This window comes from Pogoniulus pusillus, chromosome 4 (assembly GCF_015220805.1).
Source record: "Pogoniulus pusillus isolate bPogPus1 chromosome 4, bPogPus1.pri, whole genome shotgun sequence".
Classification (NCBI taxonomy): Eukaryota; Metazoa; Chordata; class Aves; order Piciformes; family Lybiidae; genus Pogoniulus; species Pogoniulus pusillus.
This window is the reverse complement of record NC_087267.1, coordinates 3,817,640-4,022,851: the sequence shown is the minus strand read 5'-3', so window position 1 is coordinate 4,022,851 and position 205,212 is coordinate 3,817,640. Positions and strand designations below refer to the sequence as shown.

General features: G+C 42.2%; 6 protein-coding genes and 1 long non-coding RNA gene across 11 annotated transcripts; 3 read left to right on the top strand and 4 right to left on the bottom strand.

Annotated features, from left to right (window-relative positions):
• Positions 1-3,760: 3,760 nt before the first annotated feature.
• SLC13A1 (solute carrier family 13 member 1) lies at positions 3,761-56,776 on the bottom strand. The gene is made up of 16 exons (XM_064142007.1): positions 56,396-56,776; positions 27,703-27,836; positions 25,324-25,452; positions 23,933-24,069; positions 19,993-20,180; positions 19,367-19,424; positions 19,214-19,280; positions 18,530-18,690; positions 16,676-16,795; positions 15,292-15,390; positions 15,102-15,203; positions 8,407-8,510; positions 7,346-7,455; positions 6,162-6,323; positions 5,129-5,266; positions 3,761-5,024 (listed from the first exon to the last, which is right to left on the bottom strand). The coding sequence occupies exons 1-16, from the start codon at positions 56,562-56,564 to the stop codon at positions 4,881-4,883; spliced, it is 2,022 nt and encodes a 673-aa protein (XP_063998077.1). The 5' UTR covers positions 56,565-56,776; the 3' UTR covers positions 3,761-4,880.
• An 82-nt stretch (positions 56,777-56,858) lies between these two features.
• LOC135174652 (uncharacterized) lies at positions 56,859-66,528 on the top strand. The gene is made up of 3 exons (XR_010302046.1): positions 56,859-56,945; positions 58,159-58,477; positions 65,343-66,528. It is a non-coding gene; the product is annotated as an uncharacterized LOC135174652 (long non-coding RNA).
• Positions 57,214-110,982, bottom strand: ATP6AP1 (ATPase H+ transporting accessory protein 1). The gene is made up of 10 exons (XM_064142006.1): positions 110,769-110,982; positions 103,261-103,387; positions 103,089-103,157; positions 99,788-99,978; positions 98,297-98,340; positions 94,270-94,355; positions 70,167-70,408; positions 69,170-69,223; positions 63,719-63,956; positions 57,214-58,452 (listed from the first exon to the last, which is right to left on the bottom strand). The coding sequence occupies exons 1-10, from the start codon at positions 110,879-110,881 to the stop codon at positions 58,243-58,245; spliced, it is 1,374 nt and encodes a 457-aa protein (XP_063998076.1). The 5' UTR covers positions 110,882-110,982; the 3' UTR covers positions 57,214-58,242.
• Positions 110,983-115,769: 4,787 nt separating this feature from the next.
• Positions 115,770-142,308, bottom strand: IQUB (IQ motif and ubiquitin domain containing). 4 transcript variants are annotated; one of them, XM_064142002.1, is made up of 12 exons: positions 140,007-142,308; positions 138,754-138,932; positions 137,482-137,643; positions 137,201-137,376; positions 136,800-136,955; positions 134,650-134,860; positions 130,790-130,965; positions 128,317-128,487; positions 126,397-126,573; positions 124,365-124,613; positions 119,959-120,144; positions 115,770-117,134 (listed from the first exon to the last, which is right to left on the bottom strand). In XM_064142002.1, exons 2-12 carry the CDS (start codon positions 138,896-138,898, stop codon positions 116,958-116,960), a joined length of 1,986 nt encoding a protein of 661 aa, XP_063998072.1. In that variant the 5' UTR covers positions 138,899-138,932; positions 140,007-142,308; the 3' UTR covers positions 115,770-116,957. The 4 variants fall into 4 exon arrangements, with proteins under 4 accessions (XP_063998072.1, XP_063998073.1, XP_063998075.1 ...); XM_064142003.1 differs by lacking the exon at positions 140,007-142,308 and adding an exon at positions 139,362-139,469; XM_064142005.1 differs by lacking the exon at positions 124,365-124,613.
• A 984-nt stretch (positions 142,309-143,292) lies between these two features.
• Positions 143,293-146,746, bottom strand: NDUFA5 (NADH:ubiquinone oxidoreductase subunit A5). Its single transcript, XM_064142000.1, has 5 exons — positions 146,641-146,746; positions 146,070-146,114; positions 144,804-144,920; positions 144,061-144,126; positions 143,293-143,500 (listed from the first exon to the last, which is right to left on the bottom strand). Exons 1-5 carry the CDS (start codon positions 146,659-146,661, stop codon positions 143,399-143,401), a joined length of 351 nt encoding a protein of 116 aa, XP_063998070.1. The 5' UTR covers positions 146,662-146,746; the 3' UTR covers positions 143,293-143,398.
• A 9,987-nt stretch (positions 146,747-156,733) lies between these two features.
• On the top strand, positions 156,734-167,355 carry ASB15 (ankyrin repeat and SOCS box containing 15). Of its 2 annotated transcripts, none has more exons than XM_064142883.1 (9): positions 156,734-156,831; positions 158,856-158,920; positions 159,017-159,148; positions 159,924-160,082; positions 162,439-162,684; positions 163,556-163,727; positions 164,091-164,661; positions 165,480-165,633; positions 167,183-167,355. In XM_064142883.1, the coding sequence occupies exons 1-9, from the start codon at positions 156,734-156,736 to the stop codon at positions 167,353-167,355; spliced, it is 1,770 nt and encodes a 589-aa protein (XP_063998953.1). The 2 variants fall into 2 exon arrangements, with proteins under 2 accessions (XP_063998953.1, XP_063998952.1); XM_064142882.1 differs by having other exon boundaries at positions 156,734-156,846; positions 158,868-158,920.
• A 12,367-nt stretch (positions 167,356-179,722) lies between these two features.
• On the top strand, positions 179,723-186,142 carry LMOD2 (leiomodin 2). Its single transcript, XM_064142881.1, has 3 exons — positions 179,723-179,995; positions 184,451-185,779; positions 186,116-186,142. The coding sequence occupies exons 1-3, from the start codon at positions 179,723-179,725 to the stop codon at positions 186,140-186,142; spliced, it is 1,629 nt and encodes a 542-aa protein (XP_063998951.1).
• The last annotated feature ends 19,070 nt before the right edge of the window (positions 186,143-205,212 follow it).

Sequence of the window (205,212 nt, the reverse complement as noted above, 5' to 3'; positions counted from 1 at the left end):
TACACCCTTCCTGAGCTGCTGTGCTGCATTGTTCCTCAGCAAGCCCTTAGGCTACAGTGGTTGACTTTAAACAAGCAAGACTCTTGGAGTAAACACACAAAGGCATTTAATTTTAAATCATATAAGGAGATCTAAACCAAAAGATTTATATGACTGACTGACTGAAGCACCAGAACAGTCAAGAATCTTTTTTCCAGGGTGCATTCTTTTTGTGGTTTCTGATAATCTAAAAACACATCTTCCAATAGTAAGGTGAAAATCAATTAAATATAGCATGTCCACAGAAAAGGAGAACAAAGATCTGGCACATGTTCCCGAGTGAGCTACGTGACAAAGGCTCCATTTAATTCTGCAGGAATGGGACCACAAATAAATTATAAGTCATAAATATTATTTATATACCAGAACAGTAGAACAATTAGACTCCACTGAAACAAGGAATAAAAACCACAGCATTTTATATGAAAATTAAGCACAATGTAATTTATAAATAGTTAATATAGCCATCCTATATTAATCAACTCTTAAAATAGTCCCAGATATGTTTCCACCATTTGTCACAATACATTGGGCAAAGCAATTGATGTAATAGCAATACACGAGGAGCACATTTTCCGATGGCAGTTAATATGATGCTCTCTGCCTGCAGTCAAAGTCAGATCCATCTGTTGGGTACCCAGAGAGTAAACTGCTATGAAATGATCTTTTTTTCTGCATTTCAATACCCCCCGGGTGAGGAAATTCCAGCAATATTAACCTCCATGATGCAGGCTGTTCATTTTTACTTAATTCAAGAGAGATGTTGAGGTGCTGGAAGGTGACCAGAGAAGGGCAACAAAGTTGATGAGGGACCTGGAACATAAACCCTATGAGGAGAGGCTGAGGGAGCTGGGGGTGTGCAGCCTGGAGAAGAGGAGGCTCAGGGGGGACTTCATTGCTGTCTACAACCACCTGAAGGGACATTGGAGCCGGGTGGGGGGTGGCCTCTTCTCCCAGGCAACCAGCAATAGAACAAGGGGACACAGTCTCAAGTTGTGCTGGGGAAAGTACAGGCTGGATGTTAGGAGGAAGTTCTTCACAGAGAGAGTGATTTGCATTGGAATGGGCTGCCCAGAGAGGTGGTGGAGGCACCATCCCTTGAGGTGTTCAAGAAAAGCCTGGATGAGGCACTTAGTGCCATGGTCTAGTTGCCTGGCTAGGGCCGGGTGCTAGGTTGGACTGTCTGATCTTGGAGGTCTTTTCCAACCTGGTTGATTCTATGATTCTATGAAACGATTCTTAAAAGCTTCAAAAATATATTAACAACAAAACAAAAAATTCAGCTCAAAGACTATGTCTGACATGTTCCTTCAACTTCTAGAAAACAAGGAAAAGAAAAAAATCCTGGTGAAATTCTACATTCTCACTGCTGCCAACTTACTTGTTCATGACTGGTTTATATACAGAATACAACCTCCCAAAAACTTCCCATTTGATTGCTTCATTTTTTGTCACTGATTTTGGTACATTGTAACAGTTAAGATGTGGGTGTTATGTGGGTGACTGTTTATTTATAATTCTTCATTTCCATTTGATAACTTATGAATATGGCCCAACTGATGAACTCCCTTTACAAATCCCTCCCTTTTATCTTTGCATATTATTCGCTACACACACAGATTTTAGTGGAAATAGGTTTTAAAACGAAGGCTTAAACAATTTCACAGAGTCACAGAATCAGTCAGGGTTGGAAGGGACCACAAGGATCATCTAGTTTCAACCCCTCTGCCATGGGCAGGGACACCCTACCCTAGATCAGGTTGGCCCAAGCCTCATCCAGATTGGCCTTAAACACCTCCAGGGATGTTGAATCTCCTTTCTTGTTTAACAACATGTTTTATAGAATCATAGGATTGTTTCAAATCCAATCACCAGACTAGGAGCATTATGGCCATTGTACCATGTCCCAGTGCACCATATCTACATGTTTCTTGAACACCTCCAGGGACAGTGATTCCACCACCTCCCTGGATGAGCTATGTGTCTTGAAAAAACAGTTTAGAGAAATTCTGTTCAGTGTTATGCAGGGGTTCAGACACGGTGGGCCTTTTTTATCACGTTTTCTATTAACCTATGAGTATGCCAATAAGTAAAGCAAGAGAGCTGCTGGTAATTATCCAGCACAAAGAGAGCTTCATCTTACACTGAAAACTGTATCACCTATTGCAGTTGACAATTTCTAAAGTGTTCTTTTCAGTGGCTCAACAATTATTATTTTCTTCCATTAATATATGCAACTTGAAGAGAAAATACTAGTGTCAAAGCACAGTTTCATTCATGGACCTCTGTAGACCTCAGTGTTCTATTCAAAGCTAAACTTACATCAGCCAGTTCTGTACTGTGAACATTAACAAAGCTTAGGGACAGCTCATAAGTGGTTAATATATTTCCTCTGGCTGAACAACAGTTGCCACATGATTATAATACTATACTGGTGGTTCTTTGCAGATCAGAGCAGCAGAGACTGAAAATATTATGCTCATTTGGAGTGGTGAATGTAAGGCTGCAAAGAGAATTGGCTCCCTTGGTTATGCTTCATTAAAAAATAAAATCAATTTACACACAGAAAAAACTACCTCAAATAAAAGAAGACAAATTAGTTGGTTGCACTAAAATGAGCACAATTTCTTTAAAGACAAAACATTTCACTACAAGGACAGTAAGTGCTGAAGAACGTTACCAAGGGATGTTGTACAGTTTAAATCTTGGAGGTTTTCAAGATGTGACTAGACAAATCCCTGAGCAGCCTAGCCAGATTCAGTGCTAACCTAGCTTTGTGCAAGAGACTGGACAAGACAGACTTCCAAAATCCCTTCCCCTTATATTATTATACAATTCACTGTTTCCACTGCTTTTGAATTAACTGAAAAGCTGAGACCTTGGAACCTTAAAGAGCACTCTCCCAGCTGGTTCACATTTGTATGTCTGAAGGAGCATAAACCGTGTGCTCCTTGTTTCTGTGCTGCACATCCTTCTGGTAAAACAGTGATACAATGCAAGATTTATATCTTGGATTAGGTACTTGCATAAGCATTTTCCTCTAGCACTTGATGAATTAGAGGCTTCATTTAGCCAGGAGTTCCACATCTCTTCCAACCTGGTTGATTCTATGATTCTATGATCTATAATCATAATCATTATTGCAGGGAATCAGTGTATCAGATACTGATTGGCCCAGTCATGGGCATAGCCCTGTTTTGCCAAGCACTGTATAAAAATATACCCAAAAAAGGAAAAAGAAAAGGGAAGGCCATCTTACAGAGATAGCAGCTTCAGCAAGGCTGAAAAGTGGGGTGGCATGTACAGACAGCAATTGCACAAAAACACTGTCATGAAGAAAAAGTGCTTCCTTCAACACTAATTGAAGCTGAATCTGCAACTAGTAAAGGAAGCAAATTACGTGTACAACAATCCTATGCACTGTATTCTGGCATTAGAGAAGTTATGATAGACAGCTTTAAATATGCACTATCAAAAATAGATGTAAACCTTCTAACCAAAAAAGAAAAGCGCTATGTTGTTGTTGTTGGGACTGGGCTGGAACCAAACTATGGTCCGGCCCCTAACACTACTGGGCTGCAACCAAACTATAGTCTGGCCCCTGACACTACTGGGCTGGAACCAAACTATAGTCTGGCCCCTGACAAACTATAGTCCACCCCCCACAGTGTCTGGGGGACAGTGAAGCAGCTCCCTGTTTAAAAAGTTTGAGGACCCCTGATTTATTCCATCTGTAAAAAACAGATTAAGATTTACCATCATCATAGATGTGCCCCAACAAGGAATGACTTGATGCATATGTCACTCAGACTGTTAACTAAACACTCTTTACAACTTGTCATGGATCTTTCCAACAGGTAAAAAGAACAATAATGTAATCCTTACTGTTAAAAAAAAAATGTAACAACCAAATAAAACATACTCATTTGAAGATATCATCGAACTTGAACTTCCCTTCTGACTACATTGCACTGTTTTGTGTTTACAACAAAAATTCCACCTGTCCCATAGTGGTCAGACACCTCCTGGTGAAGATGCACTATAGTCTTGATTGATGGACTGAGTTTCACATGTTCATCGCTGTGTCTTATGCTTTCATTCATCAAGGGGACATATGTCTACTTTCAGCAAAGGTACGATGATAATTTAGTGTGTATTCACATAGATTAACTTGGACCAATATACATCTGTCCATAAAAGTACTAAACAACAACAACATGTTTCAGTGAGGTCCTGGAGGAGGTAGACTAAATATATGCTTAAGTATATATCCTCCTTCCAGATTACAAGGTGCTTAACAGATAAAGTGCTGCGTAAGTGATCATGTTGGTCTCCATTTTCTGTGCACGTTCGACAGGTCTGTAAACTGTATGTTCAAGTCAATCCCCTGCCTGATGTTTTGTTTGCCCTCAACACCATTTTAAATAGTGTTTGAACCTAGAAAACAGAAAACCAATATGTTCTCTGACAAATTCCTAATATTACCAAAGTAATTGGAAGAAAATGTATTCAAAATGATAAAAGTTTAACCTCTCTATGTTACTATCCTAAAATGGGGGCAAACTGCCAATGATAAGGTCTAGGCACATTTATTTTTTCCTTCCTAACATGAAGATGTAAAAATTCAGATTAGCTAATCCAGATTAGAAACTAACTTTATGATCTTATGTCCTGATTAGAATCTCAGGCTCTGGAACAGCAAAATATATCATTTTACAGTCATGTAGGTCCCTATCGTTGTGGCAAAGAAATACCCAAAGTGACTCACCATACCAGTGGAAAAGAAAATGAATAAAACCAATCCAAATCAATAGTCAGACTTTTTTGTTTTGCTTTGTTTTTTACAGCCCGGTGCTATTTGTAGAAGGAGTGTGTGGTGCCCAGCTTGGATAAGTATAGAGATCGAACATAGGCACTATCCACGTCATAATTGCAAGCATAACTACGGCAACTCCGATGATGTTAATGCCTAAGCCAGCTTTCACCTAAAGGAGAGGAAAAAGAAAGCAGAAACTCACATAAAGACACTGAAAAAAAGGGTTTTTTTAATGCTAAAAACCTCCTTTAGGGATCTTTGTTTTAAACTCACCATGTCCATAACAGTTAAGTGACCATATGAAAATACAATGGCATTGGCTGGGTTTGCTACGGGAAGCAGGAATGCAAAGGAAGTACATAAGGTAGCAGGTATCAAAATGAAAAGTGGATTCACATGAATGGCTTCAGCCTATTGTTAAATAGAAGACAGAGAACAGCTGTCAAGGGACACATTTGGCAAATGAAATACATAAACACAAACTTATTATACTTATAAGTGAACTGTGAACAAAATTGCTGGTTTAAAATAATGAAAAATAACCTTTTCTGATAACTCATTTCTAAGATTATAACTGGGAATGCCTCAGAGGAGAAAAAGTGATTCTAATACACAATAGCTGCTGAACTTTAAATTCACACCTGATGTTTTCTTATTGTAGTCAGTTAGAAGACCATAAAATGAGACTATTACAAAGAATGTGCATACTGCATAAGGGCTAAAAGAAAACAAAAAGGAAGATTTGTATATAATACACAGCAGAGATTCAAATAAGTGAAGACTAATATTTCTTCATGAGAGAGGGAGAGGGCATTAATATGTGCCTAGGCTGTCCAAGAGGAAAATCCACAGACCAGAAGAAGATTGGTAAGTTTTGAAGAAGAATAATTGGGTATTTTGATAAAGATAATGAAAACAAAAGACAAAATTGAGCTGAGAGAAGAAATGAGAATTGCATATAAACTACATCTATAAGACCTCTCTTTAGTGGCAGGTTGAAAGTTGCAGTATTAACCATATCACTGGAGATATCATCCTGAAGAAACACAAAGACATCTCCTCTTTTTAAGTGCTTCAGTTATTTGCAAATAGGAATAACAAAGTCAATTTTTTAGAGTTGAATTTTTACCTAATTTTCAGCATCTCTTGCAAGAAAGCCCCAAACCAACAAATCCAACGCACAACAGAGAACAACAAAAAAGATGCATGAAGTATTTTATGAAGACTTTTAAAAACAGCTTCTTTGAACAGCTGTGTTATTACATGGATGACAGAGTAGATTAAAAATAAGCTATGTTATACTCACCAAAGGAGATAGTATGGGCAAAAATATTGTAATGGTAGCTGGATTGCTGGCCACTTCTGTTACTGAAGTGACAATAAGGCACGAGATCAGGATAACCAGCCACAAAGGTAATGACCCTAGGGGGGTCAACTTGCTTGCTACCCATTCAGAAAGTTTGGAAACCTGCATAAGGAATATGACAACATAATTATGTTTTACAAATCACTGAAACGAAAATCTAATCAATTATGCAGAGTGGAAATTTAGTTATCTGCTAATTGTAAAGTATACCTCTAACAGAGAAAAATGGAAAGATTTTTCATGGTTTTTTTTTTTACATGTTTTAAGTACATTTTTCTCATTCATTGGTGTTTTATAGGAATCCATGCAAACTCTATTTCTTCTCCTTGTATTTTCACTTCTGAGACATTTACAGCAGTCATATTCAGGAAATTGTAATATGAATATACTGGGCTTTGTAACCAGAGTTTGGACCCAGACCTGCTTGATTTACTAGACTAGCTGGTGGGGATTTCACATGGGAGATAACTTAATGACATGAGACATTAACTCTAGAGCTTTTAAAACAGTGTGCCTGCACTACTCTTACCACTACCAGATTTAAATTAAGTAACAAACAGCAGTCATCATTGTGCGACATTTGAAGGCAAAACAAATTGTTTAGCCTGGATTGTTTAGCCTGGAGAAGAGGAGGCTCAGGGGTGAACTTATTGCTGCCTACAACTACCTGAGGGGTGGTTGTGGCCAGGACGAGATTGCTCTCTTCTCTCAGGTGGCCAGCATCAGAACAAGAGGACACAGCCTCAGGCTGCACCAGGGGAAATTTAGGCTTGAGGTGAGGAGAAAGTTCTTCCCTGAGAGAGTCATTGGACACTGGAATGGGCTGCCCATGGAGGTGGTGGAGTCGCCGTCCCTGGAGCTGTTCAAGGCAGGATTGGACGTGGCACTTGGTGCCATGGTCTAGCCTTGAGCTCAGTGGTAAAGGGTTGGACTTGATGATTTATGAGGTCTCTTCCAGCCTTGCTGATACTGTGATGCTGTGAAATGCCTGGTTTTGTAACTCTGTTTTCTGAATATCTTAAATGTAACTTTCTCAAATGAGAATAACTGAATTCACTGTGTGTCTGATTTGCTTCTGATAAGGGTCATGCTAATTGTTCAGTGTCTTCTTAAAACTGCATTACCTCACAGCCATCTGCCAGTGCAAACCCGCCACCAACAAGAATAGCTATTTCCCAGGGCATGCATGACTGAAATTCCTTCCAGGTAATCAGTGGAGTGTAACCAAAAACAGCTAGAGAAAAAAAAAAATTATAAACAACCAACCAACACCTCCCCCCACCCCCCAACAGAATAAAACAAGCAAGCAAACAAAAAACCAAACAGACCCAAACCACACACCCCCACCTCCCATTTGAAAACATATTGGGAAACATATTGAAATAATCTCTCTGAAGAAGTACTTGGGAAATACTCAAAGGTAAAAATGTCATCATCATAATATGCAGAAAATCTTCAACATGAACAGCCTACACTTCATGGGGCATATCTTTAGTTGATTTAAACTGTCACAGCCTCAAGACAGTACAACTGTAATGTTTTCCACTAGTGGAGCACTGATCCCCTCCATTTTCCACTATGTGGAGGATAGCTACATGACATCAGTGAGTTTAATTTACTTGAGCTGCACTATTCAGAGAGATTTCACTCTGTTTTGCTTAGACTCATTTATGTTCTGAGCTTGCATTCCGTGCAAACCTCCAGATCTCATTGATTTCTGCTGCAGAATTCAATGTGTAAAGAGGACAATCTGGAGGTATACTTTAATCAGGATAAATTCTATTTTGAAGGGAAAAAAATAAATGAGAGTGGACCATGAGCATTAAATGATCATTTACCATGCTGACTTTTACAGGGGACCTTAAATAAGCAGTAACTTTTTCACAAAACAAACTCTGCTTTGTGCCCTACAGTCTCATTCAAAGCCTGTTTCAGTCAATGGAAAAGTTGCTTGCATTGGAGGTGGTGGGCTGCAGTTAGCAGCACAGCACTAGCTCCTGCTGTTCCTATTGCTTAATTGTTGGCACTGACTTCCAGTCCAGAGGTGTTTTATATCCCATTAAGATATTATCTTATATTAAAACAGTAATATTGACATTTAACAATATTCCTCTAACAAGTGCAATAAGCCATATTTATGATAACACCTTAGATTTTTATTGTATCACATCAAAATATACTCAACTGGTTTCTCCATTTGAAGTCCTAGACAATGTTTTTGCTGGAATAATAAAGAACAAGAGGCCTATCACTAAGGCAGTTGTTGAATCTGTTGCATAGCCTTTATACCTAAAGAGAAGTTAACAAGAAAAAAACAAAACATAAATATATATAGTTAGGAGGGGTAGAGTAATGGCATGGCAGAAAGGAGCTGTTATGAACTGACCACGTTGAAAAATTCCCTACATGTGCACTACTTGGTGTAGCAGAAATAGGCAGAGTAGGGAATGAAGGAGTAGAGTTGAGCCAGTAAAGGCAGGGAGGTTGTGGAAAGGTATTTTAGCTTTTGTCTTTGTTCCTGACCATCCAACTCTATTTTTAATTGGCAATTAAATTAATTCTCCCCAAATCAAGTCTCTTTTATTGTGATGGTAACTGGTAGGAGATCTCCCCATTTTGTCACAGTATCACAGTATCACCAAGGTTGGAAGAGACCTCATAGACCATCAAGTCCAACCCTTTACCACAGAGCTCAAGGCTAGACCATGGCACCAAGTGCCACGTCCAATCCTGCCTTGAACAGCTCCAGGGACTTAGGAGCTTTTTGGCTTTAATTTCTCCTCTGTCCCATTGAGGGGGCATGGTGAAAGAGCTGTGGAGTGGGGATCTGTCCAAGGTCAGTTCACATCTACAGACATATTAGACACAAGCCTTCTAAAATCATAAATAAGTATCTTGGGTAACCATGTGCTATTTTATCACAGAGAAATAGCCTGAGAGAGAGGAACATTTGGGAATAGCTGATACTTAAACAACTAATCACAGTTCAATGAGAAATTTAATAATTTTAATACTCTGTAATAGATTCAGTCCAGCAGCCCTTAAGATACCTGTGCATAGCCACAAATGATGTTTCTGTTGCTAAGAGAAAGTAGCATAGATTTATTAGCTTCCTATGTGTGTCACCACTAGGGTCATTGACACAAGGGCCATGTTTAATTTGATAATTTCCATTGCCTGAGAAGTGCTTGCATTAGTGTTCCTCAAACTGATCCAACATTCTTCTAACTTATTCAGAGTAACCCCAAAATCAAGCCAAGTGCAAGACTGAGCTCTAAGGCCATTTTAATACATCCATCTAATTCTGTTACACACTGTAAGGTAGTGACATAGCCCAGTCTGTCTTATTTCATTCACTATGGCAAGTCAAATGAATACAAATCTTGCTGAAGGAAGTTAAAACGAATATTTTCTTAAGCTTCACTTTATTTGGTTTATTTTTCTATTTCCTTTAAGTTTTCCTGAGCCAATATACCAATATATTAGTCCTCTTGCCCTCATACCATATGCTTTTTTTGCACATACAGCTACAGTAGGTTCAAGCAGATCTTCCCAGCAGCTTAAGGCTTTGCCCTGAACCAGGACTTTTCATTGAAAGGGAAAAATCTCCCAGTTATGTGTCACAAGCGTATAATCTGTAGATATCTTTGCTTTAACAACAGTATTGGGTGAGATACCAACCCCCCTAATATGCACAGCACACTGACACCACAATCAGCATTCTTTTAGCTAACACTGGCACAAAATGAAGCTGCTGCAGAAGTGGAAGTGATTCTCAAATATATTCTCTCTTCTGCTTGCTATTGTCTGTTCAGATGCAGAATCTAAAGACCAGAAAATTTCTTTCTTGAGGATCTTAAGAGCTCCTATGAATTTTGGAGGAAGTTTTAGATACAGAAACAATTCATGCTGCTACTTTCTTCTAGGCAGCTGCCTCTACACAGAATGGTTGAGGTTGGAAGGAACCTCTGGAGGTCACCTGGTCCAACTCCTCCTGGTCAAGCAGAGTGACCTAGAGCCAGTTGCCCATTACCATGCCCAGATGGCTTTTGAATATCTCCAAGGTTGGAGATACGGCAATCTCTCTGAGCAACCTGTAGTAGAGCTCAGTGATCCTCAACACAGCCTTCTCTTCAGGCTAAAGGCCCCCAGCTCTCTCAGACACTGCTCACAGGAGAGATGCTCCAATTTCTTAATAATGTTTGAGGTTGGACTCTTTCCAGTGTAACCATGTCTTGTACAGGGGACCTCAGGACTGGATGTAACACTCCAGATGTGGCCTCATTAACTGAGGGGATGGACCACCCACTTCAGCCTCCTAACACAGCCCAGCATATAATTTGTGCAAGGGCACATTGCTGGTTTATGTTCAGCTTGGTATCCACCAGGATCTCTGGGTCTTTTTCCATTAAGCTGCATTCCAACTGGGTGGCTTGCAGGGTGTTCTGTTGCCTGGGGTTGTCTTACTGAACTAGGGAAGTATTCAAAATGTGAAACAACCATTCTCAGAGAACTGGAGGACACATACAACATCCTACTACTGTGATGATGCACATGGCACCATTCCAGACAGAAGCTTTTGAAGCATTAAAGTTTCAAATAAACTTTTTTTCAGAGTTCATTAATCCAAGCTGTAATAAAAGTGCATTTAGAACACCTACCTGCTTATAACACTTCAAATCTGATTGTCCTATAAGGCAGCAAAAAGTCTGTTGATTAGTGAGATCTCACAATGATTCCAAGTGAGATCATTGTAGAGAGCAAAGCTGTGGGCCAAAGTACATACTGGGCTTGTACTAGAAGTAAAGAAAGGAATAAAACATGCAGAAAAAAAAGAAAGAATGTAGTCAGGCAATAAACTGAGGAAGAATGAGGGAAGCATACCTTGCATACATCATCTGTAATCAGCTGCAACCACATGTTGAACTTTCTGTTTCTTATGAGGTTCATAAAGTTTGGGTCAAAGGCCAGTGTGAGACTCCTCTAATTGAAGCTAATACCCTACAGCCTGGAATCAGGCTAGGAAGGAAAGTGCCATAGCAGAAATGACGTGTGATCCTGTGCTGTCAACAGATGGGCAGGAAACAGGTGCTTTTACCCTGTGCTGCTCTCTGTATTATCATACAACATTTATTACAACACTCTACTGGCTGTCTCCAGAGGGAGATAACAAGGGCAGGACAGTAAATGATTCGGCTTTAATATATTTACAACATCTTCTAAGAAAAACTAGTTAGTAAAGGCATCTCGTAACACTGCTTAAAAATTAGCTCTATGCAATACTGATACAGCACAGATGTGGATTAAAAATTAGCAACATTTCAGAAAATAGCCCTTTAAAAAGTGGGGAGGTGTCATAATTAAATGCTGGGGGGAGGTGGGGGGTGGAAATCAGCGCTTGTATTTTAAAGGGGTATTCGGTAGTTTGTGAGGATGTGCTCAAGGGGCTGAAACATGGATTATGAGTGAGGCAAAATTGTTTCTTGAAACAGAACTTTGAGCATTCAATTTAGTTTGTCAAAACAAAGCTTACACTGTGATATAATTAAACTAGATATGTATATCCTTAAAGCACCTATGACAGAAAAGCAATAAAGACAAAACCAGATGGCTGGGAGCTATATCCAGATAGGAAAAAAAGGTGTGAGTTTGTTCTTGTTTAGTTTGGCAACAGAGATGATTATCCACCACGACAGATCATCAAGCAAAGTGGTAAATTCAAACTCGGAGGAACCTGTACTTTGCTGCTCTGAAATCAAGCCTGGCTGCTTTTTAGTAATTTCTGGTTTAATTAAATAAAACTATACCAGGCTTGACCTTGAGTACTGTGTCCAGTTCTGGCCCCCTCAATTCAAGAGAGATGTTGAGGTGCTGGAAGGTGACCAGAGAAGGGCAACAAAGCTGGTGAGGGGCCTGGAACACAAACCCTATGAGGAGAGACAGGGAGCTGGGGGTGTGCAGCCTGCAGAAGAGGAGGCTCAGGGGGGACCTCATTGCTGTTTACAACTACCTGTAGGGAGGTTGTAGCCAGGTGGGGTTGGTCTCTTCTCCCAGGCAACCAGCAATAGAACAAGGGGACACAGTCTCAAGTTGTGCCGGGGGAAGGACAGGCTGGATGTTAGGAGGAAGTTGTTGCCAGAGGGAGTGATTTGCATTGGAATGGGCTGCCCAGGGAGGTGGTGGAGGCACCGTCCCTGGAGGTGTTCAAGCAAAGCCTGGCTGAGGCACTTAATGCCATGGTCTGGTTGACTGGCTAGGGCTGGGTGCTAGGTTGGCCTGGATGATGTTTGAGGTCTCTTCCAACCTGGTTGATTCTATGATTCTATGGCATACAGAACAGGGTAGCTGTTCTGATCTTCAGCATTTTAGAGTAAATGAACTGATGGTCCTACCTGATTTAAGACCCTGCAAGTGGGGTGATTCTCATGTAAGAGGATCCACTTACTGGTCAAGAGGGTCTCATGGTTACTAATATCTCTGAACTGGAATAGGTTCCCTAGGGAGGTTGTGGAGTCACCATCCCTGTAGGTGTTCAAGATACACTCCAGGACATGATTTAATGGCCATAATCTTAGGTTGAGGTTAGAAGTCTCTTCCAACCAAAACTATTCCATGCTTCCATGACATTGTGGCCTTTCATAAGGACAAAGTTCATCTGTGCAGGTGACATAAGTTTCCTGACCCTGGCTTGAGAGTGTGGGCTAACATTCTGTGGAAAGTAAGTACTACCATACTTCTGATATTTCAGATTTCTAAGGATAGAAAATATTTCCTTATAATTGTTTCCTCTAACATAAATATAGGGAAGTTGTACAAACACCTATTGGTATACTTCAGTCCAAACACTGAATAGCTCTGTACATGGAGGCATTAGGGAACAAGTGTATCATAGAATCAACCAGGTTGGAAGAGACCTCCAAGATCATCCAGTCCAACCTAGCACCCAGCCCTAGCCAGTCAACCAGACCATGGCACTAAGTGAGATGTAAGCCATAGTTTGTGCACTGCTGGAAGCCTCCCAGAAGCCACCATAATGACAGCAATATAGCCATTTAAAGGACCACAGTACCTGGATTGTGACTTGTCTATTTGTTTCCTTCAAAGAATATTTCTTATTACTATACTCAACTCTGTATGCTGATTCCTTTCCCTACTCATTTATGTTGGCTGAGAAGTTTCCATTACTCAGAAAAATAAAAACTTAATTGCCTCAATTTATGCCTGTTAATGCAACCTTTTCGTAAATTAAAGCTATCTAGAAATTGGCAAGGTCTGAATAGTAAGAAATGCTTTCTTCCCCCTTTAGGGTTTTGTTAGGGATTGTCACAGGCTTTTCTTCTCTTCAGGGTACCAAATTATACCATGATTCAGTCTAATGTGACATGACACATACTTGCATGCCCTTCCAAGGAAAATATGAGAGGTCATCCACAAAGTGACTACTGTGTGCAGAACCTGTAACCACACTTGTTATGAGGGTGTTCTGCATTTTTGAGCCAGTGAACAAAATCCTCAAATAATGGTATCTAGACAATTTCAAATAGACAAATGTGGATCTCTGAACTGAAGTAATGAATTTGAGCTATAAATCCCATATTTGAAAGGTTGTTTACAATATCTGTTTTGCAGTATTGCATGTATCTCATTAAATGGTGTTCCAAGAGCACTGAATGCTAATATGAAGCAAAGCCAGCCTGATTGCTTAGCTGGCTGATTGCTTGATTAGGTCAACACTCCAAAACCCCTTCAAGAATATGGCATTTCATATAAGACATTGATCATCTCTGATCTTGTTATAAGGGAGAGAAAAAGGTGTTTTGCAATATTTTGTGTAATTAAAAAGAAAATGCTTATAAAGCTATCTTAGTATTTACTCTTTTTAATTATTTTACTCTTTTTACACAAAATCATTTTGCTTTGTACTCTAAATCTTAAAAAGGCAACAATTGTTCCTTGTAATATCCTCTAACAGACTTTGTGGTAGAGTGCTGGGTAGGGTGCTTGAATGTATGAACCATGGGAATATATTTAAGTAGAGAAGGCACAACAGATGAATGCTCAAATGTCATTTATGACAGGAAAACAGAATGGAAAATCACTATCCAAGTCCAGCACAGGCCTTTGACCCATCTAGTAATAAATGCTGAATCTAAAAGGACCTAAGTAGCACAAAGTCCCATTCCTGCAAATACTCCAGAGCAAAACCCAGACCTTTGTCATGGAGCATCAGAACTGAAGTTACAGCAGTGATATCAAGAGATCAGGAAATAGCACAGAATTGCATCTTCTTGCAAGAGTGACTGGTTTCTCAGGCAGACAAGTCTGAGTGATCCTAGGGAAGGAAATGTGCAAGCAAGCTGCAGCAGAAGGCAAATAATTCCTGAATTGTTCCTGGATTTTGGGTGGTTAGTGAAACTGTGACACTGGGAGAGTTATGCATAGAGAGTAATTTATATCATTAAGTAGAGCTGTTGAAGCAGAAGATGTTGGCCTGTATGCATGCAAGTGTTGCTAAAGGCAGTAAATAAAAGAATTCTGACCAAAGATTTGTTCTTGAGTTTGATGAGGAAGTAGGATATTGTAAGATCAATCATTATGCATTCTCCTCCACTGGGTGAAGTCTAACACCTAGGCACAATGCCTCTTGGCAGGCACTTTCTTTTATCCTGTAATGGGTTTAGGACATTTCAGATACTGAACATATGCATATGTGAAATTGTGGGTCCTTACCTATTCTATATAGGCTATAAAGGTTTTAAACAACTTTGATCTGGTCCATTATGATGTATTGATTTTATTTTTGTTTAAATTGAGATGAAAAGAAAGTATGTAAATAAGACACAGTGCAATTCTTATTGGTGCATCATAAAGTTTACTTACTTTGGGAAAAGTGAAGACCACCCTGGGATGAAGCCAGGCTCTCTGGTGAACCACAGCAGGGTCATTAAAACAAACAGGACAAATGTAACAATTTCCGGGTAGCTATAGGAGAAACAGATAGGTTATATATTTTGCTGCATTTGCACTTGGATTTGCTCACTCTTGTTTGCAGATTTACAGTCTGACATACCTTATTGGTCCAAGCTTCTTATACTCCTCCTGAATCACCTGTGCAGAAGCCTTTTCTCTAGCTGTTTTCTTCTTGCCACACTTGAACATGTTTTTAAAACTGGAAGATGGATCAGCAATATTGAATGATAAAGGGTATACAGAGAAGGCAGCCAGCATTTCTGGTTACAAATTATAGTTTAGAAAAGTAAAAATTTCACCTTGCAATTCAGTATCTTCCATTTCATTATCATGCACCAAACTGAGCATGCTTGAATTACCTGGCAATCCCAGTGGGGAACTTGTACAGGCAGCAACAAAATGTGTCCTGCTATTGACTAGCTTATTAGCCCAGTAAGGATGAAACTTTAATTATGGGAACTAATTAAAACAATCAAATACATAACCTAGCTATTTAATGAAAGTCACCAATGCCTTTGTTTTACTTTGGTTTGTAATGAAAAAGTTTCCATCGCATTAGTAGCCTGCATCCTGATCAGCAGACTATTTGCTATGAGCTAGGTTTTCATTCTTGAACAGGATGTTTACACAGTGATGAAAAGAACACTGTCAAAACAATCAAGACAAGTGAAACAAGAAATATTCACTTATAGAGTGGGCTGCCCAGGGAGGTGATGGAGGCACCGTTCCTGGAGGTGTTCAAGCAAAGCCTGGATGAGGCACTTAGTGCCATGGTCTGGTTGACTGGCTAGGGCTGGGTGCTAGGTTGGACTGGATGATCTTGGAGGTCTCTTCCAACCTGGTTGATTCTATGATTCTGTGATTCTAAGATTACCTACTTAAAAGTAAGCAATGTTATTCTTCACCTCTTGCACAGTAAGCAGCCACATAAGAGTGGAAGACAGTTGCCCCCACTGTTTTCCCTGCAGATATGAATGAATTACGAGGAGCAAGGCTTTGTATAAGGCCCAAACAAGGATTGTCCTCTCCAAAATATTTAAAGTACAAGGTCTGAGATAAAAAATAACCCCACCATGCCACCAGATGTAAATTTGGGGAAAGCTGAATATTTTTACTTCACATTTATAAATCCAACCACCCAGTTAACATCCTGGCTATAAATCTTCCAGTCTGAGACTCCAATGTATACAATCTCAGCATTCTCCTTTCTCACTCACATGCACTCTTTAAAGTTGATATACACTAAAAGAAAGATTATTATCACTTGAAACATGGACTTTTTGCATTGGGCTGAGCAGTCAAGGATCAGTGTTTTAGGAAATCCTTGTTCCACTTAGAGACTCAGCCATGCTAACAAATGATTCAAAATCACCACTGCTGCATTGTCCTCCTATTAAGCCTGTTAAACTTCGATGAAATATTTAATCCTGGTATAAAAGATCTCTTATCAACCTTTCTTTTTATTGACTACAACATTTACTTACTCAAATCCAAGGAAAAGCCACTGGAGCCAGACCCAGGAGAGCAGCAGGATAATAACTGTGATGGGGATGGATAGGACAAACCAGGATCCAAAATTGATGCACTGGCAGTCTGGATAACGTCTGCACAGAAGTAAAAGACTGTTCAGCTGAGCTTTGCAAAGGAATGAAGGCTTGTGAGAAGGGCCAGAAAACCTTGCTTCGAAAGATTGCTTCTGGCTGGCATCTGACTTCAGAATGAGCTGGCCTCTGGTGTCTTCTTCACTCACCCTCCCATCCTGTTCCTGATCATCATAACCAGTTGTGCCAATTATTCCACCACTGGATCAGCAACAGGTCTGGGGGTCTGACAGCAATCTAGGCATGTCCAGCCTGAGTTAGGTTAAGCATGGAAGGGCCACTGACAGCCTTGAGGACCATTAGAATTACACAGGAACAAAACCTGAAGAAAAGCGACTCTTCAAAAGAAGACTTTAGCAGGAGAAACACACAAATGAATGAACTCAAATGAATTTAGAAGACAAGAGTGATGATAACATTGAGATTTACATTCTTTAAGGTTCCATGAGGGATTAAAAACTGATTAAATCCAAAATTATTATTACTAATTTCCAGGGAAGGCAGGAATGTTCTTTTATTAGATGGATTTTCTCTGCAGTCACTTAATCTCTTCACGAAGGTCTTAATCTACTGTGTACAGATGTGGGACATTCACCCAGAGGTCTCCTTGTCATATACATTTAAGAAAAGAAGAAGACTTTGGTTTTCTGAAAGAGACAAATTTACTGTTGAACAAGATAGGTGCCAGACAGGCAAAAAGGCCAAGTATCTTATGTTCCAGTTTATTTTATGAACTGAGTTTCCCTTGACCTCCTCCATCTCTACTGAGAGATTTAATGCTAAAAATGAAATAAAGAACAGTAAACACTCTATGTTCTTAAAGATCTTTTCCAACCTAAATGATTCTGTGATTCTACAACACTAACTTATAATGCCATAGTCTGCCCTGTGCAGTTCTTCAGCCTCAGTAACAGACACTTACAATTTCCATACTGTTTCCATTGTTGCCATTCTCTTACTACAGGCTGATTTACAGTCTGCACTACTTCAGGTCTCTTTTGCAGCATTCTGAAGCAAAATTATGTGCATTCATGGAACATAAGTTGGAAAAAAAAATCTATCAGTAACTGAGCTTTCACCATTTTGTTGTGTGCAAGACAAAACAAATGGCAGAGAGTAATTAAAGAATTGTGCTTTCTCTTATTTTGTTTTAAAATTATAGTAGGAATGTTTCTGTCAATGAGTTGTGCCGGGGAAAGTATAGGCTGGATGTTAGGAGGAAGTTGTTGCCAGAGAGAGTGATTGGCATTGGAATGGGCTGCCCAGGGAGGTGGTGGAGGCACTGTCCCTAGAGGTGTTCAAGCAAAGCCTGGCTGAGGCACTTAGTGCCATGGTCTACTTGACTGGCTAGGGCTGGGTGCTAGGTTGGACTGGATGATCTTGGAGGTCTCTTCCAATCTGGTTGATTCTATGATTCTACTTTGCAGAAGGAGAACAAAGTCCATCAAGAAATATTGTTTTTTTCAAACACTTTGGAATGAAATCTTCCAGTTTTCCTTAAAAATCAATTCTATTTAGGAAAGAAAATTGATTTCAAAGAATATTTTAATAACCTCAAAATTGTATGTTCCATCTTATCTCTTTAACAAGACAATAAGAAAAATAGGTAATAGAATCAAGTAGTATCAAATGAAAGAGTAAAGTTTCTAATGCTTTTTAGAAGATCCATGCGAGAGCTAAGGGACAGTTAAAATTCTGGATTAAGAAGAATACAAATAATTGAATATAGCCTCTTACGTATTGAAGTGCTCCGTAAAAATCAGATTAGTTGATGTTCCTGTGATTGTGGTCAGCCCTCCAATGCTAGCAGAATAAGCAACACACAAGCACATCACTTTGAAGATCCCATTGTGTTTGTCCTCTCCGCTTTTTCTCCCTGTTTCAGCAGGTGGTAAGTTCTGCTCAGAAAGAATATACACCAGTTAATATATCAGAAGGGCTTCTAATATTCAGATAATGGCCCAGAAGAGCCAGAAAACTTGCTGGCAATATGGCTGTGGTTTGGTTTGTTGTTACAGTGGTACTAAAACTATTGATGCAAAGGAAGAGGAGGGAGTATCAGATCCTGAAGTACTTTTCCAGAGCTGACTCAGCCTTTATACAAGAACTTCCTTTACTGATATGTGTGCATATATATGTATACACGTACACCTATATACATGTACACACACACCTGATACATGAAGTTTGCACTCTGATGAGGTTGGTTTAACTTGCTAAAATACAGTGGGAGCACAAATCCACCAATGAAAAAGCTACATAAGCAAATTGTGTATATATATATATATATATATATATGTGTGTGTGTCTCTTATTCACATGAAACTTTATTGCCAGCTGTGCCACGTTAGATGTTCCATAGATTTAGGTCAAAATCAAATCACAGAAGGTAGCTTCAAAATAAACATGCACTATAAGTACCTGTTCCTTTTCTTTTTCATTTTCCTTTCCGATTGTGCACATAGTACTACTGACACCATTGTCATATCTGGAAAAACACAGAAGTATTTATTGTAATAAACAGATATTCTCTTTAGATGTATTCTTAGAACAGGTATAGTGGATGAGTGTTACCCATTAACTTGTTTTTCTTTCTCTTTCCAGTCGCTGTTTTCACTTTCTCCTATATTTTCTGTAAGACATTGATGAAAAGACAGATAAGCATTTAAGGGAGTAAAGCTGGAAAGGATCCATTGGTATGTCCCATTCCATGCAATCACTACATATTATCCCATGAATACATTTGCAGATGCCAGTCTGAAAAACAGCTGAATTATGCCCTACTTCTTCCCCCAGAGTCTGACTCTTCAAATGAGGAGAAATCTTTCTGATTTACAATCCAACTGTGTATGCAACCAGCTTAGGTTCATTTGTTCTCCCAGCATTACTGTAGAGCTTCAAGAGCTCTTTTCTGTTGGTAAGTTTTAACCCTAATGTATTTATAGCTTATAATCATATTACTTCTCAGACATTTTACTAGGCTGAACAAGCCAGCTTCTGGTCCTTTACTGTTATACACCTGCCCTATCTTGCACCTGCTGAGTAATCTTCTCGAACATGAAAAACCTCACACAGTAATCCAGGAGAAGTCTCTCAATTAAGCATATAAAGATGGTATTACTTCCCAAGTTGATCAGTTTTATGTGGTGCTTACTCCACTGCAGAGTCAGGGTGGGCAAGGCCAAGAACTGTGTGCCTACCGTCCAGTTCCAGTGCCGGGTTGATGGAGCCATTAGAGAAAGACATATCCATTGCATCAGCTTCTGCTTCAGCTTTGGTGATCTGCTGTGCTACAGCTTCTACAATTGGCATCACCATGGCAGCAGCAGAGGTGTTGCTGAGCCACATTGATAAGAAAGCACAGCTAACCATGAAACCCAGCGTAAGCCTGGAAGAGGAGAAAAGAGTCTGTGGCTGCTACAGCAACACCTCCTATCACTGCTTTAATATATATGGAAAACTTTCTCAACAGAAGGCTTGATTGAGGAAAACCATTTAAAGCTTGTAAGTGGCCTCTGAAGAAGTTTATGAATTAAAATTGCCTTGATCAAAAGCACTGAAATGATGATGGTTTAGATTTAAAGGTTCAACTATTTTACAGAGTGAAAGAGAAACAGTAATGTTTATTTACAGAATGATAAATGTATTTGAATAATCTTTGAAGACAGAGCACCACATGTGGCACAAGTTCAAATGAAAGGTAAAATGACTATGCTGCTGATACTGTTCATCTCATATTGTAACAGCTAGGTCAAACTCCTGGACTTCTCAGACTTTAAGTTCTCTAGATACCAGTCCAGGTAGTATGGGAAGAAATACTTACAATTCAGTAATTGAAAGTTAATTCTCAATCTTGGTTCTTGTAGAGATTATTTGTGCTTCAATAAACATCATATTTTGTATTAAATGAGCACATGATAGTCATTGCAATATCATGATGGTCTTGGCAGTTCTTCTGCTAAGTTTACTATGAACAAGAATTGCATCTGTGCAGTTCCTGATTACACTGATGTAATGCACTGAGTTGCATCAGGGACTGGAATCATTCTAGTTTTACATAGAAAAAAAATCCAAATATTCCATGTCATGTCTGGTGAGGTTAGACTGTAAACTTAGAATGCAAGCCACATTGCCATTTTTAATGCATCTCTTGGAGTTGCAAATGAACGTAGTACTCCTGATTTCCTGTCCTGAGGTGTTGGCAGCATCATTAAACACCTGCCATGCATCACCACAGTGAGAGAACAATTGTGAGTGGAAGGATTGTGTTCTTGCAGCATTTTCTGAGAAGCCATTTGTGCAATTTGTACCTAGCCCTGCTCAAAATCTTCCCAAAACCTGAAGGAATTTCTCAGTGCTAAGAAAACAAGATTTTATACCAAAATAATATAGCAATACTGTTCAAAATACTTCAAATAGCTTTTCATCTCAGCTAATAGCAATGACATTTCAAATCTGATTTTTTCTCAGCAGGGGCACCTTGTCTTTTTTTCAGTGCACTTTTAATTGCATAATGATGAAATGATCTGCAGACCTATGGCTTGTTTCCTTGGAGAAGAGATTGACCAGCCACCTCACTATAACCTCCTTTTAGCTTCCTTTTCTCCTGACTAACTAATCCCAGTTCCCTCAGCCCTTCCTCATAATACTTGCTCTTTAGACCCTTCACCAGCTTCATTGCTCATTTTTGGGATGCACTCGAGGACCACAATGTCTTTCTTGTAGTGAGAGGGCCTAAACTGAATGGAGTACTTGAAGTGCAGCCTTACCAGTGTGAAGTACAATAGGACAAGCACTTCCCTAGTCCTGCTGGCTATTTCTCATACAAGCCAGTTAGTCCAGAAGCATGCAGAATGCAAGACTCATGTTATTCTGCTTCCACTGCATCCTATGTGTTCTCTAATGCAGCATCTACCTACAATGCTATCTCTACCATGGATGAGGCTTCAAAATGAACAGTCTGGCTGGGAAGGTCTGCTATGCACAGAGAACAGCAGCATGCGTCACCTTACAGTGGACATGGGAAAGGAATAGCAGATACTGAGAGATGGAAGGATCCTCTCCTTCACAGACCATCTCATTGTAATCTTATCATCCTTTTGTCATGATCAGGAAACATAATAGAGATGAGATAATTGTGAGAGACACTGCTCCCTCAGATCAGTCTGTGGACTTGTTTTAGACACTCTCAGCAGCTGGCTGCAGGTTTCTGTGTCCACAGCCAAGTTTCCCACCACAACACAACACCCACTTATATTCTCCATTTCAAGATGATGAGGATTTAGGAGTGATAAAAAAAAAAATAAAGTGAAGTACTAAAGAAGAACTAAAGCAACGTAGCTAAAAATTATAGCTAAAGATAATGGGAGACAATTGAACAAGGGTGTTGTAGCCATGTGGGGGCTGGTCTTTTCTCTCAGGCAACCAGCAACAGAACATGGGGACACAGTCTCAAGTTGTGCCAGGGGAAGTACAGGCTGGATGTTAGGAGGAAGTTGTTGTCAGAGAGAGTGATTGGCATTGGAATGGGCTGCCCAGGGAAGTGGTGGAGTCACCATCCCTGGAGGTGTTGAAGCAAAGCCTGGATGAGGCACTTAGTGCCAGGGTCTAGTTGACTGGCTAGGGCTGGGGGATAGGTTGGACTGGATGATCGTGGAGGTCTCTTCCAACCTGGAAGATACCAGATATCAAAATATGCAGGGGACAAAGAACTCCCACAAGTAATATTTTAAATTATGACAGATAAATCACTGAGGAATGGAAATAACTCAACATTTCCATAAGGTGTTATTAGTTGTTACTCTAAGAGGCATCTCCATGAGAATCATATATTCTGGGAGGCCAGATTTGATGCAGATCTAACCTGCAGCCTTACTGGAATGCCGAAAGATGAATTTGTGGGCCTAAAGGTTTTCTGCAAGCTTGTAAAACAAGCAGAGTTTCACTTCATAAGATATATACTGAGTGAGTGGAGAGTGTGTGATCACCTCAATCAGCTATGGAAGTCCCTATTCCTTTCATATTTTCTTCATAAGTAGACCAAGAAAAATACATAGAATCATAGAATCAACCAGATTGGAAGAGACCTCCAAGATCATCCAGTCCAACCTAGCACCCAGCCCCAGCCAGTCAAGTAGACCATGGCACTAAGTGCCTCATCCAGGCTTTTCTTGAACACCTCTAGGGACAGTGCCTCCACCACCTCCCTGGGCAGCCCATTCCAATGCCAATCACTCTCTCTGGGAAGAACTTCCTCCTAACATCCAGCCTATACTTTCCCCTGGCACAACTTGAGACTGTCCCCCCTTGTTCTCTTGCTGGTTGCCTGAGAGAAGAGGCCAACCCCCACCTGGCTACAGCCTCCCTTCAGGAATTGTAGACAGCAACGACGTCCCCCCTGAGCCTCCTCTTCTCCAGGCTAAACAACCCCAACTCCCTCAACCTTTTCTCATAGGGTTTGTGTTCCAGGCCCCTCACCAGCTTTGTTGCCCTTCTCTGGACACCTTCCAGCACCTCAACATCTCTCTTGAATTGAGGAGCCCAGAGCTGGATACAGCACTCAAGGTGTGGCCTGACCAGTGCTGAGTACAGGGGAAGAATTACCTCCCTTGTCCTACTGGCCACACTGTTCCTGATCCAGGCCAGAATGCCATTGGCTCTCTTGGCCACCTGGGCACACTGCTGGCTCATCTTCAATAAATAAAGACATTGTGATTAATATGTTTTCTGTCACATCTTATGTTTTATGACTCATTTTTCCTCGCTGTGTATTTTAACTCCTCTTGTATTATTGGTAAGAGTCCAGAATTTTGAAACTGGCATCAAAATACAAATTAATAACAAGTATAGCTGAGATTTTAAGTTGTAGGCATTAGATATGTCATGTACTAACCAGCATTAGAGAAACACAACTCTTACTAATTCACAAATTCATAATATTTTTTTTTTTGTTCAGAAGCATCCCTCTTGTGAGCAGAATCACTGCAGGGAACTTTCGGTTAGGATTTCAGTGAAATAATGATGTATCACCTACGAATCAATCATATAATTTCAAGTATCTGCTTTAAGTAGAAAAGAGAGGCTGGATTACATAGCTTTCCACAGGCATTACTGTCCTTCAAGGCTTTGCTTAGCACATACCATGCAGGGTTGACACCCACCAGCATCACCATTCTTAAAGCCACTCTTTTGTGGAAATTCCATTTTTCTATTGATGTTGCCAAACAAATTACTCCAATCAGCAGCAGATGAAAGTCTTTGAAATAAGCAGATGCCACCTGAAATAAAAACAAAATGTGTTTGGCATTATCTTTTTTTTTTAAATTACAGAATTATGGAATGACTAATGCAAAGTAGACATCTGAGATCATCAAGTCCAGCCTGTGACCTAACAACACCACATCGACTAGACCATGTCACTAAGTGTCACATTCAATCTTTTCTTAAACACCTCCAAGGATGGTGATTCCACCACCTCCCTGGGCAGTCCATCCCAGGGTCTAATTATCCTTTCCATGAGGAAGTGCTTCCTAACATTCAACCTAAACCTTCCCTGGTGCAGCTTCAGGCCATGCCCTCTCACCTTTTGCAAGTTGCCTGGGAGAATTCAACCCCCACCTTAATACAACTTCCCTTCAAATAGTTGTAGAGTGTGGTAAGCTCCCCCTGAGTCTCCTTTTCTCCAGGCTGAACAACCCAAGCTCCCTCAGTCTCTCCTCATAGACTTTCCCTCCAGCCCCCTCACCAGTCTTGTCTCTCTCCTCTGGACCTGCTCCAGCACCTCAATATCTTTCTTTAAGTGAGTGGCCCAGAGCTGCACACGATGCTGGAGGTGAGACCTCATCAATGCTGAGTACAGGGGCAGAATTACATCCCTAAATTCCCAATTGAGGAAACAAATCCAGGTCTCACATGTGACAGGAGGCGATACTCACCACTATACAATAATGTATGCTGAATTAAACACAGAGAAGCATTCTTGGCTTAAATTTGAACTTCATTCAGTGAAATGATGCAAGACTAAGTGCATCAAAGTGCATAGTGTTACAACAAAATGAAAAATCCAGCTTATGATGTGACCCACCTAAGCTGATCAGTCACATCCCACATGCAAACTCACAATGAAATGCTGCTTTTGTTAATTTAGTCATCTATCTAACAGATAAAACAACTTTAACCATAGATTTAGGGTATGATCATCTGTGATGTCCTGTCTTTGAAATGAAGGTATGCACTCAGTACTTTGCACATGAGGTCTTAACATCTCACTTCTGCACTATTAAGGATATTTTGTACCTAAATGGCAGAGCTATCAAGTAAGCTAAGCACTGATACACAATCTAGAATAAACATATTAAAGAAATATGAACAAGTCCTGAGGGTAAAGCATGAAAGAAAATCTTGAGGCAGACCTACTGTGACTGGCACCCAGCAAATCCATAGATTACCCAGCAATGTTTCAATGTTATGTGGTTCTTTCTTTGGATATTTTATCATTCAAATCAATAATTGAGAGGACAAAAAGGAGTTACCTGCTTGGATGCCATTATACCAAACAATGGGAACATAAAGGCAGGGAGCAAAGCTGAAACAGCCAGTGGCAAAGCTTCTGTGAGCCAAAAGATGGCAACTACAAACAATGTGTATGCACATTCTGCTTCCTGGAATAAGAAAAACATTAACAAAAAATAAGTGGAGGAAAAAAAAAATCACAATTTTTCAAAGTCTGGCTATGTCAGCAGTGTAATTGTCCCACTGACAATAACTTCAAGGCAAGGATCCTGAATGCAGGGTACTTATTGTATGCTATTGATAACACTCCAAGATATGGAACAGTCTATAAAATAGATTTTTTTCCTAAGAGGTAATAAAATTACTTACATTCTACCAGATGAAAGGCAGAAAAGAAAGTCAGCTGTCTTTTCTTTCAAGCACAATCAATCATGTGGGTCATTCTAGATAACTTTCAGACCTCTCATTAACATAAAACACAACCTGCAGCTTCAATCAAAACTCTAAAACACCAGGAGTACTCACAGTCAGTAACAGGTCACATTTAGTGGTAATCATTGCAGTTTTGCCATTAGCATCAGTAAGGCAAGGATATCATCTAACATAAAAAACATTGTGCAAGACTGTCGAGAAACACAGCTGTTTTCAAGAGTTGTCATTTTAGTGAGTGTCTTTAAAGTCATGGGGAACAGGAGGGTTTTGTGGTTTGGTTTGGTTTGGTTTGTTTGTTTGTTTGTTTTTTCTAGAGAATTTACTTCAGTGTTGCCTGTCAAATACAGCCACAGCCACATGTAGTGAGATGAAGAGAGGTGGGTTTCTTTTAGAATTCCTTTCACAGTATCACAGTATCACCAAGGTTGGAAGAGACCTCACAGATCATCAAGTCCAACCCTTTACCACAGAGCTCAAGGCTAGACCATGGCACCAAGTGCCACGTCCAATCCTGCCTTGAACAGCTCCAGGGACGGCGACTCCACCACCTCCCCGGGCAGCCCATTCCAGTGTCCAATGACTCTCTCAGGGAAGAACTTTCTCCTCACCTCCAGCCTAAATTTCCCCTGGCACAGCCTGAGGCTGTGTCCTCTTGTTCTGGTGCTGGCCACCTGAGAGAAGAGAGCAACCTCCTCCTGGCCACAACCACCCTTCAGGTAGTTGTAGACAGCAATAAGGTCGCCCCTGAGCCTCCTCTTCTCCAGGCTAACCAATCCCAGCTCCCTCAGCCTCTCCTTGTAGGGCTGTGCTCGAGGTCTCTCACCAGCCTCATCGCCGTTCTCTGGACACACTCAAGCATTGTCCAGATCTCTTAATGTTGCTGTTTATGGCATGAAACTACTCAACAGCGTCAGAGATGATTTGTGTTGGGAAAGGAATAGCTTAATGAAACGGATCTGAGAACCTCTAACTGGAAAACAGCAATATCAAATCCAAGTCAGTCTGCAATTTCTAGGATGTATTTTCAGGGGAAGCTTACATTACACATGCAACAACTTGATTGTGTCGATTCATTTATCACCTAAGAAATGTTAATCTCACTTAAGTCCTATCACATAAAGAATTTATCAATAATTTCTTCTCAGAGAGGAAAATGAAATATTGAAACTGTTATGTGAGACAGTGTGAAGCACATTGCACTGTAACCACTACCTATCTGTGATGCAAGGATTTCTGAACTGTGCTTTCATGTATTGCTGCACATGACACTTACATTTCATCTATAGTAATACACCCCAAGAGAATTCCATTTCATTCTGCTGAGGTGTGAGCTGTACCAAATAGAATCACTAATAAAATTTTAAAACACCTGTTTCAAGAGGTTGGAGTTGTCACAAAAGCTATTGAATGCCAGAATAATTTTTTTTCCAGTAAAATAAGGTGTCCTCCCATAAACTTCTCAGCTCATTGATCCCAATCATTTGCTATCAGGCAACTCAATATATTAACAACATTCATCATCAGGTGAAAAGGTAAATGCAACTGTCTTTATAACAATTTGTCTCCACTGTCTATCAGAGAGAGTTGTTTAAAAGTGGACGAAATGGAATAGTAAGGATAGAATTTTCAAGGTAGTCTAGATGATGTTAAATGAGAAAAAAACCTGTCCTGAACAAGAAAACAAATATGTAATTCAGAACTTCAGCCAGTCAGCGCAGAATCTTTCTCTAAAACTGTTGTCTTCTGTACTTTTGTATGCAAATAGTCTGGTCTGACCCCCCCAAACAAACAAATTCAAACAAAATACACTACCAAACACAAATAAACCCAATCCACAGTGCAAAGATCATGGAGTTATTCAAGGTACCCAAAATTCTCTGTGATTCCATGATTCTGAAAAGATCTAAGAATCTCAGGGTTGACATGCAGGAAGAGAATAATTATATGTCTCAAAGCAGGTTACTTACTTTGGTTTTGATGATAAGTGGAAGTGGAAGCAAAAGCAGCGGGGTGAGAACAATGAGCAGGAACCTTCGGTAAATCAAGAAGTAGCTAAGAATTTTCATGGTTGATGGTTGGTAGATGAACTTTCCTGCAGAAACTGACAAAAAATAAAGTCTGTCTTTAAATAGTTGGCTCTGATTAATGTTTTTCCAAGCTATCACCTTTAGCCATTGCTAAAGCAGCTCGGTAAACCAAGTTAAAATTAACTCTTGGTCTTTATTGTTTTAGTGAGTTTATTAACAGTAGGTTGATAAGATAAGTGTTCATCATAAACCAAGGCCAGATGTCAGCCTCCTCACTACTTTCTCTCCCTGCCTTTCCTCATAACAAATTTATGGAATTAGAGCCAGGTTTTAGACAAATAGATAACAAAAAAATTTCAGGTGCTTTCTTTGTTGTTGGCTTCAGGAGAAAATGAAAACATCTAATATGCATTGAATATGTGAAAATATATGCAAGATAATTTTGCTGAACAGAATTAAAAATTCTTCTCCATCTAAGGAGATACTCAAAACTTGATAGGACAAGGTTCTGAGCAAACTGATATAGCTCTGCACTTTGCTCTGCTTTGAGCAAAAGGATGAACTAGATGACCTGCAGATGTCCCTTCCAGTCTTAGTATTTTTGTTGATTCTATCAGTCTAGAGTATGAAAGGGGGGGTGGGGTGTTATGTCTTGGCTGGCAGTGAGTGTATGAAGTCCATTTTCTCTTCTTACACAGAAACAAGATAAGGTATTCCATATCAAGCTTTGAGGAAAGCTTAGGGTGGGAGAGTTGTCGAGACAAAAGTGAAAATTAAATAAAACATTTTCCTGTTCTCAGTACAAGAAAACTTGGTAGACTTTGTAATGCCACAAAATAGCATCAAATAAATAAGAGGAAAATGCAGGGAAGAGACTTATACACTATCTGGGTGAAGATCACAAGGGGAAAGAACACTCTGCTTTATGTTCAGGGTCTTGCATGAGATGGAAGATTGGAAAAGAAGATAGATGAAAGAGCCTTTGAGCTAGTCAGAGCCATCCCAATACCAGCTAGAAAGTCAGATTTTTACTGTCCATATAACTTTGATTACAAGGATCTTGTCTGCCAGGGTACAGTCAAATCAAATTATTGGGTTGCCAGTGCTGCAGACAAACTTCTGGTTTCAGGAAGGCAGGAGTTTGGCTCTACTAGAAAAGCTGCATTTTGAATCTAACTACCAGGAAGGAATTGACTGAGAATGCAAAGGTGGGAAATAATTTGAGGATGAATGTAATAGCAATGAAACAGCAGTCTTTGCTCCTGCACAGAATGAACTGGGAGCTGACACTGAGATCTCCTGAGAAGATGATGCAAAAGATAAAGAAGTTCAAGTGAATTGGTAGCCTTTGAAAGGAACTGTTCTAAATACATAATGACAAACCAAGTTTAAAGAGTTCAGAGACAGTAAGCAGGGAGTAATGCACAGTGCTGTGATGTGTACATCTAGGGAGCTTCAAGCATCCAAAAATGTAAAATAGAAATGGTATGAGAGCTGAAAAAATTGACATATGCCTGAGGACTGCTATAAAGGAACAACAACAACAACAAAAATACACAGGTAGATAAATTCAGGAAGATTGCAATGTGAAATGTATTTCAGTTGCAGACTGCAAAAACATTTCTGATAAAATGTCACAGGTAAGAAGAGTAGAGAGATTTAGTAAACAAAAGGGAAGGCAAAATGCATACAGTCTTGGGGTGTTCAATGTTTTCTTTGCTTGAGTCTTCACAAAGGTGAATGGCAGTCAATTCTCTAATGAAATTGACTTTAACATGGAAAAGGGAATGAACTATGGGCAGAACAAGGAGACACAGTCTCAAGTTGTGCCAGCAGAAGTACAGGCTGGATGTTAGGAGGAAATTGTTGGCAGAGAGAGTGATTGGCATTGGAATGGGCTGCCCAGGGAGGTGGTGGAGGCACCATCCCTGGAGGTGTTCAAGCAAAGCCTGGATGAGGCACTTAGTGCCATGGTCTAGTTGACTGTGTAGGGCTGGGTGCTAGGTTGGACTGGATGATCTTGGAGGTCTCTTGCAACCTGGTTGATTCTATGCTAGTTCTATGCTATTTTTATGCATGGTGCTGTAGGAGTGCTGAATATTTAGGTTTAATATATGTATTCCAGTCAACATTTCAAAATGAAATTCACCCATGAATCACAGCTGAGAATTCATGCAGTAATCTGAGAACTTTTTCAGAATATATTTGAATCTGCTCCTATCCATAGCTAAAATAATCACCATAACCTCTTTTCACAATTTGCAGAGAGATGTAAGTGCTCTCACCCTGATTAACTGAGGCGCTTAGAACAGGTTGAGAAGAAATACAGGCTAAAGCTGACTGTTTCTCTTCACTGATATCAAAAAAGCCCTAAGCAAGTGGGTTGAATCTAGATGCCTAACTCAATTTTAGATGTCTGTGCTAGGACAGATGTGTTCTAATGCCTGCCTGTTAGGGAAAATTTTGAGAGGCTGTCTGCAGGAAAGAATGGTTGCAATAGACCTGGAGCACTGAGCACAGAAACAACTCTTTTTGCCCTGGGTCTTACAGTTTATGTTATCAGGATACCACATGTACTCATGAATAAACTAGACTGTACTAGTATGACATTGTTGTTGTTATTACTATTATTATTATTGAATAACTAGCATTTACTCCCTCCTCATCTCTGTATAACATGGAAAACATTTCAAATTTTATTAGTGTATTGCTCAACTATTGACTGAAATCAAAGTGTTTCTTTGCTACCAGAGAAAGTTGAAACATTTTTAGTATGAACACAACATTGATTGCTGCCTTTTGAATGGTGCCATTGAGAATAAATGTTTACTAAAGTGCAAAAATTAAATCCCAAGCACTGATTCCCCAAGATCTTGCATATGTAAGGCTTTTAACTAGATCAGGAAATTTTGTCTGACTGCTTCTCATTGTTATTGTTCATAATTTTTCCTTAACAGCTTTTTGGTCTGAAGTTTCTTGAAGAGAATGAAATTCTCCTTTTTCCTCTCTTTCTCCTTGTTACAGATGTGGAAGTAGAGAAACGAAAGTAGCCAGAACTACACTGGGGATCAGTGGTGGAATTGTATGTGTAGCCATAGGCGTCTCCTTTCAGAGTCAGTGTCTCCCATTGAATCATAGAATCATAGAATCAACCAGGTTGGAAGAGACCTCCAAGATCATCCAGTCCAACCTAGCACCCAGCCCTATCCAGTCAACCAGACCATGGCACTAAGTGCCTTATCCAGGTTTTTCTTGAAGACCTCCAGGGACAGTGCAGAGAAATGGTAAGATGGAAGTGCTGGGCCTTGATCAAGATTTGCTTCTCTAAAAACCACAAGGGAATCAAAACAACAGATGCTGAGAAAATGCAATACCATATCTAAGATTTAGCACTTAGTGGTGTCAGATGAAATTCCATCCTGAATTGCTTCCATTTCTAAGTACATATCCAAGATGATAGCAGAAAACTGGTCCAACAACTCCAAATGCTCTAAAAACTCTAGGAGTTAGTAGATCTTTATAGAAATGTAGTTTGATTCATTTTAAATTACTTTTTTTCCCCCATTTTTTCCATTGGACTTCTTATTAAACTGTCTCCTAAGGAACAGGCTCCTCTAAGTTAAACAGAATTCTATCAGGGAAAATGGGATTTTTATGGAAAAAGAATTAAGCTGGCATGCAGAATAATCAGAAAATAAGTACTTTCATGGGATTTTAATAGCATGAGATTGCAGACTCTGAACAATATGGGAGGTTTCTCACCACACTGAACGTGGAAGCTTCTGCAATAATTTGGATTCTTATGATCTTTGCCTGATTTGCTAAAGGGGAGTGGTTAAAAAAAAACCCAAACAAACTACATATTACTTCTTCTTTTTGATTTTCCTTGCAGTTCTTCTTCTAAACTACAGAACTGCTGGGAAAAGTGCTGTTTGGAAGAGATTACTGACAACTTTTTGAGAAGTAGTTCAGAGGAACCAAATGCAATCTATTTTCAGCATATGGAGAGAGAAGAAACACATTTCATACCTGCACTCAAGCTGTATTTCTGAATGGACAGAACCTGACCTATTGAATGCATTTCCAGATTTCTCACTGCACCAAAGCAAGTCAACTGGAGGAAAACAAAACCCAAATGGCTTGACATTGAGAATTTTAAAGGCTGAAAAGTTCACTGGTCGGTGTAAGGACATTATATAGTTTCTTTTATTTCTGAATAAAACTCCTCTGTGCCTGAGGGACATTAGTGCCATGATTTTTTCAAGATTACCTGTACTTACAGCATTTCCCCCAGAATCAGCTCAAGTGTTTTAGCAATTACTACATAATCTTCCATCTTTCTGAAGCAAAATCCTGTCTTCTAATGACACTAGATAGCGAAGAGCTCCTCTAATACACCCATTATTCATCCCAAGTATTCTGTTCCTGTGAATCTTCCCACCAGAACCACTGGCCAGTAACATAAAGTAGTGTTTCCAAGATGTAAACTACACATAAAATTCCTATATAAATGTGACACACAAATGAACAGCAGGATTTGAAAGCAATAAAAAGCCTGGATTCTGATCTCTTACACCTGAAGCACCCTGAAAGCTTGAAAAAAGACCAGTTACTTGAGACTAATTATACTATGTCTGTCTCTACATTACTCCATGTCCCCCAAAACCACTCCTTGATACACTTCTCATGATCTCTGAACTAGCTGTAAGCTAGTAAGAACTGGAGGCAATTTAGCTTCATCAATGCAATATTGTGCCTACAGTAAGTAAGTTTGGATAAGAGTGGTACCTGAATTGAGCATGGTATTAAGCAGGTGAGTTCAATTCCAAATACTGAAACCCACCCTGGAAACCTACCAGGGAAACCTGCCACTCAGCTTCCACATTTATTTGGTCAGGACCTTTCTGCTCAGATCAGTACTGCCCTTGATGAAGGAACTGCTGTGCTTCCACTTTATCTAGTGCTTTTTACCACTCTCATTCCAGAAGCTTCACTGACTATCACAGCCTTCTGTATGCGCTTGTACAATATGCTCCTTTTATGGATATCATTCTGTCTTTGGGCAACTGATTCCTGTGCTCCTAAATTCTGGCAAATTTTCCTTGCCAATTATCAGTACGTGATGAAAAACCCACGAAAGCCTTCAAACACTTTCCAACTTGCTGCATATCCTGCTCACTGACTGAACAGGCAATAACACAATTCTTTAAAAGATGCATCCTCCAGCATGCTGTTACACAACTCTAGCACAAAACCAGAACGCTGACCTTGAATTATGTACAAGCCAAACTCACCATTTAATGAATTTTTGCCTCCCAGAAATATGGCCACAAATAGGTGTTTATTCTCGTTGAATGATTGCCATGTAGCTGGTGGTGAGTGAATCCAAGCTTTAATTGATGGTGGATCCTCATGGACAAGTCTCCTTACCAGAAGAGTTGCTCCCAAAGCCTGGGAATGTTTGTGTGCCCACCTGAATGGGCTACAGACACAGATCTGTTTGCCATACACCATGGTCTACTGCCCTCTTGGAGTTTTTAACACAGATTGCTCGAACTTCTTTGCACAGGAATGCATGCACCCTCATAGAACAAGATGATAAAGACTGAGCTGGAGTAAATGTAGATTTGTAGGTCTTCTCATTTCACTAAATGCTAATAATATTCCTCAAAGTTACAAAATGCTACCTGGCAGTGGATTTCAAAGTGCAATTCTGAGAATAATACACAATTTTCAGCAAAATCGTCTGAGCTGCAATGAAGCAGATGCCACCAAACAAAACACCATGCCCTGTTTTTGATTGCTATCCTTTTGGAGAAGGATTTTTTTTCCTTTAAATTAGTTGCACCATATGATTTCCAGACCAGAGGTTTAAGTTTGGAAGACTACATGATCAAGGTCAAATTGGATGGGTATATCAACTGATCTAGTGAAAGAATTCACTGCCCACAGCAGGTGATATGGACTAGATGACCCTTAATAGTCCATCCCAACTCAAACCATACCATCACCCTTCAGTCTGGTGAAGTCCCCACTGACCAGAAAAGGGGTAACATAACTCCCATTTTCAAAAGGAGTAGGAAGGAGGAGCTGGGGAACTCCAGGCCAGTCAGTCTCACCTCTGTGCCAGGTAAGATCATGGAGAAGATCCTCCTGGAGACACTGCTGAGGCAGAAGAATAGTGACAATGTCCTGCACCACATCCTGGTCTCCAAGCTGGTGACACATGGGTTTGATGGGTGGACCACGAGATGGATAGAGAACTGGCTTGATGGCTGCACCCAAAGAGTGGCTGTCAATGGCTCCGTGTCCAAGTGGAGGCCGGTGACAAGCGGAGTCCCTCAGGGATCAGTCCTGGGACCAGTCTTGTTCAACATCTTTGTCAGTGCCATGGACAGAGGCACTGAGTGCAGCCTCAGCAAGTTTGCTGACGACACCAAGCTGTGTGGTGCAGCAGCCAGGCTGGAGGCAGGGATGCCATCCAGAGGGACCCGGACAGGCTGGAGAGGTGGGCACAAGCCAACCTCAGGAGGTTCAACAAGACCAAGTGCAAGGTCCTGCATCTGGTCAAGGCAATCCCAAGCACAGATCCAGGCTGGGCAGTGACTGGCTGGGGAGCAGCCCTGAAGAGAAGGACTTGGGGGTACTGGTGTATGAGAAACTCAACAAGAGCCAACAGTGTGTACTTGCAGCCCAGAAAGCCAAGCAGATCCTAGGCTGCATCAGGAGAAGTGTGGCCAGGAGGTCGAGGGAGGTGATTCTCCCCCTCTACTCTGCTCTGCTGAGACCCCACATGGAGTACTGCATCCAGTTCTGGAGCCCCCATTACAAGAAGGATGTGGAGCTGCTGGAGCGTGTCCAGAGAAAGGCCACAAGGATGCTCAGAGGGATGGAGCACCTCTCCTATGAGGACAAACTGAAAGAGTTGGGGCTATTTAGTCTGGAGAAGAGGAGACTCCAAAGTGACCTTTTTGTGGCCTTCCAGTATCTGGAATGGGTTGCCCAGGGAGGTGGTTGAGGCCCCATCCCTGGAGGTGTTTAAGGCCAGGCTGGATGAGGCTCTGGCCAGGCTGATCTAGGGTAGGGTGTCCCTGGGCATGGCAGGGGGGTTGGAACTAGATGTTCCTTGTGGTCCCTCCCAACCCTGACTGATTCTATGATTCTATGACCTTTTTGCAGAATGCAAAAGCAGCAGGAAAAAAATCTGCCTAGAATGGCACTATAAAATGGAGCTTTGTTTACATCTGCATGACAACAAAACCTGTTTTATACAATCCTTTATCAACTAAAATTTGAGTCAATCACACCATAATGATGTCTATTGATAAGCAACACGAGAAAGGAAAACATTTAAACAATTTCATCTGTTGTTTGCTATCTGAAGAGCTTTTGGGTTTTAATTATTTCGGGTGATGACAGCTAATTAGAAGTGGTATAATTGTACTTTTTGCAACTGATATTTTCTGTGTGTTGATGGCATTAGCATGCCATTAACCAGACTGACTTCTTGTCTAAGATGTTTGATTCATTGGTTATTGTTGAGGAAAGCTGTAAATCAGCTAAAACCATTAAATGTTTATTTTTATTCAGAATGGAGCTCAGCTTCTGCTTTCTTGGGTGGCACAGAGGATAACTGCATAGAAGAGTACTCCATTCTGGTGGAACGCAATATGTAATATAGTCTGTTAAAAGTACATAGGAAGTTTGAACCTATCAAAGTCACTACATGAAATATCTCAGTGGCATAATTATTCTACTCTGATAATTCCTAGCCTTAATCTCCCCCCTCCCCCCTCATTTTGTAGTTGTTAATAACTTTAACAGTTTGTTTCCTTTCAGCAAAATACATATCTATTTTCATTTTATTGATATTTAAGATCCCTTACATTTATTTAACATTCATCACATTTAACTTTTTCTTTTACCCTAGATGTCATTTTATTGATCATGTTTCTATTAGGATAGAATCATAGAATCAACCAGGTAGGAAGAGACCTCCAAGATCATCCAGTCCAACCTAGCACCCAGCCCTAGCCAATCAACTGGACCAAGGGTCCTCAAATTTTTTAGACATGGGCTGCTTCACTGTCCCTCAGACACTGTCGGGGGCCAGGCTATAGCTTGGTTCCAGCCCAGTAGTGTCGCGGGCCGGACTATAGCTTGGTTCCAGCCCAGTCCCGGGGGGTGCTTGTGTGCTCCTGCGCTCAGCGAGTGGATTGAGTGGCAGGAAGCAGCTGCTTGGTTTCCCCCCAACCCCTGGCGGGAGGGGGCCGAGTGGGGGGGGGGGGGTGTGTCTCTAAATACCGTCGGAGCAGACTGAGGAGCCTGGGAGGCTGTATCCAGCCCACAGGCTGTAGTTTGAGGACCCCAGAACTAGACCATGGCACTAAGTGCCTCAGCCAGGCTTTTCTTCAACACCTCCAGGGACAGTGACTCCACCACCTCCCTGGGCAGCCCATTCCAATGCCAATCACTCTCTCTGCCAACAACTTCCTCCTAACATCCAGCCTGTACTTCCCCCAGCACAACTTGAGACTGTGTCCCCTTGTTCTGTTGCTGGTTGCCTGGCAGAAGAGGCCACCCCCCACCTGGCTACAACCTCCCTTCAGGGAGTTGTAGACAGCAATGAGGTCAGCCCTGAGTCTCCTCTTCTCCGGACTAAACAACCCCAGCTCCCTGTCATGGAGGGTAGCAGAAGCCCCTAACAGATCACCCATGCTGTGCAAGTTTTAGTGCCTCACATTGAAGGCCAAACCATCGCAAAGAAACTAAAACAATCTTTCAGTCCCATGAGAAAGTCTCTCCCTAGTCGAGAGAAAAGGTAAACATTGGCCACTGTCGGCCTTGCTTCCCAGGCATGCTCTGCACCTGGTGTGGGCTGAGCTTGGGGTGGTCTTGGAAACTGTTTTGGTAAAAGTTCTCCAGTTGTATGGATTGCTGATAACTTTGTGCCAATCTGTAAGAACAACGTAAAATAGCCTGGGCTGGTGGGTTACAGCTCTTTGAGAACACTATAGAATGGTTGTGCCTGCCTGGGTCGGGAGCTGCTCGCTCTGCTCTCGGCTCTGTGCCTGCTCGCTGCCTGCCTCCTCCTGCCTCGGCCTGCCCCACGCAGGGGCCGCAGAGGCCTGAAGCCTGCCTAGGCCTGATCCTGACAAACAAAGGACACCGCCCAAAGCTTCAAACCTGGCTGAGCTGAGCTGTGGAACAGTGAGTGAGTCAAAGAAAAGACTCTTCTACCTAAAGACTGAGTAGCTTTAAAGACTCTAAAGAAATCACAGACTCTCTTTTATTTGCTATTTTCTGAAATGTTATTCTACAACCTCAGATCAAAAGAATTCAGGTGGGGAATTTAGCTCGGGAGGGGATCTCCGTGTCTGAGCAATAAATCACTTGAAATCCACACGTGAGCCTTCGCCTATTTTCCCCTAATCCCCCCAAACTGTCTTCCGTGACACTCCCTCAGCCTCTCCTCATAGGGTTTGTGTTCCAAAACATAGATGCAGTTCTGGAATGTTTGTACCTACATTTGCATTGTCTCACAGTATCACAGTATCACAGTATTATCAGGGTTGGAAGAGACCTCATAGATCATCAAGTCCAACCCTTTACCACAGAGCTCAAGGCCAGACCATGGCACCAAGTGCCACGTCCAATCCTGCCTTGATCAGCTCCAGGGACGGCGACTCCACCACCTCCCCAGGCAGCCCATTCCAGTGTCCAATGACTCTCTCAGGGAAGAACTTTCTCCTCACCTCCAGCCTAAATTTCCCCTGGCATAGCTTGAGGCTGTGTCCTCTTGTTCTGGTGCTGGCCACCTGAGAGAAGAGAGCAACCTCCTCCTGGCCACAACCACCCCTCAGGTAGTTGTAGACAGCAATAAGGTCACCCCTGAGCCTCCTCTTCCCCAGGCTAACCAATCCCAGCTCCCTCAGCCTCTCCTCGTAGGGCTGTGCTCAAGGCCTCTCCCCAGCCTCGTCACTCTTCTCTGGACACGCTCAAGCATCTCAGTGTCCTAAACTGTGGGGCCCAGAACTGAACACAGTACTCAAGGTGTGGTCTAAGCAGTGCAGAGTACAGGGGCAGAATGACCTCCCTGCTCCTGCTGGCCACACCATTCCTGATGCAAGTGTTTCTTGCAGGATAGAAGTGCAGCCTCACAAAAGGAGATCACACTTCTATCGATGCAATTCAATCAACAGTGAAGGAAGACTTGCTTCAACTAAAATACACATTACAAAGAAAACATATTTCAGTGATCAAAGACTAAAATTGAAATCACACTATGAATCTTCCCTTGAAGTAATACAGAAAAAATACAGAAGAGGAAGACATTAATCAATAACTGCTTAACAGTTAATATTTTGTTTTCAAAATTGATCTGTTTCAGGGCTTAGAGTTGCACCCAACCAGATTTTAAGGCTGTTCAGTTTGCCTCATTTGACTTTGAATCAGTAGTGAGCTCTAGTAGTCTGAAAGAGGTATGACTAGCACCTCTCCCCTTCTCCCTTGTTCTGAAATAATGACTTATTTCAGATTCAAAGCAAGCTGTAAATTAGGATTAAAAGGTCCATGTCATTTTTGTGGAAAAATACAGAATTCTTAATTGTACCTGAGAGGATGTGTAAAACTCACAGAAAGATGCTATCACTTTGTTATTAGAAGTAACTCTGAGCTTGTACTTAGGATCTGAAGATATTTTTAAGAGAATTTTCTTCCTTGTATGTGTATTCCAGGTTGGCAGTAATTGTTCACTTAAAGTCTATCTGTGTGATCCTTTGAAGTCAACAGGAGCTCTCAGTACATAGTGTGTGCTTAATGAATAAGAAATCTGTTTTGTTATACTGCAGTCTGGGGTAATATTCACATCCCCTCAGGTTGCTGTCTATGATGGAAGAAAAATAGAAGTCATGGTGATTTCCCACAGAAATGGTTAACTGGAAGAAAAGGTGCAGGGATAGGACTTCTGAAACATGCTATTTGTTGGACACTCAGCATCCCCGGTCTGGAAATGTTCTGCAGAAGCCTCTGACTCCTAATGATGAATTTTCATTGAGCCTCCTTCAGAATTGTGCAGAAATTTGGCCTCCAGCAGAGTCCCTGCCAACTCAATCTAAGCCTCAGAGATCTAAGGTTTCACACAAGCTGACATCAGTGGTGGACAAGGCTTCTCCAACAAGTAAATTTAACCAAATTTAGAGATGGATTTACAACATGTCAGCTATTACCTTTGTGCAGCAGATGTGAAGCAGGAATGAATGACTATCTGTTCTAGATCTTGCTGTATTAGTAAAGAAATGTAGAAACTGATCCATAGAAACTTGTTTAGGTAGGCAGGTTGCGTTTCCAGCAGCTGGACAACTTAATTTTGCAGACATCTTATGCCTTAGAAGGATTTGTTCCCTCTCTCTTCAATTTCTAACTGGCAAAAAGCAAAGGTAAGTTTTTACATTAACCACTATTGTGAGCTGGAAGCACCTTGCCTTTGCCAGCTCTACTGACCCACTCCAATTAGCTGCTTGCTTGAAGGATCTGCTTAGGTCAGATAATCAAATCAGTGGGTGTAAATCAGAAAGAAAGTGTCAGTAAACACGCTTCACAGGTCAGAAAAGAGAAATCTCTGTTATGTCTTACAAATCAAGAGCTTTCCTTTGCATTAATATGAAAGGATTCATTAGCTGAGTATTTCCAATTCCAAAGAAAATCTGAAGGAACAGGAAGAGAGATATGCAACTCCAAATTTATGTGAAGTCTGGAATGCCTTACTGAACTTAGTTATGGAGAGATGTTAATCACTGTACCCTCTAACCTGGCTTTGGGTCACTACCTTTGCTCAATCTTTGCAAAGATTAACAATCACCCAATTTGCATATATAGCTCTGTAAAATATTTACAGGCACAGATTGGAGGAATGAGCTCCATTATGCCTGCAAGCTTCCTGTCTTTCTGGTTCTTTCAAACAAAATCCAGAATTAGGTTATTTCCCTGCCTTCACCCCTTTCCCCTCTTAGCTCCTCTCCCCTCCTGAAGTAAATCAATGCAGCCAGAGTAGAATAATGATTTTTTTTTTTTTAATATAATAAGTATGTATTTTGTTTGGGGTTTTTCAGAGCTGGATAGTTTTTACTAATCACATCCCAGGTGAGCATAACTTTAAACATGAAGATGGCAGAAGCAAATAGGTCAGGGGAAAAGGTTGTATTTTTCTGTGTTGCTGGATAGCAAGGCACAGCAGCTCTGGACTTTTCAAGGACTGGATTCTTACTTAAATGAACTTCCTGACCAACTGCTGGATACAGTTTGAACAAACTGTCAGCATTTCAACTAAATTAACCTTTTCTTTCCTTTCCTGTTGTGTGACACAGTAACTTCCATGGGAAAAAACCAAACAAACCCAAAAACCTTCCCTTATGTTATGAAAAATGTTGTTTCCTACCTGACTCAGCAGTTTATAACCTCTCTATAACAAATCTACTTGTTCAATACAAAGGAAATGCTTTGTAAAAACAAAAATTACATTCCCAGCTCTTCTACTCAAGGCCAGACAGACTCTGTACCAAGTATTCAGGCTGTCCATGTTTAATCCCCTGGTGAGGCAATACGCCTTGCTTTTTGCTGTTTCCTGTACTGAGATTGGCACAGTTCAATATTGGCTTCTCCTGCATCTCAGCTTTTCCTATGGGACACTTCCAACAGGTTTCCTGAGATGAGGCAACATGTAGATAACAGCAACTATTTCCCAAAGAGACAGACTCCAGCCTGCTCACAACTGCCAGCAGAGAGCACAGACCAGCTCTGAATCCTAGGTCCAGTGGAAGGGTAGTTGCCCTACTGGTGGCTTCTGAAATCAGATCTGCTCTTCTGACTGCTGACTTTCATTTCACAGTATCACACACAGTATCACAGTATCATCAGGGTTGGAAGAGACCTCACAGATCATCAAGTCCAACCCTTTACCACAGAGCTCAAGGCTAGATTCACTTAGGGCCCTTGTTTTCTTGATACGTGCTGCTAATCAACTACAGCCAAACATGTTCAGAGTGTTCATGACAGCTCTCCCTTTATGCAGACACATTTCTTTCCCGAGGCACTCTGAAAAACCACAATGGGACATTCGTGGGAGATTCTGTCAGATTCTGGAAACTCTCCTGGCTAATCAAGCAGTCTGCAAATTCCTCTATCACAAGGGTCAATGATTCCACATTCCTTTGTGGAGTGCCAGGGTGATCTATCAACAGGAAATCTGCTGTTGGTGGTTGCAGAGCAACCAATGAGAGCAGTTTTCTGTATTGTAACAATCTGGTCTTCACCCAGGCTCAGCTAGGGCTGGGGAATAGCTGACCACAGCTGAGCACTGAGGCTGAATGCTGTCCACAGCTTTGAAGTTTCCTATCTAGATCACTTCCATATCAGGCCACTCAAAGGCAACAGAGTAGCTTGAAAGTTTGTTTAAAAACAGCCCACCAACCAACCAACACCACCCAAAACAACCAAATAAACCCCCACCAGCCAAAGCTAAACAAGCAGGCTTTATTCCAATATAAAGCGAGTCAGGTAAGTTTTTAAGTAGGAGGAAAAAAAGAAATGAGCTAGTTAAGATACTAATTAAATGTTATAAATGATATTTTTTTTTAATCCACAGCTCTACCTCTCCAGAACAGCCCTTTGTTCTGGCCTTGGTTAACCTGTTTTTGCAGCTTCCTGTCCATAACAAATTCTGCCAGACTCCCCTGAGCTGAAGAGGCTTTCCCCTAGCCCTTCCAGGAGCTGTCCAGAAACTCTGCTCCTCTCAGTGGTTCCCATCTCTGAGTTCCTAGATTCATGCCTTGCTCTCTCACTACCTGCCCAATTCCTCGTCACATTCACTCAGGAGCAATTTCCCCCATCCTGCCTTCTTTCCAGTTGTATGAAGCTGTCCACATTTCTATTTAAAAGATCACCATGAAAACACCTGCATCAACAAATGTCAAGTCTTACTGACTCACAACTTCTCAACCAAATAGCTTTTTTATGTCCAGCACTCAGTTCAAGAGTAGTTCACCTTTCTGCTTAGCCTTGGAGGCAAAAGGAACCAGGCTGTCAACAACCCTGTTAAAAGCCATTAACTCTCTTACTATCTTCCTCATCTGTATTCTCCCTTGACAGGCCACGCAGCAAACTCAGCTCTGGAAGATTCTTGAGCAGAGAGAGTAATCAGCATCATGAGGGCTGAGGCATCACTTCCATGTTTTGGACACCTCATTGCAGCCCAGCTTCTTTTTCCGAAGCTGAGGCACACAGCTGCCTGCAGCAAGGACAGGCAGTGTGGACAGGGCATGGTGCAGGCAGTAAGCACAGGACACCCCCCTGTCTATGCATCTCCTGTGTGCACAGGGAGTGCACCCCTCTTTTCCAAAGGTGAACAGTTTCTTTGTTAAAAAACATTCCAGTAATCTTCACTAATATGTATTTTTATGTGTCTTGCCACATCCCAAAGGAAATAAACAAGTTTAGAGGAGAAAAAAAAGTACTTTATGTTTGTCTATATCTCTTTTGCTAAATGTTCTGAATTAGCAGTACTTGATTATAAAAAGGCTCATCTATATATCCAAGGAGTTTACTTTCTTCGACTGGCAGTCACCCTTGCAACAAGCTCCCTGCAATAGCCACCAAAACCAAACAAAAAAAAAAGATGACATAAATACAATTAAAGCAAATCAATTTAGAAGGTGAACGTTTATTCATGGTGCTCATTCGGCTCTAGCTGCTGTGGATATTCTACTCTCCTTACACTGGCTGGTGATGCTGAGATATTCCTATCAACAGTGCCTTGTTCTCAGTGTTTGAAACAGCTTTTCCAAAGGAAGAATGAGATTGTGTTTTCTTATACTACCCCTCTTCCCCCCCCAAATCTCAGTTTCTGTACCTTCTACTTGTTTCTGTCTCTGTGCTCTGTCTTTCCTTTCTATTGCTCCTCAACAGACTCACTGGCAGTCTGACCTCCAGAAAAATCATAATTAAAAGTGCATTCCTTCCAGCTCAGTGCATTTCACCACAGCATGATTTGTGTCACAGCCAGGCAAACAAACAAACAAACAAACAGCAGTATGGCTTCAATAGAAAAGGAGAAGTTTTCAGAACTGGCTTTTCAAAGCACTCTGCTGTTGTTGAAAGTCCGCAGGTGTCACAAGAAATGCAACCCTCTGGGTTGTTTGTCTCTAGCCCAGGTATAGAATCATAGAATCAACCAGGTTGGAAGAGACCTCCAAGATCATCCAGTCCAACCTAGCACCCAGCCCTAGCCAGTCAACCAGACCATGGCACTAAGTGCCTCATCCAGTCGTCTCTTGAACACCTCCAGGGACAGTGCCTCCAGCACCTCCCTGGGCAGCCCATTCCAATGCCAATCACTCTCTCTGCCAACAACTTCCTCCTAACATCCAGCCTATACTTCCCCCGGCACAACTTGAGACTGTGTCCCCTTGTTCTGTTGCTGGTTGCCTGGGAGAAGAGGCCACCCCCCACCTGGCTACAACCTCCCTTCAGGTAGTTGTAGACAGCAATGAGGTCCCCCCTGAGCCTTCTCTTCTCCAGGCTAAACAACCCCAGCTCCCTCAGCCTCTCCTCATAGATCATCCTGTTAGTTTTCATCTGTTACTTAGATAATGAAACATAAAAATTAGTATCATGCTCCTGATATTATTTAATGCTTACTGGGCTCGAAGGTTAATTTGTCCAACGGGTGTTTCAAGGAGGACAAGATTTCTCCTGCAGGAAGAATAGGTGATTAAATGTGTGGAACTTACACAAATCTACTACCTACCAAGCTTCTCTGTATTTTTTTTTCTTTGCTCTTACACAATTAAGAAGTAAAAATGTATCTCTCTTCTCCATAAACTCTAGGGAAACGGTGTGTGTTAGATGTCTCAGCCTGGAGAAGAGGAGGCTCAGGGGAGACCTTATTGCTGTCTACAACTCCCTGAGGGGTGGTTGTGGCCAGGAGGAGGTTGCTCTCTTCTCTCAGGTGGCCAGCACCAGAACGAGAGGACACAGCCTCAAGCTATGCCAGGGGAAATTTAGGCTGGAGGTGAGGAGAAAGTTCTTCACTGAGAGAGTCATTGGACACTGGAATGGGCTGCCCGGGGAGGTGGTGGAGTCGCCGTCCCTGGGGCTGTTCAAGGCAGGACTGGACGTGGCACTTGGTGCCATGGTCTGGCCTTGAGCTCTGTGGTAAAGGGTTGGACTTGATGATCTGTGAGGTCTCTTCCAACCCTGATAATACTGTGATACTGTGATGTCTGGGGAACAGATTCTGTTACAGGTACTTTTTGAATGCAGGGTTTAAACAGGCAAGGAAAACCATATTGGGAGAACTGAAGAAATTAAAATGTTCTGAGCATTTGACATTGTGAAAACACTAAACCAAATTTGAGAGTAGATAAGTTATTCAGGGAAGTTTCTGGCAGTGCTAGGTAGAAACAGTAAAAACAACTGTGCAAGGTCTGAGGGTAGACTAAATGATAATGAGATTCCTTATAAGTGACAGTTCCACAATGAGCTTTCACTGTAGCTCTGTGTGTGGCTTGACATAGCAAGAGCAAAGCAGAGGTGATGTCTCAAATTCCCTCTAAGCAACAGCAAGTGAGTAGCTTTGTTGAATTACAGTCACTGGCTTTTACAGCAGTATTTGGGTTCAAATAAATATTGATTGAGAGTCTAGTTTTCCACAACACTTTATTTTAAGTCTAGTTGAACTCCATGGTTTTATGCAGTTAGGTTACGGTTAAATAATCCAGGATCCTCAATAGGACTACAACTGTACTGTAGGTTTTCTTCTCCAAAAATGCATTTTTATTTTGGTTCTCAGAAGTCAACTGTGCTAAGAAAACTGCTTCATGAACTGAAAGCACAGATAACAGAAGAATGTTAATTTGGTGTTTTATTTTACATTCTTACCATCTTGGTGCAATTGTTAGGCAAAAAATGTTATGAAGTTATAAACTAAGAGGACAAAACATCAATACCTGCCAGTGGTTTGAATGTTAGGCACTTGTGCTTTTCAGATACTCTCTAAAAGGAGCTGGATGCCAATATCCACAACAAGCAGAAAGAGTTGTCATTTTGTGAAGGACTATCAAGGCTTTCTCTGCTTCTCAAAAGCAGGTGAAAAAAGCTGGGGAAGAGGACCAAAATAAAAAATCCCAAATCACTGACCAACCAGGATTCATCACTTTAAAGTAGTTTCATTTTGCTTCATATTCAAGCATAAACAAGAATGCAATTTGCTACAGATTCCTTTGAATTAGGGGAATTCTTTCTTCCAGCTACTTAATTTTCAACACCAAAACACGGTGGAAAACCTCTTCTCAACAGGGAAGTGTTCAACTTAGATACCACTTAGATTCCCAGCAACAGAACGAGGGGATACAGTCTTGAGTTGTGCCGGGGGAAGTACAGGCTGGATGTTAGGAGGAAGTTGTTGCCAGAGAGAGAGATTGGCATTGGAATGGGCTGCCCAGGGAGGTGGTGGAGGCACCATCCCTGGAGGTGTTCAAGAGACGACTGGATGAGGCACTTAGTGCCATGGTCTAGTTGACTGGATAGGGCTGGGTGCTAGGTTGGACTGGATAGGGCTGGGTGCTAGGTTGGACTGGATGATCTTGAGGGTCTCTTCCAACCTGGTTGATTCTGTGATTCACTACAAGACAGGCTATAAATTATTTAAGTAATTGAAGGAACTTGGCTGAATAAATAATGCTCAAGGTTTATTTTCTTTAGGGGATTTTTTTTTTTTTTAAATCAACCTCATCTGTGTGATAAATTATTTATCACAGTATCACCAAGATTGGAAGAGACCTCATAGATCACCAAGTCCAACCCTTTACCACAGAGCTCAAGGCTAGACCATGGCAACAAGTGCCACGTCCAATCCTGCCTTGAACAGCTCCAGGGACAGCGACTCCACCACCTCCCTGGGCAGCCCATTCCAGTGTCCAATGACTCTCTCAGGGAAGAACTTTCTCCTCACCTCCAGCCTAAATTTCCCCTGGCATAGCTTGAGGCTGTGTCCTCTCATTCTGGTGCTGGCCACCTGAGAGAAGAGAGCAACCTCCTCCTGGCCACAACCACCCCTCAGGTAGTTGTAGACAGCAATAAGGTCTCCCCTGAGCCTCCTCTTCTCCAGGCTAAACAATCCCAGCTCCCTCAGCCTCTCCTCGTAGGGCTGTGCTCAAGGCCTCTCCCCAGCCTCATCGCCCTTCTCTGGACACGCTCAAGCATCTCAATGTCTCTCCTAAACTGGGGGGGCCCAGAACTGAACACATCCACCAATCTCAGTTGGTTTGCAGTCATAGAATGAGAGAAAAACAACAACAGCAAAAAATGATTTGGCAAACGTGACTGGTGAGAACTTCATTAATTTCAGAGGTTGAAAGTCAAACTGCAATCCAACAGTCTTTGCTTCACCTGATACAGATGACCAAATCTCAGTGATGACTACTTGTTCTGCTCAAAGTGAAGGCTATGTTGTCAGAAATATTACTCAAGAATAATTGGTTCATCTAAGTGGTACACTTGTAGCAAAAAAAAAAGTTTTAAAAGTTCAAGCTTCAGTTAGGGAGCTACTTAACCAGTTACTTGCATCAGAAATGACTCATCTGATGCAGTGAAAAACAAACCCTGTTGCTTTTGGTGTTTTGTTGGGAGTATTTTAGCTCATCATATTTCTGATTTGTTTTCTAGACATGTAGGAGAGAAAATGTAGTCAATGAAGCAGCATGGGTTTGTTCCTGTATCAGCACTTCATCTAACAGCTCTCCCCTTGCCTGCAGTGTGTGCAGTACTAATAATAAGCCCTTTGACATAAAGACACTGTAGCCTTCTCTGGTGCTACCTTCATCAGCAGTGGCAGTGATACAACACCTGGATCTAAGAAGTAGTCTCTCCTCCTCCCTGCCTTGGGTGAGAGGATGAACAACCCAGTGACCAGATCCGATTTAGACTTTAAACACAGGAGGTTCACAATGCTGTCAGTCAGCCATGTGCTCAGTAGAGCATGAAATGGGCTATGCCACATTTCTTAGACAGGTCAGATCTCAAGCCCAGAGGAGAAGAAGGAAGAATTCCAGTGCCTTGGAACAGGATGCTGTCCCTTACATACAGTTAACATCCCAGGACATCTGATGGATAGTGCATCTTGTCTTTGGGCAGAGGGTAAAGGGCCACCACACTATGCTGGCACATCCCCTGTTGTTACAGGGCTGAAGGATGCCTGACAACTGAAAGAAATCAATGTCAATTTGCTTATAACTTCATCAGCACATTAATTACTTCACTGACTAAATAGTTAACTAACAGAGGTAGAATTCAAAAGTCCAAGAAAACTTCACAGTGTTGCTATGTAAAATTTTCTCTATTCCATTTTCAAGCTGTTATGTGGTCTAATGAAGCCTTACTTTTTTCTCTCAGAGCCAGTTGCCATGGCAGTGACTTAAACAGTCCAAGTTAAACATTATAGCCTCTATTTCCTAAACAAATAAGCAGCTTCTCCCTCTGCAAAGGACCACAAATGGTACTTGTGCAGCTCTCAGACATTGCATTATCAAATGCTTTTAAGCACTGAGCTCAGCTGCAAGCAACTGGGTCACCTAACAGGAAGGACCAGCTGGAAGGTACAGCCTTGTGTGTGGGCAAAAGGGGGACATTCTGGTGGTTCAGGCTTCATAGTATTTCCAAATCAGGTGAGGTCACCCTCGCTTCTGCTGTTCATTAGCAAACATTGAAAACATGAAGAAAAGAGGAAGCAAAGTAAGCTTCAACCTAAGCAAAGCTTCAAGTCAGATATGCAGGTAGGCAGCATAGTGCCATGTAGAAAAAGGATGAATCATAGAATCAACCAGGTTGGAAGAGACCTCCAAGATCATCCAGTCCAACCTAGCACCCAGCCCTAGCCAGTCAATTAGGCCATGGCACCAAGTGCCTTATCCAGTCTTTGCTTGAACACCTCCAGGGACGGTGACTCCACCACCTCCCTAGGCAGCCCATTCCAATGCCAATCACTCTCTCTGCCAACAACTTCCTCCTAACATCCAGCCTATACTTTCCCCAGCACAATTTGAGACTGTGTCCCCTTGTTCTATTGCTGGTTGCCTGGGAGAAGAGACCAACCCCCACCTGGCTACAATGTCCCTTCAGGTAGTTGTAGACAGCAATGAGGTCACCCCTGAGCCTCCTCTTCTGCAGGCTGCACACCCCCAGCTCCCTCAGCCTCTCCTCATAGGGTTTGTGTTCCAGGCCCCTCACCAGCTTTGTTGCCCTTCTCTGGACACATTCCAGCACCTCAGCGTCTCTCTTGAATTGAGGGGAAAGTAACAGAAGTAACAGAAGACTCAGTATTCAGCTGCCAAACTACTTCTGCCTGGTAGAGGGAAAATGAGACCATGTGTCAGGGGTGTTTTTTTGAGAAGAGGGATAGTGCTGCCTGGTGTGCCTTTCAGAAACACTCTGCATTCAGGAGATCAGAGGTACTGTTGTTGTGCCTGTTGCTTGCAAGGACAGAAAGGAAGGAGAGAAGAACACCTTTCTTCCCTACTTCATAAAAGGCAAAAAGACACAAGGCAAGGCAGCCCAGGATCTGCAAGGGGGTAGATCTAAACATCACAGCACATGTTATTTTCCCTGCCTGACACATTAAGTGCAAGTGAATGGGAGCACTGGAAGCAGTCTGAGACTGCAGAGTCTCCCTTGGAGTCTGTATTCAGAGAACAAATAAAGTAGTGTTCGCTTTTTCAGCACAGACAAATCCTTCCTCAGAATAAATGCTTCACTCAGAGAAAAACCTGTTTGCATAGAATCTTTCAGAGAATCAATCAGGTTGGAAGAGACCTCCAAGATCATCCAGTCCAACCTAGCACCCAGCCCTAGCCAGTCAACCAGACCATGGCACTAAGTGCCTCATCCAGTCTTTGCTTGAACACCTCCAGGGATGTTGACTCCACCACCTCCCTGGGCAGCCCATTCCAATGCCAATCACTCTCTCTGTGAACAACTTGGTCCTAACATCCAGCCTAGATCTCCCCTGGCACAACTTGAGACTGTGTCCCCTTGCCTGAGAGAAGAGGCCACCCCTCGCCTGGCTACAACCTCCCTTCAGGTAGTTGTAGACAGCAATGAGGTCCCCCCTGAGCCTCCTCTTCTGCAGGCTGCACACCCCCAGCTCCCTCAGCCTCTCCTCATAGGGCTGTGTTGTTTTTCACAGCATACACATTCCTGATGAACGAAGTTTGTGGTGACAGAAACATTCTTGACATTTTAAAACAGCTTTTATTTTCCCCCATTTCTTTATTTTTGCATTATTCTCCACAGGAAGGGAACTGGGAAGAAGAGAAGGATTTCATCTTCTGTACAGGTTTCTAATTAAAACTTTTGCAGCACTTAACAGATTTATACAAAAGTCTCATATCCTGTGTGGGTCTTCTAATCTCATTCTAGAGCTGCTGCATACAAGATGGATTTTATTACATTCCTCCATTTTATAATGTCTAATTTTAACTTATCTAGATGCGAGCAAGTATGGCACTTTTCATCAGAAGAGGACTGAAGATTTAGCCCTTAAATGTTGATCCTTTCAGCTTTTGGGCTAAAATATCTTTGAACCACTTGAAGTTCTGGGTTGCTTATGCTTTTGGTGAGCTTAGAAAACCTGAACTTTGGAAAATGTAGTGACTCATGACCTCCAGTCCTAGCCACTATGCCTGCAATTGAACAAGCTAAGCAAAGTCAAGTGAGACTGCACTTGAGATCAGCAGACCTGGTGGCTGTGGCTGGAAGCTGCACTGGTGAGAGGCACTGTCACAGGGGTATTTCTGGAACATCCCACTGCAGAGACATGGATCTAAAAGATCTTTACATTAATACGTATGGATTTGGAGGAAAACTGCTGATTTTAATGTCTTGGCCAAACTGTATGGCCTATTATGGTCCCTTCCAACCTAAACTATTCTATGATTCTATTGCTGTAGAGATAGGTTGGGCTGGATGACCTTGGAGGTCTCTTCCAACCTGGTTGATTCTATGATTCTATGATTATAACTAGTGTCATCTCAGATACACCCTTACTTAACAGACATTTTCACACCATGCTGTACCACACTTGACAGAAGCTACATTCTGCCAAAAAGTTGCAGTCTTTCCATACCCATGAAGCAATTCCCACTAATATATTTTGATTTGAAGACCCTTTCTGGTATGAAATTACTACTACTACTACATCACCACCAGTAAAGAAAGGTTACTAAGTTCCTCAACAGAAGTATCTAATAGGTAATTGTTTAACACTGGACTTCAGTGTTCAAAGGAAAAAGATCATTCCCTTTCCAAATATAGTAAAGCAATAACATATAATGAAAAGAATGAAATGTTTTCACTTTGAACACTAATAATAGACATCATCTCATCTGCTGCAAGTGTCTATTAGACCTCCTTTCCTACAAAGCATGAACAGAGCTGGAGCACAGCTGTATTGCACTTGAAGCTCTATGTTGACACTTTGAGATCATAGAATAGAATCATAGAATCAACCAGGTTGGAAGAGACCTCCAAGATCATCGAGTCCAACCTATCACCCAGCCCTAGCCAGTCAACCAGACCATGGCACTGAGTGCCTCATCCAGTCTTTTCTTGAAGACCCCCAGGGACGGTGCCTCCACCACCTCCCTGGGCAGCCCATTCCAATGGCAAATCACTCTCTCTGTGAAGAACTTCTTCCTAACATCCAGCCTATACCTCCCCTGGCACAACTTGAGACTGTGTCCCCTTGTTCTATTGCTGGTTACCTGGGAGAAGAGGCCAACCCCCACCTGGCTACAATGCCCCTTCAGGTAGTTGTAGACAGAGATAGGAGGCCCAGTGCATTACAGTATGAGCTATAATTTTGATCACTATGTAATTTCCAGATACAACAAGGCCTCATCACAAGCAGCTTTTAGAACATGAGTTCCATTGTACAGACACTAAACCCAGCCCTGGGTTTGCATCAGAGATACTGTTTATCAGAAATGGTGCCAGTTTTACTTAATGAATAACATGAAATCTTACTGAGTCTTTGAAGTGAAACCTTTGGCTATTCTAGATGAAAATAATGAGCCTAGTGAAGAAGTCCTTCACCTTTCTGACAAGGTAAAGTGGGAAGAGCAAGTAGCTCCAGTGTTAACCAAGAGTTTCATAACAAACAGCAGGCAGCCACTCCACTCTCATTAGGAAGAACCCTACCTCTTTCCAAACTCTTAGACACCAGGGAAGGGTTTCAGATATTACCATTACAAAAACTGACTGTTGATCTCCAGCTCATTTATCTGTTGACAGAAACATGCTCAGTCCAACAACAGATAAACCAGTTAAACCCTTTCTGCTTCTTCGAACTTCAAAGTGCTATAAAAGCAATGACAGCAGAAATGGGTTCAAATGATGTCATGAGCAAACTGATACATCAAATAAAACATATTTTTTTGAAATTTAAGGGAAAAAAAAAAGAAAAGCAACCACCCTCCCTTAATTTCTCCATATTTAGGTATTTGTTAGATATATCAGACCACAGAAATTAGTAGCACTAAGCCACTAAGGTCTAAATTCTGGCCTCAAAACAAAACAGTTCTGTTTGACTGCTAGAATACGTTTCAATAAGTTTTAATCATGATTTGTTTTGTTTTAATGGGAAAATTGTCCACTCAAACTGTTATTTGAACCTATTCTGATGGAAAAACTGGAATCATCATATCTGAAGAGGAGATTGAGCATGGAGATTTCAAGCCTTTTTCAATGGGTGAAACTGTAAATCAGTGAAAGCTGATGCAAGTGCTCCACTCCTGTTTTGTAACTACACATCCCTGAATGCTCTACAAGCCAAAGAAAATTATCTATTTTGTAATAGTAGCTAGTTATGATAAGATAGGATGAACCTCATATTTTTCCATTCAGAATTCAACTGCTTGTTTCAAACATTCTGGGGGTCAATTCTGTCACTTTGTACACAAGATAAAAGTGGTACAGCTGTAGGGTTCCCTTCTCCCACTTTCTTCCAGAGTTTCTGGAGGGCAGCCAAAGCAGTAGCTCCTGCCCTAGTTCTCAGACAGCCCCAATAAGTGGTTCTGGGAAAGAAAGTTGAAGGTTTGAGCAGTCTTCCAAGACAGCTCAGATCACACAGATGTGCACACTCTCATAGGCAGTGGCAGGGAACTTTGCTGCTATCTTTGCTTTTCCAAACAAGGACTCTAGTGGCAACTCAGAAGTGCAATTTCACATTTGCTTTTCTTCTTTTTCACTAAAGAGAAGGATTGAGGCCATAAAAGGCCTGGGACTTCTCTTTTCAATTTCAATCTGAAAAAAAACCCCACCCAGCTTTAGAGAAGGCCACCACAGCTAGATCTTGGTGGTCTCTAGGTCTTTAGGTATCTTCTTCCATGGACAGTCTTTAAGGGTCTTTGTAGCAGGATATGTTACAGAACACCCCTGAGCTTGCTCTGACATAGGTTACTAGCTAAACTGTGTTCAGGCATGCAGAGACAGGAAACTCAGTGCCTAAAGTGAAGCCAGTCTTGTCTTTCAGGCTAAGAGCAACGTGGGCTTTAACCCTGACAAGACAAACGGATGTTTGCATGCTTTGTTTTCCCCTTTTGATAGCAATAATAAAAATCCTTCCCCACTTTGCTTCTCTGCCAGAGTTTTATTACACAGCATCAGGAATGACAGACCCAGATAAACACCTGCATTTCACAGTATCACAGTATCATCAGGATTGGAAGAGACCTCACAGATCATCAAGTCCAACCCTTTACCACAGAGCTCAAGGCCAGACCATGGCACCAAGTGCCACATCCAACCTTGCCTTGAACTGCCCCAGGGACGGCGACTCCACCACCTCCCCGGGCAGCCCATTCCAGTGTCCAATGACTCTCTCAGTGAAGAACTTTCTCCTCACCTCCAGACTAAATCTCAGCTATTCTATTACAAATTCTGCTGTACTGCATCCTCAGCTGGAAAAGAGAGCACAGCAGCGTGAACTTAGTGAATGGCTGAAGTACAGTGTATGCAGAAAGGGCAGGTAGGGGTGGTAATATTTCTGTATACAGAAAGGGCAGGTAGGGGTGGTAATATTTCAGTTCATGCCATCAGCAAAAGTTATCTGATACATAGCTAAATGTATCACTCTGCTAACCATATACACTCATAGTTATGCAGAATAAACATGATAGGCAAAATCCCATTTCAAATGCTACAGCAGAAAGCTGTTAACTTACTTTCCAAAAGTAGCTTCATGGAAGATTGATGGGACTTAAGAGAGGATGTAGTTTGTGTTGCAAACTTTTTTTGCACAGCTACCATTAGCTAAAGAAAGTCATTTTACATTATATCTCTACAATATAAAGAAGTACTAAGACAAACTCAAAATGGATTTCCCAGTCTTCCAACGAACACTCACATCATCATTTGCAAAGCAGAAAATGTGTGATCATTCAGTAAACTATCTTCTATCATGGCAGTAATGAATGCTACATAACCCAGTCTAAAACTAAGTTGAACCACAATAAAATCAAGAACATACCAGGTCTGGGACTTATACTGAAATCCAGCCAACCTGGAGCAGCAAACCCGTGTTCAAACTGGAGACATGCAGAAAGTTATGGTGAAGATATGGAAGCCACTTCATTTGTGGAGCATAACAGCAGATGCTTTGCTCTTGCTTTCAGTCACTGTCATAAGCCTCCCTTCCACCCACACAGGTAGGAAGGCTATGAAGGATACTGTCCCACGTTGTGGAAGTGAGAGGCTACTGACTTAAGGAACCACCCCTTGGCAAGATCTCTGTTCCTTCCCCCCCTCCTTGTACTTCAATACTTTTTAAGCCTTTAGAAATCTGGGTCTGATGAAACAGCTCTTTTTATTTAGCATTAAGTTTTGATAGGGAACAGACTAATCCACCCTATCCAGGAACAAAACTTGCTTCAGTTTGCAGGTTCTTTTGCTAGAAGACACTAGACACTACAGGATTTTTTTGGCATTAGAGCAAACTGAAAGTATTCTTTTAATTTTAGTTTTGTTTCTCATTATCCCAGCTATTTTAATTAGAAATAAAGTAATCTTCCATAAGTCTGCCCATGATAGTAACAGGTGTGTGATGTTCCTGTCTGTATCTTGACCCACAAGTTTCTCCATCTTATTTTCTCCCCCTGTCCTGTGGGACAGCAATAGCAGCAGTGAGAGAACATCTGAGTGGGTGTCTGGCAGCTGGCCACAGGATGCAACATTAAAAACAGTCTGCAAGAAACAGTCACTGCCCATCTTATGTGGATTGTCTCATCTTCTTGTTCAGTGACTGCCACTTGCCCCAACAAACATCATCATCCTAGGTTTTTGCCAACAGTGACCAGTATCCAGCCTTCAGGCTTCTTGGATCTGATTATTTTAGGACTTAGCTTTTTGTGATCATTCCTTGTTTTCAGCATCTCTAATTTTCCCTGCTTGTTTCCATTTTATGCTGCAATAATTACAGAGGCTTTTAATGCCTGAACACTCTAGTGCCTGCACACTCTAATGCCTGCACACTGCCTAACAATCCAGCTGATTCAGATTTACATCTTAATTGCCAGTCACTCAGAAGGAAGGGAGGGCCCAATTATTTCATTGAGTCTTCCTTTGACTTTTCAAACTGATGCTCTTTCCATCATCTCCTCCATCTGTCTTAACATTCTTCATCCTTGGAAGAAGAATGAGCTAGGACTCAAAAGAGTTGGTACTGAGCTCTAGGGAAAGTTGTAAAGTCTCACACCTTTCAGACAGAACTAATACTCTGGAACAGCTCCTAGAGCAGGCATGTTTTAACAAGTGCACCTATGATTAAGCTAATTGTGAAATCAGAAGTACACAGAACTGAAAGGCACTTGACAGGTTTCTAGCTTTGTTCAGAAAGGTAAACAAACACAAGCAGGTACAATACCTTGATAGATAGAGTTTCTGAAGGCTCAGCCCTCTTTAAGGGCTCTGCTAAAGAAGGAATCCAGCTCTGCTGAAATCAGTGACCCGTTGTGTTTTCTCCAGCCATAGGTCACCATGATGTGCAGTCGCAGGAGTTCAAGATGGGATAGGGACTCCAGCAGCACACATAGCTCCCTCAGGTAGTGTATTGGATGTCCAAGTACTGGCAGCAGGGCTGGCTTCTGTGAGAAGAGGCCATGGCATCTGGGTGGGATTCTGCCAGTGAGCCAAAGTCAATTCACCACATGTGAACAGAGAGCATTTGAACCTCTTCTAAGACAACCTGGCCATTGCCCCCAGGTTACAGTCCACCTGGCCCACGGAACAGCTAGGGACATGGGAAGTTCACTTCCTATTCTGCTGTCTTTTCTATCATGGACCTCACAAAAACAATTGCAGCCTATCAAGGTCTACAGCACATGGCTTCAGCTTCCCATCACATGCATATCCAAACTCACTGTCGAAATAGACTGTGTGCTCCCACAGGCCCTGCTTGCCAAACCATTTATAAAATCACTGCTGTGAGAGAAGGTAGGAGGAAAGAGAATTTTCATTTTCTTTTCTATCAAAAAATTCCTTCTCCTTCACCCTGGAATGTGCAATATCAAACTCATCAGACAGCCCAGTCTGGCCCACTTCAGATGGAATCAGTTTTACTGAGTTGGTGAAGAGCTAATCCAACAAACATTTCTTCCAACTTCTCTTCCAATCTGAGCTCTTCTGAAACAGGCTTATCTCTTTGCCATGGTACAACCTATATGAAATTCTGCTTCTTCCTCCTCTTCTCCAGAGCACAGCTCAATCAAGCAAGAGAAGAGAAAGTACAGATACCTCCAGTGCCACACTACAGTCAGGATATTGTGAGCTCTAAGAGAGTCCACAGGCTCAAGAGAAAGCTGGATAAATTCCTGGACTATAATTATGTCCAGAGTTATGAACAACTCTGGCTAAAGAAGTCAATTTAGATGGTTAAGAATGGAAGAATACCTGCAGGAAGCACTGCTCTATGCTCACCACATTCGTTCATCAGCTGGATATAGGATCCTGAGCTCGGTGCCCTTGTAAAGCTGTTATTCAATTCTTCTATATCACCACTGTTGAACAAAACATGTTCCAAATTTTCACAGTATTTTTTACTGAGCCTAGATAGAAGTCATAAGATAGCTGTCTTCTCTAAACCAGACTAAGAGCTGTTTTCCTCTCTTCTAGCTGTCATGTATTTATTATGTCAGTTTTCAATTGCCACATTCACCTAACTTGCTGTGAAGGGAGAATTAATAAGTCCAGATGTCTCACCTAGCAAGTAATTTTTGCACAGAAAATGTGCCTTTCTAACACAGTGCTCTTGTGTACATCAAATGGAAGCATTCTTTGGAATTTTCAGAAACAGCTGGGAAAAATATTACAGCAGAGGAGTCAATAGGCTGTTGTGAATTCATAATATATTATTTTTTATTAATATTAAAAATTGTGGAAAAAAACTTCCCTGAGAGCCTTTGGATTGTCAGTAGACAGGAAGCAGTTGCACAAAGAGTATTTATAAACAGAGAATTAAACAAACAATGAGAACTTGGAAAAATAGGATTGCAAACCCAAGAAAAATCTGACTAGGCTTATGGAGTCTTACCATTAGCTCTAGCACGATGCTTTGGTCCTTGAGAAAGCTTCCTGTACAAAGATGCTTCCAAAATCCACGGTAATGATCCTGGGGTAAAATGCAAAATATTCCAGGCAGAGGGAAGGAGAGAAGAACCGAGTTGCTGCTGCTGTGCTGCTAGTGCTAACTGCAAACACATGGCCAATGTGATTCCCAGTCAACGAGCAGTGAATGAGGTGCTGGTGGAGGGTCAGTGCAGAAAGGCAGTTTCTAAATCACCCCCCCCTTAAATACATCCTTTTGGAAATGCAACTGGCCAATAGGCACTAGCATTGCTGTTCTGGCCAATGAATTCAAAAGTTCGTGCCAGGAGGCACCTTGAGGGGTAGCACAAGACACCTGCCACCTGGTGCTAAGCCCCTAGCCCTCAAGGCCTCTATTTTTTGTTCATTCAACTCCACCCTGAAACTCCAACAGGAGGAGGAGAGCAAGGGTTAAACTGGCCTGGCAGGATTTATGACCTAGCAGGACAAGGAGTCACTTCTGCCAGTTAGATGACAGCTTTCTTACTGTTTTCCAGGTAAGGACTGAATGATTTGGGAGGAATAGTTTCAGACAGCATTTAATTAACCTCTTTGACTGCATAACAAAAATGACATCCAGGAATAATGTGTAGAAACTACTGTTAAATAAGTGATGCTAACTGTCTTTCCTCTGCATCATTGTCTTGTATTATGGATCAAAATCAGAGAAGTCAGAATGTTTCCCATGTGACAGATGTAATTTTGTCAAAATTATATATCTTTGTTCTTTAGCTATTACTAGAGTCATCATGAAGCACTGCAGAAGAAAGAACAAATATGAAGTGTCTTTATTAATTGCAGAAGAATTCAGCACACACTGTTTTCAGGCTTCTGGAATCATTGAGAGGACCATAAACATGCTCAGACCTTCACAGTACAGTGGCACAGTGCTTCTAATGACTTTATGTGATGTCTTTTTTTACCCCTCCCTTTTTCTAAATGCAAACTTCATAACTGCTCCAATGACACTTGGAGAGATGCTAAGAAAATTTCCTTGTGTCTGTTAAGATGTTGTCTGCACTGGCACATTGAAACATAGTAGGTTATGAGCTTGAAAAGTTGCATTCCTTACCATGACACCAAACAAAAGTTTGTAATCAGGTTGGACAAGGACCTATCTTGCTTAGTAACTCTGTCAGCTGTCCATGGCTAAAGCAAACACAAGAATTAGAGTTGCTTAACATAATTTTCACTAGCATAAAATAATATTAGAGGGAAGTAAAACCTCAGGCCACCTATTCTCACCTGTGATACTGCACCTGGGCAGAGTGATGTATTTGGAAAGACTCTTCAAGACCATATATTTAGTGGCTTATACTTTACTGGCTCTGTACATTTTCCATTGGTTTTCTCAGGAGAAAAAATGACATGAGGCAGTTCAGTCTTCTTGCAGTATCAACATCACACACGTACTAAAGAGTCTTTTTAGAGAGACAAGCACTTTGTTATCAAATAACTTACTTTATCTTCCTTATTTACCTCTGTCATAATATCCTTTCTTTCCTAATAATATATAACCTGAAGGCAGTTTATCATGTTCTTTCTAATGGCCAGAAAGAGTGATATCTCTACAGGCTCTCTCTTAACAGCTATCTGAAGACAGATAGCAGTTAATAAGTGATGGTAATAACAAGCAGAATTATTATGTCAAGCAGAAGGATATTTTTTTAATGTAGTTTGATTATCTCTTTCTGTATGATATCTTTCCAGGTTACAATGCTATGAAGTAGAAATAGACATAAATATCAAATGAGGAAAAGTCACAGCAGCATTAATCACTAGGCATTAACATGGCTATTCTGTCTGAGGAACTGACAGAGCTGGACCTTTAGGATCATCAAATCTGCTGTTTGTTGTGAGCTGCATGATCATATGGATTCCATAGGACAGGATCCACAGTAAAATGATAGACGTCACCAAGCCCATCCAGATTCCAGGAGTGAAGAAACCTGTACAGTCACTTGCATAGGAAAATTGGTTGTTTTCAACATTAAAGCCTTGAATCTGAAAAATGAAGAAAGGCAAACAGGTGAGTGCTATTAAGTATGGAGTGGAGGCCCTACTTGCAGGATAGAAGCAGTCGTTAGAAAAGATGCACCTGTAGTCTACCTATTTTTAAAGAATGGGAATCAAAACCTCTATATAGCAATTTTCACCCAAATAAAGACTCAGAATTTGTTTGTTTGGGAAGAATCAGATTTCCTATGTCATAAATTCATGCTACTTTTAGAAGGAAAAAAAAGGTGGGGGGGATGGATGGACATGTGATCAGTGTTATTCAATGAATCACAGAATCAACCAGGTTGGAAGAGACCTCCAAGATCATCCAGTCCAACCTATCCCCCAGCCCTAGCCAGTCAACTAGACCATGGCACTAAGTGCCTCAGCCAGGCTTTTCTTGAACACTTCCAGAGACAGTGCCTCCACCACCTCCCTGGGCAGCCCATTCCAATGGCAAATCACTCTCTCTGGGAAGAACTCCCTCCTAGCATCCAGCCTATACCTCCCCCAGCACAACTTAAGAAACCACTTAAGAACCATGACCACTTAAGAAACATGAAATTAGAAGCACTTGGACATGAGAGTTAAAGTCTCCTTCCCTGGCCATGAGATTTGTTGAAATGCCCTGAGATATTTAACTAATAGATCCTTGACAAGCAGTACTCCTCAAATCTACTTTAAAATGCATGTAATAAAATGGTATTTTTGACTGAGTGTGAGTGAAATTTCAAGGAGAAAACAGTTTTGAGAGCTTTTGTCCCTCCTTAGTCATCAGACACTCAAAATAAGATAGAGGGCTTTCTTTGTTGAGATGTGGGATCTGTCTATGAAACCCATATAAACTTTTCCAGTAGTTAGAAAAACCTGTAGTACCTCTCCTTTGACTGGATTCTTGAAGCCAGCCACTGACTGAACTCCTATCATATTATTTTCTTCAGAAAAATCAACTAATGTGGGGATCTGTTCTCTGCTTAGCTGCTGATTTTGCAAATGGTATCAGCAAACCGAATGACTTTGAGAACAGCTTTCTAAAGTGTTTCTCACACCCAAAGCATCAGAAATCTATGAGAAAAGGGACAACGTCCACCCTTCTACACACATGCTAATGACATAAGCACTGATGCCTTCAGAAGGAAGGGTGTGTAGAATCATAGAATCAACCAATTTGGAAGAGACCTCCAAGAGCAGCCAGTCCAACCTAGCACCCAGCCCTAGCCAGTCAACCAGACCATGGCACTAAGTGCCTCAGCCAGGCTTTGCTTGAACACCTCCAGGGATGGTGTCTCCACCACCTCCCTGGGCAGCCCATTCCAATGCCAATCACTCTCTCTGGGAAGAACTTCCTCCTAACATCCAGCCTAGACCTCCCCTGGCACAACTGAGACTGTGTCCCCTTGTTCTATTGCTGTTTCCCTGGGAGAAGAGGCCACCCCCCACCTGGCTACAACCTCCCTTCAGGTAGTTGTAGACAGCAATGAGGTCACCCCTGAGCCTCTTCTTTTCCAGGCTTAAACAACCCCAGCTCCCTCAGCCTCTCCTCATAGGGTTGTGTTCCAGGCCCCTCACCACCTTTGTTGCCCTTCTCTGGACACATTCCAGCACCTCAACATCTCTCTTGAATTGAGGGGCCCAGAACTGGACACAGCACTCAAAGTGTGGCCTGACCAGTGCTGAGTAGAGGGGAAGAATAACCTCCCTTGACCTACTGGCCAGTAGCTGTTAGAAGTAAACAAAATAATTACTGTTATCTTGTTTTTTTGAGTGTTTCTGAAGTGATTTTCTAAAGAAAATGAATACTGTAATTCCTATGTATTTACACAGCCTTTGCAATATGTAGGGAAAGCACCAAACATCATAAACTCACCAGTAAAGAAACAAGACCTTAAAACAGACTGTTTTCTAGAAAATATTATTGCATAGAACTTTGAAAGTATTCTTTTATTTAAGCCTCTCCCATAACCAGGTAATAAGCAAGGAAGCAGGTCATGTATCTCTACTTTTCTACGTTCCCACTTCAGGATTACTCTATGCTTTACAATACATTAAATGGAAAACTCTGTGGTAATAAAAGAGTTTGCACTTCTTAGGAAGGATGTTAGTACAAACAGTGAAGAAACCAGTTTGTGGCTTGCATGCACTCTGGGTTTCAGTTTATTCACAGCTCTGGCATCTAAAGTTAATGTGTGCAGAATATGTGGGTGAAAATCAATGACTATACCTTCCAGAATGCTGCTTAACACAACTATTAGCATATGCAGAACCAAGGGCAATTTAGGTTCTGGGAAGGGGAAGGCAGTTTTAGCAGTTCAAGCTTTTCTAAGCCTCTTCAATGAATCCTCCCAGGTCAGGTCATGGTAGCTAACTTGCAAAGACTGCCTGTTTTCATTACAGACAGTCAGACTTCTGAATTAAGCAGGATTAGGGAAAATAAGCTTTTAGGTTGGATAACTGTTTGCACAGTTTTAGAGAGTACAGGTGATTACCAAAGCCTTTGCTTGTTAAGCCACCACTTTGACCACAGATAAGAATGTGAATAAGAGTCGTGAAATGTCATCTGAAAGACTTCTTTACAATAAAAGCAGAAGCAGGCTGTGATTCATGTCATTCGTGTTCAAAAAATGGATTGAAATCCTGGAAAACAATTCCAACTTGTTACCACATTTACAAGAACTCTCTGAAGCACTTCAGTTAATACACAGTTTAGAAAGACTTTACCCTTTCTGATGTAGAGCCAGAAATACTCCATTTTATAATGTCAATCCTACTGTGGTTCTTTGCTTTTTGTTTGAGTTTGTTTGGGTTTTTGGGGAGTTTTTTGCTTCTTTTTGTTGTGGGGTTTTGGTTGTTGTTTTTTTGTTTTGTTTTGTTTTTAAAGTAGGATTTTGTGTACTACATCTTCAAGGAGAAAGCTTTAATTGTGCATTCTTAAAATGCTATGTCTAATCTCAGATGGGAGATGAAGTATATTTAGGGTTCTTTTATTGTTCGTTTCTGTGGGAGTGTTATATTCTAAGTAGGAAAGAAAAATGTGATTCCTAGCAGTATTTCTACCTACAGAAAAGTTAAAAACACTTACATGTGGTTTTCTGATTTTTTTTTTGTTTGGTTTGGTTTTTTTTTAGTGAATGTAGACCCATTTTGGATAGAGGTCTCTGTACTCTGGAAGTTTTCATTTTAGTGCTTGGGCCAGTGTCATTTGTCTTGGTTACACTGGTCTGCATTTACCATTATTGTTTTAAATGTTTTTTGAACTGGAGTTTTCTCATCCTTTGACAAAGTCTTAGAATTTCCTAGAATCAACCAGGTTGGAAGAGACCTCAAACATCATCCAGTCCAACCTAGCATCCAGCCCCATCCAGTCAACCAGACCATGGCACTAAGTGCCTCATCCAGGCTTTGCTTGAACACCTCCAGGGACGGTGCCTCCACCACCTCCCTGGGCAGCCCATTCCAATGCCAATCACTCTCTCTGGGAAGAACTTCCTCCTGTACTGGATGTGTAACATCCAGCCTGCACTTCCACCAGCACAACTTGAGACTGTCCCCCCTTGTTCTATTGCTGCTTGCCTGGGAGAAGAGGCCAACCCCCACCTGGCTACAGCCTCCCTTCAGGTAGTTGTAGACAGCAATAAAAGGTCCCCCCTGAGCCTCCTCCTCTCCAGGCTGCACACCCCCAGCTCCCTCAGCCTCTCCTCATAGGGTTTGTGTTCCAGGCCCCACACCAGGTTTGTTGCCCATCTCTGGACACCTTCCAGCACCTCAACATCTTTCTTGAATTGAGGGGCCCAGAACTGGACACAGCACTCAAGGTGTGGCCTGTGTCTTTTCCAACCTGATTGATTCTGTGATTTGTTTGGTTGTTTTGGAGAAGCACACCAGCAGTTCTGTCTTCAAGTCAAAACCAATGCTCACAATAATAAATGTACAATCATCTCCACCTCACCTATCTACTCTGTACTACAGCATTAAATACACACAAAATCTATGCCAGGTCAATATGGGCTCTATTATTGCTTCCAAATGAAGTCCATGGCAAACCTTTAATTAAATCTAATTGCACCTGGCTTTGTTTCTCTCTGTAGAAGTACAGACATTCTATGCCACTAAAACCAGTAACCATACTAAGCTGTATTTTCCTAGGTAAACAAAGTGCAAAGAAATCAGACAAAAGCAGAGCAAGTAGCATAAAGCCACCCACCTAAGAGGATCACGTTGCCAATAGCAGCCCAATTCATTAAACAGGCACAGGGACTCAGACATTCTTTGCCTGATTAAGCACATTTGGGTGCATTGTTTTTTCTTTTTTGTGCACAACCTCAGAGGTTTTTTTGTTTTTCAGAGCTGAGCTTTCACGTTCTTACTGCTCAACAACTGCCATCGTTTTTTGCCCCTTTTTATTGCATAGCTCACCTAGGGGGAACAGCTTTTCCCCAAGCAGCGCTATAGGCTGGGGATTGAGTGGCTGGAAAACAGCCAGGAGGAAAGGAACCTGGGGGTACTGGTGGATAGTAAGCTGAAGATGAGCCAGCAGTGTGCCCAGGTGGCCAAGAGAGCCAATGGCATCCTGGCCTGTATCAGGAACAGTGTGGCCAGTAGGACAAGGGAGGTTATTCTGCCCCTGTACTCAGCACTGGTCAGACCACACCTTGAGTACTGTGTCCACTTCTGGGCTTCTCAATTCAAGAGGGATGTTGAGGTGCTGGAACATGTCCAGAGAAGGGCAACAAGGCTGGTGAGGGGCCTGGAGCACAAATCCTATGAGGAGAGGTTGAGGGAGCTGGGCCTGTTTAGCCTGGAGAAGAGGAGGCTCAGGGGTGATCTTATTACTGTCTACAACTACCTGAAGGGGCATTGTAGCCAAGTGGGGGGTGGCCTCTTCTCCCAGGTAACCAGCAATAGAACAAGGGGACACAGTCTCAAGTTGTGCCAGGGTAGGTATAGGCTGGATATTAGGAAGAAGTTCTTCACAGAGAGAGTGATTTCCCATTGGAATGGGCTGCCCAGGGAGGTGGTGGAGTCACCGTCCCTGGGGGTGTTCAAGCAAAGCCTGGCTGAGGCACTTAGTGCCATGGTCTGGTTGATTGGCTAGGGCTGGGTGCTAGGTTGGACTGGATGCTCTTGGAGGTCTCTTCCAACCTGGTTGATTCTATGATTCGATACCTTTATATTTTCCCTCAGGCTGAAGTGAAAGTAAGGGAATTGTGAATGTGTGTCATTCAGCACCTACAATATCAAGTAATAGTTCTTGGAATTGGCAAAGTGTACTCACTTGCAAACTGGAAATGAAAACTTCCCAGTTTTTTGCCTCATCGTTGGATGGAATCAACCTTGCAGGATAGAGATTGCTTGTTCCCACCAGCTGGCAATGAAATGAATACTCTGCAGGTGCAGAGATGGCAGAAACGCTAAAGTTAGCAAACTTTTCTTCATCCTGTACGATTTCAACTAAATGTAAAGTAGACCAGTTTCTGGCTGAGCCTCCATAGAACTCGTTGGACATTAAAAACCTAGGAAGACAACAATAGGGGGGAAGTCAAAATAACAAGAAAAAATGTTAATATTCATTTGATCATAGAATCATAGAATCAACCAGGTTGGAAGAGACCTCCAGGATCATTCAGTCCAACCTAGCACCCAGCCCTAGCCAGTCAACTAGACCATGGCACTTGAGACTGTGTCCCCTTGTTCTGTTGCTGGTTGCCTGGCAGAAGAGACCAACCCCCACCTGGCTACAACCAGAGAGAGTGATTGGCATTGGAATGGGCTGCCCAGGGACGTGGTGGAGGCACCGTCCCTGGGGGTCTTCATGAAAAGCCTGGATGAGGCACTTGGTGCCATGGTCTGGTTGACTGGATAGGGCTGGGTGCTAGGTTGGACTGGATGATCTTGGAGGTCTCTTCCAACCTGGTTGGCTCTATGATTCTATGACAGAGCAGTTCACTCAGGTATCTGTGCCAAGCACAGGTGCTGAGTGTGCTCTGTACTTTTGCTGAGAAGATAAGAAAAGCAGTAAGCATGAGTCTTAATTTTTTTATGGCTGTTCTTGTGAGTTCAGTCTAAAGTGACTTCCAAGAGAACAGTATCATCGCTCTGCACCAAAGACTAAAATGTTATTTGCAGATCAATTAGAATGAAAAATCTAATTAGTGAACTAGTTAAACCAGGCTAACTTCATAATCCTTAGCATTTTTCCAAACAACTGATAGTATATAGACATTTAACTAATACCTGACACAACTATAATTCATTAAATTAAAACAAAAATCCAAACACAAAACACCAAACCCAAACCAAAGCAAGCAAGCAACCAACCAAAACACACACAAAAAAATCCCAATGATAAAATGACAACAATCAATAGAACTATTTCATTTGGTTTAGTATTTTCTTAGATGAATAGTTAGAATGAGCACTGTATTGGAAATGATAAGAGGAAGAGAGATACGTATTTTTATTTACAAGAACGAAGGTACTTTGGCTTTTACAGGAACTGCTGTGTGCTATTAAACATCAGAGCCAATACAGGAAGGAAGGTTTCTCACAGACAATATGTACTTTATGTATTGTGGCATAATGATTTCTGGTCACAGGCTAGGCTCCTTTTGTGTCAGATATCTGGATGAACTCCAAATGTCATGACCTGTTACTGATGACAATCTCATGTCTAATCATTACAAGGAGAGATGCTCCTGATAAGGAAGTTATGAGAAATTGCTACTGTTTGAAAAGACTCAAAGAGAAACACAGCTGTTAGCTAAACGTCTCTAAAATGTGGTTCTTGGATCAATTCTGTTCTATACCTGCTAAGGGCAACAACAGTAAAGTACTTATCAATTTAAGCGGAGAAAATACTAATGCTTTGCACTTCCACCCACTCTGACACTCTTTCCTAGAGAAGACAGACAGGTGCTTGAACATCTGGATGCCTTCAGCTACTGAGAAAGCTGAGATGATGCTTCTTCCAGCAAGCTACTGCCCACTGCTCCTACCTGTGCTGCTTACTTCACTTCTCTAAAATTATCACAATCAGAAACATTCTACAACTGCTCCCTAACATCTCACATCTCAGTGGCAACTGCAGGAGAATGAATGGAACTACTGCTTGTGCTAGAAAAGAAGAACAGCATCTGTTTGCACAGGATGAGCTATCACAGCTGTTAGTAGGAGGTGGGATATATCTAGCTGCTTAGCATGAGTCAGTAGAATAGTGGTGGTAAGGGCAGGCTCTAGATCCAGCTCATGCTGATGAAGTTAAAGCCTCTTTTGTTGACAAACAATTCATCTGTTTGAATGTGGTCCTCTCTGGTGTGGCTCTATGGCTTGAAGAGACGATCCCTCACACCAAACTAAATGACCCTTACAGGGAAAAGAAATGCAGGCCTGGGTCTAAGCCAGGAGTCATCTAGAACAGGAAGTGTAATCAAAGTTAACCAGAAGGGAAAACAGAGTTTAAAATGTATTTCCATGGGTTTTAGAAGCTCTTGACATTAAACATGCTGAGATAAACAAGGTGAATAAAGTGTTGCTGAGTCATGAAAAGATCGATGGACTGTGCTGATTCTGCTGAGTATATCTCTCTGTTTGCATTATATGCCATGCAATGTACTACATAGATAACAATCCTGAAGTTACAACTGTCTCATAATCAGGAGATAATCCAACAGAAAACAGCACCATGTGTGTCTTTATTAGAAAGTTTTCTCTTACAAACACTTTTGAGTTGTGGATGCCAGGCAGCAGTCAAGCACTCATGTGGCCACTTGCTCAGTCCCTGTCATCAACAAGACAAGGTGGGAAGAACAGAAAGAAGAAATGAGGAAACTTGTGGGTTGAAATGAAAACAGCTTAGTAAGTGAAGAAATGAGATTAAAAGTTAATACAGAAGCAATCATTCTCTACCTCCCACAATCAACAGCACAGTTGAATGCCTGGCCAATGACTACCTTGGAAGTCAACTCCCAACTTCTTCCTCTATTCTATTTCTCATTGCTAAGCACCTGTGTCACACACTAAAAAAGAATCAATTTAGACATCTTTGTGTCTAAATGCCCTGAAGGCCTATTAAGAACCTGGATCACACCTGGCCTATTAAAAGCCTGGATCACAACTGGCCAAAAGCAATAAATTAAACTCTCCTCCAAAACTCTGCCAGCTGAAGCTACTTCAATTGCTCACCATCCATGGCAGCAGTCAGGAATTCACCTATTCCCTTTTAAAATTCTCACCTCTTGTGGAGCCTGAGTTTCTTAGCCAGTTTCAAAGGCTGTTTATGCATTTCAGCTTTTAGCTTTTTATTCCAGAAGAAGCACAGGTCAAGAGAAACTTTGTGAGTACTTCCACTTTTACTACAACAGGCTCAAAGGATGTAAAAGAAGTATTTCAGACTAAGAGAGAAAACATGAACCATTGAACTTTTGTACTGATGCTCTCCTTTAATTTACAGTCAGTCTGTCTGCAAAGCTGCTTCGTGTTTCTTCTCTTCAGATGTTTCATGACTACACTAAAGTTTTCTTCCAATAATTAATTAAAATGATAAGATTTTAACAAACAGACTGCTAAATATAAATCTGAATAATTCTCATTAAGCCCATATGCATGTACCCACATCACATTTGGTCTTCTTAAGTCTAAAATCTAAGATAAACGTTTCAGCTGCCAAAGCATTTATAGGAACATTCTAAAGTTTGCAGTTTGCTGTTGTAGAGTTGAGTGAAATCCATTGACTACATTAGAGAAAACAACCCCTCTCAGCTCTATCAATTAACTTGGTAGCTAGTTTTGGAGCACAGTGTCATACACCATGGGATTTTCAAGTGCTCCATGATTCATATTATTTTCTTGAAGCTGTAATTTTTGCTAGAAAGCAGGGTATTATGCTGGGGATAGTCACAGTCAAGACAAATGTAGAAAGCAACCAGATTCATTCATACAGAAAGAGATCACAGGAAAGTAGCTAAGACTTGCACTACTATGAGCAAAAACACAGAGTGGGAATCCGCAGCACTGGTTTGGTTGCTCTGTCTGTAGGAGAGCGAGACAAGCAGAGCAAGCAGCAGACAGAAGCACCAAGGTAGCCACAGAGAAAGTGACTTGAAGTAAAAGTAGAGACACAACTTGGGCAGAGTCTTTGTTTGAGACTAGTACTTTTGGTACAGGATCCAAGGAAATTGGAAATCCTTAATCCCCATGGTGCTGAGGGAAATGCATGCTCCTCTGTGAATTTACAGGTTTGTAGCCAATAAATGCTTGACTATCACCAAGGATAATTCTTAAGGATCCTATCTGCATTTTGTATGTATTGTAGTTAGCTGCATCTAACTACAACAGCCAAAAAACTAAAAATGCTATATTGACAGCAGTATTCCCTAAGAGAGGGAAGATATTCATTAACAAAGCAATTTTCTTTTGCTGCCATCTATCATAGCCACCGCTGATGACTGCAAGTATCTCTGTGCACGCCAAATACAACTCCAAACATATCACTTGATCTTTAGAAGAAGTCCTTCATGGAGTCTTTTTACCTAAATGTAAAATGTCCTTCTATCTCACTAGAAAGAAGAGTATTTGTTCATTGGTGCCTATCATCTTGATGCCACTAGCATCTTTTACTCTCCTTCCAAAACACTGATCAAGCTGTCTCCTACATTATTACTTTAAGCTTCCTCTCCTTATTTCAGTTTCCCTTATTCAAAACATCTTTTTAGACAGCAAAAGTAATTAATCTTTCTACTACCCAAGCAAATATCCAGTTCATCTTCTGCTATACACAACTTTAATTCAGTGCAAGTTCCACGGCCCAGGTGCTTCCTAAATAAATTCAAGCAGCTAATTGAGGTACTTAAATGAAAAAATAAAGCATTCTTTGCCAGAGCTTAAGAATATAATTTTAAACTGCTGTTCTTGCTGATGAGGAAAGGACTGTGTGTGGACCAGCAGCTGTATGGCAGCCCTCAAAGAGTAGCAGATGCTTTCCACATCCATAGAATCCACCAGTGAGAGAAACAGTTCCAAGTTCCCCCTCTGCCTTTTTCATGTAAAATCTTTCAATTTCCTGGGTTTTCTCTTGTCATGGTGGGAGAAGTGTGGTCCTGTTACCAGCTGTGGAGCAGAAAAATTACAAGGTCTTGCAGCTCATTAACCACAAGCTAGATAACAGAATCACAGAATGCCAGGGGCTGGAAGGGACCTGGAAAGATCATCGTCCAACCACCCTGCCAGAGCAGGATCACTTAGAGCAGATCACACTGGAACACGTCCAGACGGTTGCTGAATATCTCCAGAGTGGGAGACTCCACAACCTCCCTGGACAGCCCAGAGTGTGACAGAGTACACCAGTAATCCACAGTGGGACTGGATACAACCTTGGTCATGCAAGCTGATTTCACCTGTCCCTAGAACTGTTTACAAATCACAGTTAGAGTTCCCTAAGACAGGCTCCTGATGGGATCCTATCAGCAAAACAGGGTGTTGCATCTACCAGATCCTTACAGCACAATTCTTTGCCTACCCCAGTTTTGCATAACTTTACCTGAGCATATGCATATATTGTCTGTCTAGAGACTGGACTGCTGCTCTCCTGAATAACAGGAGAGCAGATGATTTACTTTCATTTCAAGAATATATTTACTTAACTCCTCCTCTTTTTTCCTTTTTCCTCTCCTAATTTACAAAGAGGCTTTGTACATCACAAAGATCTATTTAAGAACAAATCATAACTTACCTTATCTCTAGGCTGCTGATTCCATTCACAGGCTCTGTGTATCTTAATGACAGTCTAAGAATAAGAAACAGATTGTTAATGTTAGAGTAGTCAGCTTTAATTAGATCATTGTGACATTTCAGTCGGAGGGAATATTCTAAATCAATAGGCAATTACAAAAGTCAGATAGCAAAGGTTCAGTACACAGAAAAATATGACAAAATATTTCTGGATTTTATTTTTTACCCAAGAGCAGGTGTTTCAAAGCAAAGGAAAACAGAGATCATGTTGCATTAATGTACTTCCAGCTGAATTAGTACCTAGTAACTGGCAATATTTTGACCTCATTGCTGTCTACAAGTACCTGAAGGGAGGCTGTAGCCAGGTGGGGGTTAGCCTCTTCTGCCAGGCAACCAGCAAGAGAACAAGGGGACACAGTCTCAAGTTGTGCCAGGGGAAGCACAGGCTGGATGTTAGGAGGAAGTTGTTGGCAGAGAGAGTGATTGGCATTGGAATGGGCTGCCCAGGGAGGTGGAGGAGGCACCGTCCCTGGAGGTGTTCAAGAGAAGACTGAATGAGGCACTTAGTGCCATGGTCTAGTTGCCTGGCTAGGGCTGGGTGCAAGGTTGGACTGGATGATCTTGGAGGTCTTTTCTGATCTGGTTGATTCTATGATTCTATTACTATGAAATGGTGATCACATTAATGCCAGTGGAGATTTCTATAGTTGTAAGATTGGGCACAGGGAAACCTGTTTGGACCAAATATAAACAGTCACAGAAGTAAGGAATGGAAGAGGGGAAAACTGAAAATAAGAGGCTGCATCCAAACAGGTTTTTTTATATTTACTCAATCCTTCTTCTAAGGACATTCAATTTGGTTTTGGTTTTGTTTGTTGTTATTTTATTTTGGTCCTTTAGAAGAAGAAAATTAAATTAGTATCACTTGGCATTGCACCATTTCTGATTAGCTTTCAGAGTCGCATACATTATGATATGAAATTCCTTGTGTTACTCACACTGTGTTGATGTCTGAGCATTCAGAGGAAGAAACATCCACATTCTGGGTTACAAATGTTACATTTGTCAAATCAATAAAAACTGAATTATTGGCTTTGAGGCTGAAATTTGTCGCATAGAAAAGGATGCATGAGGCATTTCCAGTGGTTACATTCAGAGGAGGATACGATAAACTCTCTTCTTCCTCAGTGGCCATCAACTGTCGTCCCAATTCCCACACCACATCAGTTCTTCTAGAAATCTGGAATAACAACACATTCACAATTCATCTCCTTTGCAAGAGAGACTCTCAACTGAGCACAAACCTTCACCATTCTGTACCATCTACCTTTCTTAAAACCTCAGTATCTATTACTGTGTTCAATTTAATTGGCGCTACGGTGGTGTTAACCTCGATTCCCATGGTCAGGTGTCCACACACAAAAACAAGCATCAGTGACCTTAGGTAAATGAACATAAACCCATAGTGTTGATGATGTCTTAAGACAGCAGGATACATCAGTGCTAACAGGCAGAATCCCAGAACCATAGAATTGCAGAATGTTAAAGATTGGAAGGGATCTCCAGAGACCATCAAGCACAACCTCCCTGCCAGAAGCAGAATCCCTTCAGGTAGTGCACATAGGAATTCATCCAGGTGGGTCTTGAAAGCCTCCAGAGGAGGCTGCACAACCTCTCTGGGCAGCCTGTTCCACTGCGAAGAAGTTTCTCTTCATGCTGAGGTGAAACCTTCTATGTTTGCTTGTATCCATTGTCTTATCACTATGGACCACCGAAAGGCGATTGGCCCCCTCCACTTGACACCCACCTCGCAGGTATTTGGAGACACTGATCAGATCCCCTCTTAGTCTTCTCTGATCAAGATTAAACAGTCCCAGGTCTCTCAGTCTCTCTTCCTAGGGGAGATACTCAAGTCCCCTAACTAACTCTCCATGGGAGTCTCTCCAGCAGATCCCTGTCTCTCTTGAACTGGGGAGCCCATTTTCTTTCCTTCCTTCCTTCCTTCCTTCCTTCCTTCCTTCCTTCCTTCCTTCCTTCCTTCCTTCCTTCCTTCCTTCCTTCCTTCCTTCCTTCCTTCCTTCCTTCCTTCCTTCCTTCCTTCCTTCCTTCCTTCCTTCCTTCCTTCCTTCCTTCCTTCCTTCCTTCCTTCCTTCCTTCCTTCCTTCCTTCCTTCCTTCCTTCCTTCCTTCCTTCCTTCCTTCCTTCCTTCCTTCCTTCCTTCCTTCCTTCCTTCCTTCCTTCCTTCCTTCCTCCCTTCCTCCCTTCCTCCCTTCCTCCCTTCCCTTCCTTCCCTTCCTTCCCTTCCTTCCCTTCCTTCCTTTCCTTCCTTTCCTTCCTTTCTTTTTAAACAGAGGAATGTACTGAACAAAATTAACTTCTTTCTTCTGTGACAAAATCACAAAAACCCTTCAACTTGCCAGTTCAGTGACCACTCTTCTTAACAGCAAAGCCACTTTTTGCTCTCCTTATTTTAATGGGCATGAAAAGACACTACTTAACTACAGAGTGTTATACTTGGATTCTTCCAACAGCATCTGGAAAAATGATGCTCATTTGACTGACATGATGAAACTCCACACTTTACTATATATATGCATATTTCTTTTAGAAGGTTTCCAAGAATTCATGTGAGTAGGTAATGCCTTTTTACAAATGTGCTCCTGATAAACTTCATAGAATCATAGAATCAACCAGGTTGGAAGAGACCTCCAAGATCATCCAGTCCAACCTATCCCCTAGCCCTAGCCAGTCAACTGGACCATGGCACCAAGTGCCTCATCCAGTCTTTTCTTGAACACTCCCAGTGATGGTGACTCAACCACATCCCTGGGCAAACCAACCTTTTAATATCAATGGTAAAAACTAGATGACCTGATCAAACGACAGCTTAATCCTGTTGTATCTTACTCATAATTTCCTAGTCTGTATCTGGGCTATTCCCTTTATTTTCAAGACTCATATCAGCTTTGCAACTTTGTATTCTACAAGTGGCCTCTACCCTTGGATAACTTCAGGATGCAAGAAATGAGAGGCATCACAGGGGTTACCAGAACTATATTTATGTGGAGGTACTGCCTGAAACCACTTTTAATGGGTTTAAAAACAGGTAAGAGCCATTTTCCAGGCTGGAACAAAGGCTACAACATCGCTTTATAATCTGTCACCTTAACTGCTGCCCGTTAAATGCTGTGGGCCACCTGTTAGTCACAATGCATCTTTGCAGAGATCTCATTCTATGAGCAAAGCAGAATGAGCTGAGTTAAAAACCTTTGACTAACATCTCACATGAAGATTGCAATCTTCCTCTCCCATACATGCATACTTTATGAATTTCTTTTTCATTCAGGTTAGAGCCTTTTCAAACACATCAGAACATGCATTATCTTAAAAGAATACCATTTTCTTTAAAGGAAGAATGTACAACAAAAGAAAATATTCAACTTCTGGTATAAAACTTTTCATCTTCCCTTAGGCTTCCTTGAAACCTAATCATTTGATTTCAAACTGAGTGGAAGAGATGAAATCTAAATTATATCCTGTCTAACAATTGACTGCAGTATGTGGGCCTCACATATCAGCTAAAGAGGGCTTTAAAACCCACCTGCTAATAGCTGAAAACAATGCTGCACTGGAGCCTGTGATTGGGCTAACTTAAGGGAGTAGGTTTAAGTATCTTAAAATAAAAGGAAAGCTATTAGACTATAATCACAAGACTATAGCTCCATTTCTGCTGCTCTGTTGCCAGCACTTTGTTGCGAGGCTCTCACATAAATATCCCATTTCATCTCTGAAAAAGCTTATGAACAGAAAGAGCATTTGCCTGTGAAGAAGGGATGCCAGTGACTAAGAAATCCTCTTGTTTCCCATGATTGAATCTTTTTGAACAGATTATCTACGCCTAAGAGCCTGCAAGGAACATTTCTAAAAGTGGGCTTTGTTTCTGTCATATTTGTGTCTGAAAATAAAAGCTGCCATGGACATGCTGACATGTGCAGCCCAGTTAAGTCCTTTCTTGAATAGCTACAGACAAACAGGATGACTACACTAAATGGAAGTCTGGAAGTATCAGCTGTCTGGAGCACTGGCCTCCAAACACTTACCAGTCTATATAGTCATCCTTTCAGCCTGGAGATGCATTCTGCTGAGTTGCCTGTGGGTGAGGTCATTTACCACATTTGAAATCTGACAGCATTATCCATACAAGAAACTTTAGTCTTGAGGCTGCAAGGAAGATCTCTGGAAGTTGCTCCTTCCACCTGGCCTGCAGTGGGAAGCTGAGAGATGCCCTGAGATATGCCTGCCTTTCTGGTTTAGGCACATTTTCTCCCTCTCGTGTTGCTGAACTAAACATGAGCTTGCTGAAATAAAACCATTCTCTTGGTGCTGTGTATTTCATGCTAGACTATAAATGACAAGACACTTCTTTTGAGAAATGGGTTGTAGTTGCACTGAATTTTTGTAAATCAAAACATATCTTTAGGAACAATCCACAGTGGCAGCATTAATCACAGAATGGTTTGGGTTGAAAGGGACCTCAAAGATCACATAGTTCCAACTACTTGCCATGGGTAGAGACATATTCCACTAGACTGCCACAAGCCAACACTGGACCATGTTGCTCAAAGGCCTTGGCTAGTCTGGTCTTAAACACATCCATGGATGAGGTGTCTACAGCTTCTCTGGGCAACCTGTTCCAATGCCTCACCACCCTCACAGCAAAGAACTTCCTTTTATGTAATCTAGATCTTCCCTCTTTCAATTTAAGCCATAAGCCCCTGTCCTATCACAACAAGCCCTTGCAAAAAGTCCCTTTCCAGCACTCTTGTAGGCTCTCTTTAGGTAATGGAAGGCTGCTACAAGATCTGCCTTGTAACTTCTCCAGGCAGAACAACCCCTCTCAGCTTGTCTCCAAAAAAATGTTCCAGCCTTCTGATAATTTTTGTGGCCCTCCTCTGGACCTCTGGAAACAGTTCTATGTTTTTTTCTGAGGGCTCCAGAACTGGAAGCAGTAATACAGGTGGTCTTGTAAGAGTGGAGCAGAGGGACACGATTGTGTTCACCTTGACCCACTGGCCATACTTCCTTTGACACAGCCCATTATATGGTTGGGTTCCTGGGATGCAAGCACACATTGCTAGGCCATGTGTCAAGCAACACCCTCAAGTCCTCCTCTACAAGGATGCTCTCAATCCATTCTCTTTCCAGTCTGTATTTGTGTTTGGGATTGCCCTGATCCATGTGCAGGATCTTGCACTTGGCCTCACTGAAGTTCACATTATCAATTGTTAAGCCATATTTTATTGTTCAGTTTAATGTACCCTTGACATTTACATAATCTGAACCATGGGATGTGTGAAATTCTGTCTTGTTCCTATGGATTTCTCAATGACATCTTTTTTGCTCAGGGGTGACCTCATTGCTGTCTACAACTACCTGAAGAGAGGTTGTAGCCAGGTGGAGGTTGGTCTCTTCTCCCAGGCAACCAGCAAAAGAACAAGGGGACACAGTCTCAAGTTGTGCTGGGGGAAGTACAGGCTGGATGTTAGGAGGAAGTTCTTTCCAGAGAGAGTGATTTGCCATTGGAATGGGCTGCCCAGGGAGGTGGTGGAGGCACCATCCCTGGAGGTGTTCAAGAAAAGCCTGGATGAGTCACTTAGTGCCATGGTCTGGTTGACTGGCTAGGGCTGGGGGATAGGTTGGACTGGATGATCTTGGAGGTCTCTTCCAACCTGGTTGATTCTATGATTCTACAGTGAACAATCACAAGATTTTATTAAAAGCAATTCAGAAAAGAAAGGATGCAATTTACATTGTCCCAGGTTAGACCTGAACACTGTAATTACTAACCTAACCCTGTGATTACTGATTAAACCTTCAACAGAAGTAGCTTGCACAAAATTTTCCCTTTTGATCTGCTTTGCAAACCTGCTAATTCAGAATCCTCTCTTTTGGAAAGGAGAAAGACAGCTGATCTGGTAACATTTTGATGTACCAACATTCTGATCTCTTTCAAAACAAACAGACCCTACATCCAAAATTATTCACTTTGTTTTGTTGTTGTTGTTTCTGGCATTTTGTTGGTTGTTCCGAAACAGAATGGCAAGAGAGAATAACAAAAAAGATTTGGGGGCATTTCATGCATTTGAAATGACAAACAAATGTAAATCAAATGGTTGCAAACAGACAAGAGAAGAATAAAAAATACTGGGAAAAGAAGATGTTGATTAGCTGAAATGATGAACGGTGATGAAGCACAGAAGCATGCAAGTTTCACCCTGAGATTTTTGGCTATCGGTTGAACAGATGATTCTGCTTTCTTCTTCAGTCTTGTTCTTGACATTTTAATTGCTATGTCTAGGTGTACACATCACGAACAATGAAATTGTCCTGATGGTTCTTTTCAGTTCCAACTATAGATCTGTGTCCACATCCTCTCTGTGGAGTTATTGTTCTTACTGTAACAGCTAGGGGAAGCTCTTTCTGTGCTTGCAAAGAGGGAGACGAGGAGAAAGAAATGTCCAATCCCTTTCTTTTTCCCTTTCCCCTTTTATATTGTGTCTTAGCCTAGTCTATTGTCCTGTACACTAATGGCATTCTTGTATTGTACATATCCAACTTAGATGCCAAAGGGTATTTTTTTTTTTCAAATTTAATCATCAGATGATTAAACCAATTGTTGGAATCACAAAAATACATAAAGATCATAGCTTCTATAAAAACAAAACCAGCCTCCTTTTGAAGCATGAAGCCTGGTGAGGCTCTTAGTGCCATGGTCTAGATGACTGGCTAGGGCTGGGTGCTAGGTTGGACTGGATGATCTTGGAGGCCTCTTCCAACCTGGTTGATTCTGTGATTCTGTGAAATGCAGTATAAGAACCACATACTGCTGTGATGGTTTGGGCTCTTACCCGCCCCCCCCACACTTTTGGAATTGCCCCAGCTAACTCAGACAGCCTCTGGGAATATAAATGAAGCTATTTATTTTACAGCAGCAAATATACAAGCAGCTATTTACAATATATACAGTTATATACAGAAATATACAAAGGATAAACAATACAAAAGCACAACTCCCCTCCCAGAAACCTGAGTCCCCAGGAGGGGCTCCCAAACCACCCCAACACCTCCCCTCGCCCTCTCAACCTTACCCCAGTTCTCAGGAAGAAGAGAAGTGCAGCCAAGAGGTTAGGGAGCAAGGTTAGTGGGAGCAAGGTTAATGAGATGTGACCAGGTCTGAAGGCAAAGGCAGAATGAAAAGACAAAATGGAGAATGTTTTACTTCTTCTTCCCAGAACTCTCAGTGAGACTGTGAGAGAAGTTAACATCACCATTGTTTTTCCCTCTTCATAGCCTCTTATCTACTTTTTCTCGCCAAAACATTCTAGCTTGCTTCAAACTAGCACAACTGCTTAATAGTACTAAACTCCACAAATGCAGAAAAGAGCCTGAAAATACTTAACTTACATAGATATAGATAAAAGCTCAAAACACATTGTTAAAGAGAAGGTCGAAGAATCCTTCTGGCCGCTTACAATGGTTTGAATCATGAGGAGTAACATTCAGGGAGGAGAAGGTGGGCACAACACGGCTACCACAGCATCCTAACTACAAATATCTGCTATCTAAACTAAATTTTGGGTTTGGCAGCTTGAACTGCATCTGCACATAATGTCCCTCCTGTAATTGTTTTAACAGCATACCAAGCGGATGGTACCCTTGCTTAATAAGCATCTTTACAATGTTAATTGGTTTGAGGTTTTTGTTTTGGTTACTCAGGTATATTTCCCATCATTCCTGTCATTTAAATAAGACCAGAATCACCAATCTACAGAGGAAAAGTAAGAAGCTGTGTAATGCACACTCTTCAACAAAACATGAAATAGAAAATGTGTTCTAAGTTTTAAGCAAAGAGAGAAAAATGCTTTAAAAGAAAGACGATGTAATTCCAAATCCATGCACAACTGAACTATGGCACTACTTGACATTAAGTATAGACTGCACATATCTGTATTGCTCCCATGCACATACAGACAGATACACACACATGCAAAGAAAGAGTGGAAATATACTCAGAAGTGGAGAACTCCTCAGAAATCTCATTATTTTCCCTTCTGACTGTGTGAATCCACAGGTAGATCCGGGTGGAGAGTGCATACCAAAAGACTGGTAGATAGTAGGCTGAGGATGAGGCAGCAGTGTGCCCAGGTGGCCAAGAGAGCCAATGGCATCCTGGACTGTATCAGGAACAGTGTGGCCAGTAGGACAAGGGAGGTTATTCTGCCCCTGTACTCAGCACTGGTCAGGCCACACCTTGAGTCCTGTGTCCAGTTCTGGGCTCCTCAATTCAAGAGAGATGTTGAGGTGCTGGAAGGTGTCCAGAGAAGGGTGACAAAGCTGGTGAGGGGCCTGGAGCACAAACCCTATGAGGAGAGGCTGAGGGAGCTGGGGGTGTGCAGCCTGGAGAAGAGGAGGCTCAGGGGGGACCTCGTTGCTGTCTACAACTACCTGAAGGGACATTGTAGCCAGGTGGGGGGTGGCCTCTTCTCCCAGGCAACCAGCAATAGAATAAGGGGACACAGTCTCAAGTTGTGCCAGGGGAGGTCTAGGCTGGATGTTAGGAGGAAGTTGTTCCCAGAGAGAGTGATTGGCATTGGAATGGGCTGCCCAGGGAGGTGGTGGAGTTGTCATCCCTGGAGGTGTTCAAGCAAAGCCTGGATGAGGCACTTAGTGCCATGGTCTGGTTGACTGGCTAGGGCTGGGGGATAGGTTGGACTGGATGATCTTGGAGGTCTCTTCCAACCTGGTTGGTTCTATGATATTTAAAAGCACACACAAGTAGAAACATTTTCAAAGCAGGATTCTGTTTGCATTGCTGAAACTGGAACAGAGTCCTCAAAAAAACCCAAAAAACCCAAACCAAACAAAACACAAACAAAAAAAACCACAACAAAAAAAAAAACCCAGAAACTAAACTTTCAGAAATGTATCTCCTTTTTTAACACTATATTTTCTCATTTTTTACTTCCACTTTAGCAGCTGGTAGGGAATTATTAGACCACTGCTTGTTATCACACTGAAGTGAAGTCTATGCTATCTGGGACATTTGTAAAGCAACTGTAAGCCTAATCAAGACAGATTAAATGTCAATAGCATTTAGAGACACTTCCCACTAGACCAGGTTGCTCAAAGCCTCATGCAGTCTGGTCTTTAAAACACTTCAAGGGATGAGGTGTCCAAAACTTCTCTGGGCAACCCATGATATTTCCTGTTATTTTCTCACACAAACTTTCAACAGATTTTTATGCCAAACCTTTCCAGCTAACTTAAGGAAGGGCAGGAATTAACCTATTAAAACCATCCTGATTTCAGAAAGTAGAACAGAATGTGTATAAGCTACAGTAGTGGTGGAAGGAGCCACTATGCTTAATTCTCCCTTTTAAATTTCAGGCAGGACAAATAACCCACACACAATTATTCCCATGAATACTCTGTCCTGGTTATCTGTTAGAGTAAAAGTAATTTAAATCCTTTTAGCTAATCACTTTTATCAGTCTAAACCACAAAATAGAACCAACCAACCAACCCTCCCCAAACAAGAATCTGTATTAACATCTTGCATTGTAAAACAGAATTAATCTGAAAGGAATCTACCAGATGTGTCATTCAAGGAGCATTTGTTAATGCCTGTGTCCCCAGTTTTAACATTAGATTTGGGGATACAAAGATAAAAGAAGCTAGAGATTTTGCATCATTTTTAGACTGGTAAGGGAAATACCCACTCCAACTGGCTGTTTTCCCAGCTTCCTTATGTTCATATGTGGCATCCAAGTTGCCATGGGAGATATGGAAAAGGATAAGGAGCCTGCTGCAATCAGAGCAAAAGGATATGGAGTGAGCGTTGGAGTGAGGTTAGGATCTGGTGGGTTACACAACTGAAAAACACAGACAAGGGACACAATGTGCTATTCAGTGCCAAGAGAGTTGCCAGCATTGTTAGTCCCACATATAGGTTGTTGTAGGGGAAATAAAAGATCTGAAGATCACAGATCCATAGAATCATAGAATGGCTTAAATTGGAAGGGACTTTAGAGATCATCTACTGCAATCTCCCATCCATGGGCAGAGATGCATCTCAGTTACACCTGGCTGCTCATCCAGCCTAGCCTTGAACACTGCCAGGGAGGAGGCATCCACAACGTTCCTGGGCAACCCATTCCAGAATCTCAGCATCCTCATACTGAAGAACTTTTTTCTAAGAGCCAGTCTAAATCTACTCTTTCATAGCTTAAAACCAATTGCCCTTGTCCTATTGCTAGACATCCTTTTGAATAGTCCCCCTCCAGCCTTCCTGTAGGCTCCCTTCAGGTATTAGTAGGTAGCTATATGGTCCCCTGGAGTCTTCTCTTCCCTAGACTGAACAACCCCAGCTCCCTCAGCCTATCCTCATAGCAGAACTACTCTAGCCTTTGTATCATCTTTGTGGCCCTCCTCTGGACTCACTCCAACAGCACTGTGTCATTCTAATGATGGGAATGCCAGAAATGGATGCAGTATTCAAGGTGGAGTCTCACAGAAGCAGAGTGAAGAGGAAGAATCATGTCTCTTGACGTGCTGACCACATTTCTCTTGATGCAGCCTAGGATGCAGGTTGCCTTCTGGGCTGCATGAGCACACTGCCAGCTCATGTTGAGTTTCTTATCAATCTATACACTCAAGTCTCTTTTTTCAACTACTACTCAACTCACTCTGCACCCAGCCTGTATTTGTGCCTGGGACTAGCCCAATCTAGATGCAGGACCTTGCACTTGGACTTGTTGAATCTCATGCAGCTGGTACTGGCCTGCTTCTCAAGCTTGTTAAGATCCTTCTGGATGGCATCCCATTTGCTGAGGGCACACTCAAGGCTGCTGTCCAAGTCATCAAGGATGTCAAACAGCACCAGGCCCTGTACAGATCTATGAGGATCTTCACTTGTCACTGGTCTTCACCTGGACACTGAGACATTGATCACAACCCTGTGAGCCTGTCCACCAGGCCAGTTCCTTATCCATCAGGAGGTCCATCCATCAAGTCCATGCCTATCCATCTTAAAGACAAGGCTGTCATGTGGGACAGCACTGAATGCCTTGCACAAGCCCAGGTAGATGATGTCAGCTGCTTTTCCCGAATCTACCAGAGCTGTAACTGTATTGTAGAAGACCACCACAAAACTCTCCCTCCCTCCAGCTTGTATTTTGATCCTATAACACTTTAGCAGACTAATCTGCAAATCTGGGGCGCTTGACTCTCTTATTTTCCTAAGTTGAAGGAAGAGGTGTGGATAAGAAGACAGTATACACATGCTGCACTTTGAGATTTTATTGTTACTTCATGGAAATGCAATTTTATCTTTAAAAAAGTTACACATAAAATTCCTCATGTCTGTCTGTAAGAAAGCACAGTCTAAATACCAGCATGTTTTTCAGATGATCAGATTCTCCCTGTAAAAACACTGCATTCAGTGTGACAACACCATTCTTCGCTTTTGGCATCTCCATCTGTGTGTGACAACTCTTCTGGAGAGAAGAGAGAATGCCAGAATTTGCACTGCAGGAACTTGTGAGGGGGGTCTAGCCCTGTTTTCCTAGTTTTGCTGAATCAAAAGGCAAAGGCCAATAATTCAAGCAAACTGGATCTCTTTGACAGGGAAGTTAAAAAGAAGCACTTCTCATAGAAAATCAATTAAAAGGTGCTTACCTTCTACTCCACTTTCTTGCTGTCATTATACACCTATTTTTCTGATAGTAAGCTAGAAAGTATATCAGTGAAATGCACAAAGTCTAGAAAAAGTTCATCTTAGAAACTGTTGTTTTGAAAGAGATTACTGTTGTTCCTTTTCTCTTAATGAACCCTTTTTCCTCTAAGTTTGTCCCAGATGCCTTTCCACCAAAGCCTAGTAAAAGCTTCCAGTTAACACATCTCCTCCAATGTAATCTATCTCAATTTCATGATTTCCTTCATGTCCTACCAGTCTCTAGCTCATCAGCTAAAACAAAATGAGACCAAAGCATGCAACCTTTGCCAGCAGTTAGGTTTAATGGCCACCTCTGTGGCTGGAAGTTACTGTCATAATGACTCTTGTCATGATGCTTTGATATTAAACTTTGGAAAAATGAACCTTATAAGGTGAGAGGTATTGGAAAATGAAGACCAACTTCCCTCCAGCACTCCTGTGGGATTGTTTTAGCAGCTTAATGCCTATTGCTGTTAACACACCATAGTGGAGCTTCAATGCCAGGCAACAGAAGCCTGTCTGGGGATTTGGTTTAACCATAATCAGTTGCTTCTGATGGCAGCTCCTGAGAAAAACTGGAGCAGTAGCAATGAATGCTCAACATAAAGCATGAAATTGTCTTTATTCTGCTCATGGATTTTGAAAATTATTTGGCTGGAAGCCTCAGAGGCAGAGACATTTTGGTGCTAGGATATCTGAGGTTTAACTTTTACACCAGTGTGGGCTAAAATGCAGAATGATACTTCTTAGAATTCATTAAATATCTCTCTGTGAAGGCAATAATTTGGGCTAAATCACTAATCACATTACAGAAGAACAGCTGCAATGCTTCAATTAAAATGTAAACACTGAGGTTTTAGCAAAATTAAACTGAGGAAGAAGAAACTAAGACATGTCATATAAAATGATGTGTGGGTTTTACAGCAATGCTTCCATTATCAAATTAAATAAGAGGCCTGAGACATTTTGTCAAGAAAAAGATGAGTTTCTTACTGGTTTTGTTTGTTTGTTTGTTTTGTCTTTCAGTGACACTAAGAAGATACATCATATGACAACCCAATAACAGAGATTTCCATGCAAAGCTGGATAGAGCTGGTAAAGGCTCTACAGATTAGTACAGTGCTGTGATACTGGGTTGGATCCCAGAAGAAACAAAGACCTGCCAATCTCATTTGGGCAAATTTGCCTCTTATACTGTCCTCAGCCACCAGTGCAGAGGTCCACCAGTGAGTTGCAGTGCCTTCCTATCCTCATCTCTGAGTCTGCTGTAATTTGGCTGGTGCTAAGACAGCTGACTGCACAGGGATCTGACTGTACAGGGCTATTTCCTCAAAGGAATTAGCACCTCAAGTTTTTGCAATCAGTACCTTTTCTAATTAGATGAATTTCTAAGCAGAACAATAACACAGGTGACTGAAATTCAATTCAAGGTTGTCAGCTACAAGGAATGGTATGATATGGTCTTCAGAAAGAAAAGAAGATCACAAGGCACAAACACTGCCATAGCAGGGTGGTGCTGTCAACACTTGATTAACACTAAAGGTCTTGTGTGCACTTCCAGGTTCACAGATGTTTATGGAAAAGTCTGTAGGACTTGTTTAGCCTGGAGAAGAGGAGGCTCAGGGGAGACCTTATTGCTGTCTACAACTACCTGAGGGGTGGCTGTGGCCAGGAGGAGGATGCTCTCTTCTCTCAGGTGGCCAGTGCCAGAACAAGAAGACACAGCCTCAAGCTACGCCAGGGGAAATTTAGGCTGGAGGTGAGGAGAAAGTTCTTCACTGAGAGAGTCATTGGACACTGGAATGGGCTGCCTGGGGAGGTGGTGGAGTCGCCGTCCCTGGAGCTGTTCAAGGCAAGGTTGGACGTGGCACTTAGTGCCATGGTCTAGCCTTGAGCTCTGTTGTAAAGGGTTGGACTTGATGATCTGTGAGGTCTCTTCCAACCTTGGTGATACTGTGATACTTAATAAAAGTAACTTTTAAAGACAATGTCTCCATAGAACAATCCACCACTAAAACAAGGATATATTGATCATAAATATGCTGGAAAACTACACCCCAAAAACCACCCGATCATCCTCTGTTTCAGAGACAGGAACGCTGTACAGCAAAGGCACAGTGGCTGTGCATGAATAATTCTGGCCTTTTCTGCTTCAAATGGCAGAAAATCATTAATGGTTTTTAACAGAGACTGATGCTTTAAGGGATCATAGGCAATGTGAGAGATATAAAGCAGAGAACTCAACCACTACATATGTAAACATAGCTGATCTAGAACTGCGTAACAAAACGTGTTCCTACCATAAAAATCAAAACATTATGTCACACTACATGAAGGGAATGAATTCTAAAGTGGACAGAAAGGTGGAATATCATCTATTCATTGACACTAAAATGAAATAAGGCTAGGGTTTTTTAACTAATCCAAACTGTGTTACAGACGGGATGCACTAAAACTTAGGATTTTGGTTTTCTACCATTGGATACTTCCCAGAACCAGGGATTTGCATTTTGTTGATTGTTGGCAAATTTTTACGTCATGGGTTTGGCAAAACACATCTTTGTTGCTCTAACAGCTATTCCTTTATCACAAACAACAGAAGCTGCAACAGAAATCAAATTATGCTGGATGCAAATGCTTGCACCAGAGCATAGGTATCCCTGAAGTTGTAACAGCTGATTCTTTTACCAGCTTTACTCATTTAAGTTCCTACAAAGGGAAGGAAGATGAGAAGTACTGCAGGTCGATGTTTAGGGCAAGGCTAGTCTCATCACATTCAGGAACTACCTAGTCACACAGCACCAAACCCCTGGATCTTCAGCCCTAGGAACATGTTGGGAAGAGACACTTGGTCATATGCAATCCTCTCAGTAGATGAGATTATTTACCAATTCTAACCCTTTGTTTCCCCAAAATGGAAGTGCATGTCTGCCTCTGAAAGAGATGATGCCTACAGGCTCTGGTACCTAGAGAAGGTGCTGAAGATGCATGCCTCTATGCTCAGGGGCAGCAATAAATCATAGGATCATAGCATAGTTTGAATTGGAAAAGACTTTTAAAGGTCATCTAGTCCAATGCCCCTGCAATAAGCAGGAACATCTCTAATTAGGTAAGGTTGCACAGATGCCCAGCAAACCTGGCCTTGAATGTTTCTAGGGATGCAGCTTTACCACCTCTCTGGGCAATGTCCCCGTATTTCACCACCATCACTGTAAAAGATTTCTTCCTTCTCTCTAGTCTAAATGCACCTTCTTTTACTTTAAAACCATTTCCCTTTGTTCTGTCACAACAAGCTCTGCTAAAAGACTGTCATCTTTCTTACTGTCTCTCTTTAAATAGCAGAAGGCCACAATAAGGTCTGTTCAGAGCCTTCTCTTCCCCAGGATGAACAATCTCAACTCTCTCAGCCTTTCATCATAAGAGTGATGTTCCAGCCCTCTGGTCATTTCTGTGTCCCTCCACAAAATAAAGAAAGAATTCAGAGGTCTCAAGGGCACTTGCAAATTCTTAATCACATGGATCTTGATAATCCAACCTGTGCACTGCACTGAAAGCAGGGGAAAGGTTGCCAAGGTGGGGGCACTGCCTATAAAATCTTCAATTGACAGTCATTTTTGGTTGTGGATTTCCTGGTTGCCAGCAGAAAAATTACTTCTGTGCAGTATGTTGGAGGCTTTTGTTTGGTTGGTTTGTTGGGGTTTTTTTTTTGGTTGCTTGGGTTTTATTTGGTTTTGTTTTCTTTTGTTGGGGGGGGGGATTTTTTTGGTGCATCATAGTTGACAACGCTGTAATAACCTAACGTGTAAGCATAAGGAGGAAAGTCTGTGATCTTCCTTTAGTGGAGTTTCGTGCAGGCTGTATCTTCTGCCTTATGGCCTTTAGTTAAACAAGTTACATATTACCTCTCACATTCCTGCCCCAGAGAAACACTATGTCAAATATCCTAACCTTCTATTGCCAAGACATGAGACCAGCTGAACTGTGAGAGAACAAAGGTCCACCTTAGTCACTGCCGGTGCTTCAGATGGCAACTGCCAGCTAAAAATAAGAAAAGGGTAGATACAAACAATACTTGTCCCAGGATACCCTCCCTGACTTCTCTAATCTTTGGATTCCAAACCTTCAGAGTCAAAGGTTGCATTCAAATGAGCACACGTAATAAGATCTTTCTTCCTTCCTGCCTATAGTTCTTTCATGAGGACACCAAATCGTTGAAATCCATATACTTTTGTCACCCCTAAATAGTTTATTTTGTTTCTTTAAAGGCATATAGGGCTCCTGAATTCCTGTGTTATGGTCTGAGTGGTGATAATCATGAGTACTGGCCAGAGATAGTGAATACTTATCTCCTGGTTAGCCTCTTCATGTTATTGATGCTCCTGCTTATTGTTTTCCTCACAAATTGCCAGTTTGCCTGCTTGAAGTATTTTCATCTCTTAGTTCTACAGTACCCCTTTGGATATAGGGTGGTAAGAATCACACAGAACTGTTCCACTGACTGACTGGCACTCAGCAAGGACTCAGTGAGCTGGTGGATGCTTAGTGCTTTGCCTTCCTCCTTTACAAATGATCTGTAAAACTGCTTGCTATTCATCCCAGTGCTGCCTGCTGGGATGTTCCAAGGGATCTACCCACACTCACACCAAAATCTCCCTTCTGAGAAACAGCAGCCACTCATCACAGGGAAAGATGTGTATTTAAGCTCTTCCTTATGTATTACTTTCCTTCATGCTGGATTTAATCTGTCATTTTATCACTCAGTAGCACTGTGCTCTGAGTGGTTTCTCCAACTTGTCAGCACATCAGCAAACTTCAACACTTTCAAATTTGAGCTGACTTTCCATGCTAAAAACAACTCTGTTGGACAGCAGAGGTACCAACACCAACCCCCAGGGAATTCCGCTGCTATTTACTCTCTATTGCAAACATTTTTTTTTTTTACTTTTTTAAACCATTTTTTCTAAATTATTTTTTTCTGACCCAAATATTTTGACCTCTTTCTGTAGCAATAGGATCACTTTTACTTACATACTTTATGCCTTTCAAATAACATCAAATACAAATGGTATTTTCTTCACATATCCACATATCCTTGAGTGCTGTGTCCAGTTCTGGGCCCCTCAATTCAAGAAAGATGTTGAGGTGCTGGAACATGTGCAGAGAAGGGGAACAAAGCTGGTGAGGGGCCTGGAGCACAAACCCTATGAGGAGAGGCTGAGGGAGCTGGGCCTGTTTAGCCTGGAGAAGAGGAGGCTCAGGGGTGATCTTATTACTGTCTACAACTACATGAAGGGAGGCTGTAGCCAGGTGGGGTTGGTCTCTTCTCCCAGGCAACCAGCAATAGAACAAGGGGACACAGTCTCAAGTTGTGCCAGGGGAGGTCTAGGCTGGATGTTAGGAGGAAGTTCTTCCCAGAGAGAGTGATTGGCATTGGAATGGGCTGCCCAGGGAGGTGGTGGAGGCACTGTCCCTGGAGGTGTTGAAGCAAAGCCTGGATGAGGCACTTAGTGCCATGGTCTAGTTGATTGGTTAGGGCTGGGTGCTAGGTTGGACTGGATGCTCTTGGAGGTCTCTTCCAACCTGGTTGATTCTATGATTCTATATGTTACTTTAGTTTCAACAGATTTTTGTCAGTACAAAATACATGTTTTGTGATTGGATTTGTTCAGAGATATGAAGCCTCCTTGCAAATCCCACATACAATTGCCAATTCCTTCTCTGGGATGAAGGCCAAACTACAACTACCTGAGGGGTGGTTGTGGCCAGGGGGAGGTTGCTCTCTTCTCTCAGGTGGCCAGCACCAGAACAAGAGGACACAGCCTCAAGCTATGCCAGGGGAAGTTTAGGCTGGAGGTGAGGAGAAAGTTCTTCACTGAGAGAGTCATTGGACACTGGAATGGGCTGCCCGGGGAGGTGGTGGAGTCGCCGTCCCTGGAGCTGTTCAAGGCAGGATTGGACGTGGCACTTGGTGCCATGGTCTGGCCTTGAGCTCTGTGGTAAAGGGTTGGACTTGATGATCTATGAGGTCTCTTCCAACCCTGATGATACTGTGGTACTGTGTGTGATACATCATTTACAAAGTATACATTAAAAGTCTTGACAGTTCATAATCTTGCACTTTCTGTTGCTGTTGTTTTAAAATTAGGTGAAAAATGTCTGACATCAATGATATGATGACATTATATTGATTTATTCTGAAATCTCTTCTACTACCACCTCAGTAACAGCAACATGTTTTGAATCTTGATGATTACTGACAAAGTCTATGAAGTGAAAACTTCTCTGTGCTCCACCACAGAAATTATCAACTGAAAGGTTCGTTTGGTTTTGTGTTGTCAGTTATTTTTTCCAAGTTTCCCATTGTCTTTCAAAAATGCTATTTGAGACCTAGTTTGGGATTTAGTATGTTGTGTTTAAACAGTTTGCATTCTATTCACAGAGAGAGACATTTGCCATTGGAATGGGCTGCCCAGGCAGGTGGTGGAGTCACTGTCCCTGGAGATGTTCAAGCAAAGCCTGGCTGAGGCACTTAGTGCCATGGTCTAGTTGACTGGCTAGGGCTGGGTGCTAGGTTGGACTGGATGATCTTGGAGGTCTCTTCCAACCTGGATGACTTAATTCTATCTAGTGGACAGGTGGTATAATTAACTACAAGAAGGTCCTTGCTACTCTGCCCTGGGGAGGCCACATTCAGAATATTGTGTCCAGTTCTGGGCCCCTCAGCTCAAGAAGGTCAGGGAGCTGCTTGACATCCCAGTGTAGAGACAAAAATTATTATGGAAATGGAACTCATTCCTTCTGAGGAGAGCTGGGGCTCTTAAGCTTGGAGAATAGGAGACTGAGAGTGATCTCATTAATAGTTATAAATAAAGACTAGGACATAGAATGGTTCAGTTTGGAGGGGACCTCAAAGCTCATCCAGTTCCAACCCCATGCCATAGGCAGGGGCACCTCCCACTAGAACATGTCACTCAAGGCCTCATCCAACCTGGGCTTCCAGTTCAGCCAACCACTTCAACTCATCATAAGTGAGCAGAAAGCAGCAGCTAAACATAGAAGAGTAAGGAGACCCAGCCAGCACCCGTGGGTGATGTTAGAGCAATCATTGAGTCTCCAGCCTACCTAACCGGGGGGCCACCAGGCCCCCCGGCCTTTAGATCACCTCCACCATTCACCCAGTGTGCACCATGGGCACTCACCAGTCACAGTGTGAGGAGGATCCTCTGCCCAATTGGGCAAGCTTAGGGCTTCTGCCTTTCCTGAAGGGGATTATAAAGGGGAGTGGGCAGGGAGGACAAAGTGCTCACACCTGGGGTGGGAGGAGACTCCAACAGAAGCCAGGTGCTCTGGGTTTGGGGTAAAAAGGGGAAAATTAGATGTAGGGTGGGGAAGGGGCAGGTGTGGTGGAAAAGGGGAAGTGCTGCTGGAACTCCTGCCTCATTAATTGCCCAACTAAATCAGGTGCCCAGGGAGGTGGTGGAGTTACCATCCCTGGAGGTGTTTGAAAAAAGACTGGATGAGGCACTTGGTACCAAGGTCTAATCGATTGGATAGGGCTGGACTGGATGATCTTGGAGGTCTCTTCCAACGTGGTTGATTCTGTGATAATTCCTAGAACATAACATGACTACACATGGAATGAATCATACAGAATTACTAGCAAGTGTTTCTCACAACCTCAGCATTCAATTTCCAAGACTATCTGGCTAAATGTTTGTTCTTTTATTCCTCAAGAGTGACACCTAACAGCCTTAAATAGTTCTTTTATAATTAAAGATTCTACCTCTATTAAGTAAAAACACCCCACTGAGTTAGCTAGGAAATAATTAAATGCAGATTTTTTGTCTACAAGTTAAAGTTCTTTTTTATTCTAATGGAACTCTTGAAGTGGAGGAAAGAGTAAAGGATGAGGAATTCCTGTGGTTTCTTCTTTCAGATTGGAAGGCTGCTCCTTCAAACGTGAAAAAGACTAGACTAAATTAATAAGACAATTCCTTCCATCTACCATGAAACCCAAACTAGCAAATGGCATTATAAGCAATTTTCCAACATATAGTTCATGGAAAACTTCCCATTATATAATGCTTGAGTATATTCAATGGTTAAAAGCATTTCATTCATCAGAAGCTGTGAAGTCAGTGGGGTGGCTGTTGCTGACTGTAGTTTACTCAGAGTGCTGAACTGGATAGTCAACAAAAAAGAGAGGAGCTGTAAGTGCATTACAGGAGCAGCACTGCTTTAAAAAATGCATTAGGTGGAAGGCAGAAACAAAGACAATGCAACCACAAGCACTCATCAAAGAATGTAAGACCTTTTCATACTCTTTTCAGAGGAGCTGCACCTGAGGACACTCTAAAGAGATGCTATTTAAGAGTCAAATTCAGCCACTTGTGCTGCAGATGCTGTGTTACAGTTGAATAAAGTTCCTTTAAGTCATATTGGTTTGCTCTGAGTGGGATCAAAGACTCAATGCATTTAAATGCTACCTAGAGCAGGCAGATTGTAGAACGAAGCAATCAAAAGCTCATGGTAGCTGAAACTTTCTGAAAATGAGGAGACAATAGAGAAGGTTTAAACTTAACTTCACAGTGTAAACAGTGGAGTCATCAGAGTTAGTATTAGCTGGGAAATAACCACAGAACTCCTTTTGTCATTATGTGGTTCCTCAGCATTCAATCTAACTGGGAAGCAATGACTGTAAGAAGTTTCAGAAGCAAACTGGTGAAAATATGACATGGATACCATGAGGATCCAAAAGACAGGAGACATGGTGAGATTTTGATTTGAAGCACATTTATTCTTCAATCACTGCAGCCTTTTAGCCTCTCCAATTACAACAGCATAGGTAAAATTACGCTCCGCAACCTCAAGCGAAAAAACTAACTAAGCCACAAGCAGGAGTAGAGAGATGACTTTGATCATAACACAAAAATTCATATATTCAAGAGAACTCCTGATACAAGAGGGGAATAAAGACTGCAGAAGGATTTGATTCTCCTGAAGAAAAGCAAGCTGTTGAATGAATTTCAAAGAGAAGAAAGGTCTTAACAGGAAACTCCTCACTTTTTTGGATCAGTTTCTGGTTTCTAATGGAAAAAAAAAGTATCTAATCTAAAAGGTTAGAAATCTCGAGTGAGAGCTATAAAACCAAATATATGTCAAGATGTGACCTAAACATTAGGACTGCATTATGGTTGTCAGAGACAAAGAACATTATGAAGGGTGAAACAGACCTCATCCTGCAGTAGTCCCCTACAAAATAGGTCAGAAGGATCAAACATTGAAAAGCCTTTGACTGTGGAAAGAACCTTGGTTGATGCTGTAGACATTTATACTTCACTTGCCCAGAATTAGGTGATACAAATCTACCAATATCAGCCCAAATCAGCCAGACCTCCAAGGCAAAGCATCTCCAAAAAAGAGTGGCAAGATGCGGCAGATGTCTTGTGGAAAGAAGGCAGCTTCTTTACTACATCATGGAATATCCAGAGGAATCTTCAGCTGGTTAGTGAAACCATTTCATGTAGGTCACTAAACAGCCTCTGTTTCAGAGTCTTAATTCTATCTTCCAGCTTCAAATGCTGAAACTGGAACGGGACAAGAACTTGCCTGACTAAAACTCCATCATGCATTATGGTAATTAACTGATAACTATGATAGCCCAGAGGGATCCATGGCTGCACTGACTAAACTAAACAGCCCTTTTTCATCAAATCAGAACAGAGACTCAGAGGGGAGCTTTTCTTTCTGTCTCATTAATTACTTTCTGTGAAGCCAATGTCAGTCTGGAATCTTTTCTACTATATACATTCCTCATATTCATTTTTTCTCTGCTTGAGGCCACAAAAGAATGAGAGAATGAAACAAGATGATGCTATGAAGCTATTAACTGCCGAACAGCAAGGACATAGAGAGAAGTATCTCACAGCCCCGGTGTTTGGCAGCTTCATTGCATAAAATTAAATCACCTGGCCAGGAGCTGACCTTTTAATTAATTTATTTATATAAGTAGCATGGTTAAAGCTAATTTCCTTCATCAACAAGAAAAACCAGATTAGTATACATAATTTTTTCATACTGAATGACTGTTAATGACTTTTGAATGTACTGTATGATCAAAGGCTTTTGCTTCCCATACACAGCAGTCTTGGTTATCACTGAGAAGTGACCCTGTAACATCTAGGTCATGGGATATAGTCTTTATAGCTTAAGCAAAGAGAGTTAGTCCTTTAGCTTGAGGTCATGAAACAGTTCAAGCACAGCCAAAGATATGCAATGCATCCAAAGAAAAGGTTACATGCAAATGTACAAATGTACACTCAAAGGCACTTTCTCTTTTGCCTTTTCTATCTCTGTACAGAACTTGATAACTCTGAATGCACTGAAAGTTATTGGGAGGGGAAAGCTTCAAATGGTTTTAAACAGCATTGAGTTTACAGAATTAAGAAAAGTTTAAATTGCTTATTAAAAAAAAATGCAGAGCATCTTAAAATACATTGCTTTAATTATTTTAAAGTGCTGCAGTTGCTCAAAACTAAGACACTTTAAAAAGCCTGTGGAAACATGCATAGATTTAAAATTCAACAAACTTTTAAAACTGCTGGGAAAAAAGTCCTCCTCTTGACACCAATTCTTTAATTAATTAAAAACATTTTTCATTCCAATTGTTCTAAATGCAGTTCTCAGCTAACTATGTCAGTATCCTTTGATTCCAAAGGGTAAAAAGCCACAATAACTAATTTTTATTTTTATTTTGGATCATTGTTAAAACAAACTCCAAAAGAAGGAGGATCAAATGTGCTGCACTCACGTCCTTTCCTTTACCACAAAACCAAAACCCAGATAATATCACGGTGAGCTTTTCTCCTGATGCTGCTCTGCCTTTGCATCCAAGTCTGGTCTTCGAAACTTAGTCTGGAAAATCTATTTCACAAGATAGATGACTGAAGAAAATACTTTTCTGTTCTTTTTTTTTTTCTGAAGTAGAAATAGCCTTTTTCTTAAACTCTGAAGGCACTATTCTGATTACTGTGTTGGACAGACAGAGGTTCAAGATCCTACCTCCCTGCAAAAAACCCTGCCTATTTCTGATCAAACACAGAACACTTTGTAGGTGGTAATACACTTTAGGATTAAAGAACTGCAGTCAAGTTGCCTCTTACTCTACTTTTGGATATGCTAAAGGGACTTAACTCCATATCCATTTCACATAGGTTTTCCTGTGATTTTTTCCTAGTATTCCATCATGAAAACCCTCAAGTTGACCTCATTACTGTCTACAACTACCTGAAGGGACATTGTAGCCAGGTGGGGATTGGCCTCTTCTGCCAGGCAACCAGCAATAGAACAAGGGGACACAGTCTCAAGTTGTGCCAGGGGAGGTCTAGGCTGGATGTTAGGAGGAAGTTGTTGTCAGAGAGAGTGATTGGCATTGGAATGGGCTGCCCAGGAAGGTGGTGGAGTCACTGTCCCTGGAGGTGTTCAAGAAAAGCCTGGATGAGGCACTTGGTGCCATGGTCTGGTTGACTGGATAGGGCTGCGTGCTAGGTTGGACTGGATGATCTTGGAGGTCTCTTCCAACCTGCTTGATTCTATGATTCTCAAGAGTCTGTCTGCAGCACTAATACAAGATCTAGACAATCCCAGTGATGGTTTTTCTGTTGCCTAAACCAATGGAATTATATCTTCTGTGTTCTCAAAAGACATTATCTTGAGTTTTAATTAAAATTCAAATTTAACTAAGCATAATATCAGGAGCCAAGATGTGTTGCCCCAGGAACAGATATGTTTCTTTCAAATTTGCTTAGTATTAAGATACAGTCCTAAATGCTTCTCTTCTTAGTGGGCACTGCATTCTGTTATCCTCAGCATATGATCATCTTCCAGTTAATCACATTTCAATTAAAGTTTGAAAATTCCTTGCCTACAACCTTTATGTCATACAAAACAGGCAACTCTGTGATCTATAAATGACATTCTGACTATCAGCAAAGGTGAATACTTTACCTCCCTGATGTAAATACCAACTATTTACTAAAAGGAAGGAAAATAGGTAATTTTTAAATGGATACATTAGTGGCTTTCAGTTAATTAACAACACTGCCTTGACTGACCAACCACACTAAGAAGCTCAAAAAGATTCCACCTGGAATTACTGCAAAACCATTAGAGTTAAATACAAACCACCACCACCAACAACAAAATTTAAATCACAGTCCTTAAAATAATACTGAATTCTAAAGAAAATCACAATTTTTTGGTCTCCTAGAACAGTAAAACTTCAATAGTTATGTGATATAGCAAGTTTATGCAATCATGGAGTTGGCTGTATAGGGCTGGGGGATTGGTTGGACTGGATGATCTTCGAGGTCTTTTCCAACCTGGTTGATTCTATGATTCTATGATATAGCAAGTTTATGTGTATAGCAAGCTATATCACATAACTTCAGTAGTTGTGTGATATAGTAAGTTTATGTGTACAGCAAGCTATATCACATAACTTCAGTAGTTGTGTGATATAGTAAGTTTATGTGTACAGCAAGCTATATCACATAACTTCAGTAGTTGTGTGATAGAGTAAGTTTATGTGTATAGCAAGCTATATCACATAACTTCAGTAGTTGTGTGATAGAGTAAGTTTATGTGTATAGCAAGCTATATCACATAACTTCAGTAGTTGTGTGATAGAGTAAGTTTATGTGTACAGCAAGCTATATCACATAACTTCAGTAGTTGTGTGATAGAGTAAGTTTATGTGTACAGCAAGCTATATCACATAACTTCAGTAGTTGTGTGATAGAGTAAGTTTATGTGTATAGCAAGCTATATCACATAACTTCAGTAGTTGTGTGATAGAGTAAGTTTATGTGTATAGCAAGCTATATCACATAACTTCAGTAGTTGTGTGATAGAGTAAGTTTATGTGTACAGCAAGCTATATCACATAACTTCAGTAGTTGTGTGATAGAGTAAGTTTATGTGTATAGCAAGCTATATCACATAACTTCAGTAGTTGTGTGATAGAGTAAGTTTATGTGTACAGCAAGCTATATCACATAACTTCAATAGTTGTGTGATATAGCAAGTTTATGTGTATAGCAAGCTATATCAATAATTGTGTGATATAGTAAGTTTATGTGTACAGCAAGCTATATCACATAACTTCAATAGTTGTGTGATATAGTAAGTTTATGCAATGATTTCTGGTCAAAATCTCATATAATGCAGTCTGCTTGCTTGTGTAATCTTGAAAATCATCTACAGTATTCCCATGTGAACATTGTTATATGCCAAAAATCTGACAGCTTTAGATGCTGAAGATTACTCACCCTTGAAGGTCTCAATGCAGTATAAATCACTGAAAAAGGAATCCCTTGTTCCTGCAAATCCATGGTCAGCCTTCCAATTGTTTTGTCTGTAAATAGGAACACCTATAACTTAATAAACTCTCTAGGTTGACAAAGCTAAGATACTGCAGTAGATGAGTTACATGTTCAAGCTTAAGTCATTTAATCATTTTAGATTCTCATTTGGTTTTGTACCTCAGTAGGTACAAATGAGCTAAGACATGTTCTCTGTCTTTCTTACAAAGCACAATTGCAGTGAGACCATGTGAAAGAAGTTACAACAGCCAGGAAGAAGGGAGGATTTCAAAACTGAAAAGTAAATACTCTAGAAAGAATATCTGAAAGGTTTAACTCTGGGCAAAAGCAGAGATGAGAGCAGGATGTTAAGTACAGTTATGCCAATTGATCAGTAAATAAACAAATAATAAAGCTAGGGTAATATCACTCAGTGAATACAAAGGACACAGAACCAATCACTGAAAAACAACACTCAAAACATAGTCCTTATTTCAGGGAGTTATATGCATACGATTGGCACCAATGTTACTTTTTGTTCAGGTGGACTTAGAGTGTGATTCTGTGTCCTCCATAGGATATTGGAAGTGTTGCTGTTATTTACAGTGGAGGCCAAAGGAAAAATACAGTGGAATATTTCTGAAAAAGAGAGGAAGACCTTTCCAAGAGCTCTCTACAGGAAAGGCTTCTTTAGTTCATAGAATCATAGAATCAACCTGGGAGCCCCCTCTTCTCAAAAGCACCTAAACTTCATGCCTATATGGGACCATTAGTTATCTTAGGCTCTTTCTTTAAGGGAGTAAGAAACATCTCCAGCTGTTGATACTGATTAAGTTAGAGTGATTTTAGAGTGGTTCTGCTAAAATATTTGGGGGGGTGGGGGTGTTTTGTTGGTCTGGTTTTGGTTTGTATTGTGGTTGTTTTGTTGGAGGGGTTGGTTGTTTGCTTGTTTTCTTTTGGGCTTTAGCAATTTATTTCATTTTAGGTACTACAGTTCAAAGGAAACACTTCCTAGATCTATGAATGTAAAACAATTTGTCTAGGACAGCACCTTCTAATCAGAATAACTGCCTGCTCTGGTGGAAGGATTAAACCTCTTAACTCACAGGAGACACATCCTGAATTTCTCCAGGCAGCCAGGCTCAGGGCCTATTACTAATTTCTAATCTATCTTATTTTCTTTGTATGGTTTTATACGTGGATGGAAGGTGATGGAAATTAACTGGGAAGATGTGTCCTGGAAGAAGAAAAGTGAAAACAATGGAAGAGTTTAAACCATGAACAAAAGTGAAACTGAAGAGCAAGATGCAAGGGGGAGAAATGAAAGAGTGGAGAGAGAAATGCACTGACAAACAAGATGGGAAAAAAAACCATATTCAAGGGGAATAAAGAGCCTCATCTTATACAGATGGAGTCTTAGGCAGCTTTGCTATTGATTTTGAGGTATGCTGGATCCAGTAGGTCAGACTGATATAATAGAATGCAACTTTCTCCTGAGCAGAGAAAACTGGCATAAAAATGAGTAATGCTGTCAAACTCTACCTTGTGCCAGAGGGGAAAAGAAAAATACCAAGAAGTAGTATAATTAGAAGAAGTATAAAGTAACTCTGAGTCCCTTGAAATTTCAAATCTGGATTCTGAATTCCAGTTTGGATTTCATAACGAGCCTCCTTTTAATAATATGCTAAGTACATTTGCTTACTCTAACTCCCAGATATTTCAGAACAGCACTTTTCCCTTGGGCAGAATCTGAAACCATTTGTTCTGTCTTCCAGAGCTTCTTGTCTGCAGCGAGTAAAACAGCAAGACAGACTTCTCTGACATTTTAGATCAGGTTGTGCTAGTTTGAAGCTAGCTAGAATGTTTTGGTGAGAAGAAGTAGATTACAGGCTGTGGAAAGAAAACAATGGTGATGTCTGCTTCGCTCACAGTCTCGCTGAGAAGGATGGGAACAAGAAATGAAAGCATTGGATAACACTCTCACCATTTTCTCTCACTCTTGCTTGGGCTGCTGGCTGAGCAACATCTTACTCTCTAACCTCACCTTCCATTTGGACTAACCCACCTTTGCTTCTTAACCTCTGGCCAAACCTTCATTCTTCCTTGGGACTGGGGTAAGGTTGAGAGGGGCAGGAGGAAGGTTCAGGGGTGGTTGAGAGCCCCTCCTGGGGACTCAGGTTTCTGGGAGGGGAGTTGTGTTTCTGTATTACCTTTTACCTTGTATATTTCTGTATATACTGTAAATATCTGCTTGTATATTGTGCTAGCTGTAAATATAAGCTCCATTCATATTTCCAGAGCCCAAACCATCACACCAGAGGTGGCTGAGTCTAGTCTGGATGATTTCTAAAGTGTGGGGGGGTGGGGAACACCCAAACCATCACACAGGTTTTAAACCCCTCTGCAACAGAAAGGAGTTACTGTGACAAACCTAAGAGGCTTTGTGAATGTCTAGGCAGATCACTATGGCTCTGCAGGAGTTTCCATGGGTTTACTGGTGATACTGAAAATAAATAAATCAATTACAAGCAACATTTACGGGTTAACCAATTCAGTCATCACATGGCAGGCAAATAGTTCTTTTTGTTGCTTACTCAGGTAGGATCCAGCAGCAGTCCCTAGGTAACAAACACCACCAACTCATGACCTTGCAAGATGTTCTGACCTTGAACGGTATCTTGATAGAAATGTTTAGCAAATCACTGTGGTTGTGCTGCACACAGTACCTAGACACCTAGACCAGCTGGAGCCCAGACTGAATGACGTGGAAGACTGTGTCTGGGACTCATCTATTCTCTCCCATCTGCTGCTCAGACCCTCAGGCAGATAATTTTAAGGAACTATGGCTTAACAACTTTAATCTGACTTGAAACTTCTTGTTTATTTTATTTCCCATTTTTATGCAGCAGCGTTGCTTTAGCAAATAGACCAGAATATGAGGATTCAGCACATGCTCCCACAGTTCTAGAGCACAGCTGAGAGACAGAACACTAAGTGCAGGTTTTGACCTTGGCCATACAAAGTGGCACATCTTCAGTAATCTATATGCTTTTTCCCTGAAAACAGATAGTTGACACTAAGCAGAAAGCTGATGTAGTGATTGGCATTGGAATGGGCTGCCCGGGGAGGTGGTGGAGGCACCGTCCCTGGAGGTGGTCAAGAAAAGACTGGCTGAGGCACTTGGTGCCATGGTCTAGTTGACTGGCTAGGGCTGGGTGATCTTGGAGGTCTCTTCCAACCTGCTTGATTCTATGAATCATTCTCCTGGTCCTCAGTAATCTTTGCTATTCCAAAATACAGTGGCCTAAGACAGGGTTTGGTGAGCCGATTGTTGAGATTTTGCAGCTGAAGAAATGTCCCATAAAGAAAAAGCTAATGTTTAGCTGAGGCCAACATTAAGCCAAATTGTCCCCTCTGGGGACAATAAGAGAGAATGGAACAACTCCTTTGCAATTCAGAGATGGAAATCCACCTGCTTATTTGAGTGCAAAAACCACTCTCATTTTGAAGTAGGGCAAAGACAAAGAGAAAAAGGACACACCACTGATTTCACTATTAAGATATTTCCTCCTGTTGAAACTAGGACCTTCAAAGTGCTGGATGACCCTGACATCATCAGCTATTGGTGTCCAGAGCAAGACCAAAAGTGGCAGTCGAGTTGTGCAGAGATCATAGAATGGTTTGGGTTGAAAGGGACTTTTGTGCTCTGAACCAGAAGGATTTCAGAGCATGAGCAAAGGCCTGTGCTGGAAGTACAGGTGAATTGTCATCACACTTCAGGTCACAGCTGTATCCAATGTGGTGTGTTTTGAATCAGACACTCAGTACTTCAACACTATGATAATTGACCACTTGTAAGTACTGTAGATGGGGCAAAGAAAAGCTTTAAATAGTAGTGTTACCATAAAACCCAAGCAAGAGAGAATACAATCTGCACAAGTGAAAACACAGCCTTAAATTAGTAAATCACAGTTATTTGGGCCATATTGCTTACCATTTTCTGCAATTGCTTCCAGGGCAGAGAGTTCATTGAAACCACTACAAAAAGAGGAGGAGAAAAATAATTTGCAATCTTTTCTGGGCATGAAGAATATGAACCAGAAATGCACAAAGACTCTTGCTGTTAAAAACATTACTGCCAGCTTCACTCCCTCCATCGTTCTCTCATCTCCTCCTTATGAACCTTTTCTTCTACAAAGCCAGTAACAGTACAAGGGCCTCATCTTCAGCTGATTCCTCAAACATCCCAAATGTCCTTAACTGCAGAGAAGACAGACTACTGATGTTGTTTGGCCCAATCTCTGCAGAGCTTTCTTGTCATTTGATGCACAAGCCCTATGAGGAGAGGCTGAGGGAGCTGGGATTGTTTAGCCTGGAGAAGAGGAGGCTCAGGGGAGACCTTATTGCTGTCTACAACTACCTGAAGGGTGGTTGTGGCCAGGAGGAGGTTGCTCTCTTCTCTCAGGTGCCCAGCACCAGAACAAGAGGACACAGCCTCAGGCTGCACCAGGGGAGATTTAGGCTTGAGGTGAGGAGAAAGTTCTTCCCTGAGAGAGTCATTGGACACTGGAATGGGCTGCCCGGGGAGGTGGTGGAGTCGCCGTCCCTGGAGCTGTTCAAGGCAGGATTGGACGTGGCACTTGGTGCCATGGTCTGGCCTTGAGCTCTGTGGTAAAGGGTTGGACTTGATGATCTGTGAGGTCTGTTCCAACCCTGATGATACTGTGATACTGTGATGCCAGCCCTTTGCTCAACACTTGTATGTGAGCTCCTTAAAATGAATATAATATCTTTTTCTGTATGCTGATGTCACAGCTAAAATTACACTTCCTGAAGACCTGTTGTTCATGCACCATACACTGACACACACGAATGCCCAAGTAACATACCAGGAAGAAGAAAGAGCAGGAGAAGCTATGCAGAAGGACTCAATACACACATGTCTTATATTTCTTGATAACCCTTCACCTGAAGGAACAGTTCCTCTCTATCTCTACTGGATCATGATTGTCCTAGACCTGGAAACATGCAGAGTTATAGCCCTCTTCTTCCTTACAGAGTGATGAAAAGCAGGCTCTTTATTTGTATGAAGTTTAGGGGTTTCTGTATGTTTGTTTGCTTGGTTATTTATGCTGCCAGGGGTTTTGACCCCTGGAATGTTTTAGCTCTGCAGGTTAATCATGTGTTGAGTGAAACAATTCAGCCTTTCTACCAAAACTGTGTGGCCAGTTAGTTTTATTAGTTGTCCCTTTGTTCTTGTATAAGGAGGTGGGCAATACAGCAATACCTGACTGACTTTGTCAACATAATTAACCTATTACACCTCATCAGGGGACTTCAACAAACACCAAATTCACCCTTGCAACAAAAATAACTGCTGTAAGCTTCCACTTCAGTTGTAAAATTTCCTGAACACAAGTGACATTTGCAAACACTTTAAACCCCATGCAGACGGGTGTCATTTTCAGTAGTGACAAGCTCCTACCTGAGCTGTTGTAGCTGAACCACCACTAGGTTTGGTTTAGATGTATCCACTTCCAGATGAGAGACACTGAGGTTAGTTAGTTTTGTTAGTTTCCAGTCTGCTGACTTCTGAAGAAAGCTCAGAAGATACCTGGTAGCCTCACAGTCAACAGCTGGCAAAACTAAAGATGAAGGAGAAGTCTGAAGACTTTCCTGTAAGACATTTATGAACAGTTTATTTACTTGCTTGATAAATAAACACAATTTATTTATTTATTAATGTATCCTTAATTTAACATTCAAGGTTAGGAACCACTATGATTAACATTTTGTCAGTTCTCACCAGCCTGATGCTGGTTGCTGGCTGTTCCTGGAAAGGAACAGTGAAAGGACACATATTGCTTATTCCTTCACCTTCCTGGAGCAAACTTAAGATGCTCAGTGACATCAAATTCTTGCTGTCCATTCCACACGTGTGGTGGAAAAGGAGAGACTGTACTGGAGGGTCAGGTCATGAATGCTGCCAGAAGTAAAGCCCATGAGACAACCACCTAACTAAACCATCTAACTAAAGGCCCTTGGGAGTGAAAAGGATCAATGTCAGACACCTCACATTCCAGCAGCTCTATTCAGTACAAACTCATACTTTGTGTAATGAATACCTCTCCTCCTAATACCTCTGAGTAGTGCAACGCATTGTATGGGTGTTCAATTTGTAAATAGTAATTAAAGAAAGCTACATGTTTCAGATTCATCAGAGCCTCCAAAGACACAGAAACAAGCTTTGTGTCATGTGCATTCTTTCTACTCAATATACAAATTATAGGACAGGCTGAACTGCTTTAGATACTCAAGCATCAGAGTATCTATCACTTGATTTATAATACTCATAACTGAGTTTCTAATATAAATCCTTTAGTGAAGCATAGAATTTCATAGAATCAACCAGGTTGGAAGAGACCTCCAAGATCATCCAGTCCAACCTAGCACCCAGTCAACTAGACCATGGCACTAAGTGCCTCATCCAGGCTTTGCTTGAAGACCTCCAAGGATGGTGGCTCCACCACCTCCCTGGGCAGCCCATTCCCCTGGCAAATCACTCTCTCTGTGAAAAACTTCCTCCTAACACATTTAAAGCATTTTCATTCTATAAATTGGAAACCTGCATAGTCAAAAATCACATTTCCAAATATTTTTCTTAACAATAAAGTTAATTTGAAATAGTCAGCAAAAGATAATGCAAGATGGAGACCTGAGGATGATCAAGTGGTAAAGGGTTGGACTTGATGATCTGTGAGGTCTCTTCCAACCCTGATGATACTATGATGATGATATGATGATGATACTAAAATTAACGTACCTCTAATATAATGTCAGTATTGGAAGAGGCTTTTTGTTAAGTCCTAATTTACAACTGATAAACTTTGCTTTCCCATATTCTATATTTAAACCTAGATTGAGTTTGTCACTTGAGCTAACATTCAAGTATTCTTATATAGACTTTCTCTCCCCCACTACCTAATGCAAGTGATGTGGTGTTGCTAACACATTTCTTCCTCTGATCTTTATCCCTTTCTTGTCTGTTCTCTGACTGCCTACCACTTTTGTGACCTGCTCTGCTTCTTTTTCATTGCTCAGATGTTTTCCTTCCTAGCCAAAGGCTATTTGCTTTCACATTTCTATAGATTCTCATAAGGGATAATTATGCACAAATCAAAGCACAGCAGAAAGCACTGATGTGGTTCACAGGTTTTTGAGTAGCATTCTTAGTATCACCTGAAAGGAAAAAATGATACATTTCAGTTTAGTTTGAATATATGAATCTAGAGCTAAAATTCTGAGCAGTAGCCAATTACTGTTAATATTTTAATCCCAGAATGGCACCAGCCACTTCTTCCAAGGATATATTAAGCAGATTACTCATTTATTGCAGAATAAGATATAAAATGCATCATTACTGAGTAATATTTGAATTGTGCCTTAACTCCTGACCAGTCCTGCACCGATATTTGTCTCAGTTTCCAGCCACTGGTATTCAACTGTTTTCCATCTGAAGGGCAGACATAGGCTCATTATCCTCCTATAGCCCTTCTGATCCTATGCCTCTTGATTGTTCACCTTAATACTTGGGCACTGCACACTTTACAATATCCATATGTTGCTTTGCACATTTTAAGAATTCAACTACCATGCCTGTTCAAAACATGAGAAGTCTAAAAGTGGGTGGAGAACAAAGAGGAGTACTGGGAAAAACCTGATTTTGCATTCTGCTAAAGGGCTGAAAAAGGCACAGTGGCACAGTAGCTGCCACTGCTTCTTCTTTCCTTTTTCATTCATATTTTTAGATAGACAGACAGAGATCCATAGATATATTACAAAACAGCAGCATGTTCAGAAACAATTCTGTCATTTACAATGAGTTCTGGAAAATTTAGCTTTGGAAATAAAGTATCTAGCAAACACACTTCTGCAAACTCAGTTGACTTCCTCTAACCCATCTGCTTGAGATAGAATAATCTCAATACCTAAAGAGCAAAAATACTGTAATTGAGTTTAATTTTCCTGATTATTTTCTGTTTGCATCTTTCTTACTTTTTTATTCTTTTTTTTTTTTCAGTAATGCATATGAATCATAGAATCATAGAATCAACCAGGTTGGAAGAGACCTCCAAGATCATCCAGTCCAACCGAGCACCCAGCCCTAATCAATCAACTAGACCATGGCACTAAGTGCCTCATCCAGGCTTTTCTTGAAGACCCCCAGGGACGGTGCCTCCATGGCACTAAGTGCCTCAGCCAGGCTTTTCTTGAACACCTCCAGGGACAGTGACTCCACCACCTCCCTGGGCAGCCCATTCCAATGCCAATCACTCTCACTGGGAAGAACTTCCTCCTAACATCCAGCCTATACCTACCCCAACACAACATTAGGCTGTGTCCCCTTGTTCTATTGCTGGTTGCCTGGGAGAAGAGACCAACCCCACCTGGCTACAGCCTCCCTTCAAGTAGTTATAGACAGCAATGAGGTCACCCCTGAGCCTCCTCTTCTCTAGGCTAAACATCCCCAGCTCCCTCAGCCTCTCCTCATAGGGTTTGTGTTCCAGGCCCCTCACCAGCTTTGTTGTCCTTCTCTGGACACCTTCCAGCACCTCAACATCTCTCTTGAATTGAGGGGCCCAGAACTGGACACAGCACTCAAGGTATGGCCTGAGCAGTGCTGAGTACAGGGGCAGAATAACCTCCCTTGTCCTACTGGCCACACTGTTCCTGATGCAGGCCAGGATGAAGAAATATATGAAGAAATAGGAGAGAGAATTGCTTGCCTGAACATTTGGAAATGGATTCTTGTTACCGTGGGATTCACTGAAGTAGGTGAAATCATCCACGCTAAGCTGAAAAACAAAGAGCAGAACGGTGAAAAGGAGCTGTGGCATCACATTTAGGTACAGACTTCTACTCAGCATAGGTGAGGCAAAAGGAGTTAATGCTACGTACCGTATCTTGCAGGAACAAGATGAGGTTTCTGGGATTCTGGGTTAAAACAGGCTGCAAGATTTCAGTCAGCTCCCGTGCTGAGACAATATGTCCTTCGTGCAAAGCAGTGTCTGGATTCCACTGTAATCTGCAAGGAAATTGCTTTTGTTCTGTAAAATTTGCTGCCAATTATGACACCACTGCTTTCCCTAAATACACAGCAGCAGCAGGTCATGAGGGCAGCTTTGGGTTAAGATCAGGTTCACAATTCAGCTTACTTTCATTCTACTCAGAAAAACTTGCCTGTTTGTGCCCATATTATATCAACTGCTGCATCAGGAGTTAAACTGGTCCAGTCAGGGTAACTGCCTCTCTTTGCTATCTTGCTTGAATCATAGAATCATAGAATCAACCAGGTTGGAAGAGACCTCCAAGATCATCCAGTCCAACCTAGCACCCAGCCCTATCCAATCAACCAGACCATGGCACTAAGTGCCTCATCCAGGCTTTTCTTGAACACCCCCAGGGACGGTGCCTCCACCACCTCCCTGGGCAGCCCATTCCAATGGGAAATCACTCTCTCTGGGAAGAACTTCTTCCTAACATCCAGCCTATACCTACCCTGGCACAACTTGAGACTGTGTCCCCTTGTTCTATTGCTGCTTGCCTGGGAGAAGAGGCCACCCCCCACCTGGCTACAATGCTGTTGAGTACTACAGCAAAATAGGAACTAAGTGAAATGAAGAGAAATAATTTGAAAACCCTCAGAGAAAATTCCAGGAGGGAATCCCAACTCTCTCCAGAAAAACTTCCCTGTGCTGTCAGACATCTAAGTGGACAGATAGGAGTAGAACTCAGACTAAAGTTGTCAAAAGTTGTCATAAACCCATATTTTTCCCAACAATACTGTTATGCAAAAGTGGTTTTTCAGTGTCACTGTAAACATTTTGTTCTTTCCTATGGTTTTTACAAGGAAGGAACCGTGTCCAGAGAAGGGCAACAAAGCTGGTGAGGGGCCTGGAACACAAACCCTATGAGGAGAGGCTGAGGGAGCTGGGGGTGTGCAGCCTGGATAAGAGGAGGTTCAGGGGGGACCTCATTGCTGTCTACAACTACCTGAAGGGACATCGTAGCCAGGTGGGGGGTGGCCTCTTCTCCCAGGCAACCAGCAACAGAACAAGGGGACACAGTCTCAAGTTGTGCTGGTGAAAGTCTAGGCTGGATGTTAGGAGGAAGTTCTTCCCAGAGAGAGTGATTGGCATTGGAATGGGCTGCCCAGGGAGGTGGTGGAGTCACTGTCCCTGGAGATGTTCAGGAAAAGCCTGGATGAGGCACTTGGTGCCATGGTCTGGTTGACTGGCTAGGGCTGGGTACTAGGTTGGACTGGATGATCTTGGAGGTCTCTTCCAACCTGGTTGATTCTATGATTCTATGATTCTGCAAAAGTGGCTCAGAAAAGCCACCTTTCCAGAAGCAAGGAGCACTGGTGAACAGAGTGGCTCAAGACACCATGAAAATAACAAGCTCATAACAGTTTTGCCAACCTTTTGTTATGAGGAATGGACAGAGAAATAACTCATGTATTTAGTTCTGCTGCTACAAAAGACAGATATGGACAAATCAAGAGGTGGCATTATTTTTTCAATGTCTGACCAGCAATTTATCAGTATGCAACATGGGCTTACAGTGATGAAATTTATTACCAACATTTTGGTTGTAGCTGTTTTGATTAAGGTAAAATCATCATGCTGTACAAAACTCAGAGCTTGACAAATAATCTCCCATCTTCCTCAAACACATATCTGTCACTAAAACCTGAAAAATCAGATATTCCAGACTTCCTAACTGGTTCTAGTTTCAAAGAACAGAATACAGAGGATTGCAGCAGGCTACAACATCAGCTATTATATTATTGTAATTTGATGAAGTTGAGATGCTGATTAAACTTTCTAATCCAAAAGCTATTAAAAAATCACAGTGTCACAGTATCACCAAGGTTGGAAGAGACCTCATAGATCATCAAGTCCAACCCTTTACCACAGAGCTCAAGGCTAGACCATGGCACCAAGTGCCACGTCCAGTCCTGCCTTGAACAGCTCCAGGGACGGCGACTCCACCACCTCCCCGGGCAGCCCATTCCAGTGCCCAATGACTCTCTCAGGGAAGAACTTTCTCCTCACCTCCAGCCTAAATCTCCCCTGGCACAGCCTGAGGCTGTGTCCTCTTGTTCTGGAGCTGGCCACCTGAGAGAAGAGAGCAACCTCCTCCTGGCCACAACCACCCCTCAGGTAGTTGTAGACAGCAATAAGGTCTCCCCTAAGCCTCCTCTTCTCCAGGCTAACCAATCCCAGCTCCCTCAGCCTCTCCTCGTAGGGCTGTGCTCAAGGCCTCTCCCCAGCCTCGTTGCCCTTCTCTGGACACGCTCAAGCATCTCAATGTCCCTCCTAAACTGGGGGGCCCAGAACTGAACACAGCACTCAAGGTGTGGTCTAACCAGTGCAGAGTACAGGGGCAGAATGACCTCCCTGCTCCTGCTGGCCACTGCACAGCAAGCTTTTATGAATGAGACCAATCCTTACAGTCTCTGTCTCTTAAGACAGAGGCAGAAAAGGGGTAAAGACACATAGGGGGAGTCCAGTGTTGTTTCTTTGAAAAGGAAAATCTCTATTTCACTTCAAGACTTCCCAGTAATTCCAATGAAGACTGCTGAGAGTGAATGAAAAGCTTTTAATTGCATCTGCAGCAGAGATAAAATAGTGTAGCCCTGCAGTACTGGATACCTAGCTTACTTCAGATTTGGGGGTTTGGGGAAGTCTCTTTCATAAGCATGATGCAAATGATAAAATTAAATCAAATGCTTGTGATTTTTCAAGTTTTAGAGGCAAACCTTACTGTGTAAGAATGATTTTTTTTCCTAGGTACTTGATTTCTCTGTAGCTGATTGTTATGCATGACTGCAGGCAAGGCTACACCCTGCACTGAATGGGCTGCTACTGTCAGCTCAGTGCAACAACCTTCTCAGCAGTGCTCAGACAAGGAAATGTCATACGTTTTGCTAGCTGGCCTGTTGTGAAGTGCAGAGTGAAACTGACATGCCCGACTGCCCCAGCCAGTACATCACAGATACACTGATGGTGTGCTTTGCTGAATGCAATGAACTGCTCCATTGCTTTGAACTCTGCACCAAATGTGGTCAGCAAGAAATCAGTAAAGGACACCACAGGATGAAAGAGGCAGTAGGCCAACACGCATATTGATCGCTGGTATTGATTGCTCACACAAAATGTGTAAAGAAGCCCTGTCTTGTGCAGTCATCTACATGCCAAGCACAACAGACTTAACCTCCCCTCTGCAAAACACATTCTAGGGTCATCAGCCGTGGAGGCTCACAATGAGGAGCATCTCTGCTGTTGTATGTGCTTTTGTGCTGCCTAATAAGAGAGAAACTTCAAACTCAACTGCTTACTCTTTCCTCCTATAGCCAGACAATGCTCGAAGAAAGATTCCCTTGTTTTGATTTTTTGTCCCTAACTGCTCTGACATGCCATTAATTTTAAACAGTGATCAGTGTTCTTTTTAGGTAGGACTGGGATTTGTGCTCTTGTTTTTGATGGAAGCAAATATTTCCAGATTTCTTATATCTGGACCCACAGAAAGGTAGATGGTAAAAATGAAGGACTTACATCACTGTAACTTGTGAACTCACATTATTGCTTTGTAACTGGCTTCTAAACTCTTTCCCATACGTTTGAATTCTTCAGAGTTGTCTCTTTCAGTGATTATCATATAAGAAATACTATTTCCCCCTGCACAGTGGAAGTAAACACAGCTAGCTACATGCTAGCACACAGTAGCTGCAGAAAAGGCCAATAAAGTTCAGCTAAAATATTCCACTGCATCCTTTCTATATTCCACCTTCCTCCAGTAGACTTTTCAGTAAATCCCTTGCAGTTTCAGAAAACACTGAAAATGTACTCTTTGGCATTAACAGCTTCTCAAAGTGTTTTTTACAATTGGGATTTGCCAGAAAGGGATTTATTTCCCAATATGAGCATAGCATAAATGAAAGCAGTAATATATTTCTCAATGATTGTACATAAAAATCATTCCCAAAACATGAGAGGGCAACTGCAGGAGCTAATTTTAATGAATTGATTTATTCAAGTTCCCTTTCTAATCTGTAGAGGGAAATTCCTTTGAATACTGGTTGAAAATGGCTAAATCAAGTTCCTCCTCTATATTGTGTGCAAAAGGAACCTCTCCATCTCTCCTTCTTCAAAAAGCGACTAGGAGATATTAGTCTAAAGGCTAATAAAAGGTAAAGATCAATTTTTCCAGGCCAAAGTTATCTGGAGAATGTCCACTGACACATCAGTACTCCTTTGTGCAATGCAGGATACTGTGACCTACTGAGCTACTCCCACCATAGAATCAACCAGGTTGGAAGAGACCTCCAAGATCATCCAGTCCAACCTAGCACCCAGCCCTAGCCAGTCAACTAGACCATGGCACTAAGTGCCTCATCCAGGCTTTTCTTGAACACCTCCAGGGATGGTGCCTCCACCACCTCCCTGGGCAGCCCATTCCAATGCCAATCACTCTCTCTGGGAAGAACTTCATCCTAAAATCCCATCTCCTGAGTTCAGTGGAGAAAGATTATTGTCTTGTCAAAGTAGAGATCTGCATTTTCTTTTTGAGAGAAAAGAGGTATTCGATTCACTTTTGTCCCTGTAAGGATTTATATCAACCTTCCCTTCTGCTTTGCACACTACATGTATTTATCAGTAGCAGTTTCCATCTGTATCTGACACCTAACATTACTAGCATGATAACAGTGCATTAAAAGGACATCTTAAAGTATTACATTCTTCTAGTACAGTGTTCCAAGATATGGCTTTATAAACAGTGTCTAGTTCTAAAGAGGAGTAAAACACATCCCTCTTCAATTATTTGATACTGTATCCTACCAAATAACTGGGGAGGAGGTGATGGAATAGATAAGCGAATCTCAGCTTCTGTTGATCAACAAACCACTGGACTTTTAAACTGCAGGGACATGTTTCCACAAAGTGAATAGAAAGACACAATAATTGCTGCACTTCCTTAGTTCCCCTTCCTAAAACTCTTGATGGCAGTTTTCAGATGTGATAAATCTGTAGCTCACACGCTGCAAACCCTTCATCACTGCAAAGTACCAAGATGTAAAGCAGAGTTAAGGGTTAGCAACCAAAAGCTGCAGTCACTGTTTCTTCATCTTATAAAAGAACACAAATCTTCTTTCCAGATGCTTTATTGACTCTCACCAGAACTAACTGCTTGCCCCATAAGAGCTTTACCATTCGAAAATGAAAAGGTCATAGTAGATGGAACACTTCTTCCAGAAAATGTCATGGTTCCTGGAAACATGAACTGGTTCAATCAGGACAGTGGTATCCTGTTCTTCTTGCTCTAGCTTCGTATAAACCTGAACAACCTGCAGTAGAACAAGTTGTTACTTGCATCTGGGTGAAAAGTTTGCTTTTATGACTAGTGAGGATTAGCTGATATGTTTTTGCTTATATTGACAACGGGTGTGTTGTTTATATGAGCTAGGAACTAGGGCAAAGGAACCACTGACTTTTTTCATAGGCACAAGGTCACTTTTATCCTAAGCACAGCTCTTTCCAACATTTCATTTGCTTTTAAATGTTTTGGTGTTAAGGCATCTATTTATTTCCTTCAGTGAAAACAAAGAGTCAAAGTTATCAAATCAGACCTTATCAAAATTTGCAAGTTTCTATATGCTGTGGCTCCCCAAATACCAGAGGTTCTGGGTTTGGAAATACTTAATAGAGGGGTAGACATATGTCAAAGCTGTTATTATTTACTGCTGGAAAAACGTTACAATGTTCAGGCTATGTTTGAAAGCAACAAAAGCAAAACCTCCCCCACATCTGTTTTCCATGGCCCTCAACTTAAGAACACAACATGTGAAAAAAAAAGCAGACAAGTAGTAGTGTGACACTATACATGGAGGAAGATTCCATGAAGAACAAAGAAAACAAGAAGTAAAAAAAGGGAGGGGAAGGGGAAGGGAGGGAAAGGGGAAAAGGAAATGGAAAATAAAAGAAAGAAGAAAGGAAAAGAAGAGTATTAACAAGGTTAAGCTCTTAGATTTAAATCTCAATAATCTTGCCTTAAGACAAAGGTTTTACAGTGGGATAGATGAGAACAGAATCCAGTCTAATCTCTTCCTAGTGACAGCTAGATAATTCACAGTGTCTCAGATGTGTTAAAGAATGCCTCAAAGCCTTATGAAACCTAGAGTGAATCCAGCACAGCCAGCTAAAAAAGATCATTACCTTCCAAGAAGCCATTGGCTTGATTCCTTTCTCAGTTTACAGAAGAATAAATGATAAAGGACACTGGGAATTAATAAAGCAACAGAGAGAAAAGAATCAAATCCAACTAATTTGGACCTGACAAGGCTGGTGACAAAAAGAATTCAGAACGATAATTGTTCCTGCCCAGGCATGCACAGCTTGGCCATGCCAACAAAGGGACCCAACAGGACTCTTGACACTGGTGGCCTTTCTGCTCATCCTTAGAGTGAAAGTTAGGGTTAATCTGTGCATCAAGGATATTCACAGCACAAGAAAGCGTTTTATACTCATGAAGTCAGCCAGAGGGATTGTGACAAATGCTAAACACTATTGGTGTTCTGGATTATTTGTATTAGACAAATGAGTAAATACCCAGTTAAGATCAGGCCTGTTGAACTAGGTCTAGTACATATGTGCTTGCAGAGTGTATGAGGTGAAGTAATTTGCTTAGGCCAAAGTGCACCTTAGGCAAACCTGGAGTACTTGTCATCTTCCTGCCAAGAGCAGGAGTTTGCCTTTAGCCTTTCTAAACAGCCCTGTGATACCATAAGCTACTGTATCCTAGGGCAGCACTTCCTAGACAAAACCAATATGCATGCCCTGCAGAAACAGCTTTGTAAGTAAAAGATGTGTTGTCCTCTTACAACTTTACATACCCAGCACCTCACCTGAAGCTACTGCACTGCCCAAGCTGTTGCAGTTCTGGAAATCCCAAGTCATTATATAAAATCCTTCAAGTCTGCATGAATAAAATCCCTGTTTGGAAAAGAACAGGTCTGTATCTGGCTCTTTCAAGGCAGGTTCAAAGTACATGCAAATCCTGAATTTCATGTGGCTTCTTTGGACCTGTCAAGACTGCCTTGCCTTATGTTGTGCTTTTAAGCTATGAAATCCGTAACAGTGGAGTTCAAGGCTGCCTTAGGGTGAATAAAACCTAAGTCAGACCTTACGAATATGGATTTTATTTACTTCTTACTGCCCATCTTAGATGGTTGCTTGGTTGCTGAGAAGCAAATTTATGTACTGGGTAGTTTTGTAGCCCAAAAGTTATTTACCACAACTGATGGTATAAAAAATATTCTACGTACACAGAGAGAGAGAGAGAGAGAGAGAGGGAGAGAGAGAGCAATGGCAGAAAGAGAGTTTCTCTTTTATTAGATGGCTTACCTCTGAGCTGACCAAAGCAGCATTGGTACATGGTCCACCGACATAGCCATTTTGGACAGCACAGCGAGGGTGCAGACCAGCAGGGCTGGAGCAGGGCAGCCGAGCCGCGGCATGACCTGGGGCAGCTGTGCCTGTGAGTGACCAAGCGCACAGGGAAGTCTGAGTGTACGCACAGCTGCGCTTCCTGGTGCCGCAGCAGCAGCCGCAGCTCTCCGGAGCCAGCCAGGCTGCTGGGTGAGGTCGCTCTCTAGCAGCACTGGGGATTTCCAAAACGAGAACTTCCTTATCTCGAAGTGGGGAGTGACACGTGTTTTTAATAACTTTTACAGCTGTAATTTAAGCAGCTCATAAAGCTCACCTCAGGCAGAATCCCCTCCATAGACTGACTAGCACAAGGGAGAGTCATGAAGTCCAAATTCCTGTCCTGCTGCTTTCTAACTTCTTGATAACTGCAGCCTGATAAGAGTTACCCAACTTCAAAAGGAAGTGGATAGAAAAGTTTCCCATACTGCACAAAATGTATTCTGCAGAACTCCTGTCTTCTCCCTCTGTGTCCCTCAGATTAGCTCTTTCACATGTACTGAGAGCTGGTGTCACACATTTGGGTGTTGACAGGTTTGAAATCTGCAGTAAATCTATCCATTGCAGATTCCAGCAAGAAGGAAGAAAGTGAGAAAATGGTACATTTGGAGTCTATCCACTGAAACGTGGAATTGTGCAGCTATCTTTTGCATGGTGCAGTGTTGTCCCAAAGACGAAAAAATATCAAAAGTCAGGAGCAAATTATAACGACTTCAGAACCTGACATGACTTCAGTGTTTCACAAGTCTTAGGCAAGATCAAAATAGTCACAGAGAATTTCTTCAGACTGGGAAGCAAGTTCCTCCGGCATGCATTTTTGCTCTTGCAAAAGAACCGAGCTGTTTCCAAGGCTTGTGACTGCATTAGGCAGCAGCAGCAGCAGCAGCAGTCACTCGGCACGTGTTCAGCGCAGGGCACGGACGCCTCTTCAGAATCAGATCTTAGGGATAACGCACCAAAGAAATGGTTAGCTATGTAACAAAAAAGTTCTGAGAAAGGAAAAAATAAAGAAGCACAGCGAAATTTGTAAGGAAAAAAAATATAAACAGATGTCAGAAGAAATGCAGTTCTGAATTCCAGCAAATGTAGCTTGATTAATTAAATCGATTTGCCTTAACTGATAACACACTGTTACAGTGTAGTTGTCTAATATAAGGCAATTTGTTTATCATTTCGATCTGAAATTGATTTTTGAGACCAAAAAAAAAGTCATTTTGAAGGAAGCAATAAAACCATCTACATGTTTTCCTTCTCTATGATATCTTTATGTAGCACTGACTTTAACTCTTTAATTGCATTTGCCCAGAGAGGTGGTGGAGTTGCCCAGGGAGGTGGTGGAGTCACCTGGAGGTGTTCAAGAAAAGCCTGGATGAGGCACTTAGTGCCATGGTCTAGTTGACCGGACAGGGCTGGGGGATAGGTTGGACTGGATGATCTTGGAGGTCTCTTCCAACCTGGTTGATTCTATGATTCTATGATATTTAACTTTGTGTCAGAGATATTAGAAATCCTTTATTTCTCTTTTTCACAAGCCAGTGCTTGATTGTTTGCTTGCTTAAGGGTGTGTATGGGTAAGACAACAACACAGAGCACAAAGAAAGGGGTAGAACTGGAAAGCTCTAAGGGAAACTTTAGCACGAATTGGACTAGTTTGGTCAACAGAAGCAGAATACTTTGTAATTCTCAAAGAGGTTGATTTAAGCAGAATGTGGCTGATCTGCTTTTCACATAACTGGCCAGAACAGTCTTGCTAGTTTTCATGAGTGTGTCACACCCACAAAGCCAGTGGACTGTAAGTCTGTCTGTTGTCTTCTTACAATTAACCTTCCTCCAAGAAATGAGGATTAAAGGTCAATACTTTATAAATCAAGGGTGCACAATGTGCTTGAGCCTAGAATACTAAAGGAATCATGGAATTTCCAGCAAAGCTTCCAATTTTGCTGAACCTGTTGATTGGATAGGGCTGGGTGCTAGGTGGGACTGGATGATCTTGGAGGTCAATAGTGTGTGTGTGTGTGTGTCTTTTCCAACCTGGTTGATTCTGATTCTATGATTTGCACTGCAGTTGGCAGCCCAGAGAAATAGTGCTTTATGACTACAGTTTTATTCCATTAAGCTCATGCCTACTCAGACTGACTCCTTTCCTTCTTCAGCTTGCACAATCTTTGCCCTGTGAAACAGTGCAGGAAAGCAGTGGATGTTACTGCTGTTCTGACATGTACCAATGAAGAGTAAGGTAACAGTTGGTCACCTCCATTGCTAATAGATCTGATAAATAAGTTCAGCATTGTGAGGACTTCCAAATCAGCAAAACCCCACAGCAATCTGATCTGAATGTATGGAAATCAAGACCAACAAGTGCATAATGTTGCACAGATACATGTTGTAACCTGACAAGAACCTCATCACAAGACAAAAGTATTTATTACTTAATATTTGACAATTCTCTACTTTTTACATGGGTAACTAGCACTCAAATCTATTACTACAGAGTAGTAGAAGGCAAATTTCGCTTCTTGATTGAAGACTCCTGCTCCCAAAAAAAGTCCTGTGAAATAAACTGCAAGTGTTGATTAACTCTGTGTGTGTGTGTGCTAGCACAGGAGGGAAAGTGCAAGCCATACAGATCCATTCCACTTTCCTGGCAGCAAGTATCTATATCTGGGAAAGAACTGAGGCAAAATTAGCATGTCTCAAGAAGGCCACCAGCTTCATGGCTTGTATCAGAAAACGTGGCCAGCAGGACTAGGGAAGTGTCCTCCTTGCACTTGGTGCTGCTGAGGCTGCACCTCAAATACTGTGTTCAGTTTCGGTCCCTTCACTACAAGAAAGGCACCGAGGTGAGGCTGCACCTCAAATACTGTGTTCAGTTTTGGCCCCTTCACTACAAGAAAGGCACCGAGGTGAGGCTGCACCTCAAATACTGTGTTCAGTTTTGGTCCCTTCACTACAAGAAAGGCACCGAGGTGAGGCTGCACCTCAAATAGTGTGTTCAGTTTTGGCCCCTTCACTACAAGAAAGGCACCGAGGTGAGGCTGCACCTCAAATACTGTGTTCAGTTTTGGCCCCTTCCCTACGAGAAAGGCACCGAGGTGAGGCTGCACCTCAAATAGTGTGTTCAGTTTTGGCCCCTTCACTACAAGAAAGGCACCGAGGTGAGGCTGCACCTCAAATACTGTGTTCAGTTTTGGCCCCTTCACTACAAGAAAGGCACCGAGGTGAGACTGCACCTCAAATACTGTGTTCAGTTTTGGCCCCTTCACTACAAGAAAGGCACCGAGGTGAGACTGCACCTCAAATACTGTGTTCAGTTTTGGTCCCTTCACTACAAGAAAGGCACCGAGGTGAGGCTGCACCTCAAATACTGTGTTCAGTTTTGGTCCCTTCACTACAAGAAAGGCACCGAGGTGAGACTGCACCTCAAATACTGTGTGCAGTTTTGGCCCCTTCCCTACGAGAAAGGCACCGAGGTGAGGCTGCACCTCAAATAGTGTGTTCAGTTTTGGTCCCTTCACTACGAGAAAGAGGCTGAGGTGCTAGAGCATGTCCAAAGGAGAGTAAGAAAGCTGGTGAAGGATCCAGAGAACAAGTTGCATGAGGAGTTACTGAGGGAAATGGGGTGGTATAACCTCAAGAAAAGGTGGCCCGGGAAAGACCTTATCACTCTGTACAACTACTGGAAAGGAGTAGTGGGGTAGGAGTCAGTCTCTTCTTCCAAGTAACAAGAGGAAACAGTCTCAAGTTGTGCCAGGGGATGTTTAGCTTGGATATTACAAAATATTTCTCCACTGAAAGGATTATCAAGCATCATAACAGGCTGTACAAGGAAGTGGTTGAGTCACCACCCCTGAAGTTTTAACAAGATGTGTAGATGTGGTGCTTAGGGCCATGATTTAGTGGCAGACTTGGCAGTGTTAGGTTAACAGTTGGACTAGATGATCTTAAAGGCCTGTTTCAATCCAAATGATTCTACGATTGCCAAAGTCTCAAACAACAGATGACACTGCAATCAGCAGACCAGTGGCTTTTCAACCGCTTCCTTAGTGGTTCTTTAAATCACCATTCCAGCTTTATAAAGTGCCTTTTCTTTTTTTTTTTAACAGCCAATAAGAAATGCAACTTCAAAAGTAACTTTATAAAGGTCACAGAATTACTGAGGCTGGAGTAGACCTCTGAGATCATCAAGTCCAGCCAACAACTAACACCACCACATCAACAGGACCCTGTCACTAAGTGCCAATCTTTCCTTAAACACTTCCAGGGGCAGCAACCCCACCATCTCCCTGGGCAGCTCCATTCGTGTCTAATTACCCTTTCCATGAGACAGTGCTTCCTAACATCCAACCTAAACCTCCCCTGGCACAGGTTCAGGCCCTTAGCTTACTATTTATATGGATTATCAAAGTATCACAGTACCACCAAGGTTGGAAGAGACCTCATAGATCATCAAGTCCAACCCTTTACCACAGAGCTCAAGGCCAGACCATGGCACCAAGTGCCACGTCCAATCCTGCCTTGAACAGCCCCAGGGACGGCGACTCCACCACCTCCCCGGGCAGCCCATTCCAGTGTCCAATGACTCTCTCAGGGAAGAACTTTCTCCTCACCTCAAGCCTAAATTTCCCCTGGCGTAGCTTGAGGCTGTGTCCTCTTGTTCTGGTGCTGGGCACCTGAGAGAAGAGAGCAACCTCCTCCTGGCCACAGCCACCCCTTAGGTAGTTGTAGACAGCAATAAGGTCACCCCTGAGCCTCCTCTTCTCCAGGCTAACCAATCCCAGCTCCCTCAGCCTCTCCTCGTAGGGCTGTGCTCAAGGCCTCTCACCAGCCTCATAGCCCTTCTCTGGACACGTTCAAGCATCTCAATGTCCTTCTTAAATAGAGGGGCCCAGAACTGGACACAGTACTCAAGGTGTGGTGTAACCAGTGCAGAGTATTATGTTTTACTTGCCATTCAACACATAAAATTCTTCTTTATCACTTTTGAAGAAACCCACTCTTACCAGCCATTTTCATCTTAAGGCTCAGATCCTGGAAAGCACATGTCAACTAGAATGAATACTCATGTCCTGCAATTCTTTATTTAGCTCATTAATTACTGAACTAAAATCCAGAATCTGAATTTAACAGTAAAAACAAAGGAAAGGCTCCATTGATGTTAGAATGCACAGACCAATCAGTTTCATAATCTGTTGTGGGACTTAATTCAGTTTCCATCTGCCAATTAGACACTTAATTCTGTTTGTAAATGCTACTGCCTTTTCCTAGAAAGTTTTATTTGCCAGAGCAAAAGTCTCTGTCTTAGGTTAAATGCATGCCTGAAATAGAGGTTTCAGCCAGTACTTTGCAACTTCCTGCCAGATTTTATTGACTGCACATTGCATTGTCTCAATAACTACACATAATTACATAAGTTAATGGAGAGAATTTGTTTATACTTTAACACATTCCAAACATTCTGCATTGTGTGCTTCAAATTATAAGCCTGATTTACAATAATGTCATGATGTATTATATACATGACAATAGCATCATGTATATAATAATTACATGCTGGCAGTTCCACTACAACCATCAAGACAAAGGACAAAATGCATAAACATTTGCAAAGCAGTTATACATTGAAGGGCATATTAATTAAGCTGTTCTGGAGGAGTTTAGCTTTTGAGAGGTTTTCTGCCTTATATGCCTAAGAGAAGAGAAATTTAATGTAGTCTTTATAGTATTATTTTTCTAATCAAGAATTAGCTACATTCTCCCCACAGAAATATTACACTACATAAGGAATGCCCCAAGCAACACAGGCAGACACACAAGGAATGTCCCAAGCAACGCAGGCAGACACATAAGGAATGTCCCAAGCAACACAGAATGACAGTCATCACTGCTCTAAGAATTTAGAATTTACAAAGCCCATCAACATTAAACATTTTTAATAATGAGGCTACAAACCATGAAATGCAGTTATACTGACTGGCTGAGATCAAATTATTTTACCCTTCCGAGTTTATTATTGATCTTTGCAATGCGATTAAGGTATTGATGGAAAAGTACATTTCTTTAAAACCAGGGAGATTGTATTAACCCATAATAGGGTTAAATTCTTTGACTTCAGTTTGTTTTGCCTAAGATTGATGAGTTTGTAACAGTAGCTATTAAAAATTCATTTGCATTAGCCTGATTGTCACTTCTTTGCAAAAACGATGCCATTGCTGGAAACTGAGCAAAGTATTTTTTTGCCTGGGTATGCTTATCTTTTATCCCATCAATGAATGTTGCTTCATAAGCCTGAAAGGAGAGAAGAAAAAAAAATCCAAATCTCATTAGTTACCCTTAAAATACCATTAAAATCTACGTGTTGTTTCATATTTTAAACAGTTTAAATAGTGATCCTTTAGTAAACTAAGCCAGACAATTTATTTCATATACAACACATAACAAAGTATTTTGCAGTTATATACTGCTACCTTATGGCCTGATAGAGAAAAGAACTAACCACTCTTTGCAAAATATTAGTCACCTTTTAAAAAACAACTCTTCTGACATTTCTTTACCCATTTGAGAGAAAATTTATTTACTTTCCTTTTCAAGTAAGGACATTTTTGCTTACCTTGGAAAATTAGTAATGGCAATGCTTAAATGGCAAGATTTGCAAGGTGATGACTACAGGGAAATTCCTTAGATTCATAGAATCAACCAGGTTGGAAGAGACCTCCAAGATCAGACAGTCCAACCTAGCACCCAGCCCTATCCAATCAACCAGACCATGGCACTAAGTGCCTCATCCTGGCTTTTCTTGAAGACCCCCAGGGACGGTGCCTCCACCACCTCCCTGGGCAGCCCATTCCAAAGCCAGTCACTCTCTCTGTGAAGAACTTCTTCCTAACATCCAGCCTATACCTACCCTGGCACAACTTGAGACTGTGTCCCCTTGTTCTATTGCTGGTTACCTGGGAGAAGAGGCCACCCCCCACCTGGCTACAATGCCCCTTCAGGTAGTTGTAGACAGTAATAAGATCACCCCTGAGCCTCCTCTTCTCCAGGCTGCACACCCTCAGCTCCCTCAGCCTCTCCTCATAGGATTTGTGCTCCAGGCCCCTCACCAGCTTTGTTGCCCTTCTCTGGACATGTTCCAGCACCTCAACATCCTTCTTGAATTGAGGGGCCCAGAACTAAGAGTGATGATTTGCAATTAACCATGGCTGCAAGCATTTGGCAGCAGCCTTAAATTTCAGTGGTGACATGTTCCTAAATTTCTAGGGATGAGTTCAGATGATGTCATAAATAAGCAGAATACTTAGCAGAAAAAAAAACTCTCTGCTACTGTTATGAATAATTGTTACTAAAGAAAGTGCTTAAGAGGCTTCCCCTCCAGCAGTGAATAAGAAGCAACTTAATACATTCTAACTTTGCCTCACTTTCCTTATTTCACTTTTTTTTTTGCCTTGATGGTTGCCAGCAATGACAGGTGACTTCTTTCTGGTCCACTTCTATTTTTGCACCAAGAGCTAAGTGAAAATACCTTACAATTTACAGGTAGGCTTAAATACCTTACCTGTTGCTCTTCTGGCCTAACTCTCCCCACCACTAGAGCTCTGGACCTAATCAAGTTAATGGCATCTCTTTGACTGTGATATCCAGGCTAAGTTAAACCAGATTGGTGCATAATCAGAATCTTGGCCTGTCATAATGCTAGTAACATAATGCTAGGCTCGAGGTGAGGAGAAAGTTCTTCACTGAGAGAGTCATTGGACACTGGAATGGGCTGCCTGGGGAGGTGGTGGAGTCACTGTCCCTGGAGCTGTTCAAGGCAAGACTGGACGTGGCACTTGGTGCCATGGTCTAGCCTTGAGCTCTGTGGTAAAGGGTTGGACTTGATGATCTGTGAGGTCTCTTCCAACCCTGATAATACTGTGATACTGTGATAACATAAAAGTATGGACACAGAGAAGCATGACTACATCTTGATAGCATGAACAGTCTCTTTGACTGAAAATGAAAGAGAGTCTCAGAGTTTCCAGCTTGAAACTGATTTCAGCTTTTAAAGCTCATGCTCACACACATGTGTGTCTCCCTGAAGACACAAGTTTAGCATGCAAACAAAAAGTATCATGGATGGCCAAATTTCTATTACCTTTAGAATTCCCCACTTTGGTCCCCAAAGCAAACTTTTAAGACAGCAATTACTTTGCTCTGTCAAGTAATTTATCACATATCCTTAGCATTTCCAAACAGCAGGTCAATGAGTAAATGCTGAAGTTGCACTTGTGAGGCCCACGTATTGTGTCAGAAATTAAGAACACCGTGAACAGAAGAACACTGTACAACAATGAACTCAAATCACTACTCTCATAAATCAGTAGCCTACAGGTGAAAGGCTTAGTGATCCACTATTAATTGCCAGACAAACATAGCTCATGAGACTCTAAGGCTCCTGTGCCTTAGCAAACTAAAATGATACCCAACAGAGTGAGATATTTACCAGATTACCATGTTTAGATATGGCATCTGGGGGCAGCAGTACAAAAATACACAGTTTCAAAGACAATTTTATCAAATTACTGATTTTTTAACTTAGAATAAGTATAAGCTTATCATATATATGTCAAAAGAAAATACATTGACATAAGTTTTATTAAGACAACTCATTGAGTTCTAGACAGAGAGGCATTTTGTGATTTAATGAAAAATGTGTAAGGCCAGAAACTAATGAGGCTTGAGCATGTGCACAAGCACACAATTTTCTTAATAACTATGGCTAGTCTTCTGTAATGTTTTCCATCCAGGCAAGCTCTTGTCTGACCTCAGCTGAGGGAGAAGCATAGGCACAGCACTGTTCTCAGTGGGCAACACGTATAAGGTAAATTAGCTTCTTGCATTTTGGGAGGGAGAACCAAGGCAAGACAAGAGTTCAGCTACACAGATGTAACTTGGACATGTCAGCTGCCCTCTGGGCAGTTTTATTTAATAGTACAAATGCAATCATTTATGCACTCACAACAGGCCAATTTAAACGTGGATGAGTATAAATCTGGCTAAATATCATTATTCACAAAATGCTATTATAAAATATAGCATAAACATTGTAAAAAATAAACTCATAACATTTTACCTTCTCAAGGCTACACAGCTTAAGATGTGCATCTGCCTCATTCTCTGTGAGGAGAATGGTGTTCCATGGAGACCACTCATGCTGCTTATCCCATCTGACCATAACCAAATCATAAAGGTCATTGCAGACACTGAGAGCTGACTGACAACCCCATATGGTCTCAACCAGGTACTGCAGATCTTGATGCTGAAATGGGAAATAGGGTTAAGAAGGAAGAAGCATGCTTCATTCTACAATAAAAGCATTGTAACCATGTCAGAATCCAAGTAAAGCTTGGTTATGGAATGGCTAGATATACATATCTTCCTTTAGTATGTTAACAACTGCATTTTTTGGTATCACCTCTAAAATATTAGATTCTTACTCCAATTGTCTCTGCCAAAGGCAAATCACATCATGATTGCTTAACTGCAAGCTTAGAGCCTATTTAGACATTTTTAGTTAATAACAAGAATCCATCTCCATCATTACTGAGATTTCATTCTTGGATTCAGAATTGATGTTATTCAATAAATGAGTTATCACACTACTAAATTAGAGTTTGCATATCAAAAAATAATCTGTGCTAGAAAATCTGGGAAATTAGGACAAGAAAAACTCCCACCTGTGACAGACCCCAAATCACTGCCTGCTTTGCTTTCTTCCCCTTACTCTCACATACAGAGAGCTTCTTATGCTTATGATACTGTTGCTATGCTACAATATTAAGAAAAAATACTAGAGGGTCTGTTTGTAAAGGTTCTGTAGTACAGAAAGGCCTTTAAATACACTTCCAACCTAAGTTTAAGGTAAATTTATGTCAATCTTAATTTGTCTATTGTATTATTAGGTGTCTGAAACCACTTGATACATCTTGAATGAAGCAAACAAACAAACAAACTGGGACAGCAGTTACCCACTGAACTTTGACAAGTTTTCTGCCACTCCCCATGCATTAGTCATGGAAAATTATTAGACCTTTTTTATCTACAGGAGTCTGTAAGCAACAGATTTTATGGTTTTCTTGCAAACTAGCCTTTTGAAGAAGACTCATTCCACTTAAAAGAAACCTTGCCTTAATTAAATAATCAGTTGCATATTACTGATTAAATTGTTGACAAAGGAGGAAGGAGATTATACCAACATGATGCTTTAGTGAAAAGTAGCCTCGTGTGCTTTCATCCATCTTGCTTTCAAAATCAAGGAGCTCATGCAAATACTTGCCAGCAAAAATGTAAGACAAAAGATGGGCATATAACTTCCACTAGTAATTAATTTGTGTCAACTAATTCCAAGAACGAAGGTCTGGTCCTTATACCTGGTCTTAAATTGTGTCTTAGAGGACCTTCTTTACCCCTTTTCTAATTGGCTTCTGTTGTCAATATTTCCTTCTTGTCCACAAAGTTTGAAATAACTTCTATATCTTCTTCTCAGAAGCCAGAAACATGCAAGCAGACACATTAGCAAGTACTACCACTTTTGTGCTAAACTACACACCTCAGAAGTTACCAGAACTTGCAAAAAAATTACAGTGAGGCATATAAGGGCCTGTGTAAAACAGATCTATGGTTTGAATCCTTTTTTTCTGGATTATATTTTTTTTTTCTCTGCCTGAAAAATAGGCAAAAGCTTGTTCCATCTTAAAGCTCCTCAATTTGGAGGGAATAGTTTAATTTAAGAGGCTTTGGCACTTTATAAAGCTAGGTGTGTGTTCTGCTGTGAAATTTCACAGTTAATTAACTTAAGTTTGCTCTGTGCTGACAAGAAATGGAAACAGCCTTCAAGTACTGCCATCTGAGAGTACAGATGAGACTGGGAAACAAGTGCAGGCAGCAAACCAATAAAGGAGTTAAGTGTTTTTATAACTTCAAATGAATATGGCATTGTCACTAGGATGTTGCTTATCAAGAAAAATCAAGGGCATAGCACACATCATTGATTCTAAGAAGCTCGGCACAGTTAAGCTTTCTGAAAGATCTAACTTTCAGCAGCCTCAGGACTTGACATATTTCCTAGACTAGTTCACTTTGATACAGAATAGCAGAACCTACTGGAGCTACTGTAACTCTCACCAATGGCTTTTTGCCTTTTAAACCTAAGAAGCATTCAAATAGGTCAACCAAATCACTGAATCATTGTGCAAGAGAGCATAGAATCATAGAATCAACCAGGTTGGAAGAGACCTCCAAGATCATCCAGTCCAACCTAGCACCCAGCCCTAGCCAGTCAACCAGACCATGGCACTAAGTGCCTCATCCAGTCTTTTCTTGAACACCTCCAGGGATGGTGCCTCCACCACCTCTCTGGGCAGCCCATTCCAATGCCAATCACTCTCTCTGGCAAGAACTTCCTCCTAACATCCAGCCTGTACTTTCCCTGGCACAACTTGAGACTGTCCCCCCTTGTTCTGTTGCTGGTTACCTGGGAGAAGAGGCCACCCCCCACCTGGCTACAACCTCCCTTCAGGTAGTTGTAGACAGAAAAATCTTCCAGCACAGAAGTCTTGCACCTATCTCCAGATCATACAATCAGAGATAGTAATGGGTATCAAATTGGGCAACGAATGAAGCTGTTGAAGCTGGTGCAAAAGACTCTTAGCTGTGCCTAAGCCATTTATAGATGTATCAGAGTCGTTTTCTGAATCTAAGTGCAGAAGAGGACAGATGATTGATGGAAGAACGGGGTGGGAGAGGAAAGTAGCTGAGAAAAACATTAATGCCTTAAGGACATGCTAGGAAATTGGTGATTTAAGATAGAAAGCACTGTTGTTTAGATATTTACAACCTTAATCAAAAGCCGTTAATTTGTATGCAAATGACATGGTATCTAGAGATGTGGCAGGGGTACAAACCCAAACAGAACTGCAAGTGAAGGCTTTCAGTGTCAGCAGTTAAGAAGCAGTCATGTTTCAGTGCATCAAGGGACAACCAGCCACAAGCCATGGAGCGTGAGAAGGTCCACAAGATTTTGAAGAATGTTTACTTATCAAGATGAACAAAGGCAGGCACAGACAAAAAACTTTTCATCTTACGTAAAAACCAATGTGGATGAACAACATCTACAAAATCCAGGCTCTTTGATAATATCTCTTGACACAGGCTTTATCATTAAGGAACCTCAAACTTCCTTTTTGACTGCAGACGCTGGCAAAGCATAAGCCATAGCATGGCTTGTTTTGTTGACAGTGGGATATTCATGACTGGCTTTTGTTTGCTTGGTTGTGGTTTCAGACCAACTGAAAATACAGTTCAAAAACTCAGCTGGTTGCTGTTTTCAATAAATAACACTTTGAAATTACCCCAGATTTTTTTACATTTCCCAATGGAATTCTCTTGTTGACAAAATAAGTAGAAACAAGTAAAACAGAGAGTCTGCTGAAGACAGAAGCAAAAATCCTTGAACTGTGATGTTTCAGTAATGACTCCTAAAAAACATTAGCTACTCCACAGTATTGCAGATTACAGATTATGACATTTTAAAGACTATTTACTGAACTGCTCTCCTAATAAATGCAAAGCAGCAACACTTCCAACTATAATCTATTGACACAGAATAGGGACGTCAAAACTTTAGCTCTTTTGTCTTTTTTTTTCCTTCAGAGAAAAGAAAATGATTTAGTTGTATTACTGAAACAATCCAAATAAGAGTGTTCAAAATGTTTTACTAGGTTTCTTTAAAAATATTAGCCACAAAGCCACAATTATTGCTGTACAGATGATACTGGTAACATTAAGCCATAGGACAGTCAGAAAAGACCCTGGCTTGTCACCTAGATTTCTACTGGGTTTTTTTTAATGTAAAGCTTGCAACCACTTTGAAAGTACAACTTTCCAAGCTGGTGAAGGGCCTGGAACACAAACCCTGTGAGGAGAGGCTGAGCGAGCTGAGGTTGTTTAGCCTGGAGAAGAGGAGGCTCAGGGGGGACCTCATTGCTGTCTACAACTACCTGAAGGGACATCGTAGCCAGGTGGGGGGGTGGCCTCTTCTCCCAGGCAACCAGCAACAGAACAAGGGGACACAGTCTCAAGTTGTGCTGGGGGAAATACAGGCTGGATGTTAGGAGGCAGTTCTTCCCAGAGAGAGTGATTGGCATTGGAATGGGCTGCCCAGGGAGGTAGTGGAGTCACCGTCCCTGGAGGTGTTCAAGCAAAGCCTGGATGAGGCACTTAGTGCCATGGTCTGGTTGACTTGCTAGGGCTGGGTGCTAGGTGGAACTGGATGATCTTGGAGGTCTTGGCTGATTCTATGAACTACACTTCAAGAACTTCAGTGCTGCTTTTCTGTTATACAAACATCCCTATCACAGGAAGAAGTTTTGGTAGCTTTTACCTTATTTTTCAACCTGTCAACAACATACACAAACTAAAGCGAAAATTCTAGTCAGACACTTTAGATTCTATTCTCAGTAATGTTCCTTCAGAAGGTACCTGAATAGAGAAAACAATTTTAGCATCATCTTGATAATCAGCTTCAGACTGTCGGAGATTCTCTAGCATAAGTCTGTACTTCAGAAACGTTTCTCGCTGCCGAGCCTCATTACCAAGCTTGCAACACAAGTGACATTTGCCAATGGTGCGGGAACGAGCAGGAACAGGAAACTCAGTAGATGCTAAGTGATTTTTGCAACTCTGACAGCAGCTAATGGATTTGTAAAGCTTTAGGGGACTGGATGGAACCTAAAAGAAAGATTTTAGAAAAAGAGTTAATCTACTACAAAAGATCTTTCTATCACTTGTGTGTAACTAGCTCTGTTGGAATACATTTTAAAACTATTGATGCAAGTGTTCCAATCTGCAAAAGCTAGCAATACTGAACGTGAGCCAGCAGTGTGCCCAGGTGGCCAAGAGAGCCAGTGGCATCCTGGCCTGCATCAGGAATGGTGTGGCCAGCAGGAGCAGGGAGGTCATTCTGACCCTGGACTCTGCACTGGTTAGACCACACCTTGAGTACTGTGTTCAGTTCTGGGCCCCCCAGTTTAGGAGGGACATTGAGATGCTTGAGCGTGTCCAGAGAAGGGCGACGAGGCTGCTGAGAGGCCTTGAGCACAGCCCTACGAGAAGAGGCTGAGGGAGCTGGGATTGGTTGGCCTGGAGAAGAGGAGGCTCAGGGGAGACCTTATTGCTGTCTACAACTACCTGAGGGGTGGTTGTGGCCAGGAGGAGGCTGCTCTCTTCTCTCAGGTGGCCAGCACCAGAACAAGAGGACACAGCCTCAGGCTGCACCAGGGGAGATTTAGGCTGGAGGTGAGGAGAAAGTTCTTCCCTGAGAGAGTCATTGGACACTGGAATGGGCTGCCCGGGGAGGTGGTGGAGTCGCCGTCCCTGGAGCTGTTCAAGGCAGGATTGGACGTGGCACTTGGTGCCATGGTCTAGCCTTGAGCTCTGTGCTAAAGGGTTGGACTTGGTGATCTGTGAGGTTGGGTGGGTTGAAAACAAAAGACCAAAACCATTGTATTTTTTTAACTCTACTTGTTAAAATCAGTTACATAAGTAGATAATGAATTAAGACATCATGCTGCAGTGCTGGTGCTTTTACATATGCAATTTGCCAGCCATTCTGAAAATGATAATAATGAACAAACCAGAAACTAATTCTTCTGCATTTCATTTTTCATGTAGAAGCTATGCTTTATGTCAAAGATGAACTGATGAGGTTCTGGGTTAGTATTTCAGTGAATGAATATAAAATCAGAGCCACATGCCCCAACAAAATATAGGGGAAGATAATAAATTAAACATGCTAATGACCTCCTCATTCTCATATTAGAAAGAATATAATGTAGTCTGTGCAGAAGGCCCATGTTTGTAATTGGGCAGTTTGAGTAGCCAGATAGTCCAGCTATGTGCTGTGGTCATTTGCCTTTGTTTTTTTTTTAAAGGACCCCACTTTTACTGTTAATGAATTGCCAGCTGTTATGGTCTAGAGAAGGCTACAAGATTCAAATACAAATACAGGGGAAATTTAGCCTACATCACAGCTAGATAACTCTGTTCATCAACCTAGCATAAAATAACTGTTAGTTGGTTGGAAACTTGACTAACACTTACTGACAGATTCTTTACTCCTGAGATACCATCAACCAAGTGTATGAAGAACCCTGTTTGGACAGATGCAGAATACATGTGCCTAAAGCAGCAACAAATGATAGTGAATTGTGCTTTTAGTTGCAATCTGTAGTCCAGAAATAAAAACACTGCCTTTGCCAAAATGATGGCTTCTCACAAGCGCTACCAGTCGCTTGTCAAGTTCTTAGACATACACACCCCATGCTTCCTATATGAGTACATAAGATTAGTTGTGTTAAGTCTGTGTACTTGCTAGATTTTACTTCTTGAGGAACTCCCATAGCAGTTTTACAGCAAAATGTAAAATTAAAAAGCTTTCATTATTTTCCCTTCCCCTTCTCCACCATCCTTATTTCTTTGGCCACTATGTCAGACTGCAAAATAGGAACAATACCTTAAGTATCCTAGCAACTTCAGGGTTAAACTCTGGAATTTTAGTATATTGAAGAAATAATGTACAAATTCTTTTTCTCAGTCCTTCTAAGTTGCATTCTTTCACCTCTCTTGACATAAGATCAACTTCCCTGTCAATTAATTCCACTATTTCTCGTGTTAGTTTACATTCATGTTCCTGAAAGAAAATACAAAGGAAGACAAATTCCACAGCAATAGGGAAGCAAACAAACAAAATAACACCAACACAGAAATTAAACTGTGGATTTAATACCAATCATCATTCAGATTATAGAAGAACCTCTTGGTGTCTTAGGAGCAATCTCCAAGAAAACTAATGTAAAAAACTACAGATTTGAGAATGCTTACAGATTCCTCTGTAAGTGGCCTGTGGGTATATACTAAAGCTGTGAGTAACTGGAAACCTGAAGGCATTAAAAAAATGCTAAGCAGAGACACACAACACATGCAAAATCTTCAGTTGCCATAAGCTCCAAGAAATATCTCCCTAAGAAGCTTTCTTTGGAGATGTGATAGGAGGTGCAATGTATACACACAGCAGATGGTTAAAAAACCCCAAACAACAAAGCCCCAAACCCCATCACACAAACGGCATGGGGGACTTCCTAAGTATGTTTGGGAAATAGCAATTTCAGTATATCATATGCTTAGTAGAAGAATCTCCACAGAGAGATTAACAGGGAAGAAGTTCAATGCTTTCTCATCCAATGTGGAGCACTAATTTACAGAGATTCTAGAATGTGTTCACTGCATTTGCTCCCAATGCTCTATTTGCTTCAGATCAAAAATTCTGGTAGTAATAAAGCAAAGACCAAGAAGTTTGTTTTGACAAGACCAGAAAGCAGCATTCAATTCTAGCTGGACATCCAACAGTATCACACTGGAAGTACTTTGAAACTCCTGTCATTCTTTTTGTACATGAATAAATAAAACAAATAGGAAAGACTAAAAGAAATACAAACAGGTTTTTATTCACTGGGAGCACTGCCAGCAGCAGTGATGATAGGGAGCAAGGGGCAAAGAAAAAAGAATAAGTATTTGGCACCCATAAAAATGGTCACCTGTTGGATGTGGCAATATTAAATGCAGCGATGTTGTTATACAGTGGAACACAAGCCACGGACAGGCGAGAGTGTACGAGTTCAGAAGTACTGATAAAGGGTTGGAATGACCTTAGAGAATGGTGTAACAAATGTAAGCCTGGAGTCTGTGGTTTTCACCTATCTCTGCTGACAGAACTGCTCAGACACAACGTACGTGTTGTTGAGAGAATATGAAGAATGTCTATGCTAATTAGTGTGTAATCCTAATGCAAGTGTATGCAGCCAGTTAGAGTCTAACATGATTTGTAACCTTCTTATGTAGCCTTCTGATAGAAAGTATATAAGCCCATGCTTGGGGTGCAATAAATGGATCCGGACTTGGAACTCACTGATGTTAAGCCTTTTCCCCATCTCTTATTACCCCTTTACCAATGGTAAGCAGCCTGTGGCAGTAACCTGTACCATACAGTGATAAAGATCCATAGAAACACTTCAATGAACTGAGAAAAAAAAATAAATCAATAGCCACTTGCATCTCTGCCAAGGCTTTCATAAAGCTGTTATCAATATTAAGCTAAACTTTGTACCAAGATTGTATTATGCACCAATACATCAAAAAGTCTAAACCCATGGGTTAACATTTTAACACACCTTGAAGAAAAATGTGTACATCACAGAGTATGAATTTAGAATATATATTGAATGTAAATTACACTCTTATGCCAGGTGGCACACTAGGCTTTTTCTTGTTGCCAGCTGATGATCCTGGCACCTGTCCGTCAGAAGAAGCATTGCTTGTGTGTCAACGTGATTAACTGACCGCATCTTTGTGAAGTGCAGCCTCAAACTAAGCATACCTTCACTGTACGTCTGAGCGTTAACAGCACATCTCTTCTCTCATCTTTGGGGATGCCATTCATGCTAATGCTGCAGTAGATTTCAAACAGCTCTCTGGCACGGAGTATGTCCTGTGTATCCATTTCTGTGATTTTCCCATCATATGCTTTCCACCTCTTAGGCTGTGCACACTTCAGAAACAAGTTGTATGACTATGAACTACTGTAATCTGATTATCAGCTGAAGAAGTGCATTATATTACACCAAGTTTCACCATAGCAAATAGGAACTTAACATTAGCACTTGATGAATAAAAAGGGCTAACTCTACTGTCAATACTTACACAGTACCTGTTCCACCAGAGCAGGCATTCAGTTGCACACTTTGTTTAGAGTTACAGGTCATTAAAGTTTTCTCTTACAGTATTTTCAAAGTAAATAGTATTATTCCACAAGGATAAGCTCTATGTCTTTAAAGTGAATTTATTGACAGTGGTGTAAGAATACATTTGCTCTGTATTTTACCTTGCACTCATAAATGCTTTTAAACTATCCCCCCCCAAAAAAAATACAATTAAAAAAAAATCAGTGGACCTGTTGACTATGTAAAGATTGCAGTGCTAAGACTTTGCAGTCTACTGCAGTACAAAATACCTCTATGGAACTGTTCTATTTATGCCAGCCATATGGATGGGTAGAGGGCAGACTGTCAAAGCTGACTAAGGCAAAGCATGACTTCACAGCTTATCAGATACTTCACTAGCTTCTTAATAACCTAACTACAAGTAACATGACTAGTTCACTTGTCACATATTTAACTTCTACAAAGGTGTCAGCTGCCTCACTTGGTTTGTAAAGTCCAACTACTCTCCTCTTTCAACAGGACTGGTTTTGACTGCAAACCACGCTGCCACATACGGAGGGAGGTATCTAAAGCTCTCTCCTTATCATCACCTAACTCCACTCCTTTTCCTTAATTGGAACCTCATTCTGTGTATCAATTACTCTCTTTCGCTGTGTTTGGAACTTGAGTGTTCACAAATATTTGTGAACTTCACTTAGCAATTTGAGGGCAAGTTAACCACAGCAACACTTCACACATCCACACATCTAGTAGTTTTCTGGATATGATCCAGCATTGACTTAATCAGTATTAAGACTGAATATGCAGGCTTCCTACAGTGGTCAGTGAAGAAAATGAACTGACATTGAATAAATGTCATTTAATTATATTATCAGTGGGGTGGAACTCTAACTAGAAGTATTGTTAACCAGAGGTCACAAATCAGAGCCAAAACTCATTAAAAGATGCAACAGCAAATCCAAATATTAGTAAAAAAAAAAATCTTAATTCCTTAGAGAAATATTTAAACTTCCACAAAACAATAAAGAGACAATGCTCTCCGTGACACAAAATAAGTGCATTCCACGACTGTGCAGTACTAGAAATGAAAAACCAACAACACAACCAAAATACCAAACCAAAAATTCCAAGCAAACAACAAAAAGCACCCACTAACTTAGAAGCTGTGTCATGCTGTAACTCTACATGATGTAAACTGTCAAAATGAACATTTTTTCACAGACTAATTGTTAATTCAGTGTCTACTTCAATTCAAACAGATCCTCTTCAATTTAAATAATTATTATAAGCCAGGAAGGTCATTTGCTTGTGCTGTGGAGAGTCAATGGGCACAACTTACTCTAGGAAACAGTTATTAACAGCTAGGGTCTTCTGATAAATTTGCAACAACCCATATATGAGCTAAAGGTCTTGGTATTCCACTTTGCAAGTGGTCCTTAACACAGACACATTATCATTTTATGATAATGTCTAAATTATTCAGAGCAAGATATCCTATCTGTAACTTCTGTAATTTTTTTCTTACTACTACTAACTGGGTATTATATATAAAAAAATATTTTTTCAATGCAGCTTGTTAGTGGAAAAATAAAATGAGGTCTCATCAACAGGAAGATTTCCAGTATTTCTGCTCCCTGATTTCAGAAGTATTTTAATGCATTCAAGATTGGTGTAAGAAAATGAAAAGTCTGAGATTTTTTTGACAGCCCTCTCTTGCCATTTAGTCTGCTTGAAATGCTGTGGAGTTTACAATAATCCTATTATCTGTATTGCCTTAGAGAGCAAGACTATAGCTGCTCTCTGCTGACAATGCATGAAAGCAGAAGGAAAACAACTGTATTTTATATGTACAGACACACCTGAGACTTACTCTAGACACAGGCAGTTAACAGTCTTAGTGATGCAGTGTTATTTCTTTAATAAGCCATACACATAAGAAACTCTTGGCTTGGAAAAAGAAATTCACTGAATTGTACTGACATGATCAATTAGTTAACATGGATACTGACAATATTAGCATTCACATGATTAACTGTATGGAAGTTACTTTTTGGCAGGCAGTTTGCAGATTCCTTTTCTGTTCCTCTACTTCACTGCTCCTTAGGTTTAGCCTAGAATTATAACACTGACCTTATCCAGAAAGCGCAGTATTGCTTTCTGTTGATTCTCCTCATCTGCATGTAGTTTGTGTCTTCCAATGGAAGCAATCAGTTGTGCCTCTTGATCCAGAAGTCCACACAGTGCAGCCTTTCTTTCAGCTCCAGTAAGACTTCTGTTAATTTGCTCAGTCTCTTCCTGCCTCCACACTGCAGATACAAATAATATGGGTACTTTTTAAAGCACATTTTTCAGTGAAACTCTTACTTTGATAACTAAGAAATAATGATTTTTCAATACCCATTAAACAGCAGTTTCAAAATAGCCCAGGAATGTTATTATTATGTAGATGTTCTGTGAGGGTATGTTTGTGTACATCAATTTGAAAGTGCCCATTCCTACTCCAAACTCAAAAGATGAATGTGAGAAAGAGAACTTAGTTCTCCTGGGGAAATGGATGACTTTTTATTCATGATTTTGCATTTGAAATAACTGTTTAAGATTCAAACATCTTCACAAGGTACAAGCAATGGGAATTTTTTACTCAATTGCTCATCAAAGTCTCAAGGAAAGGTATCTTCTCAGCAGACTAAGGACAACATCTTACTGTGGTGCCATCAGTATTCAGTGCTGAGAATAGTACTGCTTCTGACAGCATAAACAGGTGAAATCTAAAGCTTGATGCCCTCCAAAAGTGAGATAAAACTTAAGTGAGAGTCATGTTCAGCACTACAGGGCTTACACTGGATATTTGAGTAGTATCATCTTTTACCATCTAAGGCAGATGAAAGTGCATTGATAATTAGTCATTGCTTCACTTTCCCTTCTTTTTCTACAGCTGAACTTCAAGTGGAAGTGGTGTTCAAACTGCAGGACAGCAATGACAGCAGCATGTGAATAAGTACACACTGTAGAAGAATCTGGCCTTAGGGTTGAATCACCAACCACAGGTACCTGCTGCACTTTTAAGTTAGACTAATTTAATGATAGTTGGATTATTATATGCCCTTTATGGAAATCTGTTAGTTAAATCAATTTCTGTCTACTGGTTAACATTTTCCTTTAGATACGTTGTACAATTCTTTGCTTTTCCAAAGAGTCTGTTGCATTTGATATATATCTGGAGTTTTGGAGGGATTTTTATAAAATGCCACGCTTCAACAGTCTTGAATAATATCTCAAAAGTGTTGCTATTGTTCTACAACAGTTACGAAAAAGCAACACCCAACATAAAGCAGACAATCCATTAAGTGAGGTACAACTACTGAATCATAGAATCAACCAGGTTGGAAGAGACCTCCAAGATCATCCACGCCAACCTAGCACCCAGCCCTAGCCAGTCAACCAGACCATGGCACTAAGTGCCTCAGCCAGGCTTTTCTTGAACACCTCCAGGGACGGTGCCTCCACCACCTCCCTGGGCAGCCCATTCCAATGCCAATCACTCTCTCTGGGAACAACTTCCTCCTAACATCCAGCCTAGACTTCCCCCGGCACAACTTCAGACTGTGTCCCCTTGTTCTATTGCTGGTTGCCTGGCAGCAGACCCCAACCCCCACCTGGCTACAGCCTCCCTTCAGGTAGTTGTAGACAGCAATGAGGTCACCCCTGAGCCTCCTCTTCTCCAGGCTAAACAACCCCAGCTCCCTCAGCCTCTCCTCATAGGTTTGTGTTCCAGGCCCCTCACCAGCTTTGTTGCCCTTCTCTGGACACCTTCCAGCACCTCAACATCTCTCTTGAATTGAGGAGTCCAGAACTGGACACAGCACTCAAGGTATGGCCTGACCAGTGCTGAGTACAGGGGCAGAATAACCTCCCTTGTCCTACTGGCCACACTGTTCCTGATGCAGGCCAGGATGCCATTGGCTCTCTTGGCCACCTGGGCACACTGCTGGCTCATCTTCAGCTTAGTATCTATCAGTAACCCCAGGTACCTTTCTTCCTGGCTGCTTTCCAGCCACTCTGTCCCCAGCCTGTAGCGCTGCTTGGCCAAAGTGCAGAACCCTGCACTTGGCCTTGTTAAATCTCATCCCGTTGGCCTCTGCCCACCCATCCAGCCTGTCTAGGTCCTTCTGCAGGGCTCTCCTACCTTCTAACAGATCAACACCTGCTCCTAACTTGGCTTTATCTGCATCCTGTATCAGGTATGATTAGAGTGAGGAGGAGGGAAAGGAGGAAGGTTTATTTTCTGTCTATGGCTTCCATATCTACTTTACCTTCTATTTTTCATTTTTAAAGATTGCAATTAATTTCCTTAAGGCTCTCTGGGCTTTGATATTAATATAACAGCTGTTTGACTAGTTTTGAGTACCCAAAGATGTATTTTTCAGCAAACAAAAGCACTGCATAGAATTAATTTACATGGAGGTTTACACGCCTCAAGGGGGCAACAACTAATAAGCACAATAAGCAATTTTGTACTTAGAGAAATGAAGCAGCAGCCAGTTATTGTCAATACCTTCTGATTCACCATATACACCTAATCGAGTTCAAAACATTACTCTTAATGTGTTCTATGAGCTTTTACTCAGTATAATTTTTATTCCAGTTCTAATGAAATGAAGTAGGTTATGCTTTTCAAATTAACAATCCATGTCTTTACATGAAGATGCACTACTATCAACAGATGTTTGCACCATACAGTCAAGAGGCAAGTTTTTCTACCAACAGGAATTGCCTGTCTGGCTGACCCTGTCACAATATCCTCCTGTTGTGATCAGCAGGAAGACCCTTCACAGGTCTCTAGAGGACAATAGTCTCATTCTATTACTGTCACAATGATTTAGCTGGTGTAGACTGTTGACAGTGTAAGAAGGTAAAAATAGTTTCAGATGCAGGTAGAAAAAAATCCACTTCCTGGAACCACTAAGCTACGTTAAAATAAAGATCATGACTGCAAATCTCCACATGGAGAAGCAACTAGTCAACACTGGTAAACAAAAACAGCTGCAAATCATAATGCAAGCATTGTGCTTAAAAAGGAGATTTAAAAAATTCACTTTTTCAGTTTCATTATATGCTGGTACAAGTTCTTTGCTTTCTATTGCTTTCATAAGGGCATAACAGAAGGCATTCTGTTGCATACACAACATTGTTCTTCTGTAAGTTATGTCAATTATCTGCAGTATTCATTTTTCCAGTAAAGTCTAGAAGTGCTTGCCTGCATTAGACACCACCCACTCCAAAAAGTAAGCTTTTCAGGATGCCCTGTAGGGCTCCTGACTGATTTTAACAAGTTTGACCATACAGTTTTGTGAAACATGGAATAAAACAGAAAGGAGAAAAAGCAGGAGAAGATGTTTAGGACAAAAGGAACAACCTCATATATATTGTAAAATCTGGGGGAAATACTTCATTTATTTTAAATGTCTATATTAAATTATGGATCTTTAAGATATTATCTTCAGCATCCTAAATACAGAGTAAAAAGATTAAAGTAATTCTGCTCTCGAAAGCCATTTCCAGCTCCTCTAGGCGACCTTAACATTAGAGATGAATAAAAAGGACAAAAAAATGTCAAATGGCATTAATCAACAAGCTGATTGTTTCCTAAAAAGGTGTACAGTTTTTGGCTGGGATAAAGTTAATTTTCTTCCTAATAGTTTGTGTAGTGTTATGTGCTTTATTTGTAATGAAAACAGAGTTGATAACATAGTTATCGACTATTGTAGCTATTGCTAAACAATGAGTACAGAGGCCTTTTCTGCTTCAAGAAATATATTCAAGTCAAATAAGTCTTTAGAAATGGAAGAAATTCCACTGTAAGTAAAAAAAAAAAAAAATCAGAGAAGTATCTACTGAAGCAAGTCAAAACCAGAAGAGTTTTTTTAAAACAAACTGTACTCTTCTGCTGATTTAAGAGCATTGCTTTAGAAAAAAGACAGACAACTTACACTCTACAGCATGGTACAGTAGCTCAAAATCTTCTTTCGTTTTAGGGTTTAGTCTTCGTTCATGCTCCCTTCTCAGTTTTTCCTCTTTCTCTTTTTTCCTCTGTAACTCTTCTTGTGCTTCCCATGCCAGCCTTAACCCTTTTAATTCCCTCAGATTTCGTACTACATTTACAGCATGCCAGCGGCGGAAATAAGTCTGTAATACTATTACCTATATGTGATACAATACTGAAGAATTACAAATGTAAAACAACACAGCATTTTTTTCCCTCACTGTTATGTTATCTAGCTTTTCTGAGATATGGCTTGTACTCTGATTTAAATGTCTAAATTAAATGACTACAGAAGAAGTCATACACTATCAGCCTTAACACTAGCATGCTTAGTACTTTAGGTATTAGTTTAATCAATGGAGAAACTATGTTCAAATAATCAAGTTAAGAGCAGCAACTGCAATTGCAAACCTATTTTTTTTTTCAAATCTCTCCTTAAAACCACCTTTTGCCATGTATTGTGTTCATTCTTTTCTGTTCAGATGGATGTCTTCGTTTTACTATCCATTTACATAGTGTCTAGATTGAAAATTGACACATATTGGCAAAACTTCTTTTCAATTTCTAATTGCAAAGATCAGCACATGCAAAGCAGAGTTGATTTTCTGTGTAACAACTAACAGAATTACCAATGCTGTTATGATAGAACTTAAAAAAAAAAAAAAAAAAGAAAGAAAACTTAAACATCTCCCCAGCAACACCTTCCAAAGCTGTGGCCATTAAAGACTAAGCTAGAAGAGCACAGGACACAAGCCTGAGCTCCTGCCAGGTGAGTTCACACTTGCACCAAAAGCAGTTTAGCCAGGTCAATACCAAAAGATAATAAGCATTGTTCAGCTTTGAAGGCTACCAAGCACAAACTCACACTAATACAGTCACACTGTCCCTAGAGCTATCTTAACCTAACATTTCAATCTGGAACTGCACTGCACTGTGCAAATCCATCAACTTGTATCAACACCAACCTGATGTCTCTCTACTGTGCATTATAGATTACCCACAAATACATTGCAGGTTTCAGTAAGTGGCAGTAATGATCAGAGTAAAACACATTGGCAGACCTGAGGAAATGGCTACCTATTTGGGTTCCACTTCTACAAGACACTTAATGCTGTCACCTGATGCTGACCAAATAAGAGGTTCTCACAGAAAACTTCTACCCAAAAGTTTTCAAAGCATCTGCCAACCATATCAATACAATTTCCTACTTGAATAGGTGGAGACTATACAGCTTTCAAAAAAGCAATTTGGAATGCATAAATGGCATCCATTGTACAATCACTATACAGAACCTCTCATCAGAATCACCTGTATGATGCAACTCCATATACAAAAAACCTCTACAGGACAACTGCACGTGTTTGAACAGCCAGGTTCTACCTTAATGCCAGAGCAGGAGGTTGATCACAATCCAGAATAGAACAGTATGCCAAAGACAACCTGTCAGACTTGTTAAAACAAATAAGTAAGTCCTCAAACCCATATGCTGAATGCAGGTCTGCTACAGTCTATCTCAATACTTTATCCATTTGAGGCCATACATTAAACAGGTGGAATCATTGAACGTTTTGGGTTGGAAGGCACCTTATTTAAGGCCATCAAGGCTAACCTCCCTGCAGTAACCAGAAACATCTTTAACTAGATCATGTTGCTCAGAGCCCTGTCCAGCTTTGACCTTGAATATTTCCAGTGATGGGGCACCTACCACCTCTCTGGGCAACATATTCCAGCATTTCATCACCCTCATTGTAAAGAATGTCTTTATTGTATCTAGACTGTATCTTGGGTTCTTCTGAAGAGATCACAGCACAGGGACAAATCTGATTTAATCCCTAATGCTCTGTGTGGAAGTTTAAGTGTCACTGTAAGGCATAAACCAGTAAAATCACAATTCTTAATATTTAAGAAACCACAGTTGTCATTAAAAACATAAATATTGTAAGGAAGCTGATACATGCATCCTCCATACCTGAAAGATTAAATGATCTGAAGATTAAGCAGATATCTTGCAATTCACTCCTTGAGCATTCTGAATGTTCATTAAAAACTCATAATAGTTTGCTTTAGACATACAGTTTCAAGCAGACAAGAACTTACGGCTTCAAGTCTACGTTTATGGTACTCTTCTGCTGTAAGATACTTTGCAGGGCTTATTAGTTTGTCAGTCACACTTGACACATACAGGCCAACTTTAGTCATCTGTGTTGATGTTGTGTTTTTTGTTTGTTGCGGCTTATTTCTTTCATAAACCGTCTGGGGGAAAAAAATGCATGTCAGATTATAACAAAATAGAGAGAGGGTTTTTTTTCCTTGTTACAATAACTGACAAAATTAGCTGTTTATAACAAAAACCACAAGACAAACGATACTCATCTACTACTTACTTTTAAATGCACACTTATTTATGATGTACTTCCTGATTCCCATTGGAAGTAACTGTGCCAAATTCTGTTAGGCAAAACCAATGTTCTAAAAACACACTACAAAACTATAATTACCTGTGTTTCCCTACAAAATACTTGAACTCCTCTGTCAGGTCGAGGTTTAGGTATTGTTTGTGCTCCTGCATTATGAAATTCCACTCCTGTTATCTTGTTCTTAAAACCACCCACAAATGGTTTATGGTAGATAGGTCTTTCAATTTTTACAACTACATCTTGAAATGAATCAGAATCTGTTAAAGCAGAAGTTCCAAGACAGAAACATTGTTTCTCTTAGTAACATATTGAGTTTAGAGCACAACTACACGTATTGATACAGTCCTTAAAGCAGCACTTACCTCTTTGTACTCTAACAGTTATAACATCAGGCATGTGGTAATCCTGTTGAACTGCTTTCCCAGGAGAATCTTCCTGATCACATTGTAACTTCTCAGACTGGATAGTTTCATCAGCATTAGCCCTAGCCCTCCTAAGAGCCTCATCATCCTTGATCGTGCTCCCTGAAAACAAAACCAAAGTTAATTCCTAATGTGTTTCTCAAGAAAATCCCAGATAAATGACACAACTCAAGTTTACTCTGACCTGATTTTATCAAAACACTGCAACACAGAATCATCATAGATTTTTGACCTGGGAAGACAGTCTACTTGAAAGAATATTATCATATACTTTTAAAAGAGATATTGTCATATACTTGTAAAAGAGATATCCAAGCTAATACTTAACACCGCACTAAAACTCATTAATACTAGATTTTTTTTTTAAGCTACAGTAAATAAATGTTTTATTTGCAAATGCATAATATTATAATGTTAAATAAAAGCTACTTTTACTGAAAAATCTTACCTAAACACGCTCCAGCTTCTATGACTGCAGGAAAAAAAAGTATGGATAATAGAAGGGTGGCAGGCAAATTAGAGTGGCATCTGAAATAATCAGTCAAGGTGATTGATACAGTGTAGTTTAAACTGGTAGAAACCTATGCATGCATGGGAATCATGCACTGCTGTTTTTGAAAAGTGAGTACAACAGGGACTCACAGGTACTCATACACCTGTTTCTGGAAATGAAGATTACTATAAAGTGCTACATTAGGCTCTGAACTGATACTACACAGAATGGATTCCTTGTCTCTTCAAGCATGCCTTAGATAAGGTTTTAAAAAGTCACTGCAAGATCAACATCCAGCAAACATGAACAGAATGAGGGTGAGGGGTGTGCAAGATGCCATTGTCAAGGGGAAAAAGATAATATTTGTAAAGCTTTAATGTCCAACTTCTTAGTAACTTCTTTACCTGTTACTGTCCCACTGGCCACATCCTCTGACAGTATCGAGTTTTGAGATGTTTGTTTCCCTCTCCCTGAATCTCTTTCAAGTAAAGCAGGATAATTCCCACTGGTAACCAGAGACATGCTCTCAGATAATTCACTGAATGGAGCACCTGACTCAAATACATCCTGCCCATTCTTTCTGGTTACTTCACTGTTTAATCCTTCACCAGGTGATTCCCACTGTGCCAAACTCGGCGGCTTCTGTTCCTTCCTCGACTGCTCCAGCGCAGACTGTTCCTCCCAGCCCTCCCCCGTACACTCTGCGCACTGCAGCGTACCTGTAGCTTCTGAAAGCAGAAGTTTCTCTGCTGGGCTCCCGTTCTCGGCCTCACATACTGGGCTTTCCGAGGATGCCGATGGCTGCTCTGCACCTGATTTTTCTGTTGTGGCAACGTCAAGGCAACTATCTGATGTATTATCCATCTCCTTAAGAATCAGTTGCACGTTTTTAACCTATCTGCAAACATAATCACAGTTATATATATACACTTAAAATTGCGTACTAGCACATTTCTGCATGCACGAGTATGGGTGGCTTAAAACACAAGTAGTACACAGGGTCTTCGCTTCCACCAAATGCATCTCCTTGGGCTTTTAACAGTAATAACGCCGCAGGGCACTGCCAGCAGGTCACCTGGAGAACTCCGGCAGAACGAATATGTACGTTCTCTACATAGCTATCGCGCAGCGGCAGCACGCTCTGAAGCTTTTCCGCGCTGCCTCCGAGTAGACAGAGGCACCGCCAGCCTGGCGTCCGCTTGGCCCGCGGCGCGCAGTGATGCGCGGTACGCAGGCGCCACCCTCCGGGCCGCCCGATCCGCGCACAGGAGACCCTGACAGCGGACGCGCCGGGGCTGCTCCCCTGCACCCCTCTCCTCGCCCGCACCCGTTGCTTTCCCTCCTCAGTTCCCGAAGGCCTCCTTCCCACGACGACTCCCTGCAGCGGCCAATCTCCGCGGCGGCGGCGGCGTGCGGCGGTAGCTATAGCAACCGGTACCGGGCGGTGCCCCGTGGAGCCCGGGCCGCGAGCAGGCGCAGTGCCAGCGGGATGAGGCCAGGCGGGGCGCCCGGCTGCCGTGCCCACGCCCCAGGGACGAGAACGGCCACGACCGAGGATGTTACATGGCAAGGGTCAAGTGACCTCAGTGGCATCGCTTTATCTCACTCCGCTTAGCGGAAGCACAGAAGCACCACGCCAGCCAGACCTGCAGCAACTCATGCTTGCTGCTGCCACTGTGACTTCACCGGGCCTTGGTCGGGTTCATCACTCTTGGCATTCCACAACCAATGTTACTGACACCTGCCGTGTCTATATTGTGACCCACGGCTAGGTGACCATCAACTCTTACTAGCTGATAGTGCCACTAACCTAAGAAAAGGGCAGTTTTCCTTTCAGTTTATACTTAAGATAGAAGCAGAAATTGTGCTAATATCCCAAGCTGTTTCCTGCATATTACCAAAAGTTGGTATGCTTGGCTGCTGACAACCCTTGCCAGGCAATAACTCTTCCTGGTTGTTTGTGAACACTTACCTGTGATGTATTCAGCTCATTACTGGTGTTCACCCCTGCAAGGTTCTGCTGATAGGTCTGATGCTGGTGAGTGGAAATTAAGACGCAGCAGACTTAAAGCTGTATGAATTTCCCGGTGTTTGATGTTCAATTTCTGAAACAATTCGTGTATTTCAGTACATTACAGAAAGTCAGATCACTTTCATTTCCCACAACTGTTGTAGAGATTACTCAGTTCTGGGTCACAGCTCTGGGAAAATCCTGACTTAAGTCTTCTTTCAGCAGGCATTGAAACTCTAGTCATAGTAACAGCACCCCATGATCACTATCACAGATATTGTTAGGCATTTTGATAGCAAATAGGCTCATGTCCAAAGTTAGGCACAGAAGTTTGTCAATGCCTTTTTCTAAAACCCTGACTGAACTTGAACTGATTAAAATGCAACCACCAGCAACTCTACGGATAAATACACTATGTCATTTTGTGTCACTTTGTCACTATTGATTAACCATTCAAACTCACTTTCAGTTTGTAGGAGGATTTATTTTCTTTAATAAAGGAATAGCATATATCCTGGAAGTTAAAGCTAGCTTTCATTCATTTGTGATAGTGTTCAGAGGGGTATATGGCCAAGATAAAACAGTGTCGTGCTCAGAGCACGGCCATTCACAATAGGTTAAGCAGCACAGGCAGCAGGTTAGGAACTCAGTACTGCAATCCAAAAGTTGTTTTTCTGGTTTAACAGGTATCTTGGCAGACTGAGTGATACTCAACTGCATAATGAGTTCAATCAGAAGATCCTGAAGTGCCTGAGATCTAAAATTTTTCAGCTCTAAGCTTGTAATGATTTACTTTACCATATTTCAGCAGATAATGGTGAAATCTTATGCAGCATCATGTATTTCCAACATAGCTAATTGAGAAAAATCAAGTGAAAATCATTACAGTCAGTCTCCAAATTACACCTTCCTAGCATGTTCATCTTAAAATAAATTATTTGCAAAACAGTACTCCTAATATAGATTCTCTCTTGCACAGTAAAATATGTGTACTGTTTTGGGGCTACAACATGGATTTAAATGTCAGCTATAGAGTTACAGAGTTAATAGCAAGGTAAATATTACTGTGTCTCTTATTAGCAAAGAGGCATTTTTAAATTAGCTGGGAGCAAAGATGAGGTGAACTACACAACCCTGTACAAAATCACATACTGTTACATCTCAAAACATTTTCTTTCCACCCTCTATTCTCAATTGCTACAATAATTTACTCATCTTACATAGCACAGATGATCAATTTAAGATGATGAAAACAAATTTAACCAATAATGTAATAAGGAAAATAAATCACAACACTTTATTGATGATTCTAGGGTTAGCTTCAGTAGAACCTTTATAAGACTCAAGCTGATTCCTAAATTAAAGCATCTGTGAAGGTTAATCTAGTGGTTTGGATTGAAAGATTTAAAAACTAATACTGTTTTAAGTCATGTGACAGGCCAGAAAAGTTACTCAGAATAGAGATTAGGAAACACAGCTCTTAAAAAAATCCCACATGCCTCAAAGTAGTAAACAACTTGTATTAGTTGTCTGTACCGAGAACCTATTTGTCTGCTTTTGAAAGGGAGCAGATGCCGAATAGAAAGTCAGTTTTAAAAGACCAGGTATCAAATTTCAGCAATGGGCTGAGGAACCTCCCCTGCAAAACCTTTTAAGAGAGCTATTCCAAGTCATATGACAAATACAGCTTTAGCAGTGGATAAAGTAAGTGAACAAAAAGAGAACTCAGCTGATGTCTGTTATGAACAAGAATATCACATTCTGGCAACTGTTTTGTACCTCTCTCAAGTACTGAATGCCAGCATCATTTATAGTAGACTTTAGGTTTGGTTTTTTCCCCGTTTTTTATTTAAGTTCCTCTCACAACAGCTCATTAATTATTATCTAAATCCATTCATCCTCACTTCTCACCTGACACTGTTCACCCTTATTCAAGTTTGTAATCCTTTAATGTTTCTCATTGGCAAGTTGCTTTGTTCACTTGAGCAAAGTCCTCTTCTGGAATGCCATCTAGTGGTTTTATCTCAGAAGAGGCCAGTTTCTACCGCTTCAAAACTGAAAAAACAATCAATGAAGCAAAATATTTTCTACATTTCCCATTTTCACAATCTAAAAAAAATCTGTAATTATAGGTGAAAGAAGCAATGGTAAAGAATGCCATGAAAATAGCTGCTAGTCACTCTACATATACCTACTGTTTTTCATCCCTCTAATACAATGATTGCATCAAATATATATATGTAATCAATCATCAACAACCATGTTGCCAAACTTCTAGGCCTAGTGATCATGAAAAAAAGAGCTATGAGAAAGTATGTTATGTAATACAAGATGCAGTGGCAGTCTTATCATAAAAGTTAAGCAAACTGCAGATTTACCTTTAAACTTCCAAGAACTTTATTTAATGACCCTGAAAGAAAAATTAGTTCAGGTAAATTTGCACAGTATCCTTAGATTTAGTTTGGTTATTTTACTTGGGGCTTAAAAGCCACAATCTGTAACCATAAGTTTTCAGAAGCAGCAGGTACTGATTCAAGTGTCTGAAAGGACTGTGCCAGATGTTTTGATAAAGTTCCACTTTTTTTCAAAGTAATATTCAAGGTCTGAATCAGTAACATACAAACAGATTATAAAGTATCAAACTTTATATACAAAGCCTTTGTAATATCCTAAAGTTTGTGCCATGTGTATGATGCTAGGTATAGTAACATACCTGCTAACCAAGAAAACCATTCCTGCTGTCACCTTAGGGTGGTCTTTGTTCTCCCCCTTCCAATCTTGGGTCTTCCAAGTGCATCACGTGAGCCAGAGTTAGTGTTTATGTGGGCAGCAGTATCAGTCACTTCAAGCCAGTGAATTCAGCCAAAGTCTAAAAAGAATCTGCTGGATTTTTGTAAGCCTAGTTCAAATTACATCAGACTCCAGATCTCAGTATCTGTGTGTGGGCATAAGGACACTAGTGGCTAGCAAAAACCACACAACCAAAAGTATGAGGGAAGGGCGGGATCATACTTCCTACAGCTTTGATGTTGAACTCAAATGGCCTGCAGTATCTGTACTTGTAAAGATACAAATAGAGATTATAAATCTAACTTGGAATGAGTAATAAATACCCTACTAATAATAAATTACAAAAGCAAATAAGCCAAAGGTTATACAAAAGATCAATTTTTCTTAAACTCCTCTCCGAGAAACTGAAAGCAGTCTTTAGATTGCTGAATATAAGTGAACATTAGAACAAAACATGTTTTTATGAAGCTATTATCTTTAATTTAAAGACAACTGTCAGTGACAATAGATTAATAATTAACTTTTTTTCGTTAAACTTTCAAGAGGTTACACCATTTTGAAAATTATATTGGCCATCTCCACTGGTCAGCAGGAGGTTCTTCAATTAGAGGCTCCCACGGTTTCCACTGTATCATTTTTCTTGCCAGGGAAAGCTCATTTTCAGCCTGTTAATAAACAACATATGCAACTTCTTAAGATCTATACAACTGCCAAAGTATTAAATCACCTCTATTTCAGTTCATTATTTTGGGGATGTCACTACTTGTCACAGACAGAGATTACCACAAATTTAATCTATAAATATCAAAAGGAACTGTGTGTTTTGGGCTGTTTTTCAAAAACATTAAATTATCCCAAATACTCAGACAGTCTATTCACCTAGTCCTTCCCAATGACCACTCCACAATGTGTTCTGGCTTGTTTGGATCATAAACCAGTATCACTCAATAAACTTCTGCCTTTTGCACTGATGTAACCTCTGTAAGATGTAGGTCTGCATATATATGTATATAAATAGTAAAAATGTTTTGTGTAAGATTTTAGCGTGATCATCCCAATCACTCCATGACAAGTTATTTGCAGATTATTTTGCTCTTTCTGATTGTTCATTTTGCAGCAAAGGAAGGCAGGGAAAACTGACAATCTCCTGAAGAGAAGCTCAGCCAAAGGAACAAGGGAAAACACTGCCCCCTTTTGTACCTAACCTTAAGTTTCTTCACTTTACCTGTACAATGACTTCTTCTATTTGACCGCTGTTCAGTTTGTCCTGTAGTTTTTGCACATCGGTTTCCTATGTATTCAAATACATAAAAAAGATTTAGTTTTATTAAGGAGAGAGCCCAGATGAAACACAGAAACAGTAACTCAGCCAGACCACACTGTGGTCTTCCTCAAAACTACCTAATTAGATAGCTTCTGTCACTTTACATTAGCAAAGAAACCTCACACTTACTGTAAAGCAAGCACTAAACTGCATCCAATTCTCAACAATAAATACAAACCCCAAGCATTAGCAGCTGAGGGCTTTAGAATGTATCTTCAAATTAAATTTTGATCATAGGTTTTTATAAAATGATATGCAACCTTCTAATTATTACTTTAAACACATAATAGCAATATTGCATAGTTTTAATATACCAAAAAAAACCTAAAATGCTGAAGGCAAGGACTGTGGTAAGAGCACCTGCATTTTTCTTGTGAAAAGTGTGTTGAAACTGCCACTGCTCTGTAAATCTCTCTTTTCTTCTAGTTTCCACAGACCACATCAGGAAGAAATTAACAATTCTTTTTAATACTCCATCAAACTATTCCAGTCAGTAACAAAAACACACATTAAGACTTCAATTATTTCTGAACTGGTATCTGAAATTTACATATAGTCTGGAAAACAGAGTCATTTTGAAAAGTGGTCTTCTCAACCTAAAAATCTTTTCATGTGTACCATTTAGGAAACAGGACTATACTTACCTTCTGCACCAAACTAAATCGTTCATTTACAATCTGCTCAGTGTATTTCCTATATGCTGCATCCTTGGGAATATTCTGCAGGACACCAAGGATTTTTGTGTAGAGTATCCGCAGGCGCTGAAGTGATAAAAATACATGGTTAAAATACACAACTAGAATCATTTAACTTCTTATCATACTTAACCTACTAGCTAACTTTCTGTACACAAAATAGAAGGTTACAGTATTCAATCCAGAAATGTAGGATTACAAAGTAACTAAATCTGAACCAAAGACCTTTGTCTTGGGTAAGATGGCTTTATCAGTAGTGGGAAGTTACAATAGCCAGATTCCTAAAAGAAAGCTGCAATCTAAAGATGCAAAATTGAAAGAGTCTCTAATACTAACTGAATTTTTAAAAAAATAGTTAAATTCATAGAATCACAGAATCAACCAGGTTGGAAGAGACCTTCAAGATCAGCCAGCCCAACCTAGCACCCAGCCCTAGCCAGTCAACCAGACCATGGCACTAAGTGCCTCATCCAGGCTTTTCTTGAACACCTCCAGGGACGGTGCCTCCACCACCTCCCTGGGCAGCCCATTCCAATGCCAATCACTCTCTCTGGCAACAACTTCCTCCTAACATCCAGCCTAGACTTCCCCTGGCACAACTTGAGGCTGTGTCCCCTTGTTCTATTGCTGGTTGCCTGGCAGGAGAGGCCAACCCCCACCTGGCTACAACCTCCCTTCAGGGAGTTGAAGACAACAATGAGGTCACCCCTGAGCCTCCTCTTCTCCAGGCTAAACACCCCCAGCTCCCTCAGCCTCTCCTCATAGGGTTTGTGCTCCAGGCCCCTCACCAGCTTTGTCGCCCTTCTCTGGACACGCTCAAGCATCTCAATGTCCCTCCTAAACTGGGGGGCCCAGAACTGAACACAGCACTCAAGGTGTGGTCTAACCAGTGCAGAGTACAGGGGCAGAATGACTTCCCTGCTCCTGCTGGCCACACCATTCCTGATGCAGGCCAGGATGCCACTGGCTCTCTTGGCCACCTGGGCACACTGCTGGCTCATGTTCAAGCTGGTACCAATCAGCACCCCCAGATCCCTCTCTGTCTGGCTGCTCTCCAGCCACTCCGACCCCAGCCTGTCCGTCAGCACTCTGGAATATTTTTACTCTTCTGTTAATTCGGCACCACTTTAAGGTACACAGTGCACCTACTCATGCAAATACATAACAGAAAGCTTTGATAACACTGACACTAAATACAGAATACGACGGACATACCTCATGAGGGTTTTCCGATACAGCCAATCCTACGAGTCCAGTGCTCTGCGGAAAGTGCATATACGCATTTAATACACCTGAGCATCTATTTTCACCCCGGATACTTTGACTCAGCATACGCCTGTCGGGGACCACTCGACGACATGTGCTTCTGCCTCCCTCCGCAAATACGCGACCCCACAAATGCACAGCGTTTTAATCCAGCACACGCGAAGGAGAAAGCGAGGGAGGGGGGAGTTCACATTACAAAGCAGCAGCTGGAAAGCCTTCCCGGTGGGGTGAGCTCCAGTTTATGCGCCTTATTCTTTCTCCCCACACGATGACACCGAGCTCTATGCCAACAGCTGCTGCCGTCTCCTGCGGGCTGGAGAGGGGAACCGAACCCTACGCTCCCTCGGTCACTCCCAGGCCCGGCGCTCCGCTCACTACCAGCTCTGCGCTCGGGCACCCCTCGCTCTGCCCAGAAACACCCGGCAGGGCAGAGCAGAGCCGAGCACGGCGGGAAGAGACACCCCAGCAAAGCGGAGAACGCGGCAAACCACCCGGCTCACAAACCTCCACAGCGGCTCACCTTCCGGAGTGCCCCCGCCATGGCCGCAAAGCGCGGCACGCTGCGCCCCGCCTCTCAGCGCAGGGTGCGATTCAGGCAAGCGCCTGCGCGGCCGCGGATCCGAGCGCCGCCAGGCACAGGTTAGAGGACAGGGCAAAGGACGGCAGCCTGCGCATGCGCTATAAACGCCTCGGCTCCCAGCCCCGCGGAGCCAGACGAACCGCGCCTGCGCCAGGGCGCGGAACCGCACTCCGCGCAGGCACCGCCCACGGGCGCTGGAGCAGTGGACATGCGCACGCCGGAGGCTGCTGTAGGTGGGGGTGTGAGAGGCTAATCATGGAATCGTAAAATCAGCCAGGTTGGAAGAGACTTCCAACATCATCCAGGCCAACCTAGCACCCAGCCCTAGCCAATCAACCAGACCATGGCACTAAGTGCCTCATCCAGGCTTTTCTTGAACACCTCCAGGGACGGTGCCTCCACCACCTCCCTGGGCAGCCCATTCCAATGCCAATCACTCTCTCTGGCAACAACTTCCTCCTAGCATCCAGCCTGTACTTCCTCTGGCACAACTTGAGGCTGTGTCCCCTTGTTCTGTTGCTGGTTGTTTGGGAGAAGAGGCCACCCCCCACCTGGCTACAACCTCCCTTCAGGTAGTTGTAGACAGCAATGAGGTCCCCCCTGAGCCTCCTCCAGGCTAAACAATGCTTTGATTACATGCGGCACAGTGTATGCCGTTGCTTTAGGTTCAGACCCTATGGACACCGTGGCTCGGTGGCGTCTCCCCACTCTGAAGAAAGCCTATCACTGTGATGCGATGTGCTGTGCTGTGAATGCTGCTCCCAGGGGCAGGTGACTTGGCCTGTTCTCTTAAATCTCTGCCCCTTAAATCATAGTAGCATGACTCGTGCAGAGTGTTTATCCAAGAGCTCTGTCCGATTTGATGGTAGCCACAGTTTTCGAGCCCAGTGCTTTTAGGTGGGCTGGGTATCACAGTATCACCAAGGTTGGAAGAGACCTCATAGATCATCAAGTCCAACCCTTTACCACAGAGTTCAAGGCTAGACCATGGCACCAAGTGCCACGTCCAATCCTGCCTTGAACAGCTCCAGGGACGGCGACTCCACCACCTCCCCGGGCAGCCCATTCCAGTGTCCAATGACTCTCTCAGGGAAGAACTTTCTCCTCACCTCAAGCCTAAATTTCCCCTGGCGTAGCTTGAGGCTGTGTCCTCTTGTTCTGGTGGTGGCCACCTGAGAGAAGAGAGCAACCTCCTCCTGGTTACAGCCACCCCTCAGGTAGTTGTAAACAGCAATGAGGTCTCCCCTGAGCCTCCTCTTCTCCAGGCTAACCAATCCCAGCTCCCTCAGCCTCTCCTCCTAGGGCTTGTGCTCAAGGCCTCTCCCCAGCCTCGTCGCCCTTCTCTGGACACACTCAAGCATCTCAATGTCCCTCCTAAACTGGGGGGCCCAGAACTGAACACAGTACTCAAGGTGTGGTCTGACCAGTGCAGAGTACAGGGGCAGAATGACCTCCCTGCTCCTGCTGGCCACACCATTCCTGATGCAGGCCAGGATGCCATTGATGACACTAACCAACCACAGCACAAATTGTTTTGTGTGTGGTGATTTCTTTAGTCAGTTAGCTCAGTTAGTGTTATTCAAACCCTAATTCTGTTTAGACAACCCAAGTGTGTAGGTGTCCTTGCCACATCATAGTACCGAGTGAAAAATAGTGTGTTGATGAGACAGTTCATTAAATTAGACATGAAGTGATATAGTAGGAAGTTCCCTCACTTGTATCAATACATCATTTCTTTTAAATGATAACAGCCCCAAGACCTGACAAGTGTGATCAAAGTACATTCAGTGTGAACAAAGTACAATCAGTAATTGCCTGGGTTTGAAAACAAAACCGCCAAACCACCCACATAGCATTTCACAGCTTATTATCTCTTTAACACTGGGGACTCTGTTGGGATCTTTATCCCTGTGTGTTAATCTACAGAGTGTAGGCATCCTAAGAAGCCCTTGCTGTAGCCACGACTTCCATTTTTTGTCTCACCAAAGAATTTGTCTCACTGTGAGGTCTTGCAAATGGTCATATGTAATTTGGTATCTGGACAAGACTCAGGTTTTTTTCTGTCTTTAGAATCATAGAATCATAGAATCAACCAGGTTGGAAGAGACCTCCAAGATCATCCAGTCCAACCTAGCACCCAGCCCTAGCCAGTCAACTAGACCATGGCAAGAAGTGCATTATCCAGTCTTTTCTTGAAGACCTCAAGGGACGGTGCCTCCACCACCTCCCTGGGCAGCCCATTCCAATGCCAATCACTCTCTCTGGGAAGAACTTCCTCCTAACATCCAGCCTATACCTACCCTGGCACAACTTGAGACTGTGTCCCCTTGTTCTATTGCTGGTTGCCTGGGAGAAGAGACCAACCCCCATTACATACATGTAATGTAACTGACAGATGGCTTTATACCCAGTAACCATGTAAGAGCAGAATTGGACCCTGTTTTGAGCAATGCAAAATATTATTTATACTAGCTGGAAAGAAAAACAATACTGTGCTTGTAGTGGGAACCTGTACTAATTCTGGTAGTGTCCTTCTGTAAAGGAAGTGAAAGAAATCAAGGTAAACAATTAAAATGTGTTCTTCATATATATTATATGTATTTTAATTTTTTTTAAATTAAATGATAATGTGTTTATGGGAATGTATTTCTGTTCTTAACATCTCTTGGCTAGCAGTAGAACAGAGGCTCAGTACTGGTTCTGTCCTTTCATGTTACAGTATCACAGTATCACAGTATCATCAGGGTTGGAAGAGACCTCACAGATCATCAAGTCCAACCCTTTACCACAGAGATCAAGGCCAGACCATGGCACCAAGTGCCACGTCCAATCCTGCCTTGAACAGCTCCAGGGACGGCGACTCCACCACCTCCCCGGGCAGCCCATTCCAGTGTCCAATGACTCTCTCAGTGAAGAACTTTCTCCTCACCTCCAGCCTAAATTTCCCCTGGCACAGCCTGAGGCTGTGTCCTCTTGTTCTGGTGCTGGCCACCTGAGAGAAGAGAGCAACCTCCTCCTGGCCACAACCACCCTTCAGGTAGTTGTAGACAGCAATAAGGTCACCCCTGAGCCTCCTCTTCTCCAGGCTAACCAATCCCAGCTCCCTCAGCCTCTCCTCGTAGGGCTGTGCTCAAGGCCTCTCCCCAGCCTCGTTGCCCTTCTCTGGACACGCTCAAGCATCTCAATGTCCCTCCTAAACTGGGGGGCCCAGAACTGAACACAGTACTCAAGGTGAGGTCTAAGCAGTGCAGAGTACAGGGGCAGAATGACCTCCCTGCTCCTGCTGACCACACCATTCCTGATGCAGGCCAGGATGCCATTGGCTCAATGGTGCTGGTTTTGGAGGCTCACCACACCAGGGGTGCCCTGGCAAAAGAAGCTGCAATGAGTATTGTTTATCATCATTAAATGGTTTTCTTGATCTTATGCCCAAAGATGAGATGCATGTAGTGCCTCAGTTAAGCTTACCATTTTATAGTTCTATAAATGTAAGTGAATCAGGGAGCATGGAAGAGTTCACAGTATACAGTTTCATTTCATCAGAACAGTTAATTTGGAAGCTTGTTGCGGTTTGTTATGTTCCCTTATTGCCTGTTCATTTTGTAAAGATAATAATAACTAATTAGTTAAAAGCAAGACAGAGGTATTCCATCAGTGATATGTATCTAACTTCTTTGTCATCCCTTGTCTGTGATTTGTTGAGTATTGCTATTGATGTTACTCTTGGGCTATTCTGTGTTTCCATCACACCTGTTTGTGGTGCTGTGCCTCCTTCTTCTCTGCCCAATTTCAAGCTATTAAATCTAGTTAAGTACTGTAATTTGCTGTCGTTGAATCTATAAAGCCTATGCCTCGGAGAGAGAGAGATTATGATTTAGCCTGGAGAAGAGGAGGCTCAGGGGGGACCTCATTGCTGTCTACAACTACCTGAAGGGAGGTTGTAGCCAGGTGGGGGGTGGCCTCTTCTCCCAAACAACCAGCAACAGAACAAGGGGACACAGTCTCAAGTTGTGCTGGGGGAAGTACAGGCTGGATGTTAGGAGGAAGTTGTTGACAGAGAGAGTGATTGGCATTGGAATGGGCTGCCCAGGGAGGTGGTGGAGTCACTGTCCCTGGAGGTGTTCAAGCAAAGCCTGGATGAGGCACTTAGTGCCATGGTCTGATTGACTGGCTAGGGCTGGGTGCTAGGTTGGGCTGGATGATCTTGGAGGTCTCTTCCAACCTGGTTGATTCTATGACTCTGTGGTGGTTGGTGATGTAATACAGTGTGATCTACAACTAAAAGCTAAATCTTTTCAGATTTCTTTTAATTTATGCAAGCATGTTACCAGATTTTCTTAACGTAACCCTTGAGGCTAATTTGGCAAATAATTAATTTTCTTAATGAGAGCTGCTGAACCAATGAGGGCACAGATAATCTTCTTATACCATCCAGACCTCATGTTACATTCGACGAGATTTTAGAGAAGTCATGTGTAATACTTTCCTGTGGGGCAAACTTGCTTATGTTACAGTTGTACAAGGTCAGACCTTAATTTATCTAGCAACTGTGTGTTTAATTTTAGAAGTATCACAGGACACATCAGCTTGCTAGGCACCATTCCTGGCTCTTTAAAATGCAGGCCCCAGACTAACAGTGGCAAGATAATGGGTTGAAAAGGTGAGAATATGTTGTATGCTTGCCAATTAGACTAACAGAAATTACTGAAAACTGTAATATTTAGTACTCTGAGTCCAAATTTAGACTGCTGTTAAGTATTTTATTGCTATGAATAACCTTTTTTGCATGCCTAAGGGCCTTCTATTTATAGAGAGCAAAGCTAGGATTGTCTAGTTTATTTTAAGGATAAGAAATTAGAATAACATTAACACATAACTTTATACCTATGTGTTTAGAAGCTTTGAACATGATTCTCTCTGAGGCTAGATGCAACTTCCATGGTTAGCAGGGATTTTTGTCAGTGAAAAAACAGTAACTGAAGAGAACAAAAAATTTCCTCTTGTAAGGAAAACAGCAAGAAGTAAAATCTGATTTTTCAGGCATAAATAGCAAAAATGTCAGATTGTTTGAAATGGTGTTTAAGAAGAATAATCTTGGTAATACAAAAGCTTGTTTAGAGTAAGCATTTGCAGTTGTTTCTGTTAGTTTACTGCTTGGCTCTGATAATTGCAGAATTTCCATAGGTGAATGGAAGAAGGTTATGCTGCTGAGCATTTAGCCTTTGCATTGCCACATCATGCAATGCAGCAGGGATGTCTCTGCTGCTGCTGCTCAGTCTACCAGCCATGCTCTTGTACTCTACAGTGATCCTAGTGGAACATCCACGCTTCAGTCAGATCTTGTCACCTCAGCACAGCAGTGATAGAGCAAATCAGGATCTCTAAGCACGTGGAGACCCAGGCCATGTGTCCAGCACTTGTGGTGTGGTTAGGTTTTTGTCTAATACTTTGCCATGTCACAGTCACTCACTACCTTACTAACTTGCTCATTTGGCAATATGTTATTAATTTTTATGGCATAATTTACAAAGAGTATATGCAAAAATTCTATAGTACTTCTCACCTGAGACCTTTCTGGTTAAGCTGTATTCAAGCAGAGCTTTCTGTTGCCTGTGGCATTGTTAGTTCTAGGGAATACAGCAGAGCACAAAATAGCTGACCAAATGGTTTTGGATGTTGTATGACCAGAAAAAATAAAAGAAGTTTCTATGATAACCAGTAAATTGGTTAATTTCTCTATTTTGGGGAGATAAAGTGGAGGTAGAAAGTTAATATATTTTTTTTCCATAAATAATAATTTAAAAAAAACTTAGTAAATAACTCTCTGTGCTCTTAACTCCTTTGGGCATTGGTGACATTGGAGAGTACTGATCACCTCACAGGACTAAACTGTATATGACTATATTCACAAAGGTACTGTAATATATCAACCCAGCATTTTTTCATAGAGTTTGCAGTGTGAGGATTTAAGGCTTACGTAAGTCTTCAGGAGTCTTTTCAGTTCAGGGTCTAGAGTAAGTATAATATGATGGGCTGCAATAGAAGAAATTTCAGTCTCAAGTATCCTAAGGACAGCAATTTCAGTAGGGCTCACAGGGTATGAAGGTCCATTCATAGAATCATAGAATCAACCAGGTTGGAAGAGACCTCCAAGATCATCCAGTCCAACCTAGCACCCAGCCCCAGCCAGTCAACCAGACCATGGCACTAAGTGCCTCATCCAGTCTTTTCTTGAACACCTCCAGGGACAGTGCCTCCACCACCTCCCTGGGCAGCCCATTCCAATGCAAATCACTCTCTCTGGGAAGAACTTCCTCCTAACATCCAGCCTATACTTCCCCCAGCACAACTTGAGACTGTGTCCCCTTGTTCTCTTGCTGGTTGACTATGAGAAGAGACCACCCCCCACCTGGTTACAATGTCCCTTCAGGTAGTTGTAGACAGCAATGAGGTCACCCCTCAGCCTCCTCTTCTCTAGGCTAAACACCTCCAGCTCCCTCAGCCTCTCCTCATAGGGTATGTGTGCTTGTATATTGTGCTAAGCTGTGAATATAAAGCTTCATTCCTTAACTTCCAGCTGGCTGAGTCTACTCTGGATGATTTTCATAAGACTGGGGGAGTGGGTAACTCCCAAACCATCACAGCTTGTCTTGACTGAAAATGTTTCAGAGCATCATTATCATTGCTCTTTAGCATTGTGGAGTGTCCTGTCCAACAGGATGTTGATCTGTCAGGATTCTTGGTAATTGCAGAAATCTTTTTTGCTTGAGAAGTTCAACTTACACTTCTATATGCTGGAACATAACTTTGAGAACTTCTAGGCATTGATAGGACATGCAGCAAATGTAGGTAGCATGCAAAAGGTTTTGGTATATACTGACCAGTTGATGAATTTAACTTCTGTGTGAAATCATTTGGACTATTATGCTGAAGCCTTGATTAGAGATACAAAAGGAAGGAAAAGAGAACTCTTTACAAAAACATTGTATTCTGTGAACAACATAAAGATCTATTCTTCTAAGCTCCAAATGAACATCTTAGAATCAGTTTGGTTGGAACAGACCTTTAAGATGATCCAGTCCAACTGTTCACCTAGCACTTTGAAGTTGCCACTAAATTATGTCTCTCAGCACCACATCTGTATACCTCTTTTGAATCCCTCCAGGAACGGTGGCTTAACCACTTCCATGGGCAGCCTGTTCCAACACTTGACAACCCTTGGGGTTAAGAAATTTGTCCTAATATGCAATCTAATCTGCTCCCTCCGCCCCTGAGCAACTTGAAGCCTTTTCTTCTTGTCCTATGGTGTGTTACCTGGGAGGAGAGACTGACACTCACTTTGCTACAGCCTGCTTTTAGGTAGTTGTAGGGAGTGATAAGGTCTTCACTTGGTCTCCTTTTCTCCAGGCTGAACAACCCTGGTTCCCTCAGACACAACTCCTAAGATCCCTCACCATCTTCACTGCTCTGCTTTGGACACACTCTAACAGCCTCAAGCTACTCCAGGGGAAATTTAGGCTCAAGGTGAGGAGAAAGTTCTTCACTGAGAGAGTCATTGGACACTGGAATGGGCTGCCCGGGGAGGTGGTGGAGTCGCCGTCCCTGGAGCTGTTCAAGGCAGGATTGGACGTGGCACTTGGTGCCATGGTCTGGCCTTGAGCTCTGTGGTAAAGGGTTAGACTTGATGATCTGTGAGGTCTCTTCCAACCCTGATGATGCTGTGATACTGTGATACTGATACTGTGACTCTAAGCCCTTATTAGTTCAATTTTTATTTAAACACCTTATCATCATATAGTCAGTAGTAAAGTAATTGTGAATGAACTTACAGTGTTGATGCTTTGATTGCTTATTTATGGGAACAATACAGAAATTAGTTTAGGAAAAATCTGATTTCCACTTTGTATTGAAGGTAACTTCCAGAAAATGGCCACCAAATAATTTCTGCAGTTTTCTCTGTTTGTTAGTATAGCTGTAGTGGCTTTGCAACACTTTGATGATAGTAAATGTTCTGTGATAGATACAGTACATTACTGCATCCACAGAAGTTTGCATGTTTGTTGTTTTCTTTAATAATTCAACATCTAGTGTCCTTAGTGTCATTAAAGGAGAAACATGTTAAGCCACTTAGATCAAATCAACCAGAGAAGCTTTGGGAAAAAACCCAAGTCCACATGTAAAAACCTAAGTAGGTACAGCTAGGCATGTATTAACTTAAGTTTTGGTTCTTTGTATGTCATTCACAATACATTCTACACTTCAAGAAAGAACCTACAAGAAGATGGTGCTAAGAGCAATATTCCTGATCTTCCACTTATAATTCACTAGCAAAATGTTTGGTTGTTGTGATATCACTAGCAAAGAAAAGCACAGTGGACATCAGCTGTAGTTAAAGTTGATGATATGAGCACATGGAATTTAAGCTGGTGACTAGAGTTAAAAGGTTTGACATACTCTGTTACTAATCCATGGAGCTTTCCAACTCCTCTCACACCTTGAAAATAAGAGCTGTCATGGCTTTAGCATCACACAGGCTTATATACCCAGCTGCTGTGAATGTCCATTAAACTTCATGACTACATGAATAGTGCAGAGACTCCAAAGTTCTTAGTCTGCTTTACTAGAACATGGCCTTGCAGTATAAAAATAATGCAGGGTTTGATTTTGTTTTGTGGTTTAGGTTTTTGCTTTGTTGGTTTTGGTTTGGTTTGGTTTTAATATATTGGTGATCACTAAAGGTAACAATTAATGGAACATGACCATTGTGATGCCCTGTTGTGCAGCTTACCTGTCTGTGAAGTCCAAAAATCTCGTGTATTGCTGTGTTAATGTCAAATAGGTTTTGCATTTAGTATCATCTCTCAAAAATTCCTTATTTTTCATGTGAGTAAACACTCCCACCCAGCTCCAGGAGAGGCAAGTTCAGGTTACAGCTGAGAACATTTCATTAAATCATAGAATGGGTTGGAAGAGACCTTTAAAGGTCATCTAGTCCAGTTTCCCTTCAGTGAGCAGGGACACCTTCAACTACATCAGCTTGCCCAGAGTCCCTTCCAAACTCACTTGAAGTATTTCCAGGGATCCAACATCAGTCTGGGCAACGTGTTCCAGTGTTTCACCACCCTCATTGTAAAATATGTTTTCCTGATATCTAGTCTGAATCTACTCTTTCTTAGTTTAAAAATATTTCCCCCTGTCCTATTGCTACAGGCCCTATTAAAAACCTATCCCCATCTTTCTTACAAGCCCCTCTTTAAGCATTGAAAAGACAGAAAGTTCTTCTAAATTCATAACTGGATGATATGTCACCACCTAAACTCTAGTCATATGTTGGCTGTGTCCAAACAGCACAGGCTTGTGGATCCATCTTGTATTTGCAGCCAGTGCCATCCTGGAGGAAGGAAGCAAGGCAAAACATTTCCCCCATGGGAAAGAATCAACATAGTTCACAGCTTCTCTGAAACAGCTCCATGTTTGTGTAAACCCTGAAAAAGTACCATGTGAGATCACCCTTAGGACTGACCATGCGTTTCATTCTGAATTCCAGACCCTCTCTATAAATAAATCTCAAGCAATTTGAGTATTTTTTTTGTGTATAGTTTTTTAATGTGTATGTTTGTGGTCATGAATTCCTTTCGAATGCCTGTGCTTGATAGGAATCATTCATGAGGTAAGAAGTTTTACTGTTCAGGTATTGAAGTCATATTTTCACCGACTTGATTACAGCTTTCTAGAGCAAAGTGTCCTTTTATGGCTTACAAATTGTCCACTGCTTGTCTGTAGAGGACCAATGCAGTGTCTGTAAAACCAAAAAAAAGCTTTTCCTAAATGACTTCTCTCCCACTGAGTGCTTTCAGGGTTGCTTTACATCACCATTTTAAAGCAGGAAATAAACACACCAGAATATTTTTAAAGTGAAATAAATGTATGTGAACGTTTGAGCTTCTTCTTTAAAATGCTTTAAGAGGGATGTGATCTTTTTGTGTGAATTTCAAAACAGCAAATCGTTATAGCTCACCATAAAAAAAAAGAGATGGATGAAAGAGAAGATGTGGTTGAAGATCTACTCACTGAGTATGCCATCCAGCTTAGCATTCAAGAGTCAGATGGGGACAAACCACTGGTTTCTTCCACCTGTAATGGCAGGTACTGTCATTTCAATATGTGTTGGAGATGATGTTGTATTTTAACAGTGTTTTGAGATATTGGCATTTAAAGCCTTTATCATGCTTAAAACAGTTCTTAGTTTGGCTATTAAGCCTCTCTGAAGCAATGATTCTAAACAGTAAATAAAATAGAAATGTTGATTTTTTTCCCCCTTCAAACATTTCTAAAGCCTAAAACTTTCAAGAGAACAAATCTGGATTTGTTGGTAGGCTGCTTGCTCTGCAGTTGCAGCAGTATTCCAGTCTTTCTATGTGCACTCAGATGCATGTGTGTGCCAAAAAAACCTGACTAGAATAACAACAAAAAGGCCACAGGAGTGTTCAGCAAGGGTTTATGCATGACATTAAAATTACATTTGGGAGTGGTTCCTGTGATTAGGGAATGCAGGGTTCAGCTCAGCTACATCTCTTAACTTTTCAGGCTATTTACCTTCTTATGTATGGTGAATGATGTCTATTAAGACAGAGATTATCATAGAATTATCATAGAATCAGCCAGGTTGGAACAGACCTCCAAGATCATCCAGTCCAACCTAGCACCCAGCCCTAGCCAGTCAACCAGACCATGGCACTAAGTGCCTCAATCAGTCTTTTCTTGAACACCTCCAGGGACAGTGCCTCCACCACCTCCCTGGGCAGCCCATTCCAATGCCAATCACTCTCTCTGGGAAGAACTTCCTCCTAACATCCAGCCTGTACTTCCCCTGGCACAACTTGAGACTGTGTCCCCTTGTTCTATTGCTGGTTGCCTGGGAGAAGAGGCCACCCCCCACCTGGCTACAATGTCCCTTCAGATAGTTGTAGACAGCAATGAGGTCTGCCCTGAGCCTCCTCTTCTCCAGTCTAAACAACCCCAGCTCCCTCAGCCTCTCCTCGAAGGGTTTGTGTTCCTTAAAAGTTCTGTGACAGTAATGCCATCAGTGTCTGAAATGGAAAGACATAGAACTTTAAGTCTTGGGAGACTGATAGCCTTTCCTCATTTCTTGTGGGATCTAATGAGAGTTTGAGTCTAATGGGGCTTCTCTTGCAGGACTGGAATCTCCTTTATTACTGAGGGTTCTCATCAGAGCCACTGGGTACTGTCATTGTTTGGCTATTATGGTTTGGGGTTTGGGGTTTTTGTTTTGTTGGTTTGGTTTGTTTAATTAAATCTGCTCTATTTTTTAACATGCTTTTATTACCACAGTACCTCAGGGAACTAGCAGTATGCATCAGCATTTGAATTCATAGAATCATAGAATCAAGCAGGTTGGAAGAGACCTCCAAGATCATCCAGTCCAACCTAGCACCCAGTCCTAGCCAGTCAACTAGACCATGGCACTAAGTGCCTCATCCAGGCTTTGCTTGAACACCTCCAGGGATGGTGCCTCCACCACCTCCTTGGGCAGCCCATCCCAATGCCAATCACTCTCTCTGCCAACAATTTCCTCCTAACATCCAGCCTAGACCTCCCCTGGCACAATTTGAAACTGTGTCCCCTTGGTTCTGTTGCCGGATGCCTGGCAGAAGAGACCAACCCCACCTGGCTACAACCTCCCCTTGGGTAGTTTCCATCCCATGGAAGTTTAAATGTTGTTGTTAAAAACATTACAACTCTTTCACAGGCAAAAAGGTGCCACTGATATCACCAACATCTACTTAATGAGTGAATATTTACATTCCAGTGCCATTGCATTTTCACTCACTGTTTAAGCTTTCTGAATCTGAAGGCTCATTTCTGTAGTGTGGGCAAATTCAGCTTTTTTTTTTTGGTCCATGTCAGAATTCTCTACAAAATTAGAACTTTTATCAGGTTAGCCTGCAGCAGATGTTATATCTAACTTAAGAACTTCAGATACTCTGAAGATGTAAGTTAGGAGGTCACAAGGCTAATTAAGATTGTAACTGATGTATTTAAAGGCAAGTTGGCTCAGCTGAAACCCAATGGAAAATATTGAATAAACAATGTGGTTAACCTTCTTTTTGTTTATATTTTCCATTTTCTGCTCTTTTTTTGGATAGTTTTGTGCCACCTAGTGAGGAAAATAGGAAAATTGTAACATCCATAAAGCAAGGTAAAACCCCTAAAATAAAACAGTCCCTTTGTAAAACAGCTTTCCATATGTTATTTTTCCACCTGCATCTCATTTATCTGTTGAATTTTTGTTAAGGTCGAGTATTTGGGCTCCAAGAACTTGTGAAACAGAAATATGCTTTGGATGAAGCTGATGAAAGAGGATGGTTTCCACTGCATGAGGCTGCAGCTCAGCCAATTCAGCAAATACTTGAAGTCATTTTGGATGGTAAGGTAAAAATATCTCACAAGATAAGGGGGGCAACAAAGAAACAGAACAGCCAACAATCCACAACAACAGGCTAGAACTGTCTACTAAAAAACTATGCACAAATCCTGCATGGTACATCTTGCTTATGGTGTTTAAATCTTCAGGCAAATGTTCCTTTTGGGAAAGTTGTATCATCAGCAAAGAACTTGGATTGTTTTTAGTGCTTTGTTGAGAAACCTACAGAGAGAGGAAAAAATACTGTTCAGTATTCAGTGTGTTTGGCAGTACTAGTTAGGTTAATTACAAGTAATTTCCATAATGACTTAACCTTTAAGGGTTTCTGGTATATCATAGAATCATAGAATCAAGCGGGTTGGAAGAGACCTCCAAGATCATCCAGTCCAACCTAGCACCCAGCCCTAGCCAGTCAACTAGACCATGGCACTAAGTGCCTCACCCAGTCTCTTCTTGAAGACCTCCAGGAACAGTGACTCCACCACCTCCCTGGGCAGCCCATTCCAATGGGAAATCACTCTCTCGGTGAAGAACTTCCTCCTAACATCCAGCCTATACCTCCCCCGGCACAACTTGAGACTGTGTCCCCTTGTTCTATTGCTGGTTGTTTGGAAGAAGAGGCCACCCCCCACCTGGTTACAATGTCCCTTCAGGTAGTTGTAGACAGTAATAAGATCACCCCTGAGCCTCCTCTTCTCCAGGCTAATGAGACATATATGTGTATGTCTTACCAGCTTTGTGCTTTGATTTTGTTTTGTCTTTGCCCACTTTCTTCTAGCATCTTATAAAGCAATGTGGGAATACAAAACATGCGATGGAGAAACGCCGTTGACTTTGGCAGCAAAAGCTGGCTTGGTGAAGAATGTACAGACCTTACTGGAAAAGGGTGTTTGGCCCAATACCAAAAATGACCGAGGGGAAACTCCACTTCTTATTGGTATTTGCCTCCTCTTAAGCAAAGTAAATGGGCCGTGCTTCCTCTCAGCTAAGTACTTCTGCTGGCTTCTGTGCTTTAGATGCTGGTCTTTTTAAGTGAACCTAAATACAGCACTTCAGCAACAGTACTCAGCATTCAGCTCAGCATTTACTATGCTTTTGGTGATCACTGAGGTGATTTTAAAGATGCTTCCTATGCTTAGGTGATTGCTGAGATGCTCCTAAGAAAATGAGACTTTTGTTCCAGGTTCTTTCTCTATGTCATCAAGTGCTATAAGACTTTTAACAGCCTAACCATGTTTGACTGGCTTTAAGTACAAGTGGAGTACGAGAACAAGCTGTTGCTTTAGACTCATAGAATCAAGCGGGTTGGAAGAGACCTCCAAGATCATCCAGTCCAACCTAGCACCCAGCCCTAGCTAACCAACTATAACATGGCACTAAGTGCCTCATCCAGGCTTTTCTTGAAGACCTCCAGGGACGGTGCCTCCACCACCTCCCTGGGCAGCCCATTCCAATGCCAATCTCTGGGAAGAACTTCCTCCTAACATCCAGCCTATACATTCCCAGGCACAACTTGAGACTGTGTCCCCTTGTCCTGTTGCTGGTTGCCTGGGAGAAGAGGCCACCCCCCACCTGGCTGCTGTGTCCCTTCGGGTAGCTGTAGACAGCAATGAGGTCAAACTTGACTGTGTCTTTCATGGAGCAGATCTAGAGGTTGTTGGAGATGTTTAGTTTTACCAGATGTTTTCTTCAGGAACAAGCAGGCATTTTTTACTTTCCAAATTCCCCATCTCATTTCTCTCCTCTCTTCCACTGAAAATAAGCTCCAACTGCACTTCTAAGTAATACTCCAACCTAGTGAAAGATGATTGCTTTGGAAGATTTTATACTATTGGTAGACTTAAATGAGCTTTACTGTACATGAGTGGTTTAGCTGTATTTGTTTCTAATTTCAGTTGAGTGTCAAAACATCTCCATTCTTCTGAAGAAATAAGCTAATACAATATAGGAAAACACAATATATCATACAATTCTCCATATCAAAACATTCATTTCTCTGCATTTTTCTTACCTTTCATCAGATGTGATTACTGTGTTAACATTTTAAGGCCTTGAGTCCTTTCTAGAGGGTTCCTCTGCAATGTCTTGCTTCACATTGTTTTGGCTCTTTTCAATAGTTTTGAGGCCCAAATATTTCTCTCTGCAAACTCCTGAAAATTAAGTTTGTCAGCTATATATTGTTATATGATGGTTTTTTGTAGTTTGTGTCACCAAACATGGATGTAGATAATGCTGTACATCATACATTTCAGTCTTAATGAAAGAGAGGATCAGGTGCTTAATGCTTAATATCCAATGCTCCTGATTTAGTTCCAGGTATAGATTTAGTGTCAGGTACATTTGGTAATACTCTGCTTCAAAGCAATTGTGGATAATTAGGAAGGCTGTTGCCTCTTAAAAACCTTCAGACTTGTATAGCTGGAAATTCACCTTATGATGCTGATCTCCCTCAGCTGCCCCACCAGCCAGTGGCTGGATGTTAGGAGGAAGTTCTTCACAGAGGGAGTGATTTGCTATTGGAATGGGCTGCCCAGGGAGGTGGTGGAGTCACCATCCCTGGAGGTGTTCAAGAAAAGCCTGGATGAGGCACTTAGTGCCATGGCCTAGTTGACTAGATAGGGCTGGGTGCTAGGTTGGACTGGATGAGCTTGGAGGTCTCTTCCAACCTGGTTGATTCTATGGAATTCTATGAAATTCTAATTCTTCCAGAATGTAGTTCAGAAATAAAATTAGGCTCTTATATTGTTTTATATGTAAATAATTTTCAAGTGCAGTTACCCATGATAATTTCACTCCTGAAACCTCAAAAGGGCAGAACATGATAGATGTCAACTGTACTTTGGCTGACAACAGCCGCTGAGCACTTGCTATGATTGGAGTAGGTCATGAAGTCACGAGTGGAATTTTCTTGGGCCATTGCAATATTTGCATCACCTTTAGAAGTAAGGACTGTATTCAAATATGATGTTATTTTTATTACTGCTTTTCCTTGTGATGTACCTGCTTCTGCATTTTCCGAATCAAAGTGGTGCTGCTTTTGTCCTCTCTGCTCCAAAGAGACTTATTTTGCATTTTGTGTTGGTTCACCTTGATTTCCTGAGCAGCTGACATTGCATTTATCTACCACTAAATTGGCTTCCCAGATTTCTAGGAATGGAAACATTTCAAATGTCTTGCATTGGTACACAGGAAAAAGCTTTTCTAAACTTACTAGTTGTGTTTTACTTTCATGACAGCATGCCTGAAAATGTAATTGTGTTGTTTTCTTCCTTTTAAAAATACCTTCCTTCGAGCTGTAAGAAACAGCTCTTTTGAAATGGTATCCACTCTGATTAAACACAACTGCAGCATCCGCCAGCCGTGTGCAAGACGTTGGTCAGCAATGCATGAAGCAGCAAAACAGGGACGCAAAGACATTGTTGCCCTTCTTCTGAAGAATGGCGGAGATGTGAACTTGAAGGATGGGTATGGAGTGACACCATTAGGTGTTGCTGCTGAATATGGTCACTGTGATGTGCTGGAGCATCTTATCCATAAGGGTATGTCGAATCATAAGATGGTCTGGGTTGGAAGGGAGCTCCGAAGGTCATTTAGTCCAACCCCCTCTGCAGTAGGCACAGACATCCTCAACTAGATCAGGTTACCTAGAGCCCTGTTGAGCCTCACTTTGAGTATCTCCAGGAATGGGGTACTAACCACCTCCCCGGGCAACCTGTTCCAGTGTTCTCCTGCCCTCATGGTAAAGAACCTGTTCCCTTTTACCTGTAGTCAGATAAAATGAAAATACACCTCTGCACTGGCATACATATTGCCTGGTTGTGAATGATCATGGAAAAGGAAATAAAGAGTAGTGGTGAATGAGAATTTTTGGTTCCTTGGAAGGAAAGGAAGCATGTATGAGTGTTCCTGTTAGACTAGAACATTTCCTTAATGCAAGTGGAAAAGTGGCAGAGTTGATACCAATCCATTTCAGCCAAGGAGGGACTTAACTGCTGTACATGGTCTTCTTGCCCTTCCTTATTCCTTCATACTCCACTCCCCTGATTACCCTTACTCCCTTCAGTCCCTTTCTTCTCCATGTCTCCCCTTCCTTCCTTCCTTCCTTCCTTGTCCAGAATGAGATTATTTTTAATTAATTAAATGAAATATTTTTGTAATTCACCAGATTTTTTTAGTCCTCAGTTAGAACTAACTGTTAAAGACACCACTCAGATGAGCATTTGAACTTTTATCTTTACAACTCTTGTTTTGCCTTTGAGATGCAAATTTAACACTGGAGACATTTCTTGTTCTGGTAAAGTTTTAACTTAAATAGACCTGAAAATGAAGAGGAAAGTACTTTGAGCTCATTTTTACAATGATCTGCAAACCACTTTGGATATAATTGTGAGTCCTGTGTCCTCTTTCAAGGTGGAGATGTCCAGGCCTTAGCAGATGATGGTTCATCAATACTATTTGAAGCAGCTGGAGGAGGTAATCCAGACTGCATAGCCCTCCTTTTGGAATATGGAGGAAGTGGCAATGTGCCTAATAAGGCAGGACTGCTTCCCATACACAAAGCAGCTTATGAGGGGCATTACCTGTGAGTATGAACTTGGACTTGACATTTTCTTTAAGATGCAGTATGGCATAAGGTCACATCAAAGATGACTGTGGTAAACTTGCAAACACACAGACTATTTCTATTTCAGAAGTGCCTGCATTACATTCGTTTGAATTAACTTTTAAGTGCTTTTTAACATTAAAAAATAAAGTGAAATGTACTCCTTAGAACTAAATGCAAAACTGAAACAAACAGAAGATCTTCTTTGAGAGTGTTCAAACCTGGTGTTTCTGTATTTGTGTGAAGTGCCTAGCTGGTAATGTAGCATACAGCTTGGCAAGGGCTGTTTTCTTCATGCAGGGAAGCAATACCTAACTAGTTTTATTCACTGGTTTTTTTTAGGGCCCTGAAGTATCTCATTGAGGTCACATCCCAAACTGCAATCCAGAAAAGTGGGCTAAGCCCTGTCCATTCAGCAGCAGATGGTCAGAATTCACAGTGCCTAGAGCTGCTCATTGAAAATGATTTTGATGTCAATACTCTGATGGCTGAACACATTTCAGATGGCTATGATGATGAAAGGAAAACCGCACTGTATTTTGCTGTTTCTAACAATGACATTCTTTGCACTGAAATACTGCTCAAAGCAGGGGCAAATCCAAACAAGGATCCTTTAAACTGTCTTCTTGTGGCAGTGAGGGCTGGCAACCATGAAATTGTAAGGCTGCTTCTGTCTTACGGAGCAAACGTCAATTGCTACTTCATGTTGGTTAATGATACACATTTTCCCAGTGCCATTCAGTATGCCTTGAATGATGAGGTGATGCTGAGGCTGTTGCTCAATCATGGATATAATGTGGACATGTGTTTTGACTGTATGCATCAAGATATCTTTGGAAATTCTTTTGTGTGGTCAACTCCAGAGGAAGAGATTCTCCCTGGGTGGACTTCTTCTGTAATAAAGGATAATCCGGTAAATATGTAACCTTTCTTCCTTCTCTTCCCTTTGCTCTTTCCATTAGCCAGCCTTAAAGATTCCAGGTTACTGTGCAGAATTAAGATTAACATACTGGCAAAATAATTTTTTAAAACACCCTGGAAATGAACCAACCAATTCTCATTTTCTACTTGGAGATAGAGAAAATTGTGTACATAGAGTGGGTTTAGTTTGGAGTACATACATAACATTTAGAAAAGAAGTTTTAAGAAATCATGCAGCAGGATTCAGGAATTTCTCTTCCTACCCTAACCAGTGGAATACATGGGCTTCCAAAAAGAAATGAATCAACCAGGTTGGAAGAGACCTTGAAGATCATCCAGTCCAACCTAGCACCCAGCCCTATCCAATCAACTAGACCATGGCACTAAGTGCCTCATCCAGGCTTTTCTTGAACACCTCCAGGAATAGTGACTCCACCACCTCCCTGGGCAGCCCATTCCAATGCCAATCACTCTCTCTGGGAAGAACTTCCTCCTAACATCCAGCCTATCCTTCCCCCAGCACAATTTGAGACTGTGAATCACTGTTGAACAAAACAATGCCACAAGTTATAGCAAAGTTATAGTAATTATTTGCCCTCAGGCCTATCCAAGTGAATTAAAGGATCACAAAAGTTAAGCATGGAAGAAACTGCCTTTTAAAGTAACCTACTTGGGCATCAATTTATTAGTGTTCAAGGTCATTACTAATACTTTGTTTAAATTATTTTGTATCATTGCTTTTAAATGTGTTATTTTGGCACTCCTCTGCAGGTATTTTGAAATTGTGACTGGTTGTGTTTTCCTTTTCAGTTCTGTGACTTTATTGCTGTGCCTTGGTTGAAACATTTAGCAGGAAAAGTGGTTCGTGTTTTTATTGATTACATGGATTATGTGCCTCTGTGCACAAAAATCAAGTTTATCTTAGAAACACAGAAAGAATGGGCAGAGATACGCCAGATACTGGGTAAATGTCTAACTTCTTGTTAATAATGTTATGATTTAGTAGTGGAGACTTCATTTGCTTATGTCAGGTCACGTTCATCACCATACTAGCTAAGAACCAGATTGTGCCTCTCAGACTGAGACATATTTACATGTTGCCACTAGGCCAATGATTTAATTGGACTAGAATATGGCAAACATGCATTAGAGAGAGTTAATCTCATATGGATTATCACTGTTGTGTGGGAAGCTCTTTTAGTTAAGCAGGACCACTGATGTACTGCTCAAATTCCTTAGTAACCCATGTGACAGAAGACGTTGCATGGCTATGAGGAATATCATTCACACTTCCTTCCTTCTTTTTGCCCTCTTGATCATTCAAGGCTATTAACCATTGAAGGATTATTGTAAAAACATGGTTTAAATCCCATTATGTTCCAAGTGGCAGATGGTGATGGTGAGTGTACCATCATAATCTGTGTAACATCATTTCCTAACTGTGATTTGCATGATATAATGTAGAGTTGCAATTGCTCATAATGTAGTAGAATAATACTTCTTATGTATGCTTCACAGTAGGTGGCTATAGCTTCCACTCACTTTAAATCTATTGGGGAACATATTACATGTTTTATATGACTGAGGTTTCTCTTCCTTATTTTAAAAGCATTTATGATTAAAACTGGTACCCTGTGTTTAATTTTGCTTGGGTACTTTACAATAGAGTGCAGAGGAACTCCTTTTTCATAGCATCACTGGTACATTAAAATAATTTAGTAGAACTAACTACTGATGTTTCAAGTACCTTTTTGGTATACTCAGGAAGGAAGAGTTGAACTGTGTTCTTTGAAGTAAATTCTGATAATAAGTGTTTGTTTAGAAGGCTCAGCAGGCCCAAGCATGGCAAAGTCTGGTCCTGCTGCCTTATTAGAATCATACAATCAACTAGGTTGGAAGAGACCTCCAAGATCATCCAGTCCAACCTAGCACCCAGCCCTAGCCAGTCAACTAGACCATGGCACTAAGTGCCTCATCCAGTCTTTTCTTGAACACCTCCAGGGACAGTGACTCCACCACCTCCCTGGGCAGCCCATTCCAATGGCAAATCATTAAATTGATGCAGCAGAAATGGAAGGTGCTCCAGTTGCTCTCAACATGCAGGTTTCAAGATGTGCACCTATGGAGGGGAGAGATCATTCATCAGTTACCATTGATTACACTAAATAGGCTGATACACTTCCTTTAAGTGTTACTAAATAAGAATTACACTTCCTTTAGGTGTTCAGACGGGCACTTTGGAGACAGAGTGCAGTGTGTATATTCCTGAAAGACAAAAAAAAGACAGGTGCCTGGTGGAAGAAGTTTGATTAATATCAGCAGCATATATCATCACAATTTTCAAGTAAAAAGAATGGTGTTTTACTTAGAAGTGGTGAAATAATAACGCCCCAAGGCTATAGGTTTTGGTGTTAATTCTGTTAGAGCAAATGTGAGGATTTGGCTGAAACACTGGCTTACAGTCATTAATAGTTAACAAATTCTCCCTGTTTCTCTCCCACTCTTCTTTTTAGCTAACCCTCGCCCATTGAAACATCTGTGTCGTCTGAAAATACGCCAAGCCTTGGGGCTACCGAGACTCCAGAAACTGTCATCCACAAAGAAGTTTCCACTTCCAACAGCTCTCAAGGACTATATTCTATACAAAGAATATGACCTGTATGGAGAAGCAATACATTTAGAATAGGTTTTTTAAAGAGCAGTGCACAGTCTGTAAGCTGACTCATTTCCTCACTGTTTTTGCTAGCAATAGAGCTGTGTGTGCTGTTTCATGCACGCAGATGTATGTGTTTATATGTTTTATATACATTCACCATGGCCTGGTATTCATTGTTAATATCTCTTTTATGGGAACAATTTTGGCTTAGAATCACAGAATGTATTGGGTTGGAAGGAGCCCTCCGAGGCCATCTTATACAGAGAATCATAGAATCAACCAGGTTGGAAGAGACCTCCAAGATCATCCAGTCCCACCTAGCACCCAGCCCTAGCCAGTCAACTAGACCATGGCACTAAGTGCCTCATCCAGGCTTTTCTTGAGCACCTCCAGGGACACATCTAGACATTGATCTTAATTAATTTCAGTATAAATATTTAGAGCAGGTTGTCCAGAAAAGTTGTGAAGGCTCCAGTCAGCAGGGATATCTTCAAGTAGATCAGATTGGTGAGGGCCCCATCAATCCAAACGAGGCCCCCAGGGATGGGGCCTCCACCACATCTCTGGATGACTCATTTGTGCTTGTTTGCTTGCTTGATGCTTCTCTCATTGTTCTTGCCTTGTCACGCTCACTGCCTTGTTGCATCCTGCTATGCTTTACAGCATTATGCTTTGCTAAGCAATAAGCTCTGCTGAATAACAAGCCCTGTGCTTTGGACTAGTTTGCCAGGAGATTGCTTTGAGCTTACCAGGAACAGACTTGAAATGCCTTCACACAATAGGCCTGCATAGCCAGCCTGACATCCATGCCAAGACTGCACATCTGCCAAGACATCCTGCCTACACTTACCAAGATGAGGAGCCCTGGATGGACACACAGATCATCCAAAGGAGCCAAGATAAGGTCAGAGATCATTTGCCTCCTTCCCCTAGCATCCTGTGAAGCCTGGGAAGAATCTGAAGCCTCAGCAGCCGACAAGACCCCAACAGAATTCCCTGAAAGCATTTGGGTACTGTCTGAAGCTGTGGCCAGCCCTATGAGCCAGGAGATAATTGTTGTGAGTAAATACTCAAAGCCTCTTGAGCTCTGAATCGAATCCCAGCCTTCTGCCTTAAAGCAGAAAGGAGTCCCCCAAGTCCATCTAGTGGAGAAGTGGTATAATTGACCACAAGAACCTTCCCTTCCAGTTCAACTGAGTTAGTGCTGTATTGCTTCTCATTACTTCTTAAATGCTCTAAGTCCTGTACTATCAACTGTAAAATGTTTCTGTGACCATTGCAAAAGAAACTAATTCTTATTAAAATCAGTGGTCGGGGGGAGAGACTCCTGAATATTGAAAATTAATGCACAACATTAATTTGGGAAAAATCCAATCTTGTACTAATTAATTACTCCTCCCTTACAGAGGCAGGTTCTAAGTACTGTAGAATTGAAGACTGCCAAAAGATGTGATGGATTGGGTGTTATTCACCCTCCCCCACTTAAGAAAATCACCCAGGCTAGACTCAGCAGCTGGAAATTAAAGAAGGAAGCAGAAGCACTCATGGTTTGAGACAACAATTTGTAAAAGCCTCTCTGTCAGGCAGCTTAATAAAGTAAAATCCTTTGCTGCATCACAGACATCTGCTGCCCTGGCCTGGCTTCACAGAGTCAGGCTCTCACCTGGTACTGAATAAAGGCAGTTCTGGCTTCATTACAAAACAAAACAGAATTTTAGCTACTCTGCCACAAAGGAGTGCCAATGAGATTGGAGTTTTGTTCCACTTACCTTGCCAGGGACTCTCAGACATTCCCTCCATGCTCATTCAATGCTTCACAAAATGCTTCACAGATTTAGTCCTGCCCTTTTTACAGTTTGACAAGTGAGCAGAAAGCAGCAGCTAAACACAGAGGAGCTCAGCCAGCACCCATGGGTGATGTTAGAGCAATCATCAAGCCTAGCCCTACATAGCCGGGGGGCCACCAGGCCCCCCGGCCTTTGATCCCCTCCACCATTCACCCAGAGTGCACTCACCAGGGTAGGAGACTCACCAGTGATGACTGGAGGAGGATCCTCTGCCCAGTTGGGCAAGCTTAGGGCTACTGCCTCTTCTGGGGCTGATTATAAAGGGGAGAGAACAGGGAGGGCAAAGTGGTCACACCTGGGGTGGGAGGAGACTGCAACAGCACCCAGGTGCTGTGAGTTTGGGGGATAAAAGGGGGAAATGTGGGGTGGGAAAAGAGCAAAGCTTCTATTATTCACATAAAGAGTGACTGGCATTGGAATTGGCTGCCCAGGGAGGTGGTGGAGGCACCATCCCTGGAGGTGTTCAAGAATAGACTGGCTGAGGCACTTAGTGCCATGGTCTAGTTGACTGGCTAGGGCTGGGTGCTAGGTTGGGCTGGCTGATCTTGGAGGTCTCTTCCAACCTGGTTGATTCTGTGATTCCTTGTGATGTACCTGCTTCTGCATTTTCAGAATCAAAGTGGTGCTGCTTTTGTCCTCTGTGCTCCAAAGAGACTTATTTTGCATTTTGTGTTGGTTCACCTTGATTTCCTGAGCAGCTGACATTGCATTTATCTACCAGTAAATTGGCTTCCCAGATTTCTAGGAATGGAAACGTTTCAAATGTCTTGCATTGGTACACAGGAAAAAGCTTTTCTAAACTTAACTAGTTGTGTTTTACTTTCATGACAGCATGCCTGAAAATGTACCTGGCACCTTGGCCAGGCCTCCAACAGGAGGGTGCACCAGGTGCCTGGTGACTCCAGGCATGGCTTGAGCGCAGGGTGCTCAGTGAAACTAACACAGCTGTCTGCAGGCTCCACTGACCAAAACATCCTGGACATACCAGGCTAAATCCATCTATGCTGCATAACTTTTATAACTGATAGTACTGCATGGGAATTCCTAAACAAATACAGGCTTAATAAGTCTTTAATAGTAGCAATTTTAATAAATACAATGTCCACAGCACAAGAATCTGAGTGGTCACGTATCTGATAACAGTATACTGCAACCAGCAAAGGAAACATGATCAAACAGAGCTTTGGACATGAGATTTTTAAACCCTTTCTGTGGCTAGAGCCAAATTCCATTTGTAATTTTAGTTCATGGGCCAAGGTTTATATTTAGGACTTTATGCATGCTTCAAGCAATAGTTACATTGCCTGTGGTATCCAAGCATTCAGCTGTAGAGTGTGGTCCCAAGTGGTGAATGTATCATGAACTAGTCCTTAAAATATCATTAGGTAAGCAAAAAAGGCATAATGTTATGGTGTTTATCTTTTAAGCATCTTGGCCCTTTTTGTGGTTTGATACCCTATTTTGGAAGGTGACCTAATCCTATTTCAAAGCTTTTCTGTCCTTCAGCACTGAAATAATTCATTTATTGAAGACTTTCCTCCAAGCTTTGCACACTGAAGAAATGACAACTTAATGGGAAAGTATCTTTGAAGCTTTCAAGGCATCAGTGAACTGAGTGGAGGTGGGATGTAAGACTGTTTTAAATGGAAGAATAGGCAAGATACACATGGAAAGGGAACTGTTTACCTTGTGCCACACTTAAGAGCACAGCTAGGAATCAAACACAAGTTTTTTGACCCCTGTATTTTGCAGACTGACCATTGAATAGCGCTTTCATGAAGCTGAGTACATGCTGGTGGGAGAGGAATTAAAACTGGTCCAGAACTGCTCTCTTCTCTCAGGTGGCCAGCGCCAGAACAAGAGGACACAGCTTCAGGCTGCACCAGGGGAAATTTAGGCTGGAGGTGAGGAGAAAGTTCTTCCCTGAGAGAGTCATTGGACACTGGAATGGGCTGCCCGGGGAGGTGGTGGAGTCGCCGTCCCTGGAGCTGTTCAAGGCAGGATTGGACGTGGCACTTGGTGCCATGGTCTAGCCTTGAGCTCTGTGGTAAAGGGTTGGACTTGATGATCTGTGAGGTCTCTTCCAACCCTGATGATACTGTGATACTGTGATACTGTGAACTAGTGACTGCGTGAAGAGAGGCAAAGGCAGCAGCCCCATCTGGAAGAAGAAATTTGAAGGAGAAAAGCTGCTCTTTTCTCTTTATTTCTTCCCACTTTCTCTGCTTGGACTGTGGTCTAACCCTTGCAATGTTGGGATTTAATTTTCTCTGCTATTTGGGTGTGACTCATGGGGTGTTCCACTGCAACCCAATGCCATGGCATTCCCCCCCTATGGATGGCATTGGCTAGAAGTAATTAAAATCCCTGGCATTGATTCAGGCAATCACTGGAGTAGGGACTCCTATCAGTTTGGGGACAATGCTTGAAAGCAACGAGGTATCGTTTGGTCTCTGTTTCTCATAGAATCTGACACAAGCAGCTGCACCAGACTGATGAGCTCTCCAAGGAGCCAGACATTCAACAGTGGTTACATCAGCCTTTGCAGCACCAGCAAGATGAACTTTCTAGCTGTGTTTGCATAGCTCAGTGAAGGGCCAAACCATAGCCCTGAGTTCTGTAGGGGCCATAATGAAAACTTCCATCCACAGACTAATGTCTAATCTTGGGAGCTGGCATGCCAGAAACTTGTTCTGGATATCAAGGAGGGAACAGTTTTGCTGTTTTCACTGCAGCAGTTGGTGTTTTGGCTCATGCTCTTTGTGCTTGTGCTGCCCTTTCTCAGATTGTTGCTGATAGTATGGGAGTCATGCATGGAAAAACATTGTCACAAAGCCACAGGCTCTTTTGTGTCTACCTTGGGTAGAGCAAAGAGATTTTTTTTCTGACCCTTACCTGGGACTGAAGAAAAGCTTCAAAGACTTCCAGCTGTATAGCTGCGGTTTGCATGGAGAAAAGTGGCATAAATTCATCATCTCCTGTAGGACAGGTCTTGTCTCTTTTGCTTTTTCTGTCATTCCCTTTAATTTGCACCTAATCAACAGTCTCAAGCCCTGACCTCTGTGTCTTCTGTGTAACCACCTTTGCCTATGTGGCATACTCTGTCACAGTTCTGGTCTGCCTGATAAGTCAATCCTTTTAAAGCTTTCTTTCCCCCCACTCCCCTTTTTTATCCCTTTCTTTTCCTTTCTTGTTTTCTTTTGTTATCATATGAGCCTTAGGACTGGTAGATCATTGCTCAGGAAGAAGGTATCAAGAAAACTAATTCTGGCAAAAGCGATTTTCAGCCCCAATAGCCTTATTCTACCTTGTTCTCTCCCTGACCATTCTACCAGAAATTATTTAGGCTGCAGTAGTGAAAACTGTCACCTTGCCACCCAAGGTGTCTATCCTTCAGAGGCTGGTTTGTCACCCTACAGATTATGACCTTGATTCAAGAGTAGACCACCTGTTTCCAAATACGTAGAACTATCTTCAGAGAAGTCAGTCACAATTCTTTACCAGGATGAATGCTGGATAAACCAGAGAGAAATGCATGGGCAAGTGCAGCAAATGACTATGTAAATATGTAAGGGTATATATTGCAGGAATGGTGTGGCCAGCAGGAGCAGGGAGGTCATTCTGCCCCTGTACTCTGCACTGCTTAGACCACACCTTGAGTACTGTGTTCAGTTCTGGGCCCCCCAGTTTAGGAAGGACATTGAGATGCTTGAGCATGTCCAGAGAAGGGAGATGAGGCTGGGGAGAGGCCTTGAGCACAGCCCTACGAGGAGAGGCTGAGGGAGCTGGGATTGGTTAGCCTGGAGAAGAGGAGGCTCAGGGGAGACCTTATTGCTGTCTACAACTACCTGAGGGGAGGTTGTGGCCAGGAGGAGGTTGCTCTCTTCTCTCAGGTGGCCAGCACCAGAACGAGAGGACACAGCCTCAGGCTGCACCAGGGGAAATTTAGGCTGGAGGTGAGGAGAAAGTTCTTCCCTGAGAGAGTCATTGGACACTGGAATGGGCTGCCCGGGGAGGTGGTGGAGTCGCCGTCCCTGGAGCTGTTCAAGGCAGGATTGGACGTGGCACTTGGTGCCATGGTCTAGACTTGAGCTGTGTGGTAAAGGGTTGGACTTGATGATCATTGAGGTCTCTTCCAACCTTGGTGATACTGTGATACTGTGAAAATGCTCCCCTAACTGCCACTCACACCAGCAAACCAAGTACTCAGGAGAAATATTCTCTGAGGAGCCTGTGTTTTGTGGTTCTCCTGAAAACCTGTAAAAATACATTAGTAAATTGTTGTCTCTGAGACTGACACAACAGTGTAGCTTTGGAGCCTGGTGCCAGGTATTTACATTTTCATTATAAATCTCTTATGTCTGATTGATTGGCCAACACCATTGCTTTTTGTCTGCATATTCTGTGCATGGGAGATATGGTGCCCAGAACTCACATCATCATTAATATGGACTATGTAAAAATTAGACATAAATAAAGACAATATAGAACTTGTTGAGTTAATACTGCTGCTTGTATTTAATTCCCTATGAATGATATAATTTGTTTATATTTCCAGGGTTTCCTTCTAAACAAAATCTTCAAAACCACACACTGTTTAAAACAACAACAACAAAAAAGGGACAAACTTCAAGGAAATGCTGAATACAGAACCAATAACTTGTAGTGCTCATTGTGTATAAGAAATTTGAGATAGTTTTTTATCTGTATGACAATGCATAGGTTTGGCTAAGCTACATGGGACAACTGTCTGGGACTATGACATTCAAGCAAGGATTAAGTCCACACATTTTTTATGATCACTTTATAATTACAATTTGTATGTTTGAAATATCACCATGAACAATACAGTGCTTACAGTGGCTGGTGTTGGTTATTTTGACGTGCCTTTTTTGGGGGAAAGAATATGTGAACTGAAGATGCCTAAACATCTCATTCAAACTGCACTTCCAAGCCCCTCACTTTGTGCATGATTTCAATCAGAATCACAGAATTAACCAGGTTGGAAAAGACCTCTAGAATCATCGAGTCCAAACTGCCGCCAAACTCTTCTAATTAACTAGACCATGGCACTAAGTGCTTCATTCAGCCTTCTTTTAAACACCTCCAGGGACAGCGACTCCACCACCACCCTGGGCAGCCCATTCCAATGTGAATCACTGTTCCTATGAAGAACTTTTTCCTAACACCCAGCCTAAACCTGCGCTGGCACAGTTTGAGACTACGTCCTCTTGTTCTGCCACTGGGTGCCTGGCTACAACCCACCTGGCTACAACCTCCTTTCAGGTAGTTGTAGACAGCAGTGAGGTCTGCCCTGAGTCTCCTCTTCTCCAAGCTAAACAACCCCAGCTCCCTCAGCCTCTCCTCACAGGGCTGTGCACCAGCCTTGCTGCCCTTCTTGACACATTCAAGCACCTCAACATCTCTCTTAAATTGAATGGCCCAGAACTGGACACAGCAGCAGTTTCTTTACTACTTTTCTTTGCAATGCAGTGGCCTCTACTTCCTATCCAAACCTGTTGAACAGCGTCACTATGCAATTCCAAACAGCTGCTGTGGTCACCCCATGGCTGTATATCGGTAGCGAGCAAAAACCATTTCTATATATAGTTTGTAAATCTGTTGGCAGTGTTTGTAAGGCACACTGAGATTCTTCCTGAGGTGTAACAGCAGCTATCTGAAAGCCAGAGCACTAGGATCAGCATTGCATACAGCAAAGTCTTTTTGGTGTAGCAAAAACTGGCACTGAGGAAACGGCCAGTCTGCAGAGATGTGGAGAAGCATTTGCTTTGAGCAAAGCCCTGGTGGAAATACTTTGTCAAGGTTCATCTTGCACTGTGATTACCAAACATGACATTGTACTGACACAAATAAGTTACAAAAATATGATCTAATGAAGAAGGAGAATTGGGAATGGAAATCATGTATATTCAGCAAAATTAATTTGTCCCTCTTGCCTTCCCTGCTTTGGTGTGATTCAGGTAGGCAAAAAGGGCGATGAACTCTGAGTCTGCTGCACCCTTTGCACCTGGTTGCATATGTCACTGTAATGAGATAGACCCTCAGGATCCGTGCATGAAAAACAATGTGTGCCTGTACAATGTGGGTAGTACTTTTTCCTTGTTGTATTCAGAGGTTGAGGAATTTGGTAGTCCAGAAATGTTCTTATTTGTACCCAGATTAATTTTTTCCCCTGGTGCCTCCTTGCAGACGAGTCCACCTCTTGATTCTCATTCCAAATTGCATCATTATGCTTTTCACATTGGCAACACTATCAGAGTCCATTAACTTCTTCACTTGCTATGACCCTTTTGTCTTCTTGAATAACAAAGCAACCTGAACACCTCCACCATCAAAAAACCATTGTATTAGTGGTTGCTCTGTGGCTTGCTGCTGTATAATGTTACATATAGACTTCTGGTTATGTTCCCTGCAGATAATAGGAGTCTTGCTTTCAGAACTAATCCGAGCAATAATGTATCTCATATGAATATGTTTTTGAGGGAAAGATGACCACTGTTTGAGTGTTAAGCTGGACCTGGTATCTGCCCTCCTGATAGATTGTGGTGTGCTGCAGGAGATCAGCAAGAAAAGTCCATCTCTGAGTTAGAATGCTGAGTTTGATTTCCCAAGCAAAGACAGGTTTCAGATCAGGGTCAGCTTTAGACTTACCCAGTTTTTGTTTCTCCAGCACTGATGAAGGGAAAGATCTTTTTCTCCTTTGTGACTCCTTCTTTATGGCATCACTAGGAGAGACAAACTGGACAACAGAATCATCTGCCATAGAGAAAAGCAGCTGAAAAATTGCTCCTTCAAATACCTTGGGTGCATGCTTTATCCCTTTTGCTCTGCTCATACCACTGTTAAATGTAGGGGATGACACATCCTGTTCAGGAACAGTATAGTGTCTACAGTTCTCACAAGTTACACCAGTCTCCCTGGAAGAGAGTGCTACAGCTTGTCCCATCAGTCTGCCTTGGAGTCCTGTTTCAATGCCAAGCTGCTGACCTTTTGTCTCTTCAGACCAATTTGAACTCTGCATTCAACCTGGGCCTGTGTAAGCAGCGTAGAGAAACTGAGACACACACACATATATGCATCAGTTGATAGAGGTGGGAGGGGGAAGGCAAGCAACAGGGAGCATGCAGGCAAGAGGCAGGAATTGGGATGATTGGGTGGGAAGGACAAGTGAGCAAATTTGCTTCAGAGGTTGGTGCAGACAGTGAGGGGCTGTGCAGGGAGAGCAGGCAAGGTGAACCAGCAAGGCCAGGGATGGAGAAGGCATCACAGCAGCAAAGAGGCAGGAAAGGAGAAGGGAGAGGGCTCAGGGGTTGGAAGCTAGGGGTCTGTGTGAATAAGTGGAAGGAAAGATCTGGTTGAGAAATGAGGGGTACAAGAGCGACTGGGGGGAAGCAGGAACAAGCACCACAGGCAGAAGGGCATCAGGAGAGTTAGGGAAAGCCCAGACATGCTGTGGTGCATTGTTTTTAATGTGCTCTATGGCAATTGGACCCGTTCCTGCAGTGTGGGACTGCAGCTCAGTATGCGCCAACGCATCTGTCTGACAAGCTGTCCTCAGGAGGCACGACTGAAATAGCTGCTGCCCTGGAGCCGGCTGTGTCCCGTGCCTCAGGACAAGGTTGTGCAGCCCTCAATTTGCTTGCCTGTAGTTTTCCCTGCACTCACCCAAGTGGTGATTCTGTGAAATAAAATCTAAACTGTGGGCTTTGCCCTGTAGGGGGGTAAGTACCACCCCGGTGGTGTTGCTCAAGTCCTTTCAGTCGCTGGGCAAACATGCTTAGATTGTGGCAATGTGTGAGGGCTGCTCCTTGGGAAGGAAAGGAAAGGGAAGGAAAGGGGAAAAAGAGAAATGGAAAGAGAACAGAAAAGAAGAACAACAAAAATGTACAGGTGTTCCTTCTTTTAAAACCAAGGTCAGCCCAGCTAGAAAAGATTGAAAGTATTTTCTGCAATCTAGGTGCTGCTGAGGGGACTCTGTCCCACTTGAAGCTGGGAACCTGGATGCCAAGTATCTGCAATGGCTGAATCCTGCTCCTATGAGAACAGTGCTCTCCATTCTCATTTTATCTTTGCCCAGGTCCTTTAATGTTTTTGTTGACTGAATGATGAGTTTTCAAGGCCAATACATGAAACAGTTAATTCTCTGCACACAGGATTTCAGATTATGGAGGTGAGTTTGGGTTTTCTGTTAGGAGGTGACAAACCACTTTGGTGAATTCTTGAACAGCTGTCAGCTTAGCCACTATAAACCTGCCCTTGCCTAATAAAATTGTAGAATTGTGTTGTTTGGAAAAGACCTCTAAGATCATAGAGTCCAACCATTGATCTAAGACCACCATGGCCTTTAAACCATGTCTTAAAGTCTCTGTACCACTATTATTCTTCCTCACAAAGGAGGAGGTCTTGAAAGTACTACTGGACAAGTAAAGCCATCTGTAGTCTTGACACGCTGAAGAACAGGGCGAAACAAAATGCTGAAAGACTGTTTATCAATTGTGGCCAAACTCTCCTTTACACTGAACAAGAGTAAAGGTCCTTGGGACTCATCAGTTTAGGATCAACAATATATGGTTTCAGAATTATGGAATTAAAGACCATGTTTCTGTGCTTATCAACAAGCCAGGAAAAATAACATCCCCACATCTTCTGATCTGGGAGCACTTGGCTTTACACTTTTAACATCCTTTTTCTTGTGCTGCTTCTCTGGCTAACTCCAGTGATAACGAAGTGAATCATTGTGCTAGATGTACTGAAAAAATTGCTTGGACTTCTATTATATACATTTAGTGAATTACAGTGTCACCATTCAAAATGCAAAGTTGAAAAACAAAGACAATTACTACTACTTTTTCTGCTGTTTCACCATTTTACAGGATTTGGCCTAAGTATCATTTCTGTATGTGCAGCTGAAACAGAACTTCTACTGATCCACTGACTTGTGTAGACACAGGTGGTTCATCACAGTATCTTACACCATAAAGCTAACACTCTTAGATGCACAACCCAAACTGTTTTGGATATTCCTCCTTTTTATTTTATGTAAAGATTTGATCAATGTAAATGATTTGCAAACATTTATTTTAAGGTGATGTTATGAGTTATTCAAAATTAGTAATCTGTATTAATTGTGATATCCAGGTGAATATTGGTAATAACTATGAACACGGTTTATTAACATTAAATCTTGCCAGGAGATGGGAAAGCACCTTTAAAGGTCACCTAGTCCAATCCCCCTACAGAAAATAAGGACATCTTTAACTAGATCTTACACTGGAAGAGATCTAGTCTACAAAAATGCCATCAGAGTGACCTATCATGTATTAGCGGCCATAATATTAATCATAGAATCATAGAATCAACCAGGTTGGAAGAGACCTCCAAGATCATCCAGTCCAACCTAGCACCCAGCCCTAGCCAGTCAACCAGACCATGGCACTAAGTGCCTCAGCCAGGCTTTGCTTGAACACCTCTGGGGAGGGTGACTCCACCACCTCCCTGGGCAGCCCATTCCAATGCTAATCACTCTCTCTGTGAAGAACTCCCTCCTAACATCCAGCCTATACTTCCCCTGGCACAACTTGAGACTGTGTCCTGTATATATACACTTAAAATGAAAGAACTGAAGAGCACTGTCCAGCTGCACATCAGTCAGCTGTAACAAGCAATAGCTGTTGACTGGAACTGCCACCAGAGGACTTCATTTGTTAGGGGCTGTCAGAAGTAAACAAGACTGAGCACTGCTGCCCGCCCGGGTCTGGTTCCTCCTAAAGCTCTGTGGTGTCTTCTCACTCACGAATTGTCTTTGTGAAAAAACAGTCTCACAGGAGCTCTAAATGGGCACAACAAACTGATTCTTCCCACAATCATTAAAAAAAGGGGGGGAGATTAAAAAAATAATTCATTTGTGTGATTAATTACAGGCATAAAGATGTGGGAACGATGCTCCCCCGTGGGTATCAGCACTCTGACCTTCTGTCTTTGGGCTGCCTTCTCACTGATGTCTCCCTAAACATCTTTGCAGGACAACTGTGTGGTTCCACTTGAAAACTGTGAAAATGAGAGGGAGTGAAGGATGTTTTGTTTCCAGCCTCTGCGGCAGCTCAGGATTAAATGGATTTTCTTTGTTCCTTACTGCGTTTTGGAGGCAAAGTCAGTGTAAATGCAACCAAGGTTTATTTGCTGCTGCCCCCCCCCCTCCCCCCCATCTGTGAGGCTGGTATTCTCCCACTAGCTGTCTGCTCTAAATATGGCCATGGCCAGTGTGTCAATAATCCCCCTCTTTAAGGGACCTACAAACACTAGTGTTGGGACATTCTTGCTTCAGATATCTAGCTGACGTCTGATGCTTAAAATGGAGCATGCTTTCATCCCTTCCTGCATTGTCGCAAGCCCCTGATGATTACTCTTAAAAGGGTGCCTCAGCTACACAGGCAAACAGTTGCTGGCCAAATGAGACATAGCTTGCTTGCTCTAGTCTTCTTGAATGCCTAGTTGGTTCAGGTTTGTACCAGTCTGACCAAGCCGGGACCATGTCTACCTTTGGCTATAGAAGAGAACTTAGTAAGTATGAAGACATCGATGAAGATGAGCTCCTCGCTTCTCTCACTGAAGAGGAGCTGAAGGAGCTGGAGCGGGAGCTGGAGGACATAGAGCCTGACCGTAACCTTCCTGTGGGTCAACGGCAGAAGAGCCTGACGGAGAAAACGCCGACAGGGACTTTCAGCCGGGAAGCACTGATGGCCTATTGGGAGAATGAGACCAGGAAACTCCTAGAAAAAGAGAGGCTGGGTGCAAGCGACAAGGTAAGATGCTGAGGCATTGACTCTTTCCTAGAAGTACTTGGGCATGTTCTTCCCTGGCATGATCCTGATGGCTGTTTCCCTTTTCTTTCAGTCTTTTTTGTAGCATTTTAAAGAGCACTATTAGCCATACTTTTGTGTCAGCTAAAGCACTGTGTGTTAGCTCACAGTTTTTATCCTCTCTCAAGGTGCCTTAAATGCTCAGTTGGGAACATAAGAAAGTCTCATAAAAAACTATCGTTAGTGATTAAAGTAGAGGGGGAAAAATGTTCTATTAAAAACTATTGCCTGGCAGTCATGTGGACTTTGGGCTAACATTTGGTTTTGTCTAAAAGTTAGACATGTGCCTTTTCCTTTCCTTCAAAAAAAATCCATCTTGACTGCTGAGGAGCATGTCAGAAAGATAGTTTTAAATGCATGCCATGTCAGAGGTCGAATAAGCAGCCGCCAGGCTTCATGGTCGCTGGAAGGAAGCTGCACTGCAATCAGCAGCTTGTATTGCTTTGATGCTGCTGAGGGTCCCTGGTGCAGCTCAGGAGTCTTCTGGCAGCTGTTTTGAGAGGGTAGATGTAAGTTATTTAAAAAGTGGCCTGGGGTAGAGTGATCAGACAAAACATTCATCTATAGTCCAAAAAAAAAAAGCAACTTGTAGTGCATGTTAGGCACTTCACATCCCAAAATAAAAATGCTAGTAATAAAAGTTGGCCCCTGACCTGCAAATGAACAGTACAGCTGGGCAGCACTGAAGGACTCAGGCCTAGTAAGTGATGAGAACTCTCAGCCTAAGCCAGTGTCTGTGTTAGCATTCCCCAAGCCCTTGCTGAAACAATTTGTGAGATAGAGCTCTATTAAAAACGAACTTTCTGTTCTCACATTGGCTCCACGTAATTTCACAGCAAAGTGGGGATGTAGGGATGTGAGTGTCTTTTTGATTTTTAAGCACTGCTTTATATGAAGCTGTCTCTCCTTAAAAATGACATATTTTCCCGTGTTCAAGTAGAAAATAATACAAAAAAGGCAAAGACAACAAAACTGGACTCAGACCTTCTGACAATCTTGATTCAGAAGCTTAGTTTATTTGCAAGGCAATAATAGCAGATTATCTAACAATTAGGTAAAATAGTCTCTTGAAGAAAAAGCACTTGGATTAAATTAGCCTGCAGTAATAATATCTAGAATTGCTTTACACTGAAGTGTTCTCTCCTCCTCATGAATGGTGGTGTAGTGTCTTTGTAGGCAAGCGTACAGACCAGTATCTGTCATCAGACCATTAGTATCAGCTTGCAGACATTTACTTCACTCCCTGTTTGTCAAGTCCTAGGGAGGCAATGGCAAGATTAATGTTTATTTCCAGCTAAGTCTGGAACTTGAAACCTGGACAGTTCCAAACCCTCCTCTAAGCAGGTCTAGTTTGAGGAATTATATAATGGCAGGATATGTTTTTCTTTTTCCAGTTCTCTACAGCATTACCAATGGGTATTGTTCTAAAAAGAAACTTCCTAAATGCATCTGTAAATATGAAAATGTTGATGTCCCAATGTAGTGAGCACAAAGGCTCCCTTCATCGAAGACAGTAAGAAATTTCCTTCTGAGTTCCTTGAAAGCAATTTTCTTCTTGCCTTTGACTGTCTGAAAGTTAGACACCTTATCTGAAATGGTTATTTATATTCCTTCTATAGTTAGTGGTGAGAGATCAACCCCTTCAGAAGGCAAATATCCTGCAGATAGCCTTTTAGGGTGAATGACATGGCCTCCAAAGACATTTACCTCTGTGCACTGACTATCTTAGTCCTAACTTTTCACCGATTTACTACTATAAAGTAAGATGAAACCCTGCAGGCTATATGAAAATGCTGCCCAGTAACAGAGCATGTTTCTATGGGTATGCAAAAAAGAAGAGTACTTGATTTTAGAATCAGCATGAGGATTGTTATGGTACCAAATGATGGGACAGGAAGCTAAACCTCTTCTTTGACTCCAGAAAATGATTCCACATATAGGGAAAAAATAAGTATTTTTTATTTCATCTAGTGTCATGAAGTACATCAGCAATCCATTTAAAGGCACCAACTTCTCCTCTGCAGCCATGTGTACATTCCTGGATAGATAAAAGCATAGTCCTGAAGACAGGTTCCTTGATGCCTGGTGTTGCCAGCTTTTGAAAGTCTGTACATAGTTGTGGAAACAAGAGATGCAAATCTTAGTCCCCTAATAAACCTGGCTTACATGCACCCTCTATGTAGCACAGCATCTCTCAGTGTAAGAACCTTCCTGCACATGAGCTACAGAAGAACCAATGGGGCTCTGCAAGTCTTCCATGGGTAGGGTTATGGGGCTGGATCCTGCAAGCCCTGCAGGTGCTGAACACTCAGGAGTGACAGGCTGGAACTGCTCCGTGTCCTGTTTCATTGGAGTCATGCTTCTCCAGACATTACAGTTAACATCTGTTTTGCAGATAGCCCAACACAGGAATCTGCTTAAGACTGTGAACCAGTACTGTGCAATCTGCCCTTACTATTATTTTAACTTTCCCCTGCACTTTTATACCTGGACAATTAACCAAACTTGAAACCACACAGGTTATCTGAAAACAGGTTGTTATGTTAGTAAAGCTTCAGTTTTCCAGAAGCACGACTCAGAATCACTGTGTCTCTGCAGGGAGTGTTCACATTGCAAAATGCCTTCTAGCATTTTACAGAGGCTAAAATAGGGATATTGCTCAAGTAGTGCATACAGAACTATTACATTTCATCCAAAATTTGGTAAACATTCAGCAATGTAGACAAAAAGGCATGCACTGTGGCTTGTCCAGTAAACAGAACAGCACATGGGAGGTCGTTCTGGGCAAGAGGTTCAGGGTCGATCATAGCTTGTCGGTACGGTCATGGCCCATACAACACTGCTGTGCTTCTGGAGTCCTCCTGGTGGAGAGTGAGACTTTCCTGGGGTGCAGACATTTTACTGTTCCTGTTCAGAGAATTGTCATCTGCCACTAGAGCTCTTGAGGCCACTTGGCAGAGCTTTGAGAAGTAGACATAAATTTGCTGTTTTGGCGCCCACCAAACATGCTGAAATATCACAGTATCACAGTATCACCAAGGTTGGAAGAGACCTCACAGGTCATCAAGTCCAACCCTTTACCACAGAGTTCAAGGCCAGACCATGGCACCAAGTGCCACGTCCAATCCTGCCTTGAACAGCTCCAGGGACGGCGACTCCACCACCTCCCCGGGCAGCCCATTCCAGTGTCCAATGACTCTCTCAGGGAAGAACTTTCTCCTCACTTCAAGCCTAAATTTCCCCTGGCGCAGCCTGAGGCTGTGTCCTCTCATTCTGGTGCTGGCCACCTGAGAGAAGAGAGCAACCTCCCCCTGGCCACAACCACCCCTCAGGTAGTTGTAGACAGCAATAAGGTCTCCCCTGAGCCTCCTCTTCTCCAGGCTAACCAATCCCAGCTCCCTCAGCCTCTCCTCGTAGGGCTGTGCTCAAGGCCTCTCCCCAGCCTCGTTGCCCTTCTCTGGACACGCTCAAGCATCTCAGTGTCCTTCCTAAACTGGGGGGCCCAGAACTGAACACAGTACTCAAGGTGTGGTCTAAGCAGTGCAGAGTACAGGGGCAGAATGACCTCCCTGCTCCTGCTGACCACACCATTCCTGATGCAGAACCTTGGGCTTGAGGAAAACACTCAGTTTACTCTGTAGGCAAGGAGTTACAATGAGTTACAGCATGGCAGCTGAGCTGTGATAGCTGTAGGTGAGCAAAGATCTTTGCAGACACGTGGGGATTATTGATATACAATTACTTCTTACCTGTGGGAGCACATCTGAGTCTTCTTCAGAAATACCTTCTAGATGTGTATAGCCCATACAGTGCATGCAGAGTCTTTCTGACATGATTCCTGTAGTTTGGTATTATTTTGCTTGTTGTTATGCATGTTTACATGTGCAAACACTTTTGTACTCTAAAGTATCACAGTCTTCAGACTTTTTTAGATGTACTAACATATGGAAGGGAGTCTGAGTGTAGACACAGATGTCCAATCCTTGTGAAATCAAGAAACTTGTTGCTCATAGATCATGTCCATTCTGAAGTTGCAGTCTTATGTTTCTGTGGGCAGAGATCCAGATAACATCCCCTTCTGGACATGCCAACACATAGAAAGCATGAAGCATGTTCATGTTGCAATATCTTGTATCAAATTTTCTCTTGGCACAAGCCAGTGATGTTAATAAAAGTCTTCCAATTTATAATATGAATTTGCCTTCTAATTACCATTAAAAAGGTGTTGGATGCTGAAACAGTTTCTGTTCTTCTGTCTCTGCTTCTGGGGATTTATCTTTTGCTTTCAATATTACCTTATATAGTTTCAGGATAATTGGTTTTGTGCAAAAAGGCAGTAGCTGCATTACTGTAGTTATGTTTAACACCCACACCTACCTTCTTGTTCAGGACTCTGAGCAAGAGGACAACAATTCAGAAGACATTCAAGAAGAATATTTCACAGAAACCAATAGTGAAGTGTCTGAGGAGGCATATACTGAAGAGGATGATGACGAAGAAGAAGAGGAGGAGGAAAGTGAAGATAGCAGTGATGATGAAGATGATGAAAAGGAAAATGCTGCAGCTGGTGAAAGACCTGAGCATGGCAAGAGTTCTGACCACGTCAGATGCAGAAAGCGTCATGGTGCAAAGGGCGATGAAAACTTACTCAATGGCCATGATGGAAGAGACACTGATAACCTGAGTTTGAAAAGCAGTGCCATTCACCCCTGTGGAAATCCAACAGTTATTGAGGATGCTTTGGAAAAAGTTAGGAACAATGACCCTGACACCACAGAGGTCAACCTGAACAACATTGAAAACATCACTTCACAGATGCTTATACAATTTTCTCAAGCCCTGAGGGACAACACAGTGGTAAAGTCATTCAGCTTGGCTAACACCCATGCTGATGACAGCGTTGCAATAGCTATTGCTGGTATGTTAAAGGTAAATCAGTATATCACTAGTCTGAACATTGAGTCAAATTTTATCACAGGCAAAGGAGTGCTGGCCATCATGAGAGCTTTGCAGAGCAACAGTGTGCTAACAGAACTGCGATTTCACAATCAAAGACACATCATGGGCAGCCAGGTGGAAATGGACATAGTAAAACTGTTGAAAGAGAACACCACTCTGGTCAAGCTTGGGTATCACTTTGACCTTGCTGGGCCAAGAATGAGCATGACAAGTATCTTGACAAGAAACATGGATAAACAAAGGCAAAAGCGTATGCAGGAGCAGCGGCAACAAGACTCTGGCTGTGATGGAGCCATCAATCCAAAGACCAAAGTCTTGCAGAAAGGGACACCTCGGTCCTCACCTTATGTGTCCCCCAAGAGCTCACCTTGGTCCTCTCCAAAGCTCCCTAAGAAAGTCCCACAAGTGAAAAGTCAGCCTTCAGCTCCTGCACCCCCACCTCCCCCTCCCCCCCCACCTCCTCCTCCTCCCCCTCCCCCACTTATTCCAGAGAAGAAGGCACCAACCAGGAATATAGCTGAAGTCATCAAACAGCAAGAAAGAGCAAGAAAAGCCTTACAGAACGGACAGAAAAAGAAAAAAGGCAAAAAAGGCAAAAAAGATGAGAACAGCATATTGAAAGAAATTAAAAATTCTCTAAAATCAGTCTCAGACAGAAAATCAGAGGAAGGTTCACAACCCTCCACCCGTCCCTCCACCCCACAAAGGTCTCTCCATGACAACCTTATGGAAGCAATTCGGGCAAGCAGCATAAAGCAATTAAGGCGGGTAAGTAAGAGGTTGGTTTTCAGTGGCTCGGGGTAACACGAGCTCAATTATGTTTTGGACATATATGTTTAATTAAAAACCAAAGAGTAGTTCTTAGAAACGTGAGCATGAGAAAACATTTGAGAGCAGGCTTTTCTCTGGTTGGGCTTTTCTCAGCACACTGATTTCAGCTGTGTTTTTTGACAGAAGTGGGGTACTTTTACACGTTCAAGCTTGTTATGGGAGATGCTGCATGGCACAGGTCTCTTGTTGGGAGTTTGTCTGGAAGGGATTTTGCCATGTAGACTGTACAGCAAGTGTAATGAACACCCTCTCCAACCCACGCCCCTCTTGTAGGTGGAAGTGCCAGAAGCCCTTCGGTGAAAGTCTGGACAAGAGAAGCGCAGCACTGCAGTTGTCAAGGGGAGGCTAACTCATCTGTTCACTGGTGGTAATATAGACTGTGTAGCAAGCTGCTTCCAAAGTACGCTCTTAGATTCAAACCATTTCCCTTTTATTTCAAAGAAATAAACCTGCTAACTATGAAACAAAGCTCTAAGGATACATTTGCCTTGTAATCTGTAAATATGGAAAGAATTTTTTATTTAAAGAGATTTCTATGGAGGAAATGCTGTTTATTTAGATATTTTGTTTTTTCAATATCTGGTGGCACATCGCTGGACAAGTTCTTCACACTGAGATGTAACAGTTTACCAACCTATGGTTTCTTCTTTTTCTCTCATGAATTTGCAATAAATGTGGTTTGAAGCTTTAAAGCAGACACATAGTCCTGGGTTTCTGTGACTGAAAGCCTACCAGATGTTTGTGTCAATTTGATGGCCACTTGAGAAGTCTCCTGGGAAAGAACTTGAGATCCTTCTCAGCTGCAGCCATCAAGCCTGCTTGGGGGAGAGTACTCAAGCACATACATTAGTGCAGTTTCATAGAATCATAGAATCAACCAGGTTGGAAGAGACCTCCAAGATCATCCAGTCCAACCTAGCACCCAGCCCTAGCCAGTCAACCAGACCATGGCACTAAGTGCCTCATCCAGGCTTTTCTTGAATGCCTCAAGGGCTGGTGCCTCCACCACCTCCCTGGGCAGCCCATTCCAATGCCAATCACTCTCTCTGCCAACAACTTCCTCCTAACATCCAGCCTAGACCTACCCCAGCACAACTTGAGACTGTGTCCCCTTGTTCTGTTGCTGGCTGCCTGGGAGAAGAGGCCACCCCCCACCTGGCTACAACCTCCCTTCAGGTAGTTGTAGACAGCAATGAGGTCTGCCCTGAGCCTCCTCTTCTGCAGGCTAAACACCCCCAGCTCCCTCAGCCTCTCCTCATAGGGTTTGTGTTCCAGGCCCTTCACCAGCTTTGTTGCCCTTCTCTGGACACGCTTATACTGACTTGGGGAAAAAAACAGATCACAATGCTATATACAACTAAAAGCAAAAGTAGGTGATCAATAGAGCTGCAGTTCATGTTGAGTTAAAGTTTAAAAATTAATGTATCTATTTTAAAAGTACAGCAGAATTACTCAACTGAGATCCATTCAACACAAGAACACACTGCTGTATCTAGGCAAAACTAGCCCCAGTGTTCAGTCCAGCATTCAGGTGGAAAAAGACTTTCAGATGATATCAGCTGAACAACAAGCAGGGTGTGAACTGTCAATATGATATGGTGGAAGCAGAGCCAATGTCATTTGGAGATGCAAGAGGTATCACATCACAGGCAATGGCATGAATAACCTTTCTTCATGTAGTGCTAGACATCTACCTCTGTCAGATTAGTTATGCTTCTGAGTGCTTTAGCTAGTGAGAAGTTAGCAATAACATGAAGGAAACCAAGCAGTGGCCAGAATGTTGAAAGGCAAGAGGGGATGCATATTCAGAAACCCTACTAAATATTGATGAAGTTGCTCATTTCAACAGTAAATAGCAGAGTGAGCATTTCTTTTACTTAACACCACACTAAAGTAATTGCCTGCCATTTCAGTGCTAAGGAAAAAATGCAGCTATCTAGAAATACTGAGTCAGGTTTCTCCTAAAAGGAACAGCTTACTGCATGGATATAAAACATAACAGACAGGGCATCAGTTCATTAGTGAATTATCAGCAACGTTACTGTTATGGCAGGAAAATGATGAAAATACTTCTTGCTTTTGTATTTACCAATTAGAAGATACTAAAAGTGATTTGTAGCTGTCTGAAACGTTTTCCAACTTTTTTTTTTCCCTGTTGCCTCAGGATAACAGCAATTCATGAGTCACTTCTAGACCCAGTGTCACAGGCCTTTGTCTCCATTTATAATGCTAGAATCATAGAATCATAGAATCAGCCAGGTTGGAAGAGACCTCCAAGATCATCCAGTCCAACCTAGCACCCAGCCCTAGCCAGTCAACCAGACCATGGCACTAAGTGCCTCATCCAGGCTTTGCTTGAACACCTCCAGGGAGGGTGCCTCCACCACCTCCCTGGGCAGCCCATTCCAATGCCAGTCACTCTCTCTGGCAAGAACTTCCCTAGCATAAAAATCAACCTATGGTTAGTGTTCCTATGACCAGCTAAAGCTTGGGATCGTCTGAGGATAGAAGCTATAATGGAATGCAGGCCATAGCCAACATGAAGCCTGTGATCCCAGACTTTGATGCCAGCAGCTTTGTGAAAGATAAGAGACAGCAAAATGTTTAATCAAATGCCAGAGGCAGCTAAGCAGTTGCAAGGGAGAAGGAAAGATTGGGGAGCAACTCAGGAGGGGATTTTGAGGAAGACAAGAAAATGCTTTGACGAACTAAACCTAAACCCTTAAGGAGAGGAGAGTGAGAAGTGAGGAAACTATCTGTATGGGAGGTGAAAACTGATATAGACAAAGATAGAGAAGAAAGCGAATACTGAAAATCTCCCCAGAGAGAGTGATTGGCATTGGAATGGGCTGCCCAGGGAGGTGGTGGAGGCACCATCCCTGGAGGTGTTCAAGCAAAGACTGGATGAGGCACTTAGTGCCATGGTCTGGTTGACTGGCTAGGGCTGGGTGCTAGGTTGGACTGGATGATCTTGGAGGTCTCTTCCAACCTGGTTGATTCTATGATTCTATGTAATAATAGAGAGGATGCAGAATAGTAAGAAAATCTAGAAAGGAGGGGAAAAGGAGGTGAAATTCAACTTTCAGGTTGGTAAGAGCTGCTGGAGTTGCTCTCTCAGAAGGGAAGCTGGTGGGCAGAGCCCTTATGAAGGCTGGGATACAGCGGCTGGCTGCAGTTCTTTCTGGTGCGAGCCTTCTCTGGCCATGGAGATCAGCGTTTCAGCTCAAATGTGCAGTCACGGAAGCAGCAGCTGTGTGTGATTATTTAAGCTTCTGCAGCCCCCCCCCTCACAAAGTGTCAGTCCTGTGCCTTAGCCAAAGTCTAATCTGGGTCATTACGTTCTGCCTGCATAAATTTCACAGTAGTTTCACTTGGAGGCGTTTCAAGGCCTGTCTTCTGTTTGCAGATCTGAAAGGCAGAGGCCCTGAGAACACCTTGTTAAGATGGTGATACCCGACTGAAGGGACAGGCAGGCCCCTTCCCTCCTTGCATGGGTGTCGCCTCTGCTGCTGACAGAACTGAGCCTGCCCACAGGAGGTTCTCCTCAAATAGAATCATAGAATCAACCAGGTTGGAAGAGACCTCCAAGATCATCCAGTCCAACCTAGCACCCAGCCCTAGCCAGTCAACCAGACCATGGCACTAAGTGCCTCAGCCAGGCTTTTCTTGAACACCTGCAGGGACGGTGCCTCCACCACCTCCCTGGGCAGCCCATTCCAATGCCAATCACTCTCTCTGCCAACAACTTCCTCCTAACATCCAGCCTGTACTTCCCCAGCACAGCTTGAGACTGTGTCCCCTTGTTCTGTTGCTGGCTGCCTGGGAGAAGAGACCAACCCCCACCTGGCTACAACCTCCCTTCAGGTAGTTGTAGACAGCAATGAGGTCTGCCCTGAGCCTCCTCTTCTCCAGGCTGCACACCCCCAGCTCCCTCAGCCTCTCCTCATAGGGTTCGTGTTCCAATAGGCAAGCAAGCACCATAGGACAAGCATACAAAACCCCCCTAGGAAGTACTGTGTCACCCTCCTGGACTGCAAGGTGGCTTAGCAGGAGACAGGAGCTGTTGTTCCTGCCTGGGGAACAAATCTGCCACAAATGGACCTATCCTCTGGGGTCCAGGTCCTGCCTACAACCTCAGTTCCCTTTCTGCACCCTTTCACTGAGTCACAAGGAGACAAATCATCCCCTAGGAAAGGCTGGCCCCTGAATCAGCTCCTGCAGATCCATGTGGGGCTGTCCCACTCCTCTCAAAGACCAGTCAGAGAAACGAGCATGCCAAAACCTGTCAAAATCACGTAGTCTGCATTAAAAGAGGTGCAAAGGGTAAACAAGTGACAGGGCAGGACAATGGATTGTAATGTCTCTAAGAACTGAGGATTTGGCCTTAGAACATTATTAACCCACTCACATGCTGCAGAAATAACCAGCCCACTGAAGAGAAATACTGTAGCTTCCCAAGAGAAAGAACAGAAGAGGCAAAACCTGTCTCCCCAAATCTCTCCTCTGAGTGTTCCCCCAAATTTGGGCTGGGTATGGGAGGGAAAGGCTGGCCTGTGCAGGCCACACAAACTTCACACTGTTGCTGGGCTGATGGGGTGGCCTTCCACCAGCTCACCGCTACCCTAAGCACCCAGCATTACTCCACGTGCTGCTATGGTGCCACTGCAGCGGTGATCTGCCACCAGCTGCACTGGGCAGAGATTACAGCCTTGCATGGTTGTTGAAGGCTCTGCCTCCACTGCAGCTTCATGCTTTGGCCCTTCCCCGTAACATGTTCATGTGAGCATCCATGGCACGAAAAAAGCACCAGGAATACAGAACTTGACTGTTACCTGTAATTCCATACTTGGCCCTTTGGTTTGTGCCTTGTCAGAGAGGGAAGTGTCTGAGCTTATTGAAAGAAAAGGAGCTCATAGAAGTCCAAGGGATTTTATTTCCTTGTCTTTTGAAAGGTTCCTGCCTCCCTGTTTCTTGAGTCCCTTGTTAGGCATTCCACTCAGCAACAGAGAAGGCTCAGCTCCAGAGCTCTCCAGAGGTACTTTGTTCCCACCAAACAGGGGGGTGGCCAACAAGCCTCCTTCCAGGTAAAGCCACATCCAGTTCTGGAGTCTGAGTCTGCACTGCCTGCATCTGTGAAGGCAGAGAAGCCGATACAACACAGCCCCAGCACAGTGTGCTGGGAGGATGGATATCCTGGGGCATGGGAGGCTGTGAGGCAGAGAGGAGCAGGAGGTTATGGCCAAAGTCTCTGCCTTGCCCACACACTAGCACAACACAGGAACATCATTCCCAGCACAGAGCAGAAGCTGTGGGTATTCAAGAACTTCATGGCACCACTCACAGGTTCTCCTCAGGAGGTCACCAGATGTATGAAAGTAAGGCATGGAAGCTCCACAGTCAAAAGGACTTGTCCATAGGTTGTGTAGAGAGGTAACCGCAGAAGGGGGTACCTGCAGTGCCTGGATGTAAGGGCAGAGGCAGTGCCGATAACTATTCCAGGGTGCAGACCCAAGTGAAACAGCATCTGGAAGTGTCTACAGTTCCAGTAACTAACAGCCAGGAAAAATTCTTTGGAACTGGAAGAGGGACAGAAAATGGCTAGGATAACTGGGGAGCTGGAGATGTTGTCCTGTGAGAGAGAGGAGAACAGGTGGTGGCATCAGTCTGGCCAAACAAAGGCCAGAAAGGATTTCAGCTCACATCTATAAATAGTGCAATGGGGAAGGAGCTGCCACAGCCAGCAGCAGAGAGTTTAGAAAAGGCCAGGAACTGGTCATGACTACATCTGGATCAGAATTTAGAAGACATTTTCTAACTCTTATTACAAGAAGGTTCTTGAAACAACATTCCCACTAGAAAGGATGGAAGGAATAGGCTAATTCCCCAACTTACTGTTAAAATAAGGCAAGAAGCAAGGAGTGGGACAGCCCCACATGGATCTGCAGGAGCTGATTCGGGGGCCAGCCTTTCCTAGGGGATGATTTGTCTCCTTGTGACTCAATGAAAGGGTGCAGAAAGGGAACTGAGGTTGTAGGCAGGACCTGGACCCCAGAGGAAAGGTCCATTTGTGGCAGATTTGTTCCCCAGGCAGGAACAACAGCTCCTGTCTCCCGCTAAACCACCTTGCAGTCCAGGAGGGTGACACAGTACTTCCTAGAGGGGTTTTGTATGCTTGTCCTATGGTGCTTGCTTGCCTATTTGAGGGGAAATAAAGCAAGAACCTACTCCCATTGCTATTTTAATGCTCTTAGGTGTGATCACTGCACAGAATCTGTAAGCCAGAACAGTACTGAAAATCGTACAAAAATCTACATTTTATAGTAAGATGCTTATTTTTAAAGCTGTGCAAGTCAGATGTAACCTTAGAAACAGATTAGCACTTGCAGGCCAAAGTTTTCTACTGGGTACTGGACTAATACCATCTGTGCTCCATAACAACAGGAACTGGTACTTAAAAGAAGGAGCAGAATTTGGTTCATGTATTGCTAAGTCCAGCACTGTGCATACACTATTTTGGTCTGACAGATCACCATTTCCAAGACTTTGCACTTAAGAAAGAATTCATGTTTAGATTTCTTCCTGAAACACTTTGGCCACAACAAGCCCAAGCAGCGCTATAGGCTGGGGACTGAGTGGCTGGAGAGCAGCCAGGAGGAAAGGGACCTGGGGGTACTGATAGATAGTAAGCTGAAGATGAGCCAGCAGTGTGCCCAGGTGGCCAAGAGAGCCAATGGCATCCTGGCCTGGATCAGGAACAGTGTGGCCAGGAGGACAAGGGAGGTTCTTCTGCCCCTGTACTCAGCACTGGTCAGGCCACACCTTGAGTGCTGTGTCCAGTTCTGGGCCCCTCAATTCAAGAGAGATGTTGAGGTGCTGGAAGGTGTCCAGAGAAGGGCAACAAAGCTGGTGAAGGGCCTGGAACACAAACCCTATGAGGAGAGGCTGAGGGAGCTGGGGGTGTTTAGCCTGGAGAAGAGGAGGCTCAGGGGTGATCTTATTACTGTCTACAACTACCTGAAGGGACATTGTAGCCAGGTGGGGGGTGGCCTTTTCTCCCAGACAACCAGCAATAGAACAAGGGGACACAGTCTCAAGTTGTGCCAGGGTAGGTATAGGCTGGATATTAGGAAGAAGTTCTTCCCAGAGAGAGTGATTTCCCATTGGAATGGGCTGCCCAGGGAGGTGGTGGAGGCACCGTGCCTGGAGGTGTTAAAGCAAAGCCTGGCTGAGGCACTTAGTGCCATGGTCTGGTTGACTGGCTAGGGCTGGGTGCTAGGTTGGCCTGGATGATCTTGGAGGTCTCTTCCAATCTGGTTGATTCTATGATTCTATGATTCTATGATCTAAAGTTTCTTTTGCCTTGCCAGGCCAATGACTTTACTTTGAACATTATGTTCTTAAATGGGATGGTGATAATGGTGCCTTAGATGTAGGGTGAAAACTTGCAACCAAGAGCCCCATAAATTAAGTTGTGCATCTGTATCACTGAGAAGGTGCTCTTTAGAAGCACCTGGTGACTTTGACTATCTGCTTTTACAATACTAGATATTTTTATTTTCAAATGTGCAAAGTGTCAGCCCAGTAACAGGGTTTCAAGTTAGACATTTGTAAATGAAGTTTATTTTGCAGTATTTTGATAATGTTATGTTATCAGATAATTCTCCTGCTTTTGGAAATACAGAGAACTCACTTTCTGCTATCCAGAAAAGACCATCATCATCTGAGGGTAGACATCTCACTACCCCACATCTCAGCTGGGACTTGGGCTTTCCAATCCTTAGCCTCACCCTGAGCTGCCATAAATACCTCCCCTGCTCAGGGAGGTGGTGGAGTCGCCGTCCCTGGAGCTGTTCAAGGCAGGATTGGATGTGGCACTTGGTGCCATGGTCTAGCCTTGAGCTCTGTGGTAAAGGGTTGGACTTGATGATCTATGAGGTCTCTTCCAACCTTGGTGATACTGTAAATGACCTGGAAGCCATGAATGAGAAGGATTACAAGCGAGGGGTGCCATCACAGCTTGGGTAGGCAAAGTCAAAGTATGAATCTGGACAAAGTAAGTGGGTTACTGGTAAGGAATTTAACTATATCAGAGTAGCTCCCAGCATGCATTGACCCTTTGCCCCGGATCTGCAATGCTGCCCTATTTTGCCAGGGCTGTCCTGTAAAGGGAGTGCAGACTGAAGAGCTGTTGGGTTTGCTGGGTGGACAAGGCCTTCTGCTGAAACCATAAGATGAAAGAGCAAAGTACAGCTAGTGTGCAGCAGTTGAGGGGCTCACTTTCTTTCTGTGAAGATAGTGTAAAAATAGGGCAGCTCTCACCAACTGGCTGTGGGGTCCCTGGTGCATTATCAGAGCTGGATGTAACTCCAGGCAACAGCCTGCCAGCCAGGTGTACTTATTTGTCTGTAACATTTGCCTTCTTTTCAGGTTCAAATTAATACAAGTTTTATCAATCCTTTTGAATAGCAACAAGGGAATGATTTGCTGCAGAACTCTAAGACAAGCAAAGATGCTCCTCTTTCCTTAAAATGTTGTCAAAGGCCAAATGTTTCAGTGAGTTTTTGGTAAGAGACAGAACGTGTGTTCCAGAGCCAAGACTGAACGTTATGTCCTGGGCCATACTTCTGCTGCTTGCATCCTCTATAAACTGTGTATGCATTGCTTAATTCCTTGTGCCTTTACTTTGAGATGTCAGTGTTGATCTCCCTCACAGTGTTGCAAAGCAGTCTCCACATAGACTCAAGATCCCCAGCTATCAAGAACTACTAAATGTACTTTTTTGGGGGTGTTTTCATTATTATTTATGTTTGGGTTGGGGTTTTTTTTAACTATAAAGAATGTTTTGTCTGGCTGAATACAAATGCATATGATGATTGTCAGTGCATTTATTTCTTAAGTGGCAAGAACAGTGCAGCATGGGACCAAGTGTAGGAAGCAGATGGAGCAAGCTAGGAGCACAGGAATCCCAAGGCTGAGTCAGCCATGCGAGAATGCTTTTGGAAGCAAGATAAAGCATTTCTGCCATTTAGTCATATAAGAAACTGGAAGGCCAATCAGAAATGCTTAGGTACACTAGCAGAATAAATCTGTCCTGTTTCCCAGGAGAGACCTAGGAGAAGTTTCACCAGACTAACCAAGCATAACCTCTGTCGGTCAGACATTTTTGGTGCATGGGAGATGCTTGAAGTTTCAATTCCATAGGTAAGAAATCAACCCCTTCTGCACATCAGCCTGTCTGTTGAGAGCATTAAGTCAATCCACACATAAAGAGCTAAAACGTTTCCAGGGCTTTTCTTCTTGGAGCTTTTCCTGAGAAACATTTGGAGCCATATCTTTATTCTTTTGTTAACATACCCATGACTATGCTTGAGGACTGTCAATGAGCTATAGCTAGAGCAGTGAATTTCACAGGCAACTGAAGGAAGTGTTTATGTGTACACAGAGTGGGGTCACTCCTTTCACTGGGTCTCAGCTTACTGCACTTTAAATTAGCAATACACGCTGGTGTTGCTGTTTTTCAGCAACAAGCTGCAAGGCAACAGTGCTCATGTTTCATGTGCTGCTAAACACTTCCGCCCAGCTCCAGCTCTTCGTTTTCCACTTGGTAAGTCTGCCCTGACTACTGCAGGTCAGCCCCGGTTCTGCAGGGCAGGCACATAATGTGCATACTCTGCCTGTGCTGGAAGCTGGCGGGACGGGCACCTGCACCAGTGCAGCTGGTGTGCCGTGCACAGGCAGCACTCAGAAGGGGCAAATATTCTTGCCTCTCACGCAGGTTTACTACTGTGATGGTTTGGGTGTTCCCTGCTCCCCCCTCCCCCCCATTTTTAGAAATACCCAACTAGACTCAGCAGGCTCTGGAAATATGAATGAAGCTATTTATTTACAGCTAGCACAATATACAAGCAGATATTTACAGTATATATACAGTTATAGATAGAAATAGACAAGGGAAAAGGTAATACAGAAACACAACTCCCCTCCCAGAAACCTGAGTCCCCAGGAGGGGCTCTCAACCACCCCTGCACCTTCCCCCTGCCCCTCTTAACCTTACCCCAGTCCTAAGGAAGAATGGAGGTTCAGCCAAGAGGTTAAGAAGCAAAGGTGAGTGGAATGTGAGGTTAAGGAGATGCAGCTCAGCCAGAGCCCAGCCAGAGGGCTGCCCAGGGAGGTGGTGGAGTCGCCGTCCCTGGGGCAGTTCAAGGCAGGATTGGACGTGGCACTTGGTGCCATGGTCTAGCCTTGAGCTCTGTGGTAAAGGGTTGGACTTGATGATCTGTGAGGTCTCTTCCAACCCTGATGATACTGTGATACTGTGATATAAAATGGTGAGAGTGTTATCTAATATTTTTCTTTCTTGTTCCCATACATCTCAGCGAGACTGTGAGGGGAGTAGACATCACCATTGTTTTTTTCCTTTCACAGCCTATGATCTACTTTTTCTCACCAAAACATTCTACCCTGCTTCAAACTAGCACAACTACACAGATTTGGGTGCCTCACTAGCCCCTGCTATGCAGCTTTTAGTCTGCCCCCATTCATCTGCAGTGAACTCTGCAGTCATGATTCAAACTTTTTGGTTTAGAGTGATCCAAAACAGTTTAAGGGAGATCAAATCATTCCAAACATTCTGATTGCTGGATTCTAGGTGCAACACTAACCAGAGCAGCTCCAGGAGATTTTGCAGGTCTGGATCAGGACTTGTCAGGCCCCTGCTGCTCTTTGTACATTCCTATCTCTTCTCTCACTCTCACACCAAACCTGCAATCATTCAGTTTAGGGAGGTAAACTACCACCCAGACTACTCAGTGCAGGTTCAGTGCTATGTTGCTGGTGCAGGGGAGGCAATGGGAACCTCTGACAGGAACAAAGGTCAGAGCAGCATGGGTTTAGCTTGGCTTAAATTGTTCCAATCTGTACCCTAAGCTGTTTGTGACAACAGAACCACAGATGTTGATAGTCCAACACAGCTGAGCAGCCTGCATCACCACACCAGTATTGCTTGTTCCCGCTCTCAAATTCCCGCTGAGATGAAACCTAGAGGTCACATGGAGAATTGAGCTCACAGCTGGGTGCCAGACAATCTCAAACTCTAATCCCGCTCCACCAGCTCTGTTCTATCAGGCATGGTGTGCCTCAAGGGCACTGAGCAGGTTGTGTCAGTGTCCTGTCTCTGCAGAGCATCAAACTTCCAAAAAGAGCTTACAGAGCAGCCTTTGCTCCTAAGCAAGATCAAATGTAATTAAACTAGTCCTTAAAAACAGGTAGGAGTGGCACTCCGAATCTCCCCAAACAAAGTCTTAGTGCTTCGTCTTCTCAGGCAGAAAGTAAGCCCATTACTTTTTGTACCTTCCACACTGGACACGGAGGATCATTTGGTAGGACCGTGGAGGGCACTGCATAGTTGTTGTTTGACTACTGCAAAATGACAATGCATGGATCTCTCTCTCCCAAATGCTTTTCATGAGGAGGTCTGAAGAGTTTGTTTCTTCCCAGGGCAAATGGTGAAAGTATTTTATCACCAAGGTTGGAAGAGACCTCATAGATCATCAAGTCCAACCCTTTACCACAGAGCTCAAAGCTAGACCATGGCACCAAGTGCCACGTCCAATCCTGCCTTGAACAGCTCCAGGGACGGTGACTCCACCACCTCCCCGGGCAGCCCATTCCGGTGTCCAATGACTCTCTCAGGGAAGAACTTTCTCCTCACCTCCAGCCTAAATTTCCCCTGGTGTAGCTTGAGGCTGTGTCCTCTCGTTCTGGTGCTGGCCACCTGAGAGAAGAGAGCAACCTCCTCCTGGCCACAACCACCCCTCAGGTAGCTGTAGACAGCAATAAGGTCTCCCCTGAGCCTCCTCTTCTCCAGGCTAACCAATCCCAGCTCCCTCAGCCTCTCCTCGTAGGGCTGTGCTCAAGGCCTCTCCCCAGCCTCGTTGCCCTTCTCTGGACACGCTCAAGCATCTCAGTGTCCTTCCTAAACTGGGGGGCCCAGAACTGAACACAGTACTCAAGGTGTGGTCTAAGCAGTGCAGAGTACAATGTTCAGTACTTCAAGGTCCATGGGATAGAAAACTTTTGTGGGGCCATTGAATCCTCTTGCTGTGGCTGGGAGAGCTGCAATAATCAATGTGCAAAGATAAAAGAAGATTAAAATGTGCCTACCTTGTTCCAGTCTTTCTGTCAGCAGGAGATGCTGCCTGATGGCCTGAGGTTACAGGACTTCTCCAGGGCCATTGCCAGATTTCAGAAGCAAGTAATGGAGTTGGATATGCTGCTTTTAACACCGTACTTTAAAACATACTTAAAGCAACACATGTGATTTAGGTGAAATCAACTGGGAAAGACCTGAAGGCATATCAGGAGTTGCACTATTTATTGCAGCCAGCTTTTAAATGAAATTGGAGATTTAGTCTGGAAACAGTGCTGAAGCTGTATCTCTACCCTGATTGCCTACCTCTTACACAAGGTAGTCTATAACACTTTAAAATGCAAATGCTATGGAAGAATTTCCTGTTGGGCCTCATCAGCACAGCTGCCTGTGAATGGGACTCCCACTGCAGTAAATGGGGGAAGGCTATCTAAAAATATATGAGGAGCTAAGGGTGCTACATCCCTTGATGTGCTTTTTCAGAGAGCAGTTTGTAAAGGATCACCTTGCTGTGAGATGGAGACAAGTACCAGCTGCCAGTGGTCAGACTTCTCACTTGAAGGGCTGCCTCACCAGTGTAGGCTCAACGGTGCAAGGCACCAAGAAATGTTGAACTATGATCAGTTTTTATTTCCATAACTCTTCCCTTTCCTCCAATTATCACTTTCAGAATCACAGAGGAAGCATGTCCCATCACTATACATTCTTCTGCCATCCTTTCCCTTCATTTCAATGTTTTGCATAGAAGCAGTTTGCTTGATTTCGTGCTTGCTTTGGGACATTGCCTGCTTAATAACTCTCTCGGAGACACAGAATCATAGAATCAACCAGGTTGGAAGAGACCTCCAAGATCATCCAGTCCAACCTAGCACCCAGCCCTATCCACTAAATGCCTCTTCCAGTCTTTTCTTGAACACCCCCAGGGGTGGTGACTCCACCACCTCACATACTCAGCATGATCCAAGTGTTACCAGCTTGGGCTTAGGGTGCTCTCAACAATGCTAGTTTTTTCCTCACACACCTCTGTACTGGGGTCCAAACTGCCATGTCAAAAGACTCCTTATAACCTTTAACCCTTATCTGGCATTGCATTACATGTCCTGTGAGATGTAAATACTGTTTAGCCTGGAGAAGAGGAGGCTCAGGGGTGATCTTATTACTGTCTACAACTACCTGAAGGGGCATTGTAGCCAGGTGGGGGGTGGCCTCTTCTCCCAGGTAACCAGCAATAGAACAAGGGGACACAGTCTCAAGTTGTGTCAGGGCAGGTCTAGGCTGGATGTTAGGAAGAAGTTCTTCCCAGAGAGAGTGATTGGCATTGGAATGGGCTGCCCAGGGAGGTGGTGGAGGCACCGTCCCTGGGGGTCTTCAAGAAAAGACTGGATGAGGCACTTAGTGCCATGGTCTGGTTGATTGGATAGGGCTGGGTGCTAGGTTGGACTGGATGATCTTGGAGGTCTCTTCCAACCTGGTTGATTCTATGATTCTATGAGGTAAGAAAAAGCCATGCCTAAATTGTAAAAAGTCTGCATCTAAGGTCCATAGAGCTGCAGAACAAAGAAGTGCTTTTACATCTCATGTCTCACTACCAATGCAGAATGTGCTTTCCTAGCCTTCAAAGCCCTAAAATGTTTCAGGTAGAGAGTCCTGCTCTGGTGGCTGAAAATGTGAAAAACATGAGAGGTTTCTCTGCCTGATAAAGGAAGGTAAAACTTCCTCCATGAATCTGTAAAAAGAAAAAAACCCCGAGAAATTAAAAAAAAATTAATGTCTTTAAAGCAAAAAAATCCACAAAACATTTTAAACACAGCCTTGCTATGTTTGTGTATGCTAATATCTTCCTCAGATTTTACTGGAAAGCAGCTACTTCATTACCTGCACCTCATATGAAATATGTTCTTGCAACCTGGAGAACAAGCTAAGTTTGTTCTGGTATTGAAAGTTCTCCACGGGAAGAAGTTATTGATAAATATAATGCAGCATGATTTTTCTTTTAAATGCCTTCTTCAGTGCCCTAGGAGCAGGTCCTTTATGCAGCTCCAGCCTCTGGACAGCCAAACAATTACCCTCGTTACAAAGGTCAAATGCTTTGCCAGCTTGCAAGAACTGCCAAAACTGTAATATGAACTTGTGGATCTGCTGATATATTCTGGTACAGACCAATGCCTTTCTGTGTAACAGGGCACTGCCTCAGGTGGCCTAACAAACCCCTTCCCGGGTCTGTAATCCCAGTCTTTGTTTCTGCTCTGCTAATTCTGACAAACGTTCGTGTGCCCCAGAGGGTGAAATCTGGGGGCTTCAATCGTGCATCCTGTGCAGATTGCTTCAGATGCTCCCATCTCCAGTGTAACCTTGTCTTTTGCACATCAGCCATGAGCCAGCATACACTGCAGAGGAAAAAGCGATGCAACGCAGAGACAACCCCATGCTGTGTGTCCCCAGTAGGTAGCTAAGGTACATGAGAGCTGCTCAATGAACGTTATAAAAACTAAGCCTACAGGGACTCACTCTCTACAAACTAATAGCTCTATTTCTTACCAACCCCATGGCTGAAGTATCACACCAATTAAACACCTACTCTTCTCTGAGACTATTGCTAGTTAAGTACCACAGTACTGCTGTGCTTGCTCTTGCAGGCTCTCATCCCATCTATTTCCAGAACCACCCCAACAGTCTGACTGATGGAGTCCATATCATAACTTATATCCACATCACAAACCCCAGTTTAGTAGTTCTAAATACAGCTTGGTGAAAAGACTTCATGACTGGTCAGAATGTAATGCTGCTGGAAAGAAATAAAGAGCACATAAGTTTACTAACAAAATCCTGCAAAGGCCTGGGTAAAATGAGCCTTCCCTCTCTGCAGCTGGAGCAGTAATATTTTTTCCTTTACAGAACCTCTTGCAGTTTGAGCTGGTTATTGTTAAGGTCCTGAGCAAAATGCAGACATGCCTGTGCAGAGGATAACCAACGTTTAAACCGAATGAGAGACTTTGGGGGCAGTAGGTCTATGAGATTGTTTATCACGACCTTAAGAGGTTGCATTTTGTCAGTTCCACTCAAGTCAAAGCAGACAAACCTTTTGTTTCTTTAATGCTACAAAACAGATGCTGCTGGATGGACACCTATCTTCACAGCAATAAAACAGGAGGTCAGATTTAAAGAGCTGCATTTGCCCTTGTGTTTCTTGGAAGGCCTCTGTGTCTGTAAGTTGACAGTGCAGCTGTTCACTGAAAATCATGCAGAAAGATCAGTAAAATGTTAGTTAGGCTCTTAGAATATATGGCAAGTCCAACAGTTTTAAGTAAACACTGATCACACTGTTCTGACACATTTTTACACTGTGACTGCAGTACTCAGCGAACTCAAATAGTAAAAAAAAAGTAAATCAGTCTGATTTCAGCTGTATTCAGTCACAGATTTTCCTAAGGTCTCATGATGGTCCAAGAAGCTGGGGCACATGGAGTGTGACTGCCATCCTGCAGCAAAAATATTATCACATGCTTCAAAGCTATTGACTGCCTTTCCTCAAATAAAGTCAGAGCTTTAACGTGCACCCTGATGAAAACAGGATGGCCCCTTTCAAATGGAGGTGATAGACAAGGGAGTAAGATGAAACCAGCAGGGGCCAGCACACACAGAGCTGCAGTAAATCTAAGCCATACACAGAATGCCTCCTGTACTTAAAATCTGCTGAGGCCTCTGGGCTTTCTGAAAGCTTTAGCAGCAGCACAACTGCAACCTCTGGTCTTGCAGACTTGTGGGGATTCTGAAGAGGCACCAATTAGGGTGCTTTTATAATGACTTACACCCATGAAACCAATGTTCTTTACATCCTTAGGGGGAAACGTGAGACCATTCATGGCCAGTCAGCGAGTCTGATGCATCAAACAGGCATTGCTGAGTGACCATATGGGTAGGGCCATACACAGCTGCTGCCACTCGTACACACTGGCTCGGGTGGCTGGCCCCAGCAAGGACTCCCTGTTCAGGATCAGTTAAGCTTCTGACACCGTCAATCACAGTGAAGCACTCCTGATGGGAGCTGTTGTGAGAGGCTGTGCTGCAAACTTGACTCATAAGCCGGGGATTAGCAACTTCTCTATAACTGTAAGTGCTCAAACTCATGCTTTTTTCATGCAGTTTATTAAACCTTTAACAAAAACTATTAAAACTAAATTTGGGAACTGTATGCTGTGGTTGGGTTTGAGGAATTCTGATTGCTTTTAATTTTAATACCTCCTGTGCAGTTTAAAGCAACACTTGAGTGCACACACAGGTAACTGATCTGTCAGTTTAACTCTGGGTTAAATACATGAATTAAAGGAAGTTTGGTTTTGAGTTTAAAATTGGCTGCTGATTCTGCAAAACAGACCTAATAGAAATGAATCTGACTTTATGTCTTTGTTCTGAGAATTGAGCTAACTGAATTTTACCATGTAAAAGGGCGATAAAAGCTGTTCTGCCTCACGTCTGGCCTGCAGCACCTTGTTCCTTATGTATTTACATGCATTACTGCTGAGACGCTGTTCCCCTATTACACAAATGGACAAGTGTGGTTCAGAGCAAGACAGAGATTTGTCTTCAGATAAGACACCAACATCTAAGCACTGGAAGTGCAGATGCCTATCTGTGCAGGTGCCTATCAGCTCAAGGGATGTCTGCACTCTCATTACAGCCAATGGTGACAGTCTGAAGAGCGACTGAGATGGACAAATGTAGGAGCCTACTTTTAGGATACATCCCATTCTCATTTCCCAGTAACATATCATCTGTTCCTGAGAGACAATGCAGCTAAATCTCTTCAACTCTGATGTGCAGGACCTGTCACATGAAGACATGAGCTCCATAATGTTCACTACAGGTTCCTGTATGCACTGCAGTCATCCCTGATGGTTGTCACTCTTTGGAGTCAGCTTCAAAAGAGCGCCAAGAGATAATTTGCTTGAGGGTAGACAAGATGCATCTGGCATACAAAGCAGCGCCTTCATCCAGGGTTCTGTCCTGCTAACAGCCTGAATGAATTTATGGCAAAGAATGGCCATGATGCAAATGTTCAGGTAGTTTGTTTTTTTACTGTCTTCCAGAAGCACAAGCAGAGAGGGAACATTTGAAGAACAGTCAAAGCTAAGAGGCTTAGTATTGAAAATGGCTTGAGGAAGGACATAACGAAGCATATCACCTAGTCCTATTGGGAAGTCAGGAAACACAAAGGTCCATCATAATCTCATATTGTAGCATCCTTCTGCAGGATTTCAGGTCTGATGAAAAGGCTGTTCTGACAGCAAAAGCACAAGGAACACGATTACCAACTTCAACTATCACAGCATTTGATTTCAAACAGGGGGTGGCAGCTACAGCCTTTCAGGAAACAGACATTATCAGAATCTGATAGAGAGGAAGAGATCTCCAGCCAAGAAAATCGTTTTCCTCTCCAAACCACAGTATGCCACTCAGACAGAAGTCCTGAAAAAAAAGTAATCTGGAAATAGTTTGAAAGAGGTACTCTTTCTGTTTGGGAAAGTATAGGCATGCTGAAAACATGAGAAGGTCCAGGTACTCTTCATCCAGGAATTATATTGACTCCCACATGAAACACAGGAGCTGGATGGGATACTGAGAAACAATCAGTAGCATTCCTATTTTAAAACAAAACCCAAGAGCAATGATAGTCTGCATCTTCCCTGTAATGTGCACTTGGCACCAACTTTGATACAAGAAGCTTGTTATTTGTTTTTGCACCAGGCAACCCACTACTGGCATGGTCAGAAATACAGGACACAGGCCTGAGCACTAACACAACTGGCAGCAGAGGAGCTCATTTGCTTTCCAAAACTAATCTTCCCCTTACCTGTCTCGAAGACAGCAAGTTAGTGTCAGTAATATGCTCTCCAAGCATTAGTGCTAATGCTCCTACTGATGAAAACTTAATTGTGGACGTAGGACCTTCAAAGAGAATGTTACTACCTAACAGATTTCTGCTTCAACCACCTGCCTTTCATGATTACACACATTACCCTGAGGAAATTAACTATGAAAATAGCATTTCATGTTAACTGGGTTTAGAGAGATGTTTCCATTTCGTTTTGTATTTAAAACCAGAGAGATTCTCTGCTGAGAGTTGAACATGCATAACCCTGAAAAAGGACTATGCGTTGAGGATCATTTCTTCCCTTGATGATGAAGTAATTGCTGTTCTGGTCCAGATTATTATTCTACCCAGAAAAGCTTTTTACAGTAGCATCTAGAATTTAAAAAAAAAAAAAAAAAGGGGGGGGGGGGGGGGGGGGAGGAAGGGGCCAAAAAGGATGCAGGTTTCTCAACAGTCTGTCAATCTGCTTACCTTCTGTCCTAAGTGCCTGGGAAAGCCCAATCTCCCAGCAAAGCTCTTTATCTTCAGCATAACTGCTCTGGTAGGTGCCTGTGTTTTGGCACTGACATCTCTAAGAGCAGATTCCAGATTTTGCATGCCTGCCAATGTCATTTAAGCAAATGTTTTGTGGCTGATATACGATATAAGTGATATCATATTTCTTAAGCTTTACACTCCAGGTCATATTGTGTGTGTCCCCTGACTGGCACACACAAAAATATAATGTGGGTTTATGGTTCTGTTTTTTAAAACCTCTCTGAGGTTTTTTCCTCAGAAAAACCTTACACTTCCTCATCTAACCCTTAAGTAACAAGTTTTGAATTCACAATGCCTGAATAAACTCAGATAACATGATTAAGCTTCAGGGATGGGAAAATACACATGTGAGGTAAAGGTTCAAGAATTTCACTCCAAAGAGAGTCCAAAAACTCTTTAAAGAACTAGCAAAATGACCTTTAGGTATGTTTGTTGGTGCCAATAGTTAAAACCCCACAACACATATAAAATACCAAGCTTTGCAATTCCAGGTGTATTACCCAAAACCAAATCAGAAAAAAGTACTCACAAATTATCATTCTACCTCATTTTAGCAGGTTGTCTCACGAATAACTGCAAAATTAATCAGGAGACAAAAAGTTAGAATTCAACTCATTATTGCTATTTTGATACTGACACGAGTTCACTTCTCAACAGTTCTCAATCTGTGATTTAAACAACAAATGCTTTTTTTTTCCAAGTACAAAACAGTAAACTTGCCATTGCAGTTTGGTGGTTAGAAGTCTACTCCACAATTGCATAAACATCCTCAAACTTCTGGAGACTACCCTAGAGAAGTGTTGGGCTTAAACA

Excerpts from the sequence above, each read along its gene's own strand:
- NDUFA5 (XM_064142000.1), bottom strand. The coding sequence starts at position 146,661 with ATGGCGGGGGCACTCCGGAAG. Across the intron at positions 146,115-146,640 it reads TGGCGGGGGCACTCCGGAAG|AGCACTGGACTCGTAGGATT; the intron begins GTGAGCCGCTGT and ends CACTTTCCGCAG. Across the intron at positions 144,127-144,803 it reads GATTTAGTTTGGTGCAGAAG|GAAACCGATGTGCAAAAACT; the intron begins GTAAGTATAGTC and ends TTGAATACATAG.
- IQUB (XM_064142002.1), bottom strand. The coding sequence starts at position 138,898 with ATGGATAATACATCAGATAGTTGCCTTGACGTTGCCACAACAGAAAAA. Across the intron at positions 137,377-137,481 it reads AACTGTTAGAGTACAAAGAG|ATTCTGATTCATTTCAAGAT; the intron begins GTAAGTGCTGCT and ends CTGCTTTAACAG. Across the intron at positions 124,614-126,396 it reads AAGTTGCTAGGATACTTAAG|GTTCCATCCAGTCCCCTAAA; the intron begins GTATTGTTCCTA and ends TCTTTCTTTTAG.
- ASB15 (XM_064142882.1), top strand. The coding sequence starts at position 156,734 with ATGGATGAAAGAGAAGATGTGGTTGAAGATCTACTCACTGAGTATGCC. Across the intron at positions 158,921-159,016 it reads TGTAACATCCATAAAGCAAG|GTCGAGTATTTGGGCTCCAA; the intron begins GTAAAACCCCTA and ends ATTTTTGTTAAG. Across the intron at positions 165,634-167,182 it reads AGAGATACGCCAGATACTGG|CTAACCCTCGCCCATTGAAA; the intron begins GTAAATGTCTAA and ends TCTTCTTTTTAG.
- ATP6AP1 (XM_064142006.1), bottom strand. The coding sequence starts at position 110,881 with ATGCCGCGGCTCGGCTGCCCTGCTCCAGCCCTGCTGGTCTGCACCCTC. Across the intron at positions 70,409-94,269 it reads CTGCATTGAGACCTTCAAGG|ATTTCTAGAAGAACTGATGT; the intron begins GTGAGTAATCTT and ends TTGTTATTCCAG. Across the intron at positions 63,957-69,169 it reads ATCAGCAGCCTAGAGATAAG|GTTTTTAATGTCCAACGAGT; the intron begins GTAAGTTATGAT and ends TTGTCTTCCTAG.
- SLC13A1 (XM_064142007.1), bottom strand. The coding sequence starts at position 56,564 with ATGTGTTTGCAGTTAGCACTAGCAGCACAGCAGCAGCAACTCGGTTCT. Across the intron at positions 15,391-16,675 it reads TGGCTTTTCCTTGGATTTGA|TTTTAAAAACATGTTCAAGT; the intron begins GTAAGTAAATGT and ends TCCATCTTCCAG. Across the intron at positions 5,025-5,128 it reads ACTTAACTGTTATGGACATG|GTGAAAGCTGGCTTAGGCAT; the intron begins GTGAGTTTAAAA and ends CCTCTCCTTTAG.
- LMOD2 (XM_064142881.1), top strand. The coding sequence starts at position 179,723 with ATGTCTACCTTTGGCTATAGAAGAGAACTTAGTAAGTATGAAGACATC. Across the intron at positions 179,996-184,450 it reads GGCTGGGTGCAAGCGACAAG|CAAGAGGACAACAATTCAGA; the intron begins GTAAGATGCTGA and ends CAGGACTCTGAG. Across the intron at positions 185,780-186,115 it reads GCATAAAGCAATTAAGGCGG|GTGGAAGTGCCAGAAGCCCT; the intron begins GTAAGTAAGAGG and ends CCCCTCTTGTAG.